The 288,358-nt window shown below is 42.0% G+C and overlaps 3 protein-coding genes across 9 annotated transcripts; 2 read left to right on the top strand and 1 right to left on the bottom strand.

The window, feature by feature from the left end:
* Positions 1-116,263: 116,263 nt before the first annotated feature.
* On the bottom strand, positions 116,264-270,180 carry CDC73 (cell division cycle 73). 2 transcript variants are annotated; one of them, XM_054979549.1, is made up of 17 exons: positions 270,050-270,180; positions 262,058-262,163; positions 258,289-258,358; positions 257,146-257,208; positions 257,011-257,063; positions 256,128-256,216; positions 252,398-252,614; positions 224,897-224,995; positions 222,992-223,070; positions 200,078-200,142; positions 137,560-137,617; positions 132,154-132,189; positions 131,880-131,967; positions 128,087-128,248; positions 127,894-127,994; positions 118,914-119,055; positions 116,264-118,161 (listed from the first exon to the last, which is right to left on the bottom strand). In XM_054979549.1, exons 1-17 carry the CDS (start codon positions 270,178-270,180, stop codon positions 118,125-118,127), a joined length of 1,596 nt encoding a protein of 531 aa, XP_054835524.1. In that variant the 3' UTR covers positions 116,264-118,124. The 2 variants fall into 2 exon arrangements, 1 of the variants encoding a protein (XP_054835524.1); XR_008597027.1 differs by lacking the exons at positions 116,264-118,161; positions 118,914-119,055; positions 127,894-127,994; ... (10 more) ...; positions 262,058-262,163; positions 270,050-270,180 and adding an exon at positions 176,854-178,615 and having other exon boundaries at positions 132,171-132,189.
* B3GALT2 (beta-1,3-galactosyltransferase 2) lies at positions 162,445-169,281 on the top strand. The gene is made up of 2 exons (XM_054979551.1): positions 162,445-163,025; positions 167,593-169,281. The coding sequence occupies exon 2, from the start codon at positions 167,711-167,713 to the stop codon at positions 168,977-168,979; it is 1,269 nt and encodes a 422-aa protein (XP_054835526.1). The 5' UTR covers positions 162,445-163,025; positions 167,593-167,710; the 3' UTR covers positions 168,980-169,281.
* Positions 270,181-270,324: 144 nt separating the features above from the next.
* On the top strand, positions 270,325-279,711 carry GLRX2 (glutaredoxin 2). Of its 6 annotated transcripts, XR_008597028.1 has the most exons (6): positions 270,328-270,415; positions 271,544-271,664; positions 274,565-274,628; positions 276,421-276,597; positions 277,623-278,359; positions 279,016-279,711. XR_008597028.1 is itself a non-coding variant. In XM_054979556.1 (5 exons), the coding sequence occupies exons 2-5, from the start codon at positions 271,591-271,593 to the stop codon at positions 277,767-277,769; spliced, it is 462 nt and encodes a 153-aa protein (XP_054835531.1). In that variant the 5' UTR covers positions 270,328-270,415; positions 271,544-271,590; the 3' UTR covers positions 277,770-279,711. The 6 variants fall into 6 exon arrangements, 5 of the variants coding, with proteins under 5 accessions (XP_054835528.1, XP_054835531.1, XP_054835527.1 ...); XM_054979556.1 differs by having other exon boundaries at positions 277,623-279,711; XM_054979553.1 differs by lacking the exon at positions 271,544-271,664 and having other exon boundaries at positions 270,325-270,415; positions 277,623-279,711.
* Positions 279,712-288,358: the final 8,647 nt, after the last annotated feature.

The raw sequence follows: 288,358 nt of genomic DNA, 5'->3' as shown, positions 1-288,358 counted from the left end.
TCAGAAGTACTGAAGGGGCTCCAATTTAAATCAAGATTATGGTGCAGGTGGAGCAGGGCTACCTGCCTCCCTCCTCCTGTGACCATTTTCCTGTCCTGAAACAATCCAGGGGAGGCACATTATCTGTTGCATGGGCTGCATGTACAAACATTCAGTGCAAGTTCAGCTCCATCAATGTGACAAATAATGCTCCTCAGACAATTTCAGGTAAGAAAAACAGTGCAGGGATGAGGGGCGCGCACACACTCTCCACTCTCTGTGCCATGGTCCCAATACAAATAATTCCCCTATGATCTTTCTTGATTGAGTACCCATGGCCTGCAAATCCCATGGAGATCACATCATAAATGTAAAATGTAGTTCAGACCCTAAGTCCAGCATTCTAGCGGGGGGGGGGGCTAGAATATAGAATAAGTATGGGGGTGAGAGTTCAGAAAGTCTGAGGTACACAGCCCTAAAAGAGAGAAGGGCAGCAAAAAATTTCCTCTACTACATTAAAGTCAAGATGAATTAAGTGAGATATTGGTTATGGGTGTCACAGAATGTGGTGGGGGCCTTACTGGGTATGCCTCAGATAGGACATTGCTTATGACAATCCTTTCTAGGGTTGCCAGCCTCCAGATGGTGGCTGGAGATCTCCTACAATTACAACAGATCTCCAGGCCACAGAGATCTTTTTCTCTGGAGAAAATGCCTGCCTTGGAGGGTGTAATCTATGAAATTATACCTGGCTGAGGTCCCTCCCTTCCCTAAATCCTGCCTCTTTTTAAAATCCACTCCCAAAATCTCTAGTAATTTCTCAACTTGGAGATGGAAACCCTAATCTCTTCATCCCCTCCACACACACACACACACACACACCCTCTTTCCTTCTTGCCCTCTTCAGCCCTGGAACAGGCCAGAGCCTTAACTGGCTGCCATCACTCGGATTCACCAGAGCAACCTCTTTGTCTCCCGAGGTAACTCCGTTTTCAGTCAATGCATGCCCTGATATATGATTGAATATGAAGCACAGCCTAGCAACTCCCTTCCTTTTTACATGTTCTCCACAGATGAAATGCCCTGCATGTAGAAAAATAGCTTGGCAAGTATAAATGATTGCAAGATCATTTATACTTACCTATACTTACAAACCCCTGCAACTTGAAGTAGTAAAGTGTACAGAATACTTTATTGCTTATTTCAGCTGAATTAACTTGCCCCTAAACTAATACATGTGTTTTTTTACTGAGAAAACTTCACTTACATTTCAAGAAAGTACAATGTCTGGTTTGAGGATGTAAGGATTGTCTGTACTACACAAACATTAATCTTTAAACACCCAGGTTTTACAGTCAAGGCTCTCCCTCCAAAAGGTTTGAAATCGTATTTTTGTAGGAATACTGATACACTTCTTTGACAGTGATTTGTTGTTTGGCTACTACATCAACTTAATATATTTGAAACTGGTTCAAGAAAATGTTCAGAAATGCCAAACAAGAAAACTACACAATAGGACATGTGGAGACAAGTACATTCGCTACTAGTCATTTGGCAAATACAATATTTGGGAGAAGCCATAATGAACAAAATTGATCCGTTACACAAATACAAGCAATTAACATTGCTATGGAGAGCAGGAGATAAATGCCTGGGAAGGAAATATGTCTGGTCTCTCAAGAAAACTTGGCAATAACTTGTCATCCAACATGATCCATATTGATTTTTCAGTCATTGGTTGTGAGGATGGCCAGAGGATTACTACAATCTTAGGCCTCCAGCATTTGGGTGCTTCTATACACATCCAACTATCTTCCAGACCTCTGCAGAGAAAGATGCTGCCCCTTCCTTTTTTTGACTTAAACAACTTAAATGGCCCTAGAGGCTTTTTTTAAAATCCAAAATAACAAAATATTTTATTTAACTGAGGGCCAAGCTACACATGACGAATGACACTTGAATGGCAAGTGTATTTCTCCCTGTTCACTTGCCCTCCACTCAATCCACTTGCCGTTCAAGTGTCATTCGTCATGTGTAGCTTGGCCCATAGTTGAGAAAGGACTGGTGAAATCAGGGTTGAAAATTTCTGAGGTAACTCAATATATATATAGCTCTGATGTAAAATCAGCACAGACTTAAAGTCTAATGTTTCAGACTAATGAGTGTTTCTTAAGCTCATCACAGTTTCTTAAATTTTTGTTAAGAGGCTTTTGTTCCAGTGTTTTCCTGAACACTCTAGTACACTTTTTTGAAGTATTCTCTTACACTTTTTGGTTTCCAGAAGGTTGGTACCCTCTTTCCAGTACCCAACCCCTTTCTCTTGAAACATCAGTACTCATCTTGAGTTTTTAACTGACTCTTAAGGTCACCAAAGGCAGTTTCTAACCACACCAGACCAGGGATCTCTTCACTCTTCAGAGATAACTCCCTGTTTAATTAGGCAGAGAAATTCTCTTACTAGACTATCTTCCCCCCTTTCTTTGTCCCAAATGGAAGTCTGGGTCTACTTCCCAATCATCCATGCCAACTTTCCCCCAGTTCTCCTGCCTGTGTTAACCAGCCCTCAGTCAGGGCTGAATCTCGAAACTGTCAGCTAGGGCTGAAATCATACTCTCGTCTCCCCCAGCATCCAGTTCAGAAGTCTTTCTCTCTTCAGCTCATGCTAACCAATCAGATTCCTTGGAGTAGCTTGTCACTCAAGGCTCTCTGTTTATGTGAAGCATTAACCCTTCACAGCCCTCCAGCTGTTTGTACAGCACTTCTAAGCTTTTTAAAAGTGCAGTCCATCACAGATGCTTTCCAAAGACATTTCAGAGAGGAGTTGTGTTAGTCCAATGAAGCAAATACAACAGATGCCTTGTCATACTTTACAAATCCAAAATGTTCATTTTGGCACAAGTTTCTTGTACAAGAACCCCTTTCAAGCATCTGATAAAAATGAACTCTGACCCATCAAAATTTCTCCCTCAAGAAATTTGTTAGTATTTTATAATGCCACAAATGTAATGGTTGTTTAGAATTTATGGGTTGGGGATTATGGGTTGGGGATATTATGGGTTGGGGATTTCTGGGGAGCATTGGTATTATGGGTTGTTCTGGGTCATATGGAAGTATGGCTTCATAGCTTTCTATACATTAAAATTACGGAAAAGTTATTCAGATGTTTATTTTCTATAACCTCTCTCATTTTAAAGATGTGTCTTGATAATCTTTAGGTGCAAGCAAAGAGAGCATAAAACAAGCAAGCTGTGATGGAATGCACTTTAAAGAAGTTTTCCTAAGTGCAGCACTCAGAGAACTGGAAGGGAAGGAGTTAACAATTGCCTGGAATGAGAGCTTGAGTGACAGGATGCTTCCTCCTCTCTCTGATTGGCCAGTCAGAAACCATCCTTCAAGAAAACAGTTGGTTGCTGACAGGATCTTGAAGAGTGTGTTTGAGAGAGTTAGACAGGGAAGGTCCATCAGGTTTCCCTCTGGAGGGAGGTAAAAGCTGAAACCCATTTACACAGTACAATACAACTGAGTGTGTGTTTTTGGCAAAGAGTGATAGTGTAGTAAGAAGAAACTCCCATTAAAGCCAAAGTGAAGAAGGGTTAATTCTTCTTAGGAGAAGAAGATTAATTCCAGCCCAATATCTAAAGAGGTTTTGGCTCTGAGGAAGGGAAAACAGTTTTGAACTAATATCAGGAAAACTGAGTTGTAAGAGGGAACTCTGTGAAGAAACATTGTTGCTCTAACCAAAGTATTAAACAAAACACACCTCATTGTTAAGGATTAAGAATATAAAAACTAAGCTTAAAGGAAACTATTTTACCTGTGACTTAAAGAGTACTCTGTTCTACCAACAAATTCTACCTCAGCTCTTTCATTCCCTGACTACCCTTATTCCATCACTGCCTGTTCAATAAAGTTATTGTTTCTTGTGAACGTTATACAATCTCCAGTGCCATTTCCAACTGAGAGTCTCTCTACGAGTGATTCCGCACACGTTGGATAATGCACTTCCAATCCTCTTTATAGATCATTTGGAATGGATTTTTTTTTGTGCGGAACAAAAAATCCACCTCAAATGATTGATAAAGTGCATTGAAAATGCATTATCCAACGTGTGCAGAATCAGCCTACGTGAGACAAATTACATGAGGATACTCAAGTGAAGGGAGATGCAATGTTATTTGGGAAGCCAAGTTTTAAAAGATAGATCAGAAGGCTTTGTCAATCTCCCTCTGTACAGAGCCAGAAAAAAATCACTTCTCAGAGGGCTTGTTTATTTCTTTTTCACCTCCCTGAAGGCTCTGTCAGTTTCACCTCTCTTTCTGGGAGGCAAAAAGAAAATAAACAACCCCCCTGAGGAGTGATCTTTGCCACCTCTGTAGAGAGGGAAATTGACAAAGCCTTCCAATCTGTCTTTTAAAACTCAGCTTCCCAGCTAACATTGCATCTCCCTACACTTGAGCATCATTGTGTAATTCATCTTGTGTAGAGAAACTCACAGAGAAAGAGGACTCCTGCTTTTCCCCCTATCAAGTTTCTAGGCTGAGCTAAAAATCCAAAATTATAACTGTTTATCAGGGTAGGACACAAAAAACTTTAAAACTACAAATTGAGACATGCTACTTGGGGCTGCTCAGCCAAAGTAGATAAAATTGGATTTTGGTGGGAAAATCTGCCTCAGAGTGGGAGTGAAGGGGCGTCCATCATACAGTAATAATAACACTCAAAAATATGATTTAAATAAACAAATGTCAACTTTGTCTCATCCCCACTAGTTACCTGTGAAGAACACCATTGGAATTGATTTTTCAAAAACACCATAAGAAAAAAATTAAGCTCACAAGCATAACCTCTTAAATAAGGTGAAGCAGAAAAGGAGCACAGGTGGAATGACTTCTTTGTCAATTTGTTGCATTAATTATACCTAAAATGTAACCCACTGATGTTGCTGAGCAAAATGTCCACTATAATCAACCAGAATTAAAAGCAGTATATTCTCATTTATGAGTTAAAGATATTAATACTATTAATTCAAAAGCTCTTAAAAAAATTAACATCATCCTCGTCGTCTGGTTAGAATCCCTATCTATGATGAGTAAATGCTTGTAAACCAGGATCTAAAAAATGGTCCTTCTTTGGATGAAGAAATACAAACAATAACAACATATCCTAGTTTCTTCCTTTCTGAATGGATGATTGGCCATATGGAAGCATAATTAAGACACCAACAAACAAGCAATAGAAAAGAGTAATACATGCACTGTATCGTGTCTCTGTTCAGATCTCTCTCAGTAACAAACCATGTGTATTTTTCCCTTCAAAGATACATTTTAATATCTGTATTTGTATATGTTTTATAGCTGAAAGGAGGGGAACATTTATTTAAAACAACATTTTGACTAACTTGATTGGGCCAAGATCACAGCTAACAGCGAGCAAAAGATTAAAGCAAAATAGCTGTGACAAAACATCATAACAGATGCATCCACATTCCTCTCATTAACCCATTTCCAATACCTTCTCCCATCTGGATTCAACACAGATATGTCTCCCTGCCACTCTCTTTGAACAGGTGTATAGCCCAGCTTTGTTTCAGGGCCAGGCAATATAGTACCGTCACCAGAGAGATTGGTTTCCATTGTAGTGTGTTTTCCACACCACCAGTTGTAAAATACTGCAGTGTTTACCATGGGACTTGGGGTCATTGTAATTTCCCTTTCTTCATTCTAAACATATTCAGAACCTGATGAGGATAACCCATTACAGAAAAGCCCTGTTCACACAATGAGCAATATTACACATAGGGGTGGAAAGCCTGTTAGCAACTGATGCAGGCCAAGGTTTTTGTTTCCAATATGACAGGAGTATATGATTCAAGGTGCATTCTTCATCTTTGAAACAAAGGAAGCAATTAGAATTCACTGTCCTGCATCAATAGTTACAGGATAAAATCTGAAATGATTTTTGGATGGACTTTGGTGTTTCTGTATTTCAGTGGGAGAACAAAGAACCAAAGACATCACCTGAACATAGCCTTTCAGAGTCTCTACCATTCAGTAGCAGTGAAGAAGCCTCCTGGTATCTCACAAATGATGCCTGTAAGACCAGACCTTAAGATCATGGCTTGAGGATTCTGTCTGCTTTCCTCTATCTTTTTAAATTTTGTAACATCGTGCCTGATGGGGAGCTCTGGTGTGCTCAAAAGCTTGCACAGAGTTTTGAGACATTTGGTCGATCCATTAAATAACACAGATTCTGTCCTGGTTTTTAGATTTTGTGGGGACCAATATGGCTGTACAACTTTTTCTAAAGACAAACAGCCTCATATTGTTCAGATTTATAGAGCAAATCAGATCCAGACTCTCCAGTGCTGGGGTTTAGAATCCACATCTCAGAACTGACATTAGGTATGCAATCACTTTTCTCTCCGCCTAGCCAACTTCTGGAGGAACATGCTTTTCAACCATGCTTGACTAATCACAATCAATGCTCATGCACATCTGCATTCAGAAGGCAAGATGTCCCATCAAGAGGTCTTGGCTGCCAGAAGGCATATCTGTTCTTATTTTACAAATCAAGTGCTAGCAGTATCTGGCTTCAAGAAAGAGTAGTTGTCATAAACGTTGCCGTTATAACCCAAAAAATCAATTCCCCTAATGTTCACAGCTCTGAAATTCTGCCGCAGTTAAGATGGGGCATAATATGCCACTTAACACCATCATCTCTGCATCTAGCTTCCTACAATATCACACATCTTCCTGTTTTCCATCAAATTCATAGAGTACTACCTGCGAAGCTGATCTTTTAGAGTCACTTAAAGTAGAAAATACAGACATGAAAAGACTCGGTGTATAATAACGCAGCACCTTTTCCTTTTGATGTAGTTCCAAACAGTTTGAGGGGTTTCTTTGTTTGGAGGTCAAGAAAGAATTGTCTTATTACTCAGTAGTGAAGAGAATATGAAACACTTTGCTCCAGCTGAAGTGTGCCTCCAAGTTAAAATATCAATAATATAAACAAATTCATACTTCTCTGGCTCTCCACTGTTGGTGTGTACACTTGTGCTTGCACTAACAAATAGGAAAACATGCATCTTTATGAGATGATGTCTTGTGTCAATTAGTTAGGGCTGGTTTGGACAGGCATGTTAATTACCTGTTGAACGCAGCATGAAGAGTTGACTTGCATGTATGAATGAGCTATTGTAGATCAAGCATACCAAACAAATATTTTATGGCACACCCTGTCATTTTCAATACAATGCTACTTTTTTCAATCGAGACATATCACACACGCAGCTGAGAGTCCTGAACAGCTGATGGATGAACAAAATTAAGTACTTGTTTACTCAACAAGTAATTAAATCGTGGAATTCACTGTCAGTGCATGTAAAGATAGCCATAAGGATAGATGGTTTTAAAAGGGGATTAGACACATTCATGTAGAGTAAGTTCATCAACAGCCACATGCCATGACAACTAAAAGGAACCTCCAGTTCTAGGTGCAGCAAACCTCTGAATACCATTGCTAACAGGCAACATCAGTTGCTTGGCACCTCTCTGTGGGCCCTCCAGTGCTACTACATGAAAGAGGGTGCTGTACTAGATCAGCAATTCCCAACCTGTGGATATTGACCTAAAAGTGAATTGTGAAAATGAGTCTCAGGCTTTTACAGTTTTATCGATTGTGCATGCTCTGTTTTTTAAAAGTGGGTCACCATACCAAATAAATTTGGACTTATGTGTCACCATACTAAAAAGGTTGGGAACCACTGGACTAGATGGACTGATCCAACAAGTTTCTTCATATGCACTTGTCATGAGATGTACGTTCATGCATGAAACAGCTTGTACACATTAAGCTAATAATGGCATTCAGAGTTTTAGAAAATGGTATCAGTGGGACAAAACCTTTGGATAACCACACACTCACACATGCATTGCGCAGGTTTTAGTTTGTCCTTCCTGCCTGAGCTGATCAGATAATGCTGATGAAGTAAAAGAACTTAGCTGTGTGACTTGGCACATGCCTAGCATCTCATTGCGACCCACATAAGGCAACCATACGTGCTTAGTTGCGTTTTGTGCTGGCATCTACACAGTGCTGTTGCTGTTAAGGAGGCCAAAGCATTCAGTTTGGTGCTTCTGTGGAACAGTCAAGGGAACCAAATGTGTTAGTTATTGCTGTACCATGTAAGCCACCTGCTTATGTGAATACGTGCTGATGTTGTATGTGCCTCTTTTAATCAAGTAAAGAAGGTATCCCAAAGGCAGTGTTTTTTTTTCTTTAAGAAAAAAGAGGTGCCAGTACTCATGAAGTCTGCCACCTTGCAGGCCCAAATCCGCCACCAAAAGAGAAGCCAATACTGCAGAAAGAAGTGCTGGTACTGCAGAAAAAGGTGCCAATACAGTGTACTGGCACATACCACCAGAAAAAAGCCCTGCTCAAAAGAGGCTTGATAAGGAACAAGAGTAACCATGTAAAAGGTAAGTTCACATGCAATTAATTGATTCGCTCAGAAGCCAGACCATTTGCTTCTTTAGTGGTGATCATCCCTTTCATGTGTTTTATGAACAGGGCCTTCCACAAGCAGTCCTTAAAACTTCAACAAGGATAGCTTTACTTCACTTTTGTCTTTAATACAACCATTTAATACAACTCACTGAAGAGCTCATTTTTAACACAGCTATTCTAAGAGCTCACAATTCATACAAAATGCAAAACCATGGTTTATGTTAACTATGGTTGATTTGTGAAACCGAGATTCAATTCCCAGACAGTAGCTGAAATTCTGCTTTTTCTCAAAAAACACTGATTTCATCACCACCTTTCTTCCTTCCACAAAGACCTGACTCATATGTAGAGATGGCCATGAACAGAAAAAAAAACCCAAACATGATGTTCATTGTTTGTTGCCATCCACGAACAGGGACTCACGAATAACCACGAACATGGCCCTGTTCATGAACATGTTCGTGGTTGGCTGTTCGTGGGGCCAGCAGGCTCTCCTCCAGCTATCATCCGTTTGGTCAAGATCCCTACCGCACCACTCCCAGAAACCTTACCTGAGCAGGCAGCAGGAAAGTTACCAATAATAAATAAAAGCTTGGCCCAGAGCCTAGCAGCAGCCCTGGAACTTGAAGGGGTAGGTCCCTGTCCCACCATACACAAAGAAAATTCAAGCTCCAATGCACTCTATCAAAATACCAACAGCAACTGTCGCTCCCTCTCCACTGTCTGCAAACTAAGCCAGAGCTGGGAGCACCCCTCCTCCCTGGTCTTTGCTTCATTGTAACAAATTTGGAGCTCCACACTTGAAAGGAAGACCTGCCTATCAAGCTAAATTGGACTTGGATTGGGGTTTCCAGGGCAACAGCAGGAGTTCAGACAGAGTTCAGGCAGTCCCTGCCTCCAGTTGCCAAGGGAATTGATTGCAGGTGCCAGATTGTCTGGCTTGACCAACAGCAACAAATGAATCTTGCAACAACCACCTGTTCGTTTAGAATGGGGCTTCACAAACAGCTTGTTCGCAAACAGCAGATTGGGCTGTTCATGGATTTTTTTTGTTTGTATTGCTGTTTGTGCCCATCTCTGCCCATGACTACCTTGCAAGTGTGAAAGTCCCCAAAACATGGGAACCAGAAAAGGTGCTGAAATGCTTTAAAAGATTGGGGTTTCCAGGACAACAGCAGAAGTTCAGACAGAGTTCAGACAATCCCTGCCTAAGTTGCCAAGGGAATTGATTGCAGGTGCCAGACTGTCTGGCTTGATGAACAGCAACAAACAGCAACGAATGAGGCTTGCAATGACCACCTGTTTGTTTAGAATGGGGCCTCATGAACAGCTTGTTCGCGAACAGCAGATTGGGCTGTTCATGGCTTTTTTTTGTTCATATTGCTGTTCGTGCCCATCTCTACTCGTATGCTGACCTCCTCAGCACTAAGCATAGTATCAGAAAACAAGCCACAGTTAAGACAGGATGTCTGCATTCATTCACCATAAAAAACTAACTGTAATTTATAAACCAACTTTGAACTAGAGTCTCAAATCTTAGTTTGATAGTTTGATGGTTTCACATGACAAATTAATTTAGGCACCACAGCTAAACCTAGTTTGTTACTTAAGATACATCTATACTACAAAACTGCCACGGTGTTCCCGCAAAGAATCCTGTGGTCTTGTGACAATATTGAAAATTCACTTAGAGAACCCTAGCACAGTCTATGAAAGGTGCTTCCCAGAATTCCCTGGAAAGATGAAATGACTATTAAACCAGGGTCGTTTCCATACTACTCACCTTCATCCGGAACAGGGCACAACGTCACAAAAAAACCGTGGAAGACAGCGTCTTCTTGTGCAAGTTTTGTGCAACATTGGGCAAAACTCGTGCGAGAAGACGCTATCTTCTGAATTTTTTTCTCAACGTTCCGCCCCGTTCCGGATGAAGGTGAGTAGTGTGGAAACGGCCCAGCTTAAGTATATGGTGTAGATATGGCCTTAGACTCTCTAGCCAATCAAACAACACAGCTGAGAATTTAAACAGCTAACCAGTATTTTGGACTCTTATCCCACAATAGTTACATTTAGAATCCTGTCTAGAAGTCTCAACTGCTGCATTAATATTAAAGAGCTAATTTCAGCATCAATTAAGTTTGAAGTTGGGATACTGGCATACAAGATTCAACAGTATCATTTTAATTACAGATATGAATGCAAGATGATTGCATAAAACCTACAATGTAATTAAAAGTGAGCAAAAAAAGTAAAACATGTTAATTAGCATAATTTAATGGGGTGTTATTGGGCTGCTTCAGTGGTCTATAATCCTTGTGAGTGACTGTACATTTTCAAAAGAAGCCAGAAGTCCACCCAAGTAGTGGTTGCAAGAAAATCAAATAATCAAAATACACTGACAAATCCATAATTATGACAAACTAATAACAAAGCCCGTTGTGGGGGAAAATACAAAGGATTCTAGAAAGGGGAGGGCAGGCAGGCAGGCATTGGCTCCATCACTGATTCCAGCTGGTGAAGGAGAGGGGTGGGCATTGCCACCTGCACCCCACTGGGTGAAGGGAGGAACAGGCATTGCCTCCTGCTCCACACCTGATCCTGACAGGTGAAGGTGGGCCACGGGCTTTACTACCTGTTCTGCTCCTGATCCCAGCTGGGTGAAGGGGGTGCAGGCATTGCCACCTGATCTGCTCTTGATTCCAGCAGGTTGAAGGGGGGCAGGCATTGCAGCGTGCTTGGCTCCTGACTCTGGCAGGGTGAAGACAGGGTGGGCATTGCCACCTGCTCAGTAGCTTATTCTGGTAGGTTGAAGATGGCGGGCATTGCAACCTGCTCTGCTCCTTATTCCAGCTGGGTGAAGGGAAGAAGGGCATTGCCACCTGCTCACTCCTGAACCCAAATGGGTGATGGCGGGGGTGGGCATTGCCACCTGCTCCACCACTAATACCAGCTGGGTTAAGGTGGGGGGTGGGCATTGCCACCTGCTCTGCTCCTAATACCAGCTGGGTTAAAACAAGGGGGCATTGTCATCTGCTCCACTCCTGATCCCAGTCAGATGAAGGAAGGTGGGCATTGCCATCTGATCTGCTCCTAATCCCAACTGGGTTAAGGTGGGGGTGGGCATTGTCACTTGCTCCGCTCCTAATACCTGCTGGGTTAAGGCAGTGGGTGGGCAAAGCTTCCTGCTCTGCTTCTGATCCCAGCTGGGTGAAGGGGGGGCTTGGGCATTGCCAAGTGCTCCATTCCTAATATCAGCTGGGTTAATGTTGGGGGTTGCATTGCCACCTGCTCTGCTCCTAATAACAGTTGTGTTAAGGTGGGAGGGGAAATTCCACCTGCTCCGCTCCTAATACCAGCTGGGTTAAGGTGGGGAGTGGGCATTACCACCTGTTCCACTCCTAATACCAGCTGGGTTAAGGCGGTGAGTGGGCCTTGCCATCTGTTCTGCTCCTAATACCACCTAGATTAAGGCAGGGGGAGGGCATTTCCACCTACTCCACTTCTAATACCAGCTCGGTTAAGGTGGGGGATGGGCATTGCCACCTGCTATGCTCCTTATACTGGCTGGGTTAAGGTGGGGGTGGACATTGCCATCTGCTCTGCCACTAATACCAGCTGGGTTTAGGCACAGGGCGGGCATTGCCATCTGCTCCACTCCTAATACCAGTTGGGTAAAGACAGGGGTGGGTGGGCATTGCCATCTGCTCTGCTCCTATTACCAGCTGGGTTAAGGCAGGGGGTGGGCATTGCCACCTGCTCCACTCCTAATACCTGCTGGGTTAAGGCAGGGGGTGGGCATTGCCACCTGCTCCACTCCTAATATCTGCTGGGTTAAAGCAGGGGTGGGCATTGCCAACTATTCTGCTCTTCAGCCCAACTGGTTCAAAGGGGGGTGAGCATTGCCACCTTCTCCACTGCTGATACCCTGCATTAAGGTGGGGGTTAGGCATTGCCACTAATGCTAACTGGCTCCTAATACCAACTGGGTTAAAGTGGGGGTGGGCAGTGCCATCTCCTCCAATCCTAATACCAGCAGGGTTAAGGAGGGGAGAGGGCATTGCCACCTGCTACATTCTTAATACCAACTGGGTTAAGGCAGGGGGTGGGCATTGCCACCTGCTCCGCTCCTAATACCAGCTTGGTGAATGCAGGGGGTGGGCATTGTCACCTGTTCCACTCCTAATAGCTGGATTAAGTTGGGTGGTGGGCATTGCCACCTGCCTCACTCCTAATACCAGCTGGGTGAAAGCGGGAGGCGGGCATTGCTACCTGCTCCCATCCTGCTCTGGCCTGGGCTTCCCACCATAGCACGTTTTCTGGAGGGATATGGTGCCTTGCCTAAGCTTCCCTCCATGGCAGCGCCCTCTGGTGGTGCACCAGGGTATAAAGTGAGTCATCTGAAATATGCTTACTCAATTAATGACTGAAAAAACCAACAATAACCCTCACTTCCCCCTTCAAACTATGGTTTCATATGCTGGTTTGATGTAAAATACGTAACGATGGGTAGATCAGGATGGGTAGCCATGTTTGTCCGTAGCAGTAGAAAAGAGCAAAAGTCCAGTAGCACCTATAAGATTAACAAAATTTGTGATAGAGTATAAGCTTTCGTGAGACACAGCTCACTTCTTCAGATATAGCTATTGCTCATGAAAGCTCATACCCTACCACAAATTTTGTTAGTCTTATAGGTGCTATGGGGTTCTTGCTCTTTTCAACTAACCATGAGTTGAATGCCCCATATTTCTGCAATCACCTAAATCGTAGGTAGGTCTATTAAACCATGGTTTTGAATAACATTTGAACCAAGTCAGATGCACAAAACCTGACAGCTCCTTTCCCCCTCACTGTATGTAATAAGAAGAATGTTTTCCATGAGCAACCTAATTCTGTTAAGGACGTCATCATTTAGCTATCTATCTAATACTTTTCAGACATTATAATCTTGCGTACCAGGAGGCTATCAACCATGCATAATGGGACAACTTGCTATCAATAATCCTCCTGATATTTATGGTCATCATGTTACTTGCATTGGACAATTCACATAGGCACGTTCAGCCTCAGTACACCTGAATGCAAACCCTGAAATATTCTGTTTGTGCACATAAAAGCTGTACACATCTGGTACATAAGCATGTTACCCCTACTCTCATAACATTGTTACTGACATATCAGGATCACACAAGGTACCATGTTCCATGGTTGGCTCCTTGAATGTAAAATTGTAACATCTGAAAAGGACTTGCGTGTAAATGAAGAAGCAGTATGTTTGGGTAGAGGAATGACTAGAAGGTGTACTTCCTAGATGTCAAAACATTACAGCAAGAATCACAGAAGCAGCTCACTTCTTTCTACCAATTCTTAACACTTTGTTCCTTTCTTTAATGCAAGAAGCAGCTTTGATTTGAGTACCAGAACATGGCAATATCTAGAAACAACAACTTGAGTTCCTGGCACTCTCTCTCTCTCTTTGAACAACATAACAAAGAGGGCCAATGTCATTTTCTCTCTTCTCCTTTTCTCACCCCAATGTTAAGACTACTACCTGTTTGTTTTGTTACTATTAATGGAAGTCTTACAAATCCAGAGTCATCCATGACCTCATATAAACAAAACACAGACCTGAGCTTTCCAACTGATTGTGACCTAATAGTCTATTTTTTATCACCAGTAGGGGTTTTCTAGCCCTGCTCCTGTGCCTTTAACAGATATTAAGCTCCTCGAACTTTTCCTGGTAAGAGAAAGTGATGAGAAAGCTTCCAAATTTTATTTCTGTTTATCAGTGTACTCAGGACAGAGCCAGGTCAGGAAAAAAATGTAGGAACCCTAGTTACTGGTTTCAGCAATTAGATGCTAGAATAATGAACACATATAAAAGGCTGCATAGTAAATGACCTTTTATATCTTTCTTATGAAATATTTTGTTCTCTTCCAAAGGTAGAAAGGAAGCTGAACAGAGTTACTGAAGTACTGCCTAATCTTGAGGTATTTTGTAGTTCGGGGGTGCACAACCTGCAGCACGCAAGCCAACAACAGCATATACCTAGCACTCAGGGCCTCTGCTCGAGCTGTGGTAGGCACTGGCCACACTGTTGGGGCTAGTGGTGCAGGAGCGGGCAACAGGAACGGCTTATGCCTTTTATCACTTCCCAGACCCACACTACCACCAGCTGAGTCCAAGATTCCTGGCTGAGATGCTGGCACCACTGCTGGAATTTGGTTTGCTCCAAGCATTCCAGTCATGTACAACCTTCAAACATACCCACGTACTTTGTTTGCCAGCACACCAACATCTTCTTATGCACCTGACAAAGAGAACTGTGATTCTCAAAAGCTTATGCTACAGTAAAGTTGGTTAGCCTTAAAGGTGCTACTGGACTCTTTTCTATCTTCTCTGGTAGATGCTGAAGTTTTCTCTTTCTCTTTTTTTGGGGAGATGAGGGCACTTGGACCAAAGAAGGTTGCCTACTCCGATGAAGTGCTTCACGTACTTTACAGATAGGGCTATGTCAGAAGAGGCAGCTCAGAGAGATGCCTTGGCAGGGACAGTGACAATACGCTCTGCTACTGAGTACTATCTGTTGGTTTAGATATGCACCTGCTAGGGAGTTTCCGCATTGTCAAACATGCCATGTAAATTAGTTATGCTTTGTTTCAGAAACGTTTCATTTCTGTGCTCAGCTTTATGCTTGCTTTCAAATTTTCTGCTACCATACCTTATAGTATCTCTTTCACTTAATGTCCTAACGTTGTATTTTGCTCAGTGAATGTCCTAGTTTGCACTGTGTATTACGCCATGGATCTCAGTGAGAAAGGCTTACAACAATGACTACAATAACAACAGCAGCAGCAGCAAATAAGATCCAAGGTGAGGAACTGTTTTCCCTCACTGTTTCAGGAAATAACATTTGAGTATTGACAGACCTTCTTCTAGCAGGGAATAAGAATCTGGGGAATGGATCTACAAGGTCTTTGAGAGTGACTGTCTTCCTTCTCTGTTTCAGGTATTGAAATTAGAACATGGCTAGAGATTTGAATGCTTGGGAGAGATGGAAATGGGGAAGGGACAGATTAAAAAAATCTCCCTCCTTTTTTGTATCAATTTACATTTTTTTAGTGAAAAACATGGAAATTTGGGAGAAATGAGGAAAAAACTATGACATTCCTCTATTGGAATGAGCAAAATGCTTCTAAAGAAGTCTGAAGACTTTTTCAATTTTTCTGGTAGAAAAATTGGGAACTTTTACGGAGCACAAAATTTTTTTTTCTTTTAGAATGAATGGAATGCTTTTTAAGACAAGATTTTACTCAAAATATGCAGTAAGAAATTTTTTGTGTAAGACAATCTGTAGCATTATTATTATTTATGCCATTTATTAGATAATAATTATGTATACTGTTGACGTACAGAACATATTTTCAAGAACACCTTGTTTGTTTAAATGTAAATAATTTTGGTAACAATTAATATGCTATAATGTCTCTAATGATAATATATTATTAAAGACTTCAGATTTTCAGTGTTATAACTTATAAAGTTCAATTTAATATTCAAACAAGTTGCCTATTATGACTGTATGAGAGTGTTGCTGTCCAAAAATGTTTTCTATCTTCCACTTTTAGTTGTTTTCTACCTCTCAGATGGCAAAAATTAAGATATATGTACAAAGGTAGCATATGGCACAGGAGGCCACCACAACTCTCATACATTTGCAATTTTTCTTATAGAAAAGCAAGACATGTATACTTTTAAACTCCATAAATATGCCAATAAATATGCCAAATAGTATATTTTATATGCTAAGTTATAATTATGAAATTATAACTTAGTTCAATATTAAATTGAATTTATAATTAAGTTCAATTTAATATTCAAACAAGTTGCCTATTATGACTGTATGAGAGTGCTGAGTCCAAAAGTGTTTTCTATCTTCAACTTTTAGTTGTTTTCTACCTCTCAGATGGCAAAAATTAAGATATATGTACAAAGCATACAGCACAGCAGGTCACACAACTCTCTCATAAATTTGCAATTTTTCTTATAGAAAAGCAAGACATTTATACTTTTAAATTCCATAAATATGCCAAATAGTATATTTTTATATGCTAAGTTATAATTATGCATTTTGTTAAATCAGAAAAATAAGTTTAGGTTTGCTAGGGAAGCTGCATATATTTCAATTTTTCCAAAAACTGGATTTTCATGTCAGAACAAGGCAATTCAGTGAATGATTCCTAGAGTGCAACAACAGCATTGCTATCCAGTGATGTATGGCTGCGACCTCAGATTCATTAGCTCATTGGTAGGGTATATGCTTTAGGCTTTAGCACTTCCAATGACATTATCTGGGGGAGGAGTATGTGAGGCAGGTTGAGGCAGGACTAGCAGACACAATCCCCCAAAAATAATCCCCTACATGTGATCATCAGCGCTTTTCAGTCATTAAAATTCAGGCACTCAGACATGATACAATGATCCTCCCAATACAGCTGGTCTCTATTTTGTGTACACAGGGCAACACACATATTTTTCCAGCTTTGCTACATTTTAAAAGGGGAATTTAGGAAGAAACTCCAGGTTCCCTGAAGAACTGATCCTTGACACTTTTATTTGCCTTTTCCACCAAGACTCAAAGTAGATTACACAGTATTTGTGAAGGGACTCAACCGGTTTATTTATATATTATATAACTTGGGGCTATAGCAGGGAAACCTGGTCTTCCCCCTCGATGGGAAACTTCCAACCCTACCACTTTCTTGCCTGCCACCACTTAGTAGGGTGGCAGAAGAAAAAAGTGGCCAAGAAGTGGCTTTGTACCAATAATGAGAAGTCATTGCCAGAAGTTAAGTCACATCACCAACATAATGCCCTAAGATTAGTGTGTCATATGGGTGATGTGGAATCATTTCCAAGCATTCACCTCGAATTCACCAGGTACAGTATGACATTGGAACAACATCATTTCCCCTCCTCATCCCAACACCACTCTTTCTTCTGATGCTTGCCAGCCCACGGTTGGCACCCTTAGCCTAAAGACCCTACCAGCAACAACAGCAGCAGCAGCAGCCATCTTTGCAAATTACCATGCAACTTTCTTCATCCCAGACACCACTAGGAAACAGTTGGCGTCTCCACAAAATATGACATCTTTCGCCACTGCATCATCCTTCATAACTCTTTACCTCAGTACACAAAAAGAGATACCCTCAAGAATCTGGGTATCCAATTATGCATACCAAAGGTGGAAAACATGTTTGTGGCCCTATTCACACAAAATGGCAACCTCATATATTGGGAGGATTGTGAGTACTGCAGTCTCTCTTTACACACAGTTTGAGGGCAAAAATTGCACTGACTGAAAAGAACTATCATATTGCGTGAACAGAAATAGTGTAAGACAGCTTCCTATGTCCTTGTGACCAGTTATTCACTGAAGTCTCTGGTGTCTGTGCTGTTAGATTTCCATAAGAATTACTCTTCCACTTAAAATGGCACTAATCTGAATTACAACTGCTTTATAATTATGTGCTGAGAGCTTTAAAGGCCTTTTCCCTCTGAAGTTTCATTTCTTTGATAAGAGCTTTTGTTAAGTTTTAAAGCAAGTGATTTTTATACAAAATATGAGATATATGTTGCAATTGTTGTGTAAAAGAAAAAAAAATTATACAGTTGAGTTTATTAGCCCTGAATATTTTTTAGCCCTGAATGGTTTGATGGAAGAAAGAGAAAAAAAGAATTATTACTTTTCTGAAAGAACTATCTCATTTTAAACGTTTCCCCACGATACTAGATTGCTTGGAGTTACTCTTCTACATACAGGGATAAACATTAATTTTCATAAAAAACTAAAGCTGGTTGAAATCTTCAGAAATAAAGTGCATTTTCAGAAGCTTACATTTCGAAAGGAAGAAAAAAATATACCATTCTCTCAGGAGGATGTACGTTCCTTGAAGGCATTCATCTAAGAAATGTATTATCTTCTTCAGCATCTTAGATACTTTTCATTGAAAATATCCCAATTACATACATTTGGCTAGTAATCACTGCAAAACTCTTCATGGTAGGCCAATATTATGCCTACATTTACAAATGGTTGGAGGGGCTCAGACAGTGGTTTGAATTAGGACATCTAATAAGCTTATGAGATGAGATTTCAACAGAGGTCTTCCAGGATCACGGTTTGTATGCTTAGCCACAAAATCACACCAGGTTATTCACTAGGTTTATCAAGTCCTCGTAACCTCCTGATGGGAAGCGGGGGACCCAGTGCTTACCTTACTGCTGTTTCCATGATCCTTCTCACTCACGTGTGACCCCCCCACACACACACCAATGTGATGACATCATTTCCTGGAAGGAGGATCATGGGGATGGCAGTAAGATAAGCATTGGATCCCTCCTGTTGAAATCTCATCTCATAAGCTTCCCCACAGCAGCATGGTGCGTTCATATACCTCCAGGGTTTCCTTGGCTTTTTTCTGATATTTCTCTAACTGGGTTTGTTCTGAAATTTTTGGAAAGATTACAGTAAAACCTGAATGGCTGCTGTATTGGTGGGAAAATTCAGATTTTCTCAACTACAGGGCAGCCATATTCCCTGAGCCTATCCCCACAACAGCCATTTTGTCCCTCTGCCACCAGGGAGGATTTTTATTTTTTTTAATCAGCATTAGAATATTGTTATATCAATATACGATTGTAACGATAGTTGTAGCAGATTCTCTGAATCTTCAGCTTTCATTTTTAGCGCCTTACTTGTAAAGGTATAAGGAAAAAGGCATATCTTTGCAAGGGAATGGACTACAGAATTTAAAAACAGGTAAAGCCAGAGAGTCAGAGAAGTTGCTACACTTGCTACACCTATTGTTATAATAGTGTATCAATATTCTTGTGTTGATTTTAAAAAAATCGTTCTTGTGTTCTTGTGTTGATTTTAAAAAATAGCAAAAGCTCTGGTGGGGGGGCACTTCTAGGGGACTGGGGCAGGGAAACTGCGGGGAAACCAGCCATATGGAGGTCCCATTGCTGCTGTGCTTTATCTGCAGCAACTAGGAAATTTGTCCCTCTGTGGAAGATGTCAGAGAGAGATCAGAAACACCAGAGAGAGCCAGTGTCTTATCTGTCTAGATCCTGCATCAAAAACACACTGAGAATTTTGAATATTTGCAGGATTGCAAAGCAGAAACTTGGAATGTGAAGCTCCTCAAAGCTGTTGACAAAAGCTGTTCCTTATCGACCTCTCCCACCCTTTGGCAGAAAGCCAGCCCCATGGTTTACCGAAAAGCTGGGTGATCTAAAGAAGATGTCTAGAAAGATGCTGGTAGAAAACTTGAACTGAATTCAACAGAGCATGGCACAGAGCTCACTGGAAGACTTATGAAGTGGCAGTGATAGCAGGAAAGAAATGTTCTTTCCCTGCAACCATTGCATCAGCGACTTCATGCCCCTCCCAGTTGATTCAGGTATTTTGCCATCTGCTTACTCCTAAATCTGAGCCTTTACACTCTCGGGAGCAGACAATTAGCTGTGACACCTGTGCAAGGTTTTTGCTGATAAAAACCCACAAATACGGTCTGATCTGGATGCTGGCTGTAATATGGGCCAGACAGAAGAAATACTTAATAAATCATCTGGTCCACATATGAACTATTTTGACCCTGTTACCATTATGAGCCTGTGAAGGCCACCACTTGTACATTGGACCCTTACCTATCCTGGCTGCTAAAATCACATAAGGGATGAGCCCTTGATGACTATCATAAATCAGTAACTACAGGGCACTTTCCCTCAACCACTCAAAGAGGTGATTATCTATCAATGGCTCTAAAAATCTTCAGTGTGGGAATTGTCCTGTGGGGTTCCACAGGGTTCTAGTTATCCCTCATGTTATTCAACTTCTACATAAATCCTTTAGGAAAAATCATTCATAGCTTTGGAATTGGATGTCAACAATAGGCGGCTAACACCCAGATTTACATCTCTCTATCCAAATCACCTGGTGACACGGTAGAGGTCCTGAGCAGCTGCCTGACTGCTGTAGCCAAATGGCTGAAAACAAATCAATTGAAATTAAACCCAGATAAGGTGGTTATGATTAGATTTTTTTTTTTTTTGTAAAATTTTTATTGGGTTAGAACATTAATATTTTTACATTACATTGCATTCAATTATCCCCTAATTTTTCGTTTCTAACCCCCTCCCTTTCCCCCCCTTTTGTTGACTTCCAACAGCTTTCCCACCCTCTGTCCCTTTTCCCTTACTTCTATTAATTTCCTCTATCTAAAACAAATATATATTCTCCATTATATTAAGCAGTACATCTTTAACTCTTTTACTTACTAAACATCCAAACTATACTTCTTTAGATAAACAATTTATCCCATTTTCCAGTTTTGAATATTTCTGTATGTCATAAACCATAAAAATTTCCCACATTTAAATCAAACAATTTGATTTGTTCTCTCTATATTAATCATTTCTTCTTTTTATAGTATTTCTATATAACTCATCACATAGTCAGTCATTTTAACTCTTCTATACATTCAGTTTGGTGCATATAAGTCTTATCAAGTAAAAAAAAAATATTGTTAATTACTCAATCCTCATGTTTAAACCGTTAATTATTCTCTATCAATATTCTATCAATTAACCTTTACATATCTATATATATCTCAATCAATTAATTAATCTAACTGCTTATAAATTCACATTTCTCTTCCTCCCCCGATAAAGTCACCCCTCTCTTTTATACTTTTATTGTACTTCAGTAGTTCTCAAACTGCCACAGTTTTCCTCCCACCTCCCACTTCTTCTCCAGATATTGTTTCAGCTTCTCCCAGTCTGTGTTAAACTGCCCTGAGTCCAGATCTCTCAGTTTTCTTGTCATCTTGTCCATTTCAGCCATATACAGCAATTTGTATATCCAATCTTCAATAGTTGGCACTTCTTGTACTTTCCATTTCTGCGCATACAAAAGTCTAGCTGCTGCAGTCATATAAAATATCAACGTCCTATGGTGGGCTGGGATTCCCTCCATTCCCAAGTTTAGCAGCAGGAGTTCTGGGTTCTTATTTATTTGAAACTGTAAAATTTCACTCATTTCTCTTATTATTTCCCCCCAGAACTGCCTAGCTACCTCACACGACCACCACATATGATAGAGGGAGCCCTCATGCTTTCTACATTTCCAGCATTTATTAGAAGTGTTCAAGTTTCCTAGCGCAATCTTCTTTGGTGTCATGTACCAACGATAGATCATTTTGAAAATGTTCTCTTTAATATTAATACATGTCGTTGTCTTCATTGTAGTTTTCCACAAGTATTCCCATGCCTCCATTGTTATTTCTTTATTAAAATTTATAGCCCATTTCACCATTTGTGTTTTAACTGTCTCATCCTCGGTATACCATTTCAACAGTACTTGGTATACCTTGGATATTCTTTTCTTGTCCTCTTTAAAAAGGGTCTGCTCTAGTTCCGAATTCTCTGTTCGTATACCTCCCTTTACAGAGTCCGAGTTATACAAATCTCTGATCTGTCTATACTGGAACCAATCGTAGTTCGGTGATAGTTCCTCTTGCGTCTTTATTCTAAGTTTAGACACTTCAGTTTTAGTTATTTCTTTGTACGTTAAACATTGTTGTTCATTATCAACAGCTCTCGGATCTATCACCTCGTATGGAACCACCCACAAAGGGGTTCCTTCTTGTAGGTAAATTCTGTACTTCTTCCAGATTGTATATAAACTTCTCCTTACAAAATGATGCAGGAACATCGAGTTGACCTTTACTTTGTCATGCCATAGGTATGCGTGCCATCCAAAAATTTTTTTATATCCCTCTAGGGCTAATAGTTTCTTATTCTTTAATGTCATCCACTCTTTTAACCAAACTAGGCAGATTGCATCATGGTAAAGTCTCAGGTTGGGCAGTTGCATTCCGCCTCTTTCCTTTGCATCTTGTAGAACTTTTACTTTCACTCGAGGCTTCTTGCCTGCCCAAACAAAATCTGATATTTTCCTCTGCCATTTTTCAAATTGTTTAGAGTCTCTGATGATTGGTATTGTCTGTAGCAAAAACATTACTCTTGGTAACACATTCATCTTAACTGCTGCAATCCTGCCCAACCATGACAAATTCAGTCTATTCCATTTGATCAAGTCTCTCTCTATCTGAGTCCATAATTTTTCATAATTATTCTTGAACAAATCTATATTTTTTGCAGTCAGCTCAACTCCCAAATATTTCACCTTACTAGTTACTTCACAGTCCATTGTTTCCATTAACAATTGTTGTTTCTGCTTAGTCATGTTTTTACATAATATCTTTGACTTCTTTTTGTTAATGAAGAAACCTGCCAAGTCACCAAACTCCTTGATCTTGTCTATCACTTTTGGCATGTTCTCCAATGGATCTTCTACAATTAACATTATGTCATCTGCAAATGCTCTAACCTTGTATGAATAGTCCTTTATTTTTATTCCTCGTATTTCCTCGTCTTGTCGTATTTGTATCATCAGAATCTCCAATACTAAAATGAACAACAATGGAGATAACGGGCAACCTTGTCTTGTTCCTTTACTAATCGTCAATTTCTTGGTCAGTTCATCATTCACTACAATTGCTGCAGTCTGGTCTCTATAAATTTCTTTAATTGCTCTGATGAATCTTTCTCCCAATTGTAGCTTTTCCATAGTGGCAAACAAAAAATCCCAGTTTAAATTGTCAAACGCTTTTTCAGCGTCTACAAAGAAGAAACCAACCTCTTTGTCACAACGCTTATCATAATATTCAATAGCATTGATCACTGTCCTTAAATTGTCTCTTATTTGTCTGTCTGGCAAAAAGCCTGCTTGTTCCTCCTCTATGACTTCCGAGAGCCACCCCTTCAGTCTCTCCGCCAATATCTTCGTAAAAATTTTATAATCATTGTTAAGTAGTGATATAGGTCTGTAATTTTTCACGTTAGTCAAATCTTGGCCCTCTTTTGGGATCAATGATATATTCGCTTCGCTCCAAGTGTCTGGAATTCTTTGATCCCTAAAAACTCCGTTCATCACCTCTTTTAGGAATGGTGCCAGTTCGTTGGCCATTGTCTTATAAAATTTAGCCGTAAGTCCATCTGGCCCTGGCGCCTTTCCTAGATTTGCAGATTGTATTGCCTTACTTATTTCCTCATCAGTTACTTCACTATTCAACTTATTTCTCCAAGCTTCCGAGATCTCTGGAAGTTTGGTTTTCTCCAAATATGATGCTATTGATTCTTTGGTTACTTCTTTTTTATTATACAGCTTAGCATAAAATTTATAAAAGGCTCTACTAATGGTAGTCTGCTCCAGGTACGTTTTATTTTCTTCACAGATTTTATTTATTATTTTCTTTTCCCTTTTCTTCTTCAATTGCCATGCCAAATATTTCCCAGGTTTATTAGCACCCTCAAAAGCTTTTTGATTCAGTCTTTTAAGGTTCCACTCCAATTCTTTATTACTCATTGCTGTTAACTGTTCTTGAAGAATTTTAATTTCCTGATGTATTTTCTTTTTCCCTGGTCTCTTTTTTAACTGTATTTCTTTGGCCTTTATTTTCTCCTCAATCTCTTGTCTTTTCTCCTCTTTCTTTTTCCTTGCTCTGCCATTTAAGTCCATTAGTATGCCCCTTACAACCGCCTTGTACGCGTCCCAAACTTTACTGGTTGGTACTTCTTTATTCACGTTATATTGTATAAAAAACTTTGTCTCTCTTCTCAATATTTCCATATTTTCACTTTCCTGTAGCAAGTCCTCATTTATTCTCCAGGCTTTCCTTTTTCTCCTTTTTCCAAATTTCCACATAATTGGATTGTGATCTGAGCCTACCATCGGCATTATTTCTACCTCCTTAGTCCATAACGCTAAGTCCTTTGAGGCCCAGATCATATCAATTCTTGATAATGTAAGATGCCTTGCAGAATAAAAAGTAAACTGTTTGGTTTTAGGATATTCTCTCCTCCATACATCTTCGAGAGTCTCTTGTTGAATCAACTCAAAAAAAAAGCTTTGGCAATAGTCCTCTTTTCTTTTGTGCTGTTGTAGTCTTTTTATCTAGTTCCAAATCTGTCACTCCATTAAAATCTCCAGCAAGAATTATCTGGTCATATACAAGATCGTCTAAATGCTTCCTTAAATCCTCAAAGAAGCTTTCCTTTGCACCGTTAGGTGCATAAAGTCCGACTACCAACACTCTCTTTAAATTCCAATTACATTCCACCGCTACAAATCTAGCTTCCACATCTCTCATAACAAATTTTGGCTGCAGCTCCTCTTTTATGTACAACACCACTCCTCTTTTTTTCTTATTAGAGGCCGCTACAAATTCTTTGCCCAATTTTCCAGATTTTAAATATTTTACATCCTGTTTTCTAATATGGGTCTCCTGCAAACAAACAATATCACATTTTTGTTTTAGTAGCCAATGAAAAATATTTTTCCTCTTATTCGGTGAGTTTAGTCCATTTACATTCCAAGATAATACATTACACTCCATATTCATGGTTTTGTTGGTAAGTCTTTTTCATTGTCCTTGATAAATCTCTCCATCTCCCGCTCAGATCTGATGCGTTTTTTTGCCCCTCCAAACTCAAAGGACACTCCTTCCGGTAACTCCCATCTGTATCTGATATTCATGTCCTTCAAAGTTTGAATTAGCACTCTATATTTTTTCCTGTCCAGTAACACTGATCTGGGCAGTTCCTTCATTATGATAATCGTCTTGCCATCAATCTCCAATGGATCTTGAAATTGTTTTGTCACAATCCTCTCTTTCATGTTTCTAGTTGTAAACTGCACAATCACATCCCTTGGTAGTTTCCTCTGGGTTGCAATTCTCGAGTTCACACGGTACGCCACATCTAGGATAGCCACAATTTCCTCCTCCTCCTTCCCCAGGTAATCAGCCAACACCTCAGTCATCTGTTCTTGCGCTGACTTCCCTTCCACTTCTGGCAGACCACGAAAACGAAGCTGCTTCTCCATGTGTTTAGTTTCTGCAACTGACATCCTCCCCTTCACCAGTCTCATCTCTGTTTGTTGCGTTTCTATTAAATTCTCCATCGCGTCTTCTACTGTTTTAACTCTCTGCTGCGTTCCTTGTAATTCACTACTAATCGTTTCCACGCCTTTTTTCACTTCTGACAGCTCCGACTTTACTGTCTGTGTAACTTCTTTGACCTCTTTAATAAGCTCCAATTTCGTGTCCTTAAGTTCTTTCATCATGTCTATAAGCTTTTTGTCCAAATTTTCTATTGCCGATTGCCACTCTTTTTTCGACATCGTGGGGCTTGCTTTAGCTCGCTCCCACGAATCTGCTCTCTTCCTTAGCTCCGTGGCGTATGTTTAAACGTTTTCCTTTTTTTCAAATGTCCCAATCTTTGCCAAAATTAATTTTTTGTATCCAAAATGTCGGGCGTCTTTTCTCTATGGTTTCTCTATGTTATTGTAATCCAAGATGGCCTACTTCCTCTTCCGCTGAAGCCGCGACCCTTCCCTTTTCAAAAATGGCGATTCCCTACTTCCTGTCCGTCGGCAAGGGCCGCTTCCCTCCAGCCACTCTATTGTTGTTACGCACTTCCTGTCTCCCGTCTTCCCACAGCAGGTCTCGCGATGGTGTCTTTTTCCCACAGCTCCAAAACCACAGGTATTCAAAACAATAGTCCGATTTTTGCAATAACTTCTTTAAATTTAGTCTCTTTTAAAATACAACTCCTGCCGAGTCTTCACCTCCTTTTCACTAGTCTGTTGCAGTTTAAAAATCTACTTTCTTTCCTCTCTGTTTTTATCAATCTGTCCCGTTTCAAGAGATAGCGATCTTTACCTTCTCTTCAACTTTCTCGGGTTGTAATCGCTGTTTCGATCTTAAATTCTCCTCTCGACTTCCCTCCCCGATCGAAGCTTGGGTATGTAGGTCTTATGCCAGCCGAATTGGCCCCAGAACTGCCGCAGAGATTATAGCCGACCCGTCGCAAGGTGGGACCTCAAGGATTGGGGGGGAGACTCCTTGAGTAGAGCCCCCCCTCATCCGAGATCTAGCTCACCCTAGGGTCTTGAGCGTTCTTTGCCTGCTCCCCGCCTGAGAGCAGTCGGCCGCGGGTTATTTTCACCCCTCCGGCCGGTTAAAACGGCAGTCCGGTCAGCTCCGCAAATGGAGCTGCGTTAGACCTCCATGAATCCCAAACCGGAAGTCGGTTATGATTAGATTTATTGTCATTAGCCATAAGCCATCATAAGATTAAAAAGCAAAAAACATGCTTCATCTAAAAACAGTAACATCCAGCATCATAGTTTAAAAAATTAAAATAAACTGTACAAGGAATCGTACCAGTCATACAATTACCCCATTCGAAGAAGCCTTGGATCTGATCTTCCTGGCTGCTAATGCAAATTCTGAAACTCTATAGGATACACGACTGACGCTGTTTGCTAACAGGAGCACGGTTTTCTCCGTTTCTGAGTATGCGGTGGCTGTTAATTCTGGGTGCATTATATAGCGGGCAGTATAATAGATAATGAGGAAGGTTCTCCACTGCAGATAGTCCGCAAATACAAACACAGTTTTCCTCAGGATTCTGAGAGTAACAGCAGGCCAAGAAGGCGGATTGCATAGACTGAAAGTGCAGGGCAGTGAAAGAGGCTCTAAGATAGTAGTTAGAAATGCTAAACCTTTCCCAATACTTTAGAACTGCCAGATAAGATGAAAGTGATGCTGGGTAAGAAGCTAGTTCCCACTTCCCACTTTCAGTGGGGTTCAGCTGACTTGGTTAAGAGTCTAGGGGTTATACTGGATCCAGCATTGCTGCTGGAGAAGCAGTTAAAGGCAGCTTCCAACTCAGTCTAGCCCTCAAGACTGCCCCCTGATCTGGTCACCTGGATCCAGTCCACATTAACACTGAGGTTAGACTGTTGTAATGCACTGTACAGAGGTCTCCCCTCAAAGGTAACTCAGGGCCAAGCTACACATGACGAAAGACACTTGCCTGGCAAGTGGATTGAGTGGAGGGCAAGTGAACAGGGAGAAATACACTTGCTGTTCAAGTGTCATTTGTCACTTGTAGCTTGGCCCTCAGAGACTCCAATTGGTGCAGAATGCTGCAGCTTGATTATTATCAGGAGTTAAACAATGCATGCATATTACTCCCATTCGGCAGTCACTCCATTGGCTAGCCATCAGTTACTGGGCTCATTCTTTGGTTTGGGCTGACCTTGGACTCTCACTCCTATGAGACCACCTTCTCCCTGTGCTCCAACATGGCAGCTTCACACATCTGGTCAGTGTCTTCTTCAGGTGCCGCTCTGCAAATGGGCAAAATCAACAACTGTCCATTCATGCACATTCTCTGTAGTGGCCCCCACTTTATGGAATGACCTGCTTAATGAGATCAGGAAAGAGCCCACTCTCCTGCCTTGCTCAAACCATATGCAAATCTGAGTTGGTCAGAAGGGCTTTTTTTGCCCAGGTAATAGAGTCAAACAGTAATGATGGTTCAGAAAGATGCATAGGTAAAGGGATATGGACTGGGGACTGTACTACTGTGATCTTCCTGTTCTCTAAGTATGCTACTACTATGAAATTTCTGCATCATTTAACATGTCTTGTTTAAATGGTTATGCTTTGTTGCCAGGCTTGTTTCAGCTCTGTATCAGACCTCTGCTCGTTTTCAGGTTTCTGTAATCCAAACCTATTGCACTGTTTATTGGATGCCCCATCCTGCGGTAGTCTCAGTGAGAAAGGTGGACTATAAATAATGTAAATAAGTTAATTAGTTAATTAATTGTTGTTATTGGACAAGTTCAGTGTTCACTGCACTTCTGGAAAAAAAATGAAACAGGAAAAAATGCTGCTTCTCAAAAGCACTGAACTCAGGGCAGATAAGCCATGTGAAAGAAAGACCCCTCTGTCTTTCACTGATGGTTAAGAGATAGGTGATGCCCTGGCAGAGTTACACCCTTCTAAGCCCAGTGATTTCAACTGACTTTGTAATTCTGCTTAGGATGACAACTGTGAGTTGTGGGCTGCAAGACTGTGGCGTCTGACCCATGGACACATGTAATCAGATTTATGGCCTCACACCTTAGGTGTAGTTAAGAGGTAAGATGGTGCCCACAAACCACAGTAGAGGTTAGTCAGGCTCATTAATAAATTTCAAACCAGGGTTAAGAAAGGAACTTGTTTAGTATTGGTACTAAATTAGCTACAGTTAAAAAAAAGACTTGCAAGTTTGCCCCAGTTAGGGATACTGTGATTTCATAACTACCTCCCAAGCTCTTATCTGCAATTAAAAATGATCCAGCAACGCAGTGGCTTGGTGGCAAATCATTGCAAAGTGATTTTTGCCCATCATAGAAAAGTGGAAAGCGGTAGGAAAAGAGGAAGCTCTAAAACAAGATGGCTTGACTCAATAAAAGAAGCCACATCATCCAGTTTGCAGGATCTGAGCAAGTCTGTTAATGATAGGATGTTTTGGAGGTCTTTCATTCATAGGGTCACCATAGGTCTGAGGCAACTTGACGGCACATAACACTAACACACACACACAATGATAAGAAATTGGTTGTGTATCATGAAACGGAAAGGTAATGAACTCTTAACTTTTCCTGTCAAGTGACACCACTGGATCACATCTCATGGAGGGGGCTCATTCAGAAGAAAGATTTCCCATCAAAATACTATGTATGCAAGTTTCATCACAGAAAACTAATGATAGGGGAACATATAACACCTATATTACACCAGCTGCATTGGCTACCAGTTGAGTACCGGGTCCAGTTCAAGGTTTTGGTGCTGACCTATAAAGCCGTATGCGGACTGGGTCCAGCATATCTGCAGGACCGCCTCTCCCCATATATATCCCAGAGGACACTTCGTTCTACACATAAAAATCTTTTGGTGGTCTCTGGTCCTAGGGAGGCTCGCCTGGCCTCAACCAGAGCCAGGGCCTTTTCAGTCCTGGCACCAGCCTGGTGGAACTCTCTGTCTGATGAAACCAGGGCCCAGCAGGATTTATTATCCTTCCACCGGGCCTGTAAGACAGAGATGTTCTGCCAGGCATGTGGCTGGGCCCCTGCCAGCCATACTTGACTTGACTTGAAAAGATCTGTCCACCACCCTATATATAGAGATATAGATATGGATATATGGGCCATGTCTGAAATGAAGTAACTCTTCCATTGCCATCTGAGGAGATGTTTTTATTGTGTGTAGAGTTTTAAATTTTATTGCAATGTTTTATCTGCTTTTATGTGTTTTTATGTAAATTAAAATGTTGTGCTCTGCCCTGAGCCTGCTCAGTGGGGAGGGCGGACTAAAAATCTAATATAATAGATTTTTATGTATCTAATAAATTCTAATATAAATGAGGCAATAAAGCCTAAAAATGCCTTTGTGTATATCATGTTCTTTGCATACATTCTTTAAGTCTCACTAGAATGAAAAAGTGGCTTTAATGTAGCATTTTCTCCAAGGAAATCTTTTTGGTTTGGAACCCACAAAAGAACATACATGGAAAACTTTTAAGTTGGAAATGAAAATCTGTACACATTTTCTGAAAATAGCAATAAGCCAGAGGCAGAATAAATCTAATATTCCAGTCTGTGCATCTCTCTCTTTAAAAACCTATGGACCTTCCATCTGTATTTTTCCAACTCAAAACCTTCCCAGGGAGAAAAAGTCTATGTTGGAATCCTAAGGTTTGAGTCCCACGATTATGGGAACAAGGATCTGGGATGCTTTCTGCACGCGCTCATACACACACACCCCTGCATTCCCTTCTGACATCAGGAAAGGGGATTCCTGTGGTTGTGGGACCCATGTGGACTAACAGCCACTTGAGTTGTGGGGTTGCACTGAGGAGGTGAAATAATGCGAAAATGCCCCCTTTTCCCTCTTCTGTGAGCACCACTTATCATTGTCGAAGAGACAATGTAGAAATCTTTTAAATAAATAACTCTATAAAAAGATTCTTGTAGACCATACATATTTAACCTGTCAATTATTTTAAAAGAATAAAAAGAAACATTTACTGGAATTGTAGAATGCTATTATACTTCTGATCCTTCCAAATTCTTTTACTTCTTTCAGTTGCCATAGTGCTAATTTGTTAAGTAGGCTAAGAACTGGGAGCCTCAGCTGAATCTAGATATTATATATATATATATTCAGTGCAGCCTACAATGGCTACAAGCATCATTATGACAGCTTTCCTCCCTTCTTAAAGAAGGAAATCACAGAATTCAATGGCAAGAGTGTTATCCCAGCAAAAGATGGTAACTCTTTTACTAAGATTTGTAGGTTTAAGATATTTAGTAATTTTCCTTCATTGTAGTAATTCCTTAAGGGGGAAAAAGGAGGTGTTTCCAGGGGGCAGGGAAGTAGTCCTAGTCAAATAAGCTTTCTTACATTTTTAACATCTTGTTTAAAGTCAAAAGTTCTGGGAAATGAATGACCTTAAAATCAATTTTATTTAAGTAAGCTTGCATTAGCTAGGGGCATTTTTTTCCATTTGGTTTAAGATGAAGATCAGACCTCAGGGGAGATAATCAAAACCTGAAGACAAGTCTTTATAGGTCAGCTAAAGCTAATATTGGAATACCAACAAACCACTGTTTACATTAAGATAAGAAGAAAGATATTGAGATGTCAGTACCAGGGCTTCAAGATTATTAACTCTTGTTCTGATGAGTTAAACTGATGTTTCTCCTAGGAAATAATTAAATATTCAGGGCATGGACTGGCTGCAAGATTAATTTATCCGATTACGGCCAATGTTTCTATCCATGTTAGTGAGAACTGGTCTTCTTGAGTCACTGACTGGCTTGCAAATCTGTTCCTTATTTCAAGGAACAGCTCCTTATTTTATATTAAAATGTGGAGTTCTTTTTCAAGTTAAAGCATAATAAAGTATAATAAAGTACAGTTAATGTTTTTCAACCTGTAATACAGATTCCCAATGTATTGCTTATTTTGGAATTATTTGTGTGGAAACTCTCAGAGTGAATGAGGAAAAAAGCTTTAACTACCAGCAGAAGAAAAATGTATTAGCGCATTTTCATATGCTTTGAGCTTCCATAACAACTCCACTATTTCAACACATCCACCACACAGGTGGAGGGGAGAGGAGACACACCACATTTATGTACTTTTCCTCCAGTAACCCAGTAGCAATTTGCTCTTTCAATATGCTTTCAATTTTAACTCCCTGCAAACAGAAGATTTATGTCCAAGACAAAATTCAAGACACCTTAAAAGGATAAATGAACATTAACTCCCTTTATCCGATGCCATCCTTAATACAATAATATAGTCGAAAGAAGATTATTGAAAGAATTATTCATTTGAGAGATTAAAGAGTTTTGAATCATCTAATGGGGAAGGTCTTTTGCCATAGAGAAAATTCCTTATTTCAATATTTGGCTGGATACTAATAAGGTAAAAGAAGTCCACTTCTGCTAGTAAAAAATATTGTGATCATACCTGTAATAAAGAAAGAAGCATGAACTCCACGTTTGTCAACTCCATAAGCCAGGGGGAACAGATTGTTCTGGATGACTCTGGTCAGGCTTGATTCAGATATAGGCATGCACTTAAGAAGCCCTGAGAATCTAATCATCTTTGCTACATCAAATCATTCAATTCCTGGCCAGAGGTACACCACAGATAACGACTTTGGTTCATTACTGTGTATACTATACAAGTAATACAATTATGGAGTCTCTGCTTTCTTTTTAAGCCTTTATTATTACAGGCTACAGCATGTCTACTTATCATTCTTAATAACAACTCAATCAACAGAAAATCATACCATCCATTATAACAAATACAAAGACCATTACAGAACGCAATTATATGCATCCAAAAAAGTATCTTACCCAAAGATAAGAATGTCACAGGCAAGGAGCCCCTTTTAAGAAGAAGCTCTTGATCAAGTCAGCCAGTCATATTCATAGGGTTTCAAAACCTTCTCTTAACAATAGCTGCCTATCCATTTCAAAGACCCACATTCTTGACTAACTATCACTTCATATGCCAAACAAGGTTATCCATATTGGAAACATCTTCTTAAAACATAAAACAATAGTTAGTTCAGGGCTCATTTTGAGGGGGAACGTGCAGGAACACAGTTCCAGTAGTTCTCCAAAAAGGTCACGTCAGATGGCCCTGCCCACCTGATTTTTGGCCATTTTGGGCCTGTTTTGGCCTGGATTGGGCCCAAAATGGCCAGGATCAGGCCTAAAACAGCCAGGATTGGTCCCAAAATGCTCTTACGGGTGGTGGATCACTCTCCCGCTCAGCAGTGGCCCAATTCTGACCATTTGGGGCCATTTTTCAGCCATTTTCAGCCCCTTTTTGTCATTTTGGGCCCAATTTCGGCCCTGAATGGTCAGGATTTGGTCCAAAACAGCCAGGATAGGCGAGGTCAGGGGGTGTGGCATATGCAAATCACTTATGCCAATGACACACTTCCGGTGATGGCAAGGGGTGTGGCATATGTTAATGAGTTATGCTAACGCATTCCTGGAGCTCTTTTTCTACAAAATGACCCCTGAGTTAGTTCATCCTTGCTACTTCTTATCTCAACGAAATCTATGTAAGATTAGTGATTACACGTTTCTCATACATCTGAATATCTTTTGGCCCTCCACCGATGTAACTATCTTCAAATAATGTTGCCAGCCTCTATGAAGTTAGATATTCCTGCCATTCTCACATAATCTCTGGGCCTTGGTACATTGTATATACTGATATGAGTTAGATTACTCTTCTAATCTATACATGGCAATACAACTCTGTAACTCTATTGTTTTATGCTCCTCTCTAAGGTCGTTCTGTTCTAGGCCTCCAAACTCCCTTTGTGGCATGTCTAGTTATAGGGCTGAGCTAGCCCTGCCATATCCAGCAACTGTTCCCCTATAGTTCCAGCTATATCATTGTCAAGACATAGCTATTGGCCAATTTGATGCCTCTGATCTCAGTTCTGGGCTAGGTTGGTTTGACCATGCTCCACAATGGTCCTTTGCTTGCTTGGTTGTTTCTAGGGCTTGCTTTTGGGAAATCCTTCTCCTTTTGTCCAGGAATGAATAAAAAATTGATGGATGGTGTGTGGATATTGGAGCACGGAGAGGAAGGGTTCCTTCTTGATAAATTCTCAATATGCTGCTCTAATTCCTCTTGACATTGTTCCTCCTGATCTCAAGCGAGCACAAATGAAAAGAGATACAATATAGACTATATCTGCACAGGGTGCAAAAATGTGGCCTGCCACAGTAGAAGCAGGAAGCAATGTGGGAACAGCATCCACACACCCCTCCTGCATCACTTGTTTCACTTGCTGCTACTCCCCCCTCCACCTCTCACTCCTCTGCTTTTCCCAATGCTCAATAGCAATCAAGCTGAGAAGCCCAGAAGACCACCGTTTGTCCTCACTTTTCCTTTCCTTGATGAGCCACACTGTAGCAGTACAGCATAGCTTGACAAGAAAGAGGGGAGGTGACCTTTAAAGGGCTAAAGGGGAGAATGGTAGCTCTGTCCCACTCCCCACAGAAGCAATGGAGGAAGTGTCCACACTTGAAGCCACACTGAAGATTCCCCTTTAATCTAGAGCAAAACAGGTTTATTCTAATAGCAAAACAGGAATGCCACAAATCACGCTTATGGACATTAATGAGGGGGAAATCCCCCTGTTGAAGCAAGCTGTTATCAGTGTATCTCATTGGTCTGATCTCCGTTCCTGTTCAAGTTTATCTGACCATAATAAAATCAATTATATGTTCCAGTTCCTGAATAATATATCATACTGTCAACGATTAGCCCTTGTCCTCATTCCCCAATGAAATAAATTGTGTTCTCAGGTTTTTTTCCTTTTGGTGCAAGGAAATACCATTTTTTTCATCAGGGATTTTCTTTGCATATATTAAGTTGACTGTCTCCCACAAGAACACCCAAGAGATTACGTGAATAGGAAAGGGAATAAATATAGAGTTGGATCCAAACTAATGTTTCTGCAGACACAAGGATTTCCACCCACCTGATTTTTTGCCTTCCCTCCCATGGCAGCCTCAAATACCCAATGAAATTCTGCTCCAGGGGGTCCTCTCACCCCAACTCGAGATGGGCACGGACAGAAAAAAAATAAATATGATGTTCATTGTTCGTTGCCATCAACGAACAGGAACTTACGAACAACCATGAACATGGCCCTGTTCATGCACATGTTCATAGTTGGCTGTACGTAGGGGCCAGCAGGCTCTCCTCCAGCCATCATCCAAGTCAAGATCCCTACTGCATCACTCCCAGAAACCTGACCTGAGCAGGCACCAGGAAAGGTATCAATAATAAATAATAGCTTGGCCCCAGAGCCTGGCAGCAGCCCTGGAACTTGAAAGGGTAGATCCCTATCCCACCACACACAAAGAAAATTCAAGCTGCAATGCACTCTCTCTATCAAAATGCCAACAGCAACTGCCTCTCCCTCTCCACTGTCTGCAAACTAAGCCAGAGCTGGGAGCCCCCCTCCCCCCTGCTCTTTGCTCCCTTGTTGTAACAAATTTGGAGCTCCATACTTGAAAGGAAGACCTGCCTATCAAGCTAAATTGGGCTTAGATTGGGGTTTCCAGGGCAACAGCAGGAGTTCAGACAGAGTTCAGACAATCCCTGCCTAAGTTGCCAAGGGAATTGATTGCAGGTGCCAGACTGTCTGGCTTGACGAACAGCAATGAACAAGGCTTGCAATGACCACCTGTTCATTTAGAATGGGGCCTGACAAACAACTTGTTTGCAAATAGCAGATCGGGCTGTTCGTGGCTCTTTTTTTTGTTCGTATTGCTGTTCGTACCCATCTCTACCAAAGACACAGGATTTGGGGGTACATTTCAGGCTGGTGTGAAAAGGGGGAGGTAGGAGAATTGCACTGTGTGGCTGGAAATCCTTGCAGCTGCAGAAAAATTTGATCTGGATCCAAGTTATTATCTCTTTTCATTTGTGCTTGCTTGGGATCAGGAAGAACAATGTCAAGAGGAATTAGAGCAGCATATTGAGAAATTATCAAGGAGGAACCCTTCATCTCCCTGCTCCAATATCCACACACCATGCATCAAATTTTGATTCATTCGTAGACAAAAGGAGAAGGAATTCCCAAAAGCAAGCCCTAGAAACAACCAACTAAGCAAAGGACCGTTGTGCCGTGCCAAAGGGATCTTAAAAGCTTATACAGGCTTTTCGAAAACAATCCCTTGCATGTTAAAATTCTGTATCCCACAGTAAGATCAATAATGAATTCTACTGCAACGTTCCATCTCTCTATGGGCACGGTTCACCCGAACCTGTCCTACCTAAGTGCCAATACAAGTAATACACAGAAACACATCTTTATATATCCAGCAATTCCCAAGGCAAAAAAGAATGCGTGATTTTCATGAAATTACCATGGATTAAAAAGGGTTTATTTTAATTTATATCCCATAATCCTGGGACTCAAGGCAACTGAAAGCAATTTTTTAAAAAAATACAGATGGGTTTGCACATTTTAATGCCTCCCCCCCAGTAAAACCAGAGCTCCACTTTCCATAAGGGGCACAGAAGCGACAAAAGAGAAAAGAGTCCAGTAGCACCTTCAAGGCTAACCAACTTGACTGTAGCATAAGGTTTCGAGAACCACAGTTCTCTTCGTCAGATGCAGACAAGGTGGCCTGAAAGTTTCAAAACATGGCAGCAGTTTCAGAATTCTGGTTTTTCCCACAGGACCGGGGGTGGGGGGTGTCTCTAGTCATAAGAGTACAAAACTGGGATGAATTGGTCAGATTAGTCTGAGTCTAATTGATATTCTTATGTTCTCTATAAACAGAGTATTACAACTCTCTCTAGCCATCAGCTCTCTAGTCAAATACAACTCTCTAGCCACCAGCTTTGCCAAGTCCAAGTACGATCAAATTATGATCAGTAAAATATTCTCATGCAATAAACAAGTATTTGAGAACTTCGAGTCACACTTAATTGACACAATAAAAACCTTAAAAGTGTTTCAGGTGATCTAAGTGGCTTCTAAACATAATTCTTGGTGAATTATATATTCTCATAATGATTGGGAATCCAAGTTTCCCAACCCTGCAGTCAGAGCAAGTTCAAATGCATTAGCCCTTAATAAGAGATGTTCGTAACCCTCTGGATGTCAGCATTAATTATGTTTTCCCTGTTGCACTCTTACCTCTCAGGCTGAAGGCAGGCAGAGACTTTAAAGATCCATTTTCTGAGCTTGCCGGGGTTGCTTCTAGCAACCCAGATGTCAGGAGAGGTACGATTTGCAAAGCCTAGCAGTTGACATATACTGTATGGGATACACTGGAAGAGAGGCAAGGGTGCTATAATTATAATGAATCTTTCTTTCTGAGAACAAGTGGATGGTCTTTGGTTTCACACCTATGATCTAATTCTCAAAGTGTGAGATGGGTCAAAAGAATCATTAATGCCAGCAGAAGCATAATCAAAGAGAGGCTAAAGAGTGTGTTGAGGGAGGCAAAAAGGAGGAGGGGGACGGAACTAAAGGAAGTTAAAAAGCAAAGTTCTGACCAACCCCCCACTTGGGGAAATTTTATTAGAAATGAAACTCTTTTGGAGTCCTTTGGAATTTCTCAGATGTTTTGCCTGACAAAGAAACTCAAACACGCTTTGAATTTCACTGCAAGCAAATTGTCAGTGCCAATCCTAGAAAGATCAAGGCAAATAGAATACAGGGTTTTTAAAAAGGTTTCACTATAAGCTCAGTCTGGACCTGAAATTATGAGTCCAACACAACATCCTCCCACTGCACACCCACTGCAACATTTCTTTCCTTAGGAATCTGCTCAGACTGACAAATGAAAAACGCAGAGCCAGAGGAACACCCCTGGTTAATGATCCTTCAGGTGTGGACTAGCCATTTAACTTATAGGGAAGTCCTCAACACCTCTCACAGCACCACAGGGGCCGCTTGGCTTGGATCTAAGGTTGCCAACTTCTAGGTGGTACCTGGAGATTTGCTAGAATTACAACTGATCTACAGACTATAGAGATCCGTTCCCCTCTAGAAAATGGCTGCCGAATGTGCAAAAGTGTTATAAAATAATACAGGTGACACATTCACATGAACAATGTAGTCAGTAGTGTGCAATGAGAAAATTTCCATTTCAGTTTAGGTTCTAAGGGTTCCTAAATCATTCTGTTGCATTACTGTTTGTTCCAGGTAGACCAGTGCCAGCTCAGAACTGATCCATTTGGGTGTTTCCATTTTCATGAGTTTCAGCCTGTTGCGCAGTTGGCAGCACACTGTTCTTTTCAAGGGGGAAATGAGGCTCTGGGACAGATGTTTTTGTGCTTAACCAAAAACTGCATCAAGCCTCCTAGCCTAGACCATTGATCCACTGAGTTTTTCCTCAAGCACAATAACACACACACAACAATGGCCAGTAGAAGGCTAGTGTTGGTGAGTGGGGCAGAGGAAGTGAGGACTTCTCAAAGAGGAAAGCACTCCTATCAGATTGATTGATTGACTGATTGATTGATTGATTGATTGTCATTTATAGTCCACCTTTCTCACTGACACTCAAGGCGGATTACATAGTGCATTTTTTCTTTTTCCATAGTGCCAGTAACTTCTATCTTTGAATTCTGCTCTTTCCTTGTGCTTTGTAGTTTTGTTTCTATAATGAGAGGGAAATCCAAATCCTTCCTTTTGATGCTCAGAATTCTGCTGCAAAATGGTGTGTTCTAGCTGTCAATCTTCTCCATTGCCCAAGTGCAGGCAGGAAGACTGATTGGCTGAATTCCTTCCCTGCCAAAACTTACCTTTGTTTTCCCCATAAGATTTCTTTTTGCTGTGGGAGCAGGCAGGATTGTTTTTGAAAGGGCAGAACAGGAACATGTTTGCCATTTGACTCAGAAAAAGAGAGTGCCCTGAAAGCAATAGAAGCAATCCTAAACAGGTCTACTCAGATGTAAGTCCCATGTTATTCAATGGTGCTTACTTCCAGGGAAGTGTCTTCCAAATTGCAGCCTATGATTGAAGACTCCCTTCCATGTTTCCAAAACTGCTCGGAGGGGAATGGTCTCTCCTTGAGAGGATGCAATTGGCAGGGAGGGAGAGAATGCCATTTCCTGGACAGCGATGGGGGAGGGGGGAGAGATCACTCATGTGTATTGGTCTCATTCCCCTTTCCCATCAACAAAGTCAATTTATAATGTAAAGTCTCTTTCCCCTTGGGATCTGAATGGTGAATGCTGTTCAGGAAAAACAAGCTGTTACTCTTTAAGGTGAGCCCAGTGCCTGCCTGCTGCTGGAAGGTATGAAATGAAACAAAACACACAAACTTATTGGTAGGAGGGACTCATTACAATTTAGTCTCCCAGATTTGATTCAGTATTCCAGAAGCTGCATTAATGAGCCAAACAAGCGATTTGTGTGTGTATTGTCAGCTCGTTTTTCCCATTATGCATAACCTTAGTGGTCACCAATTGTTTGGTCCTCTGAAATCACAATGTGCTCAAGTTCAGTGGGTGTTAAAGAAGAGAGGGGCTTTTTATGCTGAACCGTGAAGCTTCAGTTGTTTGTCTGGGTGCCTCTTACTAAATTCACTTGTAAAGCTTTCTGGCAACAGCTGATCTGGTCATGCAGCTCTCCGTCTACCACATGCTGTTATAATTTAATCCTCTCAGGGCCGCATTTGTTTTAAGAACTTTGGGATGATGCCAGAGTGGCACTTAATGGCCTGACAGCTGTAGATTAGATGATCCCAAAAATTCTGACCTTGGGGATCTGTATTATTTATCTTCCCACACTCATGCATGTTGTTTCTGTTCCACTGTATTACCTTGGCTAATGTGGGTTTGCATAACAATGTTGTTCACTTCGTAACTCCCACAAGGTCATTAAGAGCTGCTATTTTCCATGTTATTTTTAGAAAACATACAAGCCAAAACTATCTTAGGAAGCATGAAAAAGATGACATGCATATATTTGGGGGAGGGAAGAGATGTGCAATACCCCCCACACACACGCACCCAAATGTTTACATTTTTTACCTGTTAAATGGTCTGTCCTATGATGCTAGAACTATCACCAATACTAGTGACTATCTATACCAACACTCAGCAGTAAGTGGTAAAAGTTAGGGCTACCACCCTGGGACTCCAGAGATTGGCTATGTAGAGCCAGGTCACAGTCCATTCCACGAGCCCTTCACTGGTTGTGGAGTGGCCCTGCTCCCCAGACTATTCTCCAGAGGAAGAAGGCATTCTGTCCACCTGCCTGCAGCAGCCATTAACATTAATGGGAGTTAAAGGTGGCAATGACAGCAGCAGGAACATTTGCATCTAAGCCAAGTTTGCCATTCCAATGGAACACTTAATTTTCTTGCCAGCAATTACAACAATTAACTGGGTGTAGAGGAATGAAGAGTGTGTGCTTTCTCCACCACAGATTGACAAATGCCAGCAGAATGTCTCCTGTTAGAAAATCAAAGGGGAACTTATATTAGACTAATTTCTCTATTAGATTTGTACGAGGAATCAAGATGTGGGGCTAAACGGCTGGGAGAACTCTTTCTCCAGCATCCTACAGGTTCTCAGAGAATTGAGCAGGACTATTTCCCCATGTCTCTTCAAGCTCACTTCCCCTAGAATAAATGCTCCGCTGGAGATTGGCAACTCTACGGGAGTTGTGGCAACATCACTTCTGTCTTCCCCCCACAAGATGCTGCTCTCAATGGGGGTGATGCCCAAAGGGTAGCTTCATTGGATCTGCAGCAGCAGCAGCAACAAAAAACAGAAGTCTAACAACACTTTTAAAACTAACAGAACTTATTCCCATGCACCTGATGGAGTGAGCGATGACTCATGGAAGCATATGGTGGAGCTGCTGTAGCACAGTGGTTAAGTGGTTTGGCTGCGAATCAGTACTCTACTGGTTCAAATTCCACTACTGCCATGAGCTCAGTAGGTGGCCTTGGGTAAGCTCCCCAGCTGCATCACGGGGATAATAATAACACTAACTTGCTCACCGCTCTGGGTGAGGCACTAATCTGTCTAGAAGAGTGGTATATAAATGCAGTTGTTGCTGCTGTTGTTGTTATTAATGCTTTTGTTTTCCCGACATGCCCCTGGACCCCAGTTTTGTTACCTCACCACTCCCTCTTCCCTGCTGCTTGCTTTCTCTCTCTTCTTTTCAAACCCCACCCTCTTAATTTCCTCCTAGACAGGCTTGTTTGTAATGAGAATGTCCTCAGCAAGTGTGTGTAAAGACTTTCTTGTTTGCTACTTCCCAAATGAGGGCAATAAGACAGAGATAAGAGCTGATGTTATGCCAAGTGTCGGACTAATAGGGTCTAAGAGACAAGGGTTCAAGTCCCCACTCTGCAATGAAGCGTGCAGGGTCAGTCACATTCTGATTAACCTCCTGTATAAAGTTGTTAGGGTAAAAAAAGGGGAGGGGGAGCATGCTCTCTTGAGCTTTTGGGAGGGAGAGATTTGATGTGTGCTGCTAGGTAGACTCTTTTTAATGGGGCTGCATAATGCAGTAGCTGAGGATAAACTGAGGTAGGAAGCCCTCCATTCAAATTTAACTTCTGCCACAGACTCCCTAGAAGGCCTTAGGTAAGCTCTCTGCAATGTGGAGCTTTTGTAGGCATTACTGAGAAAATGGCCTGTATTCCATTAAGCAGACCCCAAAAAAGAACTGAGGAAGTTGATGACATTTCTAAAGTTTGGAAACTGCTTTAAGTTGATGTAAGTCCATAGTGCATGAAAATAATATTATTTCAAAGAATCCCGTGTATTTCTCCCTCATTTCCCTCTTGAGAGTTCTACCACCTCTTTTCCAGAAAAAAAAGCCCTCTTTTCCCCTGTATCACTTTCTCCACTGTTTCCTCTTTTCCTGGAAAACCCCATATCCTCCCCCTTTTCTGCTTTCTTCTCTTCATCCCACTCCCCAATCAACTTAACTTTTATCTGACCCCCATCTTCAGCTATATTTATTATTTATTTATTGCTACACTCCAACTTTCTCCACAATGGGGATATAAAGCAGCTTACATCATTCTCCTCCCCTTCATTTTATCCTCAGAACAACCCTGAGAGGAGAGGCAGACTTGCAGTGAAAAACCTGGAAAGGGACTGCTCCCACAACCTGCCCTGGCCCGAGTCCCCAAACAAGGGAGGGAGAGAATAAAAGGCAGTCTGCCTGACCCCGCCGTGCCCTCCCAACAGAGGGGGGGGAAGAAGAAGGCAGAAGCAGACTGCCTAACTAGTTGGTTGGGTGTCACCTCTTTTGCCTCACATGGGGTTCGGGCTAGCTGGGTGCTGCATCCTTTGCCTCACACAGGGCAGGCTGAACCAGGTCTCACCTCCGTCATCTCGCCTTGTATGGGGCTCAAGCAGGCTGAGGCAGGTACCACCTCCCTCATCTGGTGTGGGGCTCATGAAGGCTGGATGCCTCCTTACTCACCTTGCCTCAGGAAGACATGGTGCTGCCTCCTTTGCCTTGCATGGGGCTTGGATGTGGCAGGCAAGCTCAGCCCTTCTGTTACAGGACTGGCCCAGCCCAGCTGCCTCCTCCACCCTTGCCTCAAGCAAGGCTTGGGTGGGCTGAATCAGGTGCTACACAGGGATTCACATGGGATGAGCCAGGTGTGCTTCTCCCTCCTCACCTCATGTGAGGCTTGTGTGGGCTGGGTGCTGCCTCCTGCACCTCACATGGGGCTTTTTTGTAACAGGTCTAGCCTGGCCCAGGCAGCAGAGGTGACATGGCCAACCGGGAAGCATCCCAATACTCTTAAAGGCCACTCTGCCCCTGCCTGTGAGGTAGATTAGGCAGAGAATGTGTAACTGGCCCAAGGTTACCCAATGGGGATTCAAGGTCCCTAGTTTGAAACCCTAACCACTATACCACCCTAGCTTTCATGGAGTGGCAGCTGTTGAACAGTAGCAAGCAGCCAGCCCTGGGTGACTCATGCAAGTGAGATGGTAGCAAGTCACCAGCCTGTTCCCAATGAGGTGGCCCTCAAAGGCCCCCCAAAAGCCCCAGAAAGGGCCCTGGCCCTACCTGCCTTTTACTCAGAAACCAAGCCTGAAATGTTGGCAAAACTGGTTGCCTAACTACGGTCTCTGAGGGCATCCATTTCGAAAAGCTTCAGATGCTTCTTCCCCCCCCCCTTATGTATTTTTTTTAGAGCCAAACTACATGTTATGGCAGCCACAAGTCCAACCTGTGGCTGCCAGGGACATTTTAGAGGAGAATTTAGCTGTTTAAAAATTGCAGTGAGGACCCAATCTTTATCAGTTCCACTGAGCAGCGGTTCCATGCAATCTTGTCCACTGCTCCCTGTGCACTTTTTCAAGTGCTGAAATAGTCCTAGGGGCTGTAACATGTAGAATGACTCTTAGATTTCAGGGTTTCCTGCAAACTTGGTGAGTTTTTTCAGGTTTGGCGAAAGATCTGTCTCATCCGTTCACAGCTCCAGTCTACAGATTTAAGCATCCTCAGAGTTGGCTGAGTTGAGAATGAGATACATTGTACTGATTCCATTTTTCAATTTGTACAAATCAGAAATGTGAGGCATTCACAGGCAGCCTTTTTTGCAAGGAATCCTTCAAGGCCTGTGTGGTTTTCCTCTCCCATTGTACGCCCTCCTAACACCCTTTTATGCTTTCATTTTTGTAAGAATACTCTCACCCATTGTAACCTTTCCCCATATCCTGTCATTGATAGGGTTGCCAACTCTGGCCTGGGAAAATCCAGGAGATTTGGGTGTGTAGCATATGAAGGGTGGAGTTTTGGAAGGGAGCTCAGCTGGGATGTGATTCCATAGAGTTTACCCTCCAGAGCTGCCATTTCCTCCAAGGGAACAGATCTCTATTCTTGGCTCCTTCCTTTCCAGAGTCAGTGGAGACATCATTTATTGAAGCCCCCCTTCCCATACAGTAAGACTGCAAAACACAACTAATTGGTCAACCTGTAGCCCTGGTCAATTGGTTATCATTCTAAATATTTTATCTGAATTAACTCAAATTAGGAAGTGTTATACAATCTCTTTCCAGAGTTGATGTTGTTGTTTGGGGGGGGGGTGATGCTTATTAATATTTTATTGAAGCCAGTCTTAGCGTCTTCAATACAAATGTAGTTTACATCTCTAGAGGCAAATGTCCAGTGGCATTTAAAATATGACTTCCCTGAGGCCCTTTTAACAAAATTAGCCTTATTTGAGATTCCCCAATGTGTGAGGCAATGTGTTCTTAGTAAATGTTTTCGGCAACAAATGCTGGTCATTTTTTGTTCAACTATATGGAAATTAAGAAGCTAGAATTATAGAGTTCATACAACTTTTGAATTCTTAACAACAGTTCTGATTTAACTTCTCATAAATAAACCACCAACTTGCATGTTTATTTCTTCAAACCACTCAGAGGTTGCAAATATTTTCGAGCAGCTCCGCTACAAAAAATAAACTAACTGGGAAATCACTTGCACATTTTCAAAGCAAGTGTGGAGTACTTTCGTTCTAGTTGCAATATGCACTCACAGCCAAGCTGTCCTCTAGTCCTGATATTATAGATAGAGTTGGCAGTGGAATTTAACTCTGAATAGAATATAGCAAGGGCATTTGGAAACAGATAGGAAGCTCAAGTGCAAGCAGCTCTCTGAAAGAATTAGCTAACCATAAATCCACTCCTGCTTCACAAACTATAATTTGCATTCTCTGACAACATGCATATCACAAAAGGAGCACTGGAGGCCCCTGGGACACTTCTGCACCCCTCCTCATAACTGTACTTAGCCATGGAAGGCCCTGCTATTTACATTTTTGCCATTTATTTATTTTGGAAATTCATAGGCCACTTTTCCAGAAACCTGTTCATAGTGGCTCAAAAAGTAAACATAATATCATAAAATCATAAAAACAAAAGTGGAAGAGTTATTAATAATAAACAAGTAATAAAAATGAGGCTTAAAAACAAGATAAATCAGAATCCAGATCCCTAAAATGACATTCATAAAATAGTAAAGAGTCCAGTAGCACCTTTAAGACTAGCTAACTTTATTGTAGCATGAACTTTCTTTTTAAAAAAAAAAAAATTTATTAGGTGAGTACAAATTTACAAACATTATTTCAATTATTAAACCTAGATATCACTTTTCCCCCACCCTTTCCCTCCCCCCTTTTCTGGTGACTTCCAACAGTTTTCCAACCCATATCTTATTCTATAACTTATTTTTCTATTCTCTCTATATATAATTAACTCTTATTACATTAATAAACTAAATAATTCCCATTAAACTCAAATCTATTTAAAATTTAAACTTTACAATAATTAAAACTTTTCTTATGGTAAAGATTACTGTCCCCACTAAATTCCCCTAATAACTTTCAAATTGCCACAGTTTCCCCTTCACGTCCCACTTTTTTTCCAAATACTCCTTCAATCTACCCCAATCCTTAAAAAATTCTTCAGCATTCTGATCTCTCAGCCTTCTTGTCATTTTGTCCATTTCCGCCATGTACAGCAACTTTTGTATCCAATCTCCAATAGATGGTATTTCTTGCACTTTCCATTTCTGCACATATAGTATTCTTGCCGCTGTTGTCATGTAAAATAGCAATGTTCTATGTTGTATAGGAACATCTTCCATATTTAAATTCAGTAGCAGGAGTTCTGGGTTCTTTATTATTGAAATCTGCAAAATCTCATTTATCATTTCTAAAATATCTCCCCAGTACTGCCTAGCTACCTCACAAGTCCACCACATATGATACAGTGATCCTTCATGACTTTTACATTTCCAACATTTATCAGACATTTTAGCATTTCCATAAGCTATTTTTTTTGGCGTCAAATACCACCTATATATCATCTTAAAAACATTTTCTTTAATACTGGTACAAGTTGAGATCATTGTATTTTCCCACAAATACTCCCATGACTCCATTGTTATGTCTCTGACAATTTATAGCCCACTTCACCATCTGGACTTTAACAGTTTCATCCTCTGTATGCCACTTCAAAAGAATTTTATAAATTTTTGAAATTTTCTTCTTACTTTCTTGCAATATAACTTCTTCCAATTCCGAATCTTTCCATTTAATTCCACTTTTTGAACGATCCGAGTTATATAAGTCCTTTATCTGCCTATATTGAAACCATCCATAACATGAACCTAACTCTTCTTCTGTTTTAATTCTTAACATATTTTGTTCCTGAATGAGAATCTTTTTATAGGACAGACATTGATCTCTATTGTAAATAACTCTCGGGTCGATAGATTCATATGGTACCACCCACGAGGGGATACCTTCGCCCAGGTAACTTTTATATTTTTTCCAGATTGTGAAGAGACTCCTTCTCACATAATGATGTAGAAACATAGAATCAGCTTTCAATTTATCATGCCACAAGTAGGCATGCCACCCAAACAGTTTTTTATAACCTTCCAAAGTTAGTAGCTTACAGTTCTCCAAAGACATCCAATCTTTAAGCCAAACCAAACAAATTGCTTCATAGTATAGTCTAATATTCGGCAATTGCAGTCCACCTCTTTCCTTGGCATCACACAGAACTTTCATTTTTACTCGCGGTTTCTTGCCTGCCCATACAAAATCGGAAATCTTCCTTTGCCACTTTTCGAATTGCTTAGTGTCTCTAATAATTGGAATTGTTTGTAATAAGAACATAATCCAAGGTAACACATTCATCTTGACTGCCGCTATTCTTCCCAGCCATGACAGATTTAATTGATTCCATTTAATCAAATCTCTGTCAATTTGCTGCCATAGCTTTTCATAGTTATTCTTGAACAAGTCAATATTCTTCGCTGTAAGTTCAATTCCTAGATATTTTACTTTATGTATTACTTCACAATTTGTAATTTCCATCAATTCTTGTTGCTTTTGTTTGGTCATATTCTTACATAGTATCTTAGATTTTCTCTTATTGACATAAAATCCAGCCAACTCTCCCAATTCCTTTATTTTGTCCAACAACTTTAGCATATTTTGTATTGGATCTTCGACAATAACCATCACATCATCCGCAAAAGCTCTAACTTTGTAGGTAAAATCTTTAATTTTTATGCCTCTTATCGCATCATCCTCTCGAATCTGAATCAACAATATTTCCAAAATCAAGATAAACAACAATGGGGATAATGGGCAGCCCTGCCTTGTACCTTTCCTAATTTCCAGTTTTTTAGTTAAGTCGTTATTGACTACAATTGCTGCACATTGGTCTTTGTAAATCGCTCTTACCGCTTGAATAAAGTCTTTTCCCATTTGCAGTTTTTCCATTGTGGCGAACATAAAACTCCAATTTAAATTATCAAAAGCTTTCTCTGCATCCACAAAAAAGAAACCAACTTCCTTTTCACAGTGTTTATCGTAATATTCTATTGCATTTAGAACAGTTCTCAAATTATCTTTGATTTGTCTATTTGGAAGGAAACCTACTTGTTCTTCGGCAATAAATTCCACAAGCCCTTCCTTCAGTCTTTCCGCCAATATTTTTGCAAAAATTTTATAGTCATTATTCAGCAACGAAATATTGCTTTATTTAAAGCAATATTTATTTAAAGCAATATTGCTTTAAAATTGTAACACAGTGTATATCTCTTTAAGTAAAGTGAACCATTTAGTTCCAGTGCCTATATTAAGTAGCGTGATTGGCAATTAGCCCCTACACGACATTGATCGTAGATAAGACTTTGGGTTGAGTAAGAACTAGAAAATGAAGCACGTGGTGACCAGTAAGTTGCACATAACTTTATTGTATTAATTTTATTGTTATTAACTGTTATATATTTATTAAATGTGATATATATATTTATTAAATATTTATTATATATTTATTACATATTTATTACAATGATTATGATTATACATATAAATGATTACAGTCCAGTTGGATTATTAGCCTGATGAAGTGACCAACGAAACGGGTATTGGAAATTCTGCTGGCTGAAACCCGTAGCAGAGGAGGAGACCCAGCTTGATGGCTGTGGAGGAACCCTGCTTGTCATCTTTCATTACCTCTGGAATACGCCATCTCCACTTGGGCTACTGTGCAATAGACTTTATGTTGACCCTGCCATTGTGCATATGAAATATTGGGTATTTCTGTTCTTCACTCCATTCTTGAATTTTTGACTTATGATTTGTACTTCATTTACATGTTCATTGTTATATTTTGCATTTTGCACTTTGCTTATTTAGTAAATTTCACAAGGTATGGTTGTTGATTTTTGATTCTTGACTCCTTAGTCACTGGGTTCTAGTTGTGTTGTTCCTACTTTTTAGAGCTTGCTAGCTCTGCTCGTGTGTGTGTGTGTGTGTGTGTGTGTGAGTGTGTATGAGAGAGAGAGAGAGAGAGAGAGAGAGTCTTGTATCCCAAGAGAAGCTTGACAACTCACCGGCAGGCTGGGCTGGCACTGGGTACAGGACACAGTGGAGGCATGGCCAGCCTAGCAGAGGAGGAGCATCCATCCTCCTCCAAGCCAGCCACATGGTCAGTGCCATTCCTATTGGAGCATCAGCCGGAGGGAACCCAATGAAAATTAGACCTAATTATATTGGGGCTCATTACAGGATAAGGATGAAATAAAAATGAATTAGTTCTCCCAGTCAATGCCATGGGAGCAATTATTCTTGAGAATAAAATCCTAGTGGACAAGCAGATGGACTGCCAGAAAAACCATTGGAACCCTTTACGAGCTTCTTAACATTCCTGCAGCAGAAGTTCACGTTATTTTCATTACTTGCCAACTGCTGTGTGAATTGTCAGCTGCACGCTTGTCATCTTTTGGAGTTTTAACTTCAACTCTTGGTACAGTTTGTTTGATTCAGAAAAAAGTCCCATTATTGAAGCCTTGCAGATAAAAATCAACCTGTTTCACAATGAAAGGTTTCACTTTTCTTCTCTTTCTGATATCCATGTTCCTGGCTTCCCACAGGATGAGGATCCTGCAGTCTCTTGCTTGTCCCCGTTCCCAGCGCCCTTGTTTGTCAAAATACAATGCACCAATGACAACCATAAAAAGTGTGTAGTATCTGCTGGGTACTATGCTGAGTTGCCACAGAAGGTTATGTGCTTTAAGTTATCTACATGCCATTTCATATGGCCTGGTTCACACAGCAGGCCATTAACCCTGGCACCATATGGCAGCCATCTTCAAGCAACTGCTAGCAGTGTTTGTGGAAAGTGCCTCTACTGCCTTCTGTTCCAGCCCACTAACTCACTCACTCACATTTTGCACATGTATAAGGAACTATGGGCATGAATGCCACAGATTCATCAAGGTTTCCTAAATTTCACTGACTTTCCTGACCCCCTACAGTCTTGCATTTATGGAATGACTTTCTTAAGACACTCAAAACAAGCCTTTGGGTCCTAGAAAAGCCATGTATTTAATAAAGAATCTCTCTCTCTCTCTCTCTCTCTCTCTCTCTCTCTCTCTCTCTCTCTCTCTCTCTCTCTCTCTCTCTGTATTTCTTTTTGTCTGAGTCTGAGCACTTTTTGTGTTTGCTGGGCCAGTGCTAGTTTAAATTCCAACTCCGTAACTGCAGCAGTCCACTCCTCTTGGTATTGGCAAAACTGCTCTGCCCCTTGGTTCCTGCAGGGGGCAGCAGAGTGCTTGGCACCAAAGTTTAGGCAAGCTGCCCCATCTGTTTGAGAACTCTTTTTCTCTTCTGCAAGCTATAAACAAATATTTGATCTTTTCACTTTGTTATATGCCCCTCCTTCCATTTCTTAAATGTGTCCTTTTAAATTCTTGGCTCATCCCAAAACTTCTTTTGGTGCCTTCCAGTTTTCCTTCTCATTGGAATCATTTGTGATCATGCCTTCAATATCTCAATCTTTAAAATCTCCCACCCATCTTGAACTCCCTTCTCCTTGTGTGTTACTAAGTTAACCATGAGATTCTACCCAGCATTTCTTTAAGTTTGTTGAAATTAGCTTTTTAAAGTCCGTGCTTAGCTTTTAAAAACAGATAGGAACAAGGAAACTGATGCACCTTCCTTGTTCCTCTGAGGGCCAAGCTACAAGTGACGAATGACACTTGAACGGCAAGTGTATTTCTCCCTGTTCACTTGCCCTCCACTCAATCCACTTGCCGTTCAAGTGTCATTGGTCACTTGTAGCTTGGCCCTGAGTTCTAAAAAGAAGCAAAGAAAAATGAGTGTCAGAATATTTGTTTTGCATTGCACCAGAGGGCAGTTCCTCCTATTTAGGGGATGAGCAAACAGAATGAACAAGCAGCTTCCATGAGACGTCCCTTGGCAGAAGCTGTATTGACTTTTCCTCAGCAAGGCTTGCTGTCAAACAAATCTGCAGACTAATTTTGCCACGAGCCCATTGTTAGTAAATAGTAATAAAAGTTCACACAGATCCCTTTTTAATAATATATTCTAGTTAAAGGAACTTTGCACGGCCAAAGTTCCCACAAGAGTTTTTTTTAATTCGTTTCAGTGGGGTGCGGTGATCTACACATGCATTCCTTTTTTCATATCTTTGTGATGCTATACCAAATGGATGAAACAAAACCATTCTGACAGACCCCTTCTCTGATCAGAAGAAACCTGTTGTGAACTACTCAGATTTTTCCTCAGAATTACCCTTTATCCTCATAAGGCCTACTTTCCCTCCCGTTATTAACCCTCTCTCTCAAAAATCATTCAAGTTGCTTAAAACTTTCCTGTTCTTCTACTTCGTTAGAAACATGCTTAATTTTTTAAAATTCTGTTTTCATCAAATATAAAAATACATAGGTCAAAGCCTAGCTATAACATATGTCATTAAATCCTTATCAAACCATACATAGTACAGAGTCAATATTGTCCATACGTGCCATAGTTTAACTCCCATCATCTATACCAGTAAAGTTTTTAGCTTTCAAAAGGTAAATCAGTCTGACCATGCAAAAATAATCCTTGAATTTGTCCAGCTATTCTTGTCTATTCAGAGATGATTTATTTTCCACTAACAAGCAAAAGCAATACATGCTGCAGAGAATGCATACAATAGAAATTTTCTGTTTTTTCTTGGGACTCTTCCTACATAATTCAACAGAAATACCTTTGCAGTAGGTAGATTCAAATTCCAGTTTTGTACAATATACAATCTGACACCATCTTCCAGAAAGACATCACCCTGGGGCAGTTCCACCACATGTGAAAAAATGGATCATCGGCTTCACTGCAATACCATTACGTTGCAAAACAGAGATCCAGTTTGGTGTAGTGGTTATGAGCGGCTGGACTTTAATCTGGAGAACCAGGTTTGATTCCCCACTCCTCTTCTTCAAGCCAGCTAGGTGACCTTGGGTCAGTCACAGCTCTCTCAGAGACCTCTCAGCCCCACCCACCTCACAGGGTGTTTGTTGTGATGATAATAATGTCTGTTGCTAGGCAATCACAGTATCACCAGTTGATTCCAGTTTGGTGTAGTGCTTAAGAGAGGCAGGACTCTAATCTGGAGAACCAGGTTTGATTACCCACTCCTCTCCTTGAAGCCAGCTAGGTGACCTTGGGTCAGTCACAGCTCCTTCAGAGCTCTTTCAGCCCCACCCACCTCACAGGGTGATTGTCTTGAGGATAACAATAACACACTTTGTAAACCACTCTGAGTGGCACTAAGTTGTCCTGAAGGGCGGTATATAAATCGAATGATGTTGTTGTTGTTGTTATATTCTAGTTAAGTTTTTGTGTGTATGTGTGTGATGTATTCCATTGGTTCAATGTCTCTTAACAATATCCTCTCTGACACCTAATTTTACTGAAACTTATTTTTCCATTGTCAAATGAGATAAAAAATAGTCTTGACTTTGGGTGAATCCTACCCTGTCTATTTATGTTCTCAGTAAAATATATAGCTTGTGTCAAAACAGGTTACAATAATAGTTACTTCCAGCTTTTTATTTGTGAAATTTTTATTTTAACCAAGAGCAACAGATGAACGATGTCTAAAAACACAAAATTCTACACAATTACAAAGACCCTCTGAAAAACCCAGATTTGGGATACCAGGATGTTTCACCTCTGAAAACTAACAGAGATTCAAAGGCTGTAAAATTTTAAGTAGCCACACATAACTGTCCAGATGTTCGCAATAGATGATGGGAAAATAGCACTTCATAGTTTGTTTCACCAAGATAAGTGGTTTTCAAACTGTCTTGCAGGGACTTGCTCTTACTGAATTGTCCTCTTACTTTGCAATTTCATCTTATGCATTGTCTATAGCATACCTTACTTTACCTTATACAGTTCACTGTTCATATTGTTTTCCAGTTCTGTAATCCTAATCCTATTGTTGATTAATATGGTGTCTGATTGTATTCGCCATTAAATATTATTATTTCAAAAAAGAATTTATAATTCATTGCCAAATCACATTATCAAAGCACATTTTCTGTTTCGAACCAACTCATCTTAACAACAAAATAATAAACTAAAAATCATTACAATATAATAATAGTAGGTTTAATTATAAGTTATGACTGTATAAAATTTAAGGCTTATTGATGTAACAATTACTTAATTCACACTCAGTCTTGACAATTTATTAATTCCACTAGCAACAAAGCCAGTTGCGGGGAAAAAATACAACAGGCTCTAGAAAGGGGAGGGAGGGCAGGCAGGCATTCGCTCCTCCTCCGTCACTGATTCCAGATGGTGAAGGAGGGGTGGGTGGGCATTGTCATCTACTCCATGCCAGATCTGCCTGATCTTGGCCATGTGAAGGGATGGTGGGCTTTGCTACCTGCTCCATGCGTGATACATGCTGGGTAAGGGGGGGCATTACCTCCTGTTCTGCACCTGATGATGACTGGGTGAAGGGGGGCAGACATTGCCACCAGCTCCGAGCCTGATCCCAGCTGGGTGAAGTGGGGGGGGGAATTGCCACCTTCTCCCTGCTGGGTGAAGGGAGGAACAGGCATTGCCTCCTGCTCCGCGCCTGATCCTGACAGGTGAAAGTGGGTGGCGGGCTTTACTACCTGCTCTACTCCTGATCCCATCTGGGTGAAGGGGGTGCAGGCATTGACACCTGCTCTGCTCCTGATTCCAGCAGGTTGAAGGGGAGCAGGCATTGCTGCATGCTTGGCTCATAACTCCGGCAGGGTAAAGACAGGGTGGCCATTGCTGCCTGCTCAGTGGCTTATTCTGGTAAGTTGAAGAAGGCGGGCATTGCCACCTGCTCTGCTCCTTATCCCAGCTGGGTGAAGGGAAGAAGGGCATTGCCTCCTGCTCCACTCCTAATACCAGCTGGGTTAAGATGGAGGGGGTGGGGGCATTGCCATCTGCTTCACTCCTTTTACCAGCTGGGTTAAGGCAGGGGGGTGGGCATTGACAACTGTTCTGCTCCTGATCCCAACTGGTTCAAAGTGGATGCAGGCTTTGCCACCTGCACCACTCCTAATATCAGCTGGCTTAAGTTGGGTGGTGGGCATTGACACCTGCCTCACTCCTAATACCAGCTGGGTGAAAGCGGGAGGTGGGCATTGCCACCTGCTCCCATCCTGCTCCTGGCCTGGGCTTCCCGCCGTGGCATGTTTTCTGGAGGCACATGGTGCCTTGCCTAGGCTTCCCTCCATGGCAGCACCCTCTGGTGGGGCACCAGGGTATAAAGTGAGTTGTCTGAAATATGCTTACTCAATTATATAGTAAGATTACCCTATTTAATATAAAAGTGAGACACATTTATACAAGTCAAATGATATATTTATTCCTCGAAAATTAAAAAAACAGCTATCAGAGGAATAAGCTTTTAAAAATATAACTGTTTCTTAACTGAACAATTTCTGACAATTTTGATAATATTTCAATAGACCAGACTTTTCAAATTCAAAATTTAATTGTAAGATGTTCACTCATTTTCCAATGTTTTGCAAATAGCAATTCTGCAGCTGTAAACATGTCAAAAATCATCCTTATACCGACTACTAGTCCCAGTAATACTACCTTGGGTTCTATAAGGATAATAATCCCTAATACGAGATAAACTTAAATGAGAATCTTAGACTAAAATATTTTCACCTCTGGACAATGCCAAAACATATGTATAAAATCTGCCTTCTTTTCTCCACATATCCAACATGCATACTGGTTTGTGCAATAAATTTTATTTAATTTATACTGAGTTAAATACCAATTGTAGATGACCCTATAAAAATTCTCCCTCATACTTATACATATTGTTGCTGCAGAAAGGAGAAAATAATTTGCCATTCTTTCTCAGTAATGACTGTACCTATCATTTGTTGCCATTTCTTTCCAAATTTCATTTCGATATGTTTGAGTCTGGTGCTAAACACCCATAGATGGCAGAAATAAATCCTATATATTCTTATTATATACTATATCCTCAAATCTTGTTAAACTTGAATTCATTTGGTTTGCCTGCTGTTTTGCCACAATAAAGCTATGTAATTGAAAAATTTGAAACCTTGTTGCTTGTTTCAATAAATGGGAAACAATTTCCATTAGGGTTACATCCAATATCCTAGTACAATTTGATTTCATCCAGACTGACCATTGATGCGTGATTTTGAAGTGCTCATAAAATATGAAGGACTGTTATAATGACCCACTCAGGATTAAAATCCTTCCAAAAGATGTCCAAATATCAATTACTGCCTCAGTTGTTAAATTACTAAGCTTTATACAGTCTTTTCCTATAAATTTTACTTTAAAAGAATACCACTGAATATATGGTAATGGAATTAGACAGCATAGGTTCTTCCAGACTTGTATGTATCCACTTATGAGTCGTCATTAATATTGTTGAATAATACTAATTTGCTATGTTTAGGCATATGAACCCACCTTCTAATTTTCCTTTTCGATGAATTTGTAAAGCTATCCTTTTTAAAACTGTTGTTACTTCATATAAATTTTGAAAAAGTGTATACAGGTGATGGGTCCATCTAGCTCCATGTGGTCTTTCCAGCAAAGGAAGGTCTTTGTGAATAGGGGTCTTAGTAGACCATACACTATGAATCAGTAGTGTGATATGGTAGCCAAAAAGGCAAATCCAGTTTGGGGCTGTATCAACAGAAGGATAGTGTCCAAATCAAGAGAAGTAATGGTATCACTCTACTCTGCTCTGGTTAGACCTCACCCAGAGTATTGTGTTGAGTTTTGGGCACCACAATTTCAGTGGTGGGATATAGACAAGCTGGAATGTGTCCAGAGGAGTGCAACGAAGATGGTGAGTGGTCTAGAGACCAAGTCCTATGAGGAAAGGTTGAAGGAGCTCGGGATGTTTAGCCTGGAGAGGAGACGACTGAGAGGTGGTATGATAACCATCTTCAAGTACTTGAAGGGCTGTCATATAGAGGATGGTGTGGTTGTTTTCTGCTGCCCCAGAAGGTCGGACCAGAACCAATGGCTTGAAATTAAATCAAAAGAATTTTTGCCTAAACGTTAGGAAGAACTTCCTGACAGTTAGAGCGGTTCCTCGGTGAAACAGGTTTCCTCGGGAGGTGCTGGGCTCTCTTTCTTCGGAGGTTTTTAGGCAGAAGCTAGATGGCCATCTGACAGCAATGCTGATTCTGTGAACCTGGGAAGCTCATGAGAGGGAGGGCAGGAAGAGTTCCTTCAGTGCTTACTTCTCATGGCCCTTCTTACATGCCCAGGGTAATGCTGATCACCACCTTGGAGTCAGGTAGCAATTTTCCACAGGCCAGTTTGGCTAGGAATCCTGGAGGCATTTTGCCATCTTCTGGGCCTGGAGCAGGGGTCACTGGGGCAGTCAGGGGGGTGGGGGTAGTTGTGAATTTCCTGCATTATGTAGGGGGTTGGACTAGATGACCCTAGAGGTACCTTCCAACCCTATGATTCTAATATCATCCAAGATGCTTTTAATTGGAGATTAAATAGAACTGAGTAACAGTGCACACACACACACACCAGCTAATTCACGTGAAATAAGAAAGTGTCCTGTACAATGGTTCTTCAGCAGACATGTCAATGTGAAAAGGTTCCCTGGGAGTTGCTGTAGCATAGTAGTTAAGTTGATGGGCTGCAAAACAGCAGTCTGTTGGTTTAAATTCAACCACTGCCATTAACTCAGCAGGTGGCCTTGTGTAAGCCACTCCTCTCAGCCCCAGCTCCCCAGCTGCATTGTGGGGCTAATAATAACACTAACTTGTTCACTGCTCTGGGTGAGGCACTAATCTGTCTAGAAGAGTGGTATATAAGCATGTTATTGTTTTGTTGTTGTTGTTATTTAAAAACTTTGAAAACTTGCCTCTGCTCAACATTTCAAACGCAAATGTTTTGAGTAAAAAAAAAAAAAAAGACCGGGGGGTGGGGGGAACTGTGTCCTCCAAATAACTCTTGTTAAACTTTTTCTGTTCACAGCCATGACTGACAAGTCATTCATTATTACTATTTTTCCAAATTACTTTTCCTAATGGCATCACAATGCCCTGACATCATATCCTCCAATGTCAGGATGCGAAAGAAAGAGGTGGCTTGCAACTGCCCAACTTAAGACTGTATTATGAAGCAATTTGTTTGACATGGATAAAGGATTGGATAACGTTGAAAAATCGCAAGCTTCTGGCATTGGAAGGTTATAAGAAAATATTTGGATGGCATGCATACCTATGGTACGATAAAATAAAAGCGGACTCTCTGTTTCTGCATCACTATATTAGAAGAAGCCTCTTCACAATCGGGAAGAAGTATAAGATGTATCTGGAAGATCAAATCCCCTCTTGGGTGGTCCCGTATGAAGTAATAAACCCGAGAACTGTCGAGAACGAACAGCAACGTTTAACTTATAAGGAGATAACACAAATACAATATTCAACATTAAGAATAAAGTCACAAGAAGAATTGTCTCCTTGCTATAGTTGGTTTCAATACAGACAGATAAAGGATCTTTATAAATCGGACTGTACAAGGGGAGGAATAAGAATGGAAAATACAGAATTGGAAGAAGTAATGCTACAAGAAGGCAAGAAACAAATCTCAAAGATCTATAAGATACTTCTAAAATGGTACACTGAGGATGAAACAGTGAAAGTACAGATGGTGAAGTGGGCAATAAATTTTCATAAAGAAATAGCAATGGAGGCATGGGAGCACTTGTGGAAGAATACAATTAAGATTACAACGTGTACGAATATTAAAGAAAATGTATACAAGATGATATACAGATGGTACCTAACACCGAAGAAAATTGCGCTGGGGAACGCTAAAATGTCAGATAAGTGCTGGAAATGCAAAAAGTACAAAGGATCATTATACCATATGTGGTGGACTTGTGAAGTAGCGAAGCAGTACTGGGGAGATATAATAGAAGTAATTAATGAGGTGTTACAAACCCAAATAAATAAGAACCCAGAACTGCTGCTACTAAATTTGGGAATGGAGAATGTTCCAGTGCAAAATAGAACATTGTTATTTTATATGACAGCTGCAGCAAGATTACTGTATGCGCAGAAATGGAAAGTGCAAGAAGTACCTACTGTAGAGGACTGGATTTACAAATTGCTGTACATGGCAGAGATGGATAAAATGACAAGAAAACTTAAAGACCTAGATCCGGGACAGTATTTGGTGGACTGGGTGAAACTGAAACAATTTTTGGAAAAAAAATGGGATGTGAAAGGAGAACTGTGGCAGTTTGAGAACTTTTGAAATAAGACATTTTAAACAGAAGAGAGAAGTGACTTTACCATTAAGAATTTATATCTATTTTAATCTAAGCTTGGATTATAATATAGCAGAAGAGGGATGAAATTTAGAACTGATTTTTTAAAGAATAAGATAGGGAGGTTATGATAAGTAATACCTTTATCAGAGTATATGAATAAGGGAATAGTTAAACAAATATACTGATGGGGCATACTATATATACTATTATGTTGGTAGATTAGATTGTATATTATATAATGAATGTGCAGTATGGTGCTGTGTGTGGTGCCACATTGGTGGCAGGGTGCACAGTAGGGGTGTTAATACATATTATAATGACAATAGTATATTTGATAGAATATATGTTTAAAAGAAATAGAATATGTTTAAACTAAGATGTTTGTTATATATTATATTATATTATATTATATTATATTATATTATATTATATTATATTATATTATATTATATTATATTATATTATATTATATTATATTATATTATATTATATCATATCATATCATATCATATCATATCATATCATATCATATCATATCATATCATACTGGTCTATATTGAGGGGTATAAGATTTATACTATATTGATAGTATAATTGATAGATGTATATTATACTGATAGAATATTTGATAGTATAATTGATAGAAGCATGCTATATTGATAGGATATTTGATATATATGATAGAATCCCTGGGGAAAAAAATTAGCATGTGCTTAGACTAAGGGAATTATCAAGTAATAAGAGGGGGTAAGGGTTGGAAAGCTGTTGGAAGTCGATAGAGAGGGGGGAGGAAAAGGGTGGGGGATAGGGTTAATTAGATATTGAGGGAATGTATGTATACTCACCAATAAAAATTTTCTAAAAAAAAAAAAACAATGCCCTGACATCATTACAAAGTCAGTTTAGAATGAGGAAGCACTTCTTATCCTCAATGAACTGGCTTCAAGACGGCTTCATGTAGTAAAGCAGACTTGGTTATTTGACAACAGAAATTCAGAGTAAGAGCAGGAACCATTCTCCGCACTCTGAATGGGTGCTGGAAAGGCTGCAATGCACAGCCCTCCTACCTCCCCCCACCCCAACCTGACCAGGTTAATTCTATTGAAATTCACTGCACTATTGGACTGCCTCGGTGTCCAAGATTAGTTAGATTTTATTCTAACAGTATTATTCAAACCTGTGTGAAATTCAGCAGTACATTTTGATCTGCACACATATGAAAGGAGTTAAAGTGGCAACATGAATTGAAGCTGACACACCATGCAAAGGATCTAAGTGGGCTGTCATTTTTATTTATACATATATCACATATCTTTCTTTATATTAGCAACATTCTGATTAGACAGCTTGTGTGATGTGCTAAATATTCTTGAGGTCAGTACATGGTGCTTGCATTACTGCTTCCATAGGAGAGGGAAGGTAGATTCAGTAACTTTAAGCACAGAAGGAAGTTTCACCTCGGAAGATGTACAATTTCCATAGTTTTGGGAGAATGATACAATAGGCTCAGATCATCGGAAACTTTCTTGGGAAGGATTCTTATAAAATCCCTTACTGCCAGCTCTTTAACAATCCTGACCTCCATTTCTAATAGTTCAGGAGCTGGTTGCGCAGCCAGCCACAATGGTTGTTCACCAGCCATGCTTTGCAATCATCAAAAAATCTGCTTTACAGAGAAATATAACACCAATACAGAATACAAAACCAAACAAAAGAAATCAAACGCAAGAACTTGTGTTCTATGATGGATCATATTCCTTGTCACAGTCCAGCACAGAAACATCCCATCACCACAGACCAGAGCAACTAAGGTCAAGCGAGCCATGCAAGTCACAAAAATGCCAAGCCATCAAAACATAGGGTTACCAACTTCAGGTGGAAAATTCCTGGAGAATTGGGGGTGCAGCCTAGGGAGGGTGGAGTTTGGGGAGGGGAGGGGCCTCAGTGGAGAGTAACACCATACAGTTCACCCTCCAAAGCAGCCATTTTCTCCAGGGAAACTGATCTCTGTAGTTTGAAGATCAGTTGGAATTCCAGGGGATCTCCAGGCACCAGTTGGAGACTGGAAGCCCTATTTTAGTAGTGTGCCAGTCAAAGAGAAACCAAACTCTTGTCCAGTTCCCAAAAGCTTCCCTACCTTGTCACCTATAACAACAACATTCAATTTATATACCACCCTTCAGGACAACTTAACACCCACTCAGAGCAGTTTACAAAGTATGTTATTATCTCCACAACAAAACACCCTGTGAGGTGGGTGGGGCTGAGAGAGCTCCTAGAAGCTGTGACTGACCCAAGGTCACCCAGCTGGCTTCAAGTGGAGGAGTGGGGAATCAATCCCTGTTATCCAGATTACAGTCCCACTGTTATTAACCACTACACCAAACTGGCTCTCTATGATACTTACTCAAAGCAAAAGGGCAGGTGAATCAGCAAATTAACCATTTAAAAGGGGGGGGGGGAATCCAGTTACTAGACTTATGCCATGATGCTTTTGGAGTTCTCTACCATGTTACTTTCTTTGTTTGGATGATGATGATGATGATGATGATGATGATGATGATGATGATGATGATGATGGCTTTCTTTTCTGATGGTATCCGTTGATACTCAGTACCAGCACCTCTTTCAGCTGGCAGGTTAGGGCACCTAAGACAGTAAATATTATAAGTACTGACACTTTTTTTTTATTAGGAAAAAAAGCACTGATAATAATAATATTTGATCTGTAGACATTAACAGCTGATAATGCTTATTCCCACACCAGGGACAACTTCATTTCTTATATAAGCAGATCATGCTTCTGTTGATATCATGGGAGCAGGGCAGATTATCTTTTTGCTGGTCGGTAGGGTCCTCCAAGGAAGCAAACATCAAACATTAAACCATTTCAACATTAAAAACATTTTAAGTTAAATATATATGCAATAATTCAATAAAAACACAAACACACATAATGGCCAAACCAGGAGGGAAGCCAATAATAGTTACTAGGGATATAGCAAACAGATCAGAACAGTCTTCATCTGCTGGCAGAAGACAACAACGAGACTGACAAATCTCCCTGGGAAGGGAGTTTCAAAGTTTTGGCACCACCACCGAGAAGGCCGCTCAACCCATCTAGACTCAGCTGGCAGAGGCACCTGAAGCAAGAGTTAAATCCTTTTGTATAAGTCAATGGGCTTTGAAGGGAGTAACTCTGCTTAGAACTGCACTGCTAAAGACTCTTAATTCCAGGAACTAGGTGCCGATTATTCATATATTTCAAAACATATTCATATTTGTTCAAAAGATTTCTTCAAAATGCTAAGAGCTTCTGGCTGCCAAAAGTCAGAGTCCCTGGCACTTCAGATGGTTCTGTCTCTAGGGTACAACAGCAGGCATCGCCTTCTTTCAAAGTATGTCAAAATTTGCCCTGCCTGGGTGGATTATGTAGAAGATTGTGCATAAAAGTTCCATTTTACCACAGCTGTCACAGATTCCATGGCCGTCATGCTGTTCTTAGTGCCTAACTTGATATTTTTGGGATATTCCTTTTATCACATGTGGGTGGTGTGCGTTATGGAAGCAGCTGAACCAAAGCAGGAGGGAAATATCAAATTAAATCCAGCTATTTGCAATGCCTCCAGCTCTTGTCTCGCCAGGTCACTTGGCAGCTTCCTTCTTCTTCTGCTCTTTGTATGTGTGTTTGGTATGCCTCCAGTTTCAGCGTGTCAGACAGTTGGACTTTGCTACTGAATTTTCACCGCAGGCACACTTGCCAGAGGAGAGGAGATTCGCTGAAACAGATTTTCGTTTCTTTTGCAGTCAGCCAAAGCATCGGAGCACACTGGCAAAAATTCAGAGGAATGTGAGTTGGAGACAAACATGTCCAACCGATGGCATCTTAGAATATGGAGCCTCCTCATGTTTTAACTGTATGTTTGAGGAAAAGCTACGTCTCTGAACATATGCCGTAGTCTATTAATGAACTCACACTGGTATTTCTAGCTAAGGACTACCTTTTCTTTCCCAAACACTGCTAGTCCTTTTCTACAGGGATACAGGGGAATAAAAAAATACAATCTACCTGTTCTCATAGATTGTGGTCCACTTGTCTCATGTAGCCCTTCTGAAGATGTTTGGTCTGCTCCATGCAAGAGAAGGCCAAGTTGGCTTGGTTGTATATGCTTTATCCTCATAAGCAGAACTATTTGATTTTGGATGTTTGTTCCGAGCTATAAAAACTTTGGATCCCAGATAGGCATATATAATGAACATATATAATATAATGCTTCATGAGGAAGGTAGAAGAAAAATTTAGGGGCAGATTATTACTGAGTCTATTTCCTTATAAAGAGAGACTACTGGGAATTTACAACACAGCCATTCTGGATTAAATTAAGAGTCCATCCAGCCCTGCATCCTTTTTCCAAAAGAGGACAGCCAGACACTTCCAGGGATGCCCAAGAAGATGTTATATTTTAGTTGCTTGATGCAATTCATTACCCTATTGGCATTTAAAAGTTTGTCCCATATGACGAAGAGAACTGTGGTTCTCAAAAGCTTATGCTACAGTAAAGTTGGTTAGTCTTAAAGGTACTACTGGACTCTTTTCTATTTTGCTACTGCAGACTAACAGGGTTAACTCCTCTGGATCTCTGTCCCATTAGAGAGTCCAGAGTTTGTTGCTGGACCGCACAATACTAGAAAAGAAAGTAGGCACAGGGAAGGAAAGGAAGACGGAGGAGCAAGTAGAGAAGAAGGAAAGAAGAATAAAACCATGTGTTCTAAATCCTGCTTTGTGATGTCTACTTTCCTGTTTTAAGCTAGAAAAGCAGAGTATGAAGGAAGGAGACTTTTCCAAACTGAATGTGGGAGAGCAGGCACAGACCCAGACATACAGTGCTAGTCTTTTAAAACAGCATCATTTCCTCGAAATATAAACAACAAGCCCGTGGAGTCTTGTGTCCCACCTTCTAAGGCTGTTACCAGTGGCCATTTCCACTTTCAATGCATTTTAGCAATCCTTTGGAAGTGGATTTTTTGTTTCACACATGAAAACCCAGTTTCAAATGATCACTAAAGAGCATCAAAAGTGCATTATCCAACATGTGTGGAAGCAGCCAAACTCCATCTTCTACTTCACTGGTTGCATTCAAACTAGCAAGCTGTTTTATTTCCAGACATGCAGTATGTACTATAGGTAGTAGCCACCAGCTTCTAAGTTTCAATGGCCATCAAGAAAGCACTTTTAGCTATTAACTATGCAAGAAGCTAGCTGAAAGGTGATCTCCCCTACTGAAAGAGAGGACTTACAATTACATGATGAAAAGTGCTTGTGGCCAATAGAAGAGGTGGCTGTCTCCTTGCCTTTGAATTCTATTAATATCTGAATGCAAATTCTGGTTTAGAAGCAAAATATCTGATTATCAGGTCATAATTTAACATGCCATACAGTGTCTGTGATTAGAAATAAGACTCTCTTGTTCCTCTAACACTACTTCTCTGGAAAATACAAAACAGCTTTGGCTTACTTGCTGAAACGAGTTCCTAGTAGTTTTATTTTCGTGTTGGTAATTTGGGGCCTCAGAAGAGTCTAGGATGACTCTTCTGACCTAGTCTTTTCATCTTTGTTTGTGCAATAAAAACTATTTATCGCCTTAACGGGACTACCCATCAATAAGCCATCAGATTCAAGTTTTCTCTTTTTCACTCATTTTCCTTCAAGTTTTACTGTCTCAAGGTGAAGGTATTTTGAAACCACACTTTGTCCTTCATTTCTCCAGCTTGTTTGCATATGCTAATTCTGCTGCAGATTGGGACTGTTTATCATATCCTCATACTTCACGTTGACATTCATGAGAAAAGAGGCAATATCAGGCACATCTGTGAATCTGAATTACAGCAAGCGCATGGCTATTATTTCAGAGGAATGAATTCCACAGGAATTGGATATCAAGCAAACAGGTCAGAATGTATGGGAAGAAAGGGTTATTTTAGCATATCATTTAAAATGCCATGGTGTCGTACTGTCTTCCCAAAGTACAAGTCCATAGCATAGCCACACAGCTCTCCCAAAGCACTATCAAACTACTTTCCTAGTTACACGTTGAAGATGAGAGTAGTCCCGCATGTAAACTAGTACTAGCAAACTGGTTTGCCCTGATCCAATCAGGAAAATACCCAGGCAGTGAAAGATGGGGAACAATATACACAATAAAAACTGCTCCGTTCCTGACCCTGTTGAGAGGTGGGACATGCATCTGGCTGTTGTGAAATTATTGGCCCTGAATCTGCAGAGCTGCTGTCCTCCTCATTCCAGTGGCAGATTCACATATTACAGAGTACACCAGTTGGGGCTGGGGTCCCCAACCCTGTGTAAAAGTCAAATGAAAGTGGTAGGCTCTCAGTTCCTGTATATGCCATACACATAAAGGAGGTGCTTCAGCCATCTCCCGACACCATTTTTACAATGTGAAACAGCCCCAGAAGGTACTATTTGGTCCAATGGGAAAGCCTACATGTATCCCACAGCCTACATGTATCCTACATGTATCCCACAAAAACAAACTGAATAAGTTGCTTGGCTCCATGGGACCCTAGTTTGACCACAACCCCTGGAATGTTCCACTCCTCTTTCTAAGCATGGTTCCCTCACTTTTTCCTTCCTCAAAACAAACTATTGACATCATTTATCAGTCTGACAGGAACTCCATGAACATTCTGAGCTGCTCTCACACATATATTGATGCAAATCCAGGCTGCCATTGTTGCTAAGAGCACTTCTTTCATTTACATTTTTCTCGTAAGTTCTCCATTTCTAGATTCTGCTCACCTAACTATGTTGATCTCTACCACTGCACATTCCAGATTAGATTACTATAATATACTCTGCATAGGTCTATCCTTGAAGAGGACGCAGACATTTCAGTTGGCTTCTGTTAATCTTATAACAAAGTGCTCCCCAACCCAATGTGTGTAATTTTATTAAAGCCCTTCATGGCCTGAGACCTTCATACCTAATGACTGCATCTTCCACTATACATTGGTGAATGGCATTCCTCAGATGATTGACTCCTTTCTTTGCCTTTTCTGAAGTCAGCCTGCTCCTTTTCAGCTCGGGAAAGAGAATATTTGATGACAGGACCTACGCCTAGGGAATGGTATGCCAGAAGAGGTTCCAAGGGTACCTTAGTTTTACATTTTTTGTAGGGGATGTAAAGTGGGTCCTATTTCAGACAGCCTTCCTTGGAGGCTAATAAAGGGCTTGAGGCTTTCTGAGAGAAAGCTGTAGAGAACTGTTCTGTGTTATAGGCTCTTTACATTATTTATGTATTTTGTTGAATTTTGATTCTGACATTATTTTTGAATCTTCTTTTTTTAGTAGCAGCAACTTGTATTGGCATTACAAACTTTGTTTTTATGCCACTTTGAGAACTCACTTGCGGGCCACCTAGCTTTCCCAGCACGGCTCACATGTCCCATCAGCTCGGCCCTGGCGTGTCCTCCTTCCCTGCCGGTGAAGCGGTGCTGCTCGCTTGCTAGCCACCGCCATCACTGCCAGCGAGGCCTCGTGCAGCTCACTTGCTTGGTGCCGTCGTCAGCAAGGCCCCGCACAGCTCAGCCGCTCGCAGCCATCGAGGCCCTGTGCGGCTCGCTTGCTCGCTCGATCACCCGCTCACCGCAGTCAAGGCCCCGCGCGGCTCACTTGCTTGCTCGCAAGACTGTGACTTCTGCTTGGCCCCTGCGATGAGAACACGGGCACGTCCAGCCCCCATGCCACCACGGGCCAAGTGCTGAGGGGTGGGGAAGAGCCCTCTGACCAGGGGCCCGCACCGGATGTGCCTGGGTGGAGTTACCTGGCCCCTGGACACTCCCCACCCCTCCCCAACATGGCGGCCACCATGCTGCTTCCCCGCTCGCCTCCCCCCGCATCGCCCGCAACTCAGGCCCCCAGGTGAGTCTGGGAGCCGTTATAACTCAGAGTAAAGCAGAGTATAAATGTTTCAGTAAAAACCAAGAGCATCTTCAGAACCATGAGGGTTAGAACCCTGCTTTTAAGAACAAGGAATTGCTGAATTCTTTCCCCAACCTCACATTCCTCAGTTTTCTGCACCGAATATTCTACCACCCTGGATGTAATATAGAAGCCTGAGATTTGTCCATATGGTTGCTTCTGTACTTTATTTTAACGGAGACTTTTGATGCCAGCAAAAGTGTACTTGGCTTGACTATCTAACTGACAAAGAACCACTCTTAACTGCAATTAATTCACAGAGGTTCTAACCACAATGACAAATATCATGAAGACGGTGCAAAAAACACATCCCACTTCCCCAGAACAGAAACCAAGTGGGAGGAAATCTGCCTCTACAAAATCTATTACAATTTTATGGCTGTCAAGTACTTATTTCCTCCTCTCACCATTCGTTATATCCAGGTCACCTTTCCCCTGAAGGGCAAACCCACTTCTGTCTGGAATCTTCTTCAGGGTTTTGTATTATGAAGATCTTACCAGTCTTAAGAAATATAGTAGCATTCCAGGCTTCCACAGGTTACTATGGGCCAAGCTACACATGACGAAAGACACTTGCCTGGCAAGTGGATTGAGTGGAGGGCAAGTGAACAGGGAGAAATACACTTGCTGTTCAAGTGTCATTCGTCACTTGTAGCTTGGCCCTGAGGCTAATTACAAAATGATGGGCAGTTGCAAGCCAAGATCCTTGTGATGGAGGCAACAGCTACACTGCAGTCAAAGTGATGCCCCCTGGGTTCTTCTGAAGCATTTCCAACTCAAGTGATGTGGAGCAAAGCCAGGACTGGTTCTTTGTTTTGGGAGAGAGAAGCAAATGAGCAGCAGGAAAACCCATTGGCAGGTGCCCCATTAGGAATCACCAGATAAGAGCCTCTACAGTGGTGTATCTTTAAGATACAGCAAAACTTGGAACTTAGTCTATTAAGGACCCCAAAGCTACCTGCTAGTGTTTGGATCACAGTGTGATTTTGTTCTGTTTTTGTTTCTCTGCACTTCTGAAAATTCAATGAACTTTTAATAATAAAAATTTCCCCAAGGTACAGGTAATATTAGATTTTTGCAAGTGATTAATGTACTGGATAATCTCAAACAGTGGTTCCCAACCTTTTTGGTATGGTTACCTACAAGTCCAAATTAACTTTGTATGGTGATGACCCATCCAGGGCTGGTTCAAGAGACATAGGGCCAAGCTACACATGACGAATGACACTTGAACAGCAAGTGGATTGAGTGGAGGGCAAGTGAACAGGGAGAAATACACTTGCTGTTCAAGTGTCATTCGTCATGTGTAGCTTGGCCCTGAGAAGACAAAGGGGGGGAGGAGATGTAGGAAGACGGCAGATGCTGGCAGAGAGATGGGAGGCAAGCAGATCAGTGAAGCACATCAGGTAGAGGGCAGTGAAGCACTGCAGGGGGCTGGGCAAGAGGTTGGGCTGCTGAAGAAGCAGTGCCAAGACAGAGCCTATGCTAGCTCATGCCACCTTCTCTCCTCTGTAGCATAGTGGTTAAGTGATTGGGTTGTGAATTAGCACTCTGCTGGTTCAAATACCACTACTGCCATGAGCTTTGTAGTTAGCCTTGGGTAAACCACTCCTCTCCCCACCTCCCCAGCTTGTGTTGTGAGGATAATAACAACAACTTTGTTCACTGCTCTGAGTGGGGCACTAATCTGTCTAGAAGAGCAGCATATAAGTGCAGTTATTATTATTATTTTACATGCACTGAACAGCTCCTGCCCATTCTCCAGCCTTTCCCCTACTATCCACCTACTATCGTAAAGTTACGATAGTTCTTCCACCTACTATCGTAAGTTCTTCCACCTACTATCGTAAAGTTACGATAGTTCTTCCACCTACTATCGTAAAGTTACTCGTTGCCAGACAGCTTCTTCCCCACCCCGATTATTGTTGCAAAGAGGGAGGGGCAAGGCAAAAATGTGAGAAGCTAGAAAGAAAGAAAGAAAGAAAGAAAGAAAGAAAGAAAGAAAGAAAGAAAGAAAGGAAGGAAGGAAGGAAGGAAGGAAGGAAGGAAGGAAGGAAGGAAGGAAGGAAGGAAGGAAGGAAGGAAGGAAGGAAGGAAGGAAGGAAGGAAGGAAGGCACGCAAAGAGCAGGATCTGCCATTAGGGATGGCAGGTCTGTGACCCACTTTTGTGTCCTCACCCACAGTCTGAGAAACATTGATCTAATAGACATATCCAAAGAAAAGTATAGGGCGAAAGGTGAATCTATGGATTCAGAGATGCAGAAAACTAGATGGACCTCTTGCTGTATTCTAGACATGATTTTTCATAAGTTATTCCCACTGTTATTCCCACTGTTTATTCCCAAAGAAGTCTTCATAGGATTGTACCTGTTGATTCCAATTAATGGCCTGGTTTTATTAATTATTTAATGTGGCTTCTTTTGAAACTTGATTCTTTCTTCCCTCTGTATCTTTTAAAAAAATATCTGACATTGATTCTTCAAAAAAATGAAGTTTTGCCCAAAGCCTATCCCACCATCTTTGCATTCAGGTATTTACAATTTTTACTGTTTTGCATCTTCTACTGCAGGCTTCAGTGCCTTTCAGTGCCCACTGGGAACAGAGAAAATATAATTGCAAACTTTTCCATGAGAAAAAAGGTATAAATTATAGCTTAGAAACTTCCTCTTGTCTTCTAGCATCTTTTGGATGTGAACTATCCAGGAATAACACATGAATGTCATTATTGTTTAAGGTAGGAAGAAGAAAGCAATTTGCCCCAAATCCCGATGTATTATTTATTTAAATATTTAATACCTGCCTTTCCTTGTAGCTCAAGGCAGCTTAAAAATCATAATTCAAAACACGGAGACTAAAATCTCAAATAACCCCCTAAATAATATTTGTAGCCTATTCAAAGACCTGGCAAATAAAACGGCATTGTAGTGCCTCCCAAATTTCTTAATTATTGTCTTCATTATTCAGGATGGTAAAAACCAAGGCTGGCTGTGAAATGCTCCAGGAAGATATACATAAATGAAGTGAGTTGGCAACAATGTAGGAAATGAAGATCAATAGAGGTAAGTGTAAAGTGATGCACATCGGAACAAAATATCCCAAGTATGGAGTATGAACTTGCTACGACTCAGAGAGAAAGAGATCTTGGGGTCACAGTAGGATTGCCGATCTCTCAGAGGACTCCCAGAATTACAACTCATCTCCAGACTACAGAGATCAGTTTTCCTAGAAAAAACAGCTGCTTTGGAGGGTGGGCTATATCACATTATACCCTGCTGAGGTCCCTCCCCTCCCCAACTCCTGCCTTCCCCAGGCTCCTCCCCCAAATCTCCTGGAATTTATCATCTCAGAGTTGACAATCCTAGGTTGCAGTGGATAACTCGGTGAAAATGCCAACCCAGTATGCCACAGCAGTGGGGGTGGGGAAGCAAACTCTGTGCTGGGGATTATTAGGAATTGAAAATATTATAATGCCCCTGAATACTTATGGAGTCATTTGGACTACTGTGTGGAGTCCTGGTCACCATATCTTAAAAAGGAGCTGGAAAAAAATACAGAAGATAACAACCAAGATGAGTAGCTGGTTGAAGCACTTTTCCATGAGGAAAGGCTGAAGAGCCTGCAACTTTTCAGTTTAAAAAAGAGATGCCTAAAGAGTAACATGATAGAGGTTTATAAAGTTATACATGAGGTAGAGAGAGTGGACAGAGTGGACTCTCTCAAAGTACTCTCTCAAAGTACTGGAACTCGAGGGCATCCAAAGAAGTTGATGGGCAGTAGATTCAGAACAGACAAGAGAAAAGACTTGTTTACTGAACAAGTGATCAAATTGTGGAATTCGATACCAGAGGATGGAGCTACCTATGGTCACACAGGCAGAGATGGCTTTAAAAGCTGATTAGATAGATTTAGGGAGGAGAGGCTACTAGCCATGGAAAATGAAAAGGAACCTCCACATTCAGAGGCAGTAAATCTCTAAATACCAGTGCCAGGAGGCAACGTCAGGGAAGGCCTCAGCCTCTATGCCATCTTTTGGGCCCTCCAGACTGAGTAACTGGTTGCCTACTGTGTGAGACGGGATGCTGGACTAGCTGCACCACTGGTATGAGCCAGCAGGGCTCTTCTTATGTTCTGGAGATGGTGTCCCCTTCAATTGCTCAGTGAACTCCTTCCACAGCCAGGAAGCTACAATAGAAAAGGTAGCGTTCTGATACCAGGCAGGCAACCCTAAGCAAGGAGGATAACTAAGCAGGCAAGCAGCCTGAGGATAGCTACTGACAACTTAAGTGGCTTTTCCTCTGGTGGAAGAACCACTTAAGTCAGAGGAAAGCTCCATATGCTGGAAGAAGGATTTAAATTTTGCTCAGTGGAGTAATAGGATAAAGGCCACTGGGTGGTTTTCATTAAGTTGTCCTTGGCACTTGTCATCATTTTTACATGTTGTAGATGAAGAAGATAAAAATGTCAAGAGCTCTGTGGAGATTTATGATGAATCACAATAAAGTGCTTCCTGATAATGGACAAAACAGAAAAACTAACTTTAAGATAAACACCACAAAAATAGCTTCTTGAAAACTTCTTAGCCACTTTTATTTTATTTATTTATAATGAATCTTTTATCTCACAGTTGCCATTTTCCCCAAATCTGGTGAGGAACCTCCTAGCAATGCTCTCGGTTATCTGTGCTTGCTCAATAGAGCGGGCAGGGGGGGGGGGTGGCACTCCAGCATTTTGCTGTATAAATTATTTAAATTCTTAGAGTGTCCCACAGAACTTACCCACAGACACTTGGAAATCCCTAGAGCATCAAGGAGTCACTTCCTGTTCCAAAAACTGGAAGCGGCATCTCAGAAGTCTCCATCCACTCAGTTCAGTGCTGAGTGCCTGCAATATGGGTTCCTTAGACAGCTGTTATCAACAAAATAAAATACAAATATAAAAACCGGTGAAAGCTGCTTAAACAAAAGAAGTATCAAAATTTCAAGCATTAAACTGATAAAGTAAACCCAACCAGTCAAAAAGCCAGAATACAAACATGATCAACTCACAGATACAAAAAAAGCCCTTCTAAACAAAAGCCTTCACTAGAAACCTAACTAAGCAGAGACAAATGGCCAGACAAACCTCCTTAAGCCAGCAATTCTATAAAGCTCTATTGGTAAGAGATATCCCTCATTGCATTGTCTAAGAGCGGAGCAGAGTATATCATATCCTAAAAGGTCATGTGTGCTCTTGCTAATGAATTTTGATTGAAATGTGTTTTTTTACTGCTGAATTAGTCACCTTCCATCTCTCAAATTAAGTAGAAAAGACCTTTGATGATTTATACTGCCAAGGCACATACACCACCTAAGCGTAAGCGCTGTGTGAGATGAATCCTACATGCCCATTGTCATCAAGCCATTTGTGCATTAGAGAAAATTGCATCAGTAGCCTGTTACAATACTCCCTTGACCCAAATAATTAACTACAAAACCAACCTCTGTCCAAAATTCCCAAGTGCCAGTACTCCTTCATACCTGTAATTAATGCCAGCTACATGGTCCTCTCCCACTGAAAACTCAGCCAAAACTCCCCGCTTAATGGTTGTAGATAGTTGTTGAACAACTCCCAAGTCGTTTTTCAGCTCTGAAACAGTCTAAAAAGGCTCTTGGTTTCCCCCTGCAATCATGAGCATAGATTAGTACAAATTAAATTGTTCCATACAATTTACTGTTGGCTATGTACATAGTCACCCATGTAAACACTTCCTAACTGTCAAGGCTTCAGTGGATGCTCCCAAAGCTGATCCACCCCATGTGATTAAAGTGAATTGCATGCTTAGGTGCCCTGCCTGTGACATCCTAGGGATAATGTGGTACATAAACCATGCAATCCGCCATAACACATGGAGTAGAAAATTTCCATATGACAATAGCCCAGCGGGAGCAAGTATTACTATGCCCAAACACAGTTCAGATCATGAAACTGATGCAGCCCCAACTGTCGGGCTGGCAAAATTTGTTTTCAAAATTATTGTACCTCACTCACCATGCATCACCAAAAGGTGGGATGCTAGAAGCTGGGAGGTCAAAGTAGACAGAAGCTGGAAAGCACCGGTTAAAACCAGGTGGCAATCTAGTTAGGCAGAATTTTTTCTTGTCTTGGGTAGAGGGCAAGTAAACAGTATCTCCGGGTGTTGCCTTCCAGGCCTATGTACTGGTTCCCTGATAAAACATGGCTGGACTGGTAAAATAATGGAGCAGAGGCAATCCTGCCTCACCCAGGGGGGGCAGAATTTGTGGGTTAGAGGGTGCAGCTTTTAAACAAACAAATCTAAGCCCTGGGTTCTCTTATTTTAGAAATAAAGAATCACTTATTTTAGAAATAAAGAATCACTCACAGTAGCAGATCTGAATATAAAGGAGGAACATCGCATTTGTCATACAACTTCCTTCTGTGTTCACGTAAATATAATGGCACTCACATAAACACATGATCATAGATCCAGAGGTGTTAGCCGTGTTAGTCTGCAGTAGCAAAATAGCAAAGAGTCCAGTAGCACCTTTAAGACTAACCAACTTTATTGTAGCACTAGCCACAAAGCCCATTGTGGGAAAAAAATACAACAGGCTCTAGAAAGGGGAGGGCGGGCGGGCAGGCATTCACTCCTCCTCCGACACTGATTCCAGATGGTGAAGGAGGGGGGTGGGCATTGTCATCTACTCCACGCCTGATCTGCCTGATCTTGGCCATGTGAACGGATGGTGGTTTTTGCTACCTGTTCAATGCGTGATAAATGCCGGGAAAGGGGGGGGCATTGCCTCCTGTCCTGTGCCTGACTACAGCTGGGTGAAGAGGGGCAAGCATTGCCACCTGCTCCGAGCCTGATCCCAGCTGGGTGAAGGAGGTTGGGCATTGCCACCTGCTCCCCACTGGGTGAAGGAAGGAACAGGCATTGCTTCCTGCTCTGTGTCAGGTCCAGTGTATATCTAAACTGTACTGACTCCATTTTCTAATGCTTCTAGTGTTTAAGTGCTTTCTTCCCAGGTGCACCAGTTCCCAGGCAGCATTCCCACCGGAGGAGACTGTTTTGTCTAACACCGTTCCACCAAGCATTGGCCTTGAAGGAGAGCAGCTTCCCAGGACTGAGAGATGTTGTTTTGAGAACTGTGGGGGGAGGCTAATCCAGATGGGTATTGTTACTCTGTACCTCATGCTTTGCCCTTCATTGGTAACAATGATCATGTACCATCCTGAGTCTCCTATTCAGGACAGTGGACTATAATGGACCTTTTCTGCAGTAAAGTTTCCTTATTCAAACAATGGACTCGTGTTTGCTTCTAAAGGGAAACCTGTAGTGAGAGCCTTATCTAGCCACAGTCTGACATTTTGTTACCAATCATGCCTGAGTCGGGCCCAGCGGAATCCAAGGTAGTCCCAGACAGGGATCCTTTGTTTGATCCGTATGCGTCCCTCGACAGTCAAACAGCGCAACCCCAAGAATCTCATGTGCCAGCCGGGGCTGGAGCTTCGACGTCTACACCGCCTCTCATCGACCTCAGCAGTGAGGGGACAAGGCCGACGGCTACCGCTCTCCCCTTGATCTCGCTACCCACCCCGTCGGAGTGGGGAGCCAGACCCCGAGAAATGCGAGAGCGCCGGGCCGGAGGGCTACATCCAAGAGTTTCGATGGACGGACGCCGAAGCCTAGAGACTGTCCCTGAGCTGGATAGCAGCCAACCGTGGCTGTTTTGGAACAGGACGGCCGAACAGACGGACGGGAACACATCTCGCCGCGGCGCCCTGAGTTGGGATTATTCGGAACTCGCCCCATGGAAAGAGCCAACGGAAGTTCCTGAACAAAGTTGGGTGCAAATGCAAAGTCGCACCCATGCTGTAGATTCCGGCATCTTGGCAGTGACGGGCCTAGCCAAAGGAATTCTAGCAGCGAGATCGCGAGTCGATCAAGGAGATCCTCCGCCTTGGGGGCCGTTTTCCCCGGTGAGTACAACCGAGGGAGGTTCCGTGATGGGGCAACCGGGTCCTAGCCGAATGCAACAGTTGGAAGCTAGGCTGATTGATATGGAGGAAAGTTTGGCTCATGCCATTCACCTAATCTCAGCGATGGGGGCAGGGGAGAGAATCTCGCCTGAAGAAATGGCGGTACAAATTGCCACCCTCCAAAGTGTCATGTCCTATCCAGTGGAGGACGCCCCGCAGCAGCCGCTGCCTTCGGGAGAGGAGGAATACTATCCTGGAGAACCGGGAGAGTCGCCCGCGGAACTCCCTAGAAAAAACGAAACCCCGCCGCGCGGGGATACTCCAGCTGAGGCACCTGGGGAGACTCCGACGGAACCCCCTAAATCGGACGGGGATCCATCTCCCGAAGAGACTCCAGCGGAGGAGCCTAGAGAGGGGGAAGAAGGGCCAACCCGTCCAACCGAAACGACGGTGATACCCCCTCCCGCTTCTCCAACGACAGTTCGGCCGGATCAGACGGAAGAACCTCCAGCCCCTTCTGAGGAGGAATTACCGCAACGACCGCTAGAAGTGGTTCCCATTCAACAAACCCCGAGCGCCCCGACGCCACAAGACCAGCCTTTGCGTCCCAGAGACACGACGCCGAGAGGGGCAAGCCCGCGCGGCCCACCACCCATCAGGCCTTCGCCGCTGCGGCCCCTCCCGCTTCGACCGCAACTAACTCCTTTGCAGCAACCGATACGTTTGCCACTTGAGCAGCCCGTAATACCACCTCCGAACCAACCGGTGGGGCCTTCACCACTACGACCCCACCAACCCACCCCTCAGCGGCCGGTCATTAACCAGCCGCACCGGCCACCTCCACCTCAACCGCTACTGCCAGCACCTCCTGTATTGCCACCACCAGCCCGACCGAGATTGCAGCCGCCTGCCCGACCACGACTGCAGCCACCGGCCCAGCCAAGAGCACCACCGCCAGCCCAGCCGAGAGCACCACCGCCAGCCCAGCCGAGGCCGCCACCCCCGGCTCAACCGGTGTTGCCGCCGCCAGCGCAACCAGCACCGCTACCACAACCGGGTCCCCCCGTACCTCAAGTACCAATGATGCTTCCGACGGACTTCTACCCAGCACCGGCTCCGAGGCAAGACCTCCCGATGGGTTGGGTGAAACTGGAAGCTACTTTTGATGGGGATCCCTCCAAACTGGGATTTTTCCTAGTGCAAGTCGTGCAATTCTTCAACCGGTGGGGACACCTCTTCGGCAGCGAGGCCAGTCAAATTGAACATCTCGGCTCCCGCTTACAAGGCAAAGCAGCGGACTGGTATGTAGGACTATACAATATCGGGGCCCCGGAACTTAATACTCTCCAGGGGTTGGTGGATGCTATTCGAGCGCAATACGAAGACCCCTTAGAGGAAACCAGGGCCCGAACAGAATTGCAAACCATTAAACAGGGCAACATGTCGGCGAGAGACTATATCACGAAATTCCGACAATTGGCCGCCAAATGCCCTAGGTGTGAGGAGTCCACCAAAATCATTCTGTTCAAGCAAGGACTAAACCCGAGACTTCTGGACAGAGCCCTCATGCAGGACAATCCCCCTACGTTGTTAGGTTGGATCCAACTTGCATGCGAAGTTGAGAATCGCATTTTAGAAGTCCGTTTGGTTGAACAACAACAACAAACGGGACAAAGAAAACCCTTAACTTTGCAGAGGGGAGGACGAGGAGCTGGATATGCCACCCGTGGAGCGAGAGAAGCTAGATGGCAACAAGGGCTGTGTTTGCAATGCGGACAACCCGGTCACTTTGCAGCGCAATGCCCCTACCGGCCTGTGCAAAGACCCCCGCTTCAAATAAGGCGTCCAACCCTTGTTCCATTTCCAACTCTCCAACGCCCTGTGCCCGCTCCACGAGCGAACAGAGGTCGGGGAGCTTCCCAACGACCCGCCGCGGAAAGGGGACTGGAAGTGGAAGAAATTATGGAATACGACCCCGCTTCCCCCAATACCGAGGGAAATCCAGAAAGCCCCCAGTCGGGAAACGAAATGGATCTGTCGTAAAGGGACCCAACCGACAGATCCATCCCAAGCCAGTCCCTGCACGGAACCGGCCGCCTGGGTCCATTTTATTCATGCCAGTGACTCTAATTAACCCAGAGAGGAAAATGCACATCCGAGTGCAAGCCCTTATCGACTTGGGCTGTTCGAGAGACATCATCGCCCCAGCCCTAGTCAATGGGCTAGTCTTACCAACTCGAGAATTACAAAATCCAGTAATATTTGAACAAATGGATGGCACCAATATGAACCCTGTTACCACTGAGACCATCCCAGTGATCACAGGCATGGGACAACACTGGGAAAAGAGGTCTTTTGTCATTAGCTCCACTGCCAAATACCCGTTAATTCTAGGCAGCAAGTGGCTATGTGATCACAATCCATACATAGACTGGGCAGAAGGATGCATCACTTTCAGTCACGTCAACTGCAAAAACCACCGTTGGAACCAAAACTGGGGCAATGATCCAACTCACACTGAAAAGGCCCTTCTTACTCAAGAAGAAATCAACCAAATACCCGAACCGTATTGGCCTTTTCTGAACGCTTTCTCCGAGGAGGAAGTGGATACTCTACCCCCGCACCGACGAACGGACTGTGCGGTGGAAATTTTACCTGGAGCCTCACTGCCCAAAGGACGACTCTATCCCATGAGTCTCCATGAACGAGAAGAGCTCCGGAAATTCATCGACACCAACCTTCAACGAGGGTTCATCCGCCCAGCCAACAGTCCCCACGCCGCTCCGGTTCTCTTCGTGAAGAAGAAAGATGGGGGACTCCGACTGTGCACGGACTTTAGAGGACTTAATGCAGTGTTCACCAACAACGCCTATCCTATACCACTCATCCGAGACCTTCTCAACGTCGTGGCCCAAGGTAAGATCTTTACAAAATTAGACTTAAAAGATGCTTACTTCCACGTCCGTATCAAGGCAGGGGATGAGTGGAAAACCGCGTTTAATACGCCCCTCGGACAATATGAATACCTAGTTATGCCTTTTGGATTGACGGGAGCCCCGTCTGTATTCATGTCCATGATAAACGAAGTTCTGCACGAATTCCTTTACAAAGGGGTGGTGGTGTACCTTGATGACGTCTTAATTTATTCGGACACAGAGGAAGAACACATTCAAATGGTACAAAAAGTCCTGGCCACCTTGATGAATAATAAACTGCCCATCAAGTTGTCCAAATGTGAATTCCATAAAACTGAACTCACTTACCTTGGGTATTGCATCTCCCAAGAGGGTTTAAAAATGGATCCAGCCAAAGTACAAGCGATCCAAGAATGGCAAACACCCACCACCCGTAAAGAACTGCAGTCCTTCCTGGGTTTTGCCAACTTCTATAGAGACTTTATAGCAAATTTCGCCCAAATCACGCTCCCCTTAACAGAATTGTTGAAAACAAAAAATAAAGGGGACCAAGCTAAAAATCCCTCCTCCAAACTACAATGGACCTCCGATTGCCAAACTGCTTTCAAATGCCTGAAAAAGCAATTTGTAACAGAACCCATCCTCTGCCACCCCAACGAACAGTCCCCTTTCATAGTGCAAGTCGACGCCAGCGATACGGCAATAGGGGGAGTATTATTGCAGAAGGGGGAGGATGGAAAATTGCGGCCTTGTGCGTTCTTGTCTAGAAAGTTTTCGGAGGCAGAAAGGAATTGGAATGTGTGGGAGAAGGAGGCTTTTGCAGTAAAAGCAGCCCTTACTAACTGGAGACATTGGCTGGAGGGGGCGCGATACCCCTTCGAGGTCTGGACAGATCATAAAAATCTGGAGGCCCTCCGAAGCCCACGCAGACTGAATGCCAAGCAATTGCGATGGGCGGAATTCTTTTCCAAATTCAACTTCACTCTAAATTATCTCCCGGGCAAAAATAACTTTCTGGCGGACGCCCTATCGCGCATGCCCCAACACAGAAGCAAACGGGAGGAGACTGTCGACACGGTCTTCTCACCTACACAACTAGGAGGCGTGGTGACTACTCGCAGTCGAGCCAAGCAGCCCCTCCCGGCCAACCAGGAGTGGAAATCGAAACTTAAAACTGAGGTGGAAAAGGAGGGGGATAAAGCTCCGCGAAACAAACTGGTCCGATCCCCACAGGGGGATTGGCTAGCTGGGAGCAAGTTTTATGTCCCAGACAGCCTCAGGCTGGAGGTCTTGCAGCGCTGTCATGATGCTCCCACTGCTGGTCATTATGGGTATCTGAAAACATTACATCTAATCCAAAGGCAATTCTGGTGGCCGGGCATGCGCAAAGACATTTCCCAATATGTTAGTTCCTGCCCTGTTTGCCTCAGCGCCAAAACCAGAAAAGGAAAACCTCCGGGTCTCCTACAACCATTGGAAACACCCAACAGACCTTGGGAAATAATATCTATGGACTTTATCACTGATCTACCTGTTTCAAAAGGACATAATTGCATTTTAGTCGTGGTAGATCTGTTCTCCAAACAAGCTCATTTTATTCCATGTACTGCTATACCCACCGCTCGAAAACTAGCAGATTTGTTTTTAAAACACATCGTAAAATTACATTCTTTTCCGTCCAAGGTGATTTCGGATCGCGGCGGACAGTTCGTTGCCAACTTTTGGCGGGAGCTTTTGAGAATGTTGAATATTGAGCAAGGCATCAGCTCAAGCCACCACCCACAAACCGACGGACAATCCGAAAAAACAAACCAGATACTAGAACAATTTCTTCGTTGCTACATTAATTTCCAACAAGATAATTGGGTGGACCTTCTCCCTCTAGCCGAATTCTCATATAACAACAGTGTACACGCTTCAACTGGAGAGGCCCCTTTCAAAATTGTCTATGGAGCTCACTTCAATCCCTTCCCGTTGGACGCTCCCCCTCTCCATTCCTCTAATTTGCCAGAGGTATCTTCATGGTGGGGGGAGGCGGCGCAACAGTGGACTCTTATTAAGAAACATCTTGAAAAAGCCAAACTGGATTACAAAAAATACGCAGATCGCCATCGTGTGGCCGAATGGGATTTACAACCTGGAGATCATGTGTATATTTCCACAAAGAACCTGAAACTAGCTCAGACAAACCGCAAACTCGCTCTAAAATTCCTGGGACCTTTCCCTGTGCGCAAAGTAATAAATAAAGTGACTGTTGCGGTAACTTTGCCCAAGAACTTGCGCCATGTTCATGATACGTTCCATGTCAGTCTTTTAAAGAGAGCTCCCACCGATGACAAATGGCACATCAAAGCTCCACCCATTCCAACTTTAATTGACGACCAAATACACTATGAGGTACAACAAATTTTGGACTCTAAACTCAAACGAAATCAGCTTTTTTACCTCATTAGATGGAAGGACTTTGATTCTGGTTATGATGAGTGGGTGAACTCTGTACATGTTCATGCTCCTAGATTAACCAAAGCTTTTCATACTCGCTACCCATATAAACCAGGGGGGGATCTGTTTTAAGGGGGGCAGAATGTCAGGTCCAGTGTATATCTAAACTGTACTGACTCCATTTTCTAATACTTCTAGTGTTTAAGTGCTTTCTTCCCAGGTGCACCAGTTCCCAGGCAGCATTCCCACCGGAGGAGACTGTTTTGTCTAACACCGTTCCACCAAGCATTGGCCTTGAAGGAGAGCAGCTTCCCAGGACTGAGAGATGTTGTTTTGAGAACTGTGGGGGGAGGCTAATCCAGATGGGTATTGTTACTCTGTACCTCATGCTTTGCCCTTCATTGGTAACAATGATCATGTACCATCCTGAGTCTCCTATTCAGGACAGTGGACTATAATGGACCTTTTCTGCAGTAAAGTTTCCTTATTCAAACAATGGACTCGTGTTTGCTTCTAAAGGGAAACCTGTAGTGAGAGCCTTATCTAGCCACAGTCTGACACTCTGCACCTGATCCTGACAGGTGAATGTGGGCAGCGGGATTTACTACCTGCTTTGCTCCTGATCCCAGCTGAGTGAAAGGGGTGCAGGCATTGCCACCTGCTCTTCTCCTAATTCTGGCAGGTTGAAGGGAAGGGCAGGCATTGTTGCATGCTTGGCTCCTGACTCCGGTAGGGTGAAGACAGGGTGGGCATTGCCACCTGCTCAGTGGCTTATTCCAGTAGGTTAAAGAGGGCGGGCATTGCCACCTGTTCTCCTTCTTATCCTCGATGGGTGAAGGGAAGAAGGGCATTGCCTCCTGCTCTGCGCCTGATCCCAACCAGATGAAGGTGCGAGGTGGGCATTGCCACTTGCTCCACTCCTGATCCCAAATGGGTGAGGTGGGGGTGGGGATTACCACCTGCTCCCCCACTAATACCAGCTGGGTTAAGGCAGGGGAGGACATTGCCACCTGCTCCACTCCTGATCCCAGCTGGATTAAGGTGTGGGTGGGCATTGCCACCTGCTCCACTCTTAATATCTACTGGGTTAAGGCAGTGGGTGGGCAAAGCCACTTGCTCTGCTTCTGATGCCAGCTGGGTGAAGGGGGGTGGGCATCACCAAGTGATCCATTCCTAAACCCAGCTGGGTTAAATTTGGGGGTGGCATTTCCACTTGCTCTGCTCCTAATAACAGCTGTGTTAAGGAAGCAGGAGAAATTCCACCAGCTCCACTCCTAATGCCAGCTTGGTTAAGGCAGGGGGTGGGCATTGCCACCTATTCCGCTCCTAATATCAGCTGTGTTAAGGCGAGGAGTGGGTATTTCCATCTGTTCTGCTCCTAATACCAGTTGGATTAAGGCAGCAGGAGGGCATTCCCCCTACTCTGCTCCTAACACCAGCTGGGTTAAGGTGGGGATGGGCATTCCCACCTGCTCCATTCCTAATACCAGTTGGGATAAGGTGGGGGGTGGGCATTGCCAACTGCTCTGCTCCTGATCCCAACTGCTCTGCTCCTGATCTCAACTGGTCCTGATCCCAACTGGCATTGCCACCTGCTCCACTGCTGATACCAGCTGGGTTAAGGCAGGGTTTAGGTATTGCCACCTGCTCTGTTCCTAATACCATCTGGGTTTATGTGCGAGAGTGGGCATTGCCACATGCTCCGCTCCTAATACTAGCTGGGTTAAGGCAGGTGGTGGACATTGCCACTTGCTCCACCCCTGATACCAGGTTTGTTAAGGTGGGGAGAGGGCATTGCCACCCACCCTGCTCCTAATACCAACTGGGTTAAGGTGGAGGTGGGCATTACCACCTGCTCCGCTCCTAATACCACGTGGGTTAAGGCGGGGAGAGGGCATTGCCACCTTCTCCGCTCCTAATACCAGCTGTGTTAAAGTGGGGGTGGGCATTGCCACCTACCTCATTCCTAATACCAGCTTGGTGAAAGCGGAAGGTGGGCATTGCCACCTTCTCCTATCCTGCTCCTGGCCTGGACTTTCCACCATGGCACGTTTTCTAGAGGGACATGGTGCCTTGCTTAGGCTTCCCTCCATGGCAGCACCCTCTGGTGGTGCACCAGGGTATAAAGTGAGTTGTCTGAAATACGCTTACTCAATTACATAATACGATAAGCTTTCAAGAGCCACAGCTCTCTTCAGCAGATGCATGATAAAGTGAGCTGTAGTTCTCGAAAGCTTATGCTACAATAAAATTGGTTAGTCTTAAAGGTGCTACTGGACTCTTTGCTATATAAACACATGAAGCTGCCTAATACTGAGGCAACAAAGTAACAAAAAGAACCACGGTGAAATGCTGAGTCAAGCCATTGGTCTATTGAGGCCAGTATTGTCTACACTGTCAGCAGCTCTCCTAGGTTTCAGGTAGAAGATTTTAACATCACTTATTGCCTGATTCTTTTAACTGGAGGTGCCTGGGATTGAACCAGGGGCCTTCTGCATGCAAACTAGGTATGTTACCTCTGATCCCCTCCCTCTCATTTAGTCACTTCTCCATGTAATCCCATGTAACTTTGCACACATGCCCTGCTCTGTGCCCTATCCTTGAAGTGCTGCCATGTTTTCTTCTCTCAGATATTCAAAATACCTGTGTTGCAGCTGCACCCCTGCTTTATGAAGCAGCAATCATTTCCAGCAATCGTGGGACATTTTGAAGGAGAATATGGTATCATGTGACTGATGAACTCACATTCTACTGCATCAAGACATGACTAGATGACTATGGCACAGCATGTATCTCAATTTGGCAGGGACCATACTCTGTATTTCACAGAGCATAATGGTTAATCCAGTCCCCCGGAATTGCCATACTTTGTAATTATAAAATAGGAAGCTGTGTATGATTGTCTAAGTATGACAGCAAGCGTGTTTTCTAACTTGGCGACAGAGAAAATAGTGGCAATCTTTTGCACAGCAGGCCCCTTGTTAAGCTGTGGCTGCTATCTTGCAAAGTATTGCTGGTGAAACGCTCTGAATTCATTAGGTTTCATAGAACACTTCGTTCCTCTCAGATCTGCACGTGTGGCAAGTAAAGCCACGGGAAGGTGAATCACCACTTTTCCATAGTTGCTAGGTAACTGCATTTTATTCATGGGATGGAAACAGTGAAGCAGGTCTTGATGGTGTTTTGCTTCTATTTTACCTAGTGATTGCTGCTTTTTGTTTTTGCAACACTTGCTGGCCAACCAGATTTCCTCAGAAGGGGAAAGGTCATTAGTTAAATGACTTATTATTAACGGATGGGTAGTTTACAGCTTCTCGTTCACTTTCACATCACTGCTGTGAGACAAGCTTTTCTTATTGCTAGTCAACAGAGTTGAGAAAGAGGCATGTCCTAGAGTGGAAATAGGTATGTGCAGGATTTTATGTGTGGTTCCCAATTCACGTGCAGGTTATTCTTGTTCGGTGCACATACATGCCACTTTCACAGGACCTCCCTTTGTGTAATTCATCTGCAATTGTGTCCAGAGGGCAAAGCACCAATTCAGCTCTGTTTTTGTTGTGAGAACAAATACTGTAGACTCCTTTGACTTGACGATTTGCATTTCTTTAAGGTATGAGAAGCCCTGACCTGAACAGCACAAGTGAGCCTGATCTCATCAGATCTCAGGGCCAAGCTACAAGTGACGAATGACACTTGAACGGCAAGTATATTTCTCCCTGTTCACTTGCCCTCCACTCAATCCACTTGCTGTTCAAGTGTCATTCGTCACTTGTAGCTTGACCCTCAGAAACTAAGACCAGGATTGCAGAGGCAGGCAAAGGCAAACCACCTCTGTTAGACTCTTGCCCCACCGGGGTCAAGGCAGCTATGACTTGAGGGTACTCTCCACAGGTGTGTGAAAGGGTCAAGATCTGCATTTCAATTAATTGAAGTGGGAGGTGGAAGAAACTGGGATACTTTTAGCAGTTGAGGAGGAACTGATATCGAACACATGAATATATTCACACAGAGCAAATTGAAGTGTGACTGTGTGAGCAAATGCATAGAGAGTTGGAGAGGGGACACATAAAATAAGGTTCACTTGAGCATCCCTAGGTACTTAGTAATGTGTATTTCCACCCTTACCTATTCTCAACTGAATTAAATGGGAATTTTGAACTCTCCTCTCCTATTTCTAAAGGCAACAGTTAACTCACTTGCTTATACCCAGGTCTTGGATCCTATGCCTTCTTTCTGCTCAGCCCATTGCTGAGGTGCTTCTTTCAGAATGGAGTGTTTTCCTGCCCCTCTATGAACTTATAGGCTCCTTGAAAGACATTAATAAATAAAGATGCACCAACTGGAAAGAACATATAGGATCCAATCAAAAACATTCAACACACTGTTAATATTGCAATTGGTCTTTAGATTAGGTTCTCATATTTATCAGCATACCTTCCAACATTTCACAGATGAAATCAGTCACCTTCTTGGAGTGTCACTGCCAGAGCCCCACCTTGCTACAATTAAAATTGCTGAAGATACTCTTCTGGTGCTGCTTGATTCTTTTGCTTAAAGTTATACTAGAAAACCATTATTGTTCTACAGCAGTTCAAAACACTTACCCTTCATCTGTGGAGCTCATAGTGGAATAGTGTGCTGTAGAGTTCTTATAACATTTAATATCCAGAGTCAAACCTGCTTACTTTCAGCAAGATGGCTGAAGAATGTGTAATGATACTGGAAGTTTTTTTTATGAAGATAGGACGGTTACAATTTTATCCCTGTCACAGTTACACCAAACACTGCATACTGTGTGATGGTTTTCCCAGCTGCACATTCTGTATATGCCCAGTTCTCTCCTACCCCAGAGATATACTCTTGGTAGTTTCTTCTGCCATCATCAGAGATAAAACTTAAGTGCTATCAAAACCCAGACTTCTTCAGGTCAGTCTTGAATGCCAATCTTCGCTTGCAAGCCTAACTTGATGCAGCATGACGTTTTGGTACATCTCCCTATTGCTATCTTGTGTATGTTATATAACCTCGCAGCTACTCATATATTGATCATGCTATTAACATGCAATTCCCCAATTTCCAGACAATTTATTCAAAATTTTCCACTCTCAGGGCCTAACTACATGATATACTTTTGTAGGGCGGGTCCAACTGACAGATGTGACCCTGTGAGATCTGTGCTTTTCAGGCTCATGTGGATCCCCGTTGGACTGGGCCCATGATGTACCTGAACCCTGAAGTTTACTCTAAGAACATTTTAACAAGGTATCTGCAAAAGTCAAGAACTAGATGCAAATAGGAGCAATGATTTACCACAGGTAGTGTTAGAAAAACCATGTGGTTCCTGGTAGATAAGGGTATCAAGGAACATATTAAGCCTGTTCACAGGAAGGGCAGGCTAAAAATTGAATAAATAAATAATAAATATGTATCTATGTTTTTCAATTGTAAACTTCAAAAAACAAAACAAACTAGGGTTTTAGGGAATCACCCTAGTAAAATAGGATATAGGAAGACAGGCTAACCAAAGCTATACAGAAACCACTGTACTAGTTTAATGAACACCAGAATCAACACAGCGTACAGGTATTTTGAACTTGGAACCCAGCAGCACAGCAGCCACAGTTTAAGAGTTCCTGTGGTGTCAGAATTGCAAAACAGCTTGGTTCCCTTTTTAGGAGCCAAAATGAGCAGCTAGTTTCAGAGAAGAGGGACAGATGGTTTAGTCATTTTGAAAGTTTCCTACTCCTCTAGCAGTGCAGTCCTATGCAGAGTAACTCTGCTTTCTTCACCACAGTAGCATAATTTAAATTTATATAAAATAACTGGACATTAATATTACTTTTAAAAAATAATCAACAAATATTTATGATTACATTTTAGTTTAATAATTCCAATTACATTACAAAATCACATTTTAAAAGAATCAACAGATGGGTAGAGAAGGAGGACTTTAGCTGGCACTGGAAACTTAACAATACTCAACACCAGTGAAATATCTATGGAGCTCGTAATTGAGATGCCACCTCAGAAAATGCCCATTTTTACATGGTTATCTACCTTATTTCAGATCATAAGGACACACAGAGTAAGGGTTCAGATGGTGACTGGCTGCAGCAAACTGAAAGGTTCATATGGAAATTAGAGATTGGCATGAACAGGAAAAAAATGTTAATGGTTGGCTGTTCGTGGGGGCCAGCAGCTCTCCTCCAGCCATCATCCAAGTTTGGTCAAGATCACTTCTGCACCACTCCCAGAAACCTGACCTGATCAGGCACCAGGAAAGGTACCAATAATAAATAATAGCTTGGCCCCAGAGCCTGGCAGCAGCCCTGGAACTTGAAGGGGTAGATCCCTACCGCACTACTCCCAGAAACCTTACCTGAGCAGGCAGCAGGAAAAGAACCAATAATAAATAATAGCTTAGTTCCAGAGCCTGGCAGCAGCCAGGGAACCTGAAGGGGTAGATCCCTATCCCACCACACACAAAGAAAATTCAAGCCTCAATGCACTCGATCAAAATGCCAACAGCAACTGTCTCTCTCCCTCTCCACTGTCTGCAAAGTCAGAGCTGGGAGCCCCCCTCCCCCCTGCTCTTTGCTCCCTTGTTGTAACAAATTTGAGCTCCACACTTGAAAGGAAGACCTGCCTATCAAGCTAAATTGGCCTTAGATTGGGGTTTCCAGGGCAACAGCAGGTGTTCAGACAATCCCTGCCTGAGGGCCAAGCTACACATGACGAATGACACTTGAACGGCAAGTGTATTTCTCCCTGTTCACTTGCCCTCCACTCAATCCACTTGCCATTCAAGTGTCATTCGTCATGTGTAGCTTGGCCCTGAGTTGCCAAGGAAATTGATTGCAGGTGCCAGACTGTCTGGCTTGATGAACAGCAACGAACGATGCTTGCAACAACCACCTGTTAGTTTAGAATGGGGCCTCACGAACAGCTTGTTTGCGAACAGCAGATTGGGCTGTCCCTGGCTTTTTTTTGTTTGTATTGCTGTTCCTGCCCATCTCTAATGGAAATAGGTGGTTATACAAATACTACATAGGTCTTTAATGGTCACGGACACTTGTGGAGGGGGGCACTGAGCCAGAGATATGGTTGCTTACCAGATGCCACCCAGGGAGGTCAGATTTGAATCAGAGTCTTCCTCATTCACAGTTCAGACTTTTAGGCACAATGCTACACTAGCTCTCAAAAAAGGTTGCTACTTATATTGTCAGTTCTGAGAGTGCTATTTACTTTTTGGGAACAGGAGGGAAAGCACGTGTCAAATGCTTTCACTCCCATTTCTTAATTCTTGCATTTGATATGCCAACATCCTTTTTCAAAGAGTGGCTAATTAGATGCCTCATAGAGGCTCAAGGGGCAACGATAGAAATAGCCTGTGTGTTTAAAATGTTTAAAAAGGTATGCTGCTTCGGTATATGGAATCTCCTTCAGTTACCATGACTCAAAGCCACTAATATTCCTATGCCTCAGTGAAATTTCTCTAGGTGTTTTTTCAAAGCAATCTAAAGTAGTATCTATTACTCCATTTTGTTGGAATGAATATGGTCATTCTTGTGAATCATATAATAATCAAGGAAATCCAGTATGCTATAATGATCAGAGTGTCAGACTGGGATCTTGGATATCCAGGCTCAAATTCCCATTCTGCTATGAAGCTCACTAGGAAATCTTGAGCCAGAAGTCTACCTCACAGGGTTGGAAGGGAAAACAGTGCACAGTGTCCTTGGATGAAAGTCCAGTTAAAAATGTTCTAAAATAAATCGTTCCTTTCACTTCTCCTAAATGCATACATAAGCAAGGATGGAAGACCTTATAATTGTTTTTATTTAGTTCTCTTTATTTTACAATTAACAGACCTCTTTCAGCAATGCAATATAATAATGCAATATAGAGATTCTAATAAATAGCATAGTATTTGTATATGTTTGGTTAACAAAACTCTTTAATCATCCAGGATCTTGCTTCATTCACTACTTAAAAGATAGCCTCTTTCCCAGTAAGATATACATTGCGTGCAGCAAGAGAAAGGGTATCTAGATCTTCTGTTGAATGGACTGGTACGATAGCTAATAGTGGAGCAATTTTAATCTCCAACTCCTTTATAGTAGTTACAAAATAATGCTTCATGAGCTACAGTCTCAATCCCCCCTACACCACAACAGAAAAAAATTGCCTGAAGGAATTATCTTGTAACTACCTTCAAGGTGTAATCTGCCTTGATTCTCTGTGAGAAAGGTAGACTATAAATTACATAAACAAATGGCAAAATGTTACAACATGCTAATGTAAAGGCTCTTCTATATTTTGGTACTCTTCAGATTTTTAAACAGTTTGCACATTCTTTAAACACTGGACATTTAGATCTGGAACTTAAAGGTGAACAAAATCTGCATGCCATTGCATATTGAAAATACTTTGACTAACCTCTGGGCCTTCCCCCAAGTTGTGAGGCAATAATGCCAGGAGAGAAACTCCGGCACAGTTAATTTCTTGGATTATAACTCCCTTCCATTTTCTCAAATATATATCTTCAGATAAAGAGGTATAACGTGAAGGTGAATCTCTGTGACAAATAATCCCAAATGTATGGCTGTGATCCTTGAAGTAGCTGCTAATTATCATAGCCCCATCTTTAGACTTATACCTGTCACTGCAAAACATTTAAGGAGTCTCAGAATAGCTTTGAGAAATTGAACCTGTATCTTCTCTCTGTTTAGATTACAACCATCAAGTCAAATAGATACCCCACATAGCAACTGAGGCACCACTTCAACCCTGAAATCATGAATCTGACAAGAACAAATGGCCTGCCATTGGTATAATAGAACTTAGTAACTGCTTAGGCAGATAGTTCAGATTTTATGTGTAATACAAAGAAGAGAGAAATATAATGCCCAAATACTTACAGAACTGTATTTGTTCCAGTAGATGACCATCCAAGAATCACGATGACCAGAACTTTAATTTTATCATAGTTAATTTCCAAATACTCATTTATGTAATCCTTTGCAAATTCTACAAGTACCCATGACAGACTCAGTCTTATTTGAGAAAAAAGTATTGCCCCCTCCCCGTCGAAATGAAAGGCAGACACAAAGCTTGGGATTAAAATTGGGCCACTCTATTAATTACAACATAACTTGTCACCACAGCAAAGGATCTAGCTAACTAGTGGTACAGGTCAACCTCTGGGGTCACCTCGGACCTCCACCTTGACTTGTCTGGGTGAGCTCCCACTGCCCTAGGGGTTAGCCATCCAATGAATGACTGTACCTGGTGGCCAGGCAAATGGTTCCCCCCTCCAAGTCTGCAACACCTCACCGTACAGCAGGAGGGCCTTACTTGTACAGGGGAGCCACATGGCAGTCTGCCCTCACCACTGGCTACTATAAAGCCCACCAGCTGCTCCGGACAGATCCCTATTCCTCACCAATGAGAATGTGCCAAGGGAGTCACCAGCCCACTCATTTTGCCATCCAAACCTGCCAATGCCAAGGGTCAAGCCTCTGCTTAGACCCTTGTGCCCCACAGATGGCTTATGGCCAACCTGAGCCCTTGCCGTAGGTCATTCAAGAATATGTTGTTGCCCACCCCTGAGAGGTGGACCCCATCACCCCTGTATAGGTCGGCACGCTTGGCCTGAATCAAGGAGTGCGGCAAGTAAATCCCCAGCCCATGCGCTAGGGCTTTCTCAAGGGTCCTGTTGGCCTTGTGCCTAGCCTGCTCCATCCTCGCAGGATGTAACGCTTCCTGCCACACCCGGCGCGGAAGCATAGCTGACCAGATGATCAGCACCTCAGGCCAGAACTTGCCTATCAACAGGAAGTCCTCCCGGGCCTGCAAAGACAGGGCCTTGCCCTTAACCAAGCCAAGGTCATTACCACCTAGATGAATGACCAAGATGTGAGGGGGTGGACCGATTCTCCCCTTAAAGAGGAGTGGCAGTAACCCAGGCCAATGAAGGCCTCTACGGCCCTGCCACTCGACTGTGGCCCACTCACTAAGGCCAAGCTGAGACCCAGTCGGAGTTCTTCTGGCTTGGTGGGCTGCCCAAAAGACCATACTGTGCCCGCAGATGAGGATCTAAAGCCTCTCACCGCGAGGCACAGCACCTAAAGAAGAAATGAACCAACAAATTACAAGGATGACAGGGGTTGCACGTAACCCTTGTACACAGAGGACCACCAACACCCTACCTTCTGGATGTCAGGCTTGGGAAAGCCCATGGCTGCTGCTATTGAAGGAGCCCCAATCCTAAAGGAATGGGTGCCAAATCTAACACCCACCAAACCTAGTCTGGAGAGAGCCTTGCCAGTAACTGCCCGAAACTGATACTTGGTGAGAGGGGTGCTGTCCACATGACACATGACTCTCAACTCCACATAGCGCTTAAGCGCACTAATGACATAATCCCGGCTCAGAACAGGCACTTAACTGAACTACAGTCCCCTTACCCATCTGGTCTGTTTTAGACCATCTGATCCTAAGGGTAACTGCATTGCCAATGAATTTGAGGTCTTGTGCCATAAGGGCAGCACCTGACCCATCCCTAAGGGATTGGGCCACCAATTCACTGACCTGCAAAGCCCCCCAAAAAAACATGAGAGCAGTCGCATGAAATAATGCCGCCTCGAAATCTGAGTGGCACACCTTCCTCCACACAAGGCCAAGGCCTCAGAGCACAGAAGGAGAAATGGGTTGCCTAACATCGGCCCTTGTTCCCCGTTCTCGTGACCAACGCTCAAGCATCTTTCTTAATCTAAAGTCCCCAGTGGTTTCATCCAATCCTCTAGCCTTGCTCTCAAAAGCAAGCACTGCTAGCTGGCTTCTTATGGACTTGACCGCCAGCTCCTTACCTTTCTGCTTGACACAAAATCACTTAAGGTGCTTCACCTGTATGGGCCATACCTGCAGCAGTCTTGCATCACACCTAAAGCCCAAAAATTGATGCACCACCCCGCTGTAAGATTGCCGGGTACTAGGGGCTATAGCCAATTGAATGGCCCTTTGCACCTCTACCATCCAAGGCTCCACAGCTCCTGGGGCATCTGAGCCGGCTGCAAGTTGGCCTCCGGGGCAAGCTGCCAAAACCATTCCATCTGCAAGCGAGACAGAATGAGAGACATTCCTTCATTTCAGTTGGAAAACAATGTCTTCTACTTCTCTGATATTAACTGGAGACTGTTGTGGGGCAGCCTCTGATGTTAATACAACAGTCCTGCTCTTATAGTTTCTTTAATCATTGTAAATCTACTAGAATTGATGTATTGTCGAAGGCTTTCACGGCCAGAGAACAATGGTTGTTGTGGGTTTTCCGGGCTGTATTGCCGTGGTCTTGGCAATACAGACCAAGACCATGGCAATACAGCCTGGAAAACCCACAACAACCATCTACTAGAATTGTTTCTCCCATATATATACAAGAATCCAGGGGACAAGAATTGCTGCTTAGAGCACTAGTCACTTATGCCCAAATAACCTAAGGGTCTCACCACACGAGACAAAATACACTCGAATTATACGGGTAATTCGAGTGTATTTTGTAATTCGAGTGTATTTGAGTGTAATTCGAATGAAATTCAAGTGTACTTTGGCTCATGTTGTTTAACCCTCAGAGTCATTAGACAGTCATGCATTAGCCAGGAAACACTACGCTTCCATCGCAGTTTGGATTTTCTCATTCAGATCTTCATATACTTCCTCTTAAACTGAATGTTCTGAGATGACAGAACATTGAAATCATTCTTCCTACATAGTAGCAGTACATTCAATCTATTCAGTTCTTAAAATCAGAATATTCTCTGTCCAGCAAGAAATCTGAGCAAGAATACACATTTGGTTTCTGTGTTGCATTAATATCTGAAATAGCATGTAAAAGCTTTAACTATAGCTCCTCAAACTGCTCTGATTTTGTTAGTTCAGCACATAAATTAATGAGCTCTGAAGACTTTAATAGATTGGTCATTTTTCACTCAGTCTTATTGGTGCGCTTAATTCTCCTGCTTGTTACCATCAAGCATGAATTTAAGACAGCTTTTCTATTATGCAGCTGTATCATCTCAGAGGAATCAAGTAAAAGAAACAAAGGTATTAGGTCACTGCCAGGCCAAAAAAACATCTTTAATCTTTCTGAAAGTGTTCCAGAAAGTACTAGACATCATAAAGTAAACTATGTAGCACCAGTGGGAGGCATAAGTACAGATGATCTTCCCTGTTTCCCTCAGCAGTGCCCTAAAGGTGACACTAAGGCATGGGTTCCAACATGGATTAAAAGCCATGCAATGTGGGTGGCTGCAAATAGCAGAAAGAAATGCATACCCCCATAACAACAACAACAACATTCGATTTATATACTGCCTTTCAGGGCAACTTAACACTAGAGATGGGCACGAACAGAAAAAAAACCTGAACATGATGTTCGTTGTTCATTGCCATCCACGAACATGGACTCACAAACAACCACGAACATAGCCCTGTTCACGAACATGTTCGTGGTTGGCAGTTTGTGGGGCCCAGCAGGCTCTCCTCCAGCCATCATCCAAGTTTGGTCAAAGATCCCTAATGCACCACTCCCAGAAACCTTACCTGAGCAGGCAGCAGGAAAGGTACCAATAATAAATAATAGCTTGGTCCCAGAGCCTGGCAGCAGCCCTGGAACCTGAAGGGGTAGATCCCTATCCCACCACACAAAAAGAAAATTCAAACTCCAATGCACTCTTTCTATAAAAATGCCAACAGCAACTGCCTCTCTCCCTCTCCACTGTGCAAAGTCAGAGCTGGGAGCCCCCTTCCCCCCTGCTCTTTGCTCCCTTGTAACAAATTTGGAGCTCCACACTTGAAGACCTGCCTATCAAGCTAAATTGGCCTTAGATTGGGGTTTCCAGGGCAACAGCAGGTGTTCAGACAGAGTTCAGACAATCCCTGCCTAAGTTGCCAAGGGAATTGATTGCAGGTGCCAGACTGTCTGGCTTGACAAACAGCAAGACAAATAGCAATGAACAAGGCTTTGAATGACCACCTGTTCATTTAAAATGGGCCTCACAAACAGCTTGTTCGCGAACAGCAGATTGGGCTGTCCATGGCTTTTTTTTGTTTGTATTGCTGTTCGTGTCCATCTCTAATGGAAATAGGTGGTTATACAAATACTACATAGGTCTTTAATGGTCATGGACACTTGTGGAGGGGGACACTGAGCCAGAGATATGGTTGCTTACCAGATGCCATCCAGGGAGGTCAGATTTGAATCAGAGTCTTCCTCATTCACAGTTCAGTCTTAGGCACAATACTACACTAGAACCTGAAGGAGTTTGAGTGTAGCATTGGGCTGTTTGTGGCTTTTTTTTGTTCGTATTGCTGTTCGTGCCTATCTCTACTTAACACCCACTCAGAGCGGTTTACAAAGTATACTATTATTATCCCCAAAACAAAACACCCTGTGAGGTGGGTGGGGCTGAGAGAGCTAGAAGCTGTGACTGACCCAGGGTCACCCAGCTGGCTTCCAGTGAAGGAGTAGGGAATCAAACCCGGTTCTCCAGATGAAAGTCCTGCACTCTTAACCACTACACCAAACTGGCTGTCAGTGAACCTCTTGTATCTCTGAGGAAGGCTTTTAGCATGAGATGGAAGGATTCATAGAGTCCAGCTCATAGAGAATAAAATCAGAATTAACCCTAGCTGAATTTATTTCTTGATCTCTGGTGAATCTTGGAGTTATATCCATGCATGCCATGAGATACCAGAAAACAAGAGAGTACCACGGTAAAATGCAGGAAAAATAACAAACACGCCGTGATAAACTAACTAGCACCAAAGAAGTCAAATAGAATTTACTTGATATGTTCAAAATCAGTTAAATGCCAATAAATTCAATATATGCATACAGATAGCTTACATGAATATAAAGCAAACCGTATTACAGTAGCAGCATTAGTATCAGCATACAAATAGTATATGTATAGAAGTAGGTTACATGTGCAAAAGGCAGGGCATATTTCAATAACAAGGTCAACAAATTCCTGTGTAGATAAAGATGTAAAGTGCTTGTGCCTAACAACAGTACTAAATATCAATGAAAAAATTAATCACATGTACATAAGGCAAAGCATACATCAATATTAGCAACAGTACAACAAATTTCCTATGTTTTTAAAGTGCCAGTGCCTGTAATGGACAATGTTGTCTGAGGAGTAACCAAAAGTTCAAAAATCATATTCTGACGGTTATAAGTAAACATGGTCTTCAAACATCTCCAAGAAAAAGCTCTGGACAATAGAAGAATTGGGCAACAACTGCGACGAGAAGGCAGCAATTCACTCGTTCCGCATCTTCATCTAGGCAGTTATTGTATACAAATTTCTAACCTGAGAATCATCAAACAATCAATCACATTTGCACATTCCAGAATGCAAAGCAAAAAACCACATTTACAATTATACTCACATATACAGATATTAACGTAATTCCTGGTTCTTTCAGATAACTTCAGCAACCGTCCACCCTTTTTGGCATGTAAAAAATACACTGCTTTGATCTCAATTTAAAGGGAAAGTATCCCTCTCTTAGAAATATTATTTAAAGAACCAGTCTCATTAGCCCAAAAACACCTTCACAAATAAGGTGAAAAATCCAGATCTATGTTGAGTCCCCCTGGGCTGATAGTATTGAGTTTAAAAATCCACCGGTTTCTTTTTGGTTAAGTTCTCTCCTGATAAGATCTATGTCCCTTTGTTTACTCACAAAAATGATGGTATAACAGAAATCTCTTTCACCATGTTTTTTCTGAATAAAATGATCCACCAAAGGAGCATCTGTAATTTTGCAACATATCCATGAAATATGTTCTTGTATATTGTAAATCAGTTAAGATGGTGTTAGGACTAGAGGTGGGCACGATCCAAAAAAATACCAATCAAGCTGATCGTGGATCGGCGCCGGCACCAATCCCGAATTAACGATCCACACTGATCATCTCCTGTTTCCGATCCATGGATCGTGGATTATGGAGGCAAAAGCAGAGGGGCGCCCCGCTGTTCCCAGCGATACAGGAACGGTGGCTGATGCTGGCAGCATCTGTGTTTGTGTTTGGCTGTCTGTGTTTGGCCGTCAGAGCTGCCTATCTGGTTTGCAGGGATGAGATTGGAGTGCCCATGGCTATAGAACACCCCCTTCCCCCTCCCTCCCTTGGGTGTCTTCTCCCAGCTGGTGACTGCTTTGCTGCTCCGTAGTTGGAAGGAAGCCCTGCTGATCAAGGCAAGCTGGGCTTCCATTCGGGTTTCCAGGGCGACAGAAGGAGGGTAAACACAGCTCAGGCATTCCCCTGGCTCTGTTGCCAGGGGAATAGATTGCTGGTGCCTGAGTGTCTGGCTTCCCAATCCGAGCACAATCACCCCGATCAAGCCCCCCTCCTGACCGCTGGATTGTTGGCTGTGCCCGAGCATGATATGCCAGGTCCCGATCGCGCAATTGCCATTATCGTGGGTTTTTTTCGATCATAATGCGGATCGTGCCCATCTTTAGTTAGGACCCTATTTCAGGAAATCCTGGCAGTGACAGAAATAGCTCCAGAAATGCTTGCAACCCATCTGTTTTATAAAGCTACACATTCTCACCCCCTCCTAATTACAGCATTGTTATCAACACAGGCCAAGCTGTCACCTTAAAAAAAAACAGGTGCTTTGGCATGACTTCCTAGTGTACAGACCCATATAATTATTCATAGTAATAGTTGCTCAATGTGTAGATCCTGTGAACTGGCCAGAGATATAGGTAATCCATAGTGGCTCCTAGTGAATTACCTTGCAAATTTTGATGGTAAAGCTCAGAAGATTTTATTATTATTTATGTCTTATATTTATTATTTTGTGCTTTTGTTATTTTTGTTATGATTGTCATACTGTCCGTTTCCTTTTTGAACTTATGGTACTGATTTTCACAAAGAAAAGTTAAAAAAGAAAAGGACAGTGTTGTGTGTGCAAATACTTTGACAAAAACTGCAGCTGCCCCAGAGCCTCTGACAACAGCAACAATACCTTCAGCATCTCCAAATTCAGTAATGCCTAGCAGAATTTTTTATTTAGACATTTATACTTTGTACTCTTAAATACAGGGCCCAACATGGCAGGGTTTGGTACTGGCTGCTGTTAGGCAAACCTTGGTACTGGCTGCCCCTATTCAAATGAACGGGTTTTCCATTCCAGTAGCAGCCACAGCCACTGGCGGATCAGAAGACTGCTAAGCAGTAAACTCCTGGGCTTTCCTCAGAGCAAAGCTACAAGTGACTTTCTTCACGTGGAGAACACTAGATTTTTCTCGCAAAAAAAATCTACTCCCGGGCAGCTGCTCTGGAAGCGGCAGCGTCGGTGAAGCTTCAGCCGCAGCAACAGTGGAAGAATCTGCAGCAGATCATTCCACTGTCTCTGTGGCTGAAGCTTCACTGACGCGGCTGCTTTCTCCAGAGCAGCTCCCCAGGAGCAGGCAGCCTGCAGGATGCCCTGGGAGAAAGTAGCAGCTGCCCGCCCCCAAACGAAGCCCTCTTGTGGCTCTTCAGGCAGCAATTCTAACAGAGAGGGGAAGGACCACTCAGACTTCACTTCCCAGGTAACCTTGTGAGAAAAATCTAGTGTTCTCCACATGAAGAAAGTCACTTGTAGTCACACCATTAGTCAGTGTGTAATTTCATTCCCCCTTCATGCCTTTCATTTCTTTTTATTCCTCTTCTGCAATTCTCTTGAAAATTGAGATGGGAGGTATTGCATTTAACTCTGCCTCCTGCAGCTGCCATTTGGGGTTTGCCCCCACCTCTGCAGCAGCTATTTTGGTGTGGCGCTCTTAAAATTTTAAAAACGCTCACTGTCTCAAAAAGGTGGGAAGAACCCCTGATCGAAAAGGGTCAAAAAGCAGCTTCTAACTCAATAGTAAGACAATAAAAACAATTAAAACCCCATCAAATTTCAATAGCCACAATATAATAATAATAATAATAATAATAATAATAATAATAATAATCAGCCCTAAAAATAAGATGTATAAAACATGTACCTGTATTATGACAGTGGGCTATTCATGGCATTCCGTTTCCCCTGCTATTTTACTTCATGGTCTACCACTGGTAGAAGAACACAAGGATGCTTCTTAGTATTCGCTGAGGTGGGGAGACACAGTGTTGATGTCATCACACAGGCAAGTTCCACTAAAGATTACAATATGACAGAACACCAAAATGTAGAGTTACTACTTGCAAGGGAACCTGGCTTTTCAATATAACTTCTGATTTTGGTCCACACAAAACTGCACTGTACAAATGTTTTATGGGAAGTAACTATGGAAAAACTCCCTAGCTGAAAATGGGATTTCAATTAGGGTACCCCTTGGTAAACAGTTTTTGCATTACTGTTTTTGTATGCTTCCCTGTCTTGGGGAAAAGGGATGGGAAGATGCTCCCGCAGAAGTGGGATTATTGTCACCAGATGTACAACTCTCACTTGCATTAATTGGCTCAATAGAAGAATGAACAGAAACATCAAACTAAGCAGAAGGCAATGACTAGAAAGAGACGGATATTCCAAATAACGCAGCAATATCAATTAAGCACTTTATGACTTCCACTATTGCACAAGGAAAGCAATTACGACCAACGCTGTCGAAGAAATGTAGCATTAATCCCCCTTTCCCTTGAAAGGGTGATTCTCTGGAACATATCTTGCCTTTAAAATTAATTACAAAAAAAAAATTAGCTGACTGGGATTGGGGAGGGGAACCACTATAAAAACAAGCCTTTCAAGATTGTTTCTTCTGTTTAATCAGAGATCTGTATGACTTTGTTCAATGGCAATTAGTGGTGCTGTTTACAGTGTCTGAAGACAGTCAAGCTAATAAACGTGATTGCCAATTCCGAGCAAAGACGATCGGTTTGGCCGTAACTAGAATTATGTCACTAAATAAAGGTGAGCTCAACAGTGGGAACAGGCTGAAATGCTGAAAGACTATATATGAGAACGTGCAGACAGATCTTAACAAAAACTAACAAAGAAAGATTTTAGTAAGCTTTAATACACAGCAATATAGCAGAGGGGGTTTCTTTGCAAGATATCAGCTTTGTTGCCTTATACTATCATACTATTGATTCAATGATAGCCAGATTCTGAAGTAGGGGTCTTTCCTACCATTGCTACTCAGGATTCTGTTAACTGGAGATGGGACTAAAGTGGGAAACTTCACAGCATGCAAAGCAAGTGGTAAGCCATCATAGAAGCATAGAAACATAGGGTTGGAAGGAATCTCCAAGGTCATCTAGTCCAACCCCCTGCACAGTATAGGAAATTCTCAACTACTTCATCCCCACCACACACACACACACAGCGACCCCTGCTCCATGGCAAAACACCATCAGGATCCCTAGCCAAACTGACCCGGGGAAAATTGCTTCCTGACCCTAAAACAGCTAACAGCATTACCCTGGGCATGAAAGAACTAAATACTGATGTAACCCTTCCTGTTCTCCCTCTCATCAAGCCCTAGGTGCTTCCCCAACACAAGAAGCTACTTCACATGGAGTCAGCCTATTAGCCCATCAAGTTCAGTATTGTTTACTCTGACTAGCAGCAACTCTCCAGGGTTTTGTTTTCCCTGGGGATGCCCACAAGGAGGGAGGCATGCGTGTTCTGAAGCTCTGTGCTTCCCAGATACGTGCAGGTTCAACTCAGATCAGGACCACAGCACGGTCCCCAGCCGATTTTCCTAACCTGAAAGAGTACATGAAAAAGATGCTGTTTGCCCCACTGGTGACAGCACATAATGTGTAGCTCATCCATACATGTGTAGCAAGATCAGCAAACAAGAACTTACTAGTAGCCAGGGCATTTTCAGTCCTGGCCCCAACCTGGTGGAACTCTCTTGGAGGACACCTAGGCTCACCAGGATCTGATATCCTTTCAGCGGGCCTGTAAGACAGAGATGTTCCACGAGGCATACGGTTGAGGCCAATCTTTGATAGTTTAGGAGCCTCCCTACTGGTCTCCTGCCAGGGGGGCAACATAACCATCTGCCTCCCTATAAGCACAGTCACCAGTTTATTATAAAGTGTGCCCCCACCCACCCATTTGTTCTGCTTTGTTTATATCATGATTGGGGAAATTGGAGGGGGCCCAGCTGGGATCAGGCATGGAGCAGGTGGCAATGCCCACCTTCCTTCACCCGGCCAGGGTCAGCCCTGGAGCATGAGGCAATGCCCGCCCCGCTTCATCTGCCCGGGATCAATCATGGAGGAGGAGGCAATGCCTGCTTGCCTGATCTCCCCTTTCTAGAGACCGTTGTATTTTTTCTCATGACAGGCTTTGTTACTAGTTCCATATGAAGTGGTACGACATTCAAATTAGACCTGCACACACCTGAAAAGTGTGCACCTTCAAAGCATACCTCTACACCCAACCTCAGCTGTAAAGATCCCTTAACTAAAGACATGATCTATAACATCTGGAACCTTCTCCATACAAATCTATATGCAGAATGTAAGCTGTGGACCTTTCCAGCCCAAGGAGTTTAATGTAGCATAACATGTGAAGGGGAGCTCAGTGTCAGTAGCAGTCTGTGCTTTATGCATGGTAGATTTCCTATATGGAACTCAGCATTTAGTTAGCCAACATTTTGTTACTCAGAATTTTGTTAGCCAAGGAGGACACTTGTGCAAATGCCCTGAATGAAAATTCCGTTTTCGTTTCCATAGAGAACAACAAATATTTATGTTCAAAGGAGTTTCAATTTTTGAAATTCTCCCAACAAGCCATCATTTTTGCTGCTAAATGACTAATGCTGAAAAATATTGGGAGAACAACCACCAACACAGAAAGAAAATAAATATCATGGGAATTTAGATGAGGTTTCAGTAGACTCTCAGTAAGCTCCAAACGCAGACTAAAAAAGTAACACATCCTTTTTTTCTTGGAAATACACAGTCTGTAGTTGTAAGATATCCCACTATTGTTTTGGTGCAAGAAAAAGGGCTGGCAGAAGCACAATGGACTTTTTGGATTTTCTTCTTTGAAGAGCAGACACCCCTCCACTTGCAATGCCATGTTTTGAAATTTTTCAGTTTCAAAAGCAGCTTAAAATGCTGGGCTGATGGCTAAGCTTTTGTTAAAGAACAAGTTATTAAACATCTTGGGTTTATGAAATTTGTGCCATAGTTCTTTGGGCCCCCAGGCCAGGATTGTATTACACACACAACACAGTAGATGTCCACAATTCATGCAATGCATATGCTAGGAACTTCAGCTGTCAGTATCCTACTTGTAATGGTAGCCTGCCTAGTGTCTAGTATTCTGAGGTACATTGCCTCAGCATATAGAGATTCCCTAGTAGTTGTCAATCGTGTCCAGGCCCAGCGCATCCATGGAGGTGGTGCCAGCAGCCACCTCGAGCGCTGAGCTCTGAAGGAGGCGCCATGCCGGTCCCTGATGACCCCCCCCCCCCGACCCAGAAGCAGGCCACGTACCTGCTCACCTCTCTGCCCCTTCATCACTGCTGCCTGCCTCGGCTCAGCTCCTGGCGAGCTGCGCACCCAGGCAGCGCGGCAGCGAGTGGGGAAGTGAGCGGGGAAGCAGGCGGCCTCCTTGCCCCTTCGCCGCTGCCACCCGCCTCATGTGAGGGGGATGCTCCTGCACGATGTCACCACCAGTGATGTCATTGCGCAGGGCCGGAGAGAGGGGCGCAAGTAGGTGGCTCGCCTCAGGCACCAGAAACTCTGGCACCAGCCCTGATCATGTCTCCTCCATGATGAATGATAATTCCAGAAATAGCTTCATAGGCCTATTGCTGCAGAAAGAAACGGGAGTCTTGTGGCATGTTAAAGACCAGCATTTTATTCCAGCATAAGGTGCTGTCCACTTCTTCTCGTTGCATCTGAAGAAGTAGGTTCTTGTTCATAAAATCTCATCCCAGGAGTCAAATTTTGCTAGTCTTTATGGTGCCACAAACTCATTTTTCCTTTATTCTGTATTCACCATAAGTTAGCTTTTTTTCATTGTTACATTTTTGGTGCTCCTGCCTCACATACTGGGAAAGTGAGCTACCTGTGATGCCACTGATATATATGATCACCATTTTGTGAGAACAGGGTAATATGGGTACTTTCAAAGTTTAGTATGTACAAAAGTGTACCCACAACAAAACCTGGGATTCCAATCACATCTCCCTATTTACACAAATCGCTGATAATTTGTATCAGGAGGATCATGGGTGGTGTGTTTTCCTGGTACATAATAACGTTTGATTTATATACCACCCTTCAGGACAACTTAACGCCCACTCAAAGTGGTTTACAAAGTGTGTTATTATCCTCACAACAATCACCCTGTGAGGTAGATGGGGCTGAGAGCTCCGAAAAGCTGTGACTGACTTCAGGCAGAGGAGTGGGGAATCAAACCCAGTTCTCCAGATTAGAGTCCTACTGTTTAACCACTACGCAAGATAGAAGTACCAACAACATAAAGACTGAAAAGGGCTGGTGAAAAAGGAAGATGTAAAGGCTTCTTTTTAAATCCTGAACCTGTCAGCTCTGCTCCATCAGGAGACCCTTAGTCCAAACATTATGGAGGGGAGGAAGGAAATTCCCCTTCTCCACACTAGTCATTATTTTAAAAACTTCTTTTATGTTCTCCCTTAGTATTCTGTCCTTTTAAATTTGACAGTCTCAAATGCTTTAGGCATTCCTCATAGGAAACATGCTTAAAGCCTGTGACCAGTCTAATTCTTTTTTCTACAGTGTTTCCAGCTTGGATATCAATTTTTAAGTACGCTGCCAACTGAGCTGGGAGGAAAAAAATCATTACAGGATAGATACTGTTCATTTACTCATGTATGCAATATCTCCAGTTCTACTGAACTGATGTAGCTATGTATATATCTCAATTTGTTATTGGAATGCAGGGACATTTTACACACTCCTCTTGGTTCAGTGGTATCTGACTTTCTCTTTTTTAATTTAGGTAAAATTTCTTACCTGCCCTTCATCTGATGCCGTCTAGGGAGTTTTTGCTAACTGGGGCCTCCTTGTAAAGAGCCCTTTCCTGGAGACATTGCTGGGAATTCATAATCTCATCCGCTGGGATCTGCAGATTTGTGTTTTAGCTTACAGCTCCAGTAATTTGGGTTCTTCTTCTGCTTGGAAAGCCACTAATTGTTTTAGACTAATGGAAGTCAAATGGCAGGGGGAAGGAAAACCCTCCTTAAAAGCCAATGAGACAAGCCTGAGCAAATCGACTATAATTTCACTGAAGTTTTTAGACTGTTACCCAGAGTTTCCTAAGGTTTAGGGTTTGTGCCAGTGCTTCCTTGGAATAAAATGGGCTGTCTCCATTGGAGGTCATGAGGTTGATTTTTATGCATAAACAGAATTTGAAACATAAGGAAGTCTTTTTTATTGATTATTACAGCAGAATTTATTTCTAGAAAAGTAAACATTCCATTGTGTTCTAATGCAAAAGTTGTGTTTATTATTTTGGACGATGAGGGATTGATAAATTAAGCTAGGGCAGGATTCAACCTAGGATAGAATGGCTTAAAGTTCTTTAAGCCAGTTTGTTGTAGTGGTAAAGAATGGCAGGACTCTAATCAGGAGAACTGGGTTTAATTTCCTACTCCTCTGCTTGAAGCCAGCTGAGTGACCTTGGGTCAGTCACAGCTCTTTCAGAGCTCTCTCAATTCCACCCACTTCACAGGGTAATTGTTGTGGGGATAATGTAAACTGCTCTGAGTGGGCGTTAAATGCCCTGAAGGGCATATATAAATTGAATGTTGTTGTTATTATGGTTGTTGTGCTATTGTTGTTATTATGTGCTATTGTTGTTATTATGGTTGTTGTGCTATTGTTGTTAATAAGAGTCTCTATTTTTCTTGGACCAGAGACATCTGACCCTGACCTGGATGGCCCAGGCTAGCCTGATCTTGCCAGATGGGGGACCATTGAGGAAATCCAGGATTGCTATCCAGAGGCAGGCAATGACAAACCACTTCTGTTCATCTCTTGCCTTAAAAATCCTATGCTGGTCATCATAAATTGGCTGCAACTTGATGGCACTTTACACATCCATCTGGGTTCAACTCTCTAGGAGACCATTCAGTTCTATTGCTTCCTTAGGCAAGTCACCTTTCCTTACGTGAACCCTATCTCATGGGGCTATTGTGAAGATGAAATGGGATAGTTCCCATGTATGCTGCCCAGAACTCCTCTGAGGGAGAGTGGGATCAACTTATTATTAATAATTGAATCCTATTAGCTGTCATAGGCAATAACTATTTCGTATATTTTAATCCCATCCTACCTACAAGGAGCTAGAGTGGCGTACGGGGTTCTCTCTGTCCTCATTACCCTGTAAGGTAGATGAGACTAAAAAAAGGTGAATGGCCAAGGTCAGTCAAGAAGGCTTCATGGCAGTGTGAGGATTTGAATTCAGTTCTCTTTTAGGAGAATCCAACACTCTAACTCCTACAGCACATTGGCTCTTGGATCCAGTGGCAAGGCATCAGTTGTATTTATTTACTAATCTTACCCTTTCTCCAAGGATCCTATTCCTAGGATGGGATGTGCAACATTCCCCGTGTTATCTTCACAATAAACCTATAAGGTAAGTTAGGCTTGGTTCATTTTCTGCCCAGCTATAGCAGTCAAAATAAGCCCGGCAGCTGGACGCATGGTGCATTGATCCACATGTACATACTGTAAGCATCAGCACATGTCAACCGTCTGGGGGACTTCCATTTGCTGAAGTGGCATTTAGTGTATTTTGGGAACATTTATTGCTGGGAAGGTTTTTTTTTAATTACTCTGCCTAGAGAAATATATACTGACTATGATATATTCACAAATGAAACAGGTAGCAGAGAGCCAAAGGGAAAGAAAGGATTGCTTTCATTCCATTGTTTTCTGTTAATTACATAGCTTTCATGTATTCTAAGAGTGCAAAAAGAGAAAGTTGCATTAACATGGAATTCTTGATGCTGAAAGAAGCCCCCCTCCCCACTTTGCAGACTTCTGGCTGGGCAATTCAGACAATGGCAAAACTTTCCTATGTATTACATAACCTCCAGATCCCAAAGCACTGTAACAGAACTACAAAGCCAGCTTAAAATAAAGCACAGTTGCCTCTGGCCACTCTGAACATACATGACGTCTTTGATGCTCTCAACATCCCCTTCCTTGGTTTGCTTTTTATAACTTGGTTCAGCTCAGATTCTTGTTCCTTGGAGCAACTGCATATTTTAAAGGAGGCTTCTCGGCTATGGGATAAGCCAGTCTCTGGGTTGCTAAATGCACCCAAATTTCCAGCAAAACATCAAAGCTAGGTCTGAAGAAAGCTGGCCATTGGGTGAATAGCCACTGCATCATTACAAATCAAAGGCAAGATCCAGCCGAAATCATAAGCACATTTAAACCCTGTCAATACCAATGGAAGAGTTGGGAAGATGCACAGCTTTCTCCCTTTGAGATCAGCAGGATTAGAAGGCACTTCACTTTGCATAGATTAGCACATACGTGCTCCCCCCCCCCCACCATATATAGCCTGATTTTGAAATAGCAGCATTCTGAAGGATGATTCCTTTGAATTACAAAAAGAAATACAAATCAAACAAAAGTTTTCTGGGACTAAATCTACTGTGGGAGGAGTGAGTCATAACTCCCATTGATTTCTATGGGACTGAAGAAATGACTAACTTGAGATTGATGGAGACTTTAAATCATCAGGTTGGATCCTAAACTGCCACTGTGCTAGCACAGTAATAGTTACGCTGGGGAAATTAGACTTCCGTAGGCAAAGGAAGGATGACAATTTCTGCTGATTTCCTGTTCCATAACAGTCCTCCCCACACACACACACACTGTCCCTGAAGGTCCCCATCCCCAGAAGCAATATTTACACAAGGAAGTCCAATTCCATGGGCTTCCCTTCACTGACAATGGCTATGATCCAACTCATCATACTCCTCTGCAACAAAACCCATGTCTAAATATATGAAGGGCTGCACAAGTATGTATTTCATTTGTGAAATAAACATTTTAGGGTTCACCTCCATAGCGTCCAGTATATATCTTACTAACGTACTATATGCATGCTTTTTTAAATCTATGAATATGCAGGGCTATTTTCATCATTGATTTATTCTGCTTATATGGCCATAGGCCTTAAGCATAATTTAATACAGTTACAATCAAGCACAAATATGCATTTATCAAATAACAATAGTTATTGTTATAAGAAACCATCCCCAGCTCCAGTATTTTGATCAAATGAGAAGTATCCAGGAGGACCTAAGAGCAATCCATTGAGGGCAAAACAATAACAAGTGGGCTAAGTTTTCTATCATACAAGATGCACATGGACAAAGTCCATCTGAGTAAGAAACTTGGGTAAATCGCCCCGTTAGTTCCACTGATGGAAAAGCAGGGCTATTTTTTGGTGATGGTACTCTCCCAAATCCTGCCCCACTCAGTCAGAGAAAAAGAGTGGACTCTAAGGAACAGCTTAGTGGGGATTTGGAGAATTGGTGGAAATTGGTGCAACCTTATGGAACAGCCTGGCTTGAGTTTGCAGCATAAAATGCATGAAAATGGGCCTCCCAGGAGTTTGCAAGGACAACACAGGACAGCCTAAGGGTTTCTGTCTGAAATCCTCCTGAAACAATATACTGATAGAGTGAGGAGTCCTTGGATCTGGCAGCTTGGATAAACTGAAGCCAGACTGGCCTTGTTGCTTCCCCAACCTTATATATGAGTACTGGCACCTATAAAAACAAACTAACAAAAAAGCACTGTGAAGTGCATTTGTGGACAAGAAAGCAGAAGAATAGATCAGCTCCCTTCATATGTAGAGTTAAAACCCTCATATATCTTTATGTTTAGTTGACACACACACACTACTTCTCAAGCCTTGCAATATTTGAGTCAAGTGGAAGTATTTGTGGAACAGAACCTGGCCCCTATGTAAATGGCTAATTTCTCAACTTCTCTTGAAAGTGAAATGTTGTTGGACAACCATGAAAGAAGAAAAGAATATACCAAAGATGCTAGTGTGTATAATATGATGGTTATAAAAATAGTTTGTATGATCTTTGCATTAACTTTAGGAATTAATTTCAGGATATTGTGGAAGACAGCAATTCAGACATCACAGCTTCCTATATACTGGGACTAAACAGTGAATGATCTGGCAAATGAAGAAGCCCAGAAGTATAATATGCCCCAGTACATATTAACGTAACTGCATTGCCCATGGACATATTTGGAGGACTGGAACAGCTCAACAACATCAGGGTAGGTGGTGGTGGTGGAGAGTGCCCTCAAGACATAGCTGACTTACGGTGACCCCTGGCTGGGTTTTCATGGCAAGAAACTATCAGAGGTGGTTTGTCATTGCCTGCCTCTGCAACCCTGGTCTTCGTTGGAGTTTTCCCATCCAAGTACTAACCAAGGCCGACCCTGCTTAGCTTCTGAGATCTGACACGGAATCCCATGAAACACGACTGGAATTGTGAGTAGTGTCATTGGAACATGTCAGAAAGGGGAAAATACCTGAAACCCTCCAGAAAATGGAATTCCAAAGATGACATAGGAACTGTATAAAAAGGCACTTCCTGGGATTGTCAGAGGAATACGTAGTGAGAACAAGAAAATATTCAAAATTATGAAATATATTCCCTGATGCAATTCTCTGTGAGTAAGGCCTCAGTAGGGCATAATGTAATTAAATAAGATGTAACTACGACTTTAAGAAAGTGACTATCATAAGAAGATAGTGGCTATCATAAGAAGATAGTGCATTTCACAGAACATTATAGATTTTCCAACTGCAGGCAACAAGAAGATATTAACTGAATGAATAATAAACAAAATGGAATATTTAGAATGTTCTAACATATATAGCTGGTGTATGTTTTAACACTGAAAATGTTCTGTAAGAGACTGGAATAACTGATACTTAACTGATACTTGTCTATGAAAATTTAATTTTTTTTGTTCAAACCCAAATTTTAGAAAGCTAATGTTTGATCTGAATCTAGTTTCAGAATGGATCCAATTAAACCAGTATGAGGTCTTGAAAAATTGCAACCAGTGGCAAAGTGAATTCTGGGCATCAACAGTTGTACATAATGACAAATGAAAAAAGGACAATTAGTCATGGCAAGGAGGTAGGATCACAGATATGGCCAGAAACACAGGGGAGCAGTTGCTGGTCTTGATTAAAAATCATAGAGGATGCTTCTACAGGCTAGAATCAGGGCTGGCCTGGTCTCTCTCAAGTAAACATGGCAAATGGAGAGTCCAGAGACCAAGAAAAGAACAGAAAGGGACAAGAAACAAAGGAGTCAAAGATATGATTATTCTGTCAATAATAATTAGAAATAGTACAATTAATAGATTAAAATTCAATAGATATGTGCAGGGCTTTTTTTCAGCTGGAACGCGGTGGAACGGAGTTCTGGCACCTCTTGAAAATGGTCACATGGCCGGTGGCCCCGCCCGCCCCCTGATCTCCAGACAGAGAACTTAGATTGTGTGGAGGGCAATCTAAATTCCCCTCTGCCTGGAGATCAGGGGGCGGGGCCACCGGCCATGTGACCATTTTTGCCTAGGGTGATTTAAACTTTTAAAAATTCCCCCCTTGTTCCAGCTGACCCAAAGTAACATCATTGTGCAGTCCTGAGTTCCACCACCTCTTTTCCCAGAAAAAAAGCTGTGTTTTTGTTTTTTTATCAGTGCCAGTACTTATATATATGATTGTGAAAGCAACAAGGCCAGCTTGGCTTTCTCCAAGCTGCCAGATATTCAATTAATAGATTAATTTTCAATAGATATGTATGTGCCCAGGTGAGAGAAGTGTCTGAGAAAGCAAAAACAGCCGACTAAATATAGAAGTGAGTATCTATTTCAAAGATGTGTATTGGCTGGGGCCCAAAGGATAGTCAGAAGGGAAGGTACCAGCTGGATGTTAGGAGAAACTTCTTCATCAGCAGTGGAATTGGCTGCCTCGGGATGTGGTGGGTTCCTCCTCATTGGAAGTCTTCCAGGTGCTGTGGGACCAATACTTCTTGGGAATACTATAGGCGTTTCTTGCATTGGGCAGGGGGCTGGACTAGATAGTCAGTAAGGTCCCTTCCAACTCTATGATTCAATGATTTTAAGTATGAGCAACTGGTACTCACCATTCCAGCCATTCTTTGTTAAAAGTAGCAAGAATAAGTTAACACAACATTTATATATTTTCAGAATATACATGAATATATATTTTATAAGGCAATTTTAATTATATAAACTTTGAATTAACTGAACCTCGGCAGGGCAAAGACTCTGGAAGGGGAGACACCAGAGTCAGCGGAGGGCTGTGAGAGAATCCATCCACTCTGCTGGCTCTGGTGTCTCCCCTTCTGGAGCCTTTGCCCTGCCAAGGTTCAGTTAATTCAAAGTTTTAAGCACTGAGAGCAGCAGGGTAAAAGCTCCAGAAGGGGAGACAGTCTGGCACACCAGACATGGTGGAGGGCTGTGAGAGAATCTGTCCCCTCTGGAGTGATCTCCTCCGGCTCTGTCATTTAAAACTAAACTTCCTGGCTAACATTACGCCTCTTGAGTTTGGTCTGTGAAGAACACGTGTCAAATGTATTGTGTAGAGAGACTCATAATTAGCCAGGTTAGAATGAGAAACCTATCAGGAGGCACAGCTAGCTACTACTGGAAGATGATTTTGAAAACCTATAAATATGGAAACTGTGTAGATCATATTTGAGGATATTCCTTGCCAGTAACTGCTACCTTTTGGTAGGTCATCTTAATGGGCTCAAATAATCATTCTCTTTTAGTTATGTATGTGAAATCAATTAATTGTATTATCATATTCTTTTAGGTTAGTCTAAAGTGTAAATAATTATGTTATAATAAAAATATATGGAGGCAAGGATCTCTAGTAATATTACTTGTGTACCATACCAATAACAAATCAAAAATATTATTGCAGTGCACCTCTTGCCAGGAGACTGATGTCTGATACAGAAAAGCTAACTTCTTACGGCTTCTTAAGTACATGCTTATTTTTGAATCTGGCATGACTTGATTCACCTGGAACAACTTACTAGGACCATTCAGGAATCTGCCTTACAATGCAGACTTCTCTGGAAACTTAAGCAAAGCCAAGGCCTATTACCCATTTCCTAACCTTGGTTATTGAGTTCAATCAGGTTTGCCACTCAGGTAATCCAATCATCCCACACTGATTCATCCCACATTCCCAATTACCTCACCTGGTACCATTCTCTTCCTTTCTTTCCCCATTACTTTCTAACACTTCAAATACATCAATAAGAGCTAGGATTCTGTCCCCGTCCTGAGAAAGGAGTTTAAAAAATGTGATCAATAGGATTTTGGCTCAAAAGTAAACGCCCAGGAAAAAGAGCATAGAGGTGGCATCCTAGAATGAGCAAATGGGTTCAGTTCCATCCCAGCTTGTTCCCCCACCACAAGAGAGGGCTTCATGTTGCAAAGTTCAGTCCTCTCCCCATGACTGTTCCCTTCACCGATGATGTCACAGGATGGAGGCCATCTCTTTCCGCCTAGACTATTCTCCCCACAACTCTGGAATTTCTCAAACTGTATGGAGACTGCTAGATGAGACAATGTATGACACTTTGTTTTGCTCCTCTAATTCTCCATCATCACCACCACTCTAAACTCAAGTCTAATCCTGACAAGACAGAGGCACTACTGGTGGCCAGGCCTGATCCAGGAATTGCAGTGTCTCCTGTTCTGGATGGGGCTGTTCTCTTCCTAAAGGACCAGTAGTCTGAGGGTGCTGCTGGACCTGAGCCTCATGTTGGATAAACAGATGGCAGTGCTAGTCAGGATCAGTTTTTACCATATTTCACCAATTGTGGTTTTTCTGGGGGGGGGGGGCTTTACCACTGCGCTGCATGCTATGGTGACATCTAGATTAGATTATTTACCCCTTTTTACCCACTTAGGGGGTGAATTTCTTAAAATCCCTTCTTAGTGAGTGTTTACATCATGAAAGGAATGTTCTCCCCAAATTTCATATTCCTAGGTCCAGGGGTTTGGGCTGGGCATTGATGAGTCAGTCAGGATACATCTTTATATAGAGACTAGCTTGATACCCATGCTTTGCTATGCTATTTAACTACTTTAAATCGTTATAATATTTATGGGTATGTAACATTTTTTGGTTGGAGAGGGGTTGAGTTGGTTTTGTAGTATAATAGCATAGTATCTGAGCTTCACAAAAGAGTTTGAATAAAGTGAAGCATGTTGATGCCGAAAACTGATGAAGTGAATTTCAAAATGTAACATTTATTGAATAGATTTTTAAAAGGAAAAGATTGTAGTGCAAGAAATAAAGTGAAAAATACGTACAACTGTTTTTTTTTCTACTGAAGGACCTCTTTGTAGACCACATTGGTGGTTTTCCCCTCGGGTGCTAGGATCACCAGGCTGCTGGGTGAGCTCACTCTGGAGCAGGCCACATAGAACTGCCCATATGAAAAGCAATCCTCCCTCAAGTCAATTCTTGCCTTCAGTGTCTGCCCCTGGGACTTGTTGATCGTCATAGCAAAGCAGGCCTTGAGAGGGAACTGCAGTCTCTTGAATTCGAAGGGGTTCTCTGATGGTATGCGTGGTATGAACACTCCCCCCCCCCTCCCCGAGCACTGCTGGTGAACAATGTGGCCTTGATGATGTTCCTGTGGAGGGCTTTCACTTACAGTCTGGTGCCATTGCAGAGTTTAGGTGGGTTGAGGTTCCGGAGTAACATCACTGGAGCCCCCGCTTTGAGGAAAAGCTTGTGGTCTGGGAAGCCAAGATGGTTGAGTGTGTTGAGGAACTCCATGGGGTAGTGGATGTCATCCATTTGCACCACTGAGTCCACAGATCTGTACTCTGTTTCTGCCTCTTTGAGGGGGTTAAATTGTGTTTCATTAATGATGGCAGCCTTGTTGTTCTTGGGGGTCAAAATGGCACACTTTCACAGCCTGGCCATGGACTTCTCCGTGATAGTGATGACATCAGGGTATATTGTGGCTGTTAGGTCTGCTAGGGATGGTCACCTTTCCCTTGGACTCAGGATACTCTCTGTCCCCTATTTTTAGTAGTTCAGAGAATTCCCCAGCAGACACCTCACTTCTCAAGTGGACCCTCATGTTCTTTCTTAGTGAGAGTTTCCTGATGAGGGGCCACAGATACGATTCCTAGACACAACCAGTAACCTTGTTAGCGCGAGTTCCCCTTGGGACTACTGGCAGAGTCTGCCAAGTCTCCAGCCAGTAGCATGGTGACTCCCCCCATCACTCTCTCGTTGCCCCTGACATCTTTGAGGGTTATGCTCAGTGCCTCAAAACATCCCTTGTGCGCCACAGTGCTCTCATCCCAAACAATGAGCTTACAGTTCTGCAGCAGTTGGGCCATGTTGCTTTGTTTTGAGATGCTGAGCAGGGGTGTTTCTGCATGGATGAGGGTAAGAGGCAGCTTGAAGGTAGCGAAGGGTCATCTGCCATGCCTGAGTGAGCCTTGATCTTCCATGGAAGTGAGCACCTCTCTACTAATCTTCCATGATTGCTTTGCTTATAGAGAGACTGTGCCGCTCTGTGCACCTCAGGGTGATCTTGCTGGTACTTGGCCATTGCTGCTCGGTGCACCACAGGAGTAGGATGTGCATATTTCTTTGCTGCATCTCTAAGTTGCTTCCTCCTTTTAGCGTTGGTGTATCTTTTAAGTCTGCCAGAAGGCTTCTTGGCAGCAGTAAGAGTTGATGGCTGCGAGAGGTGTGAGGTGGAGTTGGACTGAGGGAGGAGTGGTGTGGTGGGCACTTCGGCAGGTTCATGTGAGAAGTTCGCATTGAAATGGCCTCTAGAAAGGTTGTGCACCATCTCCCCATGAACATTTAAAAACTCAGTTGCCATACTGACTTTTACATAAAATCCCTATTCAGGAGGGGAAGACTGGGAAGTGTATTTTTATCTCAGGACACATTCAATGACTCCCAACAGCAACTGCATACTGTTTAGAATGTTGAGGTGATGACCAATCAGGCTGCATATGCAAATGACCTCAGGGAAAGAGTAGCTGAGTTGGCAGTTGGTGGGGGGGAGGGGTAGAGCAGCCTGCCAGCCACACAGGGAAGCTGTATGTATCCCTATGGGAAATCACATTTTACCCCTTCTTACCCCCTTAGGGGGCGAATTTCTTAAAATCCCTTCTTAGCGAGTATTTACATCATGAAAGGAATGTTCTCCCCAAATTTCACGTTTCTACATTCAGGAGTTTGGACTGGGCGTTGATGAGTCAGCCAGGACACTTGTCTTTATCTATATAGATATTAATATAACTATAATAATTATTATATTGATGTTATTAATAACAATAGATATTAATATTTATGTATTATTTCCACTTTCACTATAATTTGCATAACATTAGACTTTGCAGTAGCTCGGGACGCAGAGGCTGGAGGAAACCCCTCCCGCCTCAAACCTCTTTGGCACACCTGAATGGATGGATGAAGCACAACTGGGACAGCTTTCCCAAGGGATCATGAAATTTGCTTGTCATTACTTATTCTCCAAATGCTTGTGTGATAGGGCATTGAAAGCTCTGTAATTCCCCAAATACTGTACATTTCTCTTTCAATCTACCTACATTTCCTTGCTTTTTCTTCTATTATCCTCATGTTCAATAACGATTAAAACTCAACTACCATCTGTCTTTTTTATGATGTGCTACTTCAGATCCCTATCAGAGGTATTGCCTAAGTTTGTTCCAATTCAAGCACAGACCCAACATTCTTTCACCCAGGAATCTAGAGGTCGATTTTGGAAATGTTCACACATATCCTTGGGTTTCCAGATAACAATCACTCCCTACTTTCCCTCTACTTCCATCTAATTTTTTCCACCTCATACAATTTCTGCAACTGTACCAATGTTACTGCAGCTACTGTGTCCACTGAGCTTTAAAGAGGTCAAGCAGAAACTGCCAAAATAGCAGCAAGCCTAGTCCCGTATGAAAATAATGACTGTGCAGAAAAGTCAGATCCGATGCTACCAGGGAAAGCAACTCTCATTTTGGAAACTCAGGGCCAAGCTACACATGACGAATGACACTTGAACGGCAAGTGGATTGAGTGGAGGGCAAGTGAACAGGGAGAAATACACTTGCTGTTCAAGTGTCATTTGTCATGTGTAGCTTGGCCCTCACTTCTCACTTTGTTCTGATTCAGGCACACAACTCTCCCAGCATTTGTAACTGAGCAGGTCACATAGAGAAAAATACACACTAAATTCAGAAGAGACATGACAATGATGGTTATGGTTCTGTTGGCTGTAACAAGGATTATCAATTCATATTTAGGAGGACTACCAATTTGTTACATCTAGTTTCATCCCTTTTGCAGACACTAATGTTAACAACTAGGAAATTCATTTCAAGCTTCTTCAGGACTCCATTATTCACTATCATGGCAAGCTGAGTACTGCCTCTGAAATTATACAGCAAAATGTTATCAAGTAACATGTGCAGGTCTGAAGACCTTAATGGCAAGTAATGACCAGATCAAGCTCTTCTTCAGTGCATGATGCCCATTTTTCAATGTTTTCCTAAGGGCATTTGAGATTAATTTCAGAATCTAAGAACAATGGAAGCAATCCAGGCAAAATTTAAGTACTTAAACCTGATCGATGTCAATGTAACATTCGTATACTTCTTTCCTGTGGAAATAAAAAATAACCTGAAAAACCTAAACTAAACTTGGCCATAACCAAGATGTGATGTGGATAACATACATATACCAACTGCAATTTAAAACTTCCCACAGCCACAAAAAAAGATGAGCAAATCAAGGCTTTCCAGCTCAAGGCAAGTCCTTGAATGACCTTCAATGGTGACAAAAGAGCCAATATTCAGATCATGGTGCCAACCAATCATGAGAACTGAGTAACAAGGCATTAGCTCCATCAATGCTGGCAAGACTTTCTCTAAGCAACTGATTATATATGGGATGAACATTGTCCTGGATGACTGGTCCAAAAAGGATGAATCTTCTTTGAGGGAGGATCCATAGTAAAGTATATGCTTTAAGTAAACAGGTACATTTTCCAGTCAAGGGAGATCAACTTGAGATACTGGGCTATTACTGCCACTCAGAGTAGATAGGGCTGGGCTCTATGAACCAGCAATCTGACTCTGAATAATGCATTTTTATTCGATACACTAGCTTTGAAAGAAGTAGGATGCAGAGGAAATTAAGAGACATACATTAAATACGAAAGAGTCCAGTAGCACCTTTAAGACTAACCAGCTTTACTGTAGCATAAGCTTTCGAGAACCACAGTTCTTTGTCAGATGCATCTGATGAAGAGAACTGTGGTTCTCGAAAGCTTACGCTACAGTAAAGCTGGTTAGTCTTAAAGGTGCTACTGGACTCTTTTCTATTTTGCTACTACAGACTAACACGGCTAACTCCTATGGATCTATGAACATTAAATATGGGATCACTGCTACTTTTATGGATTTTATATATTGTTCTCACTAAATTGTGGATTAAAAAACCATCCCAGTATTTAAGATTATCAATTGAACCCATACTAATTTATAACTATTATTGTAATGGACTGTGCTTCATGAAGAATGAATCCAAGTTAACTCTGCAATCTGGCTTGCCAAAGCTGATTCTTACCAGCATGGGCTCTCCTTCCCTATGCGCATCCTATTTCCTCAGAGTTCTTATAATTGTTCATCACAGTAGGCTTCCCACGTAGCTTGCATTATACGGACAGCAGATGCCACACTGAAATGATCAGGGGCACACTGAAGAAACATATGGGAGATTCTGTCCTATGTTTCTTGTAGACTGGTCTCCACCCCTTGAGCTACAGCAAATGTTCAAAAGATCTTTGGGCAGGAAGATGCCTGTGTAACCAAGCTAAATGGCCAAAGCACAATTCTAATAAACCAAGGATGCCTGTGTTCTTTCACTACTAAAACCTCAGGACACAAATCACTGCAGTGTCCATCATAAGGCTATTTGCGCAGTCAAAATGTGACTTCACAGAATCCGATTTACATAGTATATTGTACCACTGACAATTGCTGCCAGCATGCTGGGCGAACTTTAACCTGCTAGGCCAACAATTCCTCCAGGCGGGGGTATTTAATTTTTCATGAACACATTGCTTTAATAAAGTGCTTGGCATTAGTTATAGCTCCTGAATTAAAATGAGCATAGCCCCGCAACATTAAATTTTAAAATCACCATCTAAGCCATTAATTTTGGCCAGCTTCTGTTTTGTACATACAGAGTGTTAGCAAGCACTACCAAGCGAAGGCATATTTCACTGGGCAGGAGACTGAAGCTGTACCAATAAAATTGCTCCGCAGCCTCCACGGAGAATAAGCAACATGTTTTATGCATCGATTGAACTGAAAATGAATGTCAAAAACAAAGCTGATGTTCATATAAACCATCTATCTGGCATCAATTGCATCACTCTTGATCACAGATTAAGGCTCTTTATGGATTTACAATACAATCACCACATACGGTTCTACCTCCCGTAGTACAGCTAAAAAGGTTTACTATTGTAAGTTAACTCTCTCCATTTTAAGAGCTGTGATCCTGGTTCCATTTGACAAAGGAAGTAGAACAATAGCATTTGAACAGCCCCTGCTTACTGTATTTCTGCAGTAATGTACACCAAGGTAGGATACTGTATACCCCAAATTTAACAGATTTGGAATCAGAGTTGAATAAGCAGATTGAGATGGCACAGGGACGTGACCATGGCCCTCTCTGATCATTCTGTATACTAGTTGGTTAACCTGTAAATAGTAATCCCAGCGCAGGCACACCCACCCTACAAAACATCCTTTAACATACTGCAGGCCAGTGTGTCCTTGATTTTTACCCTGCAGATGTGAATTTAACCGATTTCATTTGTATGTACATATTTCACATCAATTCTTCTTGTTTAAAGCAGCATTTTGTAACAACTGGAATGCCTCTTATTGCTAATATCTTTCACTGAATTGTAGTGGTTCTCAAACATGGATTTTGTCAATACAGGTCCCATGATCCTCACCGCAGCCTTTTTAGTTGGTCAAAGGGGAACCTCCCTTGCTTATTTCACCAGAAGAAGAGCTGGTTGTATCCAACCCAAATTGCTTCTCTAGCAAACCATACTTCTAGAACCAGATCCAGAGACCCATGGTACTTTGACCAGTGGGAAAAAGTATAATAAAGTCACATATTATATGGGGATCATTTGTATCGGCTAACTGCTATCAAGGCTTCCACATTATATTTACACATCTGTGAAGCCCAATGTCTGAATTAGGCTAGTGCATTGCACAGAACAGTAGAATCCACATGGGCAAGCAGGCTTCTCTATTGCCAGCTATGTCAGAAACACAGTACAGTAAAAGATTTGTTAATTGGCATAAATGCAGAATTGGGGTTGCCGATCAACCAAACATGTCAGTTAACAAAGCTTTGACTATTTATACACCCATGCACTTTTTATATTTTTACAACACGCATCAACCCAAGCTCGTACTTGGATTCTGTTTCCAATAAAGCCGGACAGTTGCCTCCGGGAGGCTCACAGAAATCAACAGCCTTTCTCCAGCATCTTTTCTGGTATTTAGAGATCTACAGTCTTTGAACATGGAGGTTCCATTTAGCATCATGGCTAATAGCCATCGGTAGACCAGTCCTTCATGAATTTGTCCATACCCCTTTAAATCCATCTAAGACAGTGGCTATCACTGTATCTTGTAGTAATTTTTAGCTAGTTCATTTATATCTCACTTTTTCCCCACATGGGGACCCAAATCAGATTACATCATTTTCGTCACCTCTGTGTTATCTTCACAACAACCCTGTAAGGTAGGTTAAGAGCATATGACTGATCTAAGGTCACTCAATAAGCTTCCATATAAGAGTGGATTGAATCTGGGTCTCCCAAATCCTAGTCTGACACTAAAGGAAAAGGATGTTCCTAACACACGAAGTGACATAGCAGAAAATTCAGAAGAATAGAGATAGATGCTAAACATGAGGAAGAAATATTTTCTCTCCAAAACCCCTTATCCATTAGTGGACATGATGCTAATATGTTTCACTAAGAAATAAATGATAAATTATACTAATACTCTTCATAATCGTGTGCATACCCAAAGGTGTCTAGCATTAACCTCACATGGTTCTGCATTGTGCAATGCCCTTGTGAGATTTGGGCAGTAGCTTCTTGCTCACAAAGGAACTTGTGCGCATAAGACTTTCAAACACATAAGGCCTTCCTTATTCACTCTGATCAAAGAAGCTACACAAGTGTAAGAGATTTCTACATGTCCGTCTTCCAACAAAGGTAAATGTTCACTTCACAAGGCTCAGACTTTGGACTACATATAGAATTCTAGATGAGAGCCATAAATTGCAGAATATCACATTTCTACTTAAAGCACTGGACATTACAACAAACACAACACTATTATAATTTACAATTCCATAGTTGAGTCTCCTTACAATTCCATAAAAATGTGAGCTTCCTCACATGGTAGGGTTCTTTTTCCATTAGTAGAAAATAAGAGTTAACTTTTTAAAAAAATGCACGCCATTATATAAGTAAAGAAATTAAGTGGCTTTGATTCTCATCATGCTAAATAAAAGTGCAGGAACAGTCAGTGGAGAGATTTCTGAAACCTCTTTATTTTAAAAACACATTCCAATCCTGATTTGGTTCATCTACCTAGTTCTATTGTGATATGCTTTCAAAAATACTACCAATGTGAATTCTTAACATCACTTTAAAAAAAGCATTGAAAGGTTGGAAAATTGATTCTTGCTCTAACTAAAACAAAATAGAAATCACAGTTTCAGTATATTAGAAATAAATATGAAAAGTATCCATAGTGTCCTCAAAGCCACCTAGACCTCACCCGTAGCTTAAGAGGGAAACAGTAAGAAATGTCTTAACATTTCACATTAGGAAATGCTCCACAAGGAACCAATTAGAAAATAAAAAAGGCAAAACTAGGAAGAATATCTAGAATATTTTTACTTTTGTCAAACCTCAGATGCACAGCTTAAAAACATGGTTTCAAAAGGCAGAAATGAGTGGTTTGCCCATCTCAAAAAAATCTGTCTGAAAGTTTATGCTAAGGATAATTTTTGTTTACTCAGCGTTCTGCAGCATTCAGCAATTATGTTATAAAATACAAATGCCATGGAAATAACCAGCACTTTCTTCTCTTTGTTATGCTCATTCCCGATCAAGCAAGCATGCTCTTTGGTTACTGGAAAGTTAGCTAGCTTAGCCAGTCATAACCATAACTTGACACTGTGTCTGGATTTGTGCCACTGAGACAGGGCTCTTACATTACCTAGGAGGTGTGAGACAACATATTTTCCTGTATGAGGCGTGGGAGGGTAACAAGGAAAGCTGTGGACCACACAGGAGAAATGTATGATTCAGTTGTTCCTTATGTCAATGTTAACCCTTAGAAAACGAGGTTAACAGCAACCTGGAAGGGTACAGAGAAAAAATGCAGCATGGGCTCCTTCTACATGGTCCCGAGGTTTCCCATGTTACACACTGGCATGGAATGAAACAATATTGCTGCGTCTTCCATACCACTATGGGAATTTAAGAACACAGTCTGCCTCAGTCAGGATTCAAAGAACTGATTCTATGACTCTGCTTTGTGATTTCCATGATAAAAAATAATCCCAGACACCCTCCAGTTCTAAGTATATTCTTGTGTATATAGAGTTTCATATACGCCTCAATGTGGGTTATATGCACACACAAATGTTAAGTTAATGAATTTTCCATGGAGGATGTTATAATTCAAGAGTATTCATAATGTGTTGTTTCTTTTTACAGTTTTGGTAAAGTGTCGTCATAATAAAAGAAAAGAAGCAGTTTTTTGGATTTTTTTCATCCTTTTCCCAAAGACTGAAATAATATACAGTACATATACAGGCTGACAATTTGATTAATCTAAAGCAGTCTTCACTTTGCTTAGTTCCTATAATTCTTTAGACTAGAAGGATAATACCAATCACAACAGAATTTGTTTTTCATAAGTGAAACAAAGAAAAGAACCAAGAACTATGATCAGAAGCGCAGTGGTTTAGAACACCTATATATACATACACACACAAGTTCATAACCTTCTGTGAAAATCAACCTATGTTCTATTCATAAGCAAAAAAAAAATAAAATGTAAAAATGCTGCTAATTTAACAAAATGGGGAAGAAATGGCTGCTATCAAAATATACAATTTGAATTGCATGCTAGAAGGCTTATGTTATTAAAAAATAAGTTTTAAGCAAAACCCTTTGCTCGTAATGATGGCAGGTTGTCAACCTGTCATTGCAATTCAGCAGTCCAACAAGGTCTTATAAAAGATTCAACAATGACTCCCTTCTTCATCTGTAAACTGTTCTTGACAAATGTGGACAGGGAGAACTCTCTTCTGTAGACCAGAGCAGCTTCCAGATTCCTGAATCCAAGGTTTGAGAAAATAAAATGGCAGTCACAAATTCAGAATCTCAGGTGAGATTTGTGCTTTACCATGTACCTGCAATATTAAGAAAAAAACATGACTGTAATGTCCAACATGTAACAACTCTGCTCAGGAATGTGGCTAGAGCAATACATTTTTGCTAGCATTTGGAACCAAGCAGGTGGTTACTCTTACCTTACACATTGCCCAAACTGGGTGTTTCACTACAGCCTCAAAACAACAGGATTAATTTGCTAATATATTTCCCCATTAACTACCTTCAGTTGTAATCTTTCACTATTCTGAGCAATATTCTGAAATGAAGGTAATGTGAACAGGCTTTCAGAGCAGTACAGTCTGGATTAAATGAAAATATCAATAATATAACTTCTAGATAAGACTCTAAAATTAGCAGGGGCTTGCACACATGAGCCTTATTAGTTGCATTTCATAGAGCGGGGTATGTGTCAAACCCTCTGATAAATTAATAGTTTGCTAAAATACAATTATATACATAGTTAGAAAATCCATTCTTACATCTCATTAATTTGCTCACTAACCAATGGATCTAATGCAAGGCTTCTACCACCATTCTGAGCGAGTTAAGTGACAGCCAGGAGAGTGGAATTCCATAGGTGCTCTTACACATAGTTGGTAAAGATGGCCAAATTGTGCCAGCAACCATGAAATAAACTACCATTAATGGCAGAAGACTTTTTAATCCTAAACAGCTAGCAGGCAAATTTGACATGTTATTGTGTGAATCTTTAAACAGTGTCCTTGCAACCTTCAATATTTTCCTCCTCCAGTATGAGCTTGATATTTACCTGTCCAATGTTTCCCAGAAACGCAGGAACACTGGTCTATCCAAATGCCGTTTGTGATAACTGAGTTCTAACACTGTTACATCCCATTTCTGGACATTTGGGTCTAGACGGACTTCATCGTATTTAAGGTGGAAAGCTTTAACTACAAAAATATAAAAAGAAGTGAAGAAGAAAAGTGGTAGTTTAGTGGTTATTGAGTCCACAACTCATTCTGTATGATTACAGTTAAGACATACAAGACAAGTCACAGAACCAACTCACGCATAGTGAGCCATGTGCATTTGATTCCTTAGCATGCGGTGACATCAGTGGTCATCAAGCTAGGTTTGAGTGGACTCGCCATTTGTATGAGCTGGTACTCTGCAATTCCTGCAATGGTGGAGGCACTCAAACATCTACTACCATGAGGATAGGAGCAGCATCTTATAAACCATCCACATAGAAAGACAAATGGAGCTTTCATACAAACTCATCTGTGTTCTATCTATTCTCAAGCCACCAGAGCTACTGTAGTGTAGAAGTTTGCATTAAAAATAAAATAAATAAATAAATCAGTTGATCCAGATTTGGGTTTCAGGAAAACAAAAAATCAGTCTCTCTGACATCTGGGTAAGATTCTTTAATCTGCTTTGGCAAGATTAGAGAATCCCAAAATGTATCCAGCCATTATGCCCTATGGGGAAAACTATTCAGGTGTGTGTGTGTGTCCGGGGTGGTGGTGGTGGTGCATTTTCAGCAAACTTCACCAAATATGCCGAGAGCCTGCTTCTTCCTATCCGCTGAAGATCTCCCATGTTTCAGGAAGATTGGACCCTAGGGACCAGTTCTATGGATCCCTACGTTTCCTACGGTGGGGAAATCTCCAAGCTGGCTCAGGCAAAACATACAGTGGCAAGGCACAAACTAGCCATTCCCAAGTGCAGGCTGAACCCAGAGGAAGCCCAACAGAACGAAACTGAATTGATAGACTGAAATCCCCTCAGAACCACAGTGAAGTAAGAGGAACATCACACCAGAAAATCTTGTCAAACCAGCAAATCCCACCAAAACCAAACATAAGAAATTAGCACTGTTGTAAGCTCCACAGAACAGGTTTCACTTACAGAATCCAGGGCCAATGAGGGAACACCACAGAACCAAGTACACACAGCAGCAGAACCACCAAGCATAAGGTACTGGCAAGCGAACAGCTGTTGTGACTTCACAGATCCCTCTCCTAAGGAAGGCCTCAGAAACTGAGATGGAGTAGTCATTTTGGAAAATCTGAGTTCTCCTCTCTCTAGTCTCTGCATTCTAGTCTGCAGCCTACACTGTCACTCTCACTGGCTCAGAGAACCTCTAGACAGAGCTGCAGGTTGCAGCCTCTCTTCATTACTGACTACTCTGTTCTCTCCCACTGCTGCAATGAAGAAAGTTTATATTACACACAAGAACAACACAACAGCATTCTCTAGCTTCACTTTGGATGTTTCTGAGGATTTGCTTCTGCTTGTCTGTAGTACTTACATGGTATGCCAAATTCTCTACTGTCCCTAACACCTCTCTGAATCTTCCTGTTCCAGGAGCAAGAGAACACCATTTCAGTCTCCTATTCAAAATGGAGTCTGTTTTGAACCATAACTTCTTTTTAACCTCCTTTGCAGAATTTGAAAAAGCTTCCACCCTCCCAGAGAATCCAACTGGAAATACAATTAGCCACTCACTCTCTCCTCCTCCCTCCTGCCCTACTCCCCCTTCCTTTACTGAGAAAAGCCTAGGAAAGAAGAAAAAGGAGCCTAAAGCAACCAACATTTGCCAGATTTAACTGAATTAACTTAGAATCATAGAGTTGGAAGGGGCCATACAGACCATCTAGTCCAACCCCCTGCCCAGTGCAGGATCAGCCTAAAGCATCTCTGACAAGTATTCATCCAGCCTCTTCTTGAAAACTGCCAGTGAAGGGGAGCTCACCACCTCCCTAGGCAGCTGATTCCACTTTTGAACTACTCTGACCGTGAAAAAGTTTTTCCTAATATCCAGCCGGTACCTTTGTGCATGTAATTTAAGCCCATTGCTTCGGGTCCTACCCTCTGCTGCCAACTGGAACAGCTCCTTGCCCTCCTCCAAATGACAGCCTTTCAAATATTTAAAGAGAACAATCATGTCCCTCCTCAACCTCCTCTTCTCCAAACTAAACATTCCCAAGGCCCTCAGCCTTTCCTCGTAGGGCTCAGTCTCCACACCCCTGACCATCCTCGTAGCTCTCCTCTGCACCCTCTCAATTTTGTCCACATCCTTTTTGAAGTGAGGCCTCCAGTACTGCACACAATACTCCAGGTGCGGCCTGACCAAGGCAGTATAGAGAGGGGCTATGACCTCCTGTGATTTCGACGCTATGGCCCCTTTGATACAACCCAAGATTGAATTGGCCTTTTTTGCCATCACATCACACTGACTGCTCATATTTAGTTTACAGTCCACTCTTACCCCAAGATCTCTTTCACATATACTACTGCCCAGAAGTGTATCCCCCATCCAGTATTTGTGCTTTCCATTTTTGTGGCCCAGATGTAATACTGTGCACTTGTCTTTGTTGAATTGCATCCTATTCACAGCTGCCCACTTCTCCAGAGTATTTAGGTCTTGTTGAATTTTAATTCTATCTTCTTGGATGTTTGCTACTCCTCCCAATTTGGTATCATCAGCAAATTTAATGAGCACCCTTCCACTTCTTCATTCAGATCACTGATAAAAATATTGAAAAATACCGGGCCTAAAACTGAGCCCTGCAGCACTCCACTGGACACCTCCCTCCAATCTGATGAAACACCGTTGACCACCTCTTTGGGAGTGGTCCTCTAACCAGTTCCCTATCCACTGAACTGTCCTATAGTCCAGTCCACAGTCTTCCAGTTTGCCCATCAGAAGAATGTCATGGGGGACCTTATCAAAAGCTTTACTGAAATCCAGATAAATCACGTCAACAGAGTTCCCCCGATCCAGTAAGCTGGTCACTCGATCAAAGGAGGAAACCAGGTTCGTCTGGCAAGATCTGTTAGGGAAAAAACCATGCTGACTTCCCTGGATCACTGAGCGGTCCTTCAGATGCTTATACATTGATCCCTTTAAAATCTGTTCTAATATCACCCCAGAAACAGAAGACTGACCGGCCTGTAGTTTCCTGGGTCATCCTTCTTCCCTTTCTTAAAGATTGGGATAACATTCGCTCTTTTCCAATCTTGTGGCATATCCCCAGTCCTCCAGGAGGTCTTGAAGATGATGGACAGGGGTTCTACAAGTTCTCTAGAAAGTTCTTTCAGCACTCTTGAGTGCACCCCATCCGGCCCAGGGGATTTGTATTCATCCAGTGCAGCCAGATGCCTCTCCACAACCTCTCTGTCAATGTCAACTAGCCACTCAAGCGTCCTGTCACATTTTCTACTATCTCAGATGTGCCTGAGTTCTTCAGGGAGAAAACAGAGGCAAAAAAGTCATTAAGTCTGTCTGCTTTTTCTCTGTCCTGCATCAGAGTTTCTCCATCTACTCCCAATAGTGGTCCAATTGCCTCTTTTACCTTGTGTTTGCTTCTCACATATCTGTAGAAGTTTTTCTTATTGTAGCAAGCCCTCCTGGCCAGACCCAGCTCATACTGAGCTTTGGCCTCTCTGATGGCTGATCTGCAGTACCTAGTAACCCTCATATACTCCTCTTTAGGGGGTCTGTCCTTCTCTCCATTTCCTGAACATTTCCTTTTTCTCTCTTAGCTTATTCTGGAGCTCTCTGTACATCCACATCGGTTTCTTGGAGCCCTTACTATGTTTCCGTCTTGCTGGGATAGTGAGGGCTTGAGCTTGCAAAAGTTCATGTTTGAGAAAAGCCCACCCTTCGCTCGCTCCTTTCCCTTCCAGCACACTCCCCCACGGAATGACTCTCATCAAGCCTCTAAGTTCATCAAAGTTGGCCCTATGAAAATTTAACCTACGAGTCTGGCTACGAACTTCCTTGGCCCCCCACAGCAACTGGAATTCAAGGACATAGTCACTTCCCCCTAAGGTCCCCACCACCTTCACCTCATCTACCAATTCTTCCCTGTTGGTTAATATCAAGTCTAGTATGGTCGAGCCCCTTGTAGCTTCTTCCACCTTTTGAAAAAGGAAGTCATCGGCCAGGCAGGTAAGGAAATTGCATGATTCATGACGCTTTGCTGAGCCTGTCTCCCAGCACACATCGGGGAAGTTGAAGTCACCCATTATTACAAGGTTCTGATGTCTGGATACTCTACCAATCTGTTCAAAGAGGGCAGCATCCATTTCCTCTCGCTGGTCAGGTGGTCTGTAGCAGACTCCAACAATAATACCCTTTGTCCTTCCTCCCCTTACTTCTACCCATATGCTTTCCACTGGGCTGTCCACCCCATTCTCCATAACTTCTTGACAATCAAGCCCTCTCCTCACATACAACACCACTCCACCTCCTCTTCTACCCTTCCGGTTTTTCTTGAACAACTCATACCCATCCACTAGCACATTCCAGTCATGGGAATCATCCCACCAAGTCTCAGTAATTCCTACTATATCGTAGCCCTCTGTTTGCAACAGAAGCTCAAGCTCTTCTTTCTTATTACCTATACTTTGGGCATTGGTATATAGACACTTGTAGCCTTGTACCTTTGTTTGACCTGTCCTACCCAGGTGGGTCCCCACTGTTTTCATTTGGCCTTGAAATCCCCATGTCGATCGCCCCCTTCCCCTTGCGGCATCAGTTTAAAGCTCTCCTGATGTTCTCCAGGTTCGTTCCAAACGTTTTCTTCCCTGCCCTTGAGAGGTGAAGCCCATCATGTGCTAGAAGGCCTTCTCTAAGAAAACCTATTCTATGGTCCCAGAACTCAAAGTGCTCCTGCTGACACCACCATCTCAGCCAATTATTCACCTCAAGTATGGTCTGCTCCCTGTGCGTTCCTCTTCATATGACTGGAAGGATAGAATACCACCTGTGCCCCCAATACCTTCAACTGCCTTCCAAGAGCTTCATAATCCTCTTTAATTCTTGCAACAGTATTCGCAGCCGTGTCATTCGGTCCCACATGAATCAGCACAAACGGGTACTTATAAGCAGGCTTGATGAGTTTCGGCAGTCGGTCAGTAATATCCTGAATTCTGGTCCCCAGCAAGCAACACATCTCTCGGAATAGGTGATCTGGCCCCAAGACATGGCGTTCCATACCCCTGAGCAGAGAGTCCCCAACAACCACCACCTTCCGTTTTTTTCCACTTCCGTGTGGCCCCATATCCTCTACACACCCTCTTCCAGGTCTTTGCGGTTCTCCTTCCACTCTCATCTCCGTCACCATCTCTAGCACTTCAAAACGATTCTTGAGCTCAAGTGGACCAGAGCATCTTCTTTGTTGACGTCTTCGGGTTTGTATCGTAGATCTGAGAGAAGGCTCAGAAGGGAGATCGACTCTTTCTTCTTCTCCTTGACTTTCCTCTTCTTGGCTGTGCAGAGCCCCCAGGCTCTTGTCAATAAAATCCTCCCTTTCCTTGATTTCCTGAAGGGTGGTGATCCTCTCCTCCAGGCTCTGAACCTTTTCTTCCAAAAGTCTGACCAGCTTACACTTCTGGCAAGTGAACTCCATCTTCTCTTCTGGGAGGAAAACAAACATGGCACACTCCATGCAGGTGACTGCGAAGGGGGCTTCAGTAGACATGACTGCCTTCCAAATATATACCCAGAGTACTCTCAGCAGTTTCGGGTCCCTCAGGCAGATCCCCAGGCTAAGAGCCACAGGCCAAGAGCCCTTTAGCTCTCACCCTCCTCTGGCAAGGAGGAGCCTTTTGTTTCAAGAGGTCACTTCCTGGAGAGCCAGTTTGGTGTAGTGGTTAAGAGCACGGAACTCTAATCTGGAGAGCCGGGTTTGATTCCCCACTCCTCCACAAAGCCAGCTGGGTGACCTTGGGCGAGTCACAGTTCTCTGGAGCTCTCTCAGCCCCACCCACCTCATAGGGTGATTGTTGTGGGGTAATAATAACACTTTGTAAACCGCTCTGAGTGGGCATTAAGTTGTCCTGAAGGGCGGTATATAAATCAAATGTTATGTTATTATTCCTGCCTAGCCCACCAGAACCCCAGGACAGTAGGGGGTGGGGCTTGTAACCAAGAGCAACAGCAACCAGCAGCAAACAACAGCAATTCACTCAGCCCCCAACAGAACTTAACCAGAACAACTCTCTAGCAAGCTACACAGAACCCACTCACTCTCAGCTTCTCACACAGTAGCTAGGAAAGGCAAAAGGCAGAAAGCCCCCTTACCTTCTAGCAGCAGCTCACCACCATGTGCTCTTGCCAAGTTGGCCCATCTTGGGCCAACTTGGCCCATCTTGATCTGGCTTTCCGGATTTGATCAGGGATTCTCTGATTTGATTTGGCATAGTCAGATTTTACAGGATTCACATAAATTTAGCTATGTAGCCAGATTGCATACATTTACTGTGGTGTAATGATGAGAGCATTAGACTGAAACTAAAGTAATGCAGGTTCAAATTCCCACTCTTTAATGAAGCTCAATGTGTGACCTTGCACTGATCACAATCTCATAGGATACACTATCTTAAAGAGCTGTTGAGTATGTGTGTATGCATGTGGAATATCATATATGCCACTCTGTGTTCCTTAAGAGGAACAGTGATATAAAAGTGAATACATAAAGAAACATTTTACTGTATGGGTGCTGCCTCCTGGTGGACTGTACGTGGCTCTAATCCCTGCATCTGAGGTTTGGGGAAAAGCCTCCAAAGGCTCCAGAGCTACTGTGGTGAACTGATGAAAACATTAGACTGAGACTAAAGTGATGCAGGTTCAAATTACTGCTCTTCAATGTAGCTCACTGATCTTTCTTTATTTCCTTGTCTTGATATTATCTCCTTACATGTAGTTACTACTTTCCTGTAGCTTCCTCCCATGCCAAGTTAGTAATGTCTGTCTATAGAAAATGATACAGGTAGAATCAATAATACAGTCTCTGCTCAAGCCAGTGTCCTGCAGCACCATGTGACTTTCTGTGCAAAGCCATTATTGGAGTAGTGAGTTGTGGCAACTTTTGTTACTTGAATCTGTACTGGAATCGATTCAAAGCTGCTCGGTATCTTGAGGCAGGAAGGACAGAGAGGGAGAGACATTCTGCTACTGTCACAATTTTGAGGGGATAAAAGAGATATTGTTGGGAAATTTATTTGGGGGGAATATTTTAACCACCTCCTGGATGTCAATTAGGACGTATTAGAGCAAGGTTTAATTTACTTTCTCTGTGCCTATTTTACAAAGACTTGCATACTTTGGTTAAAAATATTAGCTCTGTAGGATCAAATAATTTGAAGACATTAACTCAACAAAACATACCACAACACTGCTGAATTCAACGGCCTTTAGATTTACAGCAAGGTGAATGTCAAATTTAGCCTGGATCAGAAGGCAGTGTAATTGGGTTATGTTCCTACCAAGAATCACAGAAAGCTTTTGCAGACCTTACCACGATCTTTGCTGATGTTGCTAGCCATTTATGGGTCTACTTTATAGAAGTGAAGTATTACAATAAACACCTCCTCTCTCCCCATTCAGATGTGATCTCAGGATAATCTTGGACAGCTGCCCTGACCTTAAACATGGAAACAGAGGCCTTGCTCACACAATGCCTGTCTGCTGCAGCTGAAAAACTTCTCTTCCACAGTTGGGATCCACAATATAGCAGGAACATATGGAAAGAATCTTCTCATTTTAGCATGGCTGATCTCTAGTAGCAGAGCAGTGCTATCACCACGTGTATCAGGTAATCTAAATGAGGACAGCCTACATACGTTACCTCTATGATGCAAGTATCAACCATGTGGGAGAGGCTTTACAGTGGCAGGTGACCTATGAATCTTAGGATCACCATCATAAATTACAGGAATCCTCATTTAGCCACTTTATCTATAGCTTAAATATAGTTGAAACAGAACAATTAAACACATGGAAAAAGGAACTAATACACTGATTCTGCCCAATGGTGGCAATTTTCCATTCAAAACCTTTTCTGGAATCAACACCATGCTGTGTTAAGCACATCAGCCTTATGTATCAAGGACATTTCCAGCATTTAAAATAAAAATACTAATCTCAGAATATGTTGCAGCAACTTTTCCTTTTAGAGAAAGCTTATGAAGTATATCAAGGATATATGCATTTACAAAGAAATCTATGAATGTCAAACAGACCCTTTGAGTTAGGAGCAAAAAGTATTGAACAAGGAATCAATCCACTAAAAGTGACCTTCAAGTTCAATAGACTTGCATTAACATGCAATTGCAAGTAGACCTTTAAAATGGCATTCAGATAAAATATTCATGTTGGTTAAAATGCCAAAATACAAAAACTTTCCATTCAAAATGCCCACTTCCTTGCAGACATCCCTGAAATGAGGGGATAAAAGAGATTATTCTCTACAGAAGCAATTGGTAGAGTCCAAAAAGAAATAATTTTGCAAGAGGCTGAGAGATGTAGATTGGAAAAAAACATAGGATAAAGACAGTACTATTTTAAGGTTTGTTCAAGTGGCACTTTAAAGGATTTTAGCCAGGATAAAGTGATATTGTGAGATATTGCGAGATAGTCTGATGTGCTCTAGATAGAGTCTAATCTGGTATTTGCATGTTACATTTAGATGCTTTCCTAGATTCCATTGCAATCAGCTTTTAATTATTTGTTTAAAAAATTCAATCAATCTACAGTAAGAAATTTTAAATCTTTATTAATCTTCCCTGTGGAAGAGTGCCAGGGTAAACTGTGGACTTCTGTGCATGTATGGAGGTCAAAAGGACTCGTAAGGACATTTCCTACCCAGTGTATACATACGTTTTGGGGGGAGGCACATTAAGAAGGAGGCTGCAGACAAAGAGCTCCTGCAGATGTATAATATAGCTCATTTACAAAAACAAGCTAGAGAGTTACTGCAAAGATAAAAGCTTACTTTTTGCAAAAATATCAACAGGTGATCCATCAGGTAGCAACCACGGCCAGCCCTTGAACTGCCAAGCAGGACCCTGCACAAACACAGCCACCACACGGTCCCTAAGCAGAGAAGAGAAAAAAGAGAAAGGTGCTGAACCCACAACACACTTCTGAATGGGAAACATCATTAGCAACAAAATACCCTCCCTCACCAATCTTGAGCCATAAGTTTCAGAGGCTGATCAACTACGCGGTATGGTACTGTAACACTGACAGTCGTTCCACCAGGCTGCATCTGGTCTTTCCTTCTCTGTATTAAAGTTTCATTCTCTCGCTGACAGCCTTGCTTCTTCTTTTCATCAGATGGCACGAACCTTAAAGATACACATAAGATAATGAATAGATGAATACTAATCGACTTGTTAAGACAAGGTAAACATAGTCATTTCATGATCTAGAGATTACTCAGAAATTGGACTGTCACCACACTGAGGCACTGGAAAACAACAATTTAGGCTGTCTCAAAATAGATTTGTGTAATTCCTGAAAATCCTTAAGACAACAACAAAAAAGTTACACACACACACACAATTTAAATTGGTATTCAAGCCATAAACATAGTCAATATGGGTGTGCATTAAAAAAAGGTGATCCAGATCTGGGTTCCAGCAATATCAAAGAATTTGGTATCCTCAAAATTCGGCTCTCTAATCCAGTTAAGGAATTCCAACTTTTTAATGGCCATTATTTCCTTAGGGAGGGGGTAATTTTTCAAGCAAACTTCATCAAATTTACAGGCAACCTACTCTTTCCTGTCCACCAAAGCCCCCAAAAAGGGGAGAGACGTTTTTGCTTTTTATGATACAAGATTTGCAAAAAACACCAGATTTATCCATGGCACTGGCAGCCTTTATCATAGTTATGTGATGACTATGAAAAGTAAGGGTTGTATGAGTAAAGGGATGGGGTGAATAAACATGTAGGGTGCTCAGCCTTCTAGCCAGGATTACAAGATGCTATTACTATATTAAGAGTGAGTCAAAGTGTCATTAAACATTATACAGAGTACAGAAACCCATATAGACTGATTGCCAGACATTTATAGCAATACTTTATCTATAGAAATGTACTTTAAAAATAACTTATCAGTTAGGTTTTTCATAACTCATATCATAGGGACTCTCAGAAAAAGAAAAGTCAGTTTGTTTGCCCATGAGATTTCTATGTCAAACAGAACACCTAGATCATATCATGGCTATAGTTCCTTCACATATATTGGTGTGATAAAAGCCACTGAGATCTATGTCAAAATTTCTTACAGCTGAAATAAAGATGAGAACAGCTGCTTCAACTGATCAAAATCACACAACAGAACCTTCACTACTATAGAATAATTTTCCTTCTCCCCTCTCTTTTAAAATTCATTCTTGGTCCACTGGCATGTGAAACACCTGAAAGAGGAAAATCTATCCCCTCCCCACCAGAAACAAAAATGGAGAATAGCAACACAGATCAGGAAAGACCATCAGAGGTGTGAAATCAATCCAGTGGGAGGTGCAATTTCCCTTTTGTAATCTTCGTCCCTGCACAGTGCCTGTCATGACAGCACCTGCCCTACTGCAAGCAAATACTCCTCATCTCATCTCTTTACCTTTTATAAAGTAACACTTATGGTATTTGACCCTGCAGTGATTGAATAGGATTTATTGGCTGGTCTATCCAGTTTGTAGGAACTATGATGCAAAACCTATAGATTTTAGATGTATGTGTGGTCTGTAGGAGAAAATCTTGCTGAAAATTAATCATATAAAGGTTTAAAGATATTATATATTATTTCTTACGTCATCTAAGGAAATCAGTTTTGTTTAATAAGAAAACCATGATTCTTGATCTCTTACTGGCAGCTAACATACTTACTGAAAATAAGCATAGTGTTAAATATTTGAAAATCAAATAAAAAATGTGTAAGGTTTGGCAAATATGGAAACAGAACTTTTATGTTTAAGACATGGTACAGAATTAAATTGTACTTTTAAAACTGTTGGAAACCCTTTATAGATTTTATTTATTAAAATATGGATTAAGCACCGACCTTTATAATTGCTCTGCATTGTTATATGTAAAGACCTTGTTAACATTCTGTTATGCACAGAGCAATATGGAGTGTGTGCCCATTTCCTGCTGATGTTAGAGCACACATTGGTATCACATACACACAGCATTAAGATTTTATTAAAAGTTAGAATAAAAAAGGAAAACACAAGCATAAATCAAACTATAATTCATACAGATACCAAGCAGAAGCTATACAAGATCTAATATTCTACTGACTGCAAATCAATACCTCAGACAATGTACAACACAAACAAAAGCATGCCTCAAAGGTAAATATAGTTTATTAAATGTTTGCCTTCCAGGGTGGAGCAGAATGATTACTGACCCACTCGGGCATGCAACCACTTGGGTGCATCTCTGTCACAAAGTGGTATGGGAAGAGGATGACCGGTAATGGAGATGTTTTCTCTGCTCGCAGGATAAAAGCAGCAATAGCTGCTTCTCTTATAGCTCTCCCTACCGCCTCTTTTTACTGGAACTTCAGATTCCGGTTTCTGATGGAAACCAGTGTGCAGTCCCAGCAGGCAGAAAAGCTTTAAGGATGCATGCCGCACTACAATTTTGGGCCTGTGAATATACTTGAAAGAATTATAGTTTAATAAACAGGATTGGGTCCAGCCAGCTCTCTCTCTCAATTCTCTTTCTTACTACAGCCATCGTTCTACATGACTTTTGCCTAAGAAAATCCTATGATTCCAAACAGGCTGTCAAAGGAGAGCTCCCCCTTCCTTTTCTTCCTTGATCCAGCCCATAATATGGGGGGAAATTTCATAGATGCATTTACTCTAAACACAAAGCACTCTTGCATACCTCTGCTTCTACAGATCTCATATGTTACAATATTATGATATAATACTGGACCAGAGAATGTTCCATTAAGTAATCAGCAGAACTGCACGATCTGCTGTCTCGAAAATGGTAAGAGCTGGAAAACATGGAGAAGATGGCAAGAGGATCAAGGAAAGAAGGTGTTTGGGGTGGAGGGAGATATACAGGACATCTTGAATTTCAATTGAGAATTCTTCTGTTCCCTACTGTAGAATACTAAAACTGTCACCCAGTGAGCGTGACTAGCAGTAGATGCCGAAAAGACAGGATATAGTATTTCTTCATTCAACACAACTCTCTTTATAGAATCTACTTGTACAAAATGCAGTGATGGTGACTGACTTAAAATAGGTGACATATCCACGGAGAATATGACTACTACAATATGACTAATAAAAGCTAAACGGAAGCTTCATCTATAGAAGGTAGCATGCCTTTGAGTACCAGATGCTGAAAGGCAAACAATGAAGGAGGCCTATTGCCTTCATACCTTGCGGGTGAGCTCTCCAGAAACATCTGGCTAGTAAATATTGGCAACAGGATGCTATGCTAGATGGGCCTGGGGCTGTTTTTTATTGCTCTTCCTAAAGTAGGTTGACCATGAACATGTCCTGCATGCAAGTCTGTATCTGAACTCTATGGCGGAGAAGTGGGAGTGCACACAGGAGAGACCTGGGGAGATACTTCCCCCCGAGTTTAAAATTGTACAATGAGAAATAGCTCGGTCCACTTGTACTACTGCAAGAATGCTTAAATCACTAAAATAGTACAAGCTGTGGAAGCATTTCACAAAATGTATTACAAATCCACTGTGAATGTTCAATACGCTCTCATCATCCAAGAGTTGCCAACTATTTATTTCACTTTATTCTCTGTGAATTCCAGAATCCTGCTCACAGAACAGACCTTTCCCAAACACCCCTTCTTAGCAGCCACTCTCTGCAATCCCAGAGAATTGTGGGTACAGTGATCTGGAATGTTACTACAGTTACTGGAATGCCTCAATCTCTTAACATCTAAAGAAACAGCCTTTTATAAAATATATTTTAAGCACCTACTTACTTCAGATCCTGCAGAAGATCTTTTGCATTAAGCATAGTTATTAGAGAGGTGGTAGCCGCTGGAATAATGATTATGGGTGTCCGAGATCCTGCAGAAAGAATTTTTTTTAAAGCAGGTAACAGATACAATTTTAACAAAACACAATCATTATTATTTCTTGTCCTGCAGCTTAAATTTTATCAAAGAATGCAGAACAAATTGTAAATTCTCATGTATGATTTACAACATAAAATACTATGTTTAAGGATATAGCATGAAATTAAAAGCAACTCACCTTTTTTCTGGTTTGGAGGAGGCCTTGCTTGGGAAACTGTAAAAAAAATATACCACAATTTATTTCCATCTGGTACAAAACAACAGGTAAGGAATTAAGCTAGTAACCAGAAAATCCCTGGATCTAGTTTTCTCCTCATCAAAAACTAATTGGGTGGCCTTAGTCAGGCCATGTTCTTTGGGCTCACTTTCACCCCAATCTGCGATAGCCAATACCTTAGAGAAAATAAGACAATTCATGGAAGGTGTTTGAAGGCAAATTTCTTCTCCGTTTTCCTTACATGGCCAATGTAGTGATAGGAAGTTGAACGGAGTGTATATAGAAAAGCTTTTAGAAAATGAGTGCTCTTAATCAGTCCTGAGCTAAGGGACTCTGGCATGGTTCCTATCATTGCTTCTGCTTGTGTCTTGCAGCTCTCCCACCACTGCAAAGGCAGTGGTGCTTTCAGCTCATTGGTCTTGCTTGAGCAGAAATGGCCAGGCACAGAGGACCATGCTATGAAGCAGAGGACCCTCTACATAGCAGCTGAAGAGCTGTGCAAGCAAAAGCAGATCCAAGTCCATGCGCATACTAGCGGAAGCCCTTTCCCCTTATTCTGCTTCTTACAGCCTCAAAGAAACAAGCAAGCATCCTGCTCTTCTTCTGGGATTTTACTGACGTGCAAAGTCAAAAGAAAAATCAAAGAAGGAACTTGCCCAAATCCTCCTCCTTACTATAGGCCCTGTCCCATATGACTTGTGTTTCATGCAGGTCCCATAATCCCTGACAGAGTGTTTTTAGGTAGTTTGCAGAAAAGTTGGTTAGATCCAGTCTTATGTCTGCTTCTGCAATTACTAATGGAAGTTTGGCTGAAGATATTTGTCACCTACAATTGCCTCTCCCAATAAGAGGCCCACACCAACAGAAAGGCTAAGATGCCTTGTTTCATTTAAATACATAACAACAACAACATTCGATTTATATACCATCCTTCAGGAAAACATAACGCCCACTCAGAGCGGTTTACAAAGTATGTTATTATTATCCCCACAACAATCACCCTGTGAGGTGGGTGGGGCTGAGAGAGCTCTGGAAGAGCTGTGACTGCCCCAAGATCACCCAGCTGGCTTCAACTGGAGGAATAGGGAATCAAACCCAGTTCTCCAGATTAGAGTCCTGCCATTCTTAACTACACCAAACTGGCTCTCAGGAAGCCAATGGAGAGGACGCCTAAGATCAGAAGAGAGCCAGTGTTGTGTAGTGGTTAGTGTCAGACTAGTGTCAGGAATTTGAACCAGGATCTAGGAGACCCAGGTTCAAATTCCAGGGTCTGCCATGGAGGCTCTCTAGTTGATCCTGGGCCAGTTACACACTCTCAGCCTAACCTACCTCATAGTGTTTGTTGTGAGGAAAAAATGGAGGCGAGAATGACGTAAGCAGCTTTGAGTCCCACTGGGGAAAGGGTGGGGCATAAAGTAAGTAAATAAATAAGTACTTCAATCCACCTGGTTCTAACTGAAGGTGAGTTCGTAAGAGCATATAGCATATACCTGAAAACTCACTACACATGCACAAATAGTTTGTTTTGGTAGGAATCTTGAGTATATAACCCTTGCATATTCTTGAAAATGTGAATAAATTGCTACTGAAGTAATGTCAATACACTGTAGAGGAATTTAATATGAGTCACCACGATTCAGTAACAGGACAATATTCTTCAGTGTTTCCCAGAGGACAGTGGCAAAATATTCATAGCTAAACCTGCAGTTACCTGCTGAGTGTATTTACCAGACTGCAGATCCCATTTCAGTAGGACTGACTTTTAAGAAAACAAGCTTGGGATTATTCAGGCTAAGTGAATTATGCCTTTTGTCCTACAGATCATGACAATGGGAGTGCAATTAAACCCCTATGAAGAAATTTACGCCCATTATTCAAATGTCACAGGTTTCTATAATGCAGAAGATGGCTAAAGTAGTGTGGCAAGGGAAAAAATAAGAGATCTAAATTCATCACAAATGGGAGTTTGCAGAAAGTTTTTTTTACTGATCCATTCACCTCTGTTCTCCCAGAAAACTGAGACTCTCCTGAAAACTCCTTGGAAATACTGTAGCATGGGAGAATTTCCAGTGGGAAGTTGGGAAATTGGCTGAAATTTCCCCTGCTCTTGTGTAAGCATTTAGGTTTGTACAGGAATGCGGTGCATGTATGGAAAGACCCCTTCACACTGTGCATCCCAACTAGATTCTGTGTCACTCGAGAGCACCCCAACCTTGAGGAGAAGAGGAGGGAAGGAGATGGGAATCCAATAACACCCCTTCCATTAACTCCACTCCATTCGGATTCAAGCAAATTGAGAAAAGGTAGCATTAGAATAAAGCAAAACGTTGTTTCCTCAAGACAGAGGGTTGAATCCAGTGCAAGGAGTGTGTGGGGACCACACAGGGGTCCCTAATTTCTCCACATTTCCCCTACCCAAAAGACATTTCTGACTCTGGGAAATTTTATTACAGGGGTCATGGGACTCGTGTGGAGTAAAAGATGTGGGTCAGGAGGAGGTAGAGGTAGAATTGTCTGTTTCTTCTTCTTCCATCAGCAGGGCTTTGCTAAAGAAAGCAGAAAGGAGCTATTTTGCCTTCTGCCATTGCCACCTCCTTCATGGTTATTACATCACTCAGATTCCACTCGAGAATAAACTTTCCAAGAACTGTAAATGGCTATTTGGGAAGGAAAGCTGCAAAGATCAGCAACCTTCAACACCTTCCACTGATGGATCATGGAATGCAACCCAAACTGTTGTCACTGGTAGATAAAAATATCGTAGAAATAACAGTCTATTAGCATGTAATTTAAAAAAAAGATATTAAATGTGTCTTATAGTCTTAATTATGCTTTCCTAACTGTCAAAAAAGAGAGAAACAAGTACACCATTTTAACTAGAGAACCTAATGGTAAGTGGCTACTTGAGCTTCAATGACATATTCTCAAGATGATCTAATTTATATCTGAAAGTTATCACTTGCTGTAAGGAGGCATTGTAACTATAGCTCTTAATGCCTCCTCCACCCTTATTTATTGATTTATTGAAACATTTGAACCCCACTTTTCTTGCTGTCCACAGCAGCTATTTTGGTTTCTTAGCTTTCTATTCAATCAAAGCAGTAAACACAGGTGAACAATATTATATCCTTCTAATCCAAACAGTGTATATCCTCATGCTTGGAGCAGCCAGACAAATGAAATTCCAAGCAACTCCTTTATTTTTACCAGTAAGGAGTATGCAACAACTTTCAATAACTACTCTTAACTGAAGTTGCCGAAATTTCTTTTCCCAAATACAACATCAATCATTAAGGGGTGGCCTGGTGCAACTACCTGAGCCCTGGTTTGCCTGGCATTTGCAAGAGAATAGTACTCTGGAGTGCTAGGATTTCAGGGAAGTTCTTGGCTAACCTCATAGTATTTAAACAAAACTAATTCTCTAGGCACTTATTGTTCTGAGAGGAGTTTCAAGATTGTACCTGCACTAGCTGGCAAACAGCCTATAAAAACCTGTACACCAATGGAACAACATATCTGCTGCCACTGGTTTCTCCTGATATCTGCTTGTGACCTTGGACCAACATATCTGCCTGACCACCTCTTCTGCTAGGCTCTACCTTGACTGCTTCACCCACCTGAGCAAAGCCAGAGCAGCTGGCCATACCCAAGCTTTCTCTGTTGTGGCTGCAACATGGTGGAATGACTTGACTAAGATGTCAGGAAGGTTCCTACGCTTCTATCATTTTGCAAAATGTGGGAAACAAGTGTTCAGGAGGGCATTTTTATGAAGCACACAGGGCTACAGTATAACGGAATGGTACGGGAGAGTGCTGTTACTGTAATCTGTTACACTGTTTATTATATGTATTACTCTTGGTTTTGCTGCCTTGTCTTCTACTTTTGTAATCCATTTTCTGCATTGTTTACTGTTAACATGTGTTATTTTTGTTGCACTGTCTTCTAATTTTCTAGTCCTACTCCGCTGTTCATTGGATATCTTATGCTGTTTAATCACATTGTTTTTTATTTTGTAATCTGCCTTGGGTTTCTGTAAGAGGAGAACTGTGAATAAGTAAATAATTATGTGTCTGCAGCTCCAGAATGGAAGGTAAATCATGACATAAGCTAGCTTTTGTACCAACAAAGGCCTACGCAGGATTTTCAGTTAGTGTGTGTAAAATCACATCTGCCAGTATGACCCATATGCAATGGTTTATCCAGATGTATTTCTGCTTGTGCTATTTCTACCCTTTTCATATCATTGCCTGTCAGTTCCAAACACATTCTTATTCTCAACAGCCCTAGTGAGATAAATATGACAGGCAGTATGACCTTTCTAAGCACAGGCACACAACTGCAAGGATAACAAAAGCAGAAAAGAATCCCAATGCCATGCCACTCTAAATACATTAACATTCAATCTTTAGTGATCTATTTTAGATAGATTTTTTTTTGGCTACAATGTAAGATTTATTTTACATGTACTAAAACAGATGGGATAAAATTATTTAGTAATGGTCATGGGACATGGAGACAGTCACTTTCCATTATAACCAGGAAAAGGTACTATTGCTATTAGGGGAATTTAGAACATCAGAAAAGAGTATATATTCAGGGGAGTGGGGGGCAGAAGAAAGATCAGACACTGATGCACATAAGGAGTCCCAGACATCAGTTTAATGCACATCCAGACCCTTCTCTCCCTGCCTTCATAGAACTATAGCCCCAAATGTTCCCAGAGAAAGAAAACTACTATTACACGAGTTTAGACATCTATAGCAAAAACATGCTTTTACATACATTATATTAAGGAACCATTGATTCATCCAGCATAATTAGGCATATTATTATTGTTTTAGATGAAAACATTTAATAGCTACACAGTATAAAACAGTCAGCACAACTTGTGCATACTGGATCCTGTGACTGTGTCACAGAACGTAGTTGTGGAAATATATATTCTTCGCCCTCTCCTACCTACATCTTTTTGCAACACCCGAATGAGGAACTAGTGGAGGGTGCAGGACCCCACATAGACTAAAAGGCACCATGCATGGATGGGAAACTTCTGTTCTCATAAGAGCATGGCAGGGACAAATTTTGTCTGATACCCTCTCCTTTCCCCAGACCAAGTGGCTTTTTGGCCAAAGGGATCTCATAACCCTGGCAATGCCTTTTCAGAGGTTGCAGAAGGCTGTTGTGGGAAGAAAAAGGAAATTCACCTCCATGGCGGCCTTGTACTCAGGAAAGTATAGGATCCAACCACGCATGAATCTGAATCATGGTTTTACACTCTCAAGATACACTTTTAAAAATTACGTTAAATTGACCCTATTATGGGCATTAGTCTAACCGAGAAAATAATGGTTAAAATGTAGTTTTTACCTGGCCTTGTCACAGGCTGTGCTGCTGGAGTTTGAGTCTTCCGTGCCGAAGCTCCTTCCTTCAGAAAGAGCAAAGACAGCCATTATTTTTACACGGACTTTATTCATGCATAGCAACAGCATGATAATAGTTCAATACTACAGAGAAACAACTGTCTTTCTCTTAAAAACAGTTATTTGATAACCATTTTAAAAACTGAAAGGCAGACTGGCTAAAAGCATTTCTGTTCTGAAATCTTAGTACAGCTTTGCAAACAATTACACCATTATATACAAGAAAATATATGCCATTATATGCCCATACATACCTACAACAGTAATTTGTGTCCCCCAAATAGTGATGTTTCCTTGCTCGATGTAACTCTGACTTGCCATATATGACCAGCTGAGTTGCTATTCACCAGTCTGATTTACTACATAAATCTGCCATATTAGTAATTTTGATGGGAACACAAGTCATGGCTCTTCAAAGCTAAGACAGTCATATCAGCTCTTACTGAAAAACCTCTTAATAAGCCAACATTAACTATCATAATGTGAACAAGCAAACTATTCTTGCCTTTATAACCTGTGAAATGCCAATGGATAGAGCTGATGACAATTCACATATCTGTTATCCTGCAGAAAACAGCTTGCCAGCTGTCGAAATAATCTTTTAACCTACACAAACCAAGCCCGTTATTTTAAAATTGGTTATGGGGGAAAAGTGAACATTAAGCAAGGAGGTACCATTATAATGGCACCAGAGTCCAATTCCAAACACCTCACAGACAGCTGGCAAAGAATAAATGTACAGTTGTAACAGGGCATACATGGTATTTTTTCCCCTAGAAATGGTCTATATACACCCATCACCTGTGAAAAGAAAATCCCACCAGCATCCATATTGTCAAAGAGCAGCAGTGCTTATTGGATTATATCCTCAATTAAATCGGTAGCTTTTGACAATACGAACTGTTTAACTAAATATGAGTTAAAAGTTCTCTCATGACAATTAAAACCCAATATAGCTTTTTGAAGCGATTCGAGCCCAAGATACAACATGGGCCATCTCTTATTTGACCAGATCATAAAGATTAAAATTTAGTTAAGTATCTCCCTACTGAACTGCAATAAAATATGCCCGATTAATTACATACGGTGAGCAATCATTGCTTGGCATATAATAATCAGCTTCCTCAACACGTGGAACAAAGTATCTAGTCTCCTTTGCCTCTGCAGTGATATATCTAAAGCAAATAAACAAACAAAATCCCAAATTTCTGTGGCCTGTCAGTCATAAAATAGTATTTCGCACAGCAGGCTGCAATGCTAGAGACAAATCTTTATTTCAAATAAACAATGTGTGCCTATGATCTACAGAAAGAAGTATTTTAGTATCTTTTATTCTGATTAATGGTTGAATTAGGCAGTGCATATGTCTTGATTTTTATCAATAACTGGAAATGAGCAGGCCATACTGAACAAAAACGAAGGCAAGCCGCTTCGGATTCAGGAATCACTCTGGTATGCGCCGTAAAAATTCAGAGCATACTGAAGCGAGGGGGGGGACTCCCCACCACCAGCACCCACCCTCCCTGGGGCAACCCCTTTACCCCCCACCCCCCTGGGGAGACCCCTCCACCCCCACCCAACCTTGGGGAGACCCCTCCAATCCCCACCGACTTACCTGGCGGCGGGAGGGTCATCAGCTGGGCAGCGGGCTGCTGCCACTACCGTGGTGGTGGAAGTGGCAGCACAAGGCAGCATGGCCTGGAACCAGCCGGCTCCTCTGCTGCCGTCGTGCCGCCGCCCAAGCCTGCGGGGTGGTGGGGAAGGCCGGAGCTGCCTCCTCCGGATCTTCCTACCCCTCAAATGGCCACGGCATGCTGGCGGCTGGTGGCCATTTGAGGGGCAGGAAGAGCTTTGTCCGCCTCCTCCGGCCCTTCCTGCCCCTCAAATGGCCGCCAGCCACCAGCATGCCGCTGCCATGTGAGGGGCCAGAGGAGGTGGCTCCGGCCTTCCCCACCACTGCGCAGGCTCGAGCGGCGGCGCGGCAGCGGCAGAGGCAGAGGAGCCGGCCCGGAGCCACTGCAAGATAGGTGGGGGGAGGTGGAGGGAAAACATCTCCACCAGCAGAATGAGAGTTTCCCTACAGCAACATTAAATGCTCCCTGAAATGCTGCTTCTGAGGGGCAAGTCTGAGGTCAGCAGTAAAAGGGAAATCAGTGAAAATTCTACTCTTCTGTTAAATCTACCACTGAATCCAATCTATTATACTGAACTTTTGTTTTCATATTACCACCAACCTAAGTTATAAAAAGGTTAAAGAGCTATGGTAAAAAGGAAAGCTAGCTCTAATTTTTTTGAGTATAAAAACAGTTCCAATCCTTGAACGTGCTGCAGAAGGAGCATATAAAGCCATTGTGCACATAAATTATGTTCAATCGTATTAAAAGATACCCAATTTTTAATTCAGAGGAGTTAGCCGTGTTAGTCTGTAGTAGCCAAATCAAAAAGAGTCCAGTAGCACCTTTAAGACTAACCAACTTTACTGTAGCATAAGCTTTTGAGAATCACAGTTCTCTTCGTCAGATGCAGATGCATCTGACAAAGAGAACTGTGATTCTCGAAAGCTTATGCTACAATAAAGTTGGTTAGTCTTAAAGGTGCTACTGGACTCTTTCCAATTTTTAATACTGACCTTCTTAACCATTAACTCCCCCTATACACATTCAAAGATCAAGGATATAAAAAGTTGTCTGCACGATCAACTACTGAATGACACTTAAATTAATAACTGCAAACTGCTTGTAATCTGAACCTTTTCTGTAATATTCTCTGTCAAGCACATACAACTGTCCTCACAACTTAAGCTAAAATGCCAGGCATTTTATTTTCAATGCTCTTTTGCCTATGTCAAGATACACTTTCTTATTCAACAGATGTTTTCACAACAGATAGTGAACATAGAAGAGACAGAAATAAGTCTGCTGCAAGGTTTAATTGGTTTAACAAACAGGCAGATCAATTAACTCTAAAGCTTCAGTCAACTAATTAGTGTGTGTGTGTGTGTGTGGGGGGGTCAATTTTAATCAGTGGGACTGATTAAATATTTTTTATTCCATTTGTGGTTCTGGTGTAATACAATGAGGAATAAAAAAAAACAGTCTTGGTGTAACAATAGTGCCAGTTTGGGTTTATTACATTCCACATGTACACTGAGGCTTTGAAAGTGTGCAGATTTATTTAAATGAAAACAATTACTCATTTGACCTCTAAATTAAATGATTAATCAACTAAATAATTGGTTGGCAGACATACATTCCATTTCTATTTCATATTACTCAAGCACTTTCCATGGCAAGTAGCAGAATTCAGTGGTGGCTTATGTTTTTTAGTCTTAAGCATGACAACTCAAGCTTTTTTAACACAAGCCTTCAGCCAGCTGGTCTCAGACTACAGCTGAAAGACAGTTTCATCTTTATCTCAAAATAAATTCTATATTGCTGGATTACAACAAAACAAATTAACATTCAACTTTATAAAGCAAGGAGTTCATTTTAACTTAATTTTACATGTAAGCTCATTTAATTGAACATAATCCGTTAGTGATATCACATATTAAGACAAAGGAAAATCTTTGAACATGTACTAGAAACATATTATTTGTTTTAAAAATTTTGATAAGTTAAACTACTGAGATAAAAAGGATGCAATTTCAAATTAAGTTTCAGGGTGTGCAACTGTTCGAGGTATGTTATAAATATATACATGAGTGTACAAAGACACACATGCACTTTTTTTGTGAAGCAGCAATATACTTGCCCAATTACCACATAGGTTCCCTATATCACCACAGCAATAATAGGAAGGGTGAAAGGGGCGGAGTGTCCTCATTATAGAATGTTATGTATTTATCTGCAAACTAAAGAAATATTAAGAGTGGTATACAATTATCAAAAACACAAGACGAACATAAGAACTGAGGGGAAGAGGCTTGGATCAAGGATGAGGATCTGAGTCTTCTCTTTAATATCAATCTTCTAGACGTTCTGTCCAAATGAGACCCATTTGGCCTGTCTGTTAAGGAAATTGGTCAAAACCCCTTAAAATTAGCATTACAGCTATAAAGTGAAGTTGTCACTATTTATGGAAATATTCTTGACAATGCTAACTTATACTCTGAATTGCCATCTTGATTGCACATCTGAGTTTCTTAGAAAAGTGTGAAATTTTTAAAAATCTAAAAAAAAAAAATAATTTCACTAGTGACCCTCCCTGGCAAAAGGGAAAATGAAATTTTGTTAAGACCCAGAGTGAACAGAATAGCAGCCGACTACTCAGATAGCCAAGTGCTGTTCATGACATTTCATTACTCAACACCCATCCAGAAAGCATGCGTAACAACAGATGAGGACATGGCTGAAAAATCAGAATGTTCAGGTGCACATGTGAAACTTGCAACATTTTTCTGCTGTTTTTTTATTCAGGACTCTTGTCCAGCCGTTCATAAAACCCCTCAAGGCTGCTTTCTAAAGACAAAGAGTCAATAGAACATCAAAACACTGTGTTCAGAAAGGATAAATTTGTCACAGGATTGTATGGTTTTTCTATATTTCATTTTAAATACTGAAAATAGCCTGTTAAATCCCACAGTAAAGGAGGAATAAATACAACTGGCAGAAAAGAAGGGTTTTTAAAACTTTTGGTACTTACACTTTACTTGCCACTAGAGTTTGGAGCTGCTAGAACTACCCTAGCAGTACCTGAGAACTTTTTAGATATATATTATTGCCCACATATATGGTACCAATTAGTTATGCTAAACTCCCTAAAAATCAGTAACATGATTAACATGTCCTTTGGGGCTTAATGCTTCTCTAAATAATGTTACAATCTATTAACATGGTACAAGTGTGTGGCACTTTATAGACCTTGAGAAATCAAAGGAAAAGTAAACTTCATTGGAATTATTCTTGTTAACAAGTTAGATATTTTAGCTCCATAGATTCTAAAATTGGACAAAAAAGTAACAGAATCCAAATTATGTAGCTATCAAAAAATCCCCTGGCTTTTACATCATCTTGAAAAACTTTATTTCACAGAGCTGCAGATGAAGAGTAGATATGGGAAGGCACTTTGGTAAGCTAGCAAAACAATGGAGATGCAACAGGGAGAAATTAAGGGAAATATGTGACAAGGAGATGATGCCCTCCCTTTATCCAGAACTGGTAAAATGTTATAGCTATTTTACTCATGCATCAATGAAAGAGTTACTATTCATAGTAAGTTGAGGAAAACTGGTCTGGTTTAATGTTTTTTGAGTATTAATTTGTAAAGAGAAAAAGAAAAAAGGAAAATGTGAGAGGGACAGCTTCAACTAGTAGAAATCCTCCTGTAGAGAGGCGTGAAATATTTTTTGAACTCACAAAATATCCTGTATTATTTTTAAAGATAGGGCTGGATCCATTTCGCTAGCGGAATAGGAGAGGTCAATTGTTGCAGATTGCTCCCTTCCACAGCAGATCTCTTCATGCTGTATCTGGGGCAGGGAGGTACCTTATTCTCTAGGAGCTGCATTTCAGGGAATATTTAAGGAAAATACTGTTCCACAGATGGAAATCCTTAGTAGAAATTACCAACGAATCCAACCAATAATTTGTTACTCTTGGTTTTCTTGCAGAGTTCAGCTTTGTATTTCATTGCGTTTTAATCCTCCTCTTCCTCCAAGTATCTCAGGGAAGCAGAGAGTTCTTGCCTATTTTACCCTCATAACAAGTATGTAAATTAGATTAACTGAACAAGTTAACTGTAACTGAAACAAGATTATCCAGTAAGCTTCATGGCTGCACATGGGATTTCCTCAGTTGTAGTCTAAAATCTAACTACAGTACCATGCTGGCATCAGAGATGTGAGATTTTCAGAAAAGAAAAATGAATTGGAAAATGTTCTGGAAAATGGAGGAAACCTCTCTTTCAGACAAAGTTATAAATATTTTCAGCTGGGCAAGGAGACAAGGATAGTATTATTAACAAGCCAACCACTCTACTTCTCAGAAAAACTGATCTATGCTTGAGTGACAGTTGTCTCAATGAAGCAGAGGAAAACAATTCATGTAAGAGGCGTACACATATATGTGTGTGTGTACTACGCATATACTATGGGTGAACTATGTATGAAAAAAATTCACTTAGCAAGGCAGTGTTCTTTTATTAAATATTCCTACAGGAATATAACTACTTGCTTTCCAGAGGACTCCTGTGTAGTGAAGTGGCCTGAAACCCGTATCATCATCATCATCATCATCATCATCATCATCATCATCATCATCATCATCATCATCATCATCATCATCCAAATTTCACACAACACAATCAATAATAAAGATCATATGTTATCACTGATTGGCCTTGCTGAGCTGATACGTTTCCACCAGAGACCTAAGTATCAGCCAGGTATTGGTGTAAAAGGTACGCTGTTCCAAGTAATGCTGTCCTTTACAATTCTGTAGGCGTTATATCAGAAAACTGCAGTTTTTCTATTTAAGTTGCGAAGTTTTTCAAAATAGTTCCCAGTGCCCCAATGACAATGGGGACTACTGCTGTATTCTTCATCCATAGTCGAGTGGTTTCTATTACCAGATCTCTATATTTAATCATTTTTTCTTGTTCTTTTTCTTTGACTCTGGCACCCCCCGGAATTGCAATGTCAATTAGCCAAACTTTCTGATTTTTTTCCACAGCTGTTATGTCTAGTGTATTATGTTCAATGTGTCAATCAGTTTGTATTCTAAAATCCCATAAGATCTTGACTCGATCATTTTCTAGCACCTTTTCCACCTGGTATTCCCATGAATTCTTTGATACTGGCAGATTATCAATGACCAATGAATCAGCTTTGTGACCCTGTCATGACTAGCTTTGTAATCTGTCTGTGCAATTTTGCTGCGTTCACAAATAAGGTGGGACACAGTTTCATCTTTTTCCTGGCAAAGTGGACATTTTGGATTTTCACTGATTTTCTAAATTTTGGCTTTCATAACATTTGTTTGCAATGCTTGTTCTTGAGCTGCAAAGATCAGACCTTCAGTTTCTTTCCTGATTGTACCCATCTTCAACCATGCCCAACGAGTTAGGCTGTTGTCACTTTTTCCTTCAATATTTTTTTGATGTTGCTTATGTAAGGGTTTGTTCTTCCAGCTATTTAATCTATTCTCAAATGGTTTCTTCTTGTATTCAGCCTTTGTTTTGGTTGTTTTTAATATGTTCTCTGTTTTCACAGCCTAAAGTAATTTTTCTGTAGTTCTACTGATGTAATCATTCAGGCCTCTCTTTTCTTCTTCCACTACCTGATGTACTTATAACAGTTCTCTTCCACCAACTTTTTGTGGTAAATATAACCTGTCAACATCACTTTTCGGGTGTAAACAGTGATGCATGTTCATTAGTTTTCGCATTTTCTGATCCAATTTTTCGTAATCGCTTTGTGTCCAATTTATTAATCCAGCTGGATATCTGATCACTGGAATGGCCCATCTATTTATGAGCTTGATTGTATTTCCACCATTTAATTTTGACTTCAGAATGTTTCTTTCTGAGTCATTTCTTTTACTTCCACATGCAGAATATTAATTCTAATATTCCAAGATATTTATAATTTACATTATTTGATGATTTAATAATGTCACAATTTTCAAGTTTTATTCCGTTAATCTTTTTTACTTTTCCACGTTGCATGGCGAGCACTGCACATTTGTCTAAGCCAAATGTCATTTGAATATAATCACTGTACACTAGTGGCCAAAATTGTGGAAACCTTTTGGAAAAAGTGCATTTTTGAGGTTTGATGGCTCATAACACCACTTTTTTTTGGAGCAATACCATAAAATTATATATCAATGGAAAGATAATCTAATCAAGAATTTAATGCAACAAAGTTCGTTCAATTATCTGTATTCTATCAAATGTTATAGCCAAATAACCAGGGAAAGGAAGCACAACTTGCTTAGGTTGATATGAAGTAGCTTTCCTTCATTTTAATGTAGCCATTCAACGTAATACAATTAAAGAAATGGCACAAAGAGTTGACTGATCACCCAGAAAGTGATGTAAAATAGTGCTATTAAGTGAAAAAGGCTACAGTTATGAAGAAATTAGAAGAAAAATTGGTGGAAACTTAACCAAAGGTGGCATTTCTAAATTTTTGAAGAGGTATAAGGCAACTCAGTCACTATAAAACCAGACTGATAAAGGCAGGAAAAGGTGCACACAAGCAAGGGATGATAGAAGAATTGAGAGTCTGAGCCTAGGTGACAGAAGAAAATCATCGGGGTGTATACAGAACGAAATGGCGCAATTCAATGTGAAGTTGAGTGCAAAGGACTGTTCGGCACAGACTGGAGGAATTTGGTCTTAATGCTAGAATTCCATGAAAAAAACCATTGTCATCTCTCAAACAAAGGTTGAAAAAATTAAACTGGGCTAAAACCCATGTTAACTGGACAGCGGAACAATGGGGCATTGTTATTTGGAGTGATAAGACCAAAATCTCTCTGTTTGGTAGTGATGGCATAAAATACGTGAGAAGAAGAATCGGAGAAGATTTGCATCCTGATTGCATTACACCTACCGTGAAACACCCAGTTAGTGTTATGATATGGGGTTGTGCTATTTGGGTTTTGCTTCGGGTAAAGATAACCAAAGCGGACCCGATTCGGAAAGCTTCAGTATTCCCGAAGCAGGGCCAGCATGCTGTCCCCGCTTCGGAATACCGAAGCAAAGCTTTCCGAAGCATTCGGAAATGCTTCAGAAAGCTTCGGGGCTTGTTTAAAGGGCCCTGTGGCTGCTTGCAAGCAGCGGCGGGGCCCTTTAAACATCAACCCCCCACCTCACCCCCATCTACCTTACGGTGGCTCCAGGCCGGCTCCTCTGCCGCCGCTGCACCGCCGCCCAAGCCTGCGGGGTGGTGGGGAAGGCCGGAGCCGGCTCCTCCTGCTCCTCAAATGGCCGTGGCATGCTGGTGGCTGGCGGCCATTTGAGGGGCAAGAAGGGCCAGAGGAGGCGGAGAAAGTCCTTCCTGCCCCTCAAATGGCCGCCAGCCACCAGCACACCGCGGCCATTTGAGGGGCAGGAAGAGCCAGAGGAGGCGGCTCCAGCCTTCCCCCCCCACGCAGGCTCGGGTGGCGGCAGCAGAGGAGCCGGCTGGCTCCAGGCCACGCTGCCTTGTACTGCCACCACCACGGTGGCGGCAGTGGCCCGCTGCCCAGCTGTTGACCCTCCCACTGCCAGGTAAGTCGGTGGGGGCTAGAGGGGTCTCCCCAGGGGGGTGGGGGTAGAGGGGTTAGCCCAGGGAGGGTGAGTGGTGGTGGTGGTGGGGAGTTCCCCCCTCGCTTCAGTATGCTCCGAATCTTTACGAAGTATACCGAAGCGATTCCCAAATCCCGAATCCGGTATTCCGAATCGGTTTCCCGCTTCGGGTAAACCTGAAGCAGGAATACTAAATATCCCCACCCGTGCACAGCCCTAGTTGCATGACATCAAAAGGTGTGGGCATAATTTGCGTGATAAATGGCAATATAAATGCCTAAAAATACATGAATGAAATACTTGAGCGCAAACGGAAGCCTTCCACACGTGATCTTTTCCAAGATAATAAAGCATTTATATTTCAACAAGATTCAGCTCCATGTCATGTTGCTGCTGTGTGCAAAAAGATAATCATATTCCACTGTTGGAATGGCCTGGGAATAGCCCAGACCATCGAAAATCTATGGAGCCGACTAAAGAAACTGGTTAGTGAGAAGCAACCCAGCAATAAACCACAATTAATAGAAGCAATAACTCAATCGTTGTTTCACATTGTAACAGCTGCAGAACTAAAAAACTTGGTTCACTCCATGGGAAGGTGTTGTAAGGCCGTAATTAAAGCAAAAGGTTACCCAACTAAGTATTAACCGACATGTTGAGAATTGTTGTATAACTCATTTTTTCTATGGTTTCAATTTGCTTCTTTATAACTACTGTTCTAAAACAATTTCCTTCATAAAAGTTATTGCATTACATTCTTGATTAAATTATCTTTCCATTGATATATAATATTTATGGTATTACTCCAAAAAAAAGTGGTGTTATGAGCCAGCAAACCTCAAAAATACTTTCCCCAAAAGGTTTCCACAAGTTTGGCCACTAGTGTATATTTTCACTATATTAAGCAATGATTAAAGTTCAGTGGGGGCTCTTTGCATATAATTTCAGATCATTCATGTACAGGAGGTGGTTTATTTTCCCAGCCTGATCAGAAATATAATATCCCATTTTCATTTTCTCTAGGACCACTGTCAAGGGAATTAATGAGACGTTGGATAATAAAGGCGACAGAATTATTGGGAGAAAATAATACAACAGATTTACAAGGTAACAGGTTATAAAGTGCCTTTTTTTCCTGAGGCGGATTTATTAAACTTTGGGTTAGGAGGAACTCCTAACCAAAATGTATTTTTTTTTTAAAAAAAAAATTATTAATGCATCACATATTATTACATTTCAATACAGTCACAGTTCTCCTATGATACATCTTTTACCCCTTTTGTAACCCTCCCCCCCGCAAGGTGGCCATCCTATAACTACAAATTAAATTTTTAGCCACGAGCACATTTTTTCCAATTTTCCAAATATAGTAGCATTGGCTTCTCCATTATATACCCATTCAAAATATACAGACCATTTCTCTTTTATCTCCTCCATTTTTCCATCCCATGCCTTATCTTTTTTTAAACATTCCAACATACCCGATTGAATATATTCATACAAGTAATCATTCCATCTTTCTAAAGTCCATTTTAACTTCTCCTTCCAACCGTATGCAATCACTGCATGTGCAGCTAGTAACATTGCTTTGAAAATATCCTGGTTTTGTTTCTCAATTCTAGTGTTTCCCAATACACCCATGAATAATAGATCTACATCTATATTAAGGTTGACCTTGCATACCAATGCTATTTTTCCCCGTACCTTTTCCCAAAAATCTATGACCTTTGGACACTCCTACCATAAGTGGGAGTACCACCCTTCTTTTGCATTGCAATGCCAGCAGTTAGGTTTCATCCCTTTAAGCATGTATGCCAATTGGGCAGGAGTTCTATACCACTTCATGATTATCTTTCTTTCAAGTTCTCTATACTTTTCTAGCTTAATTGCCTTCAAATTCACCATTAACTTATTAACCTCCTCAGAGGTTATTTGTTTTTCTTTATTCCATTTATTTTTTAGAGTTCTAAACATAAACTCCTTATCCCTCACCAATTCAAGGTAGATTTTCCCTGCCAGCCCTTTCTTTATTTCATCCACATATAATGCGTGTTCTATATTATTGTCTTCCCTTTTAATAGCTTCTTCATATTTATCTTGTTTAATTAAATGGTGTAACCCCATTAAATTTAACCAATATCTTTCCCCCAATTTTTGATTCAATTCCTGAAGTGGTAACAAATCCCCTTGACCATTATACATATCCTTCACTCTAGTTATACCTTCCGCCTTAAGATCTTCCGAGAATTTCAGGTTCATTTCCTTCTCCCAGATATACTTAAGTGGAGTCCATTTTGAGTTCTGTGGCATCATAGCCGTTTTCCACCTCTTCCAAGCAATCAAGGCTATTTTTCTTGGGCCCTTTGCTTGTCTTATCTCCTTTTGCAGATCTCTAGTATAAATTCCATAACTACCTGCTCCCGTATTGATTGCAGATTCAAATCTTACCCACTTATCCCCTTTCCTCCATTCTAGCTCCATCAACACTTTCAACTGAAATGCATCATAATAAGCTTACAAATGTGGGAGTCCCCATCCTAAATCATCTTGGGGCATATATACCAATTTTTTTGAGATTCTTGCTTTTTTTCGGCCGAACACCCAATTTTTAATATTTTCATCCCATTTCCCTATATCTTTCTGGTCAAGTTCTATTGGGAGTACCTGAAGTAGGTATAACATCTTTGGTAATATAAACATTTTAACTGCTCTAATTTTCCCTAAAATACTCAAATGTATATTCTTCCAATCCTTCAATTTCTTTGTTATCTTTGTCCAAACCTTATTATAATTGATTTTTTGTAGCTTCTCTATGTTTCTAGCAAGATATACTCCTAGATATTTAATTTTACTTACTCCTGAATTCATCCCCGTTAGAACTAATATCTCTCTTTTAGTTTCCCTATCTACGTTAAGAAACATTATTTCAGATTTTTTAATATTGACACCAAGCCCCGAGCTGGACTTGAAATCTTCTAAAATAACTAGCAGTTCTCTTATTGCCTGTAGCGGATTACTTACTGTCAGCAGAATATCATCCGCAAAAAGATTTAACTTAAGTTCTTCCTTACCTATTTGAAATCCCTGAATTCTACCACTATTTCGAATCCTATCTGCTAGGGGTTCCATTGGTAATGCAAATAGCATCGGGGATAATGGGCAACCTTGCTTTACTCCTCTCTGGATTGAAATTTCTCTAGTATGTCTATCGTTTATTCTAATAACTGCTTTACCGCCCCTATAAATTTCCCTTATAGTATTTAGGAACGGTCCAGTAAAACCAAATTTCTCCAATACTTGCATTAAATAATTATGATTTAAGGTGAGATCCTTCCAATTCTAAAACCCCAGAGAGACCCTTTAGATACAAATTCTTATAGGCCAATTAGTTTATTGAATCAAGATTACAAAATATTCGCAAAAGTTCTAGCTAATAGATTGGAAAAACACACCAAAACTAGTTAAGGAAGATCAATATGGTTTTGTCAAGAATAGATTTATAGCCCATCCATTGAGAAATATATTAAATGTTTTGTTTGGTAAAGAAAAGAAAACCCTAGCTCTGCTAAAATTAGACGTTTATAAGGCGTTTGACTCCTAACCAAAATGTATTAAAGTTAGTTTCTATTTTACTATCAATAGCAAATTCTATTCTAGCTTTTCGTTGGAAAAGTAAACTGCCTCCCTCAGTTGAACTTTGGCAAAATAGATTATGGGATTATTTCATTTTAGGGAAATTTTCAGAGAAAATGAGGAGTGTGGTGTGTAACAACTATAAATCTACCTTTGTAGAAACATGGCACCCTTTAATAAGCTATATGACAGAAGCTGACCTTCTCCTGAAAGATTCAATTTACCAAGATATGATATATTTTTAGAGTTATTACTTACCAGTATTGATGTGGTCATGTTGGGTTGTGTAACTGGCTGTATCTTGGATGTTCTTTTTGTTAACTTTGGGTTGTGGGTTTGTTTGTTTTGGTGTGTTGTATTTTTCTATTTGTAATAAAGGTTTTAATTTTTTAAAAAAAGGTGACAAGGAATCCCCTTGAAATATACCTCTTTTGATACAAACTTCCCCAATTTCTTCACCATAGGCCATTAGCATGGTTTTCCATTTTTGCATATTTTCCTTAAGGAACAGCCCGATGTTTTCGCTAATTCCAAAAATTTCCAGGCAGGTATTAATCCGACTGTGTGGCAATAAATCAAATACTTTTTTGTAGTCAATCCATGCCATATTCAAATTCGTTTTTCTTCTTGAATTTTTCAGTACCATTTTATCAATTAGCAGTTGGTCTTCAGTGCCTCTTGACTTTTTAAAATTGCCTTTCTGCTCAACAGAGTACATATTGTTCTCCATTAAATAATCATATACTGATGTTGCTAATATCCTCGTGAAAGTTTGAATGTTGTTGGAAGACATGTGATTGGGCAGTAGGTTGCCAGGTTTATTGCCTTTTCCTTCATCCACAATCAGAAATGTGCAGCCTTTTGTGAGTCATTCTTCACTGGTGGAATGTTGAAGCATTTCATTGAATTGCACTGCCATGTATTGATGAAAACTTGTTAGATGCTTTAACCAAAACCCATGCAATTCATCTGGCCCAGGTGCACTCCAGTTCTTCACATTCTTCATTTGTCTAGCAACTATTTCAGTTGTTATTACATCATTCATCCGTTTCCCTTTAAATTCTTTACTAATGCCTTTAATCCATGGGGCACTTCTATTATGTTCTACTGGGCTTCCCCAAATTTCTTTCCAAAATTTCAGGGCATCTACTTTGCAGGGAGTGATGTTCTTCTGCACTGCATTTTCTCCCAGTGACTTATAGAATAGTCTTTATACTGTTTTATTCACTTCTCATCTCTTTCTTTTTTTTTTTTTTGCTGTTGCTGTTACCCGTTTAGTTCTTCTAAATTTCAGCAATTGTTTTCCTTTCCAATTGGTGAAATTATAGAACCAACAACAGGTAACAATGGTTGTGGTGGTGGTGGTGGTCTGTTGTGGTGGTTGTGGGTTGTTGTTGGTTGTTAATGGTTGTTGTTGTTGTTGGTTGTTGTTGTTGTTCCGCCCTCCCTGCACAGGCAGGCTCAGGGTGGATTACATCGAATAAAAAACATTCATAATAAATTTATACTTTAAAAACAGTTAAAACCAAACAGTAACAACATTACAGTATAAATATTTAAAAATTCACAAGATGGTAGCAATGAACTAACAGGAGGCAATCAATCTGCCACTTAAAAAACTGGTTGGTGGATACCTCTAACAGGGAGGGAGCTAATCTCTATCTAGGCCGAGATTTACAAATATTTATTTCACTGAGACCGACGACTCCTATATAAATATATAAATATTGATATAAATATTTGGAAATCTCTGCAAACAGAATTGATGGAATGTGTGCATGTTTGGTTTTGTGGATTGTAGACTATTGTATATATATATATATATTGTTATGAATTTGTATGTAATGTATGCACTTAGTACACTTTGAATTCAAAAATAATTTTTGGAATTTTTGGAGCTGATTGTTCGTTTACTCTATCCAGGGGACTCTTGCTTTTCCTCAGTTGTGTACATCCCCTAGTTTTTGACCTTTTTTAGTTTAGTTAATGTCTTGGCAGGGCAAGTATATCAAATGATGTCTCCTTGGTCCCGCTGTCTACCATTCAGGCCCTCTCACCTTTTGGGATGCACATACTGGGACTGGTGCCAGTTTGATTGCCTATGATAAACTGGCCATTGCAACATCAGGAAATGTTGCTCAGAAAAAAAACATGCTGAAAGAGGATGCAGGCCATGAACTGCAGCAGCAGTAAGGAAGGTTAAGTAAGGTCCTCTCCTGGAATATAACCCTTCTCTCTCATGGGCCTATGAGTGATGGCATTTCTCTTCCTTACATACAGCCTTTCTAAAGCAAAGAACAGCCAACCCAGTAAAGATACAACCCCGGTACAAACAAGCAACTGTCTCCATCTCTACTCATGAAATAATATCAGGTGGCCATGACATCATCAACTTAAGATATGTGATATCACCCAAACATAGATCTTGTCATATATGATGTGGAAGAAATTTTTCAAATGAAGAAAGAAAACAGGCTTCACAATGCAATTAATGCAACAATGGATGCATGCGAATTCTGCAATACTGTGGTCTGTGTACATGACTTCAGGTGCCAAATGAGCCACCAAACTGCTGCCATGCCATTCCCTAATGTCATTAGACATTCTATGTCAGTTTCCGGCAATGCTCACAGCAGCCTAGCTCAATGTTACTCATCCTTTACTGACAATAACTATGGAAAGGACAGCAAAGAGAAGGACAGAGAGAATGAAGCCTGAGGCTGTTCTCTTGGCCACTATGGCATAAGCTGAATGAGGTGACAATTGAAAGCTTCTAAGCTAGATGGAAGTTTATGCCAGCAGCAAGAAAGAGCGGTGAGGTCATAAGCGGTGAGGATTAAATGCAGACCTGTAACAGAAGGCATAGTTGGAGATCTGAATTACTTCTGTTCAAATCAAAAGCCATGACTGGTGAAGAGCGCTATCCTTTGCTTAACTCAGCAGTTATGAAATATAACAAGCAGTGATTGATGCAGTTCAATCTTCTTTCAATTATCCTAAGACCAAAATTCAGACAGGTGTGTATCATCTGTTCTTCCTTTCCAGTCCAAGCTATCAGAATTCTTGCACTTTGCCCATGCTGATCAGAATGTTTGCATTTTATGCAACACTGAGTATTCTGCGTAAGGGTATATTTATTTTCTGTTTCAATGGCTGTGAAAGGGAAGAATCACAGACTTTGAAAAGACGGACAAGATACAAATCCCAAAGGAGCAGTAAACATCTTAGAGATCTTGATCTCCCCCCACCCCCAGAGTTATGTCATAAGCAGCAATGACATAGGGTATTTCTAAATTTTGGAGTTTGTGAATAAATGCATTTCTGTGTCCTTTCCTCCCCCGGGGCCAGTCTCTCTCTTTTAGTATGCCAACTATTTGTTACTACAACAACTGCTTCTTCTTGCTAAAAGGGGGGAGAGGGTTTACACACACTTTTGCTACTTTACACCTTTTATCAGGGCTTTTTTTCAGCGGGAACAGTGGAACAGAGTTCCAGCACCTCTTGAAAATGGTCACATGGCTGGTGGCCCCACCCCCTGATCTCCAGACAGAGGGGAGTTTAGATCGCCGCTGGAGCAGCACGGAGGGCAATCTAAACTCCCCTCTGTCTGGAGCCCAGGGGGCAGGGCCACTGGCCATGTGACCATTTTCGCCGTGGGCGATTTAAACTTTAAAAAACTCCCCCCTTGTTCCAGCTAACCTAAAGTGATGTCATTGTGAGGTCCTGAGTTCCACCACTGAGTTCCACCACCTCTTTTCCCAGAAAAAAGCCCTGCCTTTTATTGTTTATTGTTTATCTTCACAATTCTTATGTTGGACAAAATTAGATGAACTACAAATACACAAATGGAACACCCATTGCAACAGGATTTTATACACAAGTGCAACAATCCAGAAGTCTAGAAAATAGACCAGAAATCAATGTGGAAAAAAATTGCTCATTCCTCTAGGGTGAAGATTGGGACAACAGCATTGGGAAACGGAAAATATGAATATTGCACATAAATGTAATGGTACTCAAAAGCAAAAGTTGTAAATGCCATTTCCTACTGCATAAACTACTGTTTTCCCCATTAAGAGAGGTATGAAAGCCCAACCCTTTCTCAGCTCTGTTGCAAATAATTTGCTGTTCAGAGCTTGAATGTACTCTGTGTGGGAAGTAGCGACCTTTCCAAACAGGGTGAGAAGCCAAACAAAAATAAGCATAGTTATAAAGCCTGTTCAGATGCCACTGCATCCAGGCCATTTTATCTAGAATGGGATCACAAGCAGATCTAAGCTTACTCAATAGAAGGAGATAAGGGAGCCAGAGATCTCATGATTTACGCTGCCTGATCTGAATAAAGTCCTGGATGCCAAAAAGTATCCATACATAAGCATTACAAAATACAGAAGAAAGCTAGCTAATCTAGCCAACGATGGCTGAAGGAAACAACAATCAATGGCTGCACATTGGTGTTACAAAATTAACTTGGAACAGGTTTTTAAGCACTGGAGATGAATAATTCTAGGGGTCAATGGACTCAAGACACAGTTGGATACATTCATAAAGGAGAATTTTAGACGCCAGTTTCTCAGTTCTGAGCTGCTGAGGTAAGGAAGTCACAGTCACAACACTGCAAATTGTCCCTTCTAGGGGCAGTCTATTGGATCACAGTGTTGCAACCCCAGCTGATGGGATTTGCTCACATGGGGCCTCATTAGGAAGGTACCCTCCGCCCATCAGTGGTGGCACCCCTGTGGCACTTGTCAGTTTGTTCCATAAGCACTTTCTACAGGGCACTTACCATTTGCTAGTGGGAAACTCTGACCTGGACTATGAAAGCTGTTTTAAGCATAGTTCACACCTTTGAATTCTAGGCTTATGGCCTAGCCCAGACATAATGTACCGGTTACCTTAAACCAGGGCTAAAAGAGAGCAGGAAGCAGTTGTCCGCATTTGGATTGTGAGAGATTCTACAGAGAACAAAAATGTGTTATTCAGATGGTTGGCAGAGTTCTGGCTGCCCTCTAAGATGCTGCAGACTTCCAAAGTTAGCCATGCAGGAAGGATGCACAGTAGTTTGAAAACTCAAACTCAATGCAACAGAGCTGAGGTACTATAATTAGGGGCTGTTGACATCCAGAGAAAGACAAAGAATCAATTTACTGGCTACACTAAAGCACATACTGAAGACTACTACTGTCAATAAGAGAAAAAATTCATTTAATCAATGGACCCTCCCAGTTTCACAACAGGCAGTGCCACACACTGTCACTGAATCATATTATTCTTGCAGAATAAAGGTTCCACAAATTCAGTATGAACATTAGAAATAGCAGGACAGGAGGCATTCTGTTTCGAAAAGCAGCATTAGATGAAGGTGGCATTAGATGGTACTCAATAGCAAAAGCGCAAGGACAGCACAGGCAGTCATAAAAATTGAAGCAAGTCAATATCATGCACATAAGGAAATACTGCACTGTTTTAGAAATGTTTAGGGTATGCTATGCACATGACACAGTCACTGAAACATATGCACTGATCAAAGCACTCTTTGAAGTTCTTGGTCAGTGGTCCATTTTATTTATTTTTTTCAATTTTTCTACTCATATTATTAAGCAATGCATGTAAGTATATAAAATCACGGCAGTGCTGAATAAGAGTTTAATTTTCTCTTGCTTAAAAAAAAGCTTTGAAATGTTCAGCGCAGCTGCAGGCTGGCCTCCCGTCCCCTGCTGTGCCAAATCAAAGCTTCATAAAGTCGCAGTTCCTTTTAGAATGGAAGAGAAGAATTCCTGTCAGGCATGAAGCACTACTGCTACAACTGGTGGGTATCAGTTTGGCAGCAGGGGAGCATGCAAGCTACAAGGTGCACAGTATGATGGGAAGTTATCTTCACTGGGATCTTACAGCTAATGTCTACTTGACATCAGAAAGAGACTGAAGGGTACCAGCTACACAGAACTTATTATCTCCCCCCCTCCCCCCACCCCCTAGAATAAAAATATTCACACAATCCTAATGCGGGCTTTGGAATGGGAGACTCAGAGATCAAAACTGATGAAGTTTATAGATGGTTTATAACGGAAACTGCCATAAAAGGGGGCAGCAATGTCACCAATACTTTGCATCTTATGAGGGTGAGGGTTGAAATACCACTGAAAAATCCATCTCTTTATTACAGAAAAATACAGGAATATAAAATGGCCAAGCTTAGAGGAAAAAGATGCACCATTTTTAAAAGCATCTTTGAAGTCCATGCACCAGAGGAAAAGATAGCTGGGGTAAGCTCTGCAAGCGATAAAACAGCCTTTCAAATAACTCTAATAAATGTTACTAGCTCACTGTCTTTCTTAGGAGGACCCCTCTCTACAAATGTTTGTATTAGGAAAAAAGCGCTCACATTTTGTAAAATCATCCTGAAATCACCTGTTGTTGCTATTTCCAAAGCTGCAGTCTAGTCTCAGAGCATATACAGACTCCCCTGACAAGGAAGAATAACAGGATTCCTCTGCTGCCTATAAAGGCTTGGGAAGGCTCAACCTCTTGGCAAAGTTAATACTGTTTTTTGCAACTGATCAACAAAAAGGAGGGTGAACAATATTTTAAAGCAATACAACTTACTGGTAAGAAAAATCTGGAAGGCAACAGTGACACTTGTGGCCATCCTTAGATTGTCACTGTATATATTTGTGATTTAAAATCAATCCATAAAATCCTTGTGGCATGAAAAGAAATGAGACTATTGCAATTGTTATCTTCCTTTTACATGCTACAAATCTGTACCTCAGACTGGCATAACAGAAATAAGGGGCTATGCAATGAACTGGCATACCTGGAGTAGTTTTAAAGACAGTCTTACTTGTACTGTAAACAAATCAAAAAAGGACATACATTTGAATATGTATATGGAACAACCTATTATCAATAGCTCTCATGCTTTTATGTTTGCAGCAAGGAAACACAGCTATACAGAGGCAGTGTTCCAACTAAAACAACAGGAATCTAATGAGATTTTATCATCTGGATAGCTAGCAGAAACAATCCTTTGCAGAAAAGATTTACGAAAACGGAATAGTAATTTTGCAGGAACACTGGACAGTAAGTCAAAAAACAAAACAGGTAAAGTATGCTCCTGAAGGCAGTTCAAGACACCTAGCCATTCAAGACACCATCAGCATCATATTCTGAAGATGTAAGTGTGAATATTTTGGAACAGGCTGTTAGATAAGCTGAATAGTATGGACTAATTTGTATAGCAGCCATTTATGGTTGCACCTTACCCTCTAATATCCCAAAAGTTCCAGAAAACTCAAGAAAGGAGAAAACCCCTGGTGTGGATGTTTCACACTAAATATACTGCAGTAACAGCTCCCTCATTTCTTCTGGGTTTCAAAATAATTGTCGGATAAAGAACAGAAGATGGAATCCTCAGATATGTTCACCTCAGCAAAAAGAGTTACAGGTTGCGTCCTAAAGGAAAATTTTAATCCAACATAATAAATCATTTTAACACAGGCATGGTACTTACACAGTAACAAATAAAAATGACAGGTCACTGTTCCCAAAAGGTTATTGTTTATATTCTGATTTATATTCTGAGCAGAGTCCATCAGTGGCTATTAGCCACAAGGTATAGATGGAACTCTCTGTCTAGGGCAGAGATGCTGTGTATTCTTGGTGTTTGGGGGAGGGCAATCAGTGGGAGGGCTTCTAGTGTCCCTTCCCCACTGGCAGACCTCCTGATGACACCTGGTTTTTTGGCCACTGTGTGACACAGAATGTTGGACTGGATGGGCCATTGCCCTGATCCAACATGGCTTCTCTTATGTTCTTATGATTTTTCTTGATGTGCTTGTTTTTATTTAAAACATTTTTATGCCACCTTTCCACCCAATTCAGGGCCTCCAAGCTATTACAACTATACTGTTAGGACTCTCAGTTAGTCTCATCTAGGACACTCTCAGGACTCTCATTTAGATTTTAAAAATGAATATATGCTGAAAACTCTGCCCTAGCCCTTTCTAGTTACAGGATTGCTTGCATGAAAGTTGAGAGCTACGCAGGTTTCATTCTGCTTTTCAACAGTGCTAAACTGAGCAAAAGACAGGGACATTACTGTTTCTTTGACATTAACATCTTTCCTGTTTGTTAGACATTATTGTTGAGTTTCAGGAGCTGCTCTAGAGCTGCTCTTGCCTCTCCTCAAAGGCAAGGCAGTTATGAATAGAAGGAAACCTCTCTCCTGGAACACTAATGTTCTCCTGCTCATGACTAAGAAAGTGAAAAGCCTCAACTCCGTGAAACGTGCTTCAGTTTATTAAAAGTGAATGTGACCGAGTACAGTTGACAGCACATTATTGTGCCTACTCTATGGCGATGATAGTGACAACCTGAGCTCATTTCTCTGCCACCACTGCATCACACAATGCCATCCAGCAGAAATTTTCTAGGTTGCCAAGGGGCTGTTATCCCATGCCCTTGAAAACGTAGACTCAGAAAGCATACAAGCCCAATGTGACACTTTAACGGAGCATTTTGAAGATAAAATTACTTGCATCCACCGTGGCTTAGGTTTCACAGTTGGTGCAGTCCACTCTCAGGAAGCAACAGGAATGCAGTCTGGGCCTAGCTGTATGGTGAGGCCTGATGAAGTGGACAGGCTACTCAGAGGTCTAGACTTAAGCTCTGCGCTTTGTGGGTATTGTTATTGAAAGGGCTGGGTTGGTCAAATGGGTCCAAGAGGTAATAAACGCCTCTCTATGGGACAGTATAGTTCTAACTGCTTTGAAAGAGGTGGTCATATGACCTCACCTGAAGAATGTATTCATGGACACCACTGACTTGAACTACCACCCACATGTGAACGTGGGGGAAAAAGTAGGATTCTGTGACATTGTCTAGATTCAGAGACAGCCTTTGATTTTAAAACACAAAGCAAAGCAATATGTATCTATCCATCATACTTTCACATGATCTCTTGGTATCATATGTATCTGAGGTAATAGTCAACTTTGGTTCTTGCCATGTCAGTTTCAAAACTTCTCACTGAGAGAGAGTTATTTATTAAGAATTTCACTAAAAAGTATTGCACTAAGAGACCAATTAGAGCGAAAGGGGGATGAGGCACTGCAAATTCAAGGTATTGGGGTCTAACTGACCACAATGGGGAAATCTTTAAAGTAACACATTTTATGCTGATGTAGCAATTAATTTGATGAAATGTTAAACTAAGTATTTTTATTCCTACCTTCAGGAGGTTTTGAGCTGAAATAAAAAGTTTGATTAAACTATCTGTATTCTGCCAGAGGCTTCATAAGAATCAATACTAGAAGTAATTACAGACTGTTAAGTCTCTACCATGTATTTGTAATAATAATCCTAAATTAATAATAATCCTTGATTTCATACTTTTTTACATTAAACAGGATCATTGTCAAATAACATCTAGTTTTTTTTAAAAAAAGTATAACTCACTTAAGATTTATGTGAACGTTAATGAAGTATCACTTTAATGAACTGTTTTTAAAAAGGGTAGGAAGGCATCCGGTTAAGATCTTCATTGGAGGCCCTGTTCTGTTCCCCCTCATTTATACAGGTTGGTGGGTGAGCATTAGAGAGACTGGGCATCTTCTGTAGTGGTACCTAAGCACTGGAACACCTATTCTGTGCAGAGGCTTGCCAGTGCTGAACTTGCACTTTAATTCTTCATGGAAAGGCATTTTTATTCTCCTGGGCCTTACAGAATCTCCCTCATATTTTGAGTTTTATGCTTCTCAAACCAACTTGTCCTCATTTTCCACTTCATTTAGTAGGGTTATCCTGGTTTTATTTTATGGCGGCTGTTCTAGGATTTTAAGAGATTCGTAAGCCCATATACACCATTTTAAAATTATTGCTTTTTTCTGGTTTTGTTGCTTTTATCCTTCCAACTCATTGCTTTATTGTTTTTAGAATTCTTATTTTTGTAAGTTCTCTCTCTATATGTATATGGAGAGGGGGTAACAACAACAACAACAATAATAATATTGCAAGCTTACAACTGGGGCGTATACTACCAGATTTCTACTGCTGACAGAACTTTTTTACTCTCCTTCCCCTTATCCCAGCAGACCTTTTAAACTCAGCGGACCCTTGCAGACAAAAAGACTTGATGGCCAGGGGTTGCACTGAGGTCAGGGGGAGGAGAATCAGATGAGACTGGTGAGATCCAACCCAACATATGTACATGATTTCTGAGAGATTAATTCATCAAGACATCACCAATAACCCAGTAATAGCTTTGACCAGAAGCAGACTGCATTTAGGTGTTATCAGGGCTGCAGAAAGTTGCCCTTTCAACAGTCGCAAAACTCACATCACTAGAAGCATACGGACATAGCTAACACACGCATGGCATGTTTTTCCACCCTATCTGCCACGAGCTATGACAAACAGCTAGCTCACTGGGTTGAGGGGGGAAAGGCCCTCAGTGTCGGCACTGGGTAATCAGAGAGAAAAATCAAACTAGAGCAGAGGGTTCAAAAGGGAAGAAATCTTTGTGATTTTAATATTCATGTTTTAATCTGTTAGCCACATTGGTGATCCTTATGAGGGCAGACAGGCAGGATACAAATTTTGGTAAATACTGAACAAATGGGGGAAATATGGAGAAATGGCCTCGCTGAGCTTCCAACTGGCTTTCCATGTGACATGCTGGGCATAAGATCGGGGCCCTGAGACAACATACTCTCAGGGCTTGTTGGCATTCCTTGTCATTACGGATTGACTCTGACCAGCATCCTTCCTAAATAAATTTGTATCCCTCTCTTGCAATACAGATTTCAGAGTTAGTAGTCTAGTTACCTCCACCTTTATGATTATGCTTACTGTTCCTGAACACATACAGACATAGAGAATATGAGGCAGATATGCAAGTCATCAGTTTAAACTCCGTACCACAGAAAGCTGTGATGTTCATTTGAGAAAGTTACAGCCAGTTCACCCTATTTTTTTTTAAACTGGGTAGAAAAGTTAACCAAATTTAAACAGCAAAATAAACACACACATACTACAATGTCAATATATGCACACAACTGTATTTAGATGGCTGTTTGCTTACAACCAAAAGAGAATGATAATGAGTCCATCATATTATGAACTTGAAAGCCATCATGCATTGTATGTGCGTCTATATGGACTTTACAAGCTTTGGCCTAAAAGGAGAGATTTCTGGAAATGAAAGCAGAAGGGCTGCATGAAGAAGAACATCGTAGTAATCCTGGGCATGCATTAAGATGGATAGATCTGAAAGATCAGGTCATTTGCCTACTCTGATTTTGCACTACTGAATTGTGTGGTATTAATGCATGAATAACCTATAAATCGTGAGGTGACAAACCAAATGAAACTGTTTGGATTAGCCTAACTTCACAAAGTGTACAGTACATAAAGTTCAGGCAACAGTGATAGGATTTATTTTAATTCTCAAGAGTTTCATAGCACCTACAAGCTAACATGTTTACAATGACACATGTTATTTGTCATTTTGTAAGCCAGAGCCCACTTTGGGTGCATTATTTTTAATTTTAAGGTTGCACAAGTCTACACACTAAAAACACAGCTTCTGAGGAGTGCAGTAAGCCAACATATTTAAGCTTGTAGTATGCAATGCACAGATGTGTATGACTTTAAAATACCATCCAGTGTTTTACAAAAGCATTTAGAGAGTGCTAAATTAAAGCACTAAAGACAAAGGAAGGCAATTGGGGGGAAAATACACTCATTAATTTGATCAGTACCACGACCCCTTTCTCATTTTATTTATCCAGCACTGCACTGGGTTCTGTATCCTCTATTGAACAGAAGCAAAGGCTTCAAGCTCTCTCTGGCTGCTTCAGGATTTAGTCCAAATGAATGCAAACTATCACGTGGGACTCAGCCAAGCAATGACGTGAAATTCAGCTCTGTCAGAAGACAGCATCTGTCAAAGTCCACATTTAAACTGCTGCCTGCCTGTGCAGCAGCCGAGGGGCTATGGATTGGATTTTGCAGACCCAAATCCTCAGCTAAAAGCCTTTTAAAGCACACACACACCCCCTTTTGGTTACTGCCTAGCAACAAGGAAGTGAGAGAAGTAAAGCCCGTTATCGAATGCAAAGCGAACAGCTCCAGATTCTAGCTCCTGCTGCTTTGCCTGGCATCGCCACTAGAAATATGGATACTGAAAGGAGAACACAGCACTGCATTGTCCAGCGAGGGAAACACCAACTGTAAAAGCTTCAATGCTTTCACTGTCAGCAGCAGACAATGCCAGTCAGAACGGAAGTGAGAAGCACTGCTTCTGTTGCTTGAAGGATGACCAGGGAAAAATCAAGACGAACACACTGGTGAGCAGAGACGGGAGCGGAGCAGGAAACATACAGATGGACACACTGGATACTGTGAAAAGCAGTCGCAGGCAGCAGGCTGCTGGGGGGGAGATGTGCGCATGGTCGATAGCATCTTTTTGGCTGAAGGGATGGCATGCCAAAACTACTTGCAGTGGGCACAATCCTCTTGCCAGAAATGGCCTGATCAAGGAAGGTATGTCAGATCATTGTATAATATTTCATTCAATTGCATGTGCTGGTAGCAGCTTACAAAGCATCGTTCTTCCCCACCTACAAAAACTGGAAGCTATATTTCCATGAATGATGAGGAGGGGGAAATTCAGGAGGGGCTTTTGTTTTTGCTTTGCTAAAAAGATACCTCTGCCTTTACACTTCTGTTAATAAATCTGTCACTTTCAGTCAAATGTGAAGGCTGGGGAGGACTGGGAAGGAAGGAGAGAAGGAAAAGGATTCAGGGGGATAATCTAGCTGCCTGGAGCAATAGTAGAGTCTTGAGAAATTCAACTTTACCATCTTCTTGCCTTTAAAACAAAATAAGCTAATCAAACTAAGTCAGATTTACCAATCTATGTAACCTTAAAATGCTGATAAATTCAGCTACAGTGTGTGACACACTGAGAATCATCAAAAGCAAATTAGGCAGTCCAATTGTCAGTTCAATACCACCTTCAGTCCTTTCTGCATTTGCTTCCCCCACCCCAGCTTAACCTCTAACACACAAGCAAAGTATCATCTGATTCATATCAGCTACACCAAATTTGACACACACCCTCTCGTAACACCTTCAAAACAGATCTTTAATGTTTTAAGCACCCAACAGCAACCTCAAAATTACCAAAATACTACAAGCCATATCTGCTGGCATCCCAGAAAGAAGCTTCAATAAGCTTGTTTCCTTCAAGACAGGGAGTATGCTACACCATCCTAAGTTCTGTCTAGTGTGTGACGTCTGCCTTGTTTAGCCATTAAAAAGCAGCTATTATAATTAAATTGCCTTTGTTTCCAATCTTTTAAGCTTGCTAGTCTTGTTTGGAATGCATGCTGATGAGGAAAACTGACAAGGGACTTGGGTTACTCATCCGCACTAAAAATTTAAGACCCAAATCTATAGCAGCTTAATAGTTCTTTAGTGCCCAAGTGCTTCTCTTCAAAGAGCTACCTAACAAACAATACAAAATCATTAAAGTGTTTAAAATATAAATGCGATTTGCTTGCCTCTGGCAAAACTAACATGCAGTAAAACTAGTATAAATGTGGAGAGAGCTCCTGCTTTAAAAAGAATGCCTAGGGACAAGTGTAGTAAAATAAAAGCACAACAGATGTATATTTAACAAAAACTTTAAAAAGTGGGCTAATATTGCTGATTGAAACATTTTCAGAAAATATACCTCTCTCGTTAGAAACCCCCATTTCAATTTTAAGTATTGTCCAATTCAAGAATTCCCCCCCCCACTGGAGTTGCTAGGATTTTTAGAGGTACTGGATCCCCCTCCCCCCACTTTTGGGTAAAGGATTAATGCAGATATGGCAAGGCAGATATCCAGCCCTGTGTGGTGTGGGTATACACTTTTAAAAATGTAAGACGCCATATCTCATGGTTTCCTCTTCAGCCTTTCCTTTTTAGTGAACAGTCCCCCCCCCCCCCCAAGATTTAAGGGAAATATGAACTGGAACACACAAGCCTATGACCACAACCAAGTAATGTCATTATTAGTTCTCTACAGAGAGCCTGAGAAACTGAAACCCAATGAGGCATTAAGCATGTAAATTCTCTTCTAAATATAGGCCAAGAGCCAAACAGGCCCATATCGGAGCAGAAAACACTCCAATGCATACATGGGGAGGGGGAATTGGACAAAACTCTAACAGACTCCTAAACGTAAATTACCTGTTTCATACAGTGTACAGACTTGTGTGTCTTAATACATTCCAACTGCACAGTGGATGCATCAATAATCACAGGAGCCTCAATCGCTAGTCACACAAGTAGTAACGTAACTCAACCCATATTAATACACTAAATTATTAATGAAAGAGCAGGCATTCCAATATTAAAATAAATGTTTTGAGGTCTGATAGGATAACCCTCAATATTTTATGGAATCTTATTTTAAGAATACATCATTTTTCTGAAGAATTAGGCAAACATGCAGATGGGGTGATTTAAGAGACTGCTCTGAACAACTATCTGTACCTTTCATGCATTCTTAAATGCCGTGAGAACAACAGAATTATGGCTGGTTAAACTATGAAAGACAGACTCCGCCTCAGCAAAAACATTATGACAGACAAAGCCTAAATTGACAATGGTTTGGAGAATTTTTTTAAAAAAAGAATAAAAGTACTCTTGATAGTTTTTCAAATAAATCCTCAATAGGCTCACAATGTATCAAGAGTACAGTAGTTCAGAGTGTTAAAAACAACTCTCAATACAGATACATACATCATAACACATATTTACAGAGTATTGCTTGGTTTACTTGCAAACCAACAGCTGTGCCTACTGGTTCATCTAATTTTTGCATTTAACAAAGAACTGGTAAATAGAGGCATTTACTTTGATAAGATTTGCTTAATGAATTTCTCTTTAAAACATATATTTATGTGCTTACTTTTGGAGATAATGCCTTGTTCCATTCCATGCACATCTTTTATCTACTACTATACTCTCAAACCTGGAAATTGCTAAATTTATTGCATCTCTCTTTGTCAGTCATTTAATCAAAATTATTCTTTGATTTTCACATATCAATAAACATTATCCAAAGCTTCAGCTCAATGCCAAAAGGTATACTAATGATTAATTATTCCAGAGAAACTGTTTAAAATTCATTTACACCTCAATTATTGTTTCATAGCAAATAGGACTGAAGACCTTAATGTAAAGGCAGAAATTGTGTAAATTGCATAAGGATGTACTGCATGCTACAATTCAAAGCTAATCGCCATCTGCTCCTCCTAGTGGTGGTGAAGATGAAGTATAGCTTTTGTTCTGAATGACACAAGACATTCAAATACTTGCAACATTTCCATTTTGTAGCATACATCTTTAATTTGGCACCCTGGAATTTATAAAGATTAAACCTTCAATTATGTCAAATTCTGAACTTTTGCTATATGTATATGGTCCATTGCCACAGTATATAATTATGTGTTTAAGCACACACTCCTGTTTTACGTGCTATGGGCAGCATCCATCTATATAATTCAAGTGACCCTTTCAGTGACATCCATGAACAAATTTATCAGATTTAACTAAAAGATATCATTACCCATACAATATACTATTCTTTAAAAAGTAAAACATTAATCCAAATACTGGCTTTGGCGGACTGCAAAGTAATTCAATAAACTACACATTTACATAAAGGAACCTTTTCCCTCTACGAGATTTCTCCCATTCAAAATCCTACAGTTTTGAAATAAATTAGAACATGTTGAAAAAAAAATCACAAATTCATACCATGCAGTGAGGCTCATTAGTAAGATGATGGAACCGGGTTTTAATTTAAAGTATCACGAAACTGCCACATTGACTCTCAAATGCCAAAGAGGAATAATAAGAGAATATGTATTGTGAAACTGGGATTCTATTCTGCAGCTTGCAGAAAGTCAGCCAGATAAAAAAATATTTTGATTCACAGTTTCAGGATCATGAATGGAAGAACCATAAAGGCATCCCAAAGTCAAAACTGCCTACAGAAAAGTATTTTTTTCCAAATATGGAAAAGATTGTTTATATGCACACACTTCAAACATCCAACAAATTGCAATAGCTATTTTGTAAACAGTTCCTTCAAAAATACAGCTATTTAACTATAATAAAATCAGGTAAAGAACAGTCCTTCAAAACCCCAATTCCAGAGAAAAAGGTTACGGTGAACTAAAGTGTTTAAGCATTTGTTAACATTGCTGCTGTGAGATAACTGGACCCTGAAAGTTAAATTTTGACAGGTGCATCTTCTTACTGACTTTCCGAATGCAGCAGAGACCCAGTGGAAACATGCAAGCAGTGTGCTGTGACTAACAGAACTCTGCTACAATCAACATTCCACCGTCTGCCCCATTTCAAATATATGGCCATTTTACCAAAAGAGCCTCCAATTGTGAGCTATGCTACCGTCTGCAAGTCAAATTAGTTTTAATTAATGCCAATAAAACTTCCATCTGGTATCCAGGCCATTACACTTGGCCCTTCCTAAGAACCTTATAACTGTTCTGTATTTGTTATGTTTGTCCAGTTACAAATAGTATTCTCATCTTTATATCCCAAGAAGGCATTCTTTTACAGTCCATATGGAAAAACATACGGAACATTTTGGACAGACTGGCATTGTAAAGCCTCTGTTCTTTTAAAGAGGCAATACCAACAATATAATGCTCAGGGGGTCCCATGAGAAATCTGTGGGGGGCTCTGTCATTAACAGTGCAAACCAGTTGGGACAGGGGTTCAAACTACCTTGAAATCCCCAGGATAGAAGGGTTGGGAATCTACTTCTTAAACCAATCTCTCCAACAAACTCTCCTAATTACTCTGGGCTAGCCCCTGACTCAAACTTATGTTTCCCACAGCAAAGATTACTTGTTCGCTATGCAGATGAATACAGCTAGCACAGCACTCGCAACATTAAGAGTGCTACAGTGCTTATTCATACCAAGGTTTCCACTTGTTTGTGTAGTTTTCTCTCAAAGTTGCACAGAACAATGTAAAGGGCAAACTTTGAAAGCTTGTTTCACTCAGCCTTCTGTCATTTTTGCAGAGCTGGTAATTCACTAACAATCTGACGACGGAAGATGAATACCAAGAAATAGCAGTGGATCCCAAAACAAAGCATTTCTTTCAGTCATTCTCACACCCCATTATTGGATACTTACAACATGCTTCAGTGGAGAAGGCGGCATTGCTGCTTTGCCAAGATGACCTGGAATACCAAGCGGAGTCTGTTTCGCACCCACTTTATTGGTCTGCTCTCTCTTGTGTTCCTTTTTGCTATATTTCTGTTTTTTAATCACCATGACTGGCTGCCTGGCAGAGCGGGATTCAAAGAAAACCCTGTGGCTTACACTACACGAGGATTTAGATCAACGAGAAGCGAGACAAACCACAGCTCTTTGAGGACCATTTGGAAGGAAGCAGTCCCTCAAACCCTCAGGCCACAGACTATTACTAATTCCAACAACACAGAACTGTCGCCTCAAGGAGTTACTGGTTTAGAGAACACACTCAGTGCTAATGGGAGTATTTATAACGCAAGAGGTACCGGACATCCAACTTCATATCATTTTAAGTATATCATCAATGAGCCAGAAAAATGCCAGGAGAAAAGTCCATTTCTAATACTGCTCATAGCTGCAGAACCAGGCCAAGTGGAAGCCCGACAAGCTATCCGACAAACCTGGGGGAATGAGAGCCTGGCGCCCGGGATCCAAATTGTTCGGATTTTTTTGCTGGGTTTAAGTATTAAGCTAAACGGATACCTTCAGCGAGCTATCCTGGAGGAAAGCAGGCAATACCATGATATTATCCAACAAGAGTACTTAGATACTTATTACAATTTAACCATCAAAACACTCATGGGGATGAATTGGGTTGCCACTTACTGCCCAAATGTTCCGTATGTTATGAAAACAGACAGTGACATGTTTGTCAATACAGAGTATTTAATACATAAGCTTTTGAAGCCAGAATTGTCTCCCAGGCACAAATATTTCACAGGTTATCTAATGAGAGGGTATGCACCCAATCGGAACAAAGACAGCAAGTGGTATATGCCACCTGATTTGTATCCAAGTGAACGTTACCCTGTCTTCTGCTCTGGGACGGGCTATGTGTTTTCTGGAGATTTAGCAGAAAAAATTTTTAAGGTCTCACTGAGTATAAGACGTTTGCACTTAGAGGATGTATATGTGGGCATTTGTCTTGCCAAGTTGCGAATTGACCCAATGCCCCCACCCAATGAGTTTGTCTTCAATCATTGGCGAGTTTCTTATTCCAGCTGTAAATACAGTCACCTAATTACCTCCCATCAGTTCCAGCCTAGTGAACTGATCAAATACTGGAACCATTTACAACAAAATAAGCACAATGCTTGTGCCAATGCAGCAAAAGAAAAAGCGGGCAAGTACCGCCATCGTAAACTGCACTAGAAGGGACCCCGCCCAAAGTATTCCATGTGCAATTTGTAAAAATATGGCTGAAAGCATGTACAGTGGAAAAATGCGCTTAAGAGGGACAGTCTATTTAAGACCAAGCACTTAATGATGTTTGAAAATTATTTTTTTAATTTAAAAGAAAAAAATTCTAATTCTTGAAAATAGTAGTATGGAAAAAGTATTAACCAAAAGGTTTTTGAAATTTGGGAAGAAAAAGATAGTATCAAGATATTTGTGTTAATGTGCAATAATAAGCATGCACACTTTGGTGGTACAGTTGCTATTTTATGTGCCAATAAAATTTAACTGAGCAAATTTTTCATACTAAAATGTATTTTTTAAAAGAAACATGTTTACTATTTCCAGTGATTTATTTTAGAAGCAGAATGTAGAGCCTTGATCTAAGAAAATTACCAAGTGGGTGTGCAATAGACCACTTTGTTTATTCTTGAAAAATTAACTATTAGATCAACATTTTTGGATGACTGGAACCATGGGGATAGTGTCTGGCAACACATGATGCCACTTTGAATTTCTATCATGTTTACTGAGCTGCCAAACTAGAGAAGGATAACTTGGATACAGTGGGAATATGCCCAGAACTCTAGTGCTACAATCAACAAAAAGCATAGATTTATAAAATACGCAATTATTTGGTCAGGGTCCCAAGTATTTATATCTGGCTTTTCTTCCCAAAGGGACCCATGGTGGCTTAGGACTCTCAGATGTGATATAAACCAACCCAAACTATCTTGGGCTGGCTGCAATTCTTTAGCTGGTTCATTCCTGGACAGTAGCTATAAAACATAGGCTAAGAGCCAAAGGTCAACAGCCCTTCAGCTCTTGCCCTTAGGTTTACCTGGTCACACTCAGGTCATATACACACAGAGCAAATACACAGCTGACACGAAGTATGGCTGGAAAGATGTTTCCCCAACAATCTCCTTCCTTCCTCTACACATGATACAACTTCTCTGTGATGCTATCTTTGTAGTTTACAGTGCGGGAAACAGGCTGCATTTACATCAGTCCACCTAGATAAAACAGTGTAAAGGGTCCTGATCTTATGGTATTCTGTGTAACAGTCAGGCAGCTCAAAGTATTCAAATCAGCCATCAGACTTCTCATGCTGATGCTTGAACTAGACCCTAAAACAGTGCGAAGTCAATTAAAAACACTATAATTGAAAAAAAATCCCAGATTAAGTTTTGTATGAAGACTCTTCCCCTTTGCTGTACCCCGAAGCCTCTCCCAATAGCTCTCAAAAGGACTTCAGATTAGGAAGGAGGAGATCAGTACAGTACAGTCTTACTTTTCCCTTTCCAGACTCGCTGTCTAATCATCAAGAAAGTTCTGTGCATCCTCCTCAGCCTCCAGAAGCCAGAATTTAAATAGCTGACTAGTGCAATGGTTTCTTCCAGCAGGTCTCCTGACATTTGCTCCCTCTGGCACCCTAGTTCCCTCAACCACAGAAAGGCAGAGAGTTTGGAAGTCAGCCAGTCCTGTGCTATCCAGCAACCCATAAAGCTGTGTTACCTGCCTCTCTATAAAGAGAGTCATTAGAATTTGGAAGTCTGAAGAGTAACCCCAGACAGGTTGCATTATCTAAATTCTTCATCCTTACACAGAAATGCTTGCACAAACAATGCTGTGAGTACACAAATACTAGTATCTGGGAAAATCTGGCAGGGACAAAGTTGAGAAGAGCCTACAAGTTTGTTAGCAGCAGCCAAGTAGCATCTGGGCATACGCCCCACTCTCCTTGCAGGAACTTATTGGCAAGGTGCGAGCAAAAGTGCAATCTGAAGGACAGGATCCAAACAGCATTTGAATCTTAGTCTAGGGCGTACGAAAGCCAGCCCAGAATGAGGACCTGCACAGGACACAATTGTTTTGGGTTTATTTAAATTTATTGTTTAAAATAGTTTGTTTTGGAGATCTGTAAGCTGCTTTGGGTCCCTTTGGGGAGAAAAGTAGCATAGAAAAGCCTATATAAATAAGAACATTTGGAGGGGGGGGGAACCCTTCAATCATCAAATTTTCATTAGGAGACTGCTAAAGCAGCACAGGCCTTCTTATTAAGTGTGAGTGTGCTGGAGTTCGCTGTGTAAAGCTTCAAGTTGCATGTACAGGGACATGTTCATTTATACAAAAGCCCAACTAATCTGTTGCTCAGTTTACCTGTGCACATGCCAGCAAAGTACTGTGGAGCTTAGATCTCTGAATCTGCCAGCTTTTGCACCATACAACAGGTTCCAGTATGGATCTGCCTACGAAGTAATTATCCACAGCACTGAAAGCCTCAGCTACTTGTGTAGCATCATCGCTGGATTAAGTCACTCATATTTTAAAAATTCTACATTTTAGCTCAGAGGTCTTAAATGTGTTTTGGTTTTCTTGAAAAAAAGTTAAAGGGAAAATTATCCCTACAAACAGGGTCTGAGAATTATCATGTCCAGAAGTATCTCAGACAAATTGAAATACATGCATCGTCTTTCTCAGGGGATCATGATATGGTCCACTGGTGTCTCCGTGCCCATGATCAATTTAGCAACATATGTCTGCACAATTCTTATTACCTGGATGCATCCAAATTAAAATTATGATTTCTTGCCCAGCATGGAAGGAAATTGCTTCACCTGTTTCTAGTGTGCATTTGTGAAGGCTGAATGATGAGCTCGTTAAAGAGAAAGTGAACTAGAGAATTTTTGTAAAATCTGGAAATGGAGACATTGATAGTCACTACATTAATGCAGATGACTTTCCTGGGGAACAGAGCTTATTGTTAGAAATTAACATTGAACTACCAATAGCATTTTTTCATAATAGTACCCTTTTCTTCATAGCTCAAATTATTCAGGATGCCTTCATTTTCACAAATGTAAAATAGCTTTGCAAGGTAAGTTATGGATAAGAAGGAAGACAGAAGAAAAAATGTAGGGTGGTTCCTTTATAAAGAATAGACATTGTCTAAAATCCAGACTTGTGATTACAGAAACTTATTACAACCTGGTCATCAAAATTCTACAACTCACAAAATGACAAAACACAAACATTTGATCTAGGAAAAGATGGACTGAAAATTAAATCATGTATTTATGGTGTAAACAAAACTTATTAAATCAAACAAGCTCCCAGACATTTCAACACAGTAATATTAACAATCTAGCCATTTTATCTTTACATGTTCACTGAAGGGAGGTAGAAAATATGGGATGAGGAAAGAAGAATTGGAGTGAGTAGGGAGAATAAAATCAGTCCATCAGCTAAGGGAAAATAAAGAACCTAGAACCAGATCTTTCCCAGAGTACCCTAACCCTCTATGCTTTTTACAAGGGTACTGCATGTACTGTTCACTCATCTAAGTTTTTCTATGGTTAAAGTTTTTTTGTAGAATAAAGACTACATAGAACAATGTCCCAAAATAAATGATCAGTTAAGCAAAATTCAACCCATTATGATATTCTAGTTCACGTCTTTGAGGAACTGGAATAAGCATCCAGCTTTATTTAAAATAAAGGAAAATAATATTCAAGTATAATACTGCAAGATATCTTGCAGTAAGGGGGATGAGTTACAGGACTTTGGATCATTCTGCAATTTAACTCAGAAGGGTATAAACAAAATATTACAGTTTTAATCCCTAGACTGCCCCACCCCCACCCCAAAAGATCAGGTAGCAGGGCTGGAAAAGATCTCAGCCTGAAATCTGGAAGCGCCAATGCCAACCAGAAGAGACAATGTTTGGCTAGAAGGATTAATGGCCTCTGGTTACAGGCAAGCCTCATATACAGCTGGTAGAAGGACATTGCTGCTGATGGGGCTGGGGGTAGGATTTCTGCCAATTCCCCTTCTTGCTGTACATCCTCACATCACAACCAGCACTGTTTCTAGACTCAAGGGAGCAATGGGGTGGGAAAGATCCATTTCATGAGCCAAACTCTTCACACGGTATTCTGGATCCAACACTACATTTTTTCATTGTCTAATGATTTCAGGACCAATGGACAGGTCTGTAGTAATATCGTTGAAAATCACCCCCACCACTAATACTCTGTTTCCCAAATCAGTCAAAATATGAGACCTGGAGTGGCACAAAACATCGCCTCTGAAAAGTGTTGGATTCACATTTCCCTTATGGGGGTTCTGGAAATGTCGCCCTTAGCACAATCTACTTAGCGACTACTTTAGTGGCACAGAGAACAAGATGAAAGACTGAAGCATATTAATAGATCTAGACTACTGCTGCTTAACAGGATTCACTTTAAAACCATGGGCTAAGATGACTTAAACTAATGAGATATATTCATATATTAACAAATAACATAAATGTTAAGAAATATTTCAATATATTTGAAAAGATTTCTGTAGTTAGTTATCCTGTTAGGCAAAGGGGCATAAAAAAGTACAAGATAGAGAGGTAGAAGTCCATTTCCATGTCAGAGTCACAAATCGCTTTGCAATTACTCTGATTGCGAGACATACTTAACTATACCCTGAGCAGAGGTAATACTAGAGGAGGGAAGTGACATGAAAGCATAAGAGTAGGTCGATAATTCCAAAGCAAATCTACACAGAAATCAGTCAGTGAACATTAAAGAAATGCACAAACATACTAGACCTGCAGCAACTAATGTTGAAGTACATTTTCATTTACGGGGGAAATGTTAATTGCTGTCCTAATTTATAGTGGTGCACCTCAAAGAGATGTAACCTGACTACCGAATGGTATCATCCTTTCACAATTAAATGACTATAAAAGGAGTCAACCAAACATGGATATAGATGAAAACTACCCTGTTGCCTTCATGCTATCACCATGGTAACAGTTATAAGAGCTCTCTCCTAAGTATTTAATATCTGACAGCTTCACAATAACATTATCTGAATGATGATAGGGCCACAGTTGACTTCAGGAGCTAACTGATCTGTAACTCAAAATTGCAGTATATTAACCATATCCCTTAGGCTACAGTGGGAGTTGAGTCTTAAAAGAGCATCCTTGAATGCTTTAAAACAGAAATCTGTTAAATTTTTAAAAAACCTCCTATAAACTGATTTCATAAATTTCACTATTAAAAGCACCTGAATTAAAAAAAATATATTTTCCCCAGATCTCAAGGGTTTCTTGACCATGGAAAACACTACAGCTGAACTGGTGAATAGAGAGTTTGTGTTGACCCCCCCCCCCCCGCGCGCGCACACACACACACAAGCAAACTAAGTTTACAAAAGAACCTTCATCGTTTTTAATGCCATTCCTTCCTATAACTACAAGAAATTGTGAAGCCACAGAAGAAACTTGTACAAAAATTGCTCACGTGAAGCAGTCTTTTCGCAAGTAAGATGATGATGATGATGGATAGATAGCTTAGAACTTGGTTTTATACAAAGTCTGAGCACTGTGCAAGATTACTCATGCTAAGGCGAGGGGGGGGATAGCTTCATTAATTCTCAGTGCCCATCTATTACTTCACATGTTTTGGGGTTAAATCCTGGCAGCAAGTAAGGTTTTGACATCCTCCTAGCAAACTGCAGCTCAAAGTACAGAGGGTAAGAGGAAAAGAAAGGAGAACTCCTCCACAAAGTACTATAGCACATAGCTGGGGTGGGGAATAAGATGAAAATATCTTGGGGAAATGCCTATTTCTCCCCCTGCTGTTCCTCAGTTTTTGTTCTTCAGAGTCTTGAGCAAATAACTGAAGAGGAAAAAACAACCACATTTACCTTTAGCATCTTTTCATGGGCATCACCTTAGAGAAAGGCCAGACAAAACCAATGTGAAATAACTGAGCTCTGTACAACTTGCATAACTTCTCAGTAATTGCTTATGGTAAGAGTTACAGTGTTACGAGTAGAGATGGGCACAAATCAAGAATTTCACGAACCACCAACTTTCACAAACTGGTTCGTTTGGTTCATGGTTTGTCACTTCTGGGGGCTGCAGAACGTCCCCCTTGACAGTCGGAGATGCCAAACTCGCAGGGAGTCTTCAGAAGGCTCTCCTCCAGCAACCCTCTATGTTTGGTGAAGATTGGATTTCGGATGTCCGAGTTATACATCCCCAAAGCGGCTGCCTCCAGGAAAGTTCCATTGCCAATTGACTTTCATTGGTTCCATTGAAATACACTGCAGCCAGTGTTCCCGCTAATGTGAGCACGTGAGCAATCGCTCACAGATTCTGACTCCTCTGCTCACAGCTTTTCAGATGTAGCTCACAGATACTAACCCTCAGGCGGCCCCGCCCTCCCACTCAGCCAGCATCTGCAGGTGGGCCCTATAGGGACGGAGCCTCATCCCACTTCTCCCTTCCTGGCTGTGGCTGGTTTGGCCCCCAGGGTGGTGCCAGAGAGCGCCTCCAGCTGCTGCTGGCTCTCTGCCTGGGGAACAGAGCAGAGCTGAGTGATCGGGTCTGGCCTGACCCATGAAGCCTGAAATCGCTAGGATCCCCTCAGCCCCAGAGAGCGGAGGAGAGGAGGTAGCGCCTCAGCCGCCACCATGGTGAAGGCGTCATTTAACTTGCCCTTGGTGCAGAAGGAGGCTGAAGAAGTAAGCACTGAGTCACAAAAGCTCATCTTGAAATAAACGTGCTAGTCTTTAAGGTGCCATTGCGTGTCTGCTTTATTTTGCAGCAACAGACTAATACAACTACCCCCTTGTAATCAGCATGGACATATCCATTTTTATACAGAAGTATACTCTGATTTTTGTGGCCCTTTCACCTAATGGCTTCTATTGTTAAATTGTTTTGATTGTAATCAAAACAATTTGATTGGATTTTTTTTTAAAAAGGAAGTGCACTCAAAACTTTAATGAGAGTTGTTGTTTCGGCTCACAAAGTAGATTTTTAGCTCACAACACTGCAAAGCTTAGAGGGAACACTGATTGCAGCACCAAAAAGTTGCAATGAAAACATGGGACGGAGAGGAAAATTCTGTAACTTCCTCTTCACAGGAAGGTTCTGTAACTCCATTCCATGTTTCCATTACAACATTTTAGTGTTGCAATGTATTTCAATGGAGCTAAAGTTATTCCACTCTGGTGGCTGTCATTCTGCTCCCAGGGACTGTCCTCAGAGGAAGATTCTGTAACTCCATCCCACGTTTTCATGGCAACTTTGGGGGTTGCATAACTTAGACATCTGAAATCCAATCTTTGCCAAACTTGGAGGGTGGCTGGAGGAGAACCTGTTGAGACTCCCTGTGAGTTTGGCATCTCTGACTGTCAAGGGGGCCATTCTATGCCCCCTGGAAGTGACGAACAAAACAAACTGCTCTAAAGTTCGTCATGCTTCATCATAAATGTGCTCCCATGAACCACCAGTCCGCAAACCATGTCCGGTTCATCACAAACTTTGGTTCGTATTTTGGTTCATGCCCACCTCTAGTCAGGAGCATTTGCATCACTACAGGAAGTGATAAACCAGTACATGTTTAGGCTAAGGTGACATAGCAAAAAATCTTAACACACTTGAGAGAAAGTCATTATAAAAACAGGTTTCGCTTACCGTAACTGTTGTTCATCTAGGTCTTCCGTGCAGGCACACATGGGACTGCGCACGCGCAGGCCTGCCGATACCGGAGATTTTTATAGCTCAAAGCCACCAGGGGGCGCTCTCGCCTTCCACCGCGCATGCGCGGCCATTTTCCCGCCTAAATGGACTATAGAAGGCGGAGCGCCCCACACATACCCTCAGTTCCCCTTTCGCCGCCGTACTACTCTCAATTATACTATACAGCGGGGAAGGAGGGAGGGCATGTGTGCCTGCACGGAAGACCTAGATGAACAACAGTTACGGTAAGCGAAACCTGTTTTTCATCCACGGTCTTCCTGTGCAGTCCCACATGGGAGATTATAAAGCTTAATACCTGGGTGGAGGTGCCACAGTAAAGTCACTCAAAAATAGAATGCAACACTGCGGTGCCCACTGCAGTCTCCTTCCGGTCCAGAACGTCCAGCGCATAATGCTTGATAAAGGTATCCGCTGAAGCCCACGTCGCCGCTCTACAGATGTCATGCAGAGGAACACCTCTCAGCAGAGCCGCAGATGACGCCAAGGACCTAGTGGAATGGGCATGCACCTCCAAAGGACAAGGTAAATGAGCAGAATCATAACATGTTAAAACTGTTTGAACAACCCATCTCGCAATAGACTGAGATGTCGCTTTCTTTCCCCTCTTTTGTCCTGCAAAACAGACAAACAAATTAGAATCCAAACGAAAAGGCTTGGTACGATCCAAGTAAAAGAGAAGAGCCCTGCGCACGTCCAACGAATGGAGGGCCCTCTCCGCATCAGAAGACTGCATCGGGAAAAAAACAGGTAAGGCAATGTCCTGAGACAAATGAAACTGAGACACCACTTTAGGTAAAAAGTCAACCTTAGTCCGTAAGACCACCTTGTCCGCATGAAACTTCAAATAGGGGGGTTCTGACGAAAGCGCAGCCAATTCCCCCACCCTTCTGGCTGAAGTGATCGCCACCAAGAAAGCCACCTTCAAAGTAAGGTAGCGTAAAGGACAGGTAGCTAGAGGTTCAAAAGGTTTAGACATCAATCTAGTCAAAACTAGCGGTAAAGACCACTGAGGGACAATAGCCCGAACAGGGGGGTACAAATTATTCAGTCCTCTGAGAAACAATTTCGAAGTGTAGTGTGAGAAGACTGATTTCCTATCTATAGGAGGATGGAATGCCGAAATTGCTGCCAAATATACTTTAACAGAACTATTGGCTAAACCCCCTAATTTAATCTCCCAAAGGAATTCCAAAACCTCAGGCAAAGAGGAAGAGAAAGGGTCCAAATTCCGGTTGCGGCACCACCCAGAAAAGCGTTCCCATTTGAACGCATAGGACTGTCTCGTGGAAAGGCGTCTAGCATTCAACAAAACATGAGCTACAGCTTCAGAAAACCCCGATTGTGAATTATCAGCCACGCCGTCAGTTTGAGTCGTTGAATGTCGTGATGCAAAACCCCGTGCCAGGACAGAAGGTCTGGAACGAGTGGCAATCTGATCGACTGCGACTGCAATCGAAGGAGAGTGTGAAACCAAGGTTGTCTCGGCCAAAAAGGGGCTATCAGTATGACCGTCGCCCCCTCCCCTTGGATTTTGCTCAGAACCCTGGCCAACAGGGGGAATGGGGGAAATGCATAACACAGAGGACCCGACCACTCGACTTGAAATGCATCCCCATCGGACCCGGGGCCTAGACCCCCCCTGGAGCAATAGCGATGGGCCTTGCGATTGTCCAGTGTGGCAAAGAGGTCCAGTTCCGGGAAACCCCACATCGAGAAGATCGGAACGAGGTACTTGTCCCGAAGAGACCATTCGTGAACATCCCGGTGTAGTCTGCTCAGCTGATCTGCTTGGAGATTCTCCACCCCCGGGATGTGTACCGCTCTCAGCCAAACCGAGTTCTGTATGGCCCAAGTCCACAGCTTCATCGCCTCGGTACAAAGGGTCGCCGATGCCGTGCCACCCTGTTTGTTGACATAAAACATTGCAGTCGTGTTGTCCGTCAACACTTGCACTGATTTGTTGCGCACGGTATCTGAAAAGGAGATCAGTGCATTTGAAATAGCCCTAAGCTCAAGGAGATTAATATGTTCCGAGCGTTCGGCCTGAGACCATGTGCCGTGAGCAAAAGCACCCTCACAGTGAGCTCCCCAACCCAACAGGGAAGCGTCAGTGGTTATGGACAAGTGAGTTTGACGATAGCCAAACTCCACACCCTTAAATAGATTCGCATCTGCCAACCACCATTCTAACGAGGCCACCACCCGTCGAGGGACTGATAAACGCTTGTTCTGGGAATCAGAGTTGGGAGAAAAACTGGCATTAAACCACATTTGTAATGGCCGCATGAACAGCCTGGCAAACGGAACCACAGCCGTAGTAGAGGCCAAACAACCCAAGAGAGTCTGGATAAAATGAGCTGATTGAAAACGGCAGCGCTGCAGCCGAAGGACCATGCCCTTAATCCTGGCCGCCCTGTCTGAGGGCAGGAAGCCAGCATTCTTGATCCCATCCAAGACTACTCCTATAAATTGTACAGACCGTACTGGGGTCAATTTCGACTTTTTCTGATTAACGAAAAGACCTAACCTAAGACATAAATCCAAGGTCAGGGACACTTGGGTAAACACGTCATCAGCAGAACTTCCAACCAGGAGCCAATCATCCAGGTACGGGAAGATTCGACAGCCCTGTAACCTCAGATGGGCCACCACCACAGCTATACACTTCGTAAAGACCCTAGGAGCAGTAGCTAAACCAAAGGGTAAAACCCGGTACTGGTAAATTTTACCATCATAAGTAAAACGTAAATACTTCTTGTGTTCAGGAAAAATGGAGATATGGAAATAAGCGTCCTTCAAATCAAGGACAGCAAACCAGGAGTGTCTAGGTAAAAGGGTCAGAACCATTTGCAAAGTGACCATTTTAAACTTTCGAATTTTTATCAGTTTATTAAGGGCCCGTAGGTCTAAAATGGGTCGAAGACCACCATCTTTCTTTTCCACCAGAAACAGGTTAGAGTAAAAACCGAAGGGGGCAGGATCACAGGGCACCTCTTCAATTGCACCCTTCTGAATCAGGGTGGCCAATTCAGTTAAGATCTCCGTATGAGGAGGTCCGGAAGAAAAGACAGGGAGACTCAGGTAAGGTAAACTCACAAACTCAACTTTATAACCATACTGAACAATATCAGAAACCCAAACATCGGAACCGATGGACAGCCACTCCCTCCAGTAAGCATGTAGCCTGAACCCAAACATAGGCTCAGGTCCCTGTAATTGTCAGAATTGCTTCTGGGCGTGGGGGGCGTCCTTAGCCTGTTGATGCTGAGAACCAGGCTTGGGACGGTGACCTTGTCTGCGCCTGGAAAAGGATTGTTGAGGGCTCTGGTAACTCCTCTGAGACTGATACGAATACCCCTGATAAGGCTGGTACCGATATGATCTGCCCCGCTGAGAAGATCTGAAGTAAGGTCTGGCGGGATGCTGAGGAGCCTGGTGCAGAACACCATAGGACCGTGCTGTGAGACGATCCGTTCTCTTTTTCGACAGGTATTCATCTGTCTTCTCAGAAAAAAGGAGTGTCCCTTCAAAAGGTAAGTCCTCTACTTTGTTCCTCGTCTCAGGCGGGAGAGCAGTCGTGCGGAGCCACGCAAATCGCCGCAAAACCACTGCAGAGAGCAAGGAACGTGCAGACGTATCGGACAAACTCCTGCTCGTATTAATCTGGTGCCTCGAGAGGCGGGTGGCCTCCTCCTGGATGACACGCAGGAGGGTCCGCTGGTCTTCAGGGAGTTTGGGAAGGAAAGCAGCCACTTTCTTCCACAGGAAGAGCTGGTAAGCCGACATCATAGCCGCATAGTTAGCCACTTTGATGGCAAAAGCAGCAGAGGTGTACAATTTCCTCCCTAGAGTATCAATCTTTCTACTGTCCTTGTCAGTAGGAGCCGACATGGAACCTTGTTTGCCCCTTGCCTGCATCTCCTCAGTGACTAAGGAGGAAGGAGGTGGATGGACAGCCAAGAACGGATGGTTTTCGTCCTTTGTACGATAAAGGCCTTCCACTTTTCGGTTAGTGGCGGGGATAGAAGCAGGCTTAGCATTGAGCTTCTTCCACAACTCAACAAAACCATCGATCAGTGGAAAGGCTACGGAAGGAGTGGAACCCGAGTAGATATGCTGGTAGATCTTATCAGTAAATTTCGACTCCGTAGAGGTCGTTTCCAAATCCAGTGCTTTAGCCATTCGCTGAAGCAATTCATTATAGGCTCTGAAGTCGTCCGTCGGCGAAGGTTCTTCCGCTGGGCCAAGTTCAGCATCAGGCGAATCCGAAGGAGGGGACTCATAACCCCTTGGTCGGTTCCGACGGTAATCAACCTCAGAAAGGTGCGGTGTTCCATGCGAGTCGCCATAGGATCGGATCCGAAAGGAAGGAGACATCGAGTCCCCTCGAAAAGAGCGGTCCGATCGGAGCGGACTATCCCCCCTGTAGTATGAGGCCGCCCGGCCCTCACTGCTGTATCGCTCCCTCGATCGGCTCCGAGTCGGGTACGGGCTGTATCTACGGCCCGATCCACTTCGATAACTCCGACCCGATCTGATGGACCCAGATTCATGGGAGGTCGATCGCGGACGTCCCGTAGGGGTCGGGGGTTTCTCTACCGGAACCGGGTCCTCCTGGGAAGAGGTCAAGACAGGAACCGGGTCGGGATCCTTGCGCCTCTTTTCCGGTGGGTCGGAACCGAGCGCACCCGAAGGGGCCGGTAGCGGAGAGGAAAGTAACTGCTCCAGAACCGCCTTGTCCCTTTTGGAAGAATGTTTTCTCTTCTTCTTCTTCTGCTTGTCAGAGTCGGACGGAGCGGATGGTTCTCCCGCTGTCTCCGAAGCGACTGCACCCTGAGACGGTGGAGGCGTCGGTCGTGACACCGAAGGCGTCCGGCTCCGAGACGCAGCTCGATCCAAGGCTGGTGCAGCAGATGAAGTCGAGGGCGGTCGGCTCCGAGGGAGCTTCGGAACCGATGGTGCGGGTTCCGACGCGCTCCGAACCGAGGAGGACGAGCGATCTCTCGGTCTCGACTCCGAAGGACTCGGGGAAGGTAAGGCGCGAGGGGTCCTCGAGCTCACGGTTTCGGCCGGCCGAGGAGTGGATCCGGGCGCAGCAGATGGAGGTGCCTTCGCCGGAGGGTCCACAACAGACATGGCACGTTGCCACAGCGAGGCGTGCAAACGGTCCGCCCTCTCCGCCCTGGCCTTCGAAGTAAAGGCACGGCAATGTTTACAGGCCTGGGTATTATGGGTTTCCCCAAGGCAATAAAGGCAATTAGAATGGCCGTCTGACCTGGTCATCTTTCGATTACAGGAGACGCATCGTTTGAACAAAGCAGTATCCGACATCGCGAACGAGTAGAAGAGCTAAAAACCTCATCTATCGGCGGCGAAAAGGAAACTGAGGGTATGTGTGGGGCGCTCCGCCTTCTATAGTCCATTTAGGCGGGAAAATGGCCGCGCATGCGCGGTGGAAGGCGAGAGCGCCCCCTGGTGGCTTTGAGCTATAAAAATCTCCGGTATCGGCAGGCCTGCGCGTGCGCAGTCCCATGTGGGACTGCACAGGAAGACCGTGGATGAACTGTGGGTGAAATCTACCCAAGTTAATACTTTCAACTCTGAATATAAATCCAAAATGTATTATTCACATTTTCTAAATAAGGAAACAATGCATTTGTTCACACTTAAGCATCAGCATGTAACAGCAACACTACATAAGAACATAAGAAGAGCAGTGTTGGATCGGTCCAGTAGTTCATCGAGTCCAGTATCCTATCTCACAGTGACCAAGCACTTATTCTGGAGGACCAATGGAGCACAGAGGCTGAGACTTTCTCCAGTTGTTGCCTCCTAGCATTTGTATTGGAGGTTTACTACCTCTGAATGTAGAGGTTCCCTTTAGTCACCATGGATAGTAGGTTCTTGGGTTGATGTTTTAACTGAGCTATCCACTATGACCCCCAAGGTCTCTTTTCCCAACAGTCTCAGCAACTTCAGATCCCATTAGCATGTACTTGAAGTTGGGATGTTTTCTTTCATTGTGCATTACATTTACATTACGCAATGTGCATTAACACTTACCTAAATTGAACTTCATTTGCCATATTATTACCTACTCACTCAAGATGTGCAGATTATCCTGGAGCTCTTTTACAGTCAGGTTTGGTTTTCACCATCTTGAATAATTTCATATCATTTGTAAACTTGTCCACTACACTTCTCACCCCCAGTTCCAGACCATTTATGAACAAATTAAATAGCACTAGCCCCAATACCCAATCATTGTGAGACCCCACTGCTTACTTTCCTCCATTGATAGAACTGTCCATTTATTCCTACTCTCTGCTTCCTGTCATTTAGCAGGAAACCATGCTGATGTTGGTATTTTCTGCACAGGGCTTCTTCATCTGTTATGCACCCATACTGCTTTGATTTCTCTCCAGAGTGCTGTACCCATGATCAAAATACCCCAATTCAGTCTCCAAGCGCTTCTCAGACTTTTTGCATTCTGCACTGGAAAAGGCTGTATCTGCTGCAGAACCTATCATTCCCCAGCTTTTCTCCCTGCACACATACCCTGATTTTTTTTCTCCCCAACAAAGTCAAACTGCAGCTTTTTTGAAGTGCAGAATGCTGAGGCCTGGCCCTGCCTTTCAACACTCCCTTTTATCCCCTGTGCCAATTGGTTAAACAGCAACCAATTCAGGGTTTTTTTTCCTGATCTTTTTAAAATGTTAAAAAGCAACCTTGGTGCCTTCAAAAAAATCTTGTAAGTTTCCTCAGCCAATCAACTGAAGAGACTGACCTGTTCCTCAGGAAGAACACAGAAGAAAGGGGACATTTTTCTAGTGCAGAATAACAACAACATTCGATTTATATACTGCCTTTCAGGACAACTTAATGCCCACTCAGAGCTTTTTACAAAGTATGCTATTATTATCTCCACAACAAAACACCTTGTGAGGTTGGTGGGGCTGAGAGAGCTCCAAGAAGCTGTGACTGACCCAAGGTCACCCAGATGGCTTCAAGTGGAAGAGTAGGGAATCAAACCTGGTTCTCCAGATGAGAGTCCCGTGCTCTTAACCACTACACCAAACTGGCTCTCAGACAGTAAATAGACACCACTTCAGTTTGACCCTCTCAAGTGCAGAATTATAGAGGCCCAAAACAGATCTGATCCTTGGAGATCAAATATCCAGAAAACCCAGTGTAAGTGTGCATATGGAAAACACCTTTCTCTCAGCAGTCTCCATTCTTATATGTTCCTAATAATTATGTCATTGATTACAGTTTCTACTAATTTGCCTGGGACAGACAAACTAATTTGTTTGTTCCCCTATGGCCCCTTTTTAAAAAATGAGTGTAAAATTTGCTACTCTCTAGTCTTCTGGTCTGATTTCAGTGGTAAGTTACAAATACTGTTAGTAAATCATCAATATCGCCTTTGAGTTTCCTAACACCTCTTAGGCATATGCCATCGGGACCTGGAGACTTGCTGGTTTTTAATTTCCCCAACAGGACTAGAACATCTCTCATCACTTAAATTTGACTCAGTTTTTCCGACTCCATTTCTCAAAGTAAAAGCTATGGCCTGGGTACATGTCCCATACTTTCTACAGAGAATACAGATGTAAAGAATTCATTTAGCTTCTCTGCACTGTTCCCATCTTTCCTTAGCAATTCTTTTAGTCCTTGGTCATCCAACTGCCTGTCTGGACAGTTCCCTACACCAGATATACTAAAAGAAATGCTTATTGTTTTGATGCTCTTAGCAATATGCTCCTGAATTACTTTTTGTTTTCCTAATTACTAATTTATGCTTCTTTTGCCAGATCCTGTGCTCCCTTCTGCTCACATCATTGGGGTAGACTTTCCACTTTTTAAAAGCCCTTTAGCATTTTATGGCTTCCTTGACTTGCTTTTTAACTATGTAGGCAGGCATCCTTTCAGACTTGGCAGTACCTTTCCTGGAGAATGCATTCTATCTAGGCTTCAGTTAGTGTGCTTTTAAATAGCTGCCAAACATCCTATAGGGATCTCGCTCTCTTGACTCCCCCGTTTCAGTCTTCTTCTGACTAATCCCCTAATTTTTGCACAGTTTGCTCTTTTATGTATTTATTCATTCATTCACTTCATTTACACCTTATCTTTCTTCCCTTTGGGGACCCAAAGTGGCTTACATCATTCTTTCTTCCATCTCACCCTCACAACAACCCTGTGAGGTTGCTCAGGCCGTGTGTGACTGACCCACAGTCAGTCAGCGAGGTTTCATGGCAGAGTGGGAATTTGAATCTGGGTCTCCCATTTCCTAGTCCAATGCTCTAAACACTATACCACATTGGCTCTCCAGTCCAAGAACGATTTACTTTCTGAATTTGGCAAGGCTTTAACAGAAATGGGGAGCGCAGAAATCTGAAATCAACACACTATACACACCCAAGTCATTAAAAAACAACACATAGCCTCTAGACTAGCATGCAAAGCAAGACTTCAGCAAATAGGTCACACACTACTCTGAAAGGATATCTCACAGCCAACTCAAAAGGCGTATTTGTATCTAAATTTTAAGAACTGGATAACAATGGAGGCTTGCCTACATTATTATAATTTTCTACTAAAATACTTTTATTTCTTTATTTCCCCTTCCCTTTCTAGAATTTTAACCAAAGCTGTATATAAACTTTTATATTTAAAAAGCATCCTATTATAAACACAAACAGGATAAAAGACATGCAAAGCCATGTTTACATCAAATAGTCATTACAGAACAAACTCCAAAGGACAGTGTGAAATATTTACCCTGAAGCTGTAAACTCAGATCTATCTGGAGCAAACTACTGTATAACAGCCACCTGTTACCAAGGAAAGTTATTTGTTCAAAGGATGGTAGTTCAGAATTTGGTCAAACTGAGCGCAAGGTAAGAAACATATTCCAAGTACCCGCTGAAAATGTAAACACAGATCCAGAGGGCCATGACCATGCTCTACACATCTTCAGAGGCATTTAAAGCTTTCCTTTTCTGATTTCCTCAAATCGATTCCTGAAGATTATGGACATGGAGCACCACCAGAGATGCAGGCAGAAAGAAATCAGCTCTCTCCCTGTGCACATGTGAAGGAATTTTGCAAGCATATGTGGCTGGACCTCACTGAATCACAGCCAGAGTTACAGATGGCAGAACCATATCGCTGTACATCCTCTTTATTCTGTGCCATGATAAATGCTAGTTCTGAGATTTGCAAATATAGAAGTTCCACTAACCCTGAATATTAAAATCAAAGCCAGCTTACTGAAATCTGCAAAAGATTTTGCCCAAACGGCCAAACGCATTCATAACTAAAATCCTAATTTTTTCCTTGTCCTAGTGCAATGTTCATTATTCATGCTAAAAGTACTTTAAAACCCACTTCCTACCAAACACCTCTCTTATACGGTACAATACTTTTTTCTGGAGATCTGCTTCAGACTAACATTTTGCTATCAACACAGTTTAAAGACTACAGAACTCTACCTGCAGTTTAAGTATGAAATCATGATTTCTAGTGCCTACATATTAATTTACCAGGAAGTAAACACAGCATCCAAAAAACTTTATCACTGAGTTTACCTGAATCTTATGATGGAAATGTATTTTGTTGTTTGATAAAAATGGAACCAGCAGTTGAATTCTCCTGAAAGATTTGATCCAACCTTGGCTTTGATGACACTGCATCAAGCAACACGGTTGGGCCAAAATTTTTGGCATATTCAAACAACACACAAAATGATGTTAATCATGTCATATTAAAATAGGGAAATTAGTAATGGCCCTCTGGCTTGGCCCTTTCTGAGACGACAATCTACTAAAATTGTCAGTATCCCTTTGCCACTTTTTTCAAACACCCTCTTCATATTCCTGCCTGGAAGTAGACCCTAAGTGCATGCATGAAAAGGTGCTTTTTGTAGGGCTGCCTTTTAAAGACAACCTGGAAACGTCAATGGATTAAAGAAACATAGCATCCTGCCTTTGGATGAGAATATATCATTTCTGTCATAGTACACTGGGTACTAGTTTGTTTGGAGGCATAATTTTAACATCCTGGTTTTCAGATATCCTTCATATTTCTCCCATGTATCAATTTTGATTCTCTCGCTGGTGTATATAGCACATTCATGGCTTCTCCTACTGCTTTGGAATGGGCTGCCAATGAAACTCACCTACTCACTCAAAGTTAAGAGAACTTATAAGACTGCACTATTCTCTAGAAGAACTTTTGGTTATTTTATTACTATTTGGATAGACTGACAATGCTGGGTTAGAGTGTTGCTTCTTTGTTAGCATGATATGATTTTAATGTTTAGTGTTCTGCATGCTTATAAAAAGGTTTTGGCCCACTATGGGTGGGTGGGGGGAGTTCATTTCAATTAAACAGTACAAGTGCTATGGACATTTTACTCTACCTAGTGTTAAAATCCAAGCCATCAGTAGTACAGCTGAGAGAAAAGTGAGATTTGAAGAAATAATTTTTCCACACTGCTCTTCTGAGGTCAGTTTTATGACCCCCCCCCACCTCCCCACCCCAAACTGCCATGGCTATAAAAAAGAAACCTGGCAACTGCAACCATAAGAAACTTAAGCAAAGTGAAGTACAAGAAGCTGAAAGACTCCTCCACTTTTCAAAACAAACAATCTTTCTGTACTCTGGCAACAGACTAACTAGGGAAGTAAGCGCAATAAAAGATGAAAAGTATTTCAATGTAGACACTACATCTGTGGCAAACAAAAAGCTGCCAGAAGCATGGGGCACCTCCACTCTAATGTGTTTAAAGCTAGTGTGAGTCAGTTATCACCATAACCATACACTGAAGGTGGTGCAGGAGATGCACCAGGAGAACTGCAGGAGATGGCAGTTCTATAATTATCCTGTTCATGTCTTTAGAACCAGGTTTGTAATCTAAAATGTTGTATTTGTCAAAAAGTGTTCAATCTGGAGTCCTGACTTCTGAAGAAATGTGGCAGCTAGCCAAGTCAATGCCAAAGTATGTGGGTGGTCATAAATTTTCCTGAATTTTTTTCTCAAAACTTCTGTAACCAAGAACTAATCCATTTATTTTTTTAAACAGTACAACAAACTTCAACTAGCTTTCAGAAAAGTTTGCATAGTCCTATGTATTTTTTTGTACTCTCCCCATGACTGTGGCAGAAGAATAGACATTGCAGAAAGCAAAGCACTCATCAAATACTGCTGCAGGATTAGAGTCCAGTAAACAATTACAGACCAACAAGATTTTCAGGGTATAAGCTTTCAGAAGCCAAAACTCCCCTCTTCAGATACCCTGATAATCTTGTTGGTCTCTAAGGCATTAATGGACTCTAATCCTGCTGTTCTATTGTAGACTTACGTGGCTACCTACCTGAAACTATCAAACACTGCAGGTATAGCACTGTGGCTGAAAATTGTTAAGACTCCTAGCTATCTATTGAATATGAACTCACAAAAGAGGTATGAGGAGATAAAATTATGATTTTGCAATGAAAAAGGCCAAAATAAAAAATGTTGGTTGCTGCTCTTTGGTGATTCAGTTGTTGCTTAAAATTGGGGGAAGAGGCTTTTGACCAAAAGCCCATCATTTGCTTCCACGACCTATGTAATATGCTGCTTAACAAGCCAAATCATTGTAAGACAGGCTCCTAATGCGTTGTGTTATGGTATGTAAACCAGACTGTTAGGAGAAAAACTGTTAAGAGGTACAAAGTTTATGGGAGCAATTTATGCCCACAAAAAGGAACAGCAGCCTTCAGACAAACTTAAAATTATACAGCACTAATGCCAAAAACAGAGTTGCGCTTACCGTAACTACTGTTCATTGACGTCTTCTGTGCAGACGCACATGGGACTGCACCTGCGCAGGCCTGCCGACCGGATTTTTCTTTTCTAGCCAACGTCCACTAGGGGGGCACACGTACGCACCATTGCACATGCTTTTCCCGCCCGAGCGACATTGGGCGACGTCGCCCCCTTCCCCTCAGTTTCTCCTTTGCCGCCGAATGCCTTCACATTATCTGGAAGAACACAGCGGGGTAGGAGGGAGGGTTGTGTGTCTGCACAGAAGACGTCAATGAACAGTAGTTACGGTAAGCGCAACTCTGTTTTCACTGTCCGTCTTCTGTGCAGCCCCACATGGGAGACTCACAAGCCACTTACCCAGGAGGCGGGCATGTGTTCTCACTGAAAAAGAGACTGAAGTACTGCTTGAACAACAGCAGCCTCTTTCCTTTCCCACAAATCTAGTGCATAATGCTTAGCAAACGTGTCAGAAGACGACCACGTTGCAGCCCTGCAGATGTCTTGCAAGGGCACGCCCCTAAGGAAGGCCGCAGAGGCAGCTTGCGCTCTGGTGGAATGAGCTTTAACTTCCAAAGGGCAAGGTAACTTAGCATGCGAGTAGCACGCCCTAACAATCTGAGTAACCCAGCGAGAAATTGATTGAGCTGTAGCAGCCTTTCCCTTCCTGGGCCCATAATAGCACACAAACAGTTGTTTGGCACATCTAAACTGTGAAGTACGTTGAAGGTAAAATAAAATAGCCCTTCTCACATCTAAGGAATGTAAGGCCCTTTCAGAGTTATTAGTAGGGTCTGGAAAAAATATGGGTAAGACAATATCTTGCGAGGTATGGAATTGAATAGAGACTGGGTCTGAAACGAAGGTCAGGTCTCAGAACCACTTTATTTTGATGGACCTTCAAAAAGGGAGGATCCCACCTTAGGGCCGCCAACTCGCTAACTCTGCGGGCAGACGTGATGGCGACCAAGAAGGCCACTTTACAGAATAACCATTTTAACTCACAAGTAGCTAGCGGTTCAAAGGGCGATTTCATAAGCCCCGCCAATACTACTTGCAGTGACCATTGAGGAACAATATCTTTAACTTGTGGAAACATATTATAAACTCCTTTCAAGAAGGATTTCGAGAGGCTGTGGGAGAAAACCGTTTTCCCATCTATTTTAGGGTGGAAGGCTGAAATGGCCGCCAAATAGACTTTAATAGAGGAATTAGAGAGTCCCCCGTCCTTTAGAGACAGGAGGAACTCAAACACAGACGATAACTGGCGATCCCAAACATTCACTCCTTTGTCATTAGCCCAGGTTTCAAAAGCTTCCACTTAGCAGAGTATGACCTGCGAGTAGTGTCCCTACATACATTCATCAAAATCTCAGCTACCCTGTCAGACATCCCTTCCGATCCAGAATATGCCAAGCAGTGAGGCTCAGTTTGGGTAGGTCGTGATACCAAACCCCTTTGTTGGACAGAAGGTCCGGGTTCAGAGGGAACAAATAATATGACCCCTGTGACAGCTGCATGACATGTTGGAACCAAGCTTGTCTGGGCCAAAAGGGCGCTACTAGAATTATGTGAGGCCATCTCCCTGAATCTTGCTGACAATTCGAGACAACGGCGGGAATGGAGGGAAGGCATAAAACAGGTGCCCTGTCCAACGTATCTGAAACTCGTCCCCTAGGGAATGGTGACCTAGACCTCCCCTGGAGCAAAATTGTGGAGCCCTCTTGTTCTCCTCTGATGCAAAGAGGTCTATGTCTGGGAACCCCCAGTCCAAAAAGATGGTATTCAGGTAGGAGTCTGCTATGGTCCACTCGTAATTGTCGGATCGCATACGACTCAGTTTGTCTGCGATCACATTCGTGGTGCCCGGAATGTGGACTGCATGAATAAACACGTTTCTTTCCATGGCCCAGTTTCAAATTAAAATGGCCTCGTCGCAGAGTGCCTTGGAGGTAGTGCCCCCTTGCTTGTTCAGGTAGAACATCGTGGTGCAATTGTCCGTGAGCACCTGAACGGATTTCTGTTGTAGCGTGTCTGCGAATGCGATAAGGGCATAACGTACCGCTTTCAATTCTAGCAGGTTAATGTGATCTTCCCTATCCTGCTCTGACCAAACCCCATGTGCCCTAAGGGACGCACATTGGGCTCCCCATCCTATCGTGGAGGCGTCAGTCGAGATAGTGATCTCCGTTTGGACTGACCCAAAGGCAACGCCACCTAAGAGATTAGCTTCACTAAGCCACCATCGTAAGGAATGAAGAACCCCTCTAGGGATGGAATACCGCTTGTTCTGGGATTCGTGTTCAAAATCATGAATCGAGAGGAACTACAGCTGGAGAGGTTGCATATGCAACCGGGCCATAGGGGTAACTGCTGTAGATGAGGCCGTAAGGCCGAGTAGTCTCTGGATAGCAGTCGCAGACTGGAACCTACATCTCAAAAAGAGGTTTACCATCCTGCCAATTTTTAATGCGCGTTCCCTGGGCAGAAAACCTCTATTTACATCGCCATCCAGTTCCATATCGATAAATAGTATTCTCCTGGACGGGGTAAGGTTAGACTTTTTGAGGTTAACCAAAAGTCCTAACTGGGAGCAGGTAAGCATCACCGTATCAATTTGGGCCCGAAGGGCATTAGCAGAGGGTGCTGCCAAAAGCCAATCATCAAGGTAGGGATAGATGGTACAACCTTGTTCCCTCAAATATGCCACTACAACAGCCATACATTTTGAAAAAACTCGGGGGGCTGGTGATAGTCCGAAAGGGAGCACCTGATAATGGTAGGTCCTATTATTACAAAGGAATCTAAGGTACTTCCTATGGTCAGGATGGATGGCAATATGGAAATATGCGTCTTTGAGATCCAGAACGGCGAACCACATGTCCTCAGGCATTAACTGGAGGACTGTATTTAAGATAAGCATTCTGAACCGTTTAACGAGAACGAACTTGTTCAATTCTCTCAGGTCTAAAATAGGCCGTACTCCACCATCTTTTTTTCTACAAGGAACATTCTAGAGTAAAAACCCCAGAAGGGGTCTTGTGGGAGAACCTCCTGCACCGCTCCCTTTTGCAGAAGCGCTATAACCTCCGTCTGTAACTTATCAGAAGAGGATTGCACTGCATAATCAGGAAGAGACAACACAGGGTAAACATCAAACTGAATTTTATAACCAACAGCAATAACGTTGAGTACCCAACTATCACGGGTAATCTCTGCCCACGCAGAGGCAAACTGAGCCAATCCGTTTCCAAAAACGACAGACTGTTCAAATTCTAGTCAGAACTGCTTGGGTTGAGTTGCTGACTCTTTGGCATCGGAGCCTTATTGAGCGCGCCGTGGGCAGTAACTAGGTCTCCTGCGGTGGAAGGTATTTGCAGGGGGCTGAAATGGCCTGTAGGACCCATAACATGGATACGGTTGGTATCTATGTTGCCGACCACGATAGCCTTGAGACGAGTGGTACTGATACCGACTGTCGGTGAACTGCCTGGATGGGAGAATCCCGTAGGAGCGAGCCATCAGTCGGTCTTTACGCTTCTGCGAGAGGTACTCATCCGTTCTGGATGAGAATAGAGATTGACCCTCGAAAGGCAGATTCTCTACTTTGTTTCGTGTCTCGACAGGGAGTGCAGTTGTGCGGAGCCACAAGTGCCTGCGAAGCACGATGGAGGATGCCAATGCTCTCGCAGAGGTGTCAACCGTGCGCGACCAGCGTTGATTTGTTGTCGTGACAGCCGTAGCGCCTCATCAAGTATTACTTTAGCCAATACTTTCTGATCAGCAGGAAGCTTTTCCATGCGACCGCCATGCGATTGCATAGGAAAATCTGATAGGCTCCCATGATGGCAGAATAATTGGAAATTTTCAATGTAAGGGCCGCCGATGAGTATAATTTCTTGCCCAATGAATCTAGCTTCCTGCTTTCCTTGTCAATGGGTACGACATGGGAACCCTGGCGCTGACGGGTCTGCATCTCCTCAGTAATGAGGGAAGAAGGTGGTGGATGAGCAAAGAGATACGTACAGACTGTCTGTGCTTCGACTTCTTCTTGGCTTTCTTCTCACCCTGAGAGGGCAAGGCACGGTCGCAGTCTCGACTCCGAGTCACCCGAACCGATGGTGTCAACGGATCCGAAGCCTGTGGTTCCGATCGAGCACTAGGCTTCGAAGCGAGGCTGAAGCGCCCTCATAGTCCTCTTCCAGAGTAGGGCATTCAACCTGTTAGCCCTCTCAGCCCTGGCCTTAGGCGTAAATCGTTGGCAATGCTCACATTTCTCAACGATGTGTCCTTCACCCAAGCACTCGAGGCAAACGGAATGGCCATCCGTCCTCGTCATCTTTGTAGCGCAAGTCGAACAGCGTTTGAATAAGGCCTTGTCAGCCATCTCTCCAAAACGAACGATCTCCTCACAAAATGGTGTTATCTTCTTCACAGCGGACAGCTAGATCTTTACCGGTCGGCAGCAAAGAAGAAACTGAGGGGAAGGGGGCGACGTCGCCCAATGTCGCTCGGGCGGGAAAAGCCGCGCATGCGTATTAGTGCGTACGTGCGCCCCCTAGTGGATGTTGGCTAGAAAAGAAAAATCCGGTCGGCAGGCCTGTGCAGGCGCAGTCCCATGTGGGGCTGCACAGAAGACGGACAGTGAACAAATGAGATTTATTATAGGTTCTGAAGCATTGATTGGAATTTTGCTTTTATTGTTTTAATAAATACTTGATTTCTTGTCACTACTTTTATTCATTACTACTAGATCCAGGTATATCTGTTCATAATTTTATAAACTTTTCACATCCCTCCTTAGTTGCTTAAAAAAATCTGAACTGACTCAAACTGTTTACTGTGGCTTTATTCTCTTGATTGGAAAAATACTTCAGCTCTGTTCAGTTTTGTTTCTTTTTTCTACACCTTTCCAGCTCTAGGATATCCTTTTTGGGATGGAACAATCAGAAGAGAACATAGTATTCCAAGTGTGGCTGCATCTCAGATTTGTACATTGTCTTAAGCCCATTGCAGATGTTCCAATCATGTAGTCACTTACTGTATGGGGAAGAAATGAGGGCATGAAGATGCTGGCCATACCCCTTGCCTCCACACAATCCCTGAGTGGTCAGTATAATGTGAACTTGTAGTGGAATTTCCCATGCATACCCACCCTGCCCGTGATCAGCAATCCATGTCCTCCAAGTGTTTACCCCATGCAGAGCACTCTGATTGCATGGAGACAGAGAGTAGGGCCAGCACCCTCTTGTCTGCTCTCTCTCCCTGTGTGGTAAGTGCCCATGCAATCAGGACAGGCATACAGAGCTAGTATTGTGCTGGCAGTATTGTTTTTAGCTTCTTTCCTAGTAATTAATACCACAATTTTTCTTCATGCCACAGCATAGTACGTTGATGATTTCATTGAACTTTCCACTATGGCCTTCAGTCTCTTTACATGAAGAGGAACAGGTTATTGGCCATAGCAATCCTCCTATGGTCTTCAAGCTGCTACTGGACTTCTGTTTTATAATCTTCCTACAGACATTTTCCTCATGTTTCTGGAGAATACTCTAAAAATCACATTGTATCAGCATCAAAATGAAAAGCTGTCACCAGATTACTTAACTATTATAAGGAAGAATCTGATAAGGAGAGGTGCAATCTTTTTTTGCCCTCTACTTCATGTGGGTTTTATTCCCTCAACAAAGTTTGTTGGTAATATTCATATTCCCTTGCAATTCTCTGATTTTGTGATCTTTTTTGTCTGTCCTGCTTTAATGCACAACCAATTACTGATTTTACGGTAGATTTCCCAACATTCCTTGTGTTCAAAGGATCTGTCTGTGTGGGCCTGTAGAGCCTGAGATGCTAACATGCTTTTTCATTTTAGGTAAATTCTATGATAATTTAAGAGCCTCTCTGGATAACCCCTCTTCCTGTAACATTCCCTAACCTTTTTGATGATTACCATGCACTGAATCTCTGGTCTATAACAACAACAACAACAACAACAACAACATTTGATTTATATACTATTCTTCAGGACAACTTAACACCCACTCAGAGAAGTTTACGAAGTATGTTATTATCCCCACAACAATCACCCTGTGAGGTGAGTGGGGTTGAGATAGCTCCTAGAAGCTGTGACTGACCCAAGACCACCCAGCTGGCTTCAAGCGGAGGAGTGAGGAATCAAACCCAGTTCTCCAGATTAGAGTCCTGTCACTCTTAACCACTACACCAAGCGGGCTCTAGCAATGAAAACTGTATTTCTTTGGCTGTTGCCAAGCATTTTTTGGCTCCTCTAAAATTTCAAGTTACTGCTGTTAATGTTAAGACAACTATGAAGTGATGCTGTTATTTTTTTTAAAAAAAAAAATCAATGAAATTTTAAATATAAATATCTTTTCCCGAATTGGGTTTTTCAAAAAAGTTTTTAACTTCCCTGTATGTTTTTGTATTATTTTGTCTAAAATCTTATATGCAATGTAAACTTTTCTGAATAAATGAAATATTAGGTAAAGTTTGAAATTCCAAGAAATGCTTTATCAGGTATCAGAGCAAACTTTTCCAAACTAAGCAGAGTGTAACAACTGCTCAGCATAAAGGTTAGTGGCTCCAGCAACAGAAAAACTGAGAAACAGTGGACATGTTGCTTGCTTTTGTATTCTCATCATTAGTTACGAAGTGAGAGAATGAAGGTAAGATATTTTGATTGATTATGCAAATTATATGTGATGCTTACATTCTGAGTTGCCATTACAGCACCATCTTTTCAACTTAATTGTGGGACTACCTTCCCTACTTTTAGAAATGCATTTATTTGTACAAGAAAGTACAAAGCTCGCCAGAACAGATAATACTGTACAGCTACCAAGCACATACTATGGAATTGATACAACGCTACTCACAAGAAGAAAGAAGAGTAGGAAGACTGAATCAGTGTAACATGCTCATGAAGAACTGAATGATTTGTTATATATACAATCTCCCTTTTGAGCTTTGTTTAGGGCAAAGCCGTCAGAAAGCTTCATTTAGTGCCATGTCTTCCTCAAACAAGTTTAAAGTAGTATATGTACCTCTGATCTTCTTAAAACTGCTTATTTTTAAATTGAATATGAAGCATATGATAATATTTTCTTAGTTTGTCAAGAGAAGCTTTGCGAGAAAGCTTAATGTACAAAATTATGTTCTATTGCAAGACTGTGCAGATGTCTTCAAATTTGAAACCACCAGTCTCTCTGGTCAACAAAGGCCCATGGTTAATCTATCCAGATTTATAATGGCCATTTAAAGCTGCATAGAAGGGGGGGGAATGTCGCATTTTTTCCTTTCCCTTTAAAATATTCCCACTTGCCTCGGACTGAATGGTCTCTTCTGTAAAGGAGAAGCTAAAAGTTATCATAAAGTGACTGCAAAAAATCACTTCAGATACTATGATCTTCTATTTTCTGTAAGACCTTAGAAATGATTTGACATATTACTCCATATTCCTTCCTCAGCTTACTATTCTTACTCTGTTTGGAGGTCTAAATTGACACCCTGAACTGCATCTGGATATTTGCCAATGGTTCTTATTCAACTCTCTGAAGCATAAACAGTCCATTTAACCAACTCCTTCTATGTGGCTCAGAAAGGCGGCAACTATTAGGTACACAACACAATAAAGTCACAAGACAATATCACCCATTAAAGCATTATACACAAGAGCAATTGCTCGGATGTACTAAATGATGGTTCTGAAAGCAAAATTAACAAGGGTTTGTATCATTTCTGGAAAATGCTCAAGCTTGGAGTCGCCTAAGAATCACAGGAGTGGGTGATGCAGAATTAACTGTAGGAAAAAAACTCTCCATGGCAGCATACATATTTTCCCGAAGTGCATGTATTAGAAAAACTACTTTTCATCACTTCAGCATTACACGACAAGCTGGCAGATAACTTTTTTTAAAAATATTTTTATAATTGCATTGGATTGCAATTCTTGTCTGAAGACTGTCCAGTACTCTCATCTTCTGCACCACATATAAATCCTCAGGGGACAATAGCATTTAAGAACGAGACAATCAGAAGGAAGCAAGGGGAAGTGGAACGCCTTATGCAACTCGGATTAGAACAAATGGTTTTAGCCGCAAATTCACCATTCTCTAGGCAGGTCAGAACTGGCTTGAAAATGACTACTTTCCTGGTTGCTTAATGTTCAATGAGTATAGGAGAGTATATTAATGTTCAAATGAGTATAGGAGAGATTTTTATCCACTTGAAGGAGGGAACTTGTCAACTTTAACAGCTCAACTCTAAGCAAACTTACTCAAAAATAGGCCCCACTGTGTTCAATGGAACTTACTCCCAAACATGCATGGTGGATCTTCTATAAACAGGAAGGTTCAACAGCAGATTACTGCTTTCTTTAGTATGCCTAGCACTGCGGTGACGGTGTGCTCTTATCAGTTGAAGAATAAGCCAGAAAGATCCAAGATAGCTCTCTTGACCAATTTCTTCGCAATTCAAACAGCCACTACAACACCGATCATTTTGCCGAGGCTTCACTGCCATCTGGCAAGGAACGGTACGGATTGGTTACTGAGGCACATCTGAAATGCAGTTCCATCACCCTCAGGCAGTTTTCTCCCAGCTCAGCTAACTTTCATTACTGGATCCAGTCTGGTGTGATGGACTATGGAGAGGTGAGGGGGCAGAAAGAAGAGGGTTCAGTTGCACTTACTGCATATCCATTTTGATGTTAAAACTAGACATATTCCATATTATATAGGAATAGGACAGACAAATGTGGCTGCCACTGCCGCATCTAGTTTGGCCTTTGTATAGGAAAAGAATGAAATAGATGAGCAGTTTTTGGCAGTCATAAGAATGTTTGAGGGTTTTTAAAAATGTAACACAAGATGCAGCTGCACTTGAGTTTTATAGTCTCAAGCTTGGTTTTCTACTGATCTGTTTTGCACAGGTTTTCAGTTCTCTACCATGAAATTAGCAACTGTCTTTCTGACAAGAGATTCTGTACTTTCCATCTGTGATACTGGAAATGTTTTCTAGAGTGTCTTCTAAGAAGTCATGAGTGTGTGACAGATAAACATGTGGCATAATGTGTAGCTTATTTATATTTTTTTCATTCTTGCTTCATGCTTATGATACAATTGGAGTATGCATTATGTAAGGATGATCTCAGTTATCCTGGAATCATGTATGGATCATGTACTGTTTGGTGGCAAGGGGCATGGAGTAGCTGTGCTCCTTAACATTTTGATTTCTGTGGGCTCTCCCCTCTGCTGTTGAACTCAGCCCTTTGGGAAAAAAGTATCTGTCTCTGTACTGCTGGGTGTTGTAGCTGGACATCCTGTAACCAATCGGCCCCGCCTCCACCATTTTTGATAGCTATTTAATAGTTACCTGTGATATAAAAATCACAAGGCCCTTGGATTAAATGCAGTTTGGATTGCAAACAGGGGAATTCCAGCTAGCAGTGGCTAAGTCCCGCCCGGGAGATCCAGGCATGAATGGAATGCCACATGGAAATGCAGAGTGACCAGCAGTGATTAGTTTACAGTCCTCTCAGCTCTGGGTGGGGCCCAAACAAGAAAGGTCTTGTAGTGTCTTCTCACTTAGCATATTCCTTTTCCTCCTTCTGTGATGAGATCCCCAGCCCATGATTGAGGAGAAATCAATTGGCACTCATAAGGTTTTATAATTAATTCCTGGGAAAGGTACATTCCCCAACTAAATTCATCAACTCAGCTCTGGTGGAACCCATTAACAAACTTTTGTGCAGTTCTAGAAGAGACTGCATTCTCTTTTACACACCCTGGCAGCAAACAATCAAGGTAATCAAACTTTTGTTATTCTCAGGAACTGACCATTGGAATCTTTGTTCCAACAGTTGGGAGGGCTCTCCCACCTCAGGGCATGTTTTGCCCAATAAGAATAGGGATCCTTGTCCCATTCATACTGTACACACTTATTGGATCCGAAGTGCTGCTCCCTTGAGGTTACTCTAAGCCTCTTGCTCTCCTAGCCGAGAATGCAGGATGTTTGAAGCTACTCTCTTCCTCTGTGGAGTGGATTACTCTTCAGGAAAGGTAGATATACTTCCCCTCCCTCATTCTATTTCAACTTCTGGCTAGCTTCCTAGGACTCTCTGTGTGTATGACCATTTTCATTATTACTCCTGTGTGTGCGAGTGGTTTTCCTCTTTAATAAAATATTGAACTTTGAACTTAAAAATACCAGCCTTGTCTGCTATCTTGGGGAAGGGACTCTCTAAAAATTGGTGAAAAGATCCCGTCGTTACCCCTCTCGCATAGCTGTCTTCCTTGCTGCTAATCCCCCCCCCCCACACACAATTCTCTTATTTGCAAGGAGACCAATTCAGGTAACATCCAGGCCCCACACATATTGCACTACAGGGTGTGCACCAATTTACCTGTCTTAGTTTTAAAGTATGAAAAGTATCTTGAGTTAATTTACCTTAGGAGTAAAAGCACAAAAATAGGTCTTATGAGGCACGTTCAAGGTAGGTTCCTTATCAGAACAAGCTGATATTCACTGCATAAGACCATAACTGACTGACCTAGGTATATACAAGGAGGTAGAGTGATAGAAATGGTTGTAGACTAGCACTTTTCAGACTGATTTGCAAGGTGGTTAGTAAGCTTATCTGGGAAAAGTCTGATATGTTTATCCTAGACAGAGCAGGTAGTACATTCATACCTTTTAAACAAAGTATTCTATCTTATATTCAGATTCTATTATAAGCAAGATACACTTTACAAAATGACCATGAACATACTAAGCTTATCTTTTACTCTCCTCCCCAAATGCTACTATTATAGCAACTATTTGACCCTTCTCTAACTAAGAATGCACTCAAAAACAAAATATTTCACATCTTTTGCTTGCATGTGGCATATGTTAATGCTTTATTTGGTATTCTTCACTATGCAGGATTAATCCTTGGATTACTTGATTAAAACAGCATTAGAGGCCAACATGTAAAGATCGGAAGGTGATAGTAAAAACTTAAGGAACATTTTTATTAGATGGGGGAAAGTTTAAACAACTTAGTTCTAATTGGTTTTGAGACATTTACATTCTAGGCATTATTTTATGTTTAAATTAGGAGAGCAAACTAGAAGGAGATGCACAGATTTTGGAGACTGTTTAGTACCATCTATTCATCACATTTATATAGGCATACAGATGGCAAAAGTCTTTAATGAGGATTCTACGCTAGTTCTGTAGCATCTGTCCTACTTGCAGGCAGATCAAAACAGCATTTGTTTGAGAACACACAACCCACTTCCATAAAAGCTGACAATTTAAGACAAGTACAGGATGAAAGCCTGTTTCAGAGCCTCTCCTCCTTCCGATGTATGAGTAGCTCTATGCATTAAAATTAAAAAATCATGTCAATGGCATAGGATGCTCCTCCTCCTTCCAAAATAAAGAAATGCATTACTCAGCTTGAAGTCTTGCAACAGGGCAGGTCACAAAACAAAACCAACCTGGAATCAATTCCACATAAAAAGAACTACAGAGACCTCAAAACAGGAGATTAATTGGCTATAAACCAGCTCTGCTTTATTCCCCAGGTGGCAATGATTTCTCACTATTGTAACACACAACAGATTCCTATCAGGCTAGGCAAGTTAAATAAAACATTTTTAAAAACCCAAGATTTCCCAAGTGTTCCAGCAAATATTTTTTTAACTTACCGTTACAGACTTCAGAGTCATTCCGTGATAGGTTCCCATGGTGTCAATTTTGAAACCTTCAGTCTCTGTGAAGTAAAAATAAAGCGTAAGCCATTATGCAAAGCTTGGGACAGTCATGTGGCAGTCATGACATTAGGAAAAAATGTGAGCCACTCTTAACAAGGAAAGCTAATTCAATTGTCAAAGATGTTTCCAGTATTAAAGAATAATCTTCCAAATGGCACAACATAACACTATCTGGAACTACTTGGAACTGCAATCAGTAAATTATAAAAACTGACTACATCAAGCACTGGCATCTTAGTCAGCACGAAGGAGAGGAGGATATGAGAAGGGACCAAGAATTGAAAGGGTACAAATGACTTTCCAGTATTATATACAGATTGTAACTGGAGAAGGTGGGTAAAGCTTCTATAAAAATTAGGAAATACTGTTTATCTGCTAAAATTTAAATATTCCTCTTCTCTCAAAGAGCACAAAACAATGTATCCAGAATAGCCACACACACCCCCCTGCCAACTCAGACACTCTTGGCCCTTTCTTGGCTTCAGTGATGGAAATGTATGTTCCTTTGAACAACGTGCATCTACTTTACATGGACTTAGCTGACATACATTCTACTTCTTAAACTATGCAGACAGGTTCCTCCTGGCCAAGCTGCTCAGGAACCAAATTCCCGGCTTGATGAAAATTCCAAAATCTTTGTTCAACCCCTCCCCCCCTTTCAGTTGCTGAACAGTGAAAGAACAAAAGCATCACACTGCCGGGACTGCAGGTACACCTTTTACAGGAAGTGAGATTTTGCCTCAGCAATATCTGCACCTCTGAAATGGTCTCTCATACCCCAAAGAGAAAGCCACTTGTAGACTGAAGGCAGCATAAACCTCTCTCCAACCCAGGAGTTTTTGCTGTCAGTATGTAAGCTAGATAAACCACTGCTCTAGCTCAGGACAAAGGCGGCTTCACGTGGTTCTTTGATTAATGGCTTCTTATAATTATGCTAAACAGTGCTGTTAATGTACACTTTCAGATAGTCAGTCGACTATATAAATAGAAATGGTGCTATTTTTAAAAAGCCACAAACCCAGACATGCCTTAAAATAAAGACTAGATGTTATCATGAATACAACTGTAACTGCAGTCACATTAGGAACCATTAAAACGTAAATGGAAAATCAATCCTGATGCATAAGGGCAGGAACTCATCATCAGTTCAAATCAGGAATAAGTTTGTTTACAGGTACCTATCGGGGGAAGGTTAAAACCAATTCTCTAGCATTACTCTTACAATTAACCTCAATAGCCAGAACACAGTTTGCTGTGATACTAGAACAGGCATACCCAAATAACTGCTGTCTAGAAACTATTAGAGATAATCCACCAATTGTGTCTAGAAGGTTTTGCAACGCAGACTACTTTCCTTCCCTCTCTTTACCCTGAGTAGTTGTAGTGCAGAGTTAAAAGGATTAGGTCTATGTTAAGGAAATGAAAACTTGTTTCAAGTGCAGAGGAGGGTATTAGAAACTTGAGCCCTTCATTACATACATACTGAGAAGGACCTGCTTGTCAAGTCTACATGGTCCCTGCAAGCAGAGTTTCTTTCTTAACCACAAGATTTTGCTCAATCCTTCCTTTCCTCCACCAGACTCACTATAGGTAAAGAATGCATCACCAGCAATATTAATCAAAGTTAAGACCAACCAGGAGATCCTGTTTAACAGGGTTTGAAGTTAATTAGGAACATTTGGCTTAAATTGAACCCAGCTCAACTTAAGCATGGTTAATGTCACCAACATCTTTCTTAACCTCCGGGGGTTTGCTTTAGGGATCAGAAGAGGCACATAAAAAATTGAATTGATTATCTTAAGCACCACTTGCTGGTTTAAAAGAAACTTCCAGACAATCTACCCAAGGCTTGAAGAAAACAAATTGCAAAAAAGGTGAGAGGACATTGGTCTGAAAAACTAGTAACAGGTTTGTTTTCATACCAAGCCTGGGTCCTAAACGTTCAGACTAAGTACCCTCACCTAGCTTTAGAAATTTCTCCCACTATTCCCACATTACAGATGAAGACATTTGCACAAGCAGGCCACTGTAATAGGTTCTGCATTACTGAAAAGCCACAAATTTTCCAGAAACAAAATGTGTCACCTGCTTTCGGAGTTATCTATATGGCCTCCAATAGCGGACTGAAAACCATGGCAGTTTTCACACATCCTTATTTTAGCACCACAGTATTGCTATTGTGCCGCTATACTCACATTAGTACACACATCCTCGTTATCAAGTCATGCAAATCCTGTCATCCTCCTGCGATAGTCACACTTTCTCTGAGAACAAAGATTCCCTGCTTTTTCCACTTCGAAACACATTTTTAGTGGTATCTTTGCATGCATGAGAATGCTTAGATATGCTTCTCCAGAAACCCCCCACTCAACCACTCCTCCTTTCTCGGTTTCCGCTTCCCCGGAGCAGTTTTTCCTACCTATGACCAGGAATCCTGCAAGCCTCTGTGGAGTCCAGTAAAAGTACCCCCCCTTAAAAACATGTTCTTATTGCACTACTGCAATGTCTCGCATTTCCTGCTCATAGGTAACAGGTAACAACCCAGGTCATTGGTTTTTGAGTTAATTTTAAAGTACACTTTGCAAATAATGGCCCCCTCCGACAGTGGATAATGGCAGTGAGGGCTTTTTATTATTATTAAACGGTTTTTGAATGGGAACATAATAGTTGGAAGTGGTGTGCTGAGTGGATGATCTCTCTTTCTCCCACCCTTTTCTCTCTCTCCCACCCCTTTCTTTCTTCCCTTCGCCAACAACGGCACTGCACAGGGTATCAGAAACCACAATCTGCAATCTGCAACTTCTCATCTTGGCTGGACCTTTAGAGCAGCTCAAAAGAAAGGGGAGAGAGAGCCTTTCTCGGTACAAAAGAGGGAGGAAGGGTAGAAGGAGTGGGAGGGGGAGAAAAGCGCTGCTTGCCACAGCACCCGCCTAGATCCACTGTGCTGAGGAGGCCACGAAGAGGCCTCCTTCCAGCCAAGGGCTTGCCACAGCCTCGCAACCAGCAAAGCACTCTCTTGTTCTCTCTGCTTCTTCGGGCTGGGCTTGTTCCAAGCTTACATATTGAAACATTGATATAGTACAAATCTGAACACAGGTGACCCCCCCCCCCCCGAAATGGGCATTAATGTGCTTTCATCAGCTGTGACGCAAGCACATCCACCACCCATAATAGCGCTTATTCTGCAGCATGTGAAGTTCTGGAAGCGCGATGCAGGCGCACAAGTCAAGGCATTTAAGCAGGCATGTGAATGGTGCGTCATGATAGTGGGATCCCAACTAATGCCTTCATTGCACAAAAAAGGCGGGAAATTAAGGATGCGTGAAAATAGCCCATAATTGGAGGGATCACTCTGAGGACTTCACTGTTAAGATTTTATTTCCTCTTCTGCTTGCTTCTTATCGCCAGTGAAACTGAACCATGGCTGAATGCAGAATAGCAATTGACGTATTCTCTGGACAACCTCTAAACAGGTAAAGAATTAGAGGGACCCCCAGGAAGACAAGGAAGCTCTGCTCTGTCTAAAAGTCAAGCCATGCTCAAATGAAGCCAAGACTGCAAAATACTGTGACACTAACTTGGTGAACTCTATAGCTCAGGTAACTAGTTCCTCCTTTCAGTCACACAATATGCTGAGAGAGACTGGGAAATAGATTGTGCTGACTGACCTTTACAAGAACTTTAATGCAGTGTAGTTTTGCTTTCTATATATGTAGTTAGCAACACAGAAAATACAAGGACAGCTTCTATAAGCTATAAGCATTATTTACATATTATTTCAATTCGGTACCATATATTAGCAGTTACAAATGAAGAGTCTTTGGAACAACATGATCTTAAAAGCATGCAAATAGTTCCTGTCGAAGAGAGGAATGTTTGAATACAATAACCTTCATTATATGAGCAGATGGGTAAAAGAAGCCTCATGTATGGTCACAGTTGTTACCAATTCTGCCCAATAATTTGCAAAATTACTTCCAAGCAATTCTGGCAACCCAAAGCTTGTCATAAGTTGCATGGCAATAACTAAAATAGGGGACAGGAAGAATTGTCACTGCAGGAGGTGTCTAAGAACAGGTTAGAAAATGATCAAAGTAGACTCAATCCCCATAGAAACAAAAGGACTGGCTTCATGACCTCTTTAAATTCAGTTTGAGCTTTGTGTCCAAGGACATTTATCACTGGGATGCATAGTTCTGTCCCATGTAGCTTTAGTCAGGAACCCTGTTTCCAGCAGGAGGTTGGGCTTGGCCCCCAAGAGCCCTTCCAACTCTATTTCTATAACATCCTTATTTCTCAAAAGAAATTTTATTTAAGAGTCCTATAAAATAGTCAAAAATGTTTCTTGCTTGTAGCGCTCTCCATGCTATAACAATATTGCCCTCGAAGACTAGGACCTACAGCACACCTTCCATTGCTGCTATTTAATTAAGCTTGTTCTGGGAACACTCATGAACTTCAGCATTATCTGGCCAGGGCCTTTGACTTGACACTGAAATATTCATACAGAAATGAAGTTGGTATTAAGCAGCTGTACTGGAAAGGCAAAAGTGAAGATCAGCAAAGGACTATTTAAAATTCTTGAGTGTCATTTAATATTCAATAACCTGCAAAAACCATCTCAACACGTATTAGCTCAGTGATGCAGCAAGACACTGCCCTAAGTACACAGTGTGTTCCATAAAGAAGATTAAACCTTGCGGAAGAAGGATGCTGCTTTGCAGAGGAAAACTAGTTAGCCATATTGCTTGCCTTGGCTTCTGAATCCATTATTCAGAAATATTCAGAGATGGGAGCTGATGATATGATTTCAAGAAAAGGAGCTGAAGAGGTACACACTGTCTTCTATATTCTCCAATTAACCACATGAAAATAAAAATAAAACACAGTGAACTACATTTCATCTACCATTAATTCATTTGTGGCTACAGTTAATTATTTGGATTATTTATTAGAGCAAGTGGAAAGTTGCCAAGCAGCTGACAAGTGGACTACCCACCATTTTTGCCTGTTCCTTCCAACCCTACTGGCAATACTTCTTACCTTTCCCTCTGTTCTCCCATCTTGCTATAAAGAGGTCAATGCCAAAGTAGCCCACAGTTAATGCCCATATACTGTCATTACTTCTTTTGCCAGCAAAGCTAAAGCAAGTTTGTGATGCTGCTGAATGATTGGACACAACAAAATTACCCCAATTTGATGGCCTGGTCACCATTAAAGAATGAACAAAGGCACATTCTTTGATGCGATGAACATGTTCTAGTCAGTCACAATCTAAGACATCTATAGAACTTTTCTCAAATCCGACACTTAGTTCTTTCATACAGTAAGAGGAGTTATTTACAGATAAGTACTTGGCAACAGACTGAAAGGAAAAAAAAGAAGTAATAACCCTTGTAAACAATGAATTTCTTTCAGAAGGCCGTGAAAAGGAGACCAAAGTTAACAATAGAGCAAACTAGAAATGCATGTGGAAAACAAAAGCTATCATCAACACTGCCTATTGATACACATACAGATATTTAGGGAATCTTGAAATCAATTTAAAGGGAAAGATGCAGAAGATCAAACTTTTGGATAGCACTACTTATTTTGGCAGCCCTAATGAAACCTCACATGTTGATATGAGTGGGATATTTTTGCTGGAGATTCAAAATATATCAAATGCTAATTCCAGACATGTGCTTTTGTGCTGACCAAGTGGCTTATATTTCTGGTGGACCAAGGCTATATGAACAAACAATGGCACTATGTCTTCACTTTCAAGTATCAAAATACAGACTCACATTAAGCCCTTGAAGTTAACAAGTTGGCAAAGATCACCAAGCAACATAAAGCCACTACAATAATTTCTGGTTCTCATGGATGAAGAAAGTTCTCAGGATATCTTGAAATCATGCTCTTAGTAGAACCAACATTATCTTCTGAGAAAACTGGACAAAAACTGGGTAAGACCTAGATGCAACTCCCAGTTTAGCCTTGACCACAATAGGATGAATCTGAAACGTAAAGAGAATGGTGTAAGTGGAAAGGATCTTGCCCCTCCACACTGCAATGCCTTTTGCCTCTTAAAAAGTCACTCCTCGGGTGGTGATGGCGAGGAATAATGTGGATGCAGCATGAGGGTCTGCAGAAAGATAACAGAAGTGGCAGGAATTCTGCCTCCTTGCTGCTGCCCCTTCCACTGCACACTAAGGTGTTCCCAAAGATTTCCCATCCCTCAGGAATGGCCAGGAAGTGGAGTGGAGACCACAGGGGATTGCAGGGGGAAAGGTAAAGGGGACAAAAGGTTCACTTCATTCATACAGCTTAAGCTTCAAGTCATTGTGACTGCAGCTAAGACTTATTACAGAACTGTTGTTGCAACAAATAAAATTGCTTTGGGCACTGGAAATTGTTGCTACAGAATGTCCCCCCCCCAAAAAAAAACCATCCCAAAAAGCAACAGTCAGACTTCCAGCCTTTTGTGTGTTGAGGAACAGCGGGATTGATGCCACTTTCAAACCTTTCCCCCCATTTCCTCTGCCGTGAACACATTCCTCAATGTCTGTAAGTACCTGCTATTCTACTGTTAATCTGGTTGAGTTTAGAGACACCCAGCCAATTTGAATAATTTGGACACAAACTCTCTTCAGCATGAATGACAGTTGCACAAGAGCACTGATTTTACAGGGTAAGGTTCCAGTGGACTTTGCCTTCTCAATACAAGGCACTCTCCTTGCCTAGAAATTAGGTAATGGAAAGGAAGCATTTGTTTTAAACATGATTTAAAAGAGCAGCATATTGTACTATATTTAAGAAGAGTTTTTATCAATTCCATCAGAGCTCAGTCTATTTGTTTTTACAGTAATGAGATTACTGTGTGCATATATAATCAATGTGTTGCATATATCTGCAATTTGCTTTTTCATTTAGCTGTACTTTCAGGGTGCCTCTATGAATACAAATTAAGCAATAAGGCAGAGTGGTTTTGAGCCATGAAGATAAACAAGAATTAGAGGCACACAATTCTCCCATACCAAACCAGTTTCTCTCATTTCTCCTCTCAGGTATATGGAAGGGACAGTTGGATAAAATTTACAGAGCAACATTCTTTATAAAAAGAAAGTGTCTATAAAAGGAGACTGCCAACTTGGCCTCACTCCATGTCCTTACTCACAAGCCTTCTTCCTAATTTTCATACTAGTATTCTAATCTCTAGGTCTAGCGTGACAGATGTTTTTTAAACCAATCTATAATCTTTCACTTCCCTCTGAGAAGCTGGAATACATGCAAATATTCTACCGCTGAGCATTTTATGTTATCAGTTCTTGAATTTTCATCAACATTTCCATGACACCACAAGTTACTCAATTACTGTCAGAAACCTTACTGACCATCATAAAATCTCTTAGCGCATTACATTAACTGTAAAGAGTTGTTTATTTTAGTATTGTCATAATTTGCCATAATTTTTTTTGCTGGAATTCACCAACCAGTGCCACTACAGCACATATCTCATGTGAAGTTCTCAGCATTCCAGGGTACCTGACAGCCACAGTATCTACCACCTTATCATAAGTAAATCTTGGTAATCTAATTTTTATCTTTTTAGTCAATGCCTCTTCCTAAGTCTGAGACACATTCATGCTAGACAAACTTTTACAATCATCTGTGCTTTCTGTTGCTCATTACAGTAATTTGAGCTTTCCAGATCTACTAGGAAGTTCCTGTTCAGTCTGTCTTAATATCCACTGTCGAGGCACTATAACCTGAATAGCAGCTTTATAAAGTGTATGCCACACCTTAGGCAGATCGGTTCACTGGATCAGGGCAATGGCAGAGAATGGAAGATTTGTTTTCACGTACCATGCTCGGTGGTCCAGGAGGGGGGCTGTCTGTACTATTGGGAACATAGCTCCTCCTCTCTGAGGCAGAGTCAGCCGACTCTTTTGAACCCAGAGGGGAGGAGCTCGTTCCTGGTGTCTCGAGTTCATTCTCAAGCCATGAATCTTCAAATAACTGTATAAATTCTCAACAACATAACAGGGCCGGATCAAGGAGGGGCAGGGGGGTAGTCTGTCCCCGGCGCCACCAGGGAGGGGGCGCCAGAAGCAGCTGCCAGAGGGTGCAGGCAGCAGCCCCCCGTGCCTCACAGCCCCCTGCGCTGCCTTTTGCCTGCCCTGCAGGACAGGGGGTGGCTGGCTTGTCGCGCACCCCCTGTCCTGCAGGTCAGGCAAAAGGCAGCGTGGGGGGCTGCGGGGCCGCCCACGCCATTTGCCTGCCCCACAGGACAGGGGGCGGCCAGCCACCCCGTCCTGCGGGGCAGGCGAATGGCGCAGGTGGCCGTGCCGCCCTTTGCCTGCCCTGCAGGGCAGGGGGTGCGCGGCAAGCCGGCCGCCCCATCCTGCGGGGCAGGCGAACGGCCGATTGCGGGGCTGCAAGGCCACCCGCGCCATTCGCCTGTGGGGAGGTGAATGGTGCAGGCGGCTTCCCAGCCCCACACGCTGCCTCCGCCGTTCCACCCTGCGTTATGACATCACTGAAGTGACATCATCACGCCGTGCGGGGAATGTGCGCGCGCTGTGCGTGCACACAAGGTGGTTGGCTTAGGATTGCCCCAGGCGCAGGCAACCCTAGATCCGGCGCTGCAACATAATGGCCTCTCCTCTTTTATTATATCTTAATGCCAACTTGTTTAACACTAAGTTAACCAACTATGTACCCTTATACAGCTAATTTTTGTAATGAAAAGGTTATTTTCTGCCCAGTGTCTATACAACGGACCCTCCAGTCTCCAGATCCACCTTTTCTTTTTTTCTTGGGTAGATTGGACTGCCTCACTCCTGGATTACCAAGAAGGAAGCTTCATGGTAAGTGAAAAATCCTTCCATTCTCCTGTGGTCCAAGGAGTGGGACAGTCTGTACTATTGGGACATAAAGCAGAGTGGCCCAGGGAGGGTTGGTTGGACTCTGAGATTAGCGGGTGTGTTGTAAACCCTTTTTTCCAAAGGCTGCCTCAGCTGAGGCTATCTTGTCTATCCTGTAATGTTTGTGAAAGAATGCACCAATCTCCATGTTGCAACTTTACGTATCACTTCTAGTGAGGGGAAGGATCTATACAGTGCAGAGGTTGCAGGTCTCCTAAGTGAGTGAACTGTAATACCCTGGGGGTGGTTCCAAATTTCTGGCTCTATATGCCAAGATTATACACCCCCTAATCCACCTACTCAATGTGGAGGTAGCCACACTGTCACCAAGGGATGACTTCCTGAATGACACAAACAGTGCCTCTGACCTTCCTCAACTGTTTCGTTCTGTCCATATAAAAGCTTAGTGCCCTTCGGACATCGAGGTAATGCCACTCCCTTTCCTTCTCGTGCGTGGCATTTGGACAGAATGAAGGTAGAACTATTTCCTGGCTCCTATGAAACACTGAGTTTACTTTAGGAATGAAAACTGGGTCTCATCTTAAACCATTTTGTCTTTGTGGAATACACAAAGTTCTGATACTTGTCTAGCTGAGGTAATACCTATTAGAAAAATAGTTGTGAATGTTAACTCCTTCATGGGACATGACAACATGGGCTCAAAAGGCTCTTTAGTTAGCTGCTTTCATAACTATATTGAGATTCCAGGTGGGGAATCTACGTACCCGTGGGGGATTGATCAAAGTGGTGCTTCGCAGGAATCTCTTAACATGCGAGAGTTGGGAGAGAAGTCTACTCTTCTTAACCCCTAATCGCTGCAATAGCTAATATTTGCCTTTAAGGGTGCTGGTACTAAGCCCCTTATCCAGACCTTCCTGTAGAAACGAGAGAATCTCCGTTAACTGGGACATTTAGAGAATCTTTTCCCCTATCTGCACACCAAATTTGAAAAACTTGCGAAGTGTTATTGTAGCTCCTGTTTGTAGAGCTCTTCCTCGATGCTAGCATTGTATAGATCACTGTCTCCAAATATCCCAATTCTCTCAACTGCTTGCACTCAGCCTCCAGGCTGTGAGATGTAATCAAGCTGGTTGAGGGTGTAGGATTGTCCCTTGTGTCAGCAGATTCTCTCGTGAAGGAAGATGTCATGAGTCCATGACTGACAGGTCTCACCAGCTCCTGGAACCAAAGCTCTCCTCAGTCAATAGGGTGCAAACAGTATTATTTCTGCATGTTGTGCGACATTTTTTTGCACCACTCTTTGCATTAGTTGTATCAGTGAGAAGGCATACAGCAGCAAGCAGGACCAATCACAGCTCAGAGCGTTATCAAGCCTGGGGGAGGGGTCTCTTTTTCTTGATATGTAATTTTGAATTTGGTGGTTCTGATTGCTTGCAAACAAGTCTATTTTTTTTCCTTTCCGAATCTCTGGAAGATTTTCTGGAATACCTCCTTGCATAACTTCCATTCTGATTGATCCATCTTGTTCCTGCTTCGCCAACTGGCCATCGAGTTGACCTGTCTAGGCACACGAATCACCTTTATTGATCTGAGGAGTCTCCCTGACCACTTCATGATAACAGTGGCTTCTCTGTGGAGTGATCTGTATCTGGTTCTTCCTTGTCTGTTGACATAAGCCTTGGCAGTCATGTTGTCCATTTTCACTAATACATATCTTCCTGATAGCAGAGCTTGGAATTCCATCAGCCCTTTCTTGATGATCCAAATTTATGCTCTTGGATCTCTCCTCTTTGATCCAGGTGCCAGGTGCTGTGTGTATGTGCTCCCCAGCCCCACAGACTGGTCATGACTGCCCTTTTCGGTTCCCTGAGCAGAACCCCTTCCTGGAATCTTGTTGGGTCCTGGCACCAGGTGAGCTCCTGCTCTAGGTTCATCAGTAGTCTCATTAGTTTGTGTCTTTTGTGGGCTATAACATCTTGGTACTGTAATAGGAACTTCTGAAGAGGGTGAGCATGAAATTTTGACCACTGTACCACCTCCTGGCATGACACCATGGTCCCCAGCAATTGGGCTAATTTAATCACTTCTACTTCCAGTTCCTTTTCGATCATGTCTAGGATAGACTGGAACTTCTGCTGTTGTGCTTTTCTCTTTGTTTATCACGAACCTGTGGTCCCTCAGACAATCCACTGTAGACTTCATTGTTTCCAGTCCAGCCTCTAATGACTGGGTGTCATCAAGATATGGAAACAATGATACGCCCTGAAGCCTCAGGTGCACCACTAGGGCTACCAATACCTTTGTGAACACCCTAATAATGATTTTAGGCTGAAGGGTAACGCACGATACTGGTAGTGATTTTCATCGTAGGTGAATCACAGAAATTTGCAATGGGACTCTCTTATTGGAACATGTAAGTAGGCCTCCGATGGATCAATGGACGCCAAGAGGTCCTCTTCCTAAATTGCCGCCATTGATTTGAGGGTTTCCATTTTGAATTTGTGTATCTTGATGAATTTGTTCAGCCGTTTTAGATCCAAAATGGCCCTCACATCCCCATTCTTCTTCGGGACTATGAAGAACACTGAATACACTCCCCGAGCTATGTGTTCTTGTGGGACTGGTTCTATGGTTTCTATCTTTATCAGGTGATGGATGGCCTTTTTTATGAGGAGGTGTTTCGTGTTCAGTCAGTTCTTTGGAATCTTTATAAGACGATTGGGGGGCACTGACTCTAATTCCAGAATGTAGCCATTGGTTACTAAGTCCAGGACCCATCTGTCTATTACAATTCTTTCCCACACCTGTGAGAACCTCAGTAAGAGCCCCCTATCCCAGTGCTGTTGTCATCTCCAGATAGTCATGCTGATTGGCCCTTTTTGGGTCCTTTAGCGTACTGGTTGGACTTGGTGAATGTGTAGGATTTGTTCTCACTTCGTGGCTTGAATTGCCAGCGACCCTTGAATGGTCTTGTATTGCCAGCATGCAGGGATTGTCTGGAATCTCAAAAGGACTGAAATATTTTCCTAAATTTCCCGTCCTTCTTTTTTGATGGAAGAACCTTTTTCTTCTCTCTTTCTTCCTCTTGGTGCCTATCCAGGGCTTCTCTGAATAGGCTGACCTCTTTAAACGGAATTCCTGCCACCTTGGCCTGGGCTGAGGGATCGACATCCCAGTTCTGAAGCAATGTGTTCTGTCTGATTGTCACATTGAAGGTTATTGCTCCGGAGGACAGCTGCATGGCATCCAAAGAAGCGTCTTCTGCAAAGGCTGTCACTAGGGCAATCTTCTTAACCATATCCTTTACTTATCTAAACACGCTACTGTCTGCTGCAGCTAAATCTAAAGCCCAAGTAAATGCTGCCCTTGTGAAAAGTGAGCTTGCCACGGATACTCTAAGAGAGTAGGCCAATACTTCGAAGCCCCTAAGCAGGTCTTGTTCTATCATTCTGTCACAGGGGTCCTTGGGCAGCCCTGCAGCATCCATAGGTAGTACTAAACTGGAAGCAAGGCTATTCACCAGGTCATTCACTGGGGGGGAGTTTGAATTTACCAGCCACCTCTGGTACTAAGGAACAGCACTTATTAAAGATTGCATGGGTGGCTTTGGGTTTGGCTGGACCCTCCCTTGATCGAAGAACGGTACACTCCTATCTGGGATGGTCATCCTCTTCCACCGAGCGCGCAGCTTCGGGAGGGACGCACATGGAGCAGTGAGGGAGGAAGGGGACACCCGCCTAGCCAGCCAGATCAGCCGAATCAACCCTGGCGATCAATGGGGTGACAGATGTCGCAGCCAGATCGCCCTCACATCTGCTGGACCCTCCCATTCTGCATCTATTAGATTGTAAAATGCTGCTGGAAGCAGAATCCCAGAGGGTGCCACCCCTGCCTTGAGAAGAGCCTTCTCTAATCCCTCTGGGAAATCTGGATGTGGATCCTCTTTCCCCTTAGGTTTGGATCCTCTTTCCCCTTAGGCTTGTGAGTTATCTCCAGTGCCCTTAATACTTTTGAAAGCAGTCTGGCATAAAGATCTTGTGGGAAGAGCCTTGTGTGCCCTGTGCCCACTGCTTCCTCCTCTTCCTCCAATAAAACATCTTCTTCCTTATTTGAGGAGAAATCTGACTCTTGAGAGTCCTCTGATTGAGTGTCTAACAGGGGGCTACGCTCTCTGCGAGATTTGCCCTCCTCTAATTTCCTTCTCTTAGATCTCAGGGGAGAATGTGAGACATTTACCCTTTTTTGTCCTTCAGACATCAGCCTCCCTGGGGGGGGGGTGTTTCCTATCTATCTGAGGGTCCACAGGCAGCACTGCTCTGGGCTTGTTCCCTTAATTCTTTTTTTAATCTCTGTTTTAAACCATGCGAGCAGATTTGCTTTAGCATCTTCGCTTGTCAGATCCAAGTCCTGTGCCTTTTCTCCCACAACCCTCAGAGATGCCTGAGAAAAAGCAGAGGCTGGTGAGTTGGGTAGTTCCAAGTCACACAGTGGGCCTCCCTCACCTGCAGAAGCTACAAGGCCTGCTTTAGGCACCATGTTCGCTGGGGAGTTCTTCCCATCAAAGTTTAGGCGTGAAAATGAAACCAAAGGCAATGGGAATTTCCCTCTTTCAGGCCTCTCCTCCCCCACTTAGAATAGGATAGCTTTACCGAGTCCAGTTGGCTGACACGGTCCCAGTTAGCAGTCCATTCTGGCAGAGCTCAAGGGAAGAAATGCCGTTTGTTCGCCTCTTCCCCACTCTGCACTGGGCTGCCGTGGGCTCAACCGCCTTCTCTTGATAGTCCGGAGGTGGGGAGGGGGGTTGCCTGCTTCCTAGTGCCCTCATTGGGAGCCCACACTCTACCGAGGGTCTAGTTTTCACTAGCACCATCAGCTCCTTGGTCCTCCAGTGATCCGTTGGAGGGCTGGTCTGAAGCCTGTGGATCTAGGCAGTGCCTAGGGCCATTGGCTCAGATGCTCCGTGGCGCAGGGAGCAGGCTTAATCCCCATTCCAATGTTATTTCCTATTGGTACCTGTTTACTTTCTTCAATGTAACTGAGTAATTGCCTTTCAGTTTTTTAAGGAAGACTCCTGCAGTGACACTGTAATACAACTTCCACCTGGTGCTGCTTACAAGACATGGCAGGTAATCAAAGCATGTTTTTACATGAAGTGTATGAACATGTACACACAAGGGTCTTTTCAATAATCTAACCATCTCCCCTACCAACAAACAGAGATCATAATGTGTTCATTAGGTTGGATCCAGACTAAAATTATGGTTTCCATTTACTCCTCCTTCTTGAAGTTGAACCTCTGTCCATGTCATTACTCAGGGCCCCCTATCGCCCAGCACCAGCTTTTCATGGACATTAATGGGCTTCAGTGGGAAGGGTTAGGCATGAAAGTTCCACTCTGAGATTAGAAAATTTAGTCTGGATACAGCCTACTGCCTTAAACATTACAGTTATGAAGTAATAGCTTGGTAAAATTTCTGGTTAAGAGAACATTTTCATGGCAGACTGCAACTTTCTCATCTCCCCCCTCTTGCTCCAGCCCCAAATGCCCCTCAAGCTGCTCCTGGGGGAACCGGGGGGGGCACTAGGAATGGCATGAGGGTGGAGTTTGCAGTGGAAGAGAGGAAACCTATCAAAATTGCTACTCCCTCCACTTGCAGAACTGATAGGCAGGCTTAACGCATTACATAAAATTATGATAACATTTTACAAGTTGTTTTTATTTGTGTACTGTGCAGTTTTCTAATATATTGTGCTAACACAATTACTGTATGCAAACTTTTAATCAGGCTGCTATTCAACTGTTAGGTCTACAACCTGTCAGGGACCTGCTTCCTACATCAGACTTCTCTTTGTTGCTTTTTGTATTCATTAAAACATCTCATATTTGAGCTTCACCACATGACTCAAGCCCCAAAATGAATAATTCAATAAATATATAGATGAATATTCAAATCAGCTCAAATTTTAAAGTCATATTTAAAAAAACACAGTCTGAATTAATCTGTCTGAAGTACAAAAGAATCACTGCAAAAAAATTAAGAATGCAGCAAATGCTACAAGACTTAGATAATATTACAAAGATTCTGAAGTGCCAAGAAAGGGCCGAGGGCAACAGATATCTAGGGATGATAGTTTTGGGTCTTTACTGTTTCTGCAGCTTAATCCCATTTTCCACTTGAATGTTTGGTGTGTCACTGACTGAGAGTTATTTTTATCAGACAGTAACCATTTCCAAAAAAATTGCTTGCACTTTGTCAAAGGCTGATGTATTCTGCTTAAAGGTTTGCCAGTGTTTATTACCATGCTCTGTTAAACCCACAGGGCTCTTTATTCACAAGATATGAAGCCGCAACTCTGTTCTCATAATCTTTGAGGACATGAAATCACTTTAGAAAGGATGTGAATATTTCCTTTTAACAAAGCTATTACCAGCTGTGGAGGAAATATACTCTGCAACCAAACCTTTATTGTTTTCTTCTAACTACAGAAAGAAGCCTAACAGAACCACCCCCGTAGAAAGCATATATTTTTCTGCTTGTAAAGCATGGTGTAGTGTAAAGGACATAGTATTCACTATAATAGCTAACATTCAAGAGAATATTGGGATACTAGATATAATGTACAACAGAAAGCGGCAACATGTAGCTTGCTGAACAACTGTTGCTCATGTGCTATGAGCTGCCCACTCATACTTCACAAAGTCTATGCACAGCATCCTGAGATAATGAGTATTTAGAGCTCATACTTCTGCATAGCTGAGGATAAGGCAACAAGTGTTAAGAAATCTCAACTCTTCTACAAAATCAGTTTATATATAATTGAGACAGAGAACAAACTGTTCCATTTGTCAAACAAGTAATACAAGTGTTGCTATCAAGGTGCTTCAGTGGGCTCTGAGGAAGAGTTTTGTTTGCATTTAAACCATCTAAGGAAAATGCACACTACATTATCTTTATAGTTTTACAAGATGATTCAATAAAAATAAACATTGAAACTTTTAATTTGCTTGAATATAACATTTAAACCAAATTAGATTTGTGTCCTAGTCAAAATATTTCAGCTCAAGTATTTGTTTCCATTGGGACATCAAACAGCTTACCTTTAAATTTTAGTTTACTAAATCTAAGTAAAAAAGCAAACATGCTAAGTCAGGTCATGTTCTACTTATGACACCAGAAAATGTTCAGTTAAAGTTTTTCTAGAAAACTCAGAGACTGGTACAAAGGATGCCTAGATAATTTTGTATAAATATGATAGACTATCTGTTATGTTTTGCTCAATAAAGCCTCTGTGCCAAGTCCAAATCTATTTATTAATGTCTCCAAGAAGATAACACTTAAAACACATTCCTACAGCTACATATACTCCCACCCACATCCATCTTATATACACCTCATCCCATGGTAACAATTCTCTAAAAACAACATATACAACTACACCACACTAATCTTTGCCCAGTGCCACTGTGATTAATTATTTCAGAGTTTGAGTAACTAAGCTTTACAGGCAGACCATCACATAGACACACATGCTACAGACAAGTGTCTGGATTCTACCTATGTATTTGCAGTCTACACTGGTTCATGTGACTTCATAGTTCACCAGCTCATGAGAGTAAGTGTCACACTGTTGCAAAAACACCACCTAAATCCAGATCTGGACATTATGTTCTCTAGGCTCTAGGGTAAGTTGTTGGTGCTAGGAAATTGAAGAACAAAGCAAGCAGTGACAGTACTCTTCCTAAGACTTTAATCTGGTGCACAGCAATTGGCAGGTTTGTTATTTTGGCTAGACAAGATGAGTCAGGACAACGGTTTCCCGTTGAAAGTTGAAACCAGAAACCAGCCTTCATTTGGAGAGAATGTTTGTGGGGCAGAAGGAGGTGCTCCTGTGGATTACAGTTATTTGGCTTCAGTGAGTGCTCATAACGGAGAAGTTTTACGTTTGGGAAGAGATCCCTTGTGGCAGGATCAAATGACAAGAACTGGAGGGATGTTGGAATATTCTCCGCTTTGGCAACTTTCGATGGCTCAGGATGGCAGCCGGACATCTGGAAATACTCAGACGTTTTCCAGCCTGCAGGGAACAGCCCAAGGCAGAGAGCTAGCAGGTGAGACCCTGAGTGGACGACAAGACCAGGCTAGAGCTCTAAGGAATGGGCAGGACTCAGTGCAGTAGCAGCTTTGTGCCCTGATGACTCAGGTGTTGGCACAGAATGCCCAACAAATGACACTGCTCCAGACTCAAGTCACTGCAGGACAGCAGAACTGTTGGGCGCGTATGAGATTCCCAGAATATCAGAAAGGGGAAGATATTAGTGCTTTCTTTCATCACTTTGAGGCAGCAGCTCAAGATGTGGGCTTGCCTAAGGACCAGTATATGGAGTCCTTAAGACGGGGAGTCCTTAAGACGGGGAGTCCTTAAGACGTTCTTTGTATGGAGAAATTTTGGAACTGATGGCAAGTTTGACAGTTCAACAATCAAGAGACTATCGTTATTTTAGGACCTTGGCCTTACAGCATTTTGGCAGGTCCAGTGAACAGCTGCGGAAAAACTTCAGGGATGGTACTCCCCAGCACGGAGAGACATATAGCCTGTTTGCAAGTCGATTGCAGAGGATGGCTAATAAGTGGGTAGAGTCTGCTAATGTCCACACTTTTGATGGTTTGTTTGACCTGATGTTGAAGGAGCAGATGTATAAAGTTGTTCCAGCAGAACATGCCATGCTTGCTAGAGCTCAGAGACGAAGGACTGTAGCAGAGTTGGCTCAACTTTTAGATGAAATTGCAGCTGCCAGTCAGGTTTCTGTGGAGTGCTAGCACTCAACTTCCAAGCAAGCAGCCCCTACTCCTCTAACTTTGTTCTCTAGGAAATGTCAAGAGGGTGAGTTATACCATAAATCTCCTCCGACACTGAAGCCTCGACTTCTGCCTGTGTCCAAAGCAGGAGGGAGGGAGCCCAAGAGTGGGGAAGGGCAGAGGCCAAGACAGGGAGAAACTGTGTGTTTTAATTGCAATCAGCCAGGACACATCCGCTCCCGGTGTCCTGAGTTGCAGCCCAAGTTGGGACCATGGCAGCCTAGAATGCATTTTATTTCCAGTGAAATTCAGAGAGCTGAGCTCTCACAGGACTATGCACCTGAGGAAGATTGGGATTTACAACAACAAAGAAGTGGGTACTCCTGATTCTGTTGCTTCTTCCAGAGAGAGATTCCAGCCTCAACTTGTGAGTAGACGTGTGTCTTTGGGGGGGAAGTGGCCGGCCCAAGTTATGCAATCTAGGAGGGACCAGAGCCTGCCCCAAGCTGCCTCACAAGAAGGGAAAGAGAGAATTCACATGAAAACGGTTCGGATGCTGGGTCGTAGGGGAAGACGTGCCCCAGTGGACTTGTGTCAGAAGCAAGTTGACTGCTGGGTGGAGAAGGAATTGGCAGAAATTAAAGAACAAAATTGCCACCAGCAGTTTCCAATACCAAGAAAAAAGACTAAGTTTTTGCAAACAGCTGTTAAAGAGTTTCCAGTTATCAACAGAAGCAAGGAAAAGACTTTGCAAGAGATTGCTGTAGAGCAGCCTGAAAACAGCAGCCGACAAGCTGAGAGTCAGCCCCCACCTCAGGAATGTCCATCACCCTAGCTTCTCTTGTTGGAGGGGGGGGGAGTAGACTGAAGCCACTACAGAAAGTAAAACGGAACTTTTTTTTTCCTGCGAGGGCAATAATTATAAGACTCACCTTGAGCCTGCTTGTGGGGAGGACAGGCTAAATACCTAATATAATAAATTAAATTTTCTATATCTGAAATTAATGCTGCAGAATTACCCAGAATGTATTAACATCAGAGTTACTAGGAGATGAAGCAATCAGAGGTGTTTTACTTAAAATCATCCTCAAACCCTTAAGCACAAACTATGGCTTTACAAAGAGTGACAAATGCAATGTCTCCCTAGGCAGACATAAATCTCAGAGAAAAAAACCTGATGTCATGTTTTAGAAACATTCCAAACACAGATTATGAAAAGCAATACATCATGGTACTGTCCCCATAGGCTTTTAACATATATGAAATCCTACTGAATTGCATTTACAAGCACTAGACCCCTAAAACAAGTGAACACCTGATAAGGATTTCGCCTAGCATTCTTGATGCAAGTAGTAAATAAAGCTCCACCGGGAAAGGGAGAAAAATATTCAGATGTCAGCAGCATATATCACTTTTTAAAAAATGAAACGCAGTAAAATCTAGCCTAGCACACACACACATAACTGAGGAAAAGGGAACAAAAGTTACACACTGAACATCTAAACAATGTAGTATTTTAATTGTCTATAATACACTGAAGATGTCAATTTAAACTAATTTTGGCGTCAGCAGGAGTTTGACCATTGTTTACATCAGCATGAACCAAACCACTAATAACAATGCCAATGGTTTGGAAAAGAATACTGTTAGAAACACAGAAATGTAGAGCTGGAAGGTCATCTAGTCCAGTAGCCTGCAGAATGCAGGACATTCACAGCTATTCCCCCCCCCTCCCAACCCACTAGTGACCCCTGCTCTATACCCAAGGAAGGCAAAAAACCTCCAGGATCTCTGGCCAATCTAGCCTGGAGGAAATTCCTTCTTGACCCCCAAGTGGCAATCGGCATTACCCTGGTTATATAAGAAAAAGCCACAAGAGACAAGCACGGGCTCTTCCCTTTGTCCACTTTCTCTCTTGATCTGTACATTCATATTAAGTCAGAGAATCAACATAGCTATCAGATGATCATCTAGCCTCTTCTTAAGTACCTCCAAGGAAAGAGAACCCACCACCTCCCGAGGAATACTGTTCCACTGAGGAACCACTCTAATTGTCAGGAAGTTCATCCTAATGTTTAGCAGAAAACTCTTTTGTCTCCAGATTCCTCACCATCTTTGTTGCCCTCCTTTGGACATGTTCCAGCTTGTCAAAATCCTTCTTAAGCTGTGGTGCCCAAAACAGTACTCCAAATGAGGTCTAATCAGAGTAGAGTAAAGCGCTACCATCACTTCGTATGAGTTTTGAGTGAGTTTCTTGCTGGTCTCCTGTGGGGGGAGGGGTAGTGAAACCCCCACACTGTTTTTCCATCAGTGGACCACTGCTGTTCTTTACCACTCACCCCATGGAAATGTTTTACTGAGACTGGGAAAAATGGGCTGCTATCTAGAATCATTGTTATAACTGAACTGTTATTTATTGTGGTTTTAATGTTACAATTTTAATGCAAATGTAATTTTTGATGTTATCTGCTCTGAGCCTGTTCATGGAGAAAGTAGGCTACAAATGTAATCAATCAATCGTGTGAGCTAGACACTATACTTCTGTTGATACAGCCTAAAATCACATTTGCTTTTTAGCTACCACATCACACTGCTTACTCATATCCAGTATATGCAGGGCTTTTTTTCTGGGAAAAGAGGTGGTGGAACTCTCTATTATCACAGGTGCGTGCACGCGCGTGCGCTCCCAGAAATGCGTGATGACGGCAATTCCCAAAGTGACGCTGCTTCCCAGAACCCAGCACAATGCATTACGAGATAAATGTTAGTAAGCTTGCAAAATTACACTATTATGAGAAAGGGTTTTTTTCCTTTCTGTATCCTCTACAAAAAGCGAAATCTTCCATTCCCTTTCCCTTTCCCAAACATTTAATTTCTTTGGAATCATATTTTAAAATACGCAAGGAGGGGGGGGGGCTCTAAAAATCCAAAACCCATCTCACAAATCTAAGAGATTCTCTCTGCCAGCATAGGAAAAAAAATTCCAAAATTCTTTCTCAAAATTCCACAGAGTCTGAATTTCCTAATCTAATGAATATTGAATTTTCAAATTTTCAGGGAGTTTTGCTTTACTGGAACAATTTAAAATTAGATTCTCAACTTTAGCTGCATTAGATTTATACTTAGTATAAAATGGCTTTTTTTTTGTTGCCTGCCAACTCTACCTTACCAATGGCTAAGCTGTTGTGACATTGTGAAATGCTCATAAATATTCCAATGTCCCAGACAAACAATATTCATAAAAACTTCCTAACACCCGTATGTCCACTGCAATTTCAGTGATGTTGATCAGCTGAGGGTGGGGAGAACCATTTGAGTTACAGCTATTAAGACATAAGAACACCTATATGCTGATGAATATATTGATGAAAGCCTTCTGTGACTTGAACACAGCTATCCATTCCTAGCATAAAACTGGAATAACTGTAACTGATATTTTAACTAATACAAATAACCATAATTGATATATTTAACTAACACAGAACCAATCTGCATTCAAAAGCTGTGGGAACCATAACAATGTCAACTTCGGTCAACAAAAGAATGAAAGCAACACACACATACACACACAGCCCCACCCACGCCCATGAAAAGAAAGCCGAATGAACTCAAAGCAGCACACACACAGCCCCCCCATGAAAAGAATGAACTCAAAGCAGCACACACACACACAGCTCCCACCCCCCCATGAAAAGAAAGCAGAATGAACTCAAAGCAGCTTAGCCTCCTCTGCAGAGCCGGCCCCAGCAGCTCTGCTCTCTCTCTCTCTCTCTCTCTCTCTCTCTCTCTTTTCCTCACATGTTCCCTGTTTGCCACAGTAAGCACAGTTCCCCTTACAAGTGAAAACTGCGATAAAGCAGAAATTGAGCAGTTCTGCTCTCTTTATCATCTGTTAAAATTTCACTTTCTCTCCCTGCAGTGGGCCTAATACTTACTTCATATTTACAAAGTAAATGTTGTGGTTTCACAATGTTACCTAATTGTTTTTGTTATTATTATACATAACAAACCTGCTGAAAATTAAAGTATATTTTTACTCTTCCAAAAACATTGTTTAAAAATACTTGACCAGTAGTTGACAGTTCAACTGACCAGGTCTTCGTCTGGTCTCATGGCCAACTCTACCGATCATATTATACATGCCTTCTGAGAGATACTACAGAACAAAGATATTTTAACCAATTTCAGATGATGACTAGTAAGGCAAAGACAAGATTGGGGGCAATACCTGGACCTTGACTAATAAAGCAAAGATATCTTCAGCATAAGTAAGTTCCTTTGGAAGAGCTTCTAGGCGTTTGAATAATAGTGACTGAAATTGCTTCTCTGGTCTTGTCATTTTCTTTTACCTCATTTTGGAAGCAGTTAGGAGAAAGTATTTTGACTATAACAGATGCACTTAAAAATCAGAAGATCTCTTTCATAAATATCCGCAGCTTAGTTTTGAAAATTGGCCTCTCTCTCTCTCTCTCAACATGATTTCTAGGGAGACTATTTTAGAACTGCTTCCTTTTCATTTTCCATCTTTTTGCCAAGGATACAGACTTCCCAAGCAGCGGCTACTAGTTACCAGAGGAAACTGCACTCTGCACAAAAATGAATGTAAAAGGACAGGCAGGCAGACCACGGCTGTGCCTGAGTTTTTTTGTTTCATTTTTGAAAGAACATTAAAAGAATTTAAAAAAAATTCTTCCAAACAACAATTTTATTAATGAAGGCAACATTCTAGGGATATAATTTATCAGTAAAACAGTTTTTTGTTTGATAGGAAATCAGGAATGAAATGCATTATTATTGCAGCTTTTTTACACAGCTGACTTAAAGACAAGCTGATTGTTCACTACTGAGTGCCAGAGCTGGCTAGTTGTTCAATGCTATTAGCAAGTACAAAGGAAGCATGACAACGTATCAGGAAATGCAACTTAAATGTTTGCTATGGAAAAAAACCCACTTGGTTCTTGCTGCAAAAAACACTGTTTAAGCAGCATTTTCATAGGGTTAACTAAATGGAAGAAAACTGTAATAGAAGAAAAACAAAACCTAGGATATACTGTTAAGTAATTAGGTATTTCTTTTTCTTTTGTTAATTTATAACACATTCTTTGGTTATCATGTATAGCCTTGATTTTATCTACTCAGGCTTATTTAATGTTTAAACAAGGCTAAAACAGCAAACTTACCCTCTTTTCCTTTAAACCTTTCCTGATCGTATCTGTTGTAGGCGGCTTGAGTAGGCTGCTTGTTTCGTAAAGTGGGATCCTGAAGCACAAAGGAAAAAAAAAGAGTGCTCCATGTTGAAATGTTTGTTAAAAATTTACACTTTGGCATTTGACAGATACTTCTGTCAAACTGACAGATAACACAAATGACTTAAGATTTCTGAAATTTGAATGTACTCTAATTTTATTTGTAATATAAATTTATACTACTCCTGCCTTCTGAAGATAAATGATAGACAACCAACTAGTAAGATAGCACATTATAATTAATTCTAAGTTACTAGTTTCAGAACCAGTTTCCAGTGGCCTGCTCCTCTGCCATGGGGAGCTATGGGAGACGGAGAGAAGAGGAGCCACATGGATTGGACAAATGATGTGACTCCTTTGTATACCAGTATGTCTCCACCCTGTATATGAATGATGCTAGTATGGAAAGGAACTACACAATCCACATATTTTTTCTTGGGAGGGGCAAAGGGAGAAAGTATATTCTTAAAAAAATTAGAAATAGTGCCAAATTAATGTGTTCCGTTTTACCCATCTTTTCATGGACAATTTCTTGACAGTTCCAGTCATTTAGTAGGATGTCTCTGAAAACATCTATTTTATTTCAGTGTTAGAACAGCCATCAAGGAGAGCCAGTTTGATGTAGTAGTTAAGAGCATTGGCTCTAATCTGGAGAACCAGGTTTGATTCCCCATTCCTTCCCTTGAAGCCAGCTGACCTTAGCCAGCTCCTAGGAGCTCTCTCAGACCCATCCACCTCACAGGGTGTTTGTTGTGGGGATAATAATAATATACTGAGTAAACTGCTCTGAGTGGGCATTAAGTTGTCCTGTATATAAATCATTGTCCTGTATATCATCATCATCATCATCATCATCATCATCGAAATCCATCTTGCCATTACATACAAATTTAAGGACTATTGTTAAAATACAGAAGAGGGTCTGGAAAACAGGAACATGAGGTAACTGATCATCCATTCACTCTCTCTAATATCAACTGCCACTGGCACCATAGAGAAATAAACGTTTCCAGAAAGAAGGAGGGGAAGGACAACACTAGGGAATTGGGGGCGGGGGGGGGGAGTTGAAATTAGCTGTGTGAGATACTTCAATAGGATCAGAGAAGCAAAGCTAGGATATCATCCAAGCAGCATGGGGCTTTGGTCAGCTCTCACAGAGACACTAGTATTAAAAGGAGTGATAAAACTGAATTCCAAATCAAATGTAACATTTATGCAACTGAGTTAGTAATAAGTATTATTCCAGGCATTTTTAAGAATTAAACCTCCGGCTTATTAATGGCAAAGTAAAAATGCTGACTTGGAATCTAAGCACACTCATACTAAATGAAAGCAACTTTTCCTCTCCTCCTGAAATTCCCAGGAATGGAGTGGGAGGCAAAATGGGGGTCTAGAGGAAGGGGGGAATTGAAAGAAATAACCTTCCTCTCTTGTGTCAATGGAAATGTCATTCCACCAGCAGAACTGCTGTTCAACTTGGTATCTAATCTACTGGTTCAAACTCTTCCTATGTTTACTCTGGAATTTTAGTATTTTGAACAGTTGCCTACTTTTAACATCTGTACCTTGATTTTCTGTAAACTCCATTTATCACAGCCCCAATCAAAATCAGCATGCATTCTATCCAAATACCTATAGTAGTTTTCCACATAATGCATGTTTACATAAACGTCATTTGTGCAAATGGAAAACAGTATCTATTCCACATCAAGAATAAAGCGCTTGGTATTGGATGCTCCTTTCTTTTCAAATAAACCAACATTAAAAGCGAAAAAAATCCCTTTAGTTTCAAAAATCAAGATGGCTTTATCTTGTCATCAAGTGTGAAGTTAGCCTTACCACTGGTGCCGTATTCGGTGCTGGTCTTTGTTCAGGCGCACGACCTTCTTCCCTAGCTTTGACTGACTGAAGAATCGCAAAAATGTTCTTGGCAAAGTTCTAGAACACAAAGGAAGTAAAACAGTTTTACTCAGTTTTCTGTCATATATTTGGTTACAATTTACACTGTTCTCTAGATAGTGACAATGCTTTGAGTAACACTATTTGGCAGAGACTGTGGGACACAAATTAGAAATAAATAAAGCAAACTGATTCTGAAATACTGAAAAGTATAGCTGGAAGGTAGCTTTGAGATGGAGTCCTGAAGCTGTACAGCTGCCCCTCTGCTCTCTTTTCACTTACAAACTGAGGAATAATAATCTCCAAACCTTCCAAGATTTCCCATTACTTGGGTCTCCATCCCACCCAATACAACAACTATTATTTCTCATACAGAACTCGTGCCTGAACAGGATTCTCCATTCATACTGCTACCCGCATCACCACCATGCACACAATGGAAACATTGTTCACACTAACTCAGTTTTGTGGAAGATCTGTTACATACAGAAGGCTCGCCTATGGCACAGCTAAACATACATAGGGTGATGTCAAATTATATTCTGTCTTACAAAGCCACTAATGAAAGGCAGGCTTCAAGACTTAAAAAATTACAGAGTCATTGATAAAGAGCATACCTTTAGCTTCTTGTCAGCTTATATTCTGAATGAAGTGACAAGTTGAGAAATTCAGGGCACAGCTTAGTCATATTTTTGCATAGTATCTTTGACTTCTTTTTATTAATATAGAAACCTGCCAAATCTCCGAACTCCTTAATCTTATCTATCACTTTTGGCATGTTCTCCAATGGGTCTTCTACAATTAACATTATGTCATCCGCAAATGCTCTGACCTTATATGAATAGTCCTTTATTTTAATTCCTCGAATTTTTTCATCTTGTCGTATTTGTATCATCAGGATCTCCAATACCAAAATGAACAGCAGTGGAGACAACGGGCAACCTTGTCTTGTTCCTTTACTTATAATCAATTTCTTAGTCGCTTCATCATTCACCACAATTGCTGCAGTCTGGTCTCTGTAAATTTCCTTAATTGCTCTAATGAATCTTTCTCCCAATTGTAGCTTTTCCATAGTGGCAAACATAAAGTCCCAGTTTAAATTATCAAACGCCTTTTCAGCATCAACAAAGAAGAAACCAACCTCTTTGTCACAACGCTTGTCATAATATTCAATAGCATTAATCACTGTCCTTAAATTGTCTCTGATTTGTCTGTCTGGCAAAAAGCCTGCTTGTTCCTCCTCAATGACTTCCGTAAGCCACCCCTTCAGTCTCTCCGCCAGTATCTTCACAAAGATTTTATAATCATTGTTAAGTAGCGATATAGGTCTGTAGTTTTTCACATTAGTCAAGTCTTGGCCTTCTTTGGGGATCAATGATATATTCACTTCATTCCAGGTATCTGGAATCCGCTGGTCCTTTAAAACTCCATTGATCACCTCTTTTAGGAATGGTGCCAGTTCATTGGCCATTACCTTATAAAATTTCGCTGTAAGTCCATCTGGCCCTGGCGCCTTTCCTAGATTTGCAGATTGTATTGCCTTGTTTAGTTCCTCATCTGTTACTTCACTGTTCAGTTTATTTCTCCAAGCTTCCGAAATTACTGGAAGTTTCATTTTCTCCAAATATAACGCTATTGACTCTTTATTTACCTCTTTCTTATTATACAACTTAGCGTAGAATTTGTAAAAGGCTCTACTAATGGTAGTCTGTTCCAAATACGTTTTATTATCTTCGCAAATTCTATTTATTATTTTCTTTTCCCTTCTCTTCTTCAGTTGCCATGCCAAATACTTCCCAGGTTTATTTGCACCTTCAAACGCTTTCTGATTCAATCTTTTAAGATCCCACTCCAATTCCTTATTATTCATTGCTGTTAACTGTTCTTGAAGTATTTTAATTTCCTGATATAATTTCTTTTTCCCTGGTCTCTTTTTTAACTGTATTTCTTTGGCTTTTATTTTCTCCTCAATCTCTTGTCTTTTCTCCTCTTTCTTTTTTCTTGCTCTACCATTTAAGTCCATTAGTATGCCCCTTATAACCGCCTTATAAGCGTCCCAAACTTTGTCAGTTGGTACTTCTTTATTTACGTTGTATTGTATGAAGAACTTTGTCTCTCTTCTCAACATCTCCATACTCTCTCCTTCCTGTAGCAAGTCCTCATTTATTCTCCATGCTTTCCTTTTTCTCCTTTTCCCTAATTTCCACATGATTCCACAAGAAGTCAAAGATACTATGCAAAAATATGACTAAGCAGAAACAACAATTGTTAACGGAAATAACGGATTGTGAAGTAACAAGTAAGGTGAAATATTTGGGAATCGAACTGACTGCTAAGAATATAGACTTATTTAAAAACAACTATGAAAAACTATGGACTCAGATAGAGAGAGATTTGATTAAATGGAACAGACTAAATTTGTCATGGTTGGGAAGGATTGCAGCAGTTAAGATGAATGTGCTACCAAGAGTAATGTTTTTGCTACAGACAATACCAATCATCAGTGACTCTAAGCAATTTGAGAAATGGCAGAGGAAAATATCAGACTTTGTATGGGCAGGCAAGAAGCCTCGAGTGAAAATGAAAGTTTTACAAGATGCAAAGGAAAGAGGCGGAATGCAACTGCCCAATCTAAGACTTTACCATGACGCAATTTGCTTGGTGTGGTTGAAGGAGTGGATGACGCTAAAGAATAAGAAATTACTAGCCCTAGAGGGATATAAAAAAATATTTGGATGGCACGCATACTTATGGCATGATAAAGTAAAGGCGAACTCGATGTTCCTGCATCACTATATACGGAGAAGTTTATATATAATCTGGAAGAAGTATAGAATCTATCTGGAAGAAGGAACCCCTTTGTGGGTAGTTCCATATGAGGTGATAGATCCGAGAGCTGTTGATAATGAGCAACAATGTCTAACTTATAAAGAAATAACTAGAACTGAAGAATCTAAACTCAGAATAAAGACTCAGGAGGAACTATCACCTTATTATGATTGGTTCCAGTATAGACAGATTAGAGATTTATATAACTCGGACTCTGTAAACGGAGGTATACGAACAGAAAACTCGGAACTAGAGCAGACCCTTCTTAAAGAGGACAAGAAAAGAATATCTAAGGTATACCAAGCACTGCTGAAATGGTATACTGAGGATGAAATAGTTAAAGGACAAATGGTGAAATGGGCCATAAATTTCAACAAAGAAATAACAATGGAGGCATGGGAATACTTGTGGAAGACTACAATGAAGACAACGACATGCACTAGTATTAAAGAGAACATTTACAAAATGATTTACCGTTGGTACATGACACCAAAGAAGATTGCGCTAGGGAATTTGAACACTTCTAATAAATGCTGGAAATGCAGGAAGCATGAGGGCTCCCTCTACCACATGTGGTGGACGTGTGAGGTAGCTAGGCAGTACTGGGGGGAAATAATAAGAGAAATGAGTGAGATATTACAATTTCAAATTAATAAGAACCCAGAACTCCTGCTACTAAACTTGGGAATGGAGGGAATTCCAGCCCATCATAGGACGTTGATATTTTACATGACGGCAGCAGCTAGACTTTTGTATGCGCAAAAATGGAAAATACAAGAAGTGCCAACTATTGAAGATTGGATCCACAAATTGCTGTATATGGCAGAAATGGACAAAATGACAAGAAAATTGAGAAACCTGGACTCAGGACAGTTTAACACAGACTGGGAGAAGCTGAAACAATATTTGGAGAAGAAATGGGAGGTGGGAGGAGAACTGTGGCAGTTTGAGAACTACTGAAGTACAATAAAATGTAGAGGGGGGTGACTTTACCGGGGAGGAGAAGAGGTAAAAGAGAATTTCTAAGCAGTTATGATATTAGATTGATATATATAGAATAATAAATAGAATATTGATAGAAAATAATTAATCATAAGGGTTAACTATAAGGATTGATTAACTAATAATATTTTCTTTTTGATTCCGTACAGTGTACCAAACTGAATATGTTTATTTGAAGTTGTATATGAGTCAAATTGATTGATATCATATATAGACTTATGACTGAAGGGGAATAGAAATACTAATGTAAACAAATATAACTAAAATAGAAAGAAGAAGATAGAATGAATAACATATAGAGTATAAGTTAAACTGGTTGATTTATATGAATGTATGGTTTACATAGTTTATGATATATAGAAATATTTGAAAGTGAAATAATGAAAAATGGGATAAATTGCTTATCCATTATGGAAAAAGGGACTCATAGTCAGGGTACAGAGTATTAAAAATAGTTAAAGAAGTATTGCTTAGAATAAAGGGAGAATATATATTTGTTAGATAGAGGAGATTAAAAGGAGTAAGGGAAAAGGGACAAAGGGTTGGAAAACTGTTGGAAGTCAACAAAAAGGGGGAGGAAAGGGAGGGGGTTAGAAATTGGGAAATGGGAATATTGACTGTAATGTGTAAACATTTGATCCTAACCCAATAAAAATTTTTTCAAAAAAAAAAAAAGAGAAATTCAGGGCACAGCATATTCAACTGCCCTTCCCCCCAGGATGATATTTTTCTTCTGCTAGCCAAAAGACTTTTCAGACCTTCACCCAATGTCCTGAGTTTCTTTTTCATATTAGCTACATCATGAAAGAGAACCTCACTTCTTTCTAAGGTATAATGTCATATGACTAAACACAATTTTTTTTCTACAATATGCTCTTTAGTAAACACAGCTATCACTTAAGTATGGTTTCTGAAGATGAGTGAACCCCACCTTCCCTGCCAAAGCTTTATATAATCAAAACTATGCATCTTAGACAGCATTTGTACTTAAATTACAACTTCAAAATTTTAAACTTTTCAGATGTGTAAAGAGAGAAATTTATGTAAAAAAATTTAACATTGAGTGACATACCCAGAATTATAATGAGAGTTTAAAGCCCTATCATATCCACCTCGAACCGATGGCCTATCCATACTCCAGCTTATCAGGGAAGGGGAAGAGCTCCTGGAGAGAACTCATGAAGCACTCTTGGAGGGGCAGGAGGAAGAGGGGGGAGAAGGTTTCTCAGTAAAAGGAAGAACACTCAACACAGGAATAGACATGTGGAAGAAAGTGACCCACAGAAGCAGGAAAACCAGGAGACATTCTGAACGCTTGTTACTAAACAATCAGTTCCAGGACCTTTCCAAATTATTTATTTATTTCAATTTCTATTCCCCTTCCCTCTCCCCTGGCACCAGCAGGCTCAGGGCAGATTACATTCATAACGTCAAAAATTCACAGTTTCTCAATTTAAAAGCACAATAAATACATTAAAAATTTAAAATTACAGGTACAAAATTACAGCACAAAGTATGTAATTGGATCCTTCATCCAACCATCACTGAAAAAATTCTTAAAGGGAAAGGTTTTGGAGGTGGATGCTCTGATAGGAAGGGCCCTATTGCCCGGCAGGGGCCCTACCCAGCATCAACCATACGCCTGGAGGAACAACTCCGTCTCACAAATCCTGCCGGGCCCTGGTCTCATTAGACAGAGTATTCCACCAGGTTGGAGCCAGGACTGAAAAGGCCCTGGCTCTGGTCAATGCTAGGCAGGCCCTCCCTGGGGCCAGGGACCGTTAATCGCTGTTTGTCTCCTGATTGGAGCATCTTCTGGGGCACATATGGGGAGAGGTGGTCCCGAAGATACGCAAGTCCCAGTCTGCATAGGACTTTATAGGTTAATACCAAAACTTTGAATCTGATTCAGTACTTCACTGGTAACCAAAGCAGCTGGTGCAGTACCAGTGTTATATGTGCACTACTGTGCACTCCGGTGATGACATGCGCTGCCGCATTTTGAATCAGCTGTAACCACCAGATCAGACTCAAGGAAATCCCTGCATGGAGTGTGTTACAGCAGTCAAGTCTAGAGGTGACCATTGCCTGAATCCCTGTAGTTAAGTTGTGGGTTGACAGATAGGGGGCAAGCTGCCTGGCCTGTCGGAGATGGAAAAAAAGACCTGGCAACCACGGCGACCTGAGCTTCCATCTTCAAGGAGGCATCTAGGATCACCCCCAGGCTCCTGACTCTTGGGGCTGGTGTAAGCATCACCCCGTCGAGGACAGGAAGCCAGGGTCCCGAATCAATGCATCCACAACTCAAGTACAGGATCTCCGTCTTCGTGGGATTTAATTTCAGCCAACTCTGCTTCAACCATCCAGCCACATCTTCGAAAGCGTACTCCAGGATATCCGGTGCTGAGCTAGGTCAGCCATACATCAACAGGTATAACTGGGAGTCATCAGCATACTGGTGACACCCAAGTCCGAAACATCGCACCAGCTGGGTGAGGGGGCGCATATAGATGTTAAACAATAATGGGGAGAGAACTGCTCCTTGCGGCACACCACATACTAGCGGCTGATGGGATGACAATTTCTCCCCAAGTGCCATCCTTTGTCCCCGACCATGGAGAAAAGAGACAAGCCACTACAGCGCAGTCCCCTGTATCCCCATATCGGCAAGGTGGTGGGTCAAAAGATCGTAACTGACTGTATCGAACGCCACTGAGAGATCTAATAATATCAGCAGTGCCGATCCACCTTGGTCCTGGTGTCTGTGAAGATTGTCCTTGAGGGCGACCAGCAGCGTCTTCGCCCTGTGTCCTGGGCGAAACCCTGACTGGAAGGGATACAGGGCTGAGGTATCCTTCAGGAAACTCTGCAGCTGTCTCTCCGCCACCACTCAATCACCTTACCCAGAAACAGGATGTCTGAAACCAGGCGGTAACTGAGCGAGTCAGTGGGATCCAAAGATGGTGTCTTTAGGAGGGGCCTCACCACTGCCTCCTTTAATGTCCCGGGAAAAACCCCGGAGCCCAAAGACGAGTTGATGATAACCTCCAAGGAATCCCATAGCCCATCAACACTGGCTTTCACCAGCCACAATGGACACGGGTCCAGGAGGCATGTAGTGGGCCTCACTAGTTGCAGGATCCTGTCCACCTCCTTCCCTGAGAGTGGGCTGAAATGATCAAATATTGGCCCAGAAGACGGCCAAGGGGCCTCTAGTTCACGTACTGTATCAACTTTAGCCAGTAAATTGTGGTGGAGAGACAAGATTTTATCAGCAAAAAAGCTCATAAAAGCCTCACAGCTAATGTTCGAATTCAAATTTTAAACCAAACAGAGGCACTCTCAGTTCAAATTAGCCGATCAGTGAAAAAGAATACCCCTCCTGGGTGGGGTATTCCTTTTCACTGACTAGCGAATTCAAATTTTGGCAGTCTCTCCCCCCCGCCCCCCAATATGGAGACTAGTGAACTAGATACTGACTGAGGAGTACTATAAGAAAGACTACTGCCCCAAACTCCACAGACTTCAAAGGAAATTTCTCTGTTCCTTGTGGTTGAGAGGACTAGTGCTTCTGCCTCCCAAAAGCAGAGAAGACAAGCCACACAGAGGACTTGGATGATATGCTCCTAAACCAGATTACAAAATTTTCAAAGAGACAGGACATATCTGTTGGAAGTCAAACTCTGCTAAAAACATATGGTCTAACCAATTCCTGCATTGTGTTACTGACAACTTCATCTTCCAGAAGGTGGAGAAGGGAACAAAGGAGTCTGCTATCTTGGACCTGATTTTCACAACTGGTTGATGATGTGAAAGTAGTGGGCACCCTGGTTAGCAGTGACCATGTAAGTTTGAAATTTAAGATCTTGGGCAAGGGAAAAGCTGAAAATAGTCAGACATAGGATGGATTTTAGAAAAGTTAATTTTAACAAGCTCAAAGTTATGCTGGGTAGAATCCCATAGAAATACTAAGAGAGAAAGGAGTTCAGGATAGGTGGAATTTTCTTAAAAGCAAGATACTGAAGGCACAATCACAAACAATTTCTATGAGAAAGAAAAATGGGAGGAACCTAAAGAAGCCAGGATGGTCACAGCTTTCTAAAGATGTGCTTTATAAAAGCACATTTAAGAAATGAAAGGAGGGCCATAGCTCCAAGGATTTGGTTATATAACCAAAGCTGCAAGAAACGAAATGGAAGGAGGGCCATACAACCAAGGATGAACATAAACAAACTTGCCAGTGCTTGTAGGGAGAGTGTTAGAGAGGTTAAAGCTCAATATAAGCTTAGGCTAGCAAGAGATGATAAACACAACAAAAAGGGTTCTTTCGTTGGAGCACGAAAAAGAATAAGGAAGTGGTAATCCCACTGCGGAGGGAAGAAAATGGAATTTTAAGGGCTGATAAGAAGAGGGCAGAACTGCTCAATTCCTACTTTGCCTCAGTCTTCTCTTGCAAGGGAAACCGTGCTTAATCTGGTAAAAAGAGAACACATGATGAAAGAAGGGATTTATAGCCTAGAATAGGCTTAGGCATGGCATGGCATGTAAACACCTAGCTTATTTAAATGAAATCAAGTAGAGCCAGATGAATTGCATCCTAGGGTACTGAAAGAACTTGCTGATATAATTTTGGAATCTCTGTCATCTATAATAATTCGGGGAGCACAGGTGGGTTGACAGAAGACTGGAGGTGGGCAAATGTTGTCCCTCATATTCAAGAAAGGGAAAAAGGAGGAGCCAGGTAATTATCAAACCACCAGCTTGACATCCATACCTGGAAAGGTTTTAGAACAAATCATCAGTCAACCCTTGAACATTTAGAAAAGATAGTTGTGATTAGTAAGATCCAGCATAGGTTCCTCAAGAACAAGTCATGTCAGGCTAACATTATCTCCTTTTTTGAGAGAATTACTACTTTTTTGAATTAGGGGAATGCTGTGGACATAGTTGATTTCAGTATGGCATTTGATAAAATTCCATGTGATATTCTTGTTGACAACGTTGGTAAAATGTGGTTTCGATCCTTCTATTGTTAAGTGGATTTGTTACCCAGTGACAGATCGTACCCAAAGAGTGCTCGTAAACGGTTCCTCATCATTTTGGAGAGGAGTAACAAGTGTAATACCTCAGAAATATGTCTTGGGCCCTGTGTTGTTCAACATCAGTTTTGGGCACCACAGTTTAAGAAGATGTTGACAAGTTGGAACATATCCAAAGGAAGGCTACAAAAATTGAGAGGGTTCTGCAGACCAAGTCCTATGAGGAAAAGCTGAAGAAGCTTGACATGTGTAGCCTGGAGAATAGATGGTCAAGAGGTGCTATGATAGCCATCTTCAAGTATTTGAAAGACTTGCATAGAGGATAAAACACAGTTGTCTTATGTTGCCCCAGAGGATCGGACCAGAACCAACAGATTAAAATTAAATCAAAAGAGTTTTCAGCTAAACATCAGGAAGAACTTCCTGACAGTTAAAGTAGTGCCTCAGTCGAACAGGCTTCTTCAGGAGGTGGTGAGCTCTTCTCCTTCGGAGATTTTTAAGAGAAGGCTAGATGGCCATTTCACAGCAATGCTGATTCTGTGACTCAGTATGAATTGTGAGAGGGAGGACATAAAGGGATGGAATGGTGCTAGCTTTTTGTGTCCCTTTCTTATATGCCAAGGGTAATGTCAATTGCCGCTTTGAGGAAGCGACTGAAAATTTTACTTCAAGTCAGATTGGATAGGGATCCTGGAGGATTTTTGTCTTCCTCTGAGCATAGAGTGGCAGTCACTGAGGGAGTCGGGGGAGGTAGCTGCGAATTTCCTGCACTGTGCAGGGGGTTGGTCTAGATGAACCGTTGGGTACATTCCAGCTGTATTTTCCTATGTTTCTACTGCAGGCCAAACTTGCAGCATTGATTCCAAAGCCTTGCCCAACTTTTGTGCTTGATCATCTGTGACCCCCAAGCACTTTACAATCCCTAGCCCAGAGAAGACACGGGCGTAGCAGAAAGATGCCATACAACTCAGTACAGCCCAGAAGATGCAAACGAAGTGTACTAGCTGCAGACATAATATCTGTGTTATAGGCCTGGGTCTAATGAGGCCTAGTGGCTCTGGGGAAGCCTGCACTAAAGTGACTGCAGGGCCTACATTTCCCAGGTCCCCTTTGGCCCCTGTGATTGGGTAAAAGGGGATTCCGAGGGGAAATTGCACCAATAGGAAAGTGAGGGGATGGTACCTGAGAGAAGGGATAAAAGGTCTCACAACAGTGGGAGGGTGTTCACTCCTAGGGAGCAGAGCTGAGGAGAGGCTGCTGCAGATGGAGTAATCCCTCATCCAGAAGGGGTGAGATGGTTGGAAGCCAGTCACCAGGAGACAGATAAGAACAGTCTAGTTAGATGCGTTAGGGTGTATTAGTTTATTCACCAATCATTACTATTCTCTTTATTTTACACAGTTTTGAACACCAGCTATTAATAAACCTTTTAAAGTTCTTTATTATTCTGCCTGGGTCCTCATGCCTCATTCGGTCACATAATAAATCAAACCTGCTGGGAAAGAATAAACAGAAGGGGTTGGTTGGGTGCTCAGGGCCATTCCAAAGAAACCTGTACCAGAGTGGTGGCAGCCTACAGAGAGCTTCCCTGGGCCACAGCCAGCTGTGACAACTTGATATGGTCATGGGAAGAAATTAAGACTGGAATATATAATTACATGAGATTTCAATTTTATTTTAAAGTTTCAGGACTATACTTAATCCTGACCATTTGGTGTGTTCACACACAAAAGGAAAAGTAGATACATACAAAGGTACTTGTGCTCAAAACACACTGGAAACAAATGCAGTATCCCAGGTAGGTTAATTGGCCATGAAACAGAAGCGTCTAGCAAATCCTATATTTAAAAAGCAAGGTCTCCAGTGTTAGCATGATCAAGGAAGTATTTCCTAGGATAATAAAGTAGTGGGTGAATATCAATCATAAAATAGTGTAGGTCAAAGAGAATAAAGTGATGGGATACTAATAAAGCTATATATAGGAAAATCAATTGCTGAAATTGTTAAGAGGAACAAGTGTAACCTACATACCAAAGCATAAAACCTACAATGAAAGATTTGTAATGTATATCCTACTTTTCATTCCAAATTGAAACTCGAAGGAGGTCACAACTGAGGATGCACAAATATATAAGCAGCAAAAAGAAACACAAGCCCACTGAAGAGGCAGGCATATGACTGAAAAAATACTTAAATGTTTAAGATACTTTAAGTTAGGTAGCATAACTAAACTGCATTATGCTGTTGAAAAGATCCACAGAAACCCTAGCATCAGTCATTTTAAAGACATATACTGAACAGATTTGGATCACTTCTCAAGACGCACTTTATGTTAAATGGCATATGTACACAACAGATGTCCTCAATTTCTGATAATTCTAAATAATAATGAATGTATTCAGAAACAGAGCATCTTACAGAACATTTAAAATGCAAAATGCTTTTTCTGTAATCATTATGCTAACATTAAATCATTAAAAACAGATCTACACTATAGATTATAGATGTGCATATAAAAAGGCTTTCCAGTGTACTGTGGACTTAATGCACTTTTTTTTTTATTAACTACGTTAACTAACAATACAAAGGGAAGGAAGGGAACAAGGGGAGGAAGGAAAAAAAAACACAACAACTACAACATGTAACCACTATGCTACACAAAATGTTTTCCCTTCATACTGCCATTATTCAAAAGTTAAAGCTTTATGTTATATTGATGGAGTGGTTGACCTTACTAAATGCAAATTACAATTTAAATTCAAATTAAATTTTCCTTCCCCTCCTGGGTCCCGGATGCAATTCTCTCCGAGCAACTGCAGCCGCAGTGCTCGTTTCCTCCCCCCCCCCCTCAGACTTCTCCTTTTCGTCTTGCTTGGTGCACTGAAATTCCGGATTTTTATCCTCAAAATCCCTTAGTTGATCTTCTGATAATATCTTGAAAGCTTGATCTTTGTGACTGAACCAGATTCCTTCCGGAAATAACCATTTGTACTTTATTCCACGTTCTCTCAGAAGAGCTGCGAACTTTTTATACTTAAAACGTCTTTTCCGAACTAGAAATGGGACGTCTTTCAATATCTTAACTTTATTACCCAAAAAGTCCAAATCTGCATTGTATGAATTATATAGGATAGTGTCCCGGATCCTCTTAGATGAAAAATCAATGATGATCTCGCGAGGCAGCTGATGCTTCATTGCATATTTTGAAGTAGCCCGACGGATTTCCAAAATGGCGCTTTTTACTTCTTCTTTAGTTGCCCTCGCGGGTGTCGCCAGTAGTTCCGAGACCAGACCCCGTAAATCCTCATTTTCCTCCTCTTTCACATTCTGGAGGCGCAAAATTGTCTGTGTTCGTTCCACTTGTAGCCCGATCAGCTGGTTCTCCACCAGCTTAAGCTCTTTATTCGTAGCCTTCACGAGTGACGCACTTTCCCGAGCAGACTTCTCTGCCCCCCCCGCTGCTTCCTTAATGGTTTTCACTTCGCTCTCAATTAAGCCCACCCTTTGATCTGTTTCGTTCAGCTTGTCAACAAAGGGTTTTATGGCTTCACCAACCGCCCTCCGCACTACTTCCTCCAACGACTCTCCCTTCAGGTCAGCCGAAACTGACTTGCCCAGAGCGGGACTTTGTTTTTTCGTTGCCATTTTAGGGGGGGGAAACCGCCAACCAGATTCTGAAACTCAGCGAAGGGGAAGAACGAGCCTTCTTAGCTTCAGATCCCACCACTCCTTCGCGTGCGCTTGTAATAACAGAAGGGATTCGCTTACTTGCAGGCTTTCGCCTAATTCTGCTCTTTGCCGTTTTCCATGGCCCGGCAGCACTCGAGGCGCCGCGCACGTCTGCTGGCCTCCGTAGGGACAAACGGGCAATTAACCCCCCACATTGATTCCGGGGGGCTCTTCCCGCAGCGTCCCGGACCCAGCCTCCCTCACTGGGAGTTTTGGGGGCTAATCTTCGCAGATCAGCCGCCCGGACAGGGTGCTCGGGCGCTTCCTCTCGGACCTGCGAAGAGGAGCGTCCGACATGGCTGAGAAAACGAAACCGAATCGGACTTAATGCACTTTGTATGCCATGTTAGGTGTTCACTGTGCCTTAAAAATGGCTTTAAAACTGTACAAGAGAGAGTAAGTCAGGATAACTTCTTGTGGTAGCTCCCAAACAGGATATTGCATTAAAAATTGAGCATCTCTTTCAAGAGAGCTCACTGAAGTCAACTTTAGAAGCAGACTAATTAAAGACAGAGGAGTAAAAGTCAATGTACTGGAAGCACTTCATTTGACAGACAACAAAAAGATGTTCCTATAGGTGGTTCTTCTCCTTTAAGCTTCTCTGGTCTACAACAGATATACCACTAGCTCCCTGCTGATAAACTGAGAATACTATGAATGTGTAATCCTATCCCCTTTCTCCCTGAAATAAAATTTTCCCCTCCAACTTAATTGCAGTTAAGCAATTTTTTTCTCCCACAAAAAAAGCTAAACAAAGTTTTCCCTATCTGGAACGTGGAATTCACATCAAATCAGTTTATTGTTCTACTTAAAAGAGGAAACCCTGATTAAGCCCACTAACTATGATTAATATCAGTAACCCTCACAGTAACTCCTTAAGAGCAACTAAGTGCAGTTTACAAAGTGTGTTGTTATTATCCCCACAACAATCACCCTGTGAGGTGAGTGGGGTTGAGAGATCTCTGAAAGAGCTGTGACTAGCCCAAGTCACTCAGCTGGCTTCAAGTGGAGGAGTGGGGAATCAAACCCACCTCTCTAGATCAGAGTCCTGCTGCTCTTAACCTCTACACCAAACTGATGGGTAGCAAGAGTTCCTAACACTGGTTAGTGTTGGAATCTGTGCAAGTGTCCTACGCTCAGTTATGAAAGAGTTAAATTGTTGTTCTGTTTGTTTAGTCAGATAACTAGTTAGCATAGGACCACTTAGGCTTCGAGAGAAGTTCCAGCCAGAGAAAGTGGGTGTCTGTAGTCTTAATGAGGGAATCCAGGAATGTCTATTGGATGAGCCAGTTTATTGGGGGGCAATTAGCTAGCAACATATACTACGGTTTTATTGCTCTTTCTTCAGTCGTTGTCTGCTGCCACTACACTACTACTACTTCACTAGACCATGCAGTCTGTTTTTCTCTCTCTAGTACCTAGTTGAGACTATTAAGATTTAGTCAGAAACTGTTGTTTTTCCTACCAAATGTACCCTTTTTACCCTATTACGTAGTAAAGTATTTTTATAGAACTAGAATCACTGAAGTTTGTCTACTTATTTCCATTGTACTACTATCAAACTCTGCAAACTTATATTTAATTGCTGTGCAACTGCCAACAGTTAGGATCTGAGAGACCCAGATGCAAGTTTCTATGGGAGAGTGTGGGTTTGCTAGGTGACCTTGGGTCAGTCACACACTCAGTCTAACCTACCCCATAGAGTTACTGGAAGGAAAATTGGGAAAGAGAAGAGCAATGTAAGTCCTTTGGTTTCTTGATGGGGAGAAAAGCAGGGTATAAATGAAGAAACTAAAATGAATAAAGGTGAGGGGTAGGGTGTGTATTTTGGGTTCCTGGTTTGGGAAAAAAACTTGAACTTGGCCCAATTCGTAAAGATTCGGTATTTCCAACTCAGGGCCAGTATGATGGCCTTGATTTGGAAATACCGAATCAAAGCTTCCTGAAGCAATTTGGATAGCTTCAGGAAGCTTCAGGGCCTTTTTAAAGTGGGCCCGCCCTCCCACCACCATCATCACCCCCCACCCCACTTACCTGGGGCATTCTTCTGGTGGCGCAGGCACCAGCGTTCGCTGCCGCCCTGCCAACCGCCACAGAGGTTGAAGCGGCAGTGCGGGCAGTGCAAGCATTCGCTGCCACCCTGCCAGCCGCCGCAGAAGCTGAAGCAGCAGTGCAAGTGGCGCAGGCACCAGCTGCAGCCTTCCCTGCCACCCTGCTGGCTGCGGCAGTAGGCCTGCTCCGGCCTTCGGAAGGTAAGTGGGGTTGGGGGAAGGGGGGCTCAGGGGGGAGGTAGGAATCGCACTTCGGCATGCTCCAAATCATTACGAAGCATACCGAAACAATTTCCGACAACCCGAAGCTGCTTGCCGCTTCGGGCTTTGGGTTTTTCCGGATCATTTTCCCTCTTCGGGTAAACTAGAAGCGGGAAAACTGAATATGTTCCAGGTGCACACCCCTAGTGAGGCATCAGATAAAAGCAAGGTTAGTTGGTGAGAGGAAAAAAGGAAGCAGGGAAACTGGAGAGGGTAAGTGGGCTGCCAAGAGGAGAGAGTGAGGAAATAATGTGGGGAAGGGGATACAGTAAATAAAATTAAAGTTAAGCAGGAAACCAGAATTTCATCTGCACTGGATTTCTCCAAGTGTCTGTTCTGAGTTCTCTCTTAAGAAGCACCTCTATAGAATGGAGAACTGAAAAGTTTAATAGACTAAAGAACTGAAATGTTTAACAGGAACTGGAGATAGTATACCCAACCAAAGAGTCAGGAGTGAAAGATGAAAAGGATAAACTTTTTTTGTGACCTGTAGAAGCCTGTCCTATTCAAAAACGCTCATTCACAAAACTGGCCTCCCCTCACCCCAAGTATTCCACAAATAGAAAAGTGTATGAAAATATGCAAGTAAAGGACATCTAATCCTCCCTCTCCCTTCGGCTCTCTTAATTCTAATCCATCATCATCTACATCTAGCTCATTTTCAGTTACAAGTTGTATGTTACAAAGTCTGACAATAAAGCAGCCAGTTGAGGTAACATTCAACACATGAATACGTCTATTCTTTACATAACTATGTCAAGTCTGTGATTTACTCCAAACTGCAACCCCTTTGAAATTGTTCACACTTTCAATTAATATTTTACCACAAGCCCACAATTAGCATATTAACACTATGTGACCATCACCAGTCTTCCTGTTATAAGTAATAATTTGGTTTTTACGATTTGACCTTTTCATTCATTTTTACTGAATGGGATCATTTGCTAACCTGCTCAACTGAAGCATATTTTTACTCTTCTGCACTGCAGAGTGCCAGCAAGCCAAAACCCTCTGATGGCATGAATGCAAACACTGAAGTATAGCAGTGACTTGTCCACAGTTCTTTTGGAGGAGTAGCTCCAGCAGAAAGAACTCTGGTTCTCACTGTTTTAACAAAGTGCTACAAAGAGCTCGATGGCATCTTCTTACATACTAATAGCCATGTGGCCCTGATTTAATCTGGAGAACCAGGTTTGATTTCCCGCTCCTTCTCTTAAAGCCAGTTGGGTGACCTTGGGTCAGTCACAGCTCCTTCAGAGCTCTCTCAGCCCCACCCACCACACAGGGTGATTGTTGTGGGGATGGTAACAATATACGTTGTAAACTGCTCTGAGTGGGTGTTAAGTTGTCTTGAAAGGCGGTATATAAATCGGTTGTTGTTGTCGTCATCATCATCATCTGTGGAGACTAGAATCTGGAGATTGGAGCCATGAAACAGATCTCCCTACACACAAGAATAATGCCTCAGGTTTGCAGAAACATTTGAAATCTAAAAAAGTAAAATACAATATTGCAGGTTTAAAAAAACCCAAAATGATTAAAGGAGCTCCTGCAGCTTTAACCAGATGCCTCAGTCCTCCAGCAATTACTCGGTGGCTTGATACCATATGACATGCATGACTCACCCAGGCCCACCCGCCCCACACAAAAGCCATTGTAGAATAGAGGTTAGAGTTTCACAGTAGGATTGGGGAGACTCAAGTCTGAATTAGCACTCTGCGATGGAAGTTCACTGGGTGACTTGGATTTAGACACACTATCAGCCTAGCCTCTCTCTCTTAGGGTTGTTGTGAGGATAATATGGAGACAAGGAAAATGATGTAAGCTGCTTTGGGTCCCCACTGTGGAGAAAGGCAGTACATAAATGAAGTAAGTTAGTAAATACAAATGAAGATATGGGACAGATAAAAGGCAAGTTGTTTAATGGATTTGAAGGAGAGAAGAACATAGGGAAAGGTGGTCTCAAAGATGCCCATAAACTGCAAAATTTCCCTTCACAAGTAAGAACTTGGGTCCCCTAATTAAGAGGCAGCTCAAACCAGCAAGCTCGCCCCCCATATATACTTGGCGTCACCAGGGAAGAAAAACCGTGACACAATTAGAGTTAAGTGACAAAAGAAATGAGGTGAAAGATCAGCAGGCTCCTAATTCTTAAAATTGATACAGTACTCCCCCCCGCCAAATATTCTAACAACTTTGTAAACATTCCCAAACTACAACCCTTTAAGGGTAATCAAACTATCTCCATACTAGAGATGTAGGAGGAAAAATGAAGCAGTGAGAGAAAACAGCTTGCTTACAGCCATCTAATGGCTCAGCTGCAGTAAGTATCAGGGACTTCCAAATCTCAGCTTTCGGCCCAAGAAGGCCTGTAATTCTTCAGTGCAAACTGGCCCACTCTAGGCCACTCAGAGAACCCCCGGCTTCAGCTAAGGGAGAACTAAGACAAAGGAGGCTAGCTGGGGAGGGGTGGAGATGATAGAAAATTGAGGACACTGGGATAGGCCCAGTGAAGTCAAGTGTGGAATTAAGTTTCATAGACACAAAAATTGCTTCCACAATACAGCTGTGGCCTTTATGGAATACCATGCACACATTATTACAAACTATGAGCTGGAAATCTTGCTTTTCATTTGCACCATCTCTTTTAGCCATTACATACTAATAGCCCATGAAACATCCCAAAAGTACAGCCAAGCTTTCTTTAGATTTTACTTGCTGCTGTGCTACCATGTTTTGCAATAGTCAAAATACATAAATACTTTCATCATCACCCTGATTCTACATAAAACAAAAACATACAAATAGGTAGGGTGCTGGCATGTATCCCTAGTAGGTTCACTACTTGGAGAGGTCTGGAAGATAGATATCACAGATGAGAGACTCCAGAATTAGTCAAATCTTAAAAGCATTTCAAATGGAGAGAGAGAACACTGAGTCTGTTTCTGAATTTTCCAAATCAATGAGTTGTAACAAGCTAGTTGCACATATCATTTAGTAAGAGTAACTCTGGTTTCTAAACACTTCTCAGATTGCTCCTAGATCCTGGAATCTAAATATGGTATGAGATTTTGAACAAGGACTAAGATAATGAACACAGCTACAAGATCTAGGCACATATGCACACATACACAAAGCCCGTCTACAATTTTTGTAATCGCTAGCAACCTATTGTATCTCATGAAATGCTGTTTCAGGAGGTTCTCAATTTTCTGGGTCAGCTTTCCAGGGAGGTATGGCAACTGAGAGAGGAAGCAGAAAAGTCCCTGTGTAAGTATGGTATAGCATATGGAGCCTTTTAAATGCTGGGCAATGTTTTCATAGGTCAAGGAAGACAATCCAAAATAAAACACCCAATCAAAGACTTGTAGAATCTCTTGCACAACTGGTTTCTTGCTAGCCATCACCTGTAGTCAGCAATCTCTTCCCACTTCCTCTTCTACCCACAATGGACCAAGTTCTGTACTACAGGAACACAAAGGAGGTGCCCATTTCACCCAATTCTTTTTTCTCAGCAAGGCCCATCCATGCTATGGTATGCTGTGTTGACAACAGTCCCCCCAATCCATCCTCAGTGAAAGATCTTTGCAAGGCAGCAAAGAGCTAAACAGAGAAAAGCTGCTCCCCCTACTCCTCCAAGCTTTGCCGTAGGATCCAACTCACCCTGTTTTGCTCTCCAAAAATTTGTATTTTCTCACTCATATAGTTTAGCGCTCAAGCAAAATTTTCAGCAACTATAAAGTGGAAAAAATTTCTTTGGAAGTCTGAAGAGCTGAAAACAAGGGAGATGAAGGGCCATGTGTTTTGAGCAGCTCTTAGTAGGCCAACCGATACTCCATGGTCAGTACGCTGAAAAGTTGCTGTTTGAATTTGTCCAGATGAATACTCCACTATAGCAGCAGCATCCGTGCTCCACAGTGTCCATCTGCTGTGTCTGGACTATTTTTACATGGAAGAAATAAGCATCTGCTCCGGACAGTTATACGTAGAATGAGATGATGATTAAAAAAAGAATGTACAGACATGGCAACAGATGGTCCTATCAACATACATAAAACAGGAAGAGGTTTTGTTGTTTTTAAAACTCCAAAACTTATTTTTACCGCAACTCCAAAACTACATGCCTGGCCTAAGGAGTGCATTGAAAAATAACAACACTGGATGCAACCACCTCTCACAAAAGCGGGGATGGGTTGTACAGGGTTCCTCCTCTGTCTGCCAATGTAAGAGCAATAATGTTCTCTGAAGGGAGGAAGTAAGAACAGGATTCCCCTGCCTCCACACTGCAGCTGACAGATCTCTGAAGAACGACCACTCAGAAAACATTCTTCCATCTCTGATCTTTGACTAGGCAAAGAAGGCAAGAGGCAGTATTAATTAGAGTATCCTGCAGTTGTAGGGAGATGTCCACACATGGTTCTGGGAATAATTTGGAAAATATGTAACTTCCAGTGCTGAGTCAAGAGTCACAAACTTTAATCTGGGGTGGTGGGGCAGGGATTTGTGCCTCAGACAGCAAACGTTTTATAACCAAGAACCCAGGAACTCTGCCATAAAAATTGTGGAACTCAAGTTTTGCTAAAATTTGTGACGAACACACGTGCTATAAATGAGTACATCCTAGCATCCAGCTGCAGTCTACATGTAGAAATCAAAGCAGTGTTATTCCACCCTGTCAACCACCAGCTCAACCCTTGGTGAACAAAATCTCATCTCCCACCCAGTAATGCAGCTTTGTTAATACTTGAACCCAGTTGCTAATCGGCTACATTTGCATCATACACTAGGGGAAAATATTGATTTTCTTGGGTTTCAGAACAAGTTTTTTGGGAGGTATACTGAAATGTTTGTGTAAAACTGCTAAATTTAATCACGTTTTGGTCTCAAAATGGACTGCATGTTAGACCCCTTTAACACAAAAATATCAGGACAGTAAAATGTGATAATGCAAAGAAAATTTGTTCTACAAAACCCAATCGAACATTTTTAGTGGCAAGTTCTGTCTGCATAGTAGGCAGCAAGTCCAGAAGAAACTTCAGATTGGGTGGAGCCTTCAGAAAGAAGGGCTGAATCAGAAGTTCTATTGGCCAAACAAGGATATTTTGGAGAAAGTAAATACTAAAATGGCAAACTAAGTCTTCAGATCTCCAAACACAGTGGAGATTTATATAGTGACCAGCAGGAGGAGGAGCCACTGACAAAAAAATAATAATCCCCAGATATACCAATTTAGCCAGCACTCTTCACAAAAGGTAGGACTCTATACCAAGTTTCCAAAACCTGTTTTTTACATCAAACTAAACTGATACTAATTGTTCAAAGGGAATGTTTGATATAAAGGAGGAATCAAGAACCATCTGTTCTCACCGACTAGAACTCTGAGTAAAAAAAAAAAGGAGGAAATATCTTGCTTCCTCCAGAAAACCCTGCAAATTTTAGCTTTAGGAGGGCCCTCCTAAAGTTAGACTGAGTCTCACAGAATGCTAACTTCCAGGGTTCAGCAGTTTTATAGGTAGCATAAATGTACAGTAAAATCATAAGAACCTTGTTCCTGCAAGAAATATGGAGATGCACAACCTGCCATTTGTCACCTAGATTAGACAAACTATGAATAACTAAAAGCTGCCAGCAAGGTCTGGACAAACGTTACCAACACACTGGTGGAATACTCAGTTCCTCTGGAGTTAAGATGACATAGGTGGAACTTTACTAAAAATGCCATCCTTGAATATAATGAACTACTACACCCAGTCTCAAATCTACAATTTTGGGAAAAGTTTTGGAAGGTGAGTGGTGACACTACCCTAAATGTTTTTAGATTAAACGGATTTTATACTAAGTGTTCTTGGATTAAACTGTACTTTACTTAGTCTGGATTCTAACGTGATCACAATATGGGAGCTGCCGTGGTCCTCCTAGACATCTCTGCAGCATTTGATACCATAGCCTATTCCAGATTGACTTCTAGGATTAGACCTGATTAACAGTTCTGTGTTGGTTTTAACCTTTCTTGGAGGAACAAGTGCTGCAGACAGGATGTTTAACGTTTACAAAAGGTCACTGGGAGAGATCACCCAGAGATACAGAGCACAGCGGCACAACTATGCTGATGGCACAGAGCTCTTTTTTTTTACTTCTATCAAAATTCAGGGTGGTAGTTAAAACACTAAGTACCTAAATAAATACAAAATAAATACCTCACCGATATTACTGCTGGTATCCAAATGAGAGAGTATTCTTGGTATTTTATCAGCAAAAATTCTTTGCAAAGGTGTCACAGCTAACTGTTCTTGAGACTGTAAAGGTTCAGATGTAGAAGTCAGAAGATGTTGAGATATCTTAAACTGGGATGGTCATGAACTAGCTGATGCAATGGCCGCTGAGAAATAACATCTCTTTGCCTCTATCAATGCCGCTACACGGGTCTTCCAACAGGCTCTATAGCCTGTTTATCAGATTTAGTGCAAGTTTCCAGTCAGCATCTTTCTAGACATTTTCCAGCCTGCTTTAAGGTCACTCTGCTCCATGGTAAAGCATAGGACTAGCTGGCTGCCACCCCATGAGCAGGAGAGGGCAGGAGAGTGGGAGAAGTCATGGATAGGAGAGGTCAATGAGGAGCAATCTTGTCAATAGCTTTGAGGAATTTCTCCTTTCAAGTTCCCATGACAATATCAACAGTGTACAGGTTCGAAATTTTAAAAAACCCAGGAATCTGAAAGGCTTCATGAGCCTCCATGGATGGACCATTTTAAAGGACCCTCCTATTTTACAGGCTGTCACAGCCATAGTCATCCTTGCCTTCAGTAGATAATCATTAGACCACGATCAGGCTGAATCTCCAATACCAAAAGATCTCCTCTCAAAGGCTCAGTGCAAAAGGCATGAACACTCTTATGTGCTGAACCAATCATAACTTGAGAGAGACCATGGAAGCCGAAGAATTTATAAAATCCTGGGCCAGCCATGACATGGACAATTCAGCACGGATGCTAAAGTCACCCAGAACAATCAGTCTTCATGTCTCCAGTACCATATCCAACAGCAGTTCTGCTAACTCAGAGCTTACTGGGGCACTAGGTGGTCAGTAAGCAAGCAAAATACCTAGTCTATCCTTAATTCCCAACGTAACATCTCAAGCATACAATCAATGCCAGCTATAGTTTGTACTGGGAGTCTGCAGAAGTGAAAAAACTCAGAGGATAATAGAACCCCCTCATCCCTGGCCACCTTTGTGAGGTTGGTGAAGGACCACATAACCAGGTGGAGTTAAGTGGACATGCACACCACTTCATTTTCTTCTAACCACGTCTCTATTATACAAGTCAGGACAATTTCCTTTTCCTGTCAACTGCTCTGGCTTCCAGTTTCATTCCAAGCACTGTTCAAAGCCCTGGTTACCCTAAATGGATTGGGTATAAAGTGGGATTACTTCCATCTTTATCATTCTGCATAAGCCTTGAAATAGACAGAGTTTTTCTGCAGGAGCCTATATTATTGAAGATTGGGCAGGCAGAATTCGCAGGAAATTCCCAGCACTACCCCCAGGAGGTGTGATACCCCATTTCTCCAAAGCTTCCAGTACTGATTAAATATGTTTTATTTCAGAAGACCTCTGAACATTGCCTATGTGATGGTTTTTGCTCACTGAATGAATATAGTAGTTTGTAGAGCCAGATTTGTTTTAGAAGTTTTAAACTGTATTAATGTTACAATTTTATTATTAACTGCACAAAAAGGCAGCTTTAAATGACCTAAATAAGATTAAAACAAATGCATCATATTTTGTTTACTTTTAGAACAAAATTATCTATATTCATGGCTCTATAAAGCAAACAGCACGGACATTTATTTTCCATATCACAGAGAAATACTAGTCTGCCAAAAACACCCAGCCCTTGTTTCTGGATAGTTCTACTCACTTCAACCATACTTAAATTCATCTAGGGACTAAGCAAAAGATCCTAGTTACTGCCCTTCCATGTGTATAGAAAGCCAAGTGGAAAAATGCTGTTTCAGTGGACAAATGGCATGAACAGAGGTTTGAGATTATAAGAATAAAAGGTTTATACAAAGTTGCAAACTAAACAGGTTTTAATTATTTCATCAAGTAATTAGTATGCAATCTTGTTCAGGAAATATATGCATTACATCTGAATTAAATCAATTATTTAAATTGGCCTTTTAAATTGATGATTAAAATTGCCTTGATTTAAATGTTCACAAGACTCATAATTCATAATGTTGGACACTTAAAACAACTGCTGAAATCTGTAGTTTGAAATAGCCAACAACAGGGAAATCAGCCTTAGCACTCTGAGCCTGCAACCGACTCCTTTGGTCCTCAAATTCAGCCTTCAAGTTTGCGTGTTACAGACATGGAACAAGACTACCACCTAGTGCTCAGAGAGAGAACGATCGATTAGGTGAAAAAAAGAGGATTCTTATTTTATGTTCCTTGTTTCTTTGAACTGTGGACTTTACAAAGTAGATTTAAACCAGCTCAACATTTTAAAAAGCAGCCCAACCCCATTACTGATAGGGTGGCTACTTGAGAACTTAGATTTCTTCCAACAGCAGGAATTACAGACACTTTTTTGAGAATTAAATTCTCTTTTAACAAGGAGCCTCACTGGCAGGCTCTGCAAGGAAACAAGGTTAAAGTTGGTGACGCTAAAAACGTTGCTTTGTGTCGTTTGAAGTATTCCAAGGCTACACATTTTATAAAAAGAGTAAGAGTATCAAAGTTTAAGAATTCAAAAGAGACTACAGTTGTCAACTTAAAGAGACTAGGCAACTTTAGCCTCCTCCTTACTTGCCAAACCTAGAGGCTGGGAGTTGCATCTTTCAGTGAAGAACTTGCAAATATTTTAACTTAAGATAAGTTTGCAAGAACAGGTACGTTACATTAAATGAGCACAGAAAGCTCTGAGGCATTGTGAAAGACAGGCAGATCAGTGAAAACGAGCATTAATCCCAGTTCCGAAACCGGGTTGGTTACCTCCAAAGCAGTCCAAATGCTCAGAAGCATGATATAAGCCCCCCCCCCCAAATTAACCCTAAAAAAGGGAGAAAGTAACAAGCATACAGAAACAAAGAGGAATGCAGAAAGCCAGCCAAAAAATGAAAGAAAATAAACTCTTCTGACTGCGTAAGGATGGGAGCGACACTGAGTCTTCTACAGGACCCAGCTGAAATTCACCTTCATAACTATTTCAAAAATGTATTCTTCCCATCACTTGGTGGGCATTTTGGTAATAATTACAAAGTAAAGGACAGATTGCACGCAGACCATACTGTGTATTGTAAACCTCCTTCAGAGCTATTTGAGTTCACTTTTAAAGAGTCCTTACTGCCAACATTTTAAACTATCCACGAATAGTACCAGTTTTTATGATAAAGTAACACAACCAGATTGACTCTGTTGCATCCTAAGAAATAAGATTTTTAAAACAAAATGTTGCTGGTGGCATATCTGAACCAGAAAGTATTTCAAGCTCATGTAGACTATCATCATCAGATCTTAACAAGAACAGTCTAACCACCACTCTGCGAACATATTTAGTTGTAAATAAAATGATCACAGTAGCAAGATCTTGGTGTCATCTATACTAGAAAATACTGAAGTATCAGATTTCCCACATATCCTGCAAAACTTTCCAATATAAAAGGGAAAATTTACTACAACTGAAACAAATGCACCACTACAGAAAAAACATTTTTAGGCCATTACTAGTGTTCACTCATGAGGAAGGCGAATGACTAAACAGTGTGTGCACAAATCAATGTATATACTTATTTTTAGACTCTAGTTATAATAGGTTCATCATATAAATTCAAAGCCCTCTCTCTTAGAAGCACCACATGAACTGCAATTTATTTCTCAGCATCTAGTTAGCCAATCATCTGTCTGAAAAATCAAAGCCTATACCCTCAAGTGTCCAGTACCAGGAGACACCATATAATTTTCATTGGTCCCACCAACTGGAAATGCAGTAAACCAGATTCTGAGTATTTATTAAAAACAAAGGCCTTTCAGATGACATTAAACTTTGGAAGCCAGAGACCATTCAGGATGGGCAGCAGATTCTGAACATGTTTTTGTTTCACATGTTGGTTTACACACAGTTTCTTTCAGGATAGCTACAGCTACAAGTCTATGTCCCAGTTTGGTTGGACCAAGGTTTAATAAATTGGTGTTGTGGGCTCTGAGTCCTCAGAGGATGAAGACCTCAGGGAGGACGACAGGAGTGGGGATATCCCAAGCCCCTCCAGAGTGAGCCGCTTGGAAGACCAGCAGGGAATGGAACAGCAGGAACCCTTGCCAGAGCAGGCTGAGGAATCCAGGGCAGACTCAGAGACAGAGGCTGTTCCCTTACCTGCACCAGCTCCTGAGACCAGGGCAGCATCCCCACCCAGCTCCCCTGAGCCTGATAGGCAACGCAGAGGGAGGCAGTGTCTTGCTGCACAGGAAAGGAGGTGAAGTGCAAGGCTTCAGGCACTCAAACAGCGATGTAATGACCTTGAGTCTTAACAGGATGCAGCACTGCCCTGAAGGTGAGAGCTCTTAAGCCAGGATGCCCTTTCCCTTGTTGCAGAAGCACCTGCGCACAGACTCGCCCAGTTCTACTGTGACTCAGTTCTGCTCTTTTGGCTCTGACCCTTGCATTTGGCTCTTTGGACTATGCTCCCTGCTTGCTCCCCTGTCAGCTTGGTTGAACGCTGGACTTTTAGAGAAGCTCGTGGCAGACTCCCCGCCTGCATTCCAGCACAATTGGACCCTGACATCCTGAACACAAGGTGGCCTAGGGAAGCAAGCAGGGTAAAATAAACTTGCCAAAAATGCATGCTCCAAAACTCACCTTTGAGAACCTAGCCAAATTAAGTGCTTAAGTACTTTCTTTTATAGTGGGGTTAACTACCACCACAAAACACGGAACTTAAGTAACGGATTTGAGGAAAATTAATTGCAGAATAGGAGACAGCATAGCAAGAATCCCATGGCCTAAATCCTAAATCCGGAGCAGAGAGGGGTAGGATGAGAGAGGAGGATAACACTATGCTTCTTAACGCTTTCCTTCTGGAACTGAAGTTCAGGATCAAGGCATCAAGGGCAGAGCTGAACCAGCACAAGCACAATGACTCCAGTTCTTCTAAGATCATGTTTCTGGCATAGATAGCACATGAGAGTACCTCTACTCCAATTATTATTCCTTAAATTAGCAAGAAAGATAACAGAGTACAAAGGAAGCAACCATGTCTGCAGACAAGACTTTTGAAGAAACCGAGGGTCTTGAAGCATTTTTATACAAGGAGCCCATTGTTATGACCCTTTACTTTCTCTAGGGTAGATTTTGCTTTTAATCTTTCCCTTAACACCCTCTGGGTAGTTTGCTGCCACCAGGATTATTATATTCCAAGATATTTTATTTAAGTTTTCCCTTTTGTAACGTGCCTAAGCGTCAAGCTCCTTTGTGGTTCTATGTGGCCCTGAGGATAGGAATGGGATATAGCAATGACAGCTACTCTGGGATATAACAAAACAAAATAAACTTTTATTTAGTCAAGAAGCGTATCGGTTTCATAAACGTAGTTCTCAGTTCTTAAAGTTACTTCCTATAAACTCATTCACACAGATCTCTTCTAAGGCTTCACACACAGTTAGCCTCTTTCTCTAACTCAGTATTTCTCACAGACATGCTTAAAGTTACTCAGGCAGCACACAGCTAGCCTACTTGCTTCTGACTCAATATTTCTCTCACAGAAATGCTCAAAGCTCCTCAGGCAGCACACAGCTAGCCTCTCTTTCTCTGACTCTTATTCACAGAAATATTAAACCTGCTCAGGCAGCACACAGCTGGCCTCTCTTTCCCTGACTGAGGGTTCTTTCACAAACATGCTCAGTTCAGGTTCCATACAGGTAATATTTCTCTCATAAATACTTCAACATACTCAGGCAGCACACAGCTAGCCTGCTTTCTTCTGACTGAAACTTTTCTCTCTGCCCTGTCAGTCTCAGACTGCATTCCCTCCGCCCACACTCTCAGTCATGAGCCAATCATTATCACTCTCATCCCTCTCTTACCCCCACTCTTCACATGTCTCACACCAAGCATTTAAAGACACATGCACACATTTACTTGAAATCATTACACCCATCTATTTTGTCAACTAAATCTATTTTTACGGGTGAGCAGGGGTGGAGATCAGATTCTGAGCTGGAACAGAAATAGGTCAAACACACTTAGAATTTTTCTTCTAAGCTCTAAAATTAACATATTAATAAGTCTCACTGAAACTAACAAGCTAAATGAAACCAACTAAATAAGACCACAACCAAATCACGATGAAATATCATAATCAAGACACAAATGAGTTCCCAAAGTGAATATTGGTAATGTGAGCTGTCAGGTTTTTTGACTGTATTGGTTCATATAAGTCCCAGAATGTACTTTAGCTTAATTTTTCAGTAAGATAAACAGGCGTATCATCTACCTAGTGGCTGGAAACAAATCCGGTGAACAAACCCTTACCTTCCCCGTACTTTGTAAAATGGTAGTTCTTGTCCTCCACACCCTTTCCCTGCTGACAATATCTCTGGTTACATCAACCTCTGCATCTACAAAACTTCGCTGTTTAAGAGCAGTTATGTCATCGTCCAAATCAGTCTTGATAGTGGACCTCTTCTTGGCCATGATTTTGGCTTTGATAGCAGCAATTTTTTCCACAGACATTGCTTCAGATAAGGACCTAGAAAACAATTATTGCAGAAGACAAACAGAGCTCAGTTACAAGACAGCATTTATATGATTCAGTTGGTTTAAGCAACCTTGAAGCAAGACAGCAACAATTAACCAATGACTTTACTTAGTTTTACAACAAAACTTGAAAGTACTACTATGTTAGAGAAGCTAATTCACATCCTTGAGCAAAATCTGACAATTTCTACAGACACCGAAGATCCTGTTGTTAGTGACCACCACAAGACAGTCAGAGAATCAAAAAACTATGTGTACTGAAAGGGAATGGAGAAGGAAACTAAAGCAACATACTTCAACACTACTTCCATCTTCCGGATGAAAGCAATCAATTAAATTTTATGTACACGCCAAGTACTGGTCAGTGAAAGGGACTCTTAGTAGCTCTGTCATTCTTCTGTATTTACCGATTCCTCCAGATTCAATGCCAGAAACATAAAAGGCCTATTAAGTTCTTCTAGTTCTGTGGTCTCTTTCTGACAGCAAAACCAAGTATTGACATATCCATGTCATCATCACCACCAGCAACAAAGGAAGGCAGCAAACAGTTAACACACAATTAATGCTGATATAGTGTAATATGCAAATTGATAAACAAACAATTAATGTATAATATGCAAATTGATAAACAATGTACACAAATTGAAAAGAACAAAAACTGAAAAGAGCAAGTTGCAAATGCAATAATATGAAAAAGGCAAATTGCAAGTACAATAATAATGATAAACCAGCACAACAACAACAACAACAACAACAACAACAACAACAACATCCATGTCATGAACAACAGGACAAAGAGGGTGGTGGCATGAGCCCCAAAGGTAAACATTTGTGATAGTCACCCACCATTTGTCACTACCAAAGACCCTCAGAGACATTATTAGCAGGGCAATGTACTCCTGACTGGAGACCCAAATGGCAAGAAAAGTCACTGTTCCTACTATCAACCAAAGAATACATGTAAGAATTCCTGAATCAAGTGACAAACTTCTGGTTCATTATGCAAAGCTTAACCTTCATCCTTTAAGGGGTTTGCTACAAAGCAGCTGGACCTGCACTCTGCCTTACATAGAAATGCACAGGACAAGAAGAGGGCTGGGCTAACCCATCCCTTCTGTTGGATATGCTAGATCCATATGTGTATGTCAGCAGTGTACAGCAGTAGATAGAGCACTGGACTAGGATCTGGGGGACTCAAGTCTGAATCCCCAGTCTGCCATGGATGCTTGCTAGGTGGCCTTGGGCCAATCACACACTATCAGCCTAACCTACTTCATAGGACTATAAAATGGAGAAGAGAATGATATAAGCAACTTTGAGCGCCACTAGGGAGAAACATGGGGTATAAATAAAGAAATAAATAACAAGATATAGAGTAAGAGAGAGGCAGCAGCAGCTGGGTGAGCGTTAGAGACTGATGATCTTGCCTCAGCACAGAAGAGTTTTATAAATGCTGGACAAAAGTAATTGATCTTTGCCTCAGATAGTAATTTAGACAACTGAAGAATTAATACTTACACCTTCCATATAAATAGCATTTCAATAAAAAGTTTTCCTTGAAACTGTGTTTTATCTATGGATGCACATGCAGCTTTTTAAAGAACACCTCTGAGAAACAGGAAAAAATCATCCTATTATGGCCCCTTTCTTTTCCCTCAGTTAGATTTTTCCTTTAACTCTTTTCTTATACCCACTGGGTAGATTGCTGCCACTAGGAATTATATTCCAAAATAACTTAATTTTCCCCTTTAATCACGTGCCCAAGCGTCAGGCTCCTTCGTGGGACTATGTGGCCCTGAGGATAGGAATGGGATATATCAACTCTGGGATGAAAACAACTCCGGGATGAAAAACAAACAAAATAAACATTTATTTTTACAAGAAGCGTATCGGTTTCATACTGTTAATTAAGCTTGATGGTGTCAAAGATAGTTCTTAAAGTTTCTCTTCATAGGCTCAGTCACAGAGATCTTCATAAACTTTCTCTCTCAGGCTCACACACAGTTTGCCTGCTTCAGATATCAATTTCTCACTAAAATACACATAGACTTTCACTTTCAGGTGCACACATAGTTTGCCTGCTTTTGAAAGAATGTTCTCTCACAGACACACACAGTTCAGGCTTCCACACAGGTTGCCTAAATGAACTAGAATGAGAATCCCCTCGGGCTGCTTGCTCTGCCCAGACTGAATGTTCTCTCTCTGCTCAGTAACTAAAAACTGCATTCACTCCACCCACGCTCTCAGTCATCTCACCAATCATCTCACTCATTCATCCCTCTTTCACCCTCACTCTTAATCTGTATCACATCAAACATTTAAACACACACACTCAAAATCATTACACATCCCTTCAGCAATGTTCCCTCTTACTATCTGAGACAAGCTTGGTATGCACTTACAGAAAGGAAGCAAGGAGTTATTCTTACATCCTGTTTTTCAGAAGCAACAGAAAGGTAATGACACCAGAAATCCTACTGCTAACTATGTGTATTCATATGCACAGAATCTCAGTGAAGCATTGAGGAGGGACTTGGATATCCACTTGCCCTACCTCATAGTACTATCCTGCATGAAACATGTGGATCCTCAGGAAAGACAGAGGTAAGGCTATCAGCAAGTAAGTTGTCAGCCTGTGCAGTGGGAAGCCCCAAAGTTAGTTACAGAATTCCATTCAACCGTGAATCTTTCTAATGTTGATTCCCTGTTTTCCTTTCATTCATAGTATTTGCTTTTCAGTAAGTATACTGAATCTGCTATCATCTTTACAAACTTCTGCCTGCTCTCTGCTTTCTTTTCTCAGATACAAAAACGAAGCCATGAAACTGACTTGCCTGGGTAAGTCAGTTTGACTGAAATAGCTCGGCTTAGGATTTCACTGAAAGAGTTCCTGGTCAAGCACTTTAAGTCTTCCAGGTCTAAGACTGCAAAATGCGAGAGTAAGTCCTGCTGAATTCAATGGGATTTTCTCTTCTATTAAATATGTTTGAGATTGGGCTGCCCATACAGTAAAGAGGATGTTAGGAATGTTAGGCTCTTTCCTTAAATGGAAGGAGTGCATCACATTTTCTGCCCCTTCTTGTATGCCCCATTAAAAATAGCCATTTTCCTATTAGAATGATTCCTGAAAAAAGTAGCAAGACACTTCATACAGTCACTGTTATTTCCATTTTTAGGCTGCCCTAAAATGGCACATTTAAAGCATTCCTCATGTTTGCTGTGACACTTTCAGAAGGGCTTGTACATTGGGAGAGGTGCTCTATGAAAGCATATGCACAATTCTCAAATTACCCTATTTACTCAAATGCAACACTAGGTTTTTTTCCAGGTATACCATCCAAAAAAGGCAAGAGGGGCTTCATACATTCGCATTCATATTCCAGTTATATCCATCAATTAAAAAAAAATGTATATACCTTTTTTAAGGGGGTTCTTTTACATTGAGGGTCATCTTCCTTTTGAATAAATATGGTAATAATAATATCAAGAACAAAGCAAAGCTTGCCTGATCTGCTCTGTCTGTACAATGCCTTCCTTGTGCCCCTCCAGCCGAGCAGCCAGTCGTTCTTTGTCCAAACGTACACACTCTTCATCCTAGGAGAGAAGCAGTATTGTAAAACTACCCCATGGCTTCTTTTGAGGGGAAGCAGCTATAGCATCACAGAAGCTGTATGAAGACCCCACAAAGGAACCCTTTACCAGGCTGTAACAAGTTTATTCAGACTGAAGAGCAACAACCAGTACAAGTCCATAAAGCAGGGAAACAGGGATGCTGAGATTAATCTTAGGAATTTGCATCAATTTTTCCTGGCACAATTCTTCCCTACTCTCCTCCATTAGTATTTAATAGCCAATATGAACCAAGCCATTTTATCCGAATTGTTACTGCTGAACTGTTAATATCTAAAGTCTAAGCTGAAAGTTTACTATGGTACAGAATACGTTCCTGATATTTCAGGTGATCAGAGAGGAAGTTCTTCTCCACCAGGCTCACCCTAACAGAGGGCAGGATCAAAAGAATGGTAAAATCAGTTCCATGAACTGAGGACTGTAAACTCATTTCTTCTCAAAAGTTCCACCTCCACTCCACCACCAGCTGCAGAACAGGTCATTTTTGAAACTGAAGAGGAGTTTCAAAAGCAGTTTGTGATACAATGCAGGGGAAACTGGTAGTCTCAACAAAAACATGATCCTGCTGGTAAAGGGCAAGCCCTTTGCTTAAGTTTTAACAGCTCTTCAGACTTGCGATTTGTATTGAGATCACTTTCCTTCCCTTATAAAAACATGAAACATGATGAGTGGCATTCATGAGAACACAAGAAAAATATATTTATTCAAGGGGTTGTAAAAGTAAACAAAGACAAAAAAAACAAACATTACTATCTTACTTCTATTCTTGGTTTCTTTGCTTCTGCTAGTATTTCATCAGCAGCTCTTTTAACTACAAAGAAAATTTAAAATGTATTAATGGGGCAGCCTTTCACAAAATGGTATTATCACTAGCCTTGATAATTAAATTTTACCTTGAGTGGATCGCTGAAGACCTATTTCAAGCGGTGCGCTTCTGTCTATGCTTGACGATGTTGCTAGACAGCACAAATAGGAAAATACCAATAATATATTGTTATTTTTTTTTAAAGTACAAGCACAAAGCAATAACCAGAACAAAAAAAAAAGGGCAGAAAAGACAACCTACCAGTAAAATGGATCTAAAACTGTTTTCCCTGACTGGCCATTTCATGCCTTGTACAAAGAAAATACCAACTGATGCCAATTTTTGTACTTGTGGAGCTTCAGTCCCCAAAAACCTTCCACACTATATTTTGTTCTATCCTTTGTAAGCAAAGCCCAGAAATAAATTTCTTGCTGAATCTTAAAAGACATTGATTGTTTCCCCCTGCAGTGGAAAAACTAAACCTCCTCCTTTCCTATTTGGATCCATATGTCTCTTATAGAGTAGCAGTTTGCCCTAGCAGCTAACAAAATCCAGGCTCGAGCTGTACTTAAATGGTTGAGACTCCTTCACCTGTATATATACAGAATATACTAACCTGTTTTAATATACTTTTATGCATTTTTAATATTATAGTTTTATTGTTCATGTTTTACTTACATGCTTTGTTTGCTTGGTTGCGACAGCCTTTGGCCACATGGAATAAATATCCTTCTGAGTTCTGCCTAGCACAAACAAGTACCTGATTGCCAACTTTGCTTAGCACACACTTTATTGGACTACTTGGCCTTTCTTCTTAGGGGGCAACAGTCAAGAGCACTCAAAGACCCATTCAGATACTCACCGAACTTCATTTTAACTCCAGATTTCTGATATACAGATTAAGCTTAAGTACCATTAGAGGAAAAGGTGCTAGTACTATTTGCCCTCTAAAGGTTTGAAATTTAGGACTTTTGTTTACAATATTCTAGCATCTTTGTTTACAATACAGTTTGTTTACAATACCCCCTACTGTGCCACAGAGGCCTGATGGGTGACCCTGGGCCAGTCACAGCCGAACATACCTCACATGGTTCGTTGTGGGAGGGAAAAAATGAAGGAAATGAGAATTATGCAAGCTGCTTTGGGTTCCCACTGGGGAGAAAGGCAGAATATAAATGAAGTAAAATAAAATAAATATTATTACTTGTAAAGCTAAATGCTCTTAACTCACATGTTTCCCCATTCAGGTATGCAAGTAGATCTTTTCTGTCAGGCCTTCTTACCACCGGAATGTTTTCAGTCTAAAAAGAAGGCATTAGAAACACTTAGCAACCTAATAAGCAAACCCAAAGTAATAGCCTATATAAACTTTGAATCCACATGTCTCTTATACTTATATGTCAAACTACTTCTTGTATCTCAGATGTAGACAAGCATGTTATATATACCAGCTTACAATAATACAGCATCCAGTGAAGTTGCAGATTGTGTGCTCAGTTGTGCTACAAATAGCAGCACTGCCGAGAGAAGTTCAAACAAGCAAGGAACAGAAGACCCTGAAGGACCTACAGCTTTGATTACTCCAACCTGTTGCAGCAGAAGCAGTAAGTATTGCACAGAAGCTGCACTGCACTATCCCTTTCCACCCAGAGTACGCTTGTGCACTGCTAGAGCCACAAGGTCCACAGGATACTAATGCAACATTCTGCATGACATATAACAGGTGTTGTGCTTTGGGCCCTACAACATTAATATCTAAGGGGCAAACTATTATCTTACATGAAGAAATATGTAATAAAGCCTTGACAGCTGCTCCTTCTAGACAAATAGCTTCAAGCAGAGAAGTGGCAGGGTGTGCTGAGGAAAAGCTGTTTCATCCTTCATTCATACTCACCATGAGGGGAAAAGGTAACTGCTCAGGTGGAGAGGGAAAGGAAAGGTATAGGAAGAAGCAGTAAGCACCCTATCTTGCCTACTTCAGACTGCACTATTTCAAAGTTTCTTCACCTAGAAGTAACCATTGCTAGAGTATCACTAAATGGCACTTAAGACATTAAAAGGAAAATATCAATACACTTGCAAGGAAACTGCTATTATTTCAGTTATGATTAAATAAATCAGCATTTGACATAGGGGGGAGATAATCAGATCTCTTACCAACAGCATTTTAATGGTTCATGTCAAATGAATTAACGCATTTCATTTGAGGCTGGAATAGTCAGGACATTTGATAAATGCCCGTACCAGTATTTTTTTATCTTTCTGAAAAGTTAGACAGATTCATGGGCATGGTTAGGGATGGGGGCTTACAGAGGTTAAGAAGTGGCTAATTATTTTGCACGATACACTAGATATTGAGGGACCAATGTTCAAATCCCTGCACAGTCATAGACTCATCAACCAATCCCTACCACACAACAAAATGAACATTATGACCAAACACATTCTTTTATTCTTTAAATTCTGATTGATACTCATATGATTTTCTAGCCTGTATTTTTCAATGTCTTGGGAGATATAATGTTAAGCAATGTTATGCATGCAAGGTTTTTTAAAAATCATTGAAACACTCTTTAAATAGAGTGTTCAAGGTGTTAACCTTGGTGTTTAAAGCCCTTCACGGATTGGGGCCTGTATACCTGCGGGACCGCCTCTTCCATTATGTCCCCTGCAGGGTGTTGCACTCTGCAGACAAGCAACTCCTGGTGGTCCCCGGCCCGAAGGACATCCGTCTGGCCTCAACCAGGGCCAGGACATTTTCTGTCCTGGCCCCAGCCTGGTAGAATGCTCTCCCGCTGGAGATCCAAGCCTTGCGGGACCTGTTACAGTTCCGCAGAACCTGTAAAATGGAGATGTTCCGCCAGGCCTTCAGCTGAGTGCCAGCGGGTGTCCTCCTTCTTCCATCTAAGACCACCACTTTTTCTGGGGCTGCCCTCGGCCATCTGCTATACGCATATATGGACTCCCAATATTTGTTTAAACAGCCTGCTCCTGGACTATTTTAATGACTTTTAAAAAATTATTATTGATTTTATGGTTTTGTGACTTTTAATGTATTTTTTGAATGTTGTTAGCCACCCTGAGCCCATCTGTGGGGAAGGCAGGGTATAAATCAAATCAAATCAATAAATAAATACAATAAAATAAGATGACAGAATTAACTTATAACAGAAGGATATGATTTCCTACAAACTAAGATACATTTAAGTATCACAGAAGTCCAAGGGATTCTAGATAAATAAGGCTAAGACGTCAATAAGCCACTTGAAATTTAATGATGTTCAAAAAAATAATTTTACAAGTATTTAATTGACTCGTGACTGCCAATGCCAAACTGCATGTGAAGTGACAAAAACAGTGTGTTTCTTCACTCTTTCAGTGGTACTAAAATTGTCTCTTTTCTCAGAGCCGAGTTCCCATTGTTTGTTCTCTGAGCTCCTAGAGCAAAGTGATGATTTCTAAGAGGTGCTTTGTGACAAACATCTCGTCCTTTACAGTACCTATTTATTCTCCTTTTGAAGCTTTATCTTATTCCTTGAAGAAGAAGGCAAAGCACAGGTCAAGCGGGGAAAATAAGCAGCAGTACCACAACAATGTGCAAGATTACATGCTGTAAGACTAAGATGGACAGGGAAGGAACATAGTACTAAACAGTTGGATTCTATTACATAGAATAAGGCTAGCTGCATTACAAGACACCTGCCGTTTTTAAAAACTGCAACTGATAAAGAGTGACAATTTGACTGCAGAGATGGATGAGAAACATCTTCAGACTGAGCAGTTCTCTGCTGTTGCATCAAGCCAGCCTGATAGATATATCTGCCATCAATTAACAAAGACCCAGCACTCTGCATCACATGATAGTATCATAGGAAACATACCACCACCACCACCCCATATCTCACAACAGAGCAGGACTGGATAAATAGTGGATGGGACCTGATTTCCTGAAATCCTGACCCTCTGAATTTGAAATGTTCAGTTGTGGTACAAAACCACTGAGCAAAAGCTACATGGTACTACGAGGGAAATACCGGCACTAAATGTAGAAAGCAGTCAGAGATGTGCACTATATTTGAAGCAGGATGGCACAGAACATAAGTTTGCAGTAGCTGACTGGAGACTGATTTCCAGGGCTGGTGCTGATGCAATGACAGCCTCCAGCTAGCCACAGTTAGAAAACTGGAGGCAAGCCTTTTAAAAATCCTGCTCCCACTCCACAACTCCTTCCCTTCCAGGAGCAAATGATTCCTTCCCCTTTTAACTGTTAGATATCCATTCATGAGTTTCTGACATTCTCTGCTGTCAAAGCTAACTAGAATTTCCCTCAATCTAGTAGCTCAACTGCCACCACCGTTCAAATCACTGTATTACAAGAAACTCTGACTGGGATTAGTATTTTTAATGTAATTCCAACAGGTTTTGGAGATGGTAGAGGGAGGCAGGAGCCCTTGTGGGAGAGGGAGGCATCAGCAAAAGCTGACCACCAATTCAGGAACTGTTGTTAAAAGGGAGCCAGAGTTTTGACTGAATGGGTCTACAGTAGGATGCAGAAAATCCTAGACTCTGTATGTTTTAATAATTAAATGGGCCAAACAACAACTGGTTTTCACTAGGCCCTTTCACTAGACCTTAAAGCTTTATTTATCTTCACTCCAAAATATCTTCAGTGCCTGCCAAAAAAATATATATAAAATTTCCAATCAATAAAAAGCAGTTGTAAAGCATGAGAGCTAAGTGTGCTGATACATATGCATCCAATTCAAGTAATCCGATGCAGGACTGTGATTTTGCAGTAACTGATTTGGGAATTTTTTAGCACAGGATCTCATACTCTCAAATGATATAAGCATTCATCTGACAAGCATTCAGGTAACACTGTGTAATCCATTTTAAGTTTCAGTGAGAAAGGCAGACTACTATTAGCATTAATAAATAAGCAGGCAAACTAAGAACTTCACCAAGTAATATCAGAATCTTATTCTGTTGGATATATTTACCGCAGCACGCCGGACATAAACAGGATGTGAAAGATGCACATTATTCAACAGGAACAAAATTGAATCCAAAGTATAGTATTCCCTGGGCTGGCCTTCTTTTCCTGTCCTGTAAAATATGAAAAACAAAGAGCTTTAAAAAAAGTTTGGAGACAACATAAAAAAACACTGGTTATTTTCTGTGGGTGAATCAGGAGGACCAACTACACTGATGTACTAAAGATAACCATGCAGGATGAACAAGGAGCAGCTTGGTTATTGCTCTGTGGGATTGCCCATATGCTGGCAAACCTGTTGAGTAGTCTTTTAAGGAGCCTGTACTAACTGGTGTGCTAAAATTTTTAGCAGTGGCAGTTCAGATACTCAAATTATATTTTAACCAAGTACTAAAAATACACATGCGAACAATAAAAATGGGTTTGTAAAGGATGCAAAGAAAAGTCAGCCTGCTTTCTTCCTCATCACAGCCAATAGCCCCTTTGCCTTTCCACAACCCATCAAGACTACTGAGATTTTCCCTTACCTTGGCCTATAGGGTTAAGGACAGAAAATTTTTCATTTATCTATTCATCTTATTGAATGTGAAAATGTAAACTCCTCTCTCCACCACATACAGCCTATGGATGTATCCCACCCCCACCCCAGTATTATCTAGTAAAATTGCCCTCATAAGGGGCAAGCAAATTTGAAATTGGGTGCTGTAGTTCCAGGTAGCGCACACAATACAAACACTGCCAAATTCACTACAGAAGCATAAAGGCACAACGCCCCAAGAAATAAGCTCTTAAATAACAATTAATTTTTAACATGTGCCCCATTTTGACTGAAGCAGGGCTGAAGGGCCAGCAATAATGACTTCACGGACACAAGCAAAGAACTCTATAAGACTACTTTCCCTCAAAGACTGGAAACATTGAAGACTCTGCTAAACTCCACCTATTAACTCACCTCCCATCCATGAGCTAAAATACAGGCAAATATAAGGGTGCACATGAGAGACAAGGCAGAATTGCTTCCCAGGAACAGTTGTTGTCCACAGCAGGAAATGGAGGAGGGATGTCACAATCCTTAGCTTTTGTCTCAGAGTGAACAGTAAGGTTAGTTGGTCTTTGAGATGCTCCTGGACCCAGATCTTGCACAATAAATCCATAATACTTTAACAAGGGCTCTTAATGCCATTTAAACTGGGAAGAAAGGGAATAAAAAGCAGTTTTCCTGTGCTGGGGAAAGAGGATGAACTATATAATAGAACACTAGAGAGAAAGTTTCTAAAGGCCAGGCTGAGCCCACGTTTTCCATCTCTACCTGAAGAAATTTCATACCCTACCACAAATTCTGTTAGTCTTATTACTGGACTCTTGCTCTCATCCTGCTTGTAAAAAACGAAGGCACTTATATTTTGAAATATCATATGAATGTCAATTAGTGTCAGTTTCATAAGCTGCAATCCAAAGTGTCCACTGAAATAGTCTTCATTGGACTCTATCCCAGGGGTGGGCAAGTTGCGGCCCACGGGCCACATGTGGCCCGCTACAGTTTTTTGTGGCCCACCAAGACAATAGAAAAGTGTGATAGGGTACATTTGTCTCATTAAACTGATTCTAAAATTAAATGTGCTTCCAGCTATAGATGATATGAAATTAGCACAATAAATAAATTGAATAAAACTACCACTATTTTATTTAATTTATATTTATTGATTTTTATGATACAATTTATACCTTTTCTGAAATGCAAAGTTATCTAATGAATGCAATCATTTTAAAAGGTGCGGCCCTCCGCTAACCTCCGCTCCCACAAAGTGGCCCCTGAGCCAAAACAATTGCCCACCCCTGCTCTATCCCATAGGAGCAGCATTTCAGGGGGTATCTCACCGGCAAAAGAATAGGGGATGTGAGACTCATGCTCCACAGCAGCAAATCTACAGAAAACAAAGCCTCTGAGCAGAATCTGATAAACACATTATGTGGTCTTAAGCAAGCCTCTCTCTCTCTCTCTCTCTCTCTCTCTCTCTCTCTCTCTCACACACACACACACACACACACACACACACACACACACACACACACACACTCAGTCCTGTATCAGCTTTCATTTTTAAAAGACACTGCATTTCATCTTATAACTCCACAACAATAGGGGCAAGGGACTTACTTTTGGTTTCAAATAAAAGCTGAGACTTCCACAATCATGGCAATACATTGCTAAAACATTAGATCACACTAGAAAAAATGCATTTACTACTTTTTAAAAAAAATTCCAAAAGCCTTCTGGTGGCATGGCAGACAAAAATGTTGGGGAAACAGGGGTTTGCAGTGTGGATGCAGACCTAAATACTTAGATCAGTCATAAATAAATAAAAATTCCTACCCTTCAGCATTAATCTAAGTTGTTCTTAGTTGGTGGCTGACAAAGTGCTTGCACTGGCAGGACTTTCCACGTGCACAGTTTTAAAAAATGAATAATAACAATGTAAACCTATCTGGCAAGCATTCAAGTAGCTCACTAAAGGTTAGCCAGACTTGGTGATCATCTCATATCTGGCCATTTCATTAGAACACAGTAAATATGACTGTCAAACATGCCTCACACAAGATTCACAGTGTCCCTAGTTCTAATGTATCTCCCCTTCATGGACTTCAAGGCAACTTACATAAGAGTCCCAGAAGACTGTCATGCAGACACGGATCTGGACTGTACACTGCTTAGCTGCAGGTGTACATGGCATGCCTTGCTGTACCATGGACCCTCCTAACCATATCCTGAGAATCATGTAACTGTGGCAGAGTAGCCACAGTTCACACACAATGACAACACAAGCCAGTACGGATTTGGCTAACATGCCCTTTCCTTCCGTCGCATGCAGCTTGAAAACTGATCATTACTACTTTTGCAGCAAGTAATGTTTACATCTGAATCACAAGTATGGTTTACCCATTCCCTACAAAACAGGACTAAGTTGTGATTTAGAATAGTGATTTGAAGAAAAGATAAACTATAATTCGTGTTTTAGAAATGAAACTACGGGTTGTTGCAAAAGTGAAAACTTCTAAGCTTTAGTGGGACAAAGAATGGCAACAGGAGTGGAGAGACATCTTAGAACATGAAAGTCAGATGTTGCCTTCAAACTAGGGAGGAGAGGTAAGAATTCAAAAGTAAAACAAACTGAAACAATTCCTGGGAAAACAGAATTATAAATCTAACAAATAAAAAATATGAAAATCAGAGGCAAACCTCAGGAGGCTAGAGAAGGATGCAACTGCAGAGGACGCTGGGATGAAAACAACAGCGAGAGACACTCCTCCCTCCCTCTGCCTTGTATAAAGGTCCAGAAAGACAAAGGATTGAGAAAAGAGAATTGTTTCATTTTTTAGGTTGGGGGAAAAGGAAGAGTGAAATGATAAATAGAAGCCAACCAAATTATTGTATTAGAAAAAAAGAGGGGAGGGGGGGTCTGGCAGCTCTCTGGTTGTCTTCACACCCCCATTAAGAAAGAGGATGGGGAAGCCACAAAGCATTTCAGCCCCACCACCTACAGATCTATTCCCACTACTCCTCAGCCTCACATGCTCCAATGAAGATTCCATATGGTGGCAGCAGCAGCTCCAGCTTTCCTTGTCCTCTCCACTATGCAGTCCGGTCTCCAGGGAGAATCAATAAAGGAGATCAAGTAGCAGGTGGATCTGCCAGCCAATTCAAGCCACTTCCCTCAGTGCTTGCAGGGCATCTGGATCGCTCCTGGCTCCATATTCCTTTTCCACAACAACCAACCCACAACCACTTTCCAAGCATTAGCAGTGGCTGCCAGTGATTTGGCAGCTTTGTCATTGCTGCTTCTAACTCTCTGGTATGACAATCAGCAAGGGCATACTATCAAAACACTGCAAGACTAACTGAACTTTACAACATAATCCTGAATTTGGCTATTTGTTCTTTTTTCCCCACTGCACAGAGTATTTTCTTAGCCTTTGCCTATTTTGTCAGTGCCTTGGGTTTTGAAGTACCATTTGATGCTGCAGGAATGCAAAGTAAAATCAACATCGAAGCACAAGTATGCAAAACATGACACAAGTCCATTATTTTATCCTTTCAACTGTATGGATATAATATATCTAGCAGTGAAATGGGACATGGAGCCATTTCAAAGTGTGTCAGATACCTTCCATATCATATAACCAAATTAAAAGGCTTAGATACTTGTGGTGAAACAACAAAGAACTGGAACTTGATGACAATACTTTACAAAGTGCTTTCAACTCTTCAAAACACTCCTATGAGATTAGTAATTAGCCAATGGCTAAATACAATAAAATTCTATTATGACAGATTTTAATATAGGCTAACAGTGACCTTTGCCATGCTACAGCAAAATCTAAACCAGGAACTTCCAATCTCATTTTTTACATTTTTAGCTTCTACACACCAGTGATAGAAGAAGAGCCTCTGCAGGTTGTGAAGAGCCACATTCACAATTCCCATCAATCAAAAGAGGCACATGCCCAGGGCACCACCCCAAACATGCACACAATATGTAATATAACCCTTTTAATTACCATAGTACCAGCATCTATGGCTATCTTTCCCCAGTACTGGTAGTTATGTTTTACGGGCCTCATTCCATCATCTTATTCAACTACACATATTGACCCAGCCTCAAACACAGAACCCCTACATCTGCACAATTTGATATAATTGTTGTAGGAAAGTTGTGTTGCGCTTTAAAAACAAAATACTTGGATCTACAGTGATGATGAAATTATTCTAAAAAATTTAAATTGTCTGGAACATGAGGGTTGGTGATGCATTGGGAAACCGTTCTCAGAAGAACTACATGTGGCTCCTGAGACAATGAATATAACTGCTGAATGTTCACAGTCATCCCTGCTAAGAATTTTTTTCAAAAAGTAGCAGAAAGAAAACATTCAAATCAGACTTTACCTGTTAACAATACAAGGTACAGCATGCTATTAAGTTCAAAATATGAAAAACAGTTTTTTAACCAGTAGTAAACCGTTTAACGTCAGTACAGTATAATCAGAGGTGACCTGCCAGAAATGCTTATCCAAGTAGCAGCTAGAAAACTGCATAAGAGCAATAATGTTTTCTTTTTAAGCTGCACAGCAATTTAATCTGTGATGGAACATGCCTCTCCCTGCAGAAGCCAAATGACAAGCCTTTATGTCCAATACAAAAAAAACATTTTAAAATGCCTGTATGTTAACATACAACTGAAATTGAAAGAGTTTGATCATTCAAGACAATCTTTTACAACACACTATAACCACTGTCACTAGTCAAGATATCCTTAGTTAAGCCTCAAAGAAAAACAAAAACAAACAGGTGAACTATCTTTTGATTTACATTTCAAAGAAAGGAAGCCCTGTAACATAAGAAGTAAAATCAGATCATCATAATCTTTTCTCTGACAATTTGGGTTTGGAAACACCTACAAACACCACACTGAGCTCTCTTCATGGCTCCCTGCAACTTGATCTATTTAAGATTCCAAAGAGGAGGTAAGAACAACAAAAAATACAGGGGGCAGCACAACCATGCTTTTGCTACTGTCAGCTTTCCCTCTCCCAGCGTGGGCAGGAAAAGAGCACAGCATTGCTTCACAGTACATGCATGCACGCTACCAGGCAAAGGGATTGAAATACACACAGGGTTTCATTTATCCCACAACTTTCTCAATACAGAGAAGTCAGCTTCTTAAGTTCTTCATCTCCTGCCCTCCTGACAGGAAAAAGATGCCATGCTGACAGCAATTATTATAAGAGTAGTCAAAAATTTGCACTAAAGCAAAGAGAAGTTTCCTTCTATGGTTTACCACCACAACTCCTCTCTACAAGAAGCCTTCGGTTATCTAGAAGACACCATTGGGCATTCCCATCCTGATGGCTTCCCCTCACTCAAGATACCTGACCAAGTCCCCCTTCCTACTTCCCATGACTTCCTCTCTTCTTACAACTTGCTAGATTGAAGACATAATGCAAGAGCAGGTCCACAACATAGCATAATACATAGAGCCAAATAAGCATAGGGAGGACTGCAATCTACCACAACCAAACATCATATTTAAAAACTTCCAGATTCTGCAGCAACTTTCTTCCAAAAATCTGTATACAGAAACACAGCTTCAGTCTCTTGGCTGGCTACTTACACCTGCAGATTTTCCATTCTTGATCAATTAAGAGACCTCTGCTATGTGTATCCTATCCTGGTCGCTCTTGAATCCAACTCCCGACACCTCTGCTGCCTTCTCTTCTGTCCATCCTCCACTTAGTTCATTGGTGCTTACTTCTAAATACGCATGCATAAAGTCACAGCCATAGCAGCCAAATTTATGGAATACACTGTTTTTTTAAAACGGATATTTGTATAGAAACACAAATCAGTAGCTACTAGTCATGACAACTCTGTATTTAGAGGCAGCATAGAAGGAACTGTTGGTCAACAGCAGATAAAAAACAGTTGCTGTATTGCCGTGGTCTTGTCACTGAGAGATCTCTGTCTTTTGGTGCTACACCTCTGAAGATGCCAGCCACAGCTGCTGGCGAAACGTCAGGAACTACAATGCCAAGACCACGGCAATACAGCCCGGAAAACCCCCAACAACCATAGTTGCCATTTAGTTTCCCACACTGGTCACAGTGTTAAAATGTTAGATTAGAGCTCCTTTACATCTCCTATCTGCTTTCTCCCCTGCAAGATATCTTCTATTCCCTACAAGGGGCTGCTAAGCATTCCCATCCTGACCTCTTCCTTCCATTCAAAACATGCAATCAAGCCATCTTAAATTATGAAAACAAGATAGCTATAGAAAGACTGAGGTAGAACCGCCACCCCTCACGTTTTTCTAGGCACAGACAAAAAGAAAAGTGAACTTTTACTATTGTAACAGCGGTACTCACTCCATGGCTCACAGATAGCATAAATCGAAACAGCCACATTACTTCTATCCCTGGCAAGAGGCCTGCACTTCAGGGAAGATCACAGCTTGGTTGTTCTTTCACTGAGTACTGTTTCAAGGTAGGAACCACCTGTCAATCACAAGTCTCACCAGACAAAGGCCTTGCCCAATTTTCTGAAACACGGGACAGGTGCCCCATTAGGAAACAGTGCTCAAAAGAACCTCACATGGCTCCTGAAACTCTGAATATCATTTAACTAGAAGGTACACTCAGTGTCTATGAAACTCTATTATGTTAGACCAGAATCAAGTGAACTCACACACTATTGGGGGAAGGGGGCTGCTTTGTTTTGATATAACTAAAATAATGGAAGCCAGCATGTGCCAGTTACTTCTTCGGGAACATATGAATGACCAATGTGGGATGCTGAGCTACAGCTCTTGCTACATTCCAACAATACTAATGTCCTCCTGATTCAGCCCATAATGCACCCAATCCTTCTTCAACGTATATAAAATTATACATAGGATGAAAAAATTGGATAACCAGAACTTTTCCCCCCTCCCTTTCCCATAAAAGGGAAACCTAACGAAGCTGATATGTAATAAATTCAGGCCAGTCAAGAAGTACTATTTCTTCAGCCAACAACAACAGAATCGAACTGGGGCCTTCACAGCCAGTGGATGCTGTGAGGGCCACAGGCCCAAACGGACTTAAAAGGGATTAGAGATTCCTGGAGCGCGGGATTCATCAACAGCCGCTAGCCACGGTGACCAAACGAATTTCCACACGAACTGGCAATAAACTTCTAAAAACTAGCAGGCAACATCAGGAATAGGGAAGGGGTTGGTTGTTGGACTCGATAAGACCCAGGTCCACGCAACAGGGCGCTTGTTCCGGAGTTTAGCGACGAGTCTGCGAGCCGCTCCCACTTCATCCCTGCAACAGTCTCGGCTGCAGCCAGGGACAATCGAGGGACCGGGACCAGATCCAGATCTCACAGCCTGCGCTGGTCACCGCGAGCGCATCGTCCCTCCTCTCCCCTCCCCCCCCCCACGAGCGCCCCTCTCTCCCCACTCACCCCCAGATGACATAGTTGGTCTTGACGTTCTTGGGCCAGGAGAACTCGCCGAAGATCACCTCGTCCCCCTTCACCACGATCTCCTTCTTCTGAGTGTTGTACTGGCGCAGCACGCTCAGGACGTCCGCCATCGCCTCAGCCGCAGACGGACTGACTTAGGCGCTCGCTCTCGCCGCCTGGCCTCGAGACCGGAGCGCGCGCGCGCTCCCCTGCTCCCTCCTCCTCCTGACGCCTTCGCTCGTTCCTTCCTTCCAGCGCCCGCCTCGCTGACAGGAAGAGAAGCCAACAAACAAACCGACAGGCTGACGGACGAAGCTGGCCCAGGCGACGACAACGACACCTCCGCCGCCGCCACTGCGCGCGAGGGTGAGGGAGAAAGAGTGAGCAGGACCCCGCCGGCCTGTCCTTGCTTGCGCCTGCGCGCACCGTAGCCCACGGCCCCTCCCACTGTTTCCCCCTCGCCTCTGCGAGAGAAGCCAACCAGGCTACCTGGGCCTGCTCTTGTTCAGAGGCATGGCCCCGCCCCCCACCCTCATGAGCGGGCGGTGCCCTAAGATGATTGGCAACTTCAGCGAGCCCCTCGTGGCAAGGCGGAAGGAAGGAGGCGCGGCTTGATTGGGTGGTGGTGTTCGAAGGTGGAAAAAACGGCAGGCAATGGAATAGATAGCCTCCGAAAGCAGGGGTCCTAGACGGCGCGGAGAGCCTGCGCGAGGGGGTGGGGCTTCTGTCGGCTTCTTCGACTTGTTGATGGCATTAAGAACGCTGTCGAGGCTAAGAGGGGCTGGGTCGTGGCTCAGGTAGGGGCGGCGGCCGTTCGATGTGGCTGAGTGCTCTCTGTATATGCGTTCGAAGCTCAGCGATTATTTGGTGGGTGCTGCTCTTCGGAGTATGGCGGTAGAGTCCTGACAGGCGCGTGGAATCCTCTCTTTCGGACGTGAAGGTAGAACTCAGGAAAGGGAGCCTTTTCTAGAGACATTGTGGTAGAGCCCAGGTAGGGATCCTATCAAAGCTTTGAAAGCAGGGCTAGTTTATGCGTGTTAACTCGGTAGTAAGACCCGCTTCAGAGTTTTGGGAGCCATTGTTCCCGGTGAAGCGTGCATGGGATTGCTCCCTTAATTCTTCCTTTGCAGAATTGTGTCCAGAAAGGGGAGAGGGCAGCCCTATGCAATATTACTCCGTTCTGAGTTTGCTGAAATTAAGAATTAGTTGTGCATAGAATTGCATTGTGAGTTTAGACAGATCAAGATCTGTTCAATGAATGTTCTAACTGTTGATCGCTATCCTATCGCAAAAGCTCAGTTAATGTCCTAGTTGTATTGTCGAAGGCTTTCACAGCCGGAGGCAATGCCAAGACCACGGCAATACAGCCCGGAAAACCCACAACAACCAATGTCCTAGTTATTGGTTATATTGTATTCACTGAGGATGGACACATTAAAGAAATGCAAATTGGTAAGTCAAAGGAGCCTACAGTATTTGTTCTTGCAAAAACAGAGCTGAGAGGCAGTCACACAAAGGGGGCTCCTGTGAAAGCGGCATGCATGTGCGCCCAGCAAGAACAGCCTGCACCTGAATTGAGGACCACACATAAAATCCTGCACTTGAGCATCCCTAGGTACTTAGTAATGTGTATTTCCCCCTTCAGTGAGAAAGTCTGTGAGCAGTGTAGAGTGCTGCTAAGCATGTGAAGAGTATCTGCCCAGTCCAGTGAGTCATCCAAATCCGTTTTTATTGACCGGATTCTAGCAAAAGGCTTACAGGAAAGGCTAAGCTGTGGTATTTCAGACCTGCTTCATGGACTGTATTTGCTCTTCCTGAGGGGGGGGGGGAGAGAAGCACTTCAATTAATGTATGATTATGAAACTTCCATGACAATTTATTTGTTATTTATTGTCTGCCTTTCTCACTGAGACTCAAGGCGGATTACATAGTGTGAAATCAGTACAATCAGTATCAGGACATTTCCATACAGTGTCGAGGACATTTCCATAAAAAATGTCAAAGGATATTACAAAAATATAGCATTAGCAAGGATCCGATACAAAGTTGAAGAATTGCTGAAACAGAACGTAATCAGTTCTAGGACTAACATTAGATAACATGAAGCACAGCTAGTATGTAGGAGTACATATTCGAAGCAGCAAGTAATATGCAAGGAAACACAGTGGTGAAGTCTATGGTCTCTTGACTCATTAGTTTCTCAACAAGGAAGACAAAAGGGGGTGTGGGGGAAAGTCCCCTCAAATTCAACCCAAACAAGCAGGGGAACAAAATAGAGGGGTTAAGTAACAACCTAAAATATATATATAAGAAAGTATTTATTATAAATGTGCACAAATGTAGATTAAAAACAAGTTTAAAACATAAGGCCTGAATGGCAGGCTACATGTATATGCTAAAACTTGCTAAACCATCTCAAGGTACAGATGATGGTACAACACAATGACCAACACAAATAGAACAAGGTACAGTACAAAAAAAACCAACCAGATGTGTTTCGGGGGGATAATTAAGAGCTTGTTATGGAATAATTATCTAAGTTGGTACATTTTTGCTATAGAGTTCAACAATAAATGAAGAGCATTGTGTGAATGCAGTCCTGGGTCTACTGCAATATTTGTATTTTATCACACAATACTAGAAGTAAATTTTGATTTAGTATTTCACCTAAAATAATTCTAGCCCTTAATAATAGACTATATTATATTTTTAAAAAATTCTCCTCCCTCCTTCTTTTGTTACAGCTCTAAATAAAACACTGGGAGCATTTCATGGTTGGTTTCTATATGTGTGGGTGTGTTTGATTATGAATTGTTTACAATTGACCACAGAGGAAGGCCTTAGGGCCGAAATGCGTCTGATCGGATTTTTTTTACTGCACCTTGGTCTATTTGTGTTGGTCATTGCACTGTACCATCATCTGTACCTTGATATGGTTTAGCAAGTTTAGCAAGTTTCCTATTCCTGTGCTGGCAGCTGTTTCAAAGTGAGAGAACCATCTGTCAACCACAATGGCCTTGGTCCTTTTCCTTGAATACAGGATGTGTACCACCAGGTCCAGGTTGGGAAATTCCTGGAGATTTTGGGGGGTGGAGCCTGGAGCCGGTGGGGTTTGGGAGGGGAGGGGCCTCAGTGGGGTATAATGCCATAGAGTTCAACCTTCCGAGCAGCCATTTTCTCCAGGGGAACTGATCTCTTGCCTGGAGATCAGTTGTAATTCCAGAAGATCTCCAACTACCACCTGGAGGCTGGCAACCCTACCACATGAGGGAATGGTGCTCAGAAAAGCCACAGGTGGCCCCCAAGTTGCCAAGCAAATATATCTGTGCTAGAGTATTTTGAAAAAGATTCTGTCATCATGAAGTAAAAAAAACAGAGTTCTAAATCCTCAGAATACTGACTGGTTCTGTAACAATTCAGTGACTGGCTTTAATATAAAATGCAAAGAAATAAGCCCATTAGGTCAAGAGCAGCTAAAAATACAAATTAAATTAAAATGAAGGTGGGTGGATGGGAATGAAGTCAGAGCAGTGAAAAAACATCCATCTTTAAACGCTTTTGTCTATATAAATATTTGTCTTTTCTCTTTTCCCAAAATATGTTGAGTCAAAGCTAGTCTGAGACTGTAGGACACTTGCAGTGCAGTCCTAAAATGGGTTAAGCCTACTGCTTTCAGTGGGCTTAAACTGGAGTAATTCTTTCTCTGTCAGTGTTTTCCAGAAAAGCTGCTATGCACACATTAGCTGCATTTTAGAATTACCTTTTATGTGTTTTCAATCATTCCCTTCATATGACATAACATCTGGGAGAGACTGATGACTTGTGTTATCCTGAATAAGTTTCAATACTTGTGCCCAGGATATCTGTTAGAGGGTATGTAAAAAAAAATGGAGTAGACTTTTGATTTTATCACTGTTAGATTGGACTAGTTTTGCTGTTGGGTTTTTATTGTTTTATTGTATTAATTTGAACTTTTAAGTATTTTATTTTCCTGCTGTAAGCTGCCCCAAGCAGGTCTCCAGACAGGTGGCGAACACATTTTCTTAATTAAAACAGTTTCTAAATTAGAATTTTAGTTTTAATTGTATTAATCAGGATTTAAACAACAGACAGATTTTGTTACTGTTATTTTGAATGGTTATTGTGATTGTCTTGTTCTTTTGAATTTTCCAGAGAAGTGCCCCCAGAATATAGTTCTTGCATTTAAATGCCTTTTTAACCACACATTTTCTCCTCTTCATTCATGTGTGTTATCTGTATTTGTTGCCTCACTTTGTGCATCTGATGAAATGGGCTCTAACCATGTAAAGACTGCAAGCTAATGCATACTTAATTGCTGTCCAGATATGTGCACAATGTGCTAATATTTAGTTCATACACTTCCAAGACAAAACTAAAACTGAATGTAGCCAAATCTTTTTTTCCCCCAACTAACCTGCAATCTGATCTGCTACTTGCAATTCTACAAAACCGGGTAGAAATATTTTTTAAAAGTGTTTTCAATCTTTGTTCTAGAATGGGGAACAGTACGTCGGCTAAAAATAACTTATCTACCGTTGCCACTGCTAACCAAATACAGGTGAGTAAAAATATCTCTTAACTTAAATGCTATTCTGTTGTTCCTTGTACTTCACATAAAACATATTTGGGTTCCATGTTTTTTGCACATCTCCCACTGTCTAAAATGACAGAAAATAACCTAAAATTATGAAAGATGCACCAGGGGTTGTTCCCTGGGTCTTGCTGTCATCTGAAATTAAGCCAGTGGTGATCAGAGAGAGGACCTTTTCAGTGGTGGCTCCTCGATTAATAGAATGCTCTCCTTCACTGATTCATGAGCCTCTAAAGTCAACACCTTTTTGTTTCCCAGGGATTTTATTGGTTGACTAGCACCTTTGCTTTATTCTGAACATTAACTAATTGCTTATTAATATTATTCATTCTTATTAATCTTCAAATTGCATTTGATTTTCTGTTCATTTCATTGCTTCTTGCTGTTCCATTTAGTGCCTTTATCTATTCTTTATTTTCATTTTATTGCAAGCTACTTTATGCACAAATTTTAGTGGGAAAATGGCTGAGATTTTTCTAAGTAAATCATGCAGTCCTATGCAGTTACTTACATCCTTCTGAACCCATATATTTCAGTAGCTTTAGAAGTATGTAACTTTGCTTAGGATGGCATTAGGAATAAACTAGTTTGAGGTAATTTTGATTAAACTATAGAGAATGTTAGCGAAAGCATGCCTTATGCTGCACAGGTATTGCACTATGGTTTATATGAGCAAAAGATGCATTCACTTCCCATACAAACGTATTTGTTGTTATATGCTGGTTTAGACACCAGCTTATGCCTTAAAACTTTTCAAGAAAACGCAGTTCAACTTTCCCTATGCAACTGTCGCTTTTACAGTTCTGAGACATTTTCCTTAACATATAAAGAGGTTGGATCCCACATTTTTCACTGATTCCTATGTCTCGCAGCAGTCCGAAACACTTCCCAAAATGCTGCTATTGGGGAGAGGGCTCCCATTTGGGAGGAATCAGAGTGGTCTTATGTGGAGGAACAGCAAAAGTTGCCCCTGTTCCCTGCATAGGTTGGCATGAAGACATTCCTGTTACTCAATTAGAACTCTTACTTTCTGGTTACTTACCATGCTGCACAAGAGCACAGCCAAGCAGGAATTATGCTGTCTTTTACACATGAAATACATAGAATACATATTTGTGTTGCCTTAAACAAATTTTTCTTTTCTTTAGATTAGTGGCAAAAAAAACCCCCTGAGGATTTATTTTTGCGACTGATACAGAAGAGGTTCTCCCACAGTTTAAATTAAAAAATGCTTTTCTAGTACTTGGTTAACATTTGGGAGGGTCAAAATAAAATATTTAAGTGAATGTGGGAGGGGGTGTAAAAATTGTCTAAATAATGTTTTAAATGGTTGTTGTGGGTTTTCCGGGCTGTATTGCCGTGGTCTTGGCATTGTAGTTCCTGACGTTTCGCCAGCAGCTGTGGCTGGCATCTTCAGAGGTGTAGCACCAAAAGTCAGAGATCTCTCAGTGACAAGACCACGGCAATACAGCCTGGAAAACCCACAACAGCCATCGTTCTCCGGCCGTGAAAGCCTTCGACAATACAATGTTTTAAATATATGTTTTGGGTTGTGAAAAAAACTTGAATGTTATTTTCAGTTCTAATAACAATTATATTAAGAGGAGATTCCTGAGCAGGTTTACTCAGAATCCTGCTCAGGTTTATGCAGTGGGGCTTACTCCCAACAAAGCATTCTTAGGATTGTGCCGTAAGCCCACTTAAAACTTTCATTACATGTAGAAAATCACTGTCAAAGCTCTTATTCGAACATTCGCAGGAAACTATCTCGGACAACTGTGTAGTGATCTTCTCAAAAACCACCTGTTCCTACTGCAACATGGCAAAGAAATTATTTCAGGAGATGAATGTGAACTACAAAGCTGTAGAGCTAGACACATATGAAAATGGAAATCAATTTCAAGATGTGCTTCGTCAAATGACTGGTGGCAGGACAGTGAGTACTTTCCAATCAGATCACTTACTGTAGAAACTTCAAGTAGCGTTCCTACTTTTGTGAATCTGAGCTCAAAGCACACAAAGGATGTATAATGGAATCATATCCTTTCACCCTTTGACCATATCAGAAGCAAAGATTTGTTTGCTTTGTATTTGTATAATCTTGTCTTTTGTTACATCAGCAAGATTGTCAGGTGTGGGCACAAAACTTGGATCTTTATCATAGCTGGTTCCCTCAGGTACAAAAAACTGTCTAGTCACCATCTTTGTAGAAAAGCTTTGAAAAGAGTCAGGCAGTATTACAAGAGCTACACTTGGTCAAAGATCCAGAGGAGTTAGCCGTGTTAGTCTGTAGTAGCAAAATCAGAAAGAGTCCAGTAGCACCTTTAAGACTAACCAATTTTATTGTAGCATAAGCTTTCGAGAATCAAGTTCTCTTCGTCAGATGCATGATACAAACTTTGACTAACTAAAATTGGTTAGTCTTAAAGGTGCTACTCGACTCTTTCTGAAGAGCTACACTGTTATGGAGCTATCCCTTTTTGTGAGTTTTGGTTAATAAGCTTATGCACAGTATGCAAGTTAGAAGGTTTGGATTTATGCATGCGCTTCTGAGCACTTGATCAGAGTCATCTGGGTGTAGATCTTTGTAATTTCAGTTCAGATTATGAACCATCCAATATTTCTAAGCACCAATTAAAGTATTAAATGGAACTATTATTCAATATTCTGGTTACACTTCATCTGGAAAATGAGTTAGAACAGCATGTTCTGCTAGTTAAGTCTCTCCTTTGCAGGATGCTTCTATTGGAAATTAAGGAGAAACATTGTCACCTTGTCCGTATCACCTTCCTAGCCTCCAAGATCGAAAACTATACCTCTGTGCCATTTTCCCCAACATATATGAACGGGTAGCCAGAACAGTTCAGAAGTACTGCATGTGGTGATACTTTAGCATGCAGAGAATGGACGTTGTAGCCCTGGATCCCAAGAAATAATACCCATTTCTTTTATCCTCAACAGGTTCCCCGAATATTTATCAATGGAAATTTTGTTGGAGGGGCTACAGATACTCAAAGACTCCACCGGGAGGGCAAGCTGCTTCCTTTAGTGCACCAGTGTCAAATGCGAAGATCAGGAAACTTAGACCAACCATGTACTTTTCCTTAACCTTATTTTTGATTCCTGAGCTCTGAGTCACAAATTTTTAAACACAAAGGATACATGCCATGTATAGATAAATGTTTTGTCAACTTGATGAGACCAGGTAATTTACTAAGTGGAACATCTTTCATCCAGTCTTGTCCTGTAATTACTGGTTCCATTTTGATATTTCAGCCTAGTGTTCATGTGGTGCTGGCATTTTATGTAGCATGGAATTGTCATCTAAGAGGTGATAATTCTGAAGAAAGCAGTATTTGTTAACCAAACATAAAACTGATGTGTGCGTGAACACTTAACAACAGTGGGGCAAATTAGTTAAGATTATTTGCCAGGGGCAAACCTACTCCCAGTAACAAGATAAAATAATGTCCCAGAGCAAAAACACTGCTTTATAGGAGCTACCAGAGTCTTATTCCAATGGAACACTGCTTGCCACAGAAATGTCTGATTAAACCTGATTTTTCCCTTTCTCTCAAGGCTATACACTTAAGAAATACGAATATAAATATATAAATTTTCTTGTGGAAAGCTGTTTCAGTTAAGGAAATAAATCATCTGTTTCAGACCGTAATCTTCAATGAAGTGAGACCAAAGATGTAAGAAAAGAAATTTATTTTTAATATCTCATTTACAAAGCTGCTTTTTTCTTTGAATTTTATGCTGTAATCTTCAAGACTCTGCTAGGACTTAAACGATCAAGCACAGTTTCCCAAATGCAAACAACACTTTCAGGTGGGTAGCTGTGTGGAAGAGCAAGATTGGAGTCAAGAAGCACCTTAAAACAAATAAGATTTCTGGGGTGTAAGCTTTTGAGAGTCAAAGCTTTTACCATAGAAATCTTGTTGGTCTTTAAGGTACTACTGGATTTGAATCTTGCTCAGTGTCGATTCTCTGTTTTTCGGCTGGAGCTTAGAAGCGGTAGTAGATGCGGAATGTTTCTTACCACTGGAGTATTGCATTCCTTCATTAAGGATGAACAAGCCCCTGGTTGCAAAAATTAGCTAGCTAGAAGGCAGCGCTAGCTGGCATCTTGAAAAATGTGATTTCCAAAATCCACGAGGGGTGCTTTTAAGGAAGAACTGGTGAGTGATAGGGTGGCAGCTGCCCTTTCCTCTGGGCCATGCTGCTTTTGGAGAATGTTTGAGGACAAAAATAGAAATTACTTGAGAGGGGTAATTTTGCCAGAGGGACTTGGCAGACAGAAAAATGGGTAACCTCCCTTCTCCGCTGTAAAATTTTCTCCTTCCTGTAGTGGAAATGGAACATTGGATACCGACCATGATGGGGCCTTCTCCTCTGAGGAAAGCAGGACATCTTAGTGGGTGATTCTCACCCTCCGTTCAGAGAGACAAGAACAAATTCTTTCCACTTCCTAATGGAAGTCACCCATCTCCTCAGTTCTGGCGACTCCGAAAGCAGTTAACAATGTTCTAAACTATCAAACTCAACACTCTAGAAGACAGTAATGAGTGAACGTTAAGTGACAGCAAGTTCAAGAAACAATGGGACAGGAAATGGCTCTGTTGAACAGAAGAATGGATAATGACATTGACTTCGAGGGGGCAGTCAGAACTGTGATCTGTTGCCTTAACGTAGAAAACCTGAATCCACTAGCATGGTCGTCTTGCAAAAAGTGGAAGAATAGATTTGGTCTTAAATGTCAAGTGGTTGACACAAAGCCTTCCATGATGTGTTGTATATTCTATTAGTAGAGTGTTTCCTAGAGGCTAGTAAGGTGTCAGTCACTTCTCCAGAATAGTCTAGTTGTAGTAAGTTGTCCTGCTCAATTTCCAGACGGTTAAATGTAGCAACTCCGGATGTGGATGCCAAATTAGGTCTTGTTGAAGCATGTCCGGAGATACCAGATGGGTAAGGAGGAGATGTGTTGACAGTTGTTGAAAAGCTGAAAACCACAGTTGCTGTGGCGAATACAGTGCTACTACTATGATTTCTGCCTTCTGTTATTTCATTTTTCTGATTAATTTTGGAAAAAACTCGAGTGGGGGAAAGAGACAAACAGAAAGTTGCTTGGCCATTCAGACATTGAGGCGACGGTTGCCTCGGCCTTGGGATGGTAATATCTGATCAAGTGCCAGTTCACATGGTGATTGATTGGTTGCTCAAATAGGTTCACCCGGGGAAGACAGAGGTGTGTGGCAATTAACCAAAACAGACCTTCCTTCAGGGACCATTCCTCCTCTTAAATAGTCTGTCTGCTGAGCAAATCCATCTGGATATTCTTTGATATCTTCTTGTATTTTACCTTGATTAGAACGTGTTGGTCTAGTGTTTGTGGTCTGAAGTGTAATAGGGATAAATTGTCTGAAACTCCAGTAGGTTCATGGGGAGTTTCATCTTGCTGCTGGACCATCGGCCCTACACCTGTGAACCTTCTAGTGTTTGCTCCCCATCTGAACAGATTGGCATATGTGGAAATCTGTTTCATTTCCAGACTGTAGTAGTACTTTTCTTGTGGAAGGTTGGGCATCCTTGTCCACCATACAAGGCTAGTTTTTACTATCAAGGGGACCTGAATGAAAAGCTCTTTCTTCACAATTTGTAGTTGGAAGGGTCTCAGAAGTACACTAAGGGATTTTGTATGTATTTGCCCCCACTGGATGGTATCGATGCTCAAAATCAGTAGATCTATCCGTTTTGCAGGTGTCATTAATGATGAAGACCTGGCGTTGATGATCACTTGTGACATCTCTATCATTTTCTTGCCATTGTTTCAGTTAGGAAGAGGCAAATGCATGTTGTGACCAACAGATGCTCTCATCCGCAGAGTTTGTAAGGAATTGATCAGGAAGCCGTAAGCTTTTAAACATCAGATAGTTATTTCTGTGTGCAACGTGGTTTCAGAACTTGGCCTAACAAGGGTGTACGTAAATGTCTTGCTTCCTTAGTTTTACAACTGGGTTGATCAAGATCTTTAAGGAGACCCTCGATGTTGTAGAGACGCCAAATGGTAGTGCTCTGAACTGTAGATGGAGCACCCCCCCCCCCAGTGCAGAAATGAAGGAATCTTCTGTGCCCAGAAAAGATCAGAATGTGGAGATACACTTCCATTAGATCTAATGAAGTCAGGTACTCATTTGGTACCGGGGATTCTATGATGGATCTCAGCATGTCCATTCTGAAGTAACTCAGTTTGATGAGCTTGATGATATACTTTAAGTCTAGTATTTCCCTCTAATCTCCGATATGGGGAATACTCCTTATCCCCTAGGCCTAGGGGAGTGGAAACATGAGAAAACAGGAGTGTTGTCTACCTGGACTGAAGAAATCAGAATCCTTGTGTGAAGTCACAGTAAAACAGGGTTAACATACCTGTAACTTATGTTCATCGAGTTCTTCTGTGCTGACACACATGGGGGACTGCGCAGGCGCAGGCCAGCCGCCGGAGAATTTTCTAGAGCTTCCATGGCTCCGAAGGGGCCGTTTGTCGCGCGCCTCAGCGACCGTTTTCCCGCCCAAACGGTCACGTGATCCTCCAGCGACCAACGGCCCCTTCCCTCAGTTCTCCCTTGCCGCCGCTTGACCAACACACTTCAGCCGTAACACCTTAAAAACACCAATATCCGTTACAGCCATCACAGTATTGTGCCTTGGAGTTCACAGCGGGGTAGGAGGGAGGGTTGTGTGTCAGCACAGAAGAACTCGATGAACATAAGTTACAGGTATGTTAACCCTGTTTTCATCTTCGTTCTTCTGTGCCTCCACACATGGGAGTGTACCAAGCTTCACACAATAAGGAAGGCGGGGGTGAAGTCCAACACAATTTTATTGAACAAACAAGAACAACAATAAATAGATATGCATATAAACATCTATGTAAAAAACTGTGTAAGGACACATAAATATTCAATATTTACATATATACACACCCCCAGGTACATATATACACACTTTCACTCAAGGGTACCCAACAGGTACGCCAAGAAAGTCATACCAAAAACTCCCTCAGGAAAAAAGGGAGTGTAAGACAGCCTTGGCCACAGATACATCCTGCTCCGCATTGACATCAACGGCGTAATGCCTGACAAAGGTGTCTGCAGAGGACCATGTGGCTGCTTTACAAATGTTAACCAGGGGCACCCCCCTGAGGAGTGCCGAAGAGGATGCTTGGGACCGCGTGGAGTGGGCTCTGACATGAAGCGGGCAAGCTACCCTTGCCAGGGAATAGGCCTTGCTAATGGCCGACACAATCCACCTAGACAGGGTCTGTGAGGAAGCCCTGTTACCCTTGTCCTTGGCCCCAAAACATACAAACAGGTGAGGACTGGAGCGGAATCCCTTCGTCCTATCCAGGTAATAGGCTAGGGCCCTCTTCAAGTCTAGGGTATGGAGGGCCTTTTCCCCCTTAGAGGAGGGTTGAGGAAAGAAAGCAGGCAGTGAGATATCCTGCGAGAGGTGGAAGGCGGACACCACCTTGGGCAGGAACCCAAGGCAGGGACGCAGGACCACCTTGTTGGGATGAAACACAAGAAAGGGAGGGTCAGACCGCAGTGCAGACAGCTCACTGACCCTTCTGGCCGATGTGACGGCCACCAAGAATGCTACCTTGTAGGATAGCATATCCAAGGGGCAGGTAGCCATCGGTTCAAATGGAGGCAACATGAGACGTGAGAGCACCAAGGACAGCGACCACTGAGGCACTGGCGCTGACACAGGTGGGTAAAGATTGTACATGCCCTTAAGGAACTGGCGGGATTGTGGGTGAGAAAACACCGTAGCACCCTCAACTCGGGTGTGAGCAGCTGATATCGCTGCCAGGTGGACCTTGAGGGAGGAAGCCTTCAAGCCCAGGCCACGCAAGTGGCACAAATACTCGAACACCACCCCCAAGGGACTGTTGTCAGGCACCACTCCTCTGGCAAGTGCCCAGAGCTCAAACCTGCGCCACTTGGCCGCATAAGCGCGCCTAGTGGATGGCCGACGAGCATTCAGGAGGACCCTCTGTACCTCGTCAGTAAAGCCTATCGGGGAGGAACGATCCGCCAAGCCGTTAGATGCAGCTTCCTTGGATCGTGGTGGACCAGGCTCCCGTTTAGGAGAAGGTCTTGCCGAGGGGGCAGACTCACATACGTCCGTTGGGACATCCGCAGGAGCTTCGGGAACCAAACCTGCCGTGGCCAGAAGGGGGCCACTAGAATGCAGTCCGTCCCGTCCTCCTCTATCTTGCACAGGACCCTGGGAATCAAGGGGAACGGAGGAAACATGTAGTGCAAGCCCTGCGTCCACGTAAACTGGAAGGCATCCCCAATAGAGAGGGGGTCGCTCCCTGCCCTGGAACAGAACGTGTGGGCCTTGGTGGTCGCCGCAGTGGCGAACACATCTATCACTGGACGACCCCACATCTGGAAGATCGGCCCAACGCACTCTACGTTCAGTTCCCACTCGTGTTCCAGTAAAGGGACCCTGCTGAGGGCATCTGCCCGGGCATTGTCCGACCCAGCCACGTGTATAGCACGGAGCGACACGCCGTTCTTGATAGCCCACTGCCAAGTGAGTGTGGCTTCCCGGCACAGGGCCATGGACACTGTGCCCCCCTGCTGATTCACGTAGTACATGGCAGTCGTGTTGTCCGTCTGCACCAAGACCTGACGATTTCTCAGCAGTGCTGTAAGAGACACAAGTGCGAAACGAATGGCCCTTAGTTCAAGCACATTGATATGGAGGGTCTTTTCCCTGTCAGACCAGACATCTTGCACCGACACATCACCACAGTAAGCCCCCCATCCCAACAGAGAGGCATCAGTGGTAACCGTGATGTCATGGTGTTGATACCCGAAAGGGGTCCCTCTAAACAAGTTGTCATCAGACAGCCACCAGTCCAAGGAGGAGAGGATGACCCTCGGGATAGAGAATTTGAGGGACGGAGGGTGCAGTAGAGCATCATACCTCCGCACAAACCAGTTCTGTAGAGGGCGCATACGCAGCCTAGCGAAAGGCACCACAGAGGTGGCCGCTGCCATATGCCCTAGTAAGCACTGGATAGTGCGCACAGACTGGAACCGGTTCCTTTTAAACATGGACACTAGACCCCTTAGGGACCGAGCCCTCTCCAAGGGGAGCAGGGCCTTACCCTCCACAGAGTCTAACAGTGCACCAATGTAGGACACTTTGCAGTTGGGCACCAGTTTGGATTTCTCCAAGTTCACCAGGAGCCCCAGGCGTTGGCAAGTGCTAAGTACCAAGCCAATGTCCTGCACCAGCCTAGACTCCGATTCAGCCACGATGAGCCAGTCATCGAGGTACGGAAAGATGGTACAGCCTTCTTCCCGTAGGAAGGAAACCACAGGGGCCACACATTTAGTGAACACTCGTGGGGCAGTGGACAGGCCAAAGGGGAGCACCTTATACCGGAAAACCCGTTGCCGGTAAACAAAGCTCAGGTACTTCCTGTGCTCCTTCCGTATGCCCACGTGAAAGTATGCGTCTTTTAAGTCAAGAACCGCAAACCAATCCCCCTGTTTCAGCAAGGCGATCACAGCCGCCAACGTTACCATTTTGAATTTGGTCACCTTGAGGAAGGCATTAAGGTCCCTCAGATCTAAGATGGGACGTAAGCCCCCATCCTTCTTAGGGACCAGGAAGAACCTAGAGAAGAATCCCTTTACAGAGTCCTCATAGGGCAATTCTTCCACAGCACCCTTGGCCAAGAGCGACACGATCTCCGCATCCAGCTCGGCCATAGTGTTATTGACAGCTGTCAGGGGTGAACTGCATCTAGGCAGCTCAACGAACTCCAGCCCGTATCCCAGTTCAACAATAGTTAAGACCCATGAGTCAGATGTTATTGACTCCCACTCAGAGAGGAGTGGACTAAGTCTGTCCGAAAAGTTCGGGGATACGGCTGGCGTGACCCGTCAGTACTGCCTCCCGGTGCCCTGCTGATCCTTCTGCTGGGCCGGTTGTTGTGCCGGACGAGGCTTGAAGGGCCGACGCCTCCTCTGCTGTTGTGCGGGAGGGTAGGGCCGCTGTTGGTAGGCAGGATACTGCTGGTAGCCCGGCCGCTGTTGATGGTATCTGCCCTGGTAATGGTAAGGGCCAGATCGGGGAGCGTACCGTGACCTGGAGGAGGGCTTGTCCGCTGGAGCCAGACCCAAAGACCGCGCCGTCTGCCGGTCCTCCTTCTTTTTCTTCAGGGTCTCGTCGGTCGCTTTGGAAAAGAGCGAGTCCCCCTCAAATGGCATGCTCTCCACTCTGGAACGCACCTCTTGGGACAGGGCCGTAGACCGCAACCAGGAGTGGCGCCTGAGGACCACCGCCGAAGCCATCCCTCTAGCAGCAGTGTCAGCAGCGTGGCTCCCAGCGTTCATCTGCTGCTTAGACAGCCTCACAGCCTCTGTCTGCAGCAGGGACACCACAGCCTTCTGCTCAGGAGGGAGGTCTCGTGTATAGGATGCCAACTTCTCCCAGAGGTACAGCTGGTACCCTGCCATGATGGTCTGATAGTTGGCAATCCTCAGACCCAGGGAAGAAACAATGTACTGGCGCCTGCCCATGGCATCCAGTTTCTTGCCCTCCTTATCGGCAGGTACCGAGGAGTGACCCGATCGCCTGGGGTTGAACTCCTCTGTGACCAAGGAGGAAGGTGGAGGGTGTTTCACCAGCGCCGGCCAGGTACCCTGCTTGATCTTGTAGAGCTGCTCAATCCTCTTGGATGTTGGAGGTTGATCGCAGGGCACCTGCCATACCTTCTCCACGATTTCCTCAAGACCCTCGAGCATGGGGAAGCCAACGTACGCCGGGTTGTCTCCGTAAATGCGTTTGAGGAGCTTGTCCTTGGTCTGGGGAACTGCCGAGGAGATGTCCATCTCGAGAGCCTTGGCCATCCTTGCCATCTGGTCGGCGTAGATGCGGAGGTCCTCGAATGGCGAGTCCGCAGATGGTACCAGCTCCTCAGCTGGCGATGGTTCGGACCAGGACTCCGACTGGTAGCCGCCAAAGCTCTCCACATCCTCCTCATCGGAACCGAGCTGGGATTCCGGAACCTGGTGCGGAGGGGGAGCCCACGTCGACCTCGATGTCGAAGGCCTCGGTTCCGACACGGAGAAACCCGCAGGTGCCCCTTCCCACTGGCAATGGTATGGCGAGGGGAGGTAGGAGGCCTGTCGATGTCGGGACGCAGTGGACCGGGCCGATCGGACACTGTCCCCAGACCGACGTCGCTCACGACCGGCAGCTGGTGAAGATGGACGGGCAGGGGAAGGACGGCTCCGACGAGGAGACGGGCTCGGTTCCAGCCTCGGCGACCGAAGAGCAGGCGATGGTCGGATCCGACGGCGCGGGCTCGGCTCCGGCCCCGACGAGAATTCCGCGGGCACCGTCTCGAAGGCCATCGGATCCGGCACTGGCACGGCGAGTTCCTCTGGTTCGGGGGAATCCAGATGAGGGGAAGGCGTGTGAGGAAGCACGATGACCTCCTCCTGGGGAGCGGGATGCGGCGACCGATGATGTTTGGTCTTCTTCTTCTTCTTCGCCGGTTCCGAAGAAGACCTCGGAACCGACGCGCTCCTCGCCTTCGAAGGGGACCTCGGCCTCGACCTCTTAGGTTTTACCGGAATCGACCCGGTCGTCGGTTCCGATCGGGGACTCGGTAGACGGATCCTCGGTTCCGATGTCGGTCTCGGATCCGATCTGGTGGAAGACGCGCTACGGGGCGGCCGCACCGGTCCCTGCGCTGGAGAGGCCGCTCTCGACGCCGAGGCACTCGGGGGACGCGGTTTCGACCCCGACCTCGCGGAGGCCACTGAGCCAGCTCTGGAATGCCGTTCGGCAGAGGGGCTAGGGCCGGCCTTGGAGGAGGGCAACGGGGCGCCTCCGGACATGACCTTCTGCCACAGGGAGGAGTTAAGACGGGCCTTGCGCTCCTGTCGGGCCTTGCTGGTGAAGCCCTGGCAAATCTTACAGGCCGTTACATTATGGGTCTCCCCCAAACAGAACAGGCACAGTTCATGGCCATCGGTCTTGGCCATTTTAGTGTGGCATTGGAGGCAATGCTTGAAGAGAGCCTTTGAGGCCATCTTCAGGGGCACGCGAAAGGAAGGTCAAAAACAGTCCGAGTCAAATTACCGAGTCCACAACAAAGTCCAAACGAGATCCGAAGAATAGTCGAGGTCACGAAGTCCGAAGTCAAAAGCCAATTAATCAGTCAGAATAAAGCACGAAGCACAAAAGCACAGAGCAACGAAGCTCACGTTCTCTCCAAGCGGCGGCAAGAAGAGAACTGAGGGAAGGGGCCGTTGGTCGCTGGAGGATCACGTGACCGTTTGGGCGGGAAAACGGTCGCTGAGGCGCGCGACAAACGGCCCCTTCGGAGCCATGGAAGCTCTAGAAAATTCTCCGGCGGCTGGCCTGCGCCTGCGCAGTCCCCCATGTGTGGAGGCACAGAAGAACGAAGATGAACAGCCACTTCTGGGGCAGTTCAGCTCTAAAGGAATAGACTCATCACATACACAGCAGTGAATACACAGATATCTGAAGAAGTAAACTGAGCTTGCAAAAGCTCGTAACAAATGTTCTTGAGGAGCCGCTGGGCTTTTATCTTTTTTTTTTTTACAAAGATGCAATCTGCTATTAGAGATGTTCAGTGGCCTTAGGGAATTACATGTTGAACAGCAGCTTAAAGGGAAAATTGCAAGAGGGGAATTCTGTTTCTCACATAGGCTAGCAGCTTATAGCATTCACAGTCTACAGCCACTGAAATAGATATAAGGTGCTACTTAATCTGCAGGCCGTCAATGATAATGATGACCATTGGAATGAGGTATACATTTGCTAAAGTATTGCAAAGGGAGCTCTGAGGGCAGCCAATTCAATGAAAGTTTGTGTGTCAAGGACTTCTTGCCCTTGGGCACCCTTTTTTTTAAAAAAAAAGAAAATTATTGGATGGGTCAGTATACACAAATCATAATATTCAATATAAACATCCATCCCATTATGTCACTCTCACCCATTTCCCCCCCCCATTTTCAGTTGACTTCCAACAGTTTTCTATTCCCTTCATCTACATTACATCGCTATCTCTTATAATATTACTTTCTATATCATAATATATAGTATAACATATCTATATCTGCCATATTTAAAATAAATCTCTAAAACTACTTTCAAGATTATAATATAAGATATACTATATCTTTCTTACTTATATACCAGGGGTGGCCAAATGGTGGCTCGCGAGCCGCATGCGGCTCTTCAAGTCTTATTTGGCGGCTCCCGGAGGCTTGCAAGTTCACTCCTCCCCCAGGCTCCTTTAAGGGGCAGAGCCGACCAGCCGCTCACCCGATCTATGCACCCAGCGTGCTTCCCCTTTCCCAACGCTGGAGCAACGAAGGGGCGGGCCAGGGCTGAGGACAGCCCACCCCTCCTCGCTTTGCTGGGCACTCTTCTGCAAGCACTGAGTTTTGCCGGCCCCGCGCTCTCAGCGAGCGCCCGGGAAGGGCAGTTGGGGGGAAGGGGAAAGAGAGGAGTGAAGATGCGACGAGGAAGCGCCAAGGCAGAGGTGGCCCAGGACTTCCTGCTTTCCGGCTTACTCCCGAGAAGGCAAGTGCGCAACTGCCGAGAGCCGCTCATGGCATGAAGCA

Source organism: Eublepharis macularius, chromosome 5 (genome assembly GCF_028583425.1).
Source record: "Eublepharis macularius isolate TG4126 chromosome 5, MPM_Emac_v1.0, whole genome shotgun sequence".
In the NCBI taxonomy this organism is placed as follows: domain Eukaryota; kingdom Metazoa; phylum Chordata; class Lepidosauria; order Squamata; family Eublepharidae; genus Eublepharis; species Eublepharis macularius.
This window is presented reverse-complemented; position numbering and strand designations above follow the sequence as displayed.

Bases quoted from the DNA above. Each gene is read 5' to 3' on its own strand.
- B3GALT2 (XM_054979551.1), top strand. From the start codon at position 167,711: ATGCTTCAGTGGAGAAGGCGGCATTGCTGCTTTGCCAAGATGACCTGG.
- GLRX2 (XM_054979556.1), top strand. From the start codon at position 271,591: ATGTGCGCCCAGCAAGAACAGCCTGCACCTGAATTGAGGACCACACAT. The intron at 274,629-276,420 runs GTGAGTAAAAAT...GAACATTCGCAG, and splicing joins CCACTGCTAACCAAATACAG to GAAACTATCTCGGACAACTG. The intron at 276,598-277,622 runs GTGAGTACTTTC...TATCCTCAACAG, and splicing joins AAATGACTGGTGGCAGGACA to GTTCCCCGAATATTTATCAA.
- CDC73 (XM_054979549.1), bottom strand. From the start codon at position 270,180: ATGGCGGACGTCCTGAGCGTGCTGCGCCAGTACAACACTCAGAAGAAG. The intron at 200,143-222,991 runs GTAAGTTTGCTG...TTTACTTCACAG, and splicing joins AAGGTTTAAAGGAAAAGAGG to AGACTGAAGGTTTCAAAATT. The intron at 118,162-118,913 runs GTAAATATCAAG...TTAATATTGCAG, and splicing joins TTCTGGGAAACATTGGACAG to GTACATGGTAAAGCACAAAT.